The sequence below is a fragment of the Staurois parvus genome, unplaced genomic scaffold (assembly GCF_062004578.1).
Source record: "Staurois parvus isolate SC_StPar_1 unplaced genomic scaffold, SC_StPar_1.0 ptg000671l, whole genome shotgun sequence".
NCBI classification, from domain to species: Eukaryota; Metazoa; Chordata; class Amphibia; order Anura; family Ranidae; genus Staurois; species Staurois parvus.
The window spans coordinates 4,443,386-4,699,935 of NW_028318467.1; the positions used below are offsets into that span (position 1 = coordinate 4,443,386).

Genomic DNA, 256,550 nt, shown 5'->3' on the forward strand with positions numbered 1-256,550 from the left:
CCTGGACTGGTAAGTACATGTTTAGTAAAAGTCAGCAACGAATGTATTAATAGCTGCTGACTTTTACTTATTTCTTTTTTTCCAGATCAAGCATTCTCTTTAAATCGCATCTGTCAGTAAATTTACAGGTATTCATGAATTAATTCGACATGTCTTACTATACAGCAACAATATCATATTTTCAGAAAAGCTCCACCTTTTATCGATAAAAATCCACCCTTGAGCTCCAGCCCAGTGACATTGCCTAGGCTTAACCCCTGAGAAAGTCACGTGACCAGTGATGCAACCAGGGGCGGACTGACAACTCATGGGCCCCCGGGCAATAGGGGATCATGGGGCCCCTGTGTCCTTGCCCAAACTCAAAAAAGCCTATGAAAAAGGTACCAGGGGCATCTCATGGGGCTCCCTACTGCCCCCGGGCCCTCGGGCAGTGCCCGAGTTTCCAAATGGTCAGTCCGCCCCTGGATGCAACACATCAGGAGGAGCTGGCGATGTCACTTCTGACATCATGTCCAAACCAGAAGTGACGTCACCCGCTCACATGACCAGTGACACAATAAATCGGGCGGAGCCAGTGACGTCACTTCTGGTTTGGACGCGAAACTGGAAGCGTGGTGAGAGGTGTTTTGTTTTACTGGACATTATCACTGCCTATGAATTGTCTTAATTTGTGAGTTCAAACTTTTTATAATAGAAGGCTGAAAAGTGTTTCTGGTGTTGTGCTATGAGAATGTTCTTATTCTATGTTTGAGCACAGTTCCTGACTGGAGGCTGCATGGTCCCATCCCTTAGTGACCCCGCATTTGAAGTGGGCATAAATAGCCAGGAGGTAGATTCACAAGGATTATGTTTTAAAGCACTTACTATTTTATTAACTAAAACTGGAGAGTGCAAATTTGGTGCAGCTCTGCATAGAAACCAATCAGCTTCCAGGTTTTATTGCCAATACGCAATTGAACAAGCTGAAGTTAGAAGCTGATTGGCTACCATGCACAGCTGCAGCACATTCTAAGTGCTCAAATTATAGTAAATCCCCCCTCCATAGTACATATGGGTCTAGGATCAAGGTGAACGAACATTGCACTTCGTGGTGGAACATATTAGTGGTTCTTCAACGTGGTGACACTGACGCATAAAATTGAGCATGGTATAAGCACCATATTGATATATAGCACTGTTCATGGTGAAAATAAGTGCACAGTATACTAGTTTGATTATATTCATTTATAACGTTTCTTAAGATTTAGGAAGATATATACAGGCGTACCTCGGTTTACGAACGCCTCGGTTAACATAAATATTGGCTTACGAATGAAAATCCATTGAAAATAATGCTTCGGTTTACGAATTATTTTCCCAATACGAACAGATTAGTTTTCAATGCATTTACTAATTTTTTTTAATCATGTTCCTGTATAGTATTTATGCCTTTAAAGTGCACTTTATAAATACAGATAAAGGACTTTTTTCTGACCTCCGGAACAGATTAATTTTCAATGAATTCCTATGAGAAACTGCGTTTTGGTTTACAAATTTTTCGCAATACGAAAAGTCACGCAGAAAGAATTAAATTTGTAAACCGAGGTACGCCTGCATATAACCTATGTCTATATTGGTTACACATATTTTATATATAACTTGCATGATCACTATTATACTTACACTTTTATCTGAACGTTTGGATGAGCAATTGCGGGAGTACACTTTTAGTTGGTAGCAGCAGTTGCACGCGCATATTCATATTATAAATTTGCTAAGTGTGGCAGCTCAGGAGTAATTTTTCCAATTTACTAAAACAAAAAACTGTCATCAGTTTGCTGCAGGCAGAAGGAAGCATTTCCTCAGTCTCCTCTTCCTCAATGATCAGACTGCATCATTGTAATTTTGGAGCAAGTAACAAAGTGAAAGCCTGCAGCTAAGAACTGCACAGACACCAGGATTTACACGATAGTGTCATCTCAAAGCTGGCGTCTCAGTCCAGGAAGTAGAGGGTGACCCTGGATGATGCCTGAACAAAGATGGTACCATCCTTCTGGAGAGAAAAGCTGATGAACACATTATCAGGGGGGGCACTTGTGATCTCAATGAGAGGTGATAAATACATGGAAGTGTTTACTATAATAACTTCGCATACATTACATAGTTAGTCTGGCTGAAAAAAGACAAAAGTCCATCCAGTTCAACCATCATCCATTGACCTAATATAATAGAAATATCTGATGACAGGTCCACTTTAAACAATGGCAGCATCTTATATGTGACATTAGCTCTTCATTTTATGTTTTGCTTGTTTTCGAAGCTTTCCGCAGCAAAGCGCTGTGTTTTTCTCCTCAATCGGGTTTGCTGTGTCCACCAGAGGTAAATAATCCCAAGAAACCTCTAATAACATCTAAGAAATGTTGAATTTCGGGGCAGGCATTCTGAACCTTTTTGCTATTTCTTAATTTCGCCACGCACGCTCTACTAGTCTAGGAGCGCGCTGGTCCCCGCTGGACGCACAGACGCTGCTCGTACTGATGGTTTAGATACAAAGGTCACCCGAACCCCCTGTCTGCGCTCCATCTCAGCAAGTTTCCAATCCATTAAGTGATTCCTGACGGCTGATGGAGCGTTCGCGGGGAGGTAACTGCGGGAAAGTGGGTTATTCTGGGCCGCCACACTGAAAGGTTGCCTATTCAAGCTAGATCAAGCGTGGCCATTTTGTCAGTTCTTGTTTATAAGTGGTCCCAGCGCACACAGGAAGATGCAGGGCGCGTCTGCCGCTTTTAAAACTTTTTATGCTGCTATGAAGGAAATCCTGTTAAAGTGGAACTCCGAGTATGAAACAAGGTGATAAAAAGCAAAACAAAACAGAACAGTGCAGGTAAAACATCTTTCAATAAATAAAAATAAAAGCGGTCTTACAAAACAATGACTGAATCAGGGCATGAAACCAGGAGATGCCTGTCCATAGATGAATCAGGGCATGAAACCAGGAGATGCCTCTCCAAAGATGAATCGGGGCATGAAACCAGGAGATACCTCTCCATAGATGAATCAGGGCATGAATCCAGGAGATGCCTCTCCAAACCAGGAGATGCCTCTCCAAAGATGAATCAGGGCATGAAACCAGGAGATGCCTCTCCAAAGATGAATCGGGGCATGAAACCAGGAGATGCCTCCCTAAAGATGAATCGGGGCATGAAACCAGGAGATGCCTCTCCAAAGATGAATCAGGGCATGAAACCAGGAGATGCCTCTCCATAGATGAATCAGGGCATGAAACCAGGAGATGCCTCTCCATAGATGAATCAGGGCATGAAACCAGGAGATGCCTCCAAAGATGAATCAGGGAATGAATCCAGGAGATGCCTCTCCATAGATGAATCAGGGCATGAATCCAGGAGATGCCTCTCCATAGATCAGTGGTTCTCAACCTGTGGGTCGCGACCCCTTTGGGGGTCGAACGACCCTTTCACAGGGGTCGCCTAAGACCATCGGACAACACATATTTCCAATGTGTAAAGAGCAGCTACTGTGTAGAAAGCAGCTGCTGTGTTGAAAGCAGCTACTCTGTTAAAAGCAGCTACTGTGTTGAAAGCAGCAGTATTGGGGGTAAAACGACACTTCATGAATTATAATTACTGGGTAAATAATTTTATGGTTGGGGGTCACCACAACATGAGGAACTGTATTAAGGGGTCGCGGCATTAGGAAGGTTGAGAACCACTGCCATAGATGAATCAGGGCATGAATCCAGGAGATGCCTCTCCATAGATGAATCAGGGCATGAAACCAGGAGATGCCTCTCCAAAGATGAATCAGGGCATGAAACCAGGAGATGCCTCTCCATAGATGAATCAGGGCATGAATCCAGGAGATGCCTCTCCAAAGATGTCCAGGTCAAATCTGCAGGTTCCACTTAGGTACCACATATGAGGATTTTATCCTCTGTATATTCATTTACCGAATTCAGATAATTCATTCCGTTATTTTGTTTCAATATAAATTTATTTTGGATTCGCTGAAATTTGTTGTTATTGTGATTTGGAAATTCGGATACATCCAGATTTCCGAATAATTCAATTTTTGTCCGAATTTTGATTACTAACAAAACGAATCGCACATGTCTACTGGACAGCAGGAGGTATTAGGGGGAGGGGAGAGGATAACTGGGGTGATATTTTGAGATAAGGTTGGTTGATGTAGCTGGGGGTAAAGTTGTAGCTGGATTTGTATGTTGCTGTTTGTATTTACATTTGTCTTGGGGACAAGCAGAATCAAGCGGAGGGATTGGCAGAGAGGGGCTGCAGACACTGAATGGTTGGTAAGTTGGGTGAGTCTGGCAGTAGCATTCTTGATACAACATTGTAGAATGAAAGAGGGACAGCTCATGTGGAAGCTGGTCAATGTGGAGGGAACCAATAGTCCATGTGAGAGATAACAAATAACAAGGGGAGTGAAATAGTAACTTTATGGTGTCATTAGTTAAGAAGAGGTGAATTTTGTAAACATCGGTGAAGATTTGGACAGTAAGTGAGGCTTGAAGGAGAGTTAATGGAAAAGTTTAGGAGGGAACACAGGAGGATAGGTTTAAGAACTCCATTTTGGAAAGAATTTTAGAAGATGGTGTGACATCCATACTGGTATGCCATTTAGTAAAACAATGATGCGAAATTAGACAAGGTGAGCTGAAGAGTGGAGAGACAGAATTGGGTGTCATCAAGATAGAAATATATTGAAAGCTTTGGGAGTTTGTCAAATGGGATGAGGTGTAGATAGTGATTTGAACAGGTTTGAGGACAGAGCCTTGGGGGACCCCTAGCGAGTAAGAGGAGTTGTAAGTGACCCGGAAGGAGCACTTAGGCTTCATGTGCACTGGCAGCAATGAACTTGAGTTTAGGAGTTTTTGGTGGTTTTTTGCCAAAGCTCCTAAACTCCACTTCATAAAAGCCTATGTATCCATATACACATAGGCTTTTAGCAGAGTTTAAGAGCTGCTGCGTTTTGGTGAGGTTAAACTTCCCTCACCTAAAGAGGAAGACTCACATTCAGAATAGGAATTTTTCGCACATGGGAAAGCACAAAACAAGGTGAAAACGCATGCAAACGTAGTACCACATTTACACATGCTTTTGACGCTTTTTGTGTTTTCCTACGGCCACAGTCAGGGTAGGCTGGTGTACATGTAGCCTTAGATGGGTAAGAAGAGAACCAGGCAAGGATATAGTCTTGAAGTCTTCTTTTTTTTTTTTTTTTTTTCAATAGGAAGAGTAGGTGGTCAAGTGTATGAAAGGCAGCAGAAAGGACTAATAGTATGAGTATGGAGTGGTGGTCATTGACTTTAACAGTTAGTAGGGCAGTTTATGTGGATCGTTGCAAGCAAATGCCTGACTGCAAGGCTGGCATACACAGCCAACAATTATCCACCCAGCGCCTTTCAATGAAAGTCTATTTAATAATATGTAGCACTACTCCCATAGGAGCCACTGGAATACTGTCCAAGTCTTCGCCAAATACTTTGCCCTGCAGCCGGGCACATAGCCTCATTCACATTTTTCTCCAACAACCAGTCTAGGGGTGTTTTTTTTTTTTTTTTTCTTTTTGGAGAACTTGGATAGGGTTGGAGGAATTAGCTGGGATACTCCCAAAATAAGAACTATGTACAGTTGAAGACTTTAAGTAATCTCTTAGATAAGCTATGATAAATTCTGTGCTTGAAGCAAATGGCAGATGTCAGGTTTAGGGCAGCACTAGTAAAAGTAGTAGCAAGCTTGAACAGAGTCCTTTTGTAGTAAGAGGTTAAATGGTCAAAACTCTTCGGAACACCGGCTGGTATCCCCTTTAGCCCAGATCCACAGCTGGCTTCCTAGCACTAGACAGGGTTAACTAGCACACAGTCCCTAAGATCCTTTAGGGATGTCTCTTGTCTGTACTCACAAGGCCCAAGAGCACATGGACGCCTTCCTCTATGATACCAGACCAGATCTTCAGTAGACGGCCCCTCAGTCAGCATTCTGACTGTTAGTAGAACCCAGGTCTCCGCATTCAGGCCCTCAAGTTACCCAACTGAGGCCTACAGCAGTAATTGCCAGGGAGGGTAAGGTGCCCTCTCTCAGGCTGGAACAATCCTATATAGGAAAGACCCAGAGCCCAGTGTGCTCATTGAAAATATACAGTTACCCAGCATGCCATCAGAGCCTCTCTCTGGGATAGACCAAGGCTGCATCAATATTCACGTTGCCATCTGCATAGGTCCACACCTATCATCAAGAAACTTCTCAAGCTTTCTAGACACATAGTGAGCTCTCAGGCTGGCAGTATCTAAACACGCTGAGCAGACCTAACTAGCAGAACACAGTGTGCAGGTTTTGCTTTTACCTAACAACAATTACACCCACAGTGTCTACAGTGTGACAACTAAACTTACCTATCAAAATACGAACTAAATTTATCTACACGTAGCACCTATCTAGGAGGGTGCTACAAATAGATATTTGTTGAGTCAAATGGTGTCCACAAGGCCACCCAGGGTTCTGATTTTGGCTGATTGGCCAAAATTTGAGTAGTCTATGGCACACTTAAGGGATCAAGTAGGTACAGTATTAGTGAAGTAGTAGACGATGTGTTCTAGCAGTTTCCAGGTTGATGAACAAGCAGATGGGTCTTGAGTTCTTCATACTGGTGGGGTCCAGAAACAGCTTGGGGTTAACAGTGCATGTTTAGAGGGAAGGGGAAAATGCCGGAAGAGAGAGGGAGATTGAAAAATGAGTTCTAGAGCAAAGGACAAGAAACACCCCTCTTGAAATGGGACTTTTAAGGCCCAAACTGTGAATGCCTTTATAAAATAACAGATGTTATTGTACAAAGCAGAACTAAAATCACATACCATAGAGTACGCGGTTATGATTTTTACATCAATCAGACTTCACATAGAATGTGCACTCAAGAGTTGCACTCACATGTTTCGAGACTGAAATTAAATCTCTTCTTCAGAGGTGGCTAAATCTAGGATATGGCAACCCTTTTGTGAGAAGACTGATGAATAATATCCGCCATGTTTAAAACCAGAAAATATTTGCTGTCACCATCTCAGTATAATGGCACCGGACCATCCGAGACTGGCTCTGCTCCATGTGTTTCGCTTTTGGCAATCCATCAACCTACAGCTCTGTATATTGAAGCACGTTTTGCCCAGTCCACTATTTGTCCAGTGTTCCTCTAGACCAGGGGTGTCAAACTGGTGGCTCTCCAACTGTTGCGAAACTACAAGTCCCATCAAGCCTCTGTCTTTGGGAGTCATGCTTGTAACTGTCAATCTTGCAATGCCTCATGGGACTTGTAGTTTGGCAACAGCTGGAGGGCCACCAGTTTGACACCCGTGCTCCATAGTTTATAAGATACACCACATCTGGGAGTGGTCTTTCACACTGGATTTCCCTGCGGTCCCAGTTGAGAGGTATACTGAGAGGGCAACATCAAGTATTTTCTAGTTTTAAACATGGCAGTTATTACTCATCAGTCTTCTCACAAAAAATGTCCTATATTTGTCTCGAAACGCATCAATTGCCTTCTTACTCATCTATGCAAGACTGGCTTTCTTGAGTGAACATTCTATGTGAATTCTGATTGATGTAAAGAAAACCTATAACTGCTTACTCCATGCTATGTGATGTTAATGCTATTTTGTACAATAAAGTTTGTTTTATTATTTTAGAATGTGTCCACAGATTGTGCCATAAAAAGTCCCATTCCAAGAGCGGTGCTTCTTGTCTACATTTAGGGGAAATTGGCATTGTCCTACACCACACCAATACCTATTATAGAGGGAAGAACAGAGCAAAAGGCTGACCGGTGTAGTTGTTAGGGCATGGGGTCCAGGGGGCAGGTGCCTACATGGACTTCAGAGAAAAGTTCTGCAACCTCCTGTGTAGTGATAAAGCCACAAGAGGAAATTTGTTGGATGTGATGGTAGACATGGTAGGTAAATGGGGGAGATTTCCATGCAGTGAAGATCTCGTCACGAATTGCATCTGTTTTTGAAATGCCCTGTGAGTGAATGGGTTATTAGGTGGCAGAAATGGGGGGCAAAGTAGAGAGTTAAAGGCAGGGGCAGACTGACTATTTGGGCACGTGGGCACTGCCTGAAGGCCCAGGGTCAGTAGGGGGCCCCGTGAGATGCCCCTAGTACCTTTTCATAGGCTTTTTGGGGTGTGGATTGAGTGTGGGTGAGGACACGGGCTCCATGATCCCCTATTGCCCGGGGGCCCCGTGAGTTGTCAGTCCGCCCCTGGTTAAAGGTAGAATATACTGTAGTTGGCTAGGACTGGAGAAAAGGTGATGAAATCAATCTGTTCGGCAGCACAGAGGGAGGAATTATTATTTTAATAAGGCAAATGTATACAAGGTTACCAAGTGCAGGGTTCCGTCATAGACATTTGTCAGTGTCTGCTTTTATTCAGATGCTGGAGTAAAGGAAAATGATGTTTCATACCACTTTGGACCATGAAGCATTTGCCCATATTCTGCTTCTGGTCATTACACACCAGCACAGTTCTATCCAGCAGGAACTCCTCCTTATCAACACACAGGGGTGCATCTAAAAAAATTCAGAGTTATCCGTCCTGTGAAACTACACACACATTCGCTCTGTGTAAATGGGGTCAAAAATGAATCATTTTAACTGATTTTTCTCTCAAGGTTAAATGTTGTTTTTTTTTTTTTCTTCATACAGAATAGACTGAATCAGGAAAATACCACTTTATCACCACTACATGGAGCTAACGAGCATAGTAAATAAGTATTTTCTACCATCATCAGCGCCAGCTAGAGACCATAAAGCAGTATTTTCCTGCTTCACTTTATTCTGCATGAAAAATAACTTTTGATCTGGAGGGAAAATAGCCTGATTGCATTTGTTTGTGATGTGAATGTACAATATATATGTAAAGTGCCTGAGATAAGAGGGGATGTGCATGTAGTTTCACAGGATGAATAGCTCTGGAAATTTTTTAAAATAAATGTTTTTTTTTTTTATTATTATTATTGTATTTTTTTTAGAACAATTTATTGTTCTAGTAAATTGTTTATTATAAGAATAACTTGTTACTATTTTTATTTGTTTATTTTAACTATTACTTGTTGTTTTTATTGTTATTAATATTACTCTCACCTACAATTTGGTGGAAGGTTGTGTGTTTTTTTTTTTTTCTTTTTTGCTTCCATGTCCAATCACAGTTTAGTAAATGAACGCACACTGATATCTGGCATGTTTCCTTTGCTCCAGTTTTTCTTGGTGATGATCTCCGGGGTGTTGGGCATATTTGTAAAATGACAGAATAATTTTGCTTTATCACAATGCTTTCATTGATTTACACATTGAAAAGAAGTTTTAACTCCAATATCAATTATGTAGTCTGCTGTTATTTTATAGAACTGTAGCGGGAAGCCGCTCGTTACAATTGATCTGTTCCACGTATCCTCCTGCAGTCTACGCCGCTCTTTATTATTCTGCGCTCTGTACAGCCGTGCCCGGATTATTGACAGATTTGTAATTAGTTTGTTACTGGAAATAAATCTTTTGACTTTTTTTTTAATTCTCTTTTGGTTTAATCTGTGCATTGTGTAATGAGTTCAGAGCTGGCGGGATGTATGAAATAACACGGCTGTAATTAGATTTCCTGCCTCTCACATACTGTGTCTTATTATATTTACATGTATTTTACATAATAACATCCATGAGGTTTTCTATTTTAATAAAATAGTAATGAATGGAAGTTGTAGGAAACGTTTATTGTCACTTGGAGTTTTACCATTCTCATGTGAACTGAAGTATTGCCATTGTTCCTTGTAGATGATTTCCTCTGTCTTTGTGCGGGAGATTTATACAGGCCAGGTTTGGAATTTTGACTCTCCAAAACTGACAGCCTAGTCTACTTCTTCCCAATAAGCAATATTTTAGAGATGCTGGGACTTGGGGACACCTTGACACTTTTGGGGGACCCCAGAACAGTGACACACTGACACTACTGGGGGACCCCAGAACAGTGACACTAATGGGGAATTCCATAATAGTGACACCCTGACACTACTGGGGGACGCCAGAATAGTGACACCCTGACACTACTGAGGGACCCCAGAACAGTGACAGTCTGGCACGTGGAGGGACCACAGAATAGGGACACAATGGCACTACTGGGGGACCCCAGAACAGTGACACTAATGGGGAATTCCATAATAGTGACACCCTGACACTACTAGGGGGCTCCAGAACAGTGACAGTTTGGCACTTGGAGGGACCCCAGAACAGGGACACTCTAACACTACTGGGGGACATGAGAATAGTGACACCCTGATACTACTGGGGGCCCCCAGAACAGAGACACCTTGATGCTTTTGGGGAACCCCAGAATAGTGACACCCTGACACTACTGGGGGACCCCAGAATAGTGACACCCTGACACTACTGGGGGACCCCAGAACAGTAACAGTGACACATGCTTTTGGGGGACCCCAGAATAGTGGCACCCTGACACTACTGAGGGACCCCAGAACAGTAACAGTGACACATGATGCTTTTGGGGGACCCCAGAATAGTGACACCCTGACACTATGGGTGACTCCAGAATAGTGACGCCTTGATAGTTGTGGGGAACTTCAGAACAGTGACACCCTGACTCTACTGGAGGACCCCAGAATAGTGACACCTTGATGCTTTTTGATGGATCCCAGAGCAGTGACAGCCTGGAACTTGGAGGGACCGCAGAATAGGGACACCATGACACTACTGGGGGACACCAGATTTGTGGCACCCCAAAAATACTGGGGGACCCCAGATTTGTGACACCCTGACAATACTGGGGGACCACAGAATAGTGACACCCAGACACTACTGGAGGACCCCAGAATAGTAATACTACTGGGGAATCCCAGAATAGTGACACACTTACACTACTGGAGGACCCCAGAATAGTGACACTACTGGGGGATCCCAGAACAGTAACACCTTGATGATTTTGGGGGACTCCAGAACAGTGACAGCCTGGGAATTGTACCCCAGAACAGTGACACCCTGACACTACTGGGGGACTCCAGAACAGTGACACCCTGATGCTTTTGGGCAAGCCCAAAGCAGTGACAGCCCTACGCTTGGGAGGGGAGGGCCCAGAATAGTGACAACCTGACACTTGTGGGAGACCCACAAACAGCGACACCCTGACCCTTTGTACCCCAAGAATAGTAGCACCCTGACACTTTTGGGGGACTCATAAACAATGATTTCTCGACAAGTGACAATCTGACATTGGGGGGTGGGGGAGTCCCAAAGACAGTGATAATTTGACACTTGGGAGGGAAGACCCCAGAACTTTGATGCCCTGACCTATGATGGGGGACCTTATAATTGTGACACCCTGACATTGGGGTAAACCCTGGAACAGTGAAATTGTGACCCTTGGATTACCACAAGAATAGAGACACTTGGGAAAAGACCCCATAACCTTGACACCTGGACACATGGGGAGGTTAAAACCCCAGAACAGTGACACCCTGACACTGGAGGAGAAACCAAACATTGATACCCTGACATTGGGTGGGACAAAAAAAAAAACAGTGGCACCCCGACACTTGGAGGGGAGGAGGGGGCCAGAACAGGGACAGTTGGGTGGGGAGTATAAAAAAACCATGAATACTTGGGGGGGGGGGTACTGTATTTTGTTGAGCACATCGGTCACTATCTCCTCCTCTGAGAAGTCTTGTCTAGTTCTCTTATACAGAACCCATGAAACAAACTGTAATCTTTTGGTTATCTGACGCTGTGTGTCCCGTTACCCGCAGTGATGTCATATTGCATACCGTATGGCGGTACGGGATTGTGTGTGTTTATGACTCATGTCCTGATATTCCTGATAAAGGTCAGAAGAAAGATATTTCATTCCTCAGCAGTTTGCTGCATTCCTGTTGTGTTTTCCCAATGATGGGTCTCTGTCAGACCCCCCAGGTGTATCCCTGGATCATGGTGGCTGCCTATATGCTGCTAAAAGTCATTATTTTCTGTGATGTCACCGGAGCGCCCCCATATAGTGTGTCTGCTCTGCATCACCCCTCACTTCTTACTACCCCCTCCCCCATCAATCCATCCATCCATCCTTGGAATTCATATAACCCGCCACCCCCACCATCTGTTTATCAGGGAATGTATGGAGGAAAATATATTTTGTCTACATTTGTTGCCATTTAAAGATGCCCCTCTTTCCCATCTCAGAAAGTTAGGAGGTCTGGGCTACTTCAAATATATAGTGATTGTGGGGTGTTCAGAACATGACAGATTTGTAGGAAATCTTCCAGTGTGTATTGAGACGAGTAATGCTGGTTCTGGGGTGCAGCTTCTTCTGTACATTGTGCAGTTCAGTCTCATTGCTTTCCCATTGTATCTTGGAATGGATTTGTGTTGCAGGGCAAAAACATGAGCTGCCAAAATATGATGCATGCATGGTAGCGTGTTGCTGCGTAACACAAGACACATCCGTAAGTTCGGCGAGGTGTTTTTGGGTGCCATTTAAATGAATCCCACCAATGGATGTAAAGTATGATGCAGTAAAACATGTGGTGACGTGCATTACCACAACACCATGGTGCGAATGGGCCCTAAAGGGGTGAAAAAAGGATTAGGAGGGCAGAATTTTCATTGTGAAGCTCTGATCAAGAACACGGGGACATGAACACAGACTATCAGGAGGAACACAGGGCCATGACCTCAGACTCGCAGGAGGAACACAGGGACATGACCTCAGACTAGCAGGAGGAAAGTTCACCATTCATTCTAGAAAGTATTATTTTACCAAAAGAGTATTTGATGCTTGGAATAGACTTCCAGTAGAGGCAGTCAGTGAACCTACAGTAGGTACTCGATGGACCAATGGGTCTTCTTTCGGCTGCCACTTTTCTATGTAACTAATGCCCAAAAATATTGTGAAAAAAAGTTATTATTTTAACTGCAAAATGTTTAAAATGTAGATTTGGATAGAGCAGGGAAGGGTTAAAACCTGGCTTCTGCTGAGCCCCTGTTGTGGTTTCCCTCACTTTCTATTATGTCATTGGGACAGGTAGTGATGGGAAACAATAACGTGACAAGGATCCCAATCCTTCCTTTATACTTAAAAAAAAAAAAAAAAAAAAAAAAAAAAATTTGCTAGAGTTCCCCTTTAGTGATTGGATTTCTGTGCATTCTGTCTGCACCCTCTCTGACCACATAACCGAACTCCTCTATTAGAGTCATTGAAGTATTTGGAGTTGGCTGGCGCTGTCCAGAGTCTCCGGATGGGGAAATACTTTCCCATTATTAGTGGCTCATGTGTTTGGCTCAGAGGCGCAGGTGCTGGGAGATCAAAGTCAGCCGTACAGTCATTGATCATGAGAATATTCTATTGTTCTATAAACAGCCTGTAGCAATGGATCCGACCCTGACCCCGGGCACAGAGGATTCTGGGAGATTTGGCGCTGTCAGTCACGGTTTGCCCTGCAGTGGGCTCTGTATACGCACACAGATGATCTGTCACTGATAGTGTCAAACACGGCCTAATGCCGACATTATCCAGCTGTGCGAGGAGCCTGAGACACGCCATAATGGAGGTTTGGGAATTTCTGGGCCCCACAGAAAGCGCCAATCGTTCCTGACCAATCGGTCTGTTTACGCATGACCAGCCTCAAAAATGTGAGTCCTCCCCGGGACATCTGTGGGGCTCTGAAAATTTACAATTTAAAAAAAATATAACATTAAGGCTAGGCTCAGACTTTTGTGCATCTAAGCTGGTTTGAAACACTTTTTTCATGCATTTTCCCCACATTTTTTAGTTGTAAGCAATTTTGTTTAGGCCAGTGAAGTGCAGGTTACTAGAAGGAGGAGACAGCTGTTAGGTGTGAAAATGCACAAGAAACGAATGTTGGGGCTAGTTCATATTAACAGTTGGGGGCGGTAAAACACTGTTGAGCCATCCTTTTATCACCTCCAGCCACTATCCTCTTTACTGTATAGGCAGCAACCCAGGGGTGTACACATGCTGTGGCAGGGCTTCTACCCGCTGCTGCTTACACATGCTGAACAAGTTTCGTTCAAAAGAATGGAGCTATTCTGCAAGCACCCCACAACCGCTGTGTTCTAGGGATTAAAGCAGGCAGTGAGAAGGTGATACAGTGCCTGTCAATTGCTCTCTAAAGAGCGATCCAAACACAGATCTTCAGTGTGCAAAGCTAGTGTGAATGAGCCCTTACTTACGTTTTTCAGGCATTCCCATTGAAGTCCATAGGGCAAAAAACCTGCAATTCTGCCACAAAGATGTGCCTGTGCTTGGCGCACCAAGTGACAGCACATTGCTGAAATGTCATGAGCCCCCGAGAATAAAACCGAAATCTTACTGCCAAGTGCTGTAAAGCCTCTGGAAATGCACAAAAAATCGCTCAATTGTGAATGAGTCAAAGTATAACTAAAGGCAAAAGTGTTTTTTCTAGTTTTGGATAAAGTGGAGAGGGATTAGAACCCCTGTCAGGTTTTCATGCATGCATAGCAAACTGACAACGCTGATGCTAATTGGGAGGCAGTGTCTTAGTGTTGTCAGCCGGCAATGGAAAGTGTTGTTACTGGCAGGATCATCAGGTAGAAAATCTTGTAGCATCCTGCCACATTAGGGAGAGGCAACTGGAAACCAGGATAGGTTCTCCAGGCTCAAAGTTCGGAAGAGGTGCAGTTTTTGGAGGGTTGCAGGAGATGAGACATGCGGCTATGCAGAAGACAGGCCCAACTGTAATGTTACCTTGGCACGACAAATGAAGGTGAACAACCAATTCAGGAGTTGGTGAACTTGGCCAAAATGGCAAAGACGCATGCCTGAACCAGGCAACAGCCCCGGTACCAATAGCAAAGCTAACTTTCCAGTTGGAGGTCATAGACTTCTAATTCCTTCTATGACATTCCCGACATTCTCTGCAAGCTTAAAGTGGACCTTTAACCCACTGAATGAAATTTTGCACATTTTTTTTTTTTTAGGACAGAAGAGATGCACTGTGGTGCCTAGTAAAAAAAAAAAAGCTGTCTCGAGTATTAGGACTAATACCATAGTTCCTCCAATATGAGTATTTCCTATGATGGTCAGCTCCATCCAGTGGCCATTGTGCAGTATTTTCCTGAAATACTTCATTGCAGAAAATACTGCATTATGGCCACTAGATGGTGTCACAATCGTGCATACAAGAGCCAGGGATGGCTCTCACTGTGTTAAGTCTTCATGTTATCCCAGGGGTGGGCAAACTTTTTGACTTGAGGGCCGCAATGGGTTCATATATTGGACCCGGGGGCCGGACCAAGAGTAGATGAATGATGTGTATGTGTCATCCATAGTAAGTATAGTAATATTCCCCCATAGTAAGCATAGTAATTCACCCCCCATATAGTAATTCATCCCCCCTATAGTAATTCATCCCCCCTATAGTAATTCATTCCCCATATTAAGTCCCCAAGTCCCCCCTGTGTCAATTCACTTACCTTTGCTCCGCGCGTTCCCCTCGCCGTGTTCCCGCGCCGTTCCGGTGTAGCATGAAAATCTGTCTCCTATGAGGATCTGTCCCCCTCGACGTATCTGCGCATGTGCCAGTTTCAGGCATTAGCAGCCGATCGGCGATCTCCGGCACATGCGCAGATACGTCGAGGGGGACAGATCCTCATAGGAGACAGATTTTCATGCTACACCGGTCTTCAGGGCGGACTGTGAGAGGAGCCTAGCTCCGCGGGCCGGATTAAAAGGTCCGCCGGGCCGTAGTTTGCCCATTGCTGTGTTATCCCCCCATTTTCCCCTCCCTCAGGAATGCAATCAGTGTATGATGCTGAGCCCCCTGCCTAACAATTCTTTGCCAAATAAGGCAACTGGGTTCTGTTGTAAGAGACGCCCCATTGATTTTGAGTAGAAAAAGAAGCTGTTATGCTTTGTGTGTAGTCAGAGGACCTTCTGCGTTTTAACATCTAGCAGACAAAGAGCAAAGGAGAATCGCGCTGTAACAACGAAACTGAGTGCGAGACCAGAAATCCCTTTTTAGCTCATCAGTTTTGAAACTGCTTAACCCCAGGCATTTATTTGGCAAGTACTTATTTACCTAAACTTCTGTTATCTGTTTGCTGTGCTGTTCTGCTCTGTGTAATATAAATATATATATGTTACATCTTTTTTTTCTGTAAATATTTCTACTGCACCCTTTTGACCTTTTAGTAATAAATCTTACTTTCTGAAAGTGTTGAACTGTTTCTATAGCTCTTTAATGTGACTTATGAATCCCTGACGCTGAAGAGCACTACTATAAGTGTTCAAAACTCTGTATAACCTGTCTGTGGAGATAGCGGGATACCGACGATTAACCAATCATCCTAGTAATATTGCCGACTTTCCTCTTTCTCTGTACAAAAAGGAGGTGCTGGCAGTGTGAAGGGTTAATTGCGTAATTAACCTGACCCAGTAACAATCGCGTCCACACTGCAGGTACACATTTTGTAGTCCATTAGCTGGAAAATCTTTTGTGCAGGGTACAGCTGGGCGTGGCATTGTTACGCACGTGACATCACGGTTTTAGATTGGCTAGTCCTTCGGTCACGAGTTTGATGAGAAGGTCTGGGGTCTGACGCCGCGCCCGTCACAGATGGTGCTGACAATCCTAGCAAATCATATTAGGCAAATTAAAGGAATTAATCGCAATTGTACAAATGCTTGAGACATTTGCACAGCAATTTTATTTTATACATAGCCGCCCATGCCTTTTCCTGCCATAGAACCTTCACACCGTTCTGCTCGCAAATGTTTTTATAATGTGAGCTGCCCATGCTCGATCCTGGGATGAATTTACTCCTATGCACATGGACAGCAATTATGTCCTCCCTGTCTGACCAATGAAGATGGGTGAAGATGCCAAAGCCAGAAAAAGACCAGATTAAGATGTCTTACAGACATTGCATCTCTGGAGAGGAGGATGTAGTTCTGTTTGAAGTCATTTCTGTAGTGCGAACATGAAACCATCTTTATCGGTATAAGGGCTCATTCAGACAGGCAGCTAGTTGCGGTGTTCAAATGTGGCCAAACTCCACATCTGGATGTAACCGTGTTCAGATAACAAACTGGATAATTAGCTTCATCTAATTTAAGTGCATGCATTTATTTAATTATTGTAAAAGGTGGACTTGGCCTTTAACATGACCTGGAATGAAATTAGCCTAATAACATTCTATTTTGCCCCCATTAGCACAGAACAAATGTGTGTAACACCCTCCTAGTTAGCTAGGGGGAGCTCTAGCTTCAATTGTTAGGCTGAGCAGAAGACCAGGTACAAAAGTCAGGAGGAGGTTAAATGTGGGTCAGAGCTGAGAGGCTCCTCAGGCCAGCCCCTCTGGAATTTCCCCCTGCTCTAGAACTTTTGAGAAAGGTCTAGAAGCAGTGGGTGGATCTAATGAGTGGCTGGCTTCTACTCATTAAGGGATCCTGGCCAATCCCCAACAGGAGGCTTGGCAAGCGGCCAGGACAACCCTTAAAAGTGAGATAGCCTGCTCAGCAGCAGGAGAGCTGGGGTGGAATATGGAGAAGTAGGCTGAAGTGCAGGAGCCTAGGAGGAGGCCCAGATGGAAGAGGGGCTCACCTACAGGTGGAAGAGCTGGACAGAAGGAAAGCTTGCACCCTCACCAGCCCCCTGGGAGAGGACCACCTAAGCAGCAGAGGAGTGGCCCAGCTTGAAAGGCTGGTATCAGCCACTGAATCAATAGCCGCACAGGAAAGGGACAAGTCACTAAATGTACACCCCCTGGGCCAGATAGGGGAAGCCACACTGTGGTGGGGAACCAGATTAGCAAACCTGCTGGGACTGTCTCTTTTAAACTGGCAGAACTGGATCCCCTGTCCAGGGATTTCCTTCAGGCAGCCAGATCAAGGAAAATTTGGGGTCTGGAGAGGTACACTGGCTAGCTCTCCAATAGAGACTGTGTTGCAATAGACTTGTAAATAGTTCCAAAAAGTTGTCCTCAGTTCATCCGTTCCAATGGGCATCCCATATATACCCCTTTCCCAATCCAAGTTGATATCCTAACACAATATCAAAGAACAAGCTCAAGGACTGATTCTGGATGCAAGTTGCTGTGGAAATGCCTGCTGACTGACTGTGCAGGACTAGAGGGGGACCAAAAACTTCAGTAACTCCTAAGGAGGTTGTGCTGCATGGGCATGCAGTTAAACAGGATGAATAGCTCTGCAAATTAAAAAAAGTCTCCTGTCTTCATCTAAAATGATATATATAGCCAATAGTTTGACATTTCTGCATTTTTCAGTGTTCAGCGTTGGTACTTTCATTTTATTGTCATGAAAAAACATTTTGGGCCTCTTTTATCAAAGTGTTTGAAATGGACCAATCAAATTGAAACCTGCAAACTACAAAAGGCAGCTGGTAAATTAAAAGTGGAACTGAGATGAGCAAATACTGTCTAAATACATTGTTCATGTGTAGTCTTCCTTGAATCTTGGTGTGCTTTGTGTATTTTTTCCAGATCTGTGCAGTGATCCAGTGTGTGCAGGAGCTTCCTGTAATACAGACTGGTCACTGCTGCTCCCTCTCCTCGTGCAGGGGGACTGGTCTTGTCTCCGCCCCCTCCTGTAGTTTTCTGCAGGCAGCCTGCAGTTGATGGAGCCTGCTAAGGTCCCTCCCACAGCTCTGCTCTTTGCACAGGCTATATATGGCACAATAATATCACTGCTACCTTCAAAAAGTAATTTCTGGATTTGGAAATGAATTTAGTGTGCACAAAATGGAATTATATTTTGTGGCTAGTGAGGAATATATTTGAAAGTATTTGCGCCTGGAGTCCAGCTTCAACCGTTTTCTTCTTTGTTTTTAATCTGGTTACTCAGAAATGTATTGTGGCAGACACTCAGAAGTAACCCCCCCCCCCCCCCTCTGTGCCTTTCTGGGTGTTGGGCAGTTTTGGTTTAGAGAAGCCACAGAAACCCCCTGGTCATATGTGGCCAATTTTACTTGTGGTGGGACTTTTCTTCATGACCCCCATAAGAAGATTGAGATAATTTTCCTCAATCGGGTCTTTTGGCTAAGCGGATTCTACTGGTGGTTTGATTTATCTGCTTTTCCTCAGGCAGTCCATCATTGTATAACAATATAACTGCTGGGTCTTTCTGATGCCGTCATCCTCTTGGCTAATCCTAGTAGCACCTCTAGAATGTCTTGGCGTCCATCTTTAGAGAGCACATGCTCTAGTTTTTGGACCACTCGTCTGAAAAATGAAAGCAGTTAGAGCCCTGAAAATACTCCCATTCTGTCTTTCAGTAGGGGTTTGAATGCCATTAGTGTAGGAAAAGTATCAAAAGTGTTAAAGTAGATGTAAACCCTAAATGGATCTTTAGTTTATTCTGTGTATCGAAAAAATGATTGACATTTGTCCTAATGAAAAAAACCTTTTACCTTTTGTCATCCTATGTTGCATGTCAGTACTTCTGATCTCCTGCAGCAACTTCCAGTCTACATGCACTCCTGTGATGACATTTCTCAGGGAGGGTTATCTGGTTTGGACAACAGTGGACCATGTCTGTGTAATGTGTGCTGAAACAGTCACTTGTAGTCTCCATTGGAAGCCCTTGTGATCATGCAAGACTATAGTTGAGAGACAAAGCGTTCATCACCATATAGACAGAAATTGCCTGAACAAGAATCTTCAAGGCTGGATTACAAGGGACTATTTTACTAAAAACTGGAGATTTAAAAATTACTTTTCAAATGATATTACCATGAGATGTCAGCGATTGAATTTACATGGTCCTTTTCCATAATACAGAAAGCAGGCTTGCTTAGTTTGCTCTGAAATTCTCATGTCAGTTTCTTGATATACAAACTCATTCTATGGAATTATTTCCAACCTCTGATATCTAGCATCCATTGAATAACAATCTGTGTTGCTCGTAGGAAGGCTTCAAGGGATGGCAGTTTTTCCATCACGATTTGGATAATGGAAAAATACATTGGGTTGAGAGGGTATCAGGCTTAATTTACCTCTTAAGTGTAATTTCATGTGGATTACATTTTTTATGGCAGATATTAAAGCCTTTAGAGCTGAAATTCTCAACCTTTTTCCCAAAGAAGAACCCTTTAAATAACTTTCAGGTGTCAGGGATATTCTGTTTAATTATATCTACAGCTCAGGGTGCATGAACACTAGCCTGCCGATAGAAGAATAAGGAATATGGTGTGCTTAAAATCCCAGGGCTACTCTATAGCACAAAATAATTTTGAGTAATAATAATTAAATGAAACAATATTTAAAAGAAAAAAAAAAATTCTCCTACAATGGGGGTAAGTGAAATAAATTGGTGGTCAGTTTTGAAGGGTCCCCAATCCATCGATGGTTTTTAGAAGAGCCCCCATTATAGTATTTGGAGGAATGGTCCCCATTACACTGGTGGTCATTGATGGAAGGGCTATAAATGTTTTCTATTGCATCCAGAACAAGAGCTGAGGGAAATTCTTCCAATTGGGATGCCTGTTCTGGAGCAAACCGTTAAGAGGGGAATTTGCTTCTTGTTGTGTCTCTGAGAAAGGAAGTCTCACTGGTGGAACATGGGTAGTAAAAGAAAAAAGTGGCTTTTACATGCACTTTAAGTTCCGGTAACAATTTTTTACATTTTCACATTCCAACATATACACACGGTGTGTCAGACTGTTTAGCAAAAATCTTTATTTGTAGCATACAAAATTAGTTTCAGGTCTGTCACAAGTGCAGTCACATGATGCTGCTTGAACAGCTGTCACTTGTGAAAGACTGAGGTGTTGCACTGATTTAGCCCCTCCCCCACCCATAACAGGCTCCTCCCATGTACCACTGTCCAGCTTGTTGTGTGACGTATTTAGGAATTGAAGCTCCTTTTCTGACCAGTCCTGAAGAAAGCTGAAAAGCTATGTGCGCACATGAACCTGTACCAGACCGAGTTCTCTGCCTCCGCCATTATGTCCCTGTCTTTTGCATTCCGCGTACATACATCGCTGGCTGTCTCCAGCGCTCAGTCTATGAGGGGACCGCATGCAGCGAAGCCTTGTGCTTTTTTTTTCTTTTTTTTTCTAAATTTTTTTTCTTCTTGTTCACTTCGTTCTGTACAACCCACAGTGCAAACGTCATACTTGCTAGAAAACTTGGCACGTTCAAAACAGCAAAAAAAAAAAAAAATTAATGTACAATTTTTTAACTTTATAAATATAGTCCAGATTTCCCAATCTCTAGAAAGGCCACGTTCAAAGAGACGGGCAACATTATTTACACGTAACATTAAAAAAAAAAACAAAGGTCCAGAAAACTTTCATAAATAAGTCGAGTGGAAAATACTGGAAAAGTTTTAAAGTGTCTTTTGAAGAACTCTGTCCTTTGTAGGAAATCTGGGGGGAGAAGAACTTGTCCCGTTCTCACTCTTCATCTTTTCTCCTGGAGGGAACACAAAAAACAAAGACATGTTAGTAATTATATATTAGAGCATTGTCTCAAAATTTTTGTGTGTCCAAACCGAAACCTTGCTAAAACAAGAGAAAATAGGGAGCTGGATTCAACTTTGCGGTAGATCAATTGGACTCCAACCAGGTTTAATGGATGTCCTCTACAAAAATGGGGTGTCTTACTTAGGGGACCCAGAGTTGAGGATTGATGTGTACGAAGTCTAATGACAGCGCCAATCAAAGGGTCCAGGGTTTCAAAATCTGTTAATATTTGCATTTGTTTATAACTTGAAAACATGGAGCCCTTGAAACATGTTGGCTCTTCCTTCCTTTAAGGCTCAAGTGTTGTAAGTAATAGGAAATCACCTGGAATAATAATTTTATTGTGTAGATAAGTGGTCGGCAAGCCGCGGCTCGCGAGCCACATGCGGCTCTTGTGTGCCGGGCGTCCGGCTCCCCTCCCTCCTCTCGGGCGGCAGGGACTCTGCAGCGTGATCCAAAAAAAAAAACAGCCAGGGCAGCGCGCTCAAATGCAATGATTGGCCAGTCTCGCTGCCACTCACATCCTGATAGCCAGTGATTGGCTGTCAGGATGTGTGTAGGCGGGGCAGCGTGACGAACGTGAGAGGAGCTAGGCTCCTCTCACAGTCCGCCCTGAAGACCAGAACGGCGCGGGAACACGGCGAGAGGAACGCGCGGAGCAAAGGTAAGTGAATTGACACAGGGGGGACTTGGCTTGCTACTTACTACTACTATATGAGGGATGAATTAATATGGGGGATGAATTACTATATGGGGGATGAATTACTGTATGGGGGATGAATTACTATAAAAACTTATTGAAACTAAAAACAGTGTACCATCCTATGTATTTTCAGTTTTAAAAATGTGGCTCTCAAAATAAATTTCAATCGTGGTTTTGGCGAGATTTGGCTCAGTTGAAAAAAAAGGTTGCCCACCACTGGTGTAGATGATTAGAAATTCGCAGGCTCAGCAAAATGCTCATTCACCAATCCTGGGCATTTCTAAACTTCTTCATAATAATTATTGCTGATGATTTCTGAGTCCTACTACTAACACCACCTGAACCCTGACAAAGGGGGTGATCTTTGGGCCCCTGAGACATGTTGGCTGTTTTATTGTCATAATAATAAAAGGTTTTGAACTTCTGGAACCTTTGTGTGGTGCTCTCACTAGACTTTGTAACTCCTCAGCCTTTTTGTGTCTTGTTGCCGAGATTTTCCCTCACTTCCTGTCCTAAAAAACATTTAGTTGGAAGAAATCTCTTGAAAGTGAAAGGAGATTCCCTCTTAGACAGTCACTGGACTATGTCCGCTTTGGAAGATGCCCCCTCTATTCCTATTCTTTTTTTCCATTACTTTCTGTACTGGAGATAGTGATCACCAGGGCGACATAGATGCCAATTAAACATGATGTGGTTTTTACATTTCTTGCATTATCCAAAAGTGAAAAAAATGTTGGCTACATTAATAGCACAAGTGCATAACTAACAGTCTCCATTATCATCATTCTAAAATCTGATTGCTGTGTTTTCTGCACCTTGTGAGGCTTTTTTTCCATTGCATGTAGTTTCTTCAGATTTTAAATCCCCCAAAAGACAAATTCTGGACAGGCTGTGGCCTTCAAGACTTACAAAAACACTTTAAAGGGGCGCAATAAGTGCTCCATAAGCCTTATGAGAACAATGCAACCTATTACATGACTATTGTTATGAAAGTTGATGATCTCCCAGTTCTCCCTTTATAGTATCTGGTTTTTAAGGATTGATGTTTCCTATATGGTGTATTGAGTGCACAATCTTAATCATTGCCGCAGGGTAAGACCAGCATTTTTGGAGGTTCTTTGGGGAGAAATTCTCTGGGATGAGCATTTTTGCCCTACGAAGGTAAATAATAAGGCAGATATAGAGCAAGACGTAGATAAATCCATCAGGGGCCCGTCACCTTCAGCAACCGGCACAAAAGACTATCTTTCTCCTGGGAAAGAGAGAGAAAAGAAGGTTCAGTTTTCATGGGATCGAGTTTCTGAAATTCAGGATCCTTCAACCCTCTATGCTGGCGGATGACTCGTACTCTCCACAGCTTTTGAAGTTCATTTGCAGAGATTTTAATGAAGATGAAAAAGGGGGAATTTTCTTGTGAGAAACCTGATCAGAGAGACAATGTCCTGCAGCGAGCTGGAGAAACCGGATCTGCTATTGAGTGCTACTTCTCCGCTACAAAGGAGGTCTAAGAATGGCCAAGGGAATTTAGTTACACGCTCAGCGCCTGTCAAAGAACAGGACCTGTCCAAGTCTACGATGTATGGAGCTAGATTACAGATCTGCACATTTCTGGGCAGAATAGATTCTCAGCAGGGGTCATTACAAATTTTTATGTGACATGTAAAAAAAAAGAAATATATGGCGCCAGCACACCATAAATCCAAAATCAATAGTCCAACCACTTATTTATATCACATCACAAAAGGTACAGGTGCTGCGTTTTGAGGCCATGGAGGATGATTTTATCAAGCATATGAAAGAACCTATAAGAAGAATATCAATCAGAAAATAGTGGCAAAGGTTCCCCTGACCTCTGGTGTCCTAAACCCACCAAAATTATGTAAACAATAATGCAATATCAGCATAAATATATGATTCATATACATCCACTTTTAGCATTCAAAAGGAAAATGCCTTTGTTAGAAGCTTGTCCTCATCTGTCCAATCATAAGAACACCACAAAGTTGGCTTTGAGACTGAGCATCCTCTGAAATAGGCAGTTGGCAAGTGGTAAAAACATGACCCACCTGCCGATTTTCAAGGCCTTAAAGATCTTTTACTGTGCTACTAATTTGCAATAATGTAATGTGATTAGATACTTTACGTGACACATATTCTTTTCTTCCAGATTTTATACTGCAGTATGTAATGCTGTAAACCTAAAAATGGCAAATTACCCAAGTAATGTGAATGATCTCTGCCCAACCCCTGTAGAGGGATTTTTCCTGTTACAAATTATAAAACCAAATTCCAGATGGGAAACTCGCCCAGAATCCGTGAATCTTCCCTAATGACCAGCCTGCGCACGATGCCATTAAAGCATAATAATATCCGGGTGCTGAAAACTCCACAATACATTAATGTTATCAATCAGCACCAAGACCTGGAGCTGCTGAAACTCTTTCCATATTCCATGTAGAGAGCCAGCACGGAGTCATTCAGGACTACTCATCACATCGTACAATGTAACAATGAGCAGAAACGTAACTTAAAACTGTAGACCCCGCGATTCCCAAGAGAAGACCGTGAAACTGACCTCGCCCGCTGCTGGGGTCAGGGGTCAACTGTCAGGCTAAGTCCGCACAGAGTTGATACTTGTTTATTTAGCTATATTTCTTTATTTTTACTTTGAAAATGTTTTGAGAAATGGCAGAACTCCAGAATGGAGAGAATGTTGAATCACTTCTATTCTGGTATGAGAGTCCGCTCAGCGGAGATGGAAAGGTTCACACCGAAAACTGTAAATATGGATTTAAGTATATTACCAACTCTACATACCCTCCCCTCATGCCAGGGTACTAGGTGTAATCCTAGACTCCCATCTGTCCTTTCAGCTCCAAACCAATCGCTGTCCAAATCTTGTAGACTTCACCTCCGCAACATCTCCAAGATACGCCCGTTCTTAACCTCTGAAACTACTTATTCACTCCCTTCTTCTCTCTCGCCTTGACTATTGTCACTCCCTCCTCATTGGCCTACCGAATCGCAGGCTATCCCCTCTTCAGTCTATCATGAATGGTGCTGCCAGACTCATCCACCTTAATAACCGTTCCATATCTGCCACCCCTCTCTGCCAATCCCTCCACTGGCTTTCCATTGCCCAATGAATAAAATTCAAAACATTAACAATAACATATGAAGCTATTTATAACTCTGCCCCCAATTACATCACCAATTATATCTCCAAATATCACCCAAACTGTACTCTCCGCTCCTCCCACCACCTCCAGCTCTCTAGCCCCCTTGTCTCCTCCTCCCATGCTCGTCTCCAGAGCCTCCCCCATCCTCTGGAACTCTCTACCCCAATCTAACAGACTATCGCCTACTCTGCCCACTTTAAGACGATCTCGGAAAACCTATCTCTTCGGGGAAGCCTATCCTGCCCTCAGCTAATAACAAAATCTTCTATTCCTCCAATCAGTTCATCCCCGACAGTTATTACCTTTTGTACCACCAACCCCTCCCTCGTAGACTGTAAGCTCCAAGGAGCAGGGCCCTCCTAACCCTCTTTGTATTGAACTGAATTGTCTCCCTTTATATTGTAAAGTGCTGAGCAAACTGTTGGCGCTATATAAATCCTGTATAAACTCTGTTTGTTAATACATCATTAATTGTATAATTTAGAAGTAGTGTAAATACCTGGGGTTTGACTTGGTATCAGTCTCTATACATCAGAGCTCAGACTGGAGAAGAGAGAAAGAGCACAAGGGGGTGTGCTGCAGTGCTCAAGTGTTAATAAGGCACATGCTGATAGGAGGGGAGAGCAGAGTGACAGATATGACAACATCAGTCTGTTGCTTCTCCTTCTATTGTACAATAAGAGACTGGGGGGGGGACAAAACCTGTACGTTTTACTGAACAGCAGCAGAAAAATCAGCTCTCCTGCCCTGTCAGCCAGAGCTATGCTGTGTGGTAGTGATGTGTAAATCTAAATCCTGGATGGACATAAAAAAAAACAAATCCTTGGCTTTGATATGTGAATTTGGTTCTTATATGCAAGGTTAGATATCAGGACAAGATCTGACCATCAAATTTCGTTTTTAATTGTAGGCATCATGTTGACATTATGCTCTCATATCAGACAGGACTGTACAGACCTCAGGATGAGTGTTAGTGATTGGCTGAAACAAATCATGGCCATGCTGGGTGATGCGCCTCATAAGTCTGTTCACCTGAAGAAGAGCCTGATGAAATTTGGGATTATATTTTGCTATTTTTGGGCTGTTTATGGCCATCTCAGAAAATCAGCTAAGCCAGAAGAATGTATAAAGGTGGTTGAATCTTCCACCGTGTGGGTGGTTTGGTAGCCAGTGTAATTTGTGTTTTCTGTTCTGTCGGGTTGCGGTGAGTCAGTGCAGCTTTTGGGTTATCTGATACGCTCGCTGGTCTCTTTTCTGGGGAATATATGAACTTTAACACGCTCTGATTCCAGAAATGATATCTTATATCTTGGGGGAACAATCTTTCATTTCACACATGATCTCCTACCTCTTTCCGCTCTCCTGTTTTGCTCCTTCCAGATGGGTGACCCCGGGACCCCGCAGACCCCCGGGATGAGCTGCTTCCCGATGTGGAGCAGTTGCTGGACATTTGACTCCGGGACAGGAAGTTGGGTTTACAGTATGGAATGATCTCTTCATCTGAAAACAGAGGAGGGTTGTTTAATATATTTGAAATGTTTCTGATGCAGTGAAAGTAGCAGGCATGTTCAGTGACTGGCAGCAACCAGACATCGGCACTTTAGTGTGGGTGAAACATTGGCTGGTTGTAGCAACAACACAAGGACCACGATGCAGGGATGCCATTAAAATCATGGGGCCCAGTACAAGCTACTCGATGGCATCCTTCTCCTGTTATGGAAAATAGTACCAATGGCTTGCTATGGTGCAACTATATATGCACACCCGCAGCCCAATTTCCTCTGCCCTGACACCTGCTAACCAAACAAGGGCCCCCTCTGTCAGGGATGCGGGTGTGACTAGAAGTGTGTGGACTGACACAGGGAAACGCAGGCTTCAGATATGGTATAAATAAGACAATTTATTAAGACTAACAATACAAACATAAACACAGTGCACCAAACCCCAAGCTAACAAATACATACAACAAGGTGAAACAAACCCAAACCTAAACTGATATAGATACACAGGTACATACACATATAGAGCACAACATAGTCAGGCAGGCCGGGTCGATAACTATCGGGCAGGTAGGTACAGGAGGAGCAGGCAGAGAATGGTCAGGGTCACAAGCCAGGGATCAAACAGGAGAAGTCAGCAGAGGTCAGGATCAGGCAGGGTCGGCAACAAGTCAGGCAGGAACAGGAATGCAGGTTACAAGATACAGGGGCCCATGGAAAAACACACACCAAGGCACAGACTGCAGGTCTGGCCATCCCTTAAATACACCACCTGCAATCAGCCCCAGGTGATGGCTAATTGCCGAAGTGAACCTCTGGTTGTTGAGAGCACCCGCTGGCCAGCCCTGGTACTGCAGCCCACAAGGCAGGTGAGTCCCACCACTATTGGCACGTCCATTCTTGCCACCCTCTCTTTCCACAGCACGTCTTAATCTTTCCACCAATCAGCCACCAGTTTACTGCCTCCAAGAGCAGTGCTTCTCAGCACACACCTTCCATCCTCGCCAACCACTGGCGGACCCTACTGGGTCTGAGCACCCCTGCTGATGTGATGGGGGCTGGTACGGGATTATAGCCTATAAACCCCTGTTGGTGGCCCTGCCGCAATTGGTTGACACAAAGTTACAATATCTGTAAGATTTTGGTAAAAATCACACACAGTATGGATATCTCCATGCTAGATCATATTGTAAATACATTGTGTAGTCTACTGCTCTGTGTAAGATGCCACTTTAGGCAATAGGGGTAGCAAATTGACAGCTGGTGTTTTTCATCTATAAGATTACAGAAGAGGAAGTAAGCAGTGTTTTTGGATATCCTCTTCCTCTGCTATATTCACATATATAACTGATATGAACAGAATGCACTGAAATCTGATCAATATTTCTATTTTATATATGTTGGCCAATGGTGTACCTTCTCTGTGGTGCAGCGGGTGCGTTGCAGCTCCTCTCTGCTGCCCTGCAACTCTTCTTCTCTCTATGGAGGACGTAGTGCTTGTGTCTCTCTCCAGCGATGACGCTGAACACTCCATGCGGGGGGAGCACAGCTCTTGATCGGCAGGAGGGGGTTCTGGTGGAGGTGGGAGATCTGTGTGGGGGGAAAAAGCTATTTTAGCACTTGGATGGATAGAATGGATGAAGTACAGTGGTATTGGTGGTGGTGAGGTTTACTAAAACTGGAGTAGCTCTGCATATAAACCAATCAGCTTCCAGGTTTTATTGTCAAAGCTTAATTGAACAAGCTGAAGCTAGAAGCTGATTGGCTACTATGCACAGCTGCACCAGATTCTGAGTGCTCTAGCTTTAGTAAACTTCTTCATTCTTATGATCATAGTGGTGAATTTGCAGCCCTTCAGCTGAAATGGAACTACCGGTTCATGATCAGCATATGGAGCCTACAGGTCTTCATCAGCTAAGTGGAAGGGTGTCAAACTGGCAGCCCTCCCGCTGTTGCCAAACTACAAGTCCCATGGGGCATTGCAGGTTTGACAGTTACAAGTATGATTCCCAAAAGGTAATGCCCCATGGGACTTGTAGTTTGGTAACAGCTGGAGGGCTGCCAGTTTGACATTTGTGATGCTAAAGGAATGCAGATTGACATTTAAAACCTATAACAGTAATAGCAGAAAAAGACAGTGGTCCATTGAGTCTGTTCCATTTTTTCCTGTTCCAAGCATCAACTACTCTTTCAGTAAAATAATACTGTCATGGCCTCGTGTTCTTAGCTTCATATTGAAAATCCTGCCCTCCTGAACCTTATTCACAACCCTCATGTATTTAAAGCTGAAGCCCAGATATGGATTTTGTTTGTATAGATACATTGGTCCAGCTTGGCAGCTGTATGTATGTGCCATGCCTATGGGACCACTGTGAGATTTAAAAATCACTGTTGTAGTCACTATAGTGAACACTGCTTTTTTTCAGGTCCAGTGCTGAGTAGCTGCCCTGCTGCATAGTGAACACAGGGGGGCCATGCACTTGGCACAGGCGCCAGTCACGGAATGCTTTACATTTTCTCAATGAACGCAAGACTCTCGATTGTACAAAGTGGATCAGAGATGCAAAATGCAAGGCATTATGTGAATGGCTCTTGTGCCAAGTGAGTGACCCTATTCACTATGCAACTGGGCAGCCACTCGGCATGGGAACCGGAAGTACAGTGGGGCAAAAATGTATTTAGTCAGCCACCAATTGTGCAAGTTCTCCCACTTAAAAAGATGAGAGAGGCCTGTAATTGGCATCATAGGTAGACCTCAACTATGAGAGACAAAATGAGAAAAAAAAATCCAGACAGACAATCACATTGGCTGATTTGGAAAGAATTTATTTGCAAATTATGTGGAAAATAAGTATTTGGTCACCTACAAACAAGCAAGATTTCTGGCTCTCACAGACCTGTACCTTCTTCTTTAAGAGGCTCCTCTGTCCTGCACTCATTACCTGTATCAATGGCACCTGTTTGAGGTTGTGGACAGGTGTCTTTTATACTCGTAACAAGTTCAAACAGTCACACTCCAAACTCCACTATGGTGAAGACCAATGAGCTGTCGAAGGACACCAGAAACAAAATTGTAGACCTGCACCAGGCTGGGAAGACTGAATCTGCAATAGGCAAGCAGCTTGGTGGGAACAAATCAATTGTGGGAGCAATAATTAGAAAATGGAAGACATACAAGACCACTGATAATCTCCCTCGATCTGGGGCTCTACGCAAGATCTCACCCCGTGGGGTCAAAAGAACAGTGAGCAAAAATCCCAGGACCACACGGGGAGACCTAGTGAATGACCTGCAGAGAGCTGGGACCAATGTAACAAAGGCTACCATCAGTAACACACTACGCCGCCAGGGACTGAGATCCTGCAGTGCCAGACGTGTCCCCTGCTTAAGCCAGTACATGTCTGGGCCCGTCTGAAGTTTGCTAGAGAGCATTTGGATGATCAACACAACTCGTCGTGTTTGGAGGAGAGAGAATGCTGAGTTGCATCCAAAGAACACCATACCTACTGTGAAGCATGCGGGAGGACAGAATGAATGAAAATTGCGAGATTTTGAGTGCAAACCTCCTTCCATCAGCAAGGGCATTGAAGATGAAACGTGGCTGGGTCTTCCAACATGACAATGATCCCAAAGATACCGCCCGGGCAACGAAGGAGTAGCTTCGTAAGAAGCATTTCAAGGTCCTGGAGTGGCCTAGAAAGTCTCCAGATCTCAACCCCATAGAAAACCTTTGGAGGGAGTTGAAAGTCAGTGTTGCCCAGCAACAGCCCCAAAACATCACTGCTCTAGAGGAGATCTGCATGGAGGAATGGGCCAACATACCAGCGACAGTGTGTGCCAACCTTGTGAAGACTTACAGGAAACGTTTGACCTCTGTCATTGCCAACAAAGGATATATAACAAAGTATTGAGATGAACTTTTGATATTGACCAAATACTTATTTTCCACCATAATTTGCAAATAAATTCTTTCCAAATCAGCCAATGTGATTGTCTAGATTTGTTTTCTCATTTTGTCTCTCATAGTTGAGGTCTACCTATGATGCCAATTACAGGCCTCTCTCATCTTTTTAAGTGGGAGAACTTGCACAATTGGTGGCTGACTAAATACTTTTTTGCCCCACTGTATACTTCAGTGATTACCAGTTTCCACAGTCCCAACATATGCCGGCTGGACCAATGTAACAATGCAAAAGAATCCATAGCTGGAATTCAGCTTGAACATTTTCACTCATGTCTTCCCTTTTCCTTTAAACCTGTCCATATTATTATGTTCTTGCAGTCTCATATGATATTTTATCCCTCAGACCTGTCACCGGTTTTCTTGCCCGTCTCTGAACTCATTCTATCTTATCAGCTGGTCCATGACATACATAAACCGGTTTCCAGAAGTAGAAAACTTTTTTTCTATAAAATTGCCCTTTAGCTCTATATGTCACACAAAGCACCTGTCCTCTCTCTGACTCATCTACCTCTGAATTCCCTGAATTCCCATAACTCTAGGAAATCCGATCCATTGAGAGGTGCGCGGCCACTAGTTACTGTCAGATGTAACTGATACAGCAGATACAGTTACAAGTAGGTCGTAATTATGTCTTCCCCCCCCCCCCAGAGGTGATGAGAGGCTGTTAAGAGTCTGACAGTTCTGTATGAGAATGGAATATTTGATTTGCCTGATTTATAATGGTGCTCGTACCTGGTTAATGAAATTTATCTGCTTGCTGACGACGAATCATAACAAGTGCCATGCTGCAAGAGATTCTGCTGATTATCATCTTACCACATTGCAAGATATTGCAATTATTATTGTTAATCCAGTCGAGTTCAGAGATTTTTAAGGTGATATAACATTCAAGTCTGGATGAAGGGGGACTTAAACGTGTATTATTATTCTACTAAATATCCAATAAAATACCACTTTGGACTCTTTGACCTATGTTTGTGGCATCTCAAAACTGTTTATTATTTTTATTATACAGGATTTAAATAGCACCAACAGTTTGCTCAGCGCTTTACAATATAAAGGGAGACAATACAGCAATGATACAGCTCAATACAAGAGGGTTAGGAGGGCCTGATCCTTGGAGCTTGCAATCTAAGCACTTAAATTGTTGGACTTTGCTAAGAACCACCCTCCTTAGCTGGTGGTCTTTGATATGTATGAGCAACTTTACACAGCAATACAAGACTTCCCTCTGTCTGTACCAAAGGAGTTTCTAAAGCAGTAGGTGTACAATAGGGGTCCTGAAGCTTGAACCATTCTAGGGCAGTAATTCCATCCTGACCAATTCCTTTCGATAATTGTTCCGAGATGTCACCTGAGACATGGACTATATAACTGGTCCTCAGTAGCCCCTGAGAGTTGAACTGTAACAGGCCCTCAGAACCAACCTCCTTGCTTTGCCTCCCTTCGATAGTGGCCAGATTTTGACTTCTTCTTGGCTTTGGATTTCTGTCCAGGTGGAGTGCTGAGATTGTCTCCTGAGATCAGCTTTCCTGTAAGCAGACCATGAATACATAATCAGGATTATAGGAGAAATCTGCTAAATTCAAGCTGCAGTGGAAATGGTAGTTAATGCTCTATACATTAGGACTGTTGTCAATATATGAGAAATCCAAATCTAATTTAGAACATTTAAATTACAGACAGAATGCTTACTCCAAATCTGCTTAAGGGTTAATCAACCCATAAGGGACTTGAAATCAAGTGCAGCAGCTGTAGGACCCATTCAAATCTACACTTTTGTGTGTGACATCAGGGGTATTGACTTGTGTTGCAAATGTATCTTGGGGCTGTGCCTGTTTATATCCAATGGGCCCCCAATGTGCATCCTCACATGAAACAAAACATATGGCCCTTGTGTACCGGAACCCAGACCCCTGTGCTACATTCTGTTTGGAAAAAAATGGCTTGTGTGGTTTTGGATATGCACTGGTGCTGCAACACAATACGTGCCAAGGGGCCCTTAGACCTCATAAAGAGAACACACTGTACAGAGAGGACTCTGAGGCATGATTTTGGCAAAACTATACAGCCCTTTGTTTTTACTAACATGCTAGAAACTGGTTTTAATTAGGTTCCCTTTGCTGGCTAGCAGTGCCAAATGCTGGAGAAAGTTCATGGCTAATTGGCTGCATCCAATTCTGCTGACTAGACTAAAAGACAAACGCCAATATTTCATTCCATAAACACGGTACGAGACAGATGATATTTAAATATTGAGAGACATGACATTTAAAAAAAAAAATATAAGCATTTCTCCCAAATTCCCATATTATTCCTTCCTGCCATCGAAAAACCTGACATCCTAAAATGTTTAAATTTAACTCACCATTTATTTAATAAGGTAAAGAACAAAGTGACCTACAGCACCCAATCAAAATTCATCTTCCATTAAACAGACTTCTGAGTTAAGGTCACTGTGTTTGCTCTTTCGGCTGCCTTGTTTAGACCTTTTCCATTAAAACTTATTCTGGTGCAAGAATGGGGATTGCAAATTTTTAAATAAATTTAGATTTTATTATGGTTAAAATTCTCAATATTTGGTGACATTCAGAGTTATAGAACATATATTGGACTTGGGATGATCATTTTGATGTTTGGTCAGATTGTGTACTAGTCAATTCTCACCTGTGCTGGGCAGGTCCATATTCTCTACACCTACAGATGGATTTTGGCTGAGGTTCCGCCTGTGTCCATGCCGTGGTGTCTCTCCACCCTCTGCCACTGTATGGAGAGCGGGATTGGACTGTGTCAGGGGAGGGCTGGGGGCTCTTGGAATTGGTACCGATCCAGAAGGCATTCTCCTACAGTTTAAACATAGAAAAACCTTTAGTTTGTATAAACAATACAGCTTTGTAATACATGCATATTTCCCCATGGTTTTTCTTTTTAAAAGTACAGAAAAATACTTGTTGATGTGTCAAAAATCCAGTGAGTGCCTAACTTCCTATTACAGTTACTGTACTACAGGACCTTTCCATTATGTTAGGGAGATGAGGAAAGGGGAGGTGTTCAGCTGTTAGAACTGACAATGCTGCCTCTGCTGCACTAATAGCTCTTAAAAAAACATTTCCATGTGTTCAAAGAGAATAACATGGGGAAATGTGTACAATATGTTTTGTAGAGATGTACTAAATATATTTTTTTCCATTTTCCCCAGACATGCACTAAATCAGAAAACCCCAATAATGGACAATAGTTCACATTTAACAGTTGGGTATGTTAGGAGTCAAACCTGGGACAGGGTGGCATTTTGGTAATTCTGACCTGGCATGGGGTGGCATTTTGGTAATAGTTGAGTGTGCTGGGATTCTGACCTGGTATGGGGTGGCATTTGGGTATGTCGGAGATCTGATGTGGGTTTGGTAACAGCTGGGATTGTTGAGATTCTGACCTGGGATGGGGTGGAAGTTCAAACTGCTGGAGTCGCGGAATTTCCTCTGAATCGTACATCTCATCTCGTGGCGATGGAGTGAGGGTAGCCGTGGACTGTTGTCCGTAGGACTGAGCTGGAGAAGAGGCTTCACCACGAGGAGGGGGAGGAGGGCAATCTTCTGGAATATTCTCCATCAAATAAGTCCTCTCTGGCAATGGAGGACACCACTCTTCTGTTTCCGAACTAAAACAACAGAAATATCTTTCAGGAAAATCTGAGATTTATGCAAATTCCTAAAGCATAATGAACAATCACTTAACCGAAACGGCTTTTGCTAATAGGATTATATGGGATGTAAATTTGTGGCTTCGTTGGGAGCACCTGCAGGGATCTTGTTGTTGTATATTAAGGAAATGAACCAGTTCAGATCCACAATTTACAAACAACAGCTTGCGGAGTGAGAGCCATCCTAAACACACAAGATGGCTGCCAGGAGTTCCCTGGCTCAGTGCGTTCTGAACAGATGAGGCCCAGAGAAGAACTTACTTCATTTCCACGTCTGAGTCTTCCTCTTGGAAATGGTTCAGCTCGTTGGCAGGAGGTGGAGGAGGCAGAATCTCTGTCCAATTCAGAGATGGTGTTTTCACTGGTTTCCCCACAGACTTCTGTTTATTGCCCTTTGAAGCTGGAAAAATAAATAGGATTATCTGTTATAGTTTATGAAGAATGTCTTTATATTTTATTTAATTCCCAAGTTATTGCAGTACCATAAGATTCCTTTTAATACTGCTCTACTCATGAATTACTCTGCTGTGGAGGACTTGGTTCCTTCTCTTAACGCTCCTCTCCTGAAATCTTCTGTACTGCTGTCTGTTCCCTTCTATGTTTGCTTGCTTCCTAATACAGTCTTAGCTGACAAGCAAAAGCACCAACCCCATCCACCATATGGCTGCACCAATGGTGTGTATATATATGACACTTATACTTTTAGTAACCTTCTAACAGACACACACACATATGTACCATTTTCTGCCTTGCTACGATCAGGCTGAGCATATAGTATTCCAGAGGTGCCAGCTTGGACATTCCATGCATTGTCCTCTGATTCAGGTGAATGCAGGTTCTGACCACCATAAGGTACAACGGGTGTGGTTGCATAGGGTGTGGTCTGCTGTGAGAAAGCTCCATTGAATGTCCTCAGGTCATCACTGGTGGGGTCAATAGTGCTGTAGATGGGCCCGTCCGAGACTCCTGTGCCAAATTTCTCTGTCTGAGCAATGTAGTTGGAGATCCCGGCATCTGTTGAAACCAAAAACTCAGGTTATAGCAGTGTACCAACCCTGTAAGATTCACCCTGCTCTGGCTGCTTCATCTGATGTTGTTATCCCAATTCTGAGAATATAAAATTTACAGGAATATGTAAAGTGTCATATGAAACTTCTCAAATGGTTATCAATATAGTCTGGGTCCAAACCAGGGGCGGACTGACCATTTGGAAACTCTGGCACTGCCCGGGGTCAGTAGGGGGCCCCATGAGATGCCCCGGTCACCTTTTTCATAGGCTTTTTTTTTTAGTTTGGGCAAGGACACAGGAGCCCCATGATCCCCTATTGCCTGGGGGCCCCATGAGTTGTCAGTCCGCTCCTGGTCCAAACTGCATAACCTTGTGCTTTTTTCAATACTTGACCTAAAAATGTATCTGCAAATGCATGTGTCTCTGGAATGTCCCTCCTCTCTGTACTCCTTGGGCCCCATCTCTGCAGCTAAGAAGGGTCTACTCTTGATTCTTTCTGTAGTCCACTACAGTCCTAACAATGGAGTAGATTGCTGAACTGACTTCCATGGAGGAACCAATAAGAATGATTGATACACAACCAGGGGCGGACTGACCATTTGAAAACTTGGGCACTGGCCAAGGGCCCAGGGTCAGTAGGGGGCCCCATGAGATGCCCCTGGTACCTTTTTCATAGGCTTTTTTGAGTTTGGGCATGGACACGGGCCCAATGATCCCCTATTGCCCGGGGGCCCCATGAGTTGTCAGTCCACCCCTGTACACAACCTATATTTGCACTCAGGGTGCCGTTGTGAGTACTATTCCACCTTTTACCCCTCCCCATTCCCTTATCCTGAATGCACTTTCTGCTTCCGCAACCTTGTTTCCTACTCTTGTAGTCTCTTTTCATAACCTCACACAAGAAATGGTCACCCTAAGTACTCAAATTGGACAATCACTTATGCTCCTATTATGTTTTTCAGGGTCTGCACCAACAGACAGAGTTTGCTTTACTTATTTTTTTTTTAATACATGCATTTCAGAAAACACTCTAATGATCAGTCCTGCTGTTCAGTACTTTCTTGTAATCTGACCATCCATTAACCAACAATGTGTGAGTTTATGGATTTCTTTCTTCAATCACTATATTCCTAAAAAGTTTTATTTATTTTACAAAATGGCTGGCATTTGACAGTGCAGGTCAAAACCATTCTTCATGTTTACTACCCTTAATGTGGCAGTTTTTCTATTATTTGAGGATGATTTCATTTTCGGCATTTGTGGGAAAAATGTCTTTTTTTTTTCTACTCTAGATCTGAGATATTTCTGCTTGGGGTTAAAAGAATACTTTGCACTGTAGTTCTGCTTCTCTCAGTAAAGCTCCTTGAGGGTGCAAAATATGATACAAAAACCCACCATAAACAGTCTTGAGAGAAGTCTCATTTTCGGGAGCCTAAGGCCTTCTCCCAGCTCATCACAGATGGTTATAGGTCATTAGTTCTCAGATGTGACCTCAAGCAGGTCAGCACAATGGCCGTTTGCTATAAACTACTTGGAATTTGATCAGTTTGCCTTTACTATTTAAAACAAATCTGTTTCTAGTTGTTTGAAGGCAATGTTCTATATTTAGAAATAGAGATATTTTATTGTGATACATTAGATCCCCTTCAATCAGCAGGCACACACCAAAATAAATGTGGAATCTCTTACCGTTGTAGTATCTCTCTGATGGATTGTGGGCTCCTGGGCAGCAGCTGACTGCTGTCTCTTTTGGCTTGCCATTTCTCAGAAGGTTGGTGGCAGGCCACGAATCTGCCAGCCAAGGATAATTGGAAGCACTGGTGGCCAACAAGCCTGGTCTGAAGGAAAACAGAAACAGACTTGGATTATAATGACTGCAAGCAACCATGACCCAACCTCATTGTGCTGTATGTATATTTGGCTACTTCCTGACCTCTAAAAGGTCACATTCCTAAGGCTTGTACTAGAGTGCCCTAAGGGAACACTCACTGGAGGACATGTATTAGTCCTGCCCCACAGCAAGGCAATACTAAACAGGAGCAATAAGAAAGATTTATTATATATTGCAACTAAATCATACATTCCTCCTAAGCTTCTCTAATTATCACTGCAACAAAATAAAACCTGCCTCTGATCACTTCCTAAAGTGGACCTTTCATGCTAATCAAAAGGTCCAATATTTTAGCAGACCCCTGATCTCCAACATATATAGCTTTAAAGGCCAACTTTAAAAAAACAAATGTGCCTGTTTTTGAAGAAAAAACATGTACATTTATTATTTTTTGAAAATAAGCCTACAAAGCATTGCATCCATTGTGGTTGCAATGCCAGGCTCCTGATGATTCTTCCTCCAGTTCGTTGCCTGTACAGAGGTAAGAGATTTCAACTGGAAAGCTGAAGGAAATATCAATGGACTGCAACTGTATTCCATTGAGAACTACAAATCTTGTTGTTTATTCATTCACAGATTTTTGGGTGGGGTCATGTGCCTCCTGGCAGTGCTGCGAGATTGAAATCTTGCAAGAAAGCATTCCAGTCCATCAAGAGTCTACTCACTTTGGATTTTGAGCTCCTAGCTTGGCTGGAAGGCACAGTAACATCAAAGTGACTCCCTGAAGCATCGGATGCTGGGCTTTAGCTTTTTTACCTACATGTAGCTTTTAAAGTGAACCTTTTTTGACATGAAGGTCTGCATTAATTGGGTGTTTGGAGTGAAAATTTGTCTCATGACCAGTGTTAAATTTTGCAAACAGTCAGCCTGATTTGTGCCTAAAATTGTCACTAATTTGCTTAATAAATGTCCCCAATTGTTACTGATTGGAGGTCCGGGCTACCTGGTACTTAGTGAAGGACATTTACCAAGCAAAGTAGCAAACAATTTAGATGCAAATCAGGCTGCCTGTCAGTTATCAATGTCCATTTTTATATTTTTTTGGGACCACTTCACCTGAAATCCTGGGCTCCTTGCCCAGACAGTAGTGCAGAAAGTCTAACCAACAGTTTATATGTGCATTTGAGACCCCCAGCACCCACAAACCTGGCCAGCCAACTATAGACCAATTCGCACAAATATCAACCTGAATTAGCACTGGAGATGAGGTAGATTCCAAACCTATTCACAGAGTGGTCAGGGTCAGGTTTCATTCTGTCGCAGCGCTAACCTAGACCAGCCAAGGGGGAATATAAAAATTAAGCTGCTTTAATATTATAACTTGGTCTCACAGCTCCTGCTTAGCATGGCCTTGCAGTGAACCAGAACTGATAAAATTCTCCCACAGTGTGTGGTTATTGGTTGTATAATACACCTCCGTATTATTTGCCCTGGCATCCCCCACATGGAGGAGAGTGTTGGAATGACCATATGTGCAGTGCAGGGTAGGCGTAGACATATTTCCCCTTTTATAAGTTTGAAGTGTATGATCAGCAGTTACAGCAGTAGATTGCACAAAGGAAAATGCGCAGTTTGATATAATGCAAACCAACTCCATTCAGATACACCCCATTACCGGTGTGTGATGAGCTGCACATGTGACATTCTCTTACCTAGCTGTGATGTGACTGGAGCCTTCAGTGTGGGGAAAGGATACTGTGAAAGCAATAGTGAGATGTTAAAGTGTTTGGGCAAAAAAAATAGTACATCTGTTAAATACATGTAGATTTCCCCATAGGGCCCTGCAAGTACAGAGAAATACCTGTTGATCTGCCAGAAATGCCCCCAGATCCTAATCTTTCCTGTGGATGACAACACAGTGCCTTTTCTGGACTGAAATTGTGTCAGCTCAGCCCTGGTTTCAGGGATTTTGGCGCTCCCTTTTCATCAGAGATGTACTGTGTAACATCAAGATGGACTGGATTCAATAGGATATTGTTGAGATATATATATATATACACACACACACGATCAGGAATCGTGTAATATAATTAGCCTAAATCCACGCAAATTACTTGATTCTGTACATATAAATATATGAATATCAACAACATCCTATTAAGTTCAGTCAAGCATGAAGTTACATAGTACATACACCATATTGCCAGAAGTATTTGGCCCCCCTCCAAATCATTGTATTCAGGTATTCCAATCACCTCCATGGCCACAGGTGTATAAAATAAAGCCCCTAGGCATGCAGACTGCTTCTACAAACATTTGTGAAAGAATGGGTCACTCTCAAGAGCTTAATGAATTCAAGCGTGGGACCGTGATAGGTTGTCACCTGTGCAATAAGTCCATCCGTTACATTTCCTGGCTACTAAATATTCCACTGTCACGTAAAATGACAGAGCGGGGTCAGTACACCAACTGTCTGCAGAGTCAATAGCTAAAGACCTCCAAACTTCATATGGCCTTCAGATTAGCACAATAGTGCATAGAGAGTTTTATGGAATGGGTTTCCATGTCCGAGCAGCTGCATCCAAGCCTTACATCACCAAGTGCAATGCAAAGCGTCGGATGCAGTGGTGTAAAGCATGCTGCCACTGAACTCTAGAACAATGGAGACATGTTCTCTGGAGTGACCAATCACGCTTCTCTGTCTGGCAATCTGATGGACGTGTCTGTGTTTGCCGGTTGCCAGGAGAACAATACTTGCCTGACTGCATTGTGCCAAGTGTAAAGTTTGATGGAGGGGGGATTATGGTGTGGGGTTGTTTTTCAGGGGTTGGGCTCAGCCCCAGTGAAGGGAACTCTTAAGGTGTCAGCATACCAAGACATTTTGGACAATTTCATGCTCCCAACTTTGTGGGAACAGTTTGGGGATGGCCCCTTCCTGTTCCAACATGACTGCACACCAGTGCACAAAGCAAGGTCCATAAAGACATAGATGAGCAAGTTTGGGGTGGAGGAACTTGATTGGCCTGCACAGAGTCCTGACCTCAACCCCATAGAACACCTTTGGGATGAATTAGAGCGGAGATTGCGAGCCAGACCTCCTCCCCCGACATCAGTGCCTGACCTCACAAATGCGCTTCTGGAAGAATGGTCCAACCTTCCCATAGACACCCTCCTAAACCTTGTGGACGGCCTTCCCAGAAGAATTGAAACTGTCATAACTGCAAAGAACGGGCCAACTCAATATTGAACCCTACGGACTAAGACGCCATTAAAGTTCATGTGCGTGTAAAGGCAGGCGTCCCAATACTTTTGGCAATATAGTGCAAGTCCTGATGATGGCTTAGGGGTTGATTTACTAAAATTGGAGAATGCAAAATCTGGTGCAACTCTGCATGACAGCCAATCCGCTTCTAACTTCAGCTTGTTCTAATAAAGTGTTACTAAACCCACAGGAGTAAAAATCAGTCTATATATGCAGTAAAGCATGCTTGTTCTATTCACTGTGGAACCTACGGGGTTAATCCTCCACACTGTCAAAAAAAAGGCTGTTTGATTCTATCTTCTCTGATCCTCTCCTCCTTCTACTGTCCCCAGTCTGTTGATAGTACGGAGTTCTAGAAGGCACTCTGCACATGCTCAGTTTAGTGTGTATTTCTAGAGGTTTTTTTTCTCTTTTCTTTGCGAGAGTGCATGTGATCAGCACAGGACCAATCAGCATTACCCAGACAGAGGGTTAGGGGTTATACAGCTTCATAGGACAGTCAGAGCAGAGTGAAAACTCCTCCTACAAGCTTTAGCTAGTGCTCGGCCAGACACTGACAGAAGTCACAAAACTGCTATATACGGTTAATGAGAAAAGGTATTTAGCAGTTTATATTTACTAAAATAATTGCAGTTCTATGTACTGTGGGAGACCGGATATATAGTGAATGCAGGGTCCTGGATCTAGCAATTTAAGCTTTGACCAAAAAAAAAAAATAATTGGAAGCCAATTGGTTTCTATGCACAGTTGCACCAGATTTTGCACTCTCCAGTTTTAGTAAATCAACCCCACAGTGTACAAATCCCTGAAATGCATCAACTTTTTTTGTTACCAGTTATTTAGTTAATTAACTTTTTCTGGGCTCACTAGTGTGCCATTGTGGTGATTCCACTGTGGAGCACTGTGGTAATTCATTGAATCTTCCTGTCAGAATATCTGCTTGCTCATACATCCTGTACGGTAGGCAGATATACTGACAGGTCTGCAGGAGACCTTCATGGCATCAGCGATCTATTGATCACTGGTGCAATGCTTTTCAGGCTCCTGCAGACAAAAATTATAAATGCACATTTTTTTTAACCTGCAAAAAGGTGAACTGATCCTTTAACTAATAAAACAGTATTTCATCATATTGGCTTTCCAAAATGGAGACCCTGCACCTTCTATGTATCCTGAACACTAAAGTTCTGGCAAAATAAACAGGTATTTTTTTTGCACTTACTGAACAAATATGAAAAATGTATTTCAATGGTATATTCAACAGACCAAAAGCAAACAAATAAGAGGAGTTCATTTTTAAGAGGTTTACATATACCTTAATATGTGACGTGTATCATGCAAAGTAAGCATACAACAAAATGTATGAATAAGTGGACAATTACCTGCAGGGGTGTAGGCAAAGGAGGCTGTGGACACAAAGAGAAACACACATTAGGACCATCAGTCCAAAACTAGTCACTGGCCTGGCAGCTGGACATATTGGAGTGTCACTTACCCGTGTAATGGCTGAGCTCCTTCCTCTTCTTCCTGCGGCAGTATATCCAAACACTGAAGCACATCAGGATTACCCAGCATGCTCCCCCAATACCCGCGATGAAGGCCGGCTGTTTCACCACATCGGTGATCTGCTCTGATAGACTGAGGCTTTCGCCGCTGTTTATGGGTATATGATCTGAAGATGGTTCTGTGGAGAAGAGAAATAACGGTGAGGAAGATAAACAATCACGTAAGGGGCTTGGAGTTGCATTCCAAGTAGGATACTAAACTGTGAGCATGCAGGTAATAGACCATCTTTTCTAAATAGATAATTTCACCCTAGAATACAAATTCCTCTTTGAGTTGGAGTTTGGGGAGGTTTATGAGCACAGCTCAGTACTGTAGTTGTTGGTAATCCCAACGTGGAGATACACTTGTTTTACGGTAACCGCTACCTTCAAATTGCTTGGTAACTTATTCTGCCACTGGAATTTTAACAGTAAATCGAACATGAAATGGATAATATCAGCTTAAAGGAGAATAGAGAATCACCAGGTGAAACCACTGGGGCAAATAAAACTATCCCACCTTGAACAAACATTTCCATGTTCGGTGAAGTTCTTTTCAAAATACCAAGCTTTATTCAAATCTTGACCATGCAGCTCTGTCTAAAGTCACACTCACTGATCTGAATAGTGATTGGCTGGCTTTTAACTCCAAAACCAGCACTGGTTGCTGCAGCCACTTCAACGCGGTACAAAATTCCTGGAACGAGTCCTCGGATGACAGCAGTGTGTATGGTTCCATCCACTGTCCTGTTTATGTGGTACCGGGATTCATTTCCTAAAACCCAGATCTGGGGAAGATAAAAAACAATACCCTAAAATTGTCAACATTACAATTGTTCTTCACAGGGAGGCCATATTTCATTAAAAAAAGAAACGTCACATAGAAAACAGCCAATTGGTTACTCTTTGACTTTCATTTTTTTTTTTTTTAACTCGGTCGTTAAAGTAGCAGCTGTCATGCAGTTTCTACAAGCAACAAAATGTTCAACTCCAGTTCTTCCAAAGGCCCAACAATCTGTTATGCATATAAAGTGCACTATATGGCCAAATGCTTGTGGACACCTGACCATCACGCCTATATGATCTTGTTGGCCATCCCAATAAAAAAAACCATGGACATTTAATATGGAGTTTGCCTTCTCTCTTTGTGGGTATAAAAGTCCCTATACCTCTGGGAGGGCTTTCTGTCAAAAGGGCATTTATGAGGTCAGGTACTGGCTGGATGAGAACATCTGGTTCATGATTGGCTTCCAATTCATTCTCAAATAGAGCTGAGGCCAAAGCTCTGTGCAAGCCACTCAGTGTTCCTCAACACAAAATGATGGAGCTCAGCTGTTTCCAGTGAAGAAGGGTGCTCTTCATGCTACAGCATACAAATACATTTTAGACAATTGTGAGCTTCCAACTTTGTGGTAACTGTTTGGGGAAGATCCTTTTCTGTTCCAGCAAGACATGGTTTGAACAGTTTGGCATGGAGGAACTCCACATCAGACTTGTCAAACCTTGAATATATATGCAGTTGGTTTTGAACACGGGCACAGTCATGCCGAAACAGGAAAGGTCCTACCCCAAATTATTAACAAAAGGTTAAAAGTGCACAATAGTCTCAGATTGTCTGTGTTATCTGTTTCAAAGTTAGAGAATCCCATGAACATTAAAATGAAATCTCACCCGGTAATCCTGAATGATTCCATTCTGATGCTCCACAGAAGGTGGTTCCCATGTGATACTGATGTTGGTGCTGTTGCTGGTACCGACAGTCACCACAGCGACAGACTGTGGAGGTGCACTGGGAACTGTAAAAAGAACACAATTGTTTCAGAAATTTTGCAATTAAACTTGGAACAATTTCATTCTTTTGTAAAAGGTCCCAAATAGGGACTGGCACGGAATCAAGCATATAGATCAGGGGTCTCCAAACTATGGACCTCCAGGTGTTGAGGAACTGCAAGTCCCATGAGGCTTTGCAAAATTCTGACAGCCACAGGCAAGACTCCTAGAGGTAGAGGCATGATGGGACTTGTAGTTCTTCAACAGCTGGAGGGCCATAGTTTGAAGACCTTTGATATAGATGAAGCAACAACATGCATTGATCAAAAAGGCTTTTTTTTTTTTTTTCTTGGTGCCATGAAATAATTGGTGTTCAGTATCAGTTCTTTGAATTTATCATCCACTAAACATTCCCTTGAATGCCTGATATTTTGAGAACAGAAAAACGTGAAACATTTTAATAATGTAAACATTAATATGATAGTTTACAGTCCCTATGTCTTCTTACCTGCCCCTCCAGTTTAAATATTTCAACAAACTTTTTCCTCAATAACATTTTTTGTTGTTTGCAAGTGAAGCCTAACAAACTAAGCCACATTTACCCTCATATCTTGTGTTTGTACTCTTCTCCATATTATTTGCTACAAATGATCCCCCAGCATCATATTGCAGCCGGAACTGACATTTTCCCTTCTATGAGGAGCTTATCCAACTAGTTCACATTTTTGTTTAGTTATAAAAACGTTTTAGAGCATGTACTGTGATGTCACTCGGCTGTAAGGGCCTTTTCCTGTAGACTAGATAATAGTTTGGAGGAATGGCAAGATTTTTTTATAATGAAGTCAGAACATTCTTGGAGGGAAAGCTCACAGTATATCGTAGGAGGAAAAGATACTACAGACAGCTGAACCTGCGATCATACATCCAACAGTGAGCAGTGTTTGCACTGATAAAATGTTATGATTGGCAAGCCCATGCTGGTGATCTGATGGTTCATACACGAACACACATTGTCTGAATGGGAGGAAGCTGGGATTTGGTATAGGATGGGATTACATAAGGTGTCCAGGCATAGACTAAACCGATGTTGCAAAGATCTACAGCGGATCCATCTTCCTACGCTGAGTGGAACCCCTATTCTACATTCATTAGCACAGTCCTAATTATGTTGGCCCATATGTGTGTACATTTTAGGGCTTATGACCCAGAAATTTAGTAGAGAGAACGCGGACTTCCTTGCACATTGTGTGTAACCAGCCAAAACTTTTAAAGTCTTAGGAACAGCAATGGTCAACTTGATGTTGGGGCCTCAGGTGTAGCCCTGGACATTGCCAAACAGTTGCACATAGTATTCAGTGAGTGTAATGTTATAGGAAGCGGTCAGAGACTGTTGACATGCAACAAAAGATGGCCCAAGACTATAGGCATACTACCAGAAAAGGTTAGAGACTCTGAACATGCCACAAGAGGTGTTGAAAATTAGGAATATGCTTCAAGAATTAAACAGTCATAGGCTTGACAAAAAAGGTAAACCAGCACCCCTCCTTTAAGTATATGACTGAGATATCAGAGATATCCTTAACCAATGCTTCAGTACTTCACAGGCACCCTTGCACCATGCATTTTTGGTAGTTATGATAAAATAAAACCTTCATGCAGAAATCTTTCCAAACAACAATATGCCTCTACGGGTATGGCAAAGTGAGTTTGCTGAATGCAATGCTGGGTACACTTATTTTTTTTTTTTTGTATGTTCAACCCAGCAGGCTGAGAAAAAAAAAAAAATGAAGAGCTTGGGAGGTACTTGCTGTACTAACTACCCAATGTTAGTAGAGCGATCTCCCCACTGAGGTATTCTATTCTGACAGGAGGTCCGCCGCCCTACCAGTCAGCGCGGGCAGCCTTTGGATGCTGGTTTTCCAGTATGCCCATTCAGCTGGCTACTCTCAGACTGGCAGGTGTACACACGGATCCAATGTTGGCCGGTTTCTATTGAATTGGGACTTAAGTCTCCTTATGGCCCTGCATTGATCAGTTAATGTTTGCATCAGACAGATTTTGCATGCCCATACCTGTTTTTGGGAATGCAAAACAGCTTAAAGCAGGTCACATGCCCCTATGAATGAATTCTGACCGATCTTAAGCCAAGTACATGTGATGAGATTATCGGACAAAAAATGGTCCCTTTTTTTTTTTTTTGCATGCTAGTCTCATATTGAATATGAAGAGGTTACTAAAGTTCAAAAAATTCTTGTGCGACAGAACAGAAATTCGGAAGTAATGTAATTCATTGTATTTTATATGTATTGTATTTTCGGACAAAAACTGTATAGACGAAATGATCCGGTATCGTACGAGAAAACTTTTTGTGCTTGTACCTTCAAATAATTTTAGATGAAAGCTGTGTGCTGTTGATCAGATTATCATACGATCGCTTCGATGGCGGTATTTTTCATATGATTTTCTGATAGTGTATACTATGCTTTAAACAGATGCCATTGATATAAGGCAAAATCCCGCCAACAGGGGTCCTTGATATGCCCCACTTGAATGCTACCATCCCCCACACTGCTCTATTCCTAACATTCCTCTGGAGATTCTTCCACACAGTAGGAAAGGAAAGTGATAACTGCAATTCATTCTTATCTCTACACAAGTGCCTCTCAGTAATCTGCACTTCCAGCTGTTGTCACCTCATTCACAACCAACTGTCATCATTTCCATAGTACTTCCCTCCACTCCTTACCTTCCTCAGGTGTGCGAACCAACAGGACGTCACTGTCCATACCCTGAAACTCATCAAAATAAGGCCGTATCTTTATCTCATACTCCGTCCCCCGCTTCAGGTCTACCAAGACCGCTGAACGCTCGGTTGGGGACTTGACATCTTGGACAACCCAAACACTGGATTTGGGGCGGTACATGACCCGGTAGCCCTGTATGAACTGAGCTTGACGGTCCACCTGCAACAGAGAAGTGTACATATTAGCATGCACATTGCAGAGTACCAAAAATGGTCATTATAGAAACAGAAGGTTTTCAGGTTTAAAAACTTACAGAATCAACATTATAAAAAAATAAGAATTTTTTTCCTTAAAATTGCAGTTGATGAAACATTTTAAAACGATTCTGGCCAATCTAGATTCAAGAGGGTGGCTGCTTTGGTAAAGCATTTTTCAGAAAGATTGAAGACAAATTACTGCAGGGAAAACTATTTATACAAGTCTGATAAGAAGGTGAAGGGGGCATAGAGTCCTCAGTTGACATTAGATTTGGGTGGAGTAGGGTTAGACCTGCGAGTTGTGGTAGGATTAGTTTTAAGTCAACGCATCGGTAACACATGATCAGTGGTGTATTTAGCTTTTGTGCTGCCCTGGCAACACAAAAATTGGCGCCCCCCCTGCAGAAAAAGCCTGACATTGACCAAGAACACCCCTGCCCTCCACCTGAGCCTTTCACTACCAATGGCGAGAGAGATTAAGACACTCACCTTCACAGCTCTGGACATCCCAAGAAACGAGAGACTGGCTGTGCATACACCGTCTTGGAACCCACCAGGTCCCCATGCCGCGTGTCCCTTCTTCCAAGAGGCAGTGTTGCCCCCTCCCCCCCTGAAAAATGCCGCCCTAGGCAAATGCCTTGTTTGCCTTGTGGTAAATACACCCCTGCACATGATCCATTCCACGTTATTTGCTTTCAGCAACACATAACGCAAAGATGGTTCACTTTCCAATGCAGTGATTTGGGCATAAAAAAAATAAAAATGGCACTGCAGTGTGGATCATTTGTTTATAAAGGTGAAAGTCATTTTTGTCCTTGTTTTGGGATGCAGCTCAATAAAAATGAACAAGCCACATTAATAGGCAATGCATAGAGTGAATCCAGCCTTTAAAAAAAAAAAATGTCCTTATAGGAATACATATCCTGTATTTTTTATTTTAATTGCCCGGCTGCCTTGTGGCTTTGGAATGATCACCAAGTGGAGTTATAACCGTTTGAGCACAATGACTCAAAACACTAAAGCTGAAGCCATTGGACAGTCATGACACTTGGGACACAGGAATCTCAAGGCGAGAGGAGTCAGCAGTGGTAGAATATGAACTTCCCTCTTTATAGTTTCCTTCAGGGTCCATCTAGACCAGGGGTGTCAAACTAGTGGCCCTCCAGCTGTTGCCAAACTACAAGTCCCATGAGGCATTGCAAGGCTAACAGTTACAAGCATGACTCCCAAAGGCAGAGGCATGATGGGACTTGTAGTTTCAAAACAGCTGGAGGTCCGTCGGTTTGGCACCCCTGATCTAGACCTTGTGTGCTGGTGGACTGCGTTAAAGGAGCATAAAATGCACATTAGAAATGCCCGTAGCATAAAGAAAGGAAAATAAATAGCGAAGGGCAGGCATGACTAGGCCTAGAGTGGTAAGGAAGACAGGAAAGGGTTAAGGATAGCACGAGGTGGGGTTGTAAGGGATGGCTGGGACCTGATTGGTAGCTGGGGGATGTAGGTGGGGTGTCTGCTACACCTTGGGGTGGGGGGTCAGTCGGTGGGGGGACGTGAGAAGAATGAGCTTCCCTCCTGCCCTCCCTGTTTTTTATTGGTAATGTGTCACTCCCGGGGGGGTTATTTCGGTTCGTGTGCGGTTGTTGGTCTTTGGAGGCGGCATTTATTTTGGAAGGTACAAATAATGGTGTGGGACACATCAGTGGTATGGTGTGCCCGGGGGCATTCCAGTTAACCAAGGTTTAACTGGAAGGTGGTGGTGCTGCACTGCGGATGGTATGCTTGTCTCCGAGCCGGTGTGTTGCGGCTGGAGGCCTAGTGTAATTTGGTTTCTGCAGGTGCGTTTCGGTTCGGTTTTGGTGCCTTCGAAGACCAACAACTATATGTTTCTGTTTTAAGGAATGTTTTTTGTGTATTTAAAGTTGATTTGTTAATATTTGTGTAGGCCATTTTTACTCCACTTTGGTGTTATGTTTTCTGTAATAGAATTCGTAAAGGGGATTGGTATGGAAGGGTGATATGGTGGTGTATTGGGTCTGGATTAGCCTCTCTCTTGTGCACTAGTCATGTGCATTAACATGTGTTGCATTAACGCATTCATTGGAGAGGGCTGGCATTGCACCAAAATGTCCAAAAATAGATCTGTTATTGGCAACACAATTCATTGTTGTGGTGCGCTGCTATGCAGTGCATCATATCAGAAAGATGTAAATGGGGACTTCAATTACATCTTTAGAAAATTCTGATCTCCAGTATTTTTTAATCTCCTTGATTTATTTTATATTCAAGTAATCTTTATTCATTTTAAATATGAACAAATACAGTAGGGGAGGAACAAGGGGGAGGGGGTAAGTAGGTTCACAATCGTACATGTTCCAATTGATGTTTGGTAATGTCAACAGAATCATAGAACAACAAAAGAAAAACACATGAATTGTTAGACATTATACATAGTTTACATTTTCATGGATTGAAGAACCTGCGGAAAGGAAAAGGGGAAGGAAGGGGGAACACAAAGGTAATAAAGGAACAGTATACCAGTCAGAAACCAAACATACACTCCAAATAGGGTGGGCTATCATAATTGATTTATTTTACCAATAAAAAAGATAATGTATCCAGTTTTTATGTGTTATCCCTTTACAGTAAAAAAAAAATGCAAATGGTAAACTACACATTTTTTAAAATCACAAGAAAATTCTATACTGAAGTGGCAGATTTTTATTATGAATGGACTAATTTACTCCTAAAAATAGCCATTCAGCGTTTTTTGGCAAAGAAGCCAGAACTGAAAATTTGCCTGAGAATATCCTCCTATGGCTTGCCGCTCTGCAATATACTAGTGACACCTCGCTGCGGATAACGGCAAGTCATTAAGTACTTTTTCTCTTTAATTGATTTAGTTTACAGATAAGGACGCCGCTGTTCCAGCAATAAAATCTACACGCGCCCGCTGGTAACAAAATGATAGTTAATGCTCCAAGACTTCCACTTAATACGGCATTAAACGGGACGGACTCCCAAGTCATATTAAATAAAACAATATCTTTTATAAACTTCATGCTGCTAGAACTCAGGGAAAGGATAGGATTAAATAGCTGTTCGGTTTCATACGTCTCCTTGGATAACCTTCTCCCCCCTCCACCACCGCGGCACCCAGAGAGACAAAGCCGGTAATTGTATGAACACTTTACACTACATTTACCTCTCCGATAATCTCATGCAATATAAATCACCCTTCGAATTATTAAAACAGAGACATATTGCTCCATTACATTTCTTTTTCAATTTAACATCTTCATCCCCCCCCCTTCCTTTTCAGAGACTGCTGACCCCCTGGGGTGACAACGGCATCAAAATTTTACAGTCAAAGTATTAGCAAAATCTTTTTATTGAAAATTTTCTAATGATAAATTATGAAAAAAAAAAATCAAGGTTCCTAAACCATTACATGATATGCAAACCTTTTAAATGTCAAAATTTTTATTTGAGCTAATAAATCAGGCAGGTATTTGGGTTGATATCACTAATAAAGATTTTAAAAAAGCAAGTAAAAAAACAAAATTCAAACAAAACAAATGAAAAGAAAATATATAAAATAAAAAAATCAAATTATACTAATAAAACATACAAAAAGAAAATATATAAAATAAAATCATACTAATAAAACAAATGAAAAGAAAATATATAAAATAAAAAAATCAAATCATACTAATAAAACAAATGAAAAGAAAATATATAAAATACATAATTCATATCAATAAACAAAATTAAAAAAAATATACAATTTATCAAATAAATTACATATAATAAATTCATTAAATAAAAATATAATACATCTAATATTAAAATAATTTAAAAAAATTTAATAAATACAAATGAACGGAGATGATTGCAGGCTTCAGTGATGTAACTATAGGCGGGTATATGATGTTTGTCTACAATCACATATCTGCCCAAATTGCTCAGTTGGGGGGAAGGGTGTCTAAATTCAATTAAGAACCTTAGTAGCTTGTACTGGTCAGAAATTTCTCTGGTTGCCAGTGGCAACTGGGCCTAGTAATGTTGGTTACCATCGCATCAAAGGTACATATTGATTTAAAGCACCTTATTAAAATGCCAAATCTCTGAGAAGACATTGAGGGCAATTAATGGCTCCTATTTTAGTGGGGGATGGTGGCTAATTTGCGTTACCAGCATCGGCGATAGGCCTGAAAAGGCTTCAAGGTCGCATCACGTGAACCTGTACAGTGTAGAAATACAGGTCTGAGAGAAAATGGAATGTCCCTGACATCTGGCACCCGAATTACAGCACAAAAACATAGAATAAACCTGTCAGTGCTGCTATTACACGGCATCCATAATGGCTGCCACCTGATAGGTGTCTGGATTACATCCTGCTGGGAGATGACAACCAGTAACATGAATCACGCTTAGATGGATTGATTTATCTACAGGGAACTGTATTGCACTACAAATGCGCAACTTCTCTAGCCAGAGAAAAAGCCAGGTGGATTTTAGTGTCCATTTTGTTTATTTTTTTTTAATTTTGGTCATTCTGCTAAAGAAAAAACGTACATATTCGCCAGCACACCACGGATCTCGATACGGTCCAAACGGTTTATATTCCAAAAAGATCACATCACGAAGAAAAGGGCAACGTTTCGGAGCCGCGCAAGACCCCTTCCTCAGGCATGTGAGGACATGCTATCACATTCCTGATGAAGGGGTCCTGTGTGGCTGTGAAACGTTGCACCTTTCTTTGTGATGTGATCTTTTTGGAATAAAAAAACGTTTTGGACCATATATGTACGGTTGCCTTTGAGGTTTCCAGTCCCAGCTACAGTACCCTCTATTGATGAGCCATACTTCCAGGAGTGTGTGCGAAGGGACTATAGTTATATTCTGCTAAAGAAGACATGACAGTGGCCAGGCATAAGACACTCATTCATATAAGAAGGCTGACAAAATGGTTCTGCTCACGTACCTCTGCCAGCTATGATCTATGATATTGGTGTTAATGTAAAAAAAGCGTTGCTTACCATGCCTAAATTTTATTTTTCCTGTAAATCAATTCAACTTGCTGATCCTGCCAGGAGTAGGTGTTTCTTCACTTCTTGTCGCAGGGTGACAACCCTCCTTGGGCTGTTTACTAGGAAGGAGCAGTGTTGTCACCCTGGAAAGTGTGCACTCCCATGGCAGACTACAATCTTACATGCCAACTCAGTATGCCCATATTATGATTGACAGTGGTTCCTGACTGTTGTTTTGGTGGCATGGCTAGGGTTGTGCATACTGAATAACCCGGTCACAGGTAGGTGACATTCACCCACAATAATAGAATGGGTACACAAACCCAGAAAGTGGCTGACAGGATGGAAAGATTTCAAACATTAAAAAAAGTTTAGGGTTTTCTATATAATTTTTTTTTTTTTTTTTTTTTTTTACATTTTAACCACTTCCAGTCCGGACACTTTCACCCCCTTCCTGTCCAGGCCAATTTTCAGCTTTCAGTGCTATCACACTTTAAATGACAATTGCGCGGTCATGCAACACTGTACCCATATGAATGTTTAAGCATTTTTTTTAGACATATAAAACTTTATTTTGGTGGTATTTATTCACCACTGTGATTTTTATTTTTTTGCTATATAAATGAAAAAGTCCAAACATTTTGAACAAAAAGTGTTTTTCTTATAAAATTTTGCAAATAATCTTTCTTCATAAATCTTGGCCAAAATCTTTTTAGTAAAAAAAAAAAAAAAAAAAACCCCAAATGAGTTTATAACCAAAAATTATAATTTAAAAAAAATTATTTACATTTTAATTTTTTTTTATTATGTTTTTATTTTTTTTTAAAATACTGTCATCCTAGCAGTACAGTGTCACCGGAGGACACAGCGGGCACCAGATCGCAGGGCTGTGCACTCCCAGGGAGCGCACACAGGCAGGGAATGCGGGAGGACATTTATAAACGGCCACCAGCTCCTGCACTGCTCCCGTCTGGCCGTTTATGTACATGGGTCAGACGGGAAGTGGTTAAATGATTCAGTTTCTCAGTTCAGTGGTGGGCTGGATTTTGGGAGGAGTTATGCAAATATGCAGGAGTGGGTGGTCCTAGGCAGAATATATTTACATACAGACTGGCTTGGTTATCTGCCACATGGGAATTTGATTCTGCATAATTGAAAGAACTAAAATGAATGAAAGGGGTGGGTCAGGGACATTCAGGCTGGGGAGAAAAGTGCTAGATGATGCTGCACGTCCTCCAGCCAGGCTCTGACTTGCTGCAGCTTCTAATGCACATTTTGAGAAGCTCACAGTGTGCAGTGGATTTAGATTATGCAATTCCAGTATAGGAGAGGAGATGGTATATGTTTCAAAGCCAAGTATTTTCCAGTAGATTGGAAACTGACGATTGAGATTTTTTTTTTTTTATCATAGCGAGCAGATTTCAGACTTTGGGGTTGATTTACTAAGGCGAATAGACTGTGCACTCTGAAAGTGCAGTTGCACTCATGTTCTTTAATAAATGCGGTAAAGGTTCACTTTGTAAAGAATACCCAATCTCATGCAAGGAAAATGTAAAAAAAAATGCATTTTTTTACTTGCACATGATTGGATGATGAAAATCAGCAGAGCTTCACCACCTTTACTAAGCCCTGGGGAAAATGAGTGCAACTGCATTCTCAGAGTGCACAGTCCATTCGTCTTTAGTAAATCCATCCCAGCAGATGCTCCAGAGCTTAGAAGTCAGCAGAGCTTCTGCTCCTTTACTATCACCCAATCATATGCAAACAAAAATGCTGTTTTTTTTATTCTCCTTGCACGTGATTGGCTTTTCTTTGCAAAGTGAAGCTTTACTTCAATTTCTAAGCTCTGGAGCAACTGCATTTTGCAAAATGCACAGTCTATTTGCCTGTAGTAAATCAACCTCTTTGAACTGCTAGAATATTGGTCTGTGTATGACAGATGCAGATGGGGTAACGGCATTTTAGATTTGGACACATACACACATCCTTGAAGATGCAGCTTATGAATACCATATGAGAGACGTTTTTAAAGCAGGTAAAGGCTTACAGATGGAATTTTCTGCAAACAATTATTTTGACAGGTGGAATTCCATTTAGATAGGATACATACGGTGTGTGAGCCAAGTACAATTTACTCTATACATGAAATCAATCCTGTCTCTGTTCCTGTGATCACTCCACTGCAGGAAAAGCATTTGGCACCTAATAATTCCACTTACCGTCCAAGTGACCTGCACGGTGGAGGAGGTGAGAATGATCGGCTTCTGGAGCTGAACCACCACTTCTCCGAGTTCCCGCTGTACTTGTCGGTGGTCTACGCCTTGCCGGGTAGGGCTGACATCTGAAAAATTATCACAAAAACCCAAGATTCAGAGCCACGTTGATAGAACCAGCTATCCATTGGATTACTGGACATATAAAAGACTATCATAGGGCCAATTGCTCATCTAGTGTCAGTATAAAAAAAATATGTAAATATAATTTGGAGATGACCAGTTAATACAATTTGATCCTCATGAATCCCATGGGCCTTAGAGGACCTTGTTACTCACAGACAAAATTCCAGATTCTACTTGTGCAGGGTTACTTCTGAGTCAGCAACCTAGACATTTTATTTCAGATACTTTGATGAATGAGACCCATCAATTTTCACACCTAGGGTAAATGCAGACTGATGATGGCATCTGTTGGTTGGTGGCCCCATCTGTGAGATGATTATTCTCTCTGTTAGTTCCTACATGCTTCCCACATCAAATGCGCCCAGATCCTGCATGTCCTAGCATGGTACTGCTAGTGAAAAACATCTGCAGGTAGTATGTGGTCACAAATGAGATTAAAGATTCGAAAAGTGACCCATGGGCGCTCTTGGACCTCTTAGATGGTAAGCTCCAAAGAGCAGGGCCTCCTAACCCTTGTGTATTGAACTTATTGTCTCCCGTTATATTGCAAAGCGTTGAGCAAACTGTTGGCGCTCTATAAATCCTGTATAATAATAATATAGAGTATATCGCCAGGATATAGCTGTTACTGAATTTAACAACATCCCCTGTGTAGAAAGAAGATGGAAGGGTCATGGGCTCCCTGACCCCTCACCATGCACTGGTCACAGTAGATGTCCTCATACTATTGACCGACTTACCCTGAGTGCGCACCGGCTCCGATATAGGACTGGGGTCACTGAGACCATATGAACTGACTGCTCGGATGATGAACAGGTAAATGGTGTTCGGGTTTAGGCCAATCACTGTGTGTTTCTCCACCTTCACGTTATCTGCCACAGTCTGCCAGGTGCTGCCCGCTGATTGGCTGCAAAAGAATACATACGAGTTAAAAGCTTGCTCCTGGAGTATCTTTGATCTTTGGTAAATACAGCAATGTACATTGCAAATACCCCCACGCAGCAAAGCGGGTGGAGGAGAATCCACTGCCTTGTGTGTAAGGGCAGCATGTTGTCTTCCTTGTTTAAATATATTAATAAAGGACTATAAGGCCACTAAAAAAGTTTTTCTTAAAAGTAAAGTCTTGCTGGAATAGGTAAATAAAGCGTAATGGATATGTTGAATTTCTTATCTTTTTCAAAGAAAACACTGCACCAAGTTCCTTTGGTAGTTATATGTCCTCGGCTTAAGATCAGCCCACCTGAACCCAGAAGAAGTCACATGACCTAGTGCCTAGGCTATCATACATATGACCAGCACAGAAGGGAACCCGGGATAACACTCTCTCCCACCCATTTTTAGATTATCCATCCCAACCAGGATATTGACAAGATTTACATCCATTTTAAAAGCCTGGCTATATAACAAAATGGGTGACATCCAAAATAAATAGGGGAGCAGGATTCCTCTCTAATAACTGTACTATACAAACAAATGTGGAGAACTGGCTATTAGAAGACCTTTTGTCCTTATGCGCAAACTATTTGCTTCTGTATGTCCGAAATGTGTCTCTGGATTCCCATGTTCACTGGTCGCTTTGTATAATATTTCATGATCCGTATTTATTTTATCCCCGTTCTCACAGTGCTTGGAAAACCACAACAATGTAGATGTCGTATTGCTCCCCAGCCTCTGCCCGCCACAACCCCCCCTGTTCTGATTTATGGGGGAATTTTCCTGCCTCTATGTTTGCAGAAGATTTTTGCTGCTGACTAAACTGTTCACCACCTGCACTCACTGTAAATCTTGGGCAAGAACAAAGCAGATGGTGACGGCTGGCCCAATAATGCGGACGCAGCACCCACGCTAACAAAATGTTTGCAAAACCGCTGACCCGACGCCAGGGCGAGGAAGTCACTAAGTCCTGAAATTCTGGGCTGTGTTTTATTACTCAGAGATCTCAGCCATGAAATAGTGATGAAGAGGAGTGCAGGCCTTGGTAATGTGGACTTGTAGCGCCTGAGCTTTACATAAGACTGGCCACGGCAGCCATCCAGTGGGACATGGCAACCTCATAACTGGCCATGTCAGTTCTTTAAATGGCTACTATTGAAAAAAATCACAACATCTTAGTAAACCCAAATTGAAGGGAAAAAAATTATATTTATTAACAAAATTTCAAAAAATTGCAGTTCAGAAAACACCAGTTTGCTGTGATGACTATTTGATACTGTGATCTGGCTATCCAGCCATTTCCCCACCAGCGCAGAGGTAAAAGAGCCATCATTAGCCAACAATACAAACTTTATGACCGTTTACATGGGAAATGGACAAGATGGGGTGGATTTACTAAAGGCAAATAGATTGTGCACTTTGAAAGTGTAGTTGCTCCAGAGCTTAGTAAATGAGCTGAAGCTCTGCCGATTTCCATCATCCAATCATGTGCAAGCAAAAATTCTGTTAACATTTTTTTTGTATGTGATTGAGTATTCTCTGTGAAGTGAAGCTTCACCTCATTTACTAACCTCTGGTGCAAATGCACTTGCAAAGTCTGTTTGCCTTTAGTAAATCCACCCCGATGTAATAATCTGTAGCAATCTTTCACTAGTGTAACTTATGCACTCTGATGAATGGTGAATCCTGATTGGTCATTATTAGTATGTGCTCCTGACCAGGGGCGGACTGACCATTTGGAAACTCGGGCACTGCCCGAGGGCCCTGGGTCAGTAGGGGGCCCCATGAGATGCCCTTGGTACCTTTTTCATAGGCTTTTTTGGGTGTGGTTTGAGTGTGGGCAAGGACATGGGCCCCATGATCCCCTATTGCCCAGGGGCCCCATGAGTTGTCAGTCCGCCCCTGCTCCTGACATGACATTCTTCAAAATGCCTGATCCATTAACCTAATAGACATTGAAGCCTAGATGCCCAAAACAAATTTATAGAATAATAGTCCAGCACACAGCCCAGACTTCTCAACCATTTGTGGATCATAAGACAAACCGCTCAATAAAAACAGTATGCCAGCACATTTCAGCCAAGACGGCCTTAATCATAGCTTGAAGGCCATCTTGGCTGAAATGTGCTGGCATACTGTTTTTATTGAGCTGTATGTCTTATGGCCAATATAGTTAAGAACTCAGAACCATATGCAGGACTATTGTCATAATAATTGCACTGTGTACAGGCAGACAAGAGCCCAAACTGAGCCCCAGCTTTCCAATGCAACCCTACCGGACTGATACGGTGGAGTAGGTATACCTTACATTTTCCTGTGGTCCAAGACCAAATTTAACTTGACAACAGCTCTACTATATATATATTTTTTAAATACTGTAATTACATCTAACATTGCATTTCTATTTCTTTGTGAGTGTAAATCTGCAGGCTGCATAAGTTATGTGAAACAAACTTCAGCCTGTATGTGATATCCATAATTGGCTGATCACACGATCAGCAACCACAACAATTGGTGGCCAATCTATCATTTGAGCCCTTGGCTGTAATTAACAGCTGTGATCTCTGAACTATAAGCATGCAAAGGTGCACACCAATTAGTTCACAACTGCAACAAAGATCAACAGTGAGGGACCTATGTATTAGAATGTTAAGCTGCAGAAAGAAGAGGTTTGGGAGTTAATGTGAAGTCAGTGCTAAATCGAGGGCTCACCTGAAGGCCTCGATGATGTAGGAGGTGACCTGGGTGCTCCCGGTTTGTGGGTTGGGGTTCCATGTGAGAGTGACGCTGTTCTTCGTTACATCAGTGACAAGAGGCTTGGACGGAGCACTAGGGAGCAGGCTTGGCTCTGAAGGCTGGACATTTACTGGGGATCCTTTTTCTTCATGGGAAAAAAAGAAATTCTATCAGCTGTAGTTACACAGTAGTATCCATTATATCCCCTTCTAAGAAACAGAGGATATCTGGCAGGCTTCATGGCCATATATGAAAACTGCCCGGTTACCTTGAACATCTAGGAATCCAGCCCACGTCGTCTCTCCTGTTGAACTCGTTGCTACACATGTGTACAATCCAGAATCTGTCACCTAAAACACAACAGACATCTTATTAAACATGAATGGTATCACAAGGCTGGACCAATCCTTGAAGTTAGGCATGCAGCCCCATTTCCTACAGCCTTTTCCCTCACGGCTTTCTCCTAGGATGGGCTGACCACCTGGTTTTATTTTAAGGCTCCATGGACACTGGCTTAAAAAAAGGCCAGTGCTCTTGGAAGGAAAAAAACCCACTAATTTTGAACATTTTTCATACTAGCGTTTGGTTTTCTGGTAGAAAAAAAAAAATGCAAAACGCATTTACTCTCAAAAACCAAAACAAAAGTTTTTTTTTTCTGCCTCTAAATGTTGAGCTTAAAATATGCCTCTAAATGACCCAATGTGCATGGACGTAACATTATTTGCTTTTACAGGCAAATCACTAAACTCCACTAAGAGCAGCATATTTTTTAAGCCAGTGTGCATGGACCCTAAATCTTTGGGCTTTAAAGACCATGCTTCCAAAAATTCACTAAAGCCTTCATCACTGCAGAACTCACCTATAGGTGCAGTTTATAGCTCATATACCCATTTATATATTTCAGGCAGCCATGAGGTAGGAGGTACAGGGCACCTCTTGGCATTCACCAGCCTGGTTACAGCAGACAGCAAGGCGGGGCTCCTCCGGGGCCATTAACTCATAGCGCTCTTCAGCCCACATGACATGACTCATTGTTTTTCCTGGGCAAAAAGCAGCGGCTGTGATGAAATGTCGCTATTAGCCGCACAGGACATGGGAGTTGCATTAACCTTCTGACTCCGACACAAGGAAAGAACAAAAATAACGTGGAGGTTCTCCACTCCCCGCTGAATTTCTGCATCAATTTTTAAGCAAATATTTAGCGTGCACGCCATGTTGTTTAAGTTATTCATGAGCAACCTCCACTTTACCCTGCCATTTGATGCCACAGCACTGCATAGCTACTGGAGCTCAGAAGCAGCACTCCATTCTGGAAGATGCAGAAGCCCCTGTGTGCTACACCCTGTGGCCATATAATGCGTCAAACTCTGCGTCTTACGTCCCGTGCAGGGGCGGACTGACCATTCAGTCACTCGGGCACTGCCCGAGGGCCCAGGGTCAATAGGGGGCCCCATGAGATGCCCCTGGTACCTTTCATAGGCTTGAGTGTGGGAGAGGACACAGGGGCCCTATGATTTCCTATTGCCAGGGGCCCCATGAGTTGTCAGTCCGCCCTTAGTCCCGTGTCTAAAATATGCAGCAACCCTGCATGTTACGCCCTGTGTCCAGAATACACAGCAACTTCTATGTGTTCTGCCCTTGTGTGGAATACATGTCGAACTCTGCATGTGGCCCCCCCCATGTCTGGAGCACACAGCAACCTCCAAATGTTACACCCCATGCCCAGAATATGCATCAAAATCTGCATGTTTACCCCATGTCAGGAATATGCGGCAACGGCTACATATTACACCCCAAATCTGCATTACGCAGCAATCTCTGCATATTACTTCCTGTGGGCAGACTGCAACGGCCATCCTTCTAGAAGTGATGGACAGCAAAAACTCTTGGCTGGAAGGGGCAAAACCACATCATTGTCTCCATGTTCTTACCGTCAATCCCAAAGCCGTTCAAGCAGCCTCAGCTGTCACTATACACTCAACTCCCATTCCATCCACTGTGTTGAGGAGAGTTCCATGTGGGGCCATTCACACTTAAAGCGGAGCTCCACACAAAAGGGGAAGTTCCACTTTAAAGACTGGTCCCCTGCTCCCCATTAAGGATTGGCACCTTTGGGGAGCGGGTACCCAAATTTGACAGGTACCCACTCCTACTTGCCTAGGTGATTGGAAGTTGTCCACCCCCCCCGTAGTCTTCTGGGACACTTGACAGGTCCCAGAAGACTACGGGGCCATTCAGGAAGTGCAGCTGCTCGCAAATGCGCAGTGGGCACCCGGTTGTGAAGCCGCACAGGACGGCCGGTGAAACGGGCTGCGGGGAGGACACCGCAGGATCGTGGGACAGGTAAGTGAGTGTTTTTAAAAGTCAGCAGCTACAGTTTTTGTAGCTGCTGTCTTATTTTTTTACAGTGTGAGTGGAACTCCGCTTTAAGCTTTCCACTGGTCCGTCGTGCTTCGTGTGAGGGAAGCACAATCGTTAGCCAATGGGCCGCCAACACACCACGACAGATGGAAAAACGTGCAGACAGACCCTTGTTACACCATGCAGCACACCACAACACAAGGGGGTTGATTTACTAAAGGCAAATAGACTGTGCACTTTGCAAGTGTAGTTGCACTCTGCAAGGGAATTTGCTCTAGAGTTTGGTAAATGAGATCAAGCTTCACTTTGCAAATAATACCCAATCACCTGCAAAGAAAATAAAAGAAAAAACATTTTTGCTTGCATATGATTGGATGAAGCTAGCAGATTCCCTTCATTTACTAAGCTCTAGAGGAAATTCCCTTGCAGAGTGCAACTGCACAGTCTGTTTGCCTTTAGTTAATCAACCCCATGGTATATGCATTGTGGTTGAGTTATGCTGTAATGCACTGAGTTATTATTGTATTTAAAGGTACTTGTATAGCGCTGTCAATTTACACAGCACTTTACATATATATTGTACATTCACATCAGTCCCTAACCCTCAAGGGGCGTACAATCTAAGGTCCCTAACTTACATTCATACATACAGATACATACTAGGGACAATTTAGACAGGAGCCAATTAACCTAGCAGCATGTCTTTGGAGTGTGGGAGGAAACCGGAGTCCCGGAGGAAACCCGCACAGGGAGAAATGCAAACTCCAGGCAGGTGGTGCCGTGGTTGGGATTCGAAAAACGACCCTAGTACTGCCAGGCAGAAGTGCTAACAATTTAGGAACTTTTATGAGGTTTGTGAAATTCAGACTATGATAGAGCAATGACAAGAAATTGTCTTTTTTTAGGGATTGCTGGAATTTATGAAATGTGTAATATTCAAAAAGGCAACATCCATGCATGACAGGAATATGGCTTGCGATCAGGGTAGAGATAGCATTTTATAATGTGTTTTGTTTCTGACAGTTGTGGTCTAGGAGGTCCAACTGTGGTCTAGACCACGGGTGTCAAACTGGCGGCCCTCCAGCTGTTGCGAAACTACAAGTCCCATCATGCCTCTGCCTTTTGGAGTCATGCTTGTAACTGTCAATCTTGCAATGCCTCATGGGACTTGTAGTTTGGCAACAGCTGGAGGGCCGCCAGTTTGATACCCGTGGTCTAAGCCATAGAGATGCATGAAAAAAAAATCCTTTTTTACTTGAAAAATGCCACAAAGCATACCTTTGTTGCTTTGCCTGTCATCAACGAAACAAGGTTCGAATATGAAGATCAAACCCCCCCCCTCCCCCTTTACTTACAGGCCTTGCCCCCAATGACCATTTCCTCCTCCAAAAATATACAAATATGAGATCATTGGCCAGGAAGACGTTTTGGAAGGGATAATTTAAGGATTTTCCAGGACATAATCATAAGTCTTCGCTGTCATCTAAATCAGCCTCTCTCAACCTTTTATCCCTAAGGAACCCTTGAAATCATTTTCAGGTTCTCCAGGAACTCCTTCTGAAAAAGGATTATGCCTACAGCTCTTGATTCCTCAGCCCGATTTAATACGTCAAAGAAAGTTTTCAATATAAGAAAAACTAATGCGGCGTACTTAGTGTCCACGCTAACAGAGGTCAGTTTAGAAGTAATGGAAAGTGACCCCTTTGCATTGGTGATCAGTGAAGGTGGGAGATCAATCCACCACTTCTCAATGCTCAAGGAACCCCTAGTAACCTCAGGAGAAACCCTGGTTGAGAAACGCTGATCTAAACAATTGCATTGTAGTTAAACGAGATTGTGTTGAACGATAAAAAATCCTTTTAAGATCCTGACTCTTTTCTTTCTGTGTGCGGCTATGGATGTTTGGATCACCCTTTGTATATACACGTAGGTACAAATATACACACGGAGTATTATTAATACATTCATCTTTGACTTTCACGCACGGCTAGGCTTGTGTAAGGTGGAGATCGATTGGGGCAGATCAGGTACACATACCTGTCTTTGGAAGAATAAGGAAAAACAAACAGATCTGCTTGTCAGCACAGCGAGATGAAATGAGTTGAGTTCCAAGCCGCTGTTTGAACAAGAGCTTTGATGAGCACAAAAGAGACCTCGTATCAAGGAGGCGAAACATCAAACACTCTCCTAACATGACAGCGTGTTTGTAATTCAAGGTCGACAAGGTTCGTGGAAGTTTGTAGATCTGAGAGAGACGCAGCTTGTACAGCATTACACACATGAAACAGCCATTTATGAATACAATATTTACTAAACAAACATGGGAGGGAGGAATCACCAGGTCTGTGCGGAGAATGGGACGCTGCGCAGTTTCCACCGGTGGGAAGATTCGGCAGCCTGAAGCCACAGTTGGGTAGTATATGTGAAGATATACAACTGATTATGGGAGTCTTCGAAAGTCTATGGAGCTTAAAGTGTATGTAAAGGCAAAACTTTTTTTATAAGTTTTGGATAGAATAGGAAATGGTCAGATGCCGTCAGGTTTTTATTGCCTAAAATGTAAAACCACAACCCAAAAGACACCCATTGTCTTTCATGTACTCCCCTTTCATCAGGGCTGGAATATTGCAAGCAGTGAAAGGTATCAAAAAGGCAGAATTACTAGGATGCGTTAATTAAAGTCACTCTAAAGCCTTAAGGTTTTTTTACCAGAATGCATTCTTTGCTGTAAAGGTTAAAAAAAACCCTTTTGTAATGAGGATCCCCCTCCAGCCCCCTTAGGCTAGGTTCACATATGTGCAGGGGTTGCAGCTGCGGATCTGCATGAAAATCTACCGCCCGCACTAGAAAACGCAACCGTACTGGGAACCGAGGCTCCCGTGCAGGCTGCGTTTTCAGAAGAAGTGCAAGGACTTCTTCCTTGCGTGTCACGGGGCACGGAAGTCCATTCAAATGAATGGGCTCTTATGCCTGCGCAAAATGCAGCCCACATATATGTGAACCTGGGGCTATACTGTACTTGCCTGAGCCTCATCTCAATCCAGCACTGTGCATGACAGCAGCGGCTCTCTCCGCTCTTGCCTTCCTCACAGGGCAGACTGATAGCAGTGACAGCCATTGGCTCCTGCCGCTGTCAAAGATGAGGGAGCGGTGGGGGAGGAGTTGTGGAAAGTCCTGCTGTTTGTGTCAATGAAAGCAGCCAGCAGGGCTCAGGACCGAGACCGCACTAGCAAGGGGGTTAGCAAGCAGCTTGCTGGGAGAAGGGGTACTAAGAAGGGGGTTGGGGCCAGGAGCACCAGCAGGGGACCCCAGAAGAGGAGGATCGGGGCTGCTCTATACAAAACCATGGCACAGAGCAGGGTAAGTGTGTGTGTGTGTGTATATATATATATATAATTTTTTTTTTTATAGCAAAGGTTCACTATCACAGTGGTGCATGAAATATCTCCAGTTAGTGGGACAGTACTGAGATTTAAAGTGAGCACTACATTTATTGTATGAACAGTCTCAACTCCTGTAGTAAATCAATCTCATATTTCATGCTAACATAGGTTACCCCAGGGGCGGACTGACCATTTGGAAACTCAGGCACTGCCCGAGGGCCCGGGGTCAGTAGGGGGCCCCATGAGATGCCCCTGGTACCTTTTTCATAGGCTTTTTTGAGTTTGGGCAAGGACACAGGGGCCCCATGATCCCCTATTGCCCGGGGGTCCCATGAGTTGTCAGTCCGCCCCTGGGTTACCCTATGCACCTTACACATATATTCCTTACCCTGACCATGCCCCTCTCCTCATATACACAGTATACATATATCCCTTACCATGGCAATGCTTCTTGGCTCCTCCCCTTATATACTCTTTATATAACGTATACAGTACATATATCCCCTGGGCTCCTCCCTTTACACACACTATACACGTTGAACATATATCTTTTAACCTGACAATATTCCTGGCTGCATCTTTAAATACCTTTATACATATTTCCTTTACATGGACAATGTTTCTGGAAATCCTCCCCTTATATACCTTATACCAGCCATTCTCAACCAGGGTTCCTGTAGAGGTTGCTGGGGGTTCCTAGAGCTGTGACTGGTTGACCGCCCATTTTATGGTGCCTGTATATTTCTAGGGCCAACATAACTTGGCAAAGCCATCAGCATGAGACCAATTATCTTCTTAGCCAACTGAATGGGTGGCACCAATGTAAGGGTTTTTATTCTACATATGAAAGTTGAGAGCGCCATAGCAATTGAATATGTCTAGTAGAAAGGTTATTAAAATACAAAAAAGTGGGGATCTAATGCTTTCCCCCTCTTCCTCAGGGATATAATAGATTGAGCTCCAATGCTTCTACAACACACATCTACTACTTGACCACCAAAGCAAGGAGACATGTTTCTCGTTGACCCCCAACCAATTGGTTTTAGTAAGGGTTTTCCAAGACCTGAAAATTCGTTCCTCTTGAGTAAAAAGGGTTGAGAAAAGCTGCTTTATACATATATCCTTTATATCTTTCATGTTCCTGGGCTCTTCCTCTTATACGTGTACACCGACCCCATAATCTCCCACCTGCTCTGGCAGTTCTAAGGTTTGCAAAGCAAATTTGAATTTGCATTTGGAAGACGAAAAGAATATATGTGAAATAAATAGCTCTCCATCTTTCAGAATGATCTCTGTCTAGCAGCACTCTAGGTTTGGCCCTGTGTGCTCCCTTGTAGGAAAACTGAAATTCATATTTAATTCTCTGCAGCAGTCCTCCTCTTGGCTGGTGGTAAAATATTAAACAGGCCCTCATCAGATCAAGCACAGCTACAGTAAAATCATTTGCAAGGCTGGAATTAAAAATGTATGACTGCATCTACTCAGCGCTGCGTGGCGGGGCAGCCAGAGTTCAGAGGCGCACACAGCTGGCAGTGGAGCCCCCCCACAGACTCCCAATGACTGAAATCCGTAACAATTATTTCAATACCATCCACTGCATTCCTACATGTCTGTAAGGAAGTTGTGTCTAGATGGGTAATGGAATGGGTAAACTGCAGCTGCCAAGGGGACCTGCTCCCAGCAGGTCCCCACCATCTACTGTCCAAAGAGAGAGATCTATGTGGCAGCGCTGTTACTGAGCAGATTGATTGGTGCTGAGTGAACGCACCATCCCTTCCCTGCCAGAAACATCTTTATTCCCTATACTGAGACCACATGACACGTTCGAAGAAGCCCCCACCGCATCCACTACTTTGTCTGCATTTGGGACACAAATCTGTGCAGATCAAGCCATCCCGATGTAAGAAGGGAATAGGATGAATACGTAATTCCTTCAAGCGCAATCCACAATTTTTCAGTATGTTTGGCATCATTCTTCACTGTAACAGTTTTCCTTACCCAGCCAGCTCTTTAGAAGTTTCCTATCACCGCGGCTTCTCCATCACTATAATTTGCGCTCATTTTGATCATGTGATTGGGAGCCCATCGTACTGGCTCCTGACTCTAAACAATGGTTCGTAGCTGTGATTGGCAGAGCGGTCACAGTGGTGGGAGCACGCGATCACAGGATAAGTTCACTTTCTCAAAAAATTATAAAATGCACATTTTTTGCAGGTATAAAAAAAAAACAAAACATTTTCTTTCATTTTCTTTTTACTGTAAGCATTGTATTCGCGTTCAGCAGATCACGGGTGCCATGCAGGCTTCCTGCAGACCTGTCAGTGTACCTGTCTGCTTGTAAAGGCAGGCAGATACACACTGATAGGAAGAGACCATGAACTACCAGAACGCTCAACAGCACCGTGGTAGTTCATTGAAGACTACAAGCCGTGAAAATTCGTCTGTCGGTACTTGTAGTTTCCCATTCACAGAACTCTGAGAATGAATAATGTGGCAGGGTAGGCTCAGCTGCATTTTTTTTTTTACAGCGACAGCAAGGAGGGGGAGAAGATCCCTGCTTGCTTTCACTAGATGCAGCGGCTGCAGGAGTGGGCACATGTTAAAGTATTCCATCCAAAAAACAGGTGGAACGTGTAACATCCGCAAAGGTGAACTTAGGCTTTAAGCGCACTTACAGCACAGAACAGGGATGCTAGTTGTATGCCTGGATGTAGCATCATGGATTAAACGCCACCTCTACACTGCCACAAATATGTGCACAACTAGCAGAAAGGGGTGGACTGACAACGCATGGGGCCCCCGGGCAATAGGGGATCATGGGGCCCTGTGTCCTTGCCCAAACTCAAAAAGGCTTTGAAAAAGGTACCAGGGGCATCTCATGGGGCCCCCTACTGACCCCGGGCCCTCGGGCAGTACCCGAGTTTCCAAATGGTAGGTCCGCCCCTGAGCAGGAAGGAGTTAAACCAATCTGTGTTCTTACTTGAAGATCCTGATAGCAGCAGCATTTCCTTTTGCAGGCTGACAACATTAAGACGCAGCCTTGCAGTGATCAGCAATGTAGTCAGCCTGCCATGTGTACTCCTTCTGTAGGACTTTCAGCTGTAGAAGTGCACAGACCTGATCAGCAGCCAAACGACCAACTGAAAACGTTTGCACAGTAGGCCAGCAACAGTGCTGCTTTTTGCAAGGCAGTGGCTAAGGCTGACTATACATTATACAATTTTCCTGAGATATTTGCTTTAGATTTACCAAAAACCATATAATATGAGGTCAAACCTAAACAACACTTTCAATTGTATCTAATCAGGCAGGCCCTTGCACTACATAGTGGAAGGTAAATCGGAAGAAAAAGGAAATTGGTCAGAAACTGTAAGAAAATTGTATAGTGTATGGCCAGCCTTAGTGTTGTCAGCCAGCGATAGGAAGCTATGTTGTTGGCAGGGTCTCCAGATAAGAACATTTGCAACAGATAAAAAAAAAAAAAAGTAAAAAAAAAAAGTTTTGCTTAAGAAAACTGTATACACTGAGACACTGTGCGAAAAATAGACTGTAGGTTTATATGTACTTAAAGGGTCATTAAACTCACATCATTAAAAACTGTCAGTACATGCTGTTCATACTCATAATCACTAGGGCACGGGTGTCAAACTGGCGGCCCTCCAGAAGTTGCCAAACTACAAGTCCCATGAGACATTGCAAGATTGACAGTTATAAGCATGACTCCGAAACGCATGATGGGACTTGTAGTTTCATAACAGCTGGAGGGCCACCAGTTTGACACCCCTGCACTAGGGGGTAAGTTTTATATATTGTGCAAAAAAAAAAAAAAACCTGGTTAATTCTGCTTTTCACTGTCCCTTCCTCCATGTCGGTGTCCCCACTGCAGCCTGAGATTGTGTAGACCAGTGGTTGCAATGTCTACTGAGCATGCTCCAGTTTTAGTTCCCTTCTAAGATATTAATTTTCTCTTTTTTCCTATCTAAGTAGCCCACGTGACTATAGAGTCGCACGTGGGGTATACACTCTGGATAAATGGCAGCCCATTCCCTCCCTCCTCCTCCATGCCCATTAAACAGATCTAAACTGTTAATGGCGGGATATTACATGTTAATTCCATTTGCGTCTGTCAATCACCGGGTCCCAGCCGGTGATTACCCGCCAGCGCCCGGTGATTACCAAGGATCTCCAATGAGGAGGAGGGCTGCTTTGTTTACTAACAGTCTTCCTTCCTGTCGGGTCGGGCACACTGCTCTGGAGCAGTGTGCTTACAGTGAAGCACCAACATACTTTACTCAAAGGACTTTGCTCGGCTACGTTACCTTTGGGCTTTCACAGTCTGTCATAACTGACTTATAAATGAAGAGCTCAGCCCTGTAACTACTACTACTGCAAAAAGAGACTTTGCTCACTCCTAAAAACTACTTGCTGCTATATGTTACAAGGAAGTCTGCCATCTACTGTCAGCCAAGACTTCATAAGTGTTCTACTAAGAGATCATCTAGATGTCCTCAGTGTGACTAGTTCTCAGTTTGGAGTATTACTATCTCTGACATACAAAGCCATCCATAACGCTGCCCTAAACTACCTCACTGACCTGATACCCAAATACCTCCCTACCCGTGCCCTTCGCTCCTCACAAGACCTCCTACTCTCTAGCTCCCTGGTCTCCTCCTCCCACGCCCGACTGCAGGACTTCTCCAGGACTTCCCCCATCCTCTGGAACTCCCTACCCCAATCCATCAGACTATCCCCTTCCCTCCTCACCTTCAGGCGCACCCTGAAAACCCATCTCTTCAGGGAAGCCTACCCCTCCCTCACCTAACAGCTGTTCTCCTCCACTCCTCCTACCACTCCATCCCCCACAGCCACTTCCTCCTCTACCTCTACCCCCTCCCCCCGTGATTGTAAGTTCGAAAGAGCCCTCGAACCCCTCGTGTATTGTATTGTTCCTGTATTGTCTCTTGTACTGTCCCCCCACTTTAATGTATAGCGCTGAGCAAACCCTTTGGCGCTATATAAACACTGTATAATGGAATAATGTAATCCTACTACATTCCCCATCCCTATCCCCAGTTCTACAATAAAACTTCATTAACAAAACATCCCCTAGACTGGTCATTGAAGACAACGAGTGGAAGTGTGTGAGTGTATTTGGCTGCAGAAATACACTGTGCCTGGCTGCGAGGCGAAGCAAGGAGAGCCAATGGAAAACATTCAAGCGGCTCCTTCAGGGGTAGTGCTGCATATCCATTTCAGGGGAAGTGCAAAAATTTTGGGCACATTTGTGAATCTGGAAGGAGGACATTCTTCTGCATACTTTATCACTAATCTTACTAGAGGGCACGGCAGCAGATCTCCCCAACATCTCAAGTGACTGACAATAATGGAGAACGGTCCATTAATTTAGCACCTCCAGCTATCTGCACCACTTCCCACACTAATCTACAGTGATAATTCACATAAAGTGCAATTAGGGAGAAGTTTTGCGCTCTCACTTATCAATACGCTCGTCCTCATCACCGATGCAAATGAATGCTAATGACTCGCAGCTCATTTCTTTATTACATGTGTCATTAATATTTAAATAAAGAGTGGAATGTTCGCCTCTAATAACTAATCAGGCAGAGCGCTGAGTGCTATGTAAATGAGCGTTTTGTAATCAGAGGGTGCTGGTTACTGGCTGGTCATTTGTTGGCGATATAAACCGAGAACAGGTCGCTGCTATGGGATGACAGAAGGATCTGCTCTGGGATAAGCAGGGCTGTATGTGTGACACGTCTGCATGTATCCATGTCCTTCCCATGTGATCCTAGTGGGAAATATTTCATACAGCTCATCCAATAAATCTGTCACATTTACTTTTACACCATTTTAGGAAGTTTTCATCGCATTCTGTTAAATTATACCTAAACTTAAAACCAAAAATGTCATATACTGCATACGGGACGTTTCTGAACGATAAAAACTGACTGTTGGAAAACGTAGGTTAAAAAACGTCTGTTTAGCTGCATTTGCATAATGCGTTTATGCGCATTTAAAAGTGTTTTTTAAAGATAAGCACAGGAGAACCTTCCAAATGCCCAGAATGCACTGAAAAGTGGTAAATTATTAACTATTTCAGACTGCTTCAGAGAAATACAGTAGAGTAGAAGCAGAGACAGCAGTACATGTTGAGATTAGTTTAGGTGTGAGTTGCTCATTAACATTTCTTTTGTTTCCAAGGGTGGGAAGGTGTCTGCTGGAGTGAGTCATTAAGGCCACCTGGCAGGGGGTCTTCATGAGGAAATTGAGGTGTGAATGGTCATTAACATATCTTTGTTCCCAGAGGTGGGAGAGGTCTGAGGTGTGAATTGGTCATTACCATGTGTGACAAGCTTGGTAGGAACATCCTGTGTTCAGTGTTTTGTCCATCTGAGTACCTTGAAAACTCTTTTCATGATGAAAAAAGGCTCTGGATAGCATTGGGAACTGGAAGAGTTAAAAAAAAATTTCAGACGCAAACGCTTATAAACGCGAATTGCTGCGCTTAGCCACATTTACAAGCGTTTTGCGTTTGAAACCGCTGATAAAATCGACTTCTCAACGCAAGTTTGTTGCGTTCAAAAAAAAACAACTGTAAGCTCAACTGCCTGTAAACGAAGATGTGTACAAGGACACATAGGAAAATATTAGGGAGAGTTCAAAGGCTGCTGAAAAAAACGCTGAACAGCTCCAAAACATGAGTTTAGCAGCTGCAGTGTACATGTACCCCAAGTCCTTAGATGAAGTGGCTGCATTAGTTTTTTTTTTTTTCCCACTCTTTTTAGTGCAATTCTGCCAGTAACAATTTTCCTGTCCTAGTACAGTGGTCATACTTACTAAGTATGGGAGCCCTAAATGTGGCCCCTGATAACACTAAAGGGCCATAATTATTATTCAGTATATGTGATGCTACAAAAGATATTCTATAAGAGATGGTCGGAGACTGTGGCTATGCTATACAGGTGTGGATGGAGACTGTAGACATGCTGCGGAACACTGAGAAAAACCGGCCATACATGAATCAAAATCCGGATGGTTCAGCAGGGACCAGCCGAATTTCGATCCATGTATGGGTTAACTGCTTGTGCACAAATCGATCTATTGACCGACTTGTTTACAACCAGCCTGTCGGGTTTTTCCCAAACAATCCTGATCATTTTATTCTGAATACAATAGCACAGTGGGAGTGATTTTCCCATCCACATGGAATGTATGGATGAGGGAATGGATTTCTTTTTTCTTTCGTACGGGCTGCCAAAGAGTGGGAACAGGTTACAAGAGACTGCTATTGTAGCTCTTTTGGGCAGCACAGTGGCTAAATGATTAGCACTTTCACCCGGCAGTACTAGGGTCGTTGGTTCAAATCTCAACCACGTTGTAGTCTCCACCAAGTGCTTCCAGCTCTCCTGCCAGGGCTCTGTCTTCAGACTTGCAGTAATAGCTACTGCTATTCCACCTCCAGCACCCTGGGGGTGCAGGAGGGGCAGGAGAGCTGGAAGCACTTGGTGGAGACTACAACCCTGGTGGATACCTCATATGAGTGCCCTGGGTGAGGAACCTGGATCAGTGTTATTAAGGGTCTCTGGATGTCTGGAATCCCCCTGCTGGCCAAGGAAAAGGTTATCCCCATCAGAGTGACAGCTTGCCAGATGATCCACACAGGTTCAGCTTTCTGGGACCAGGAGTGGTCTGACAACTCAAATGCGCATATTATGCGCTTTCTGGTGAGTGCATAATATTAGACACTTTTCAGCACGGAGTCAACCACTTTTGCACGGCTTATTGGGACTATTGTATCATGTTATGAGGACACTTATCAATCACTACTAAGCACCAGTAGCCCATCACTTATTACTTTATATGTTACTTTATATTAACCATTTGTAGCGCTGCATGTGTTGTTATTATGGTGGGTTAATTGGATCCTGTCTAAATTGGCCCTAGTATGTGTATGTATGAATTTGAGTTTGGGACCTTAGATTGTACGCTGCTTGAGGGTTAGGGACTGATGTGAATGTACAATATATATGTAAAGTGCTGTGTAAACTGACAGCGCTATATAAGTACCTGAAATAAATAATAAATAAATTCAGTGCTTCCACTACTGGCTGCTAAGATCTAAGGGCCACACAAAGAACCAGAGAGCTGCATTTGGCCCTCGGACTGCAGCTTGGACATCAGGGTCCTAGGGTGACAATGCTCACTGCACTGTACTGTTGTCACCTTAGCTTGCCCTCCTGATTTGAACATAATTGACTTCCTCTACTCATCTCCATTATGTAGAAGCGAGACGGTTTTGTAGTTCACAGATGGTAGCTGGGAAGGCCGATAACATATTTTGAGATTTTAGTCTACAGGAAGTCACAAGGATGCTGGATTTCTGGCAGAATCAAATCAGCATTTTTTTCTGTACTTGGCCTAGAAAAGAAAAACTAATGGAGCCACCACATCTAAGAACTAAAAAGATGCAGTATATTACATTTTCGTTCTTGGGTTTAGATATAGTTAAAGGGCAATCACATGTTCTGAATACACAGGAAAAGGTCCAGACCGGACACATTACTGTAGACAATGCTGGTGTTACATAAATGGAAAAGGACATAACTCATTACAAGAGGCAGCAGACAGAACATCACAAGTTCTACCTAATAATCCTCTATTGATCGTAGACTGGTAGCAGACCGCAGAAGATCGCTCATTTACAATACCAGTGCGTGTAGATTGTACATTGATATCCCTAATGACTGCTGCCACGCATACCAACAAGTCATATTTTATATGTACTAGAAATCTGAAAGATATCTTCTGATTGGTTGTTTTTGGTACCGGCTACGCTTTCCTTTCCTCTGAAAGTTTACCACTGCATTCTTGATTGAACTTCTGCAATCTCAATATTATATATCGAGCAGATCAGATGGGACCAACCTGTAGGTGGGTGATCTGTAAAGTTCCGTTGTCCAGGACACTGACCCTCGGGTCACTGCCACCGACCCTTTGCCCGTCTTTCAGCCAGTGGGTGCTGGGTAGAGGATTGCCGGTCACGTGACACTGCATCTTTACCACAGAGTCCACCGCAAGTGTTTGATTGGATGGACCTCTGCGGATTATCGGTGGAACACGATCCGATGTAGCTGTTAAAAGAAAAATATTTTAATGGTCTAGGGATGAAAATTCAATATTTTAGTATACTGCTTTCCAGCTGTTAAACAATAGTAAGAAAAAAAATCTGATTAATACCACAAAATAAAGACCTTTGAGCCAAAGATGATGGGCTCACAGCGTATTAATTCGACAGCAGTTGTAAAAATGTGGAACAGGAGGGTGGCCATTTTGTTTTCTGAACCAGCGTTCATGAGCCTCGATTAACAAGAAGCAGATATATCACTGTAGTACAGCAGAGTGGCCATTTTGTATTCTGAACCAATGTTCACGAGGAACAAGCCAATCAATAAACTATGAGCAGTGATATCACTGGGGTACAGGAGGGCAGCCATTTTGTATTCTAAAGCAATGTTCTTGAAGAATCGACCTATCAAACTAGATGCATGGATATCACTGAGGTACAGAAAGATAGGCAACTGTTATTCTGAACCAATGTTCATGAGGTAAGGGCCCATCAATAAACTAGGAACAGTTATGTCACTGGGGCACAGGAGTTTTTGTAATAATGGTTTTGTATTCTGGATCCATGGTCATGAGGAATTGGTCCATTAAACTAGCAGTAGTGATATCAATGAGGTAGAAGAGGGTGGTCCTTTTGTATTCTGAACCAATGTTCATGAGAGGTCAACCAATAAACTAGTAGCAGGGATATTACTGAGGTACAGGACGGTGGCCATTTTGTGTTCTGTGCAAGAGAAATAAGCCCATCAATAAAACTGGTCCTTTTGTACTGTGAACCAATGTTTATAAGGAATCGGCCTAACAATAGACCAGGAAGAGTGATTTCACAGAGGTACAGTAAGACAGCCATTTTTTACTCTGAACCAATGCTGATGAGGTGCAAGCCCATCAATAATGTCAATGAGGAAAAGGAATATGTTTTTTTTTTTTTTTTTTTAAATGTAGGCCAATGCTTGTGGGGCCTAATAAACTAGAGGAGTGATATCGGTGATGTACAAGAAGGTGGCCATTTTGTATTTTAAACCATTGTTCACATGGAATAAGCCCATCAATAATATAGGATGGTGATAACACTGAGGAAAAGGAACATGGTCCTTTTGTATTCTGAACCAATGTCCATGAGGGATTGGCCTAACCATAAAATAGTAGGAGTGAGATCACAAAAGTATGGAAGGTGGCCATTTTGTTTTTTGAAGCAATATTCACGAGGAATGAGTCCATTGATAAACTAGGAGGTGTGATATTACGGAGGTATGGGAGGGTGGTCCTTTTCTATTCTGAACCAATGTTTGCGAGGTATTGGCCAATCAATATACTTGTAGCAGTGATATCACTGAGATAGATAAGGGGAGCTATACGTTATTCTGATTCAATGTTCATGAGGAATCGGCTTATTGACCACGAGCAGTGACATCACGAAGGTACAGGAGAGTAGTCATATTGCCACAATGAATTTGTGTTCAGCAGTGACATCACTGGGGTATAGGAGGGTGACATATTGTATCCTGAAATAGTGTTTATAAGGAGCAGTAATATCACTGAGGTATGTGCCCTGAGGTGTGCCCTGAATAAATGTTCATGAGGAATTGGGCAATTAACTAGGAGCATTGACGGGTGCAGAAGGATAGCAGATTTGTATTTAAAAAAAAAAAAAAAAAAAATTTTTTTTTAGATTAACAAAATTCTTCAGGCAAAGGACATCTTGTATCCTGAACCTCCAGCCATTCATACAACCTTATCCTCTCCATAGCGACATCACTCTCCGAAGAGTGACTTGATTGACCAGAAAGACTAGATTATCGTTCATCAAATCTCCGGCTATAGCGGCTCATCCAATATTCCATGTAAAACAGTCAGAAGTCGGGGAGATGTCCATGTTAATGACTAGATCAACAATGTTAGTATTATGCTGAACGCCCGGCTTCCCAGCTAATAACCGTTAATAGTGTTGGTTTAACAAACGGCCCGCGAACAAAGACTATCCTTTCATCGGCGCTTCCTTTGCCACTTTATAATATGGTCTTCGGAGAGCAATAATTAATTAAGTACTTTCCCAAACATGACTGCAGCTACAAAGGAAACACTCGGCCCGGCTTGATTTTAGCTCCGTATCTGCTTTTAAGTTGGAAATGGGAAAATATAAGATAATTAGGAGGTCGACTCAAAATCGGTTTGTAGAATTAGCAGCCAACTCACATGGTAGTGGCGGGGCACCATATGAATATGTATTACACGTTTTTAGCTTGGGTGTTATTTGTAAAGTGTTACTGTTTCCTGATTATCCTCCGCCACCCAAAGAGGAAATTCTGTGCAGCGCTACACACTGACTTAAAACTCAAGTCTGGAAAACATTATTTTAATAAATGTAGACGTGTTATGATCGGCTTACCATCAGCATTTTTTTTTTTATTTCTGATAATATAAACTGATCTGGCAGTTTTGTGGATTAGTATGGCTTGTACTGTATTTACACCCGCTGGTCAATCCAAACCTGCAGCTATAACAGACACCTGAGCTGGTGTCAGGGTTCCACCCCGGTGTAAATTATATTTATTCACATACCGTATGTCATCACAGGCTGCTTATGTGAACAGACACATATATACCAAAATTAAAAATATCACCAGTTCAACAATTTGTAGCAAAACAGAGACAAGGCATTTATTAACCACTACATGATGTTTGTGACGGTTCGTGCATGGAGGACCCCTTCCTTAGGTGGCAGTATCACTACCTGAGGAAGGGGTCCTCAGTGGCCCTGAAAGGTTGCATGCATCGTGGTGGCAAATAAATACCTGATCTCTGTTTTGCTACAAATGGTGTACTGGTGATATTTTTAATTTTTGACTAAGCTTGTTATGGTGACATCCATCAGGCCACCATAACACCTGCCTCTATTGAAGGTTTATAACCCCATCCATTAGATCACCATAGCACCCACCTCTATTGGAGGTCTATAGCAACATCCATCATGTCACCATAGCACTCACCTCTACTGAAGATCTATGGCAGTATCAGTCAGGTCCACATCTGCTGAAGGCTTATGGCACCATCCATTAGGTCACTATAGTACCCACCCCTTCTGAAGCTCTATGGCACCAAGTCACTTTAGCACCTGTCCCTACTAAAAGGCCTTTGGTACCATCTGTCAAAGTAATCATAGCATCCATCTCTATTGAAGGTCTATGGAACCATCAATCAGATCACCACAGCACCTGCCTCTATTGAGGGTCCATGGTGCCATCCATCAGGTCACCATAGCACCCACATCTATTGAAGGTCTTTGGTGCCATCCGTCAAGTCATTGCAGCACCTGTCTCTACTGAAGGTCTATGTCACCATCCATCAGGTCAACATAGCACCCACCTCTACTAAAGGTCTATGGTGCCATTCGTCAAGTCACTGCAGCACGTCTCTACTGAAGGCCTAAGGTGCAATCCGTTAGGTCATCATAGCACCTGTCTCTAATGAAGTTCTACAACACCATCAATCAAGTCACCATAGCCTCTTTTGAGGGTCTATGGTGCCATCCATCAGATTACCATAGCACCCGCCTCTATAGAAGGTCTATGGCACCATCTGTCAGGTCACTTTAGCACCCACATCTATCGAAAGGTCCATGGCACCATCAATCAGGTCACTTTAGCACCCACATCTATCGAAAGGTCCATGGCACCATCAATCAGGTCACCATAGCACTATTGAAGATCTGTGACTGAAAATATCGCACTAGTTATCATTTTGTTCTCGGCAAATATATACACTCACACATATAAATATATACACACACATATAAATATATACACTCACACATATAAATATATATGTACACAGCAGACCCCATATCATATTTCATATATTGTCTGACAGACAGAATGACCCATTAGTTCTCCAAAAGCACTTCCAGCAAAAGTATTGAGATACTGAGCATCATCGTTATCCCAAGCTCTTCAATTTAGTAAATGGCAAACTTTCTGCCGGCAGTGAAAAGAAAATGAAAAGCACTTTCTGGAGGATAAAAATGCCGGTCTGGCCTTAGACGGTGTAATTTTCACCTGTGGCTCTATCTTCTTCTATTACGTACACGGCCTCATTCGCTGGCTGTATGTGCCTGGCGGTTACAATTGCAGTGTAATCAGTGTGGCGCCGACGTAGGAGCGGATCAATAGATGTGGTCGAGTCTATAGCTCGGAGCTCATCCTGACACTGAATGATCGCTCAGAATAATAGGTTTATTGAGTGGACGCAGGCCGAGGACAGCGACAATTGCAGAGTCAACACAAAACAGAAACATTTTCTCTTTGCAGACATACATTTTAAATGAACTTCAAAAACATTCATTGGACAAGGGAGGGTGTGTATGTGTCAAGAGTGGAGATTCGATAGCTTGCCCAGGAGGGAGATGTTATATGACACGTGTACTGCTCTTTCTATAGATGTAATGGGGAGGGTGGCATTGTATAACATGGGGCCTTGTAGATGAATCGCAGTGAGTTACAGGTCCAATAATTCTGACCTGAAGAACTGTAGAGCTTTCTCTTTCCAAATGTTATCTTTTTGCAGTGTGGGACTGACATCTTCACGTATGGATGGCAAGGGGTGTCAGCGAACAGGCTGGGGTCAAGATACAGGGAGTTCTGTATTGGGTTACCTTTTAGGATTAAAGGCTTCTCTCCTGGATTGAAATGGTTTACTCTGATTCACTGCACACTGCGAGCTTCTCATAATGTACATTAGAAGAGGCAGGCAGTCAGAGAGAGCCCGCCTCATTTCCTGGCTGGAGGATGTCCAACATCATCAAGCCTTTCCGCCCCAGCCTGACTGCCCCTAGCCTGCCTCTTTCATTCATTGGATTTCAGTTCTTTCAATCATGGAGGCTCAGCATCACATGTAGGCATTCCCTAGGGTGGTCTGCATGCAAATGCCCACTCCTCCAGACTGACATCCACCCATCAAGGAGTTCTGATATTTGCATAATCCCAGCCTACTACTTGCATCAGGGCTGAGGACTCTTGAGAGGAGTGATGAGGAAGGGTATGGTGACGGTTTTAGGAAGCTATGTATAGCATCCCTCCCACCAGCCATTATCTGCCTGCATTACATAGAGAAGCACAGACTCAGTGATGACATTTCTGGGTCTAAAATTCATGTTGATGAAGGGAGAGAGGAGGAATTTAGGGAAGGCAAAATGTAAGCAGAGTCAACTTTAGTGTCTCTTTACAAACCCATCAAGAAGATGGGCAGCTTCGATGAACACCAAGGACTGACCAGATCAGCTCACGCCTCGGTGAGGTCACTAGCTTCTAATAAATTGACTGGCCGCATTCTTATTAAGTTTGGCCTAGATAAACAGTATGGCCACCACGTGAAAACATTCCTTCTGCTCTTGTCAACGAAATCAGCTCCATTCTACCCACCCGCTGGCTCGTCACTGTCAACACTTTTGCAATAATAGAAATGCAAATCTGCCTTGGAGTAGAAAGCCATCTTTAAATAAAACATTCCATTCTGGAAGACCAGATGAGTCCCACGTCCCACTCTTCATCTTCATCTGTGCAGAGTGCAAACACCACCAAACATTCTGTTGTGTATCCAATTCACATTCATTTTAGAAGGCTTCTGTGGGTTGACGTACACATGTGCGATGGAGACACCTGCTTCAATGTAAGGTTGTCATGACAACCTTACATTCTTAATGTATATGTTATTCAGAAGCTATTGAAAAGGATACAAAATTGGGATTTTTTTTTATACGAAAACACATTTCTTACATTTGTGAACATTTCCAGTCCATCAGTCAAGTTCCAGCTATTTTGTAGGGGCAATGAGAAAACATGCATTGGTCTCTTTGCAGAAGTCTGACATGCGTCCACTCTCTGAGTCTGAGCTAGAGTTCTCCATTCCATAAAACTCATGGTCCCTGCTGATTGGACAGCTCTTGCTCTGACTCAGCAGAAGGTGTCAGACCTCTGCAGAGAGACCACTGCTCCCACATGGAGAGCAAAGGGCCTTCTCTGCAGCATGCAGGAAGGGAACAGATGTTTCGACATTTGGCTATACCTGTTTTTGAAAGAAATTCATTGTAAGACATTGAGCATCTTTTAATGCACCTGGAATGTATTTAGCCAATTTAAACTGAAAGTTAGAGCCCAACTCCATGAGATTAAAAATGACCACTTACAGTGGGGGGGGTTTCTGTACTGCAGGGGTTAATTGTTCATTTAGATCTAGGGGATGCAAAAAAAAGATCTACTTCCCCAATTCTCTGCACTGCTAGACTGGTCCCACCAGTATCTTCTTACCTATGCTTCAGCGGTCTAAGATCCTGACATCAATAAAGACAATGTACAGTAGGTCCAAAGCCCTGCATCGGACAAGATGGCACAGAGGGACAGAACACCAACAGAGCGTGGGGGAGTGCAACCTGCCAGGAGATCCAAGGATCAGGAAAGTTAAAGAGCTTCTCCTCTCCCCTAGACTAAACGAGCAGTTAAAACTTTGCAGTGCGCCCCACTGCATCGGATCATTTTCTAATTTACCAGAGTTGTGCTTTAAGATGGGTTTTAACAATACACTTCTAATACACAATATATTTTGTATCCGCTTACCATCTTCCACTTCCAGGAGGGCTTTTGCTAGGATGCTCCCAGCTACACTGATGGCTTGACACATGTAGTATCCAGAGTCCCCCGTCTGGACATCAATGATGGTTAATTCACCACTGGGTGATACTGAAAATCGGCCAATGGTCTGTGGCGGCTGGCTGGGGAAGAGCAATATCTGAAAACAAAATTCAAAATTCTCATTGGCTGTTACAAACATTTTGCCATATTTCGGTAGATACACAGGCCAGTATGGTCTATAGGACGGGTGTCAAACTGGCGGCCCTCCAGTTGTTGCCAAACTACAAGTCCCATGAGGCATTGCAAGATTGACAGTTGCAAGCATGACTCCCAAAGGCAGAGGCATGATGGAAATTGTAGCTTCGCAACAGCTGGAGGGCCGCCACTTTGATACCCCTGCTCTATAGACTAAAGGTCTATGTGGCATATATTAAAAAGACACTTTTTTTTAATTGAAAGATGCTATTACAGTCTACAATTACACATAGAACATGATTTAAAACACATTAGTACCATTCATTTTCATTATGTAGCTTAAAGGAAGAGAAAACTATACAGTACATTTCCAATTACCAGTTCCTATATTTAGACAAATCCCCTTGTAGGGACTGCAGAAGTATCCTCAGTTATATTTCATGTGTTTTTGCAACTAGTCAGTAGTCAGCTGTAGTCAGCCAGAGCTTTGTTTCTGTTTTCTGTGTTTGTTGGGTTTCTCTTAACCTCAGGACATTGATTATTTCTGCCTGCTGTGAGTTTTCTCCAGTAGTTAGTGTGAGATGTGACAATGTAAAGAATTATGAATGTTTTTCTGCCATGGCTAATGACAGAAGGTTTTATTCCAGTGATGTGAGCCAAGTGGAAAAGATAGATATTTGGAGTAACCTTCTAGAAGAGTTCCTCTTTCCTAGGCTTTTTGCCTGTAGAGGACGTCACTGTAGAGAAGGATCATGGGCCAAGGCCCAAAGAAATCTAAGCTGGCCTAGAGAATCAGGAAGATGGATACCAGCTGGAGAATCTTCAGATGAGTGTGCTATGTCGAATGATGTCCAGGAGGGTATAGGGGGAGCTGCAACTGGATGGACATGGCATAGAGACCACATTACTCAGCCTCGGGACTACACTAGAGGACCAATTACTATTGGAAGGCTTCTACTGTAGAATTCGGAGCCACCAACAGAGGTACCCAGAGATGTTATTATTTAATTTATTATTTATTGGAAGGCAGCTACTGAAGAATTTAGGTAGCCACTATCAACATTGTTTTTACAGATGGAAGGCTGCTACTTTAGAATCTCGAACCTCTAACACCTACTATAAAAAAAAGACCATCATCCATTTTTGTAGCAGACATAAGCAGGCTTGGGATATTTTTGCCCTTTTTGGGTATCTTGTACCACCAACTTTCTCTCTAGAAACTAAACTACAAAAAGACCAAAGTGACTGGAGCCCAATCTTTGGCGTTTTGGTGTTGCAAAGTGCAATTACAGGATGGGTCACAATTAGGAATTTAATAGCAGCAGCTTTTTTTGGGGTAACAGGTCTATTCTGAGAGTTATGTCAAGTGGGTCAGAGAGATGGCCTTGTTTTCACAGCTATTGTTTCAAAATTTTGCTCTGTGAAATGAATGTCTACTAAATTCTGAATCAGTTAAATGTGTGCAGAGGTCTGATTGCCATCGCTGAAGCAGATCGGATCATGGGTTATATGAACATCAGGAATCATTAAGTGTAGTGTGGAGCAAACATGAACCAATTTTAGTGCGTTCAGACAGAACAAAAGACCTCAGCGCCCCACCTCACAGCCAGCTCTGTTTGCTGACACAGAAAATAAAGCCATGTTCATTACAGCAGCAGCCTTGACACATCGGCCCCTGAGCTACAAATTTACGATATGGCCAGGTCAAGCCATGCTTTGTGTTTTGTTCCTGAATACACAACCTGCGGTTTACTTAACACTGAGGCTGTAATTCGGCCTGTTTACTTAAGAATATCAGATAATAAAAGGTACATTCCTTGCCGACCTCAAAGGGCCCCAATTCTGCTTTATAGGACTCTCTTTCTGTTTATTTATTCTGCTAAAAGACCCAGTAATGGGAGACTCCATTATTTTTATTAAGAGCCACAGGCAGAAGGTGGAGGAGGGGCACATACCACCAATCAGCAAAATCTTAAATCTAATTACCAAGCATTAATAAAGTATATGACTGGGAAAAAAAAAAATATTAGGACATCTCAGCGATACATACACATTTCTCCATGTTTTATCCTTTACAAAAGGTTGTAAATTGGGCAGCACAGTGGCTAAATTGTTAGCACTTCCGCCTGGCAGTACTAGGGTCATTGGTTCGAATCCCAACCAAGACACCACCTGACTGGAGTTTGCATGTTCTCCCTGTGCCTGCATGGCTTTCCTCTGGGTACTCAGGTTTCCTCCCACACTCCAAAGACATGCTGGTAGGTGAATTGGCTTGTCTAAATTGTCCCTAGTATGTGTATGTATGAATGTGAGTTAGGGACCTTAGATTGTACACCCCTTGAGGGTTAGGAACTGATGTGAATGTACAATATATATATAAAGCGCTGTGTAAATTGACAGAACTATATAAGTACCTGAAATAAATAAACAAATAAGTGCAGAAAAATAGCTGTAGATCTACCAGAAATCCGGCGAGCCCTGAACTTGCAGAGAGCCATCAACGCTTCCTCTGCTAAAAGTCAAAAGAATACCTTTGGATAAAATAGGGAGAGTTGAAAACCTCTGTTTTTTTTCCATCTGTCTCCAATTGGGGAGATTTCCCTTCACTTCCTGTCTTGTAGAGACAACAGGAAATGAGAAGTAAGCACTCCAATATAAGGGAAATCCCCTCTAAGGTTTCCTTGTAGGAGAATGTTTCCTTATTTCCTGTTCTGGGAGCAACTCAATATTTGGGTTTCTTCCACACTTTCAGTCCAAACAATGAAAGTTCAGCCAACATGCTTGTGGACCAGCACATTCCGTCATCAGGGCATGGAATCATTAAAAGCTTTTAAGTGATAATAAATCCTCAGCTTTTTAATTATTTTCAGCAGCTGATTTAAATCACTGAGTATGTAGCTTCTTCATATTTTAATCCTTAAATAGAAAAAGGAGTATAACGAGCGCTGGACAGTTTTAGAGCGAAATATAAAAGCAGCTGGCATGAAAGGCAAGCCTCCAAATCGCCTCGTGGTGGACAATCATATACAAAAACATGCAGCGCTAGAGTGAAGGGACCTATCTCATGATACGGAGTGACCACTTAATGAGATATAAACGCAGCTACCATAATAGTCTTAAGCAACCAATATTATAACATTCTCATAGTTAAGAAGGTGTAAATGGTGATAAAGGTGTCAAAGTCAATCTATCATAGGAGTGACGTAAATCTGTGACATCTGTGGTAGGAAATGTGGCTGTAGAATGCACTAACCAGATAGCGCAAATAAAAGCGCATTGGAGTAAAATGACCTACTCCTGGTCACTGGATCAGGGGACCTGCCGGAATGGTGGTCGTCTCTACTGTGGTCACCAGAGTCATCCGTGTCCTCTCCAGTTATGGAATTCCCAGGTATCCAGTGGAATAAACGCTCATATGGTGCAATATACACTTCCAAAGATGGCCGCCCGTGTCAAGGTGTGGACCATGTGGGTAGTGGTTGTGGGTCAAGTAGCATCTCCCTAACGCGTTTCGTGGCAACTGCACGTGCAGTTGCCACGAAACGCGTTAGGGAGATGCTACTTGACCCACAACCACTACCCACATGGTAGGCCATCTTTGGAAGTGTATATTGCACCATATGAGCGTTTATTCCACTGGATACCTGGGAATTCCATAACTGGAGAGGACACGGATGACTCTGGTGACCACAGTAGAGACGACCACCATTCCGGCAGGTCCCCTGATCCAGTGACCAGGAGTAGGTCATTTTACTCCAATGCGCTTTTATTTGCGCTATCTGGTTAGTGCATTCTACAGCCACATTTCCTACCACAGATGTCACAGATTTACGTCACTCCTATGATAGATTTACTTTGACACCTTTATCACCATTTACACCTTCTTAACTATGAGAATGTTATAATATTGGTTGCTTAAGACTATTATGGTAGCTGCGTTTATATCTCATTAAGTGGTCACTCCGTATCATGAGATAGGTCCATTCACTCTAGCGGTGCATGTTTTTGTATATGATATTTTAATCCTTGCCTATGTTCACTTTAAGCTGGTGTCATGACTGCCGTCTCTGGTTTCCTGTTTTAGGGTGGCTCCTTTCTCTTGCAGCATCCTATGGAGCCACCCTTGAATGCAGGAACTAGAGTTGTGTCTCCATACACTGCGAGCATCCATAGAAACACACAGCTTCATAGCCTAGGATGGTAAAGCACTCCCCTGCTCCTCCCTTCAGCTGGAGGCTGTGCTGTTCACTGTAAACTCTTTCCTATAAAGACCAGAAATTCAGAGAAGTAGCACTAAGAGAGCAGGAGCCAGCAGCATTGAAAAGTTGTAAAGTACAAGAGCTGGGGTAAGAATTTTAACAAATCTTTCACTGGGGAATTTTTATTGTATTGTGCTTAATGTGTTACGCTAAAAAACTGAAAAAAAAAAGTGAAACTGAGTTACTGAAACAATCCGTATTAGATCTAGCTTACTCACTTGTGGAATATTAGTTAAAACACTAGTCCCAATCAGTTTTGGCTTTTGATACACTTTTAAGGCCTGTTGTCTCCATAGCATGGCATTTTCCTTTGGACCAAAAGTTAATAAAATTTAAACAGCATGCTGGAAAATGTCCAGAGTCAACTGTTTACTTTCAGTATACAATGATGCCAACTGATATTTGCAACTCTCCGATTTCTCTCTTAGCTGTTCCATCTGCAGCCACTATTATCACCCCGCTGGTTAAAGTTTCACCTGGTGGGTAAACTCAGCTCTGAGCACATCCCCTCCTCTAGTAGAGATGGCACAGTGGGTCACATTCCCTCTGTAAACACTTCAATCCAACCACTTCTTGGGTGGTTAATCTCTGACCTGACCCAAACACAACCTCCCAGTCCTGATGAGAGCCAAAATATACGATGATGTCAGCAGTCTACAAAGGGTGCTGAGACAAAACGACATTCCTGGATGGCCACTGGCCAGGAATGAATGAAATCAGTGCTGCCTAAAATACATAAAATGACAGACGATGGCAGCATTAAAGAGGAACTTTCCCAATGTTTCCATGGTGCTTTCTACTGCCACCCCCTCTTACACATTAGCAAATAAAAGAAAAAAAAAAGTTTATTTGAAAATAAAAACTTTTTACATTTTTTTGCTTCCTAAATACTGGCCCAGGCCAGGATGATGCCACAGCCCCTCCTGCATGGGCAGACATGGCATGGGGTCTCTGCTAATTCTCTGCAGTGTGTGACTTAGCCGTCCCAGGAGCCATTTGCAAGGTGTCATGCTAGTGCAGGCCTGTAGACCAACAGAGACGATGTGTCTGCACATGTGCCGGATCTCAAAGATGGCGGTGTGGGAGAAGAGGGGCGAAGGGGTACCTTTTACTTCAAGCAAGATAATGCTAGGCTGTATGGTCTAGTACAGGGCTCTCCAAAGTTTGCAAACAAAGAGCCAGTTTAGTGTCCTTCAGACTATGGGGAGCCGGACTGTGGCTAGTGGGGGTAGAAATTGTCCTGGTGTCAGTGGGAGTAAGCAATGCCCCATTTTTAGTCCCAGTGGTAGGAAATCTGTCCCATTGTTGGTGTCAGTGGGAGGAATAGTGTCTCCTATCAGTGGGAGGAATAGTGTCTCCTAGCAGTGGGAGGAATAGTGTCTCGTAGCAGTGGGAGGAATGGCGTCTCCTATCAGTGGGAGGAATGGCGTCTCGTAGCAGTGGGAGGAATAGCGTCTCCTATCAGTGGGAGGAATAGCGTCTCCTATCAGTGGGAGGAATAGCGTCTCCTATCAGTGGGAGGAATAGCGTCTCCTATCAGTGGGAAGAATAGCGTCTCCTATCAGTGGGAGGAATAGCGTCTCGTAGCAGTGGGCGGAATAGCGTCTCGTAGCAGTGGGAGGAATAGCGTCTCGTAGCAGTGGGAGGAATAGCGTCTCGTAGCAGTGGGAGGAATAGCGTCTCGTAGCAGTGGGAGGAATAGCGTCTCGTAGCAGTGGGAGGAATAGCGTCGCGTAGCAGTGGGAGGAATAGCGTCGCGTAGCAGTGGGAGGAATAGCGTCTCGTAGCAGTGGGAGGAATAGCGTCTCCTATCAGCGGGAGGAGTAGCGTCTCCTATCAGCGGGAGGAGTAGCGTCTCCTATCAGCGGGAGGAGTAGCGTCTCCTATCAGCGGGAGGAGTAGCGTCTCCTATCAGCGGGAGGAATAGCGTCTCCTATCAGCGGGAGGAATAGCGTCTCCTATCAGCGGGAGGAATAGCGTCTCCTATCAGTGGGCTGCATCCGGCCCATGAGCCGCGGTTTGGAGACCACTGGTCTAGCAAGTATGTTTTTTTAAATTGTAAAACAGAGACAAGAGTTAGGGATTTTTATTTAGGCAAAACCAAGTTCCTCTTTAGGGACTGTTCACACCACAGAGCATGCGTACATTCTTCACACAATGCGTACAAACACGCGCTGCAACGTATCTTTAAATGCATTGCAATGCTTGCTTTTTTCTCCCCCCCGCATCTCCCAACACTGCGAAAAAATTCAATATGTCCTGTTATTTTTTTTAGCGAACACCAATGCAGCACATTTATGTGAAGCTAAGAAACTTGCCTTGCTCTTACTTTAGGACTATGTTGGGAAACACGATGCTTCTGGTGTGAATGAGCCCTAAAGTGATTGTAAAGTCCAACAATGAATGTCTCGTATTTACTCCCTTTTGGTCTGTTAAATTTGCAATTGAAAGAGTTTTGTCATATCTGTTTGACAAAAGCAAAAAAAAAGAAAAAAAATACACGTCGATCCTGCCAGAAACAACCAATTCAAATGTTTCCATTTGTCTTCAAAGATTAGAGAAAGTTTAATGTAAACTCATTTTTGATCGGCTACCATAGAGTACGTCATCACGCTTACCTGGCTCCCTTCTTTCTGCCAGAACACAGCGGGTGGAGGGTTCCCTTTGGTCTCACACTGGAAGGTCACGGTGCGGCCCTGGACGACAATTTGGTCTCGTGGACGGGTCACCAGCTGGGGCGGAACTGGAATGTAACAAGCATTAGATTAGATAATTCAGACTAAATAAGAATTAAGCATGCTAAAATATTGGCCATTGATGCTTTTCCCACCTCTAAAAGCTCACTATTGCCTAATTACCACCACAAAATTAAGAGAACCGTTCATAACTGGGGGCTTACACAGAAATCAGAATATTCTGTCTTACAGCTGAACTCCAGCCTTCCCTTCAGTCTTGTACAGATGTACAGGTTCCTCTCCTGGACTGAAATTGCTAACTTTGATTACACTGCACACTGTGAGCTTCTCACAAAGTGCATTAGAAGCTTCAGCAAGCCAGAGAGAGCCCACCTCATTTCCTGCTGAGGAACGTCCTGCATCATCTGGCACTTTCCTCCCCAGCCTGACTGTCCTTGGCCCACCCCTTTCATGTAATACCGGTTTCCTAGGATGGTCTGTATGCAAATACATCCTGCCCCTGAGGACACGTAAATCACTCAAATAGTCCTGCACAGTTATGATAATTTTACCAGATATATATATAATATTACATAATCTCAGTCCTGATTCGTTGGCAGTAGGGTTATGGATACACAAGAGCTGTTTGTATGCAAGTGATTTGTTGAATTGCAGCTTGCAAGTCCCTTACTGAACCAATCACAGCATCTCTCTGCCAATGGGAAACACTAAACTTTTCAGCCATTGGAAGAAAGTAGCGTTGGATGGGCCAGGTGGGCAGGAAAAGCTCTCATGGCTGCAGCCTAACGCCTCCACCTCTGGTTATTGTACGGTCAGCCTCAGTGGTTGCTTCTCTAGTAACTCTTTAATATTCCAGACTGTTACTGCATTACACATAAAACAATTGCTGGACATTTCGGCTGTAAATCTGAATTCCCATTTCTAGCGTTTGTTGTGAAGCAGATCGCGCCCGCTAATTACTAGTACTTATTTACAAGGATATGAGCTCAGTTTCGCCTCCACCACAGTAAAGGGCTCCCAGAAGGTCCGTGTTAAAAGACAGCGCTTTAAATATTCATAAAAGCATCCCGCTCAAGGCTCTGCGCTGCAGTAAACACGGCTACATGTAGACGTGTTTCTTTCACATTCAGTCATTTATTTAAAGTGTTCGTCTGGACACTTTAGCTGTTACGGCAGATTTAGATTATAGTATTAAAGGAAAAGTCCAGGAGGATGAAGATCCCTGGTAAATTTACAGAAAGGTGGGCACTTGCTATGCCTCTGTGATGCCAAAGAGTTCTTGTGAATTGGTTTGTTAAATGCGGATGTGGAAGCAGGGGCGGACTGACAACTCATGGGGCCCCCGGGCAATAGGGGATCATGGGGCCCCTGTGTCCTTGCCCAAACTCAAAAAAGCCTATGAAAAAGGTACCAGGGGCATCTCATGGGGCCCCCTACTGACCCCGGGCCCTCGGGCAGTGCCCGAGTTTCCAAATGGTCAGTCCGCCCCTGTGTGGAAGTGATATTTTAATTTTGTGGAGTCTATCTTTCTTATGCCATGCTGCCATCTCATGGGATCTAGCCTCTGAAAATACTGCCATCTCTTGAGATCTTTCTTCTGACCATGCCGACATCTCTTCAGATCTCTCTTTTGACCATGTTGTCATCTCCTGAGATCTTTCTTCTACTGCAATCTATTGAGATCTGTGTTCTGACCATAATGGCATTTCTTGAGATCTCTACTTTGACAACACCACCATCTCATAAGATCTATCTTCCAATCATACTGCCATTTCTTGAGATCTTTGTTCTGCAATCACTTGAGATCTTTCTCCTGATCATGCTACAGTCTCTTGAGATCTTTCTTCTGACCATGCTACAATCTCTTGAGATCTTTCTTCTGCAATCACTTGAGATCTTTCCTCTGACCATGATGCCTTCTCTTGAGATTTTTTCATCTGACCATGATGCCTTCTCCTGGGATCTATCTAAGTATGCTACTATCTACTTAGGAGTGTGCCCAGTCTCCCTGTTATATCTATACAAAATATAGAGCAGAGAAGACTTAGCTGTGACAGACCCAGACACTCAAACTGAATGCCTTCATATAAGAATCTGTTAGGTGGTGGGAGGTAAACCCGTCGTTACTATAGAGGCACTTTCCTACAATGTAGGCTCTTCACTTATATCTCCTAGCCCTACTTTCAGCAAGTCCTGGACTGCTCCAACAAATCAGCTGCAACACCTTCTGGTAGTATAAAGAGCTGCCTTCCTTTTGACCAAGAAGGTCACTCATTATATTAATGGGTCAATAGGAACAATTAAATGCACTTTTTCAGTAGCATGCTACACACCCACACTGTGGCACACCATAATGCACATTAAAGAAAAGGTGCATTTCCGATGTTACATTAAAACAAGGCTTAGGGTGAAGGGGCTCAGAATGCCTTTGACAGGTTGCTGATAAACAGTGTGATAAAAGAGCCAATTTTAAGCAAGGTTCAATGATCAGCTAGCTTTTCCTCTACTGTACAGGGGTAATGGCAATTTTAGGCAGTTGGATGTGATTGCTATCATATAGGAAGAGTGACAGACATAGAAGAATGGAGGATCAGAACCAGATCTGGAAGTATTTCCCAGAAGTAGTGTGTGCACTTCGCTGTCTCCATGGCATAAGTATCAAGGTGGGTCCTGGTACGGGGCGGGTGGAGCGCCTCCCTGTCCCTCATTGCTGGAGAGAAGCTGGACGTCTACCAGTAGCCTTAGACAATTTTGTGGCAATTTGTAGTAGAAATTGAAACCACTTCAGTTCTATTCTCTGACATGTTAAATCACCTTCCATCTCAATTTTTGTAATTTGTAATAAAACCACAAAATCTTGGTGGTGGATTGCTGACTGAAAGCAGCAGAATTTCCAAGTGCAGGACCAGCATACTTTCTACACAAAGTGAGGATATGACTTTTGGAAGAACCGATCCTTTAAAGTGGTCAGGAACATCAGGAAAATGGCATGAGCTTCCTTGCCACTTTAGTCAGGGCTCAGAGATGAAAGGGACCCTAGACATGAGGTCAGGGCCCCAGCTCTTTAGCTGATAAGGGCTAGACAGGAAATTAGCTGCTTATTAGCTGTGGGACAAGGTTGGGATATGACCTAAATGTACCCAATCCCATCTATTAACCCTTTAAAGGCTTGTTCACAAGGCATACAAAAATGTACACCGACGTGTTAAAACATGTTGCCATGCATTTTTAATGAACTGTGCAGCATTCAACTGTTTAAATGCATTTTCACTGTACAGGCCATATCAGAGGTCAAAACACTGATTGTTTTTTTTTTTTGATAGACAACATTGAAGCACGTTATGCATTTCTGGAGTTACATTGCACACAAATGCAACAGGACTACATTTTTCCCTCAATGCATGCCCATTAGTGCAACTTACAATTTAGTGTACCTCACCATCTGGTCTGTCTTTATCATTAGTGATACAATAAACTCAGGTCTGCATTGTTAAAATGATGGTCAGCTCTTCCATCAAATGATCATTGAACAGACCAGTGAGCTGATGTCACCATCGCATGACTAAGGTCAGAAAATCACACAAAAATTGCAATTTCAACCCATCGTACGATAATCTGATCGTTAGTACGCAGCAATCATCCGAAATTACTACAAGGGACAAGCACGAACATTTTTGACGTACAATCCCAGATCATACGATTTTCGTTTAACCAGTACAGTTTTCGTCTGAAAATACAATACAAATACATTACATCTCTTCCAAATTTTTTTTTTTTTTTGGAACTTTAGTAACCTCTTTATTTTCGTTTGAGACTAGCATGCAAAAAAACAAAAAACAAAAAGGGATGATCATTTGTCCAGTATTCTGAACATGTATACGGGGCTTTACACTGCTCATGCTAAGACAGGAACCCATGACTTCTTGATGGGAAAGGTGGTCAGTCTACAAGGCCTCTATGGTGATGGCCAGATTTGTCATATGGGTGGACTGTGCAGGGTGTCATATCATCTAGAGCAGTGGTCGGCAAGCCGCGGCTCGCGAGCCACATGCGGCTCTTTACCCAGTCTAATGCGGCTCTTCTGTGTGCCGGGCGCCTGCTCCCCTCCCTCCTCTCGGTCGGCCGCTCCCCTGCCTCCTCTCGGTTGGCAGCCCCAAAAGTCCGCGCGGACCTTTTAATCCGGCTTGCGGATGTGGCTGTCAGGATGTGTGTAGGCGGGGCAGCGTGCCGAACGTGAGGGGAGGGGAGCTAGGCTCCTCTCACAGTCCGCCCTGAAGACCCGAACGGCGCGGGAAGACAGCGAGAGGAACGCAAAAGGTAAGTGAATTGACACGGGGGACTTGGCTTACTAGAAGGGGGGGGGGGGGGAATAGTACTGTGGGGGATGAAATACTATATGAGGGATGAATTACTTTATGAGGGATGAAATACTATATGGGGGGATGAAATACTATATGGGGGATGAATTACTATATCAGGGATGAATTACTATATGAGGGATGAAATACTATATGGGGGGATGAAATACTATATGGGGGGATGAAATACTATATGGGGGGATGAATTACTATATGAGGGATGAAATACTATATGGGGGGATGAAATACTATATGAGGGATGAAATACTATATGGGGGATGAATTACTATATGAGGGATGAATTACTGTATGAGGGATGAAATACTATATGAGGGATGAAATACTATATGAGGGGATGAAATACTATATGGGGGGATGAAATACTATATGGGGGATGAAATACTATATGAGGGATGAAATACTATATGAGGGATGAAATACTATATGAGGGATGAAATACTATATGGGGGGATGAAATACTATATGGGGGGATGAAATACTATATGGGGGGATGAAATACTATATGAGGGATGAATTACTATATGAGGGATGAAATACTATATGGGGGGATGAAATACTATATGGGGGGATGAAATACTATATGAGGGATGAATTACTATATGGGGGGATGAAATACTATATGAGGGATGAATTACTATATGAGGGATGAAATACTATATGAGGGATGAAATACTATATGGGGGGATGAAATACTATATGAGGGATGAAATACTATATGGGGGGATGAAATACTATATGAGGGATGAAATACTATATGAGGGATGAATTACTATATGGGGGATGAAATACTATATGAGGGATGAAATACTATATGGGGGATGAAATACTATACGGGGGATGAAATACTATACGGGGGATGAAATACTATACGAGGGATGAAATACTATACGGGGGATGAATTGCTATGGGGGATGAATTACTATATGGGGGATGAATTACTATGGGGGATGAATTACTATATGGGGGATGAATTACTATATGGGGGATGAATTACTATATGGGGGATGAATTACTATGGGGGATGAATTACACTATGGGGGATGAATTACACTATGGGGGATGAATTACTATATGGGGGATGAATTACTATGGGGGATGAATTACTATATGGGAGATGTATTTTCAGTTTTAAAAATGTGGCTCTCAAAATAAATTTCAATCATGGTTTTGGCGAGATTTGGCTCAGTTGAAAAAAAAGGTTGCCCACCACTGATCTAGAGGACAATGGAAGGGATTGTTCAAGAGCCAAACAGAGGCGCCAGTATGACCTTCCATCCCTGCCATTTCTTATCTGATTGGACATCAGTTTGGAGGGGGCCAATATAGGAGCAGGTTATCATTACAGAAGGTCGAAAATAAACCTTCTCTGCAGCTGTGAGGATACATTATATCTAAACATGAGATTCTTCAGTAAAACAGAAATAAAGGCATAGCGTGCCAAGTCTCTCTAGAAGTTTGTTTTGTGTTGAGGCTTGTAGTGCTTCTCTTCAGAGCTGGGCAAACGATACATGAGAAGTAATTAGCACTAATTGTATCAGGCATGCATTGTTAGATGCTGGATAACCATGATCTAATGTTTGTAGTTTCCCAAGGGAGGCACCCAAAGCAAGCCATAGATCAGGGATCCCCAAACTGTAGCCCGTGGGACGGCTGTAGCCCTTTCCTTGCCTTTATCCAGCCCTCGGGGCACTATTCCTCCCACTGACACCAATTATAGGGCACTATTCCTCCCAATGATGTAATTTATTTACTCCCACTGACCACCAAGCCTATGGCACTGTTTACTCCCACTGATGCCAGGGCATTTTCTACTCCCACTGGCCACAGTCTGGCCCTCCTAAAATTTGAAGGGCAATAAATTGGCCCTTTGTTTTAAAAGTTTGAAGACCTCTGCCATAGATGATGCAATTTTCTTTCCTGCAACCACAGATGGCAGGAAAGAAAAGCCTTTGATTCCCCCATTAACACACTCCCTGATGATGGGGTATTCCCTCCTGAGCTATTGTGTGATCCCATGCAAAATCCAATGCTCGACTTCAGTACATCCAGCCTTCCCATAGAAAGATCCAATCTCATCTGGTCCCTGCTGAACCGGCTGAGATTTGATTCATATATGGCCGGCTTAAGAGGCATTGGGATTCCAACACGTATTTGTCCAAAACAGTGAAGGAAACCTCATTATTTGGCTCTGGTGAGGTGGCTCGCATGATACAGTGCTCCCCTTCAGTGGGTACCCACAAGGTGACTTACAATTGAGAGGAGTGCCAGACCAAATGTTAATCCAAACCACTATAATGGTTCGCATGTAAAACAGCCAACGCGTTTTGGGGAACCTCTTCATCAAGGCCTAAAGTCATATCACAACTTTACATGGGCTCAAGTGCAGGCTTTATTATATGAATCTGTATAGAATGAATATAAATGGATCATAAGGGTTACTGGCAATATGTGTCACTGCATAGTATAGACTTTAAGGGTGTATGATTATAACCTATCAAATGTATTATCCAGGGTTCCGAACAAATGAATGCAGTCTGCTTAATGCAATGTTGTCAATTAAGAGGTATAAAGAAACTTATTTCTATGTGCACTTTTTAACAATTGAAATATGCGAGGGCAGCCATATTTGCTCATTTTTAAAATGAAAGGGAATCAACTCAACATGCTGGAAGAAGGCAGTTTTTGTAACAACTTCTCTTCAAAGGAAATTACACTGGAAAACAAAACATGCAAGAAAACCCTATAGAAAGCCAAAAGGTATCATCCAGCAATCAGACCCATGCCCCAGCATGCATGCAATGAGGTGAAATGGATACTTACAGAATGGGCCAACTGCAACGATGTTGACAAAAATATGAAACAAAAAAAATAAGGATGGGATGAGTGTGTTTGAATTGAAATGTTGTAAAATGACAACGTGAATACAAGACATGAATATTGACATGACATTTGATCCGTGACTCAAGTGGACTTGTCTCTCATTCACAGTGGAAGCAGTAATTAGTTGTACTGAAAGAAATACGTGCCTGAATGCAAGCAAATTATAGCACTTCACGATAACCAAGAATATATACGAAACGTTAAAGCAGAACTCAAGACAAACAGCTGAATACACACATAAAATTCATATTTGGGGATTTACCTACCAAAGCAATTGTATTTCTGTTCACCCTGTCCTGAGATTTACACAGCTACGCCACACAGCACAGTCCTGACTGGTAGGGCTGGTTTTCTTTGCTGTATTTAAGCAGGTCATGTCCCTCCCCACCTTGGGACTGGACACTGAGGCCTGGTTTTCACCTATGTGTTCTTGGTGCTTTTTGCAGAAACACACTACAGTCCCTTTCGCATTGTTTCCTATTGAGACACATTCACATTTATGCTTTTTTTTTTTTATGTGCGGTGCTAATAATCGTGCATAAACGGTGTGTTTTTGGTTCCATAGACTTCAATGGAGACGCTGCAGAAAAGCATGTAGTGCAGCTTTTGGTGTTTTTCTTATGTTTTGCATTTTTTAATCTGCCCAACAAATTGACCAAAAAAAAAGCATAAAGAAAGCAAGCAAAATGCATAAAAAAAGTGTGCGCAAAAACCGCAAAACACACTGCAAAAAGCACTTTAGAAACGGATCAAAAGCAAACCATATAGGTGTGAACCAAGCCTGAAAGGAGAGTCAACAAAGTGATGGGCTCATCTATCTTATCAATCACCTATCTCCTTCTATCAGCATACTCTGCGCACTGCAGCGCACCTGATTGGCTCCTTGTGTTGCCTCTCCCTATCTGAGCTCCGCTGTACAGGGACTGCAAGTGACGGATACTAGGCTAAATTCAGAAACGTACACTATATGCATTTAAAAAAATAAAGTGAATGACGTATTAATGAACACAAAACTGCATTAATGTGCGGCTTTTAAATGCATATGTCTGGAGTTCAGCTTTAATATTTGGTAATTTATGCTTTTGTACCACATACATTTTCTGACCTGCTTAGTTTCTGCGTTTTGACATTAAATTCTTACGCTGGCTGCAAGAGGGCCATGTATGACCCAAAACACACCAGCTTCGCATGGCTGCCCTAGGCAATATCCAGCACATCAAATCACAAGGAGCCAGTGCCATTGTTGCGAAAGAGGTCACTGACTCCATGCTGAAACGCTGGCCTACAACCACACAGCTGCCTTCCAATGTCTATGTGTGACAAATCAGCACATTTACACCAATTGACAATAAGTGACATTGATCATGTTTTTTTGTACAATACAGGATACACCAACATCACAATTATATAAACATGTTTAGCGATAGTCAATTATTCCACAATGCATGATCCTTCTGTACTGATTGCAGGCTGCTATAAAACAGAAAATGGACCAAATGTAAGAAAACAACAAAGGAACAAGGACTTACCATGAACGCCGAGGGAGCCAGACACTTCGGATTTGCCAACACTGTTTTCTGCAATACAGGTGTACGTTCCTTCGTCCTCCGAGGTCACCCGGGAGATGCGCAGGGTGTTGTCACTACGGATCTCATACCTGTAAATTCAGTAAGGCAGCATTTGCGGTGTGATCCAAAGGTTGTTGATATTATTATATCCTGAGTGTTTAGGCAGAGAGGGTTAATATGAAGCTCTGGAAAGCGCAAATGACTACGTCCTATAGACATGCAAGTGACCACTAGGACAGCTTTCAACAAACATGAAGAACTGGACTGTTGGAGCATGCATGTTTATTTTTTTTTAAATTTAATTATTAATTTTTCAGATAAACAAGTTATACAAACATACTCATTAAAACCTTAGCATATTATCGAAACATTTATCGTTTCATCCCTTTCCCACCCCCCCCTCCCTATATACCACCCACCTCCCCACCCCCATCCAATCCCTAACCCCTTCTGCATGCATGTTTATGATGGGGAGGGAAGGATGGAAAAGCAGGAAATCATCCTTAAAATCCAATTTAATTTGGGGACCCTAGTACTGAGCTGGAAAAATTCCTCCAGGTCAGCTGGAGGTGTCCATAGAGGGCCCTAATGCCCAAGGAGACAGTCATCTCATATGCACATTTCCAGACATAAACATAAAAGTTTCAGGACTTTTTTAGAACTAAAGATAGCAGAGATAAACTTGTGGTCTTGCCGAGGAAACCGTTTTTTGGGCATACAGCCAGCTTCCTGCCCAGAAATTCCACAGAACGGCTGGTGGTCTCAGGTGAAGCTCCTCCAGACAACAGACACAAAAAGATACTTTCCCAATACAGCAACATTCTGTATGGGCTTCACCACCAGACTGTTCAGCTGACCGATCAGTTTTGGAGAGCAGAGGATCAATAAGGTAGCATTGAAGGTTTTGTCTGATTGCTGTCCGACTGTCCCTCAAGAAAAGACATGATTGTTGGCCATTCCTCCCTTCTCCCAAGTCTAAAATCATGCATACCTAGTACAGCAGACTTCACATGTTTATGGGATAACTGGCAAAGAGACAAGCTGAAAGGTAGTTAAATGGAGCTTACACAACTGGCCGGCCTATAAGGAATATGGTCTCTCAAACTGGAAGATGGCAGAACAATAGTTTGGAATTTGATCATCTTACCTTCCACGGGGCAGTTCTCCTTCTTCCTTGCGCCAGCGGGCAGTGGGCACTGGGTCACCCTGTACCTCACAGTGAAAATCCACAATGTCATCAGCCAAGACTACTTGATTTATGGGTCGTCTGATGAATGTGGGTCGTTCTGAATCAAAAAATGAGACAGGTGAAGAAATATGAAGAATAATGACATATTCAAAGTGTATCCTGACAAACATTTTGGCAAGGAACCTCTGTCTGTGACTTACAGGAGCATTTCCCTTCCAATTCCACTTGCCATTCTGGAGACACTAACAGGAGGTCAGAGGAAATCTCTCCAAAGTGACAGATGTCACCATTGGGAGATTTCTCCTATTGCATACCAGCAATCCTGTCTGATTTAGATACTATATTTATAATATTTTGCATTTAGAGATCTAAACAGGTCTAAAAGGGAGTTTTTCTTTAAACAAAGCACAGAAATTTTCTCATTTGTTGCTGAAAGAAGCTGGAATGGGCTCTGGTGGGTTTGTTGTCTGAGGATGATTACTCTCCATTTCTCCTCCTAATGTTTTCTATCAGTACCAATTATTTGCGGATAGTGAAATATCGGACATCACAGATTGAACGGCTCATCTAACTTACCAAAGACCACCAGCTGGGCCGGCTCGCTGTCACGTTCCCCCACCATGTTAGTGGCTACACACACATACATTCCGGCGTCTGCTTTCCTAGTGTTGGAGATCATCAGCTTTCCGCCTCGGATCTATCGAACAAATATCGGAAATACACGATAATTAGCACAGCGCAGAAAAGATAAAAGCCTCAATCTTGAAGCTCATCAGTCATCCACATTGAACCAAAACAGGTTTAGCTTTACTATCCTGGAACTAGAATAATGGATGGAAATCTAGAATCGGCAATCCTGATGAGCACAATGCTGTGTAGGTAAGTACAGCAACCAATAAAATGAGCTTTTAGAATATCAGTGATTGTCTTTGCTGTCAAGGCTCATTAATACTTGTGGTTCCTCAGCCAAGGGGCAGCACAGTACCCACCAAGGTCGCTATCTATATGACGTTTGTGTTTACCTTCCAACTTTCAGAGATGGGAAAAAGGGTTATTTTATTATTATGGATGCAAGGGACACATCCCCATCATGCCCCCAAGTGCACTATGAAGTATTAATACACAAAAAATGGTTGGTTAAACCCACTAGAACTTTGTTTCACCATGACTTCCTTTAAACTGGATTTTCAGGATAGCAAATATAATCATTTAGAAGTTACATTTTTTAGAGATCAGACTAAAAAGGTGGACAATTAAGGAGGAAATTCAGCTATTAGAGGACAGTCCCTGCAATCAAGGTAAATCTAGGAGCTATAACCCCTCCGTTTCCGCCACTCCCCTCTGCCAATCTCTCCACTGGCTTCCGATTGCCCAACGCATAAAATTCAAATTACTAACATTGACGTACAAAGCTGTCCATAACACTGCCCCAAACTACATCACCGACCTGATATCCATTTACCACCCAAAACGTACTCTCCGCTCCTCACAAGACCTCCTACTCTCTAGTTCCCTGGTCTCCTCCTCCCATGCCAGTCTCCAGGACTTCTCCAGGGCTTCCACCATCCTCTGAAACTCACTACCTCAATCCATCAAACTGTCACCTACTCTCCTCTCCTTTAGGCTGAAAACACATCTCTTCAGGGAAGCCTACCCCACCCTCACCTAATTGCCAATCTCCTTCACCCTTCCTACCACTCCATCCCCCCCACAGCTATTTCCTCCTGTACCACTATCCCCTCCCTCCTAGATTGTAAGCTCCAAGGAGCAGGGCCCTCGAACCCCTCGTGTATTGTATTGTTACTGTACCGTCTCGTGTACTGTCCTCCATTATTATGTACAGCGCTGAGCAAACTGTTGGCGCTATAAAAATATTGTATAATAATAATAATAATGTGGTACTCAAGAGCATAGAAATATGGTGGGACCAGTAGAGAGTAAAGATTAGTGACACAAATGTAAACAATAATAAATACAGCTGTACAGTTCAGCAGGGACTGGCTGAAGTTTGATCCATCTATGGGCAAGCTGGTTGTACAGACGTTGATCCAATGATCGACAAAGGAAGCATGCCAGATTTTTATGTGATCACGGCTGGTGGCTGTAGCGGCTAGCACTAACCATTGTGTTCTGCTGGAGGGAAGGCTCCCTGCTGGCAGAACACAATAGGCTGCGAGAGAGATTCCATTATCAACACTGACTGCATTGATGGGGAAATTGAGCAATTTTCTTTCCTATGTGTAGTCTATGGCTTGCCTAGCATTTCCAAAACGGGAAGGACAGCCACAAAGCCTTGGTTGGAAGAACGACTTCTATCCATTTTCTATTGTACAGAGAAGATATTTTAGACTTTCAGAGTCCCCTTACCGTGATTCGTTCATCTTTGTCACTAATGCGGGCATTTTCTTTCTTCCAAGATATCGTGGGCTCGGGGTGACCTCGTGGAGGGATGCACTCCATTACAGCTGGTTCTCCTGCTGCCACCACCACATCACTGGGGGCTTGACGAAAGTCATCCCGTAAGACTGAAAAACAGAAGAGAGACTCCATCAGACCAAAAGAGAGACTCCATCAGACCAAAAGAGAGACTCCATCAGACCAAAAGAGAGACTCCATCAGACCAAAAGAGAGACTCCATCAGACCAAAAGAGAGACTCCATCAGACCAAAAGAGAGACTCCATCAGACCAAAAGAGAGACTCCATCAGACCAAAAGAGAGACTCCATCAGACCAAAAGAGAGTGTCCATCAGACCAAAAGAGAGACTCCATCAGACCAGAGTACGGTGAAATCCATTCTGATCCTTCAAAGTCCACAAGTAGAGGACCACCACCAGTGTCAACATTGTCTTTTGTTTACCTTGTGTAAAAGTATCAGTGGTGACATTCAACTAACCACCAACCTCCACATTTCAGACCACCACCCATTTCAGAGTATCAACATTGTACGATGAAAATTGCCAATCTCAACCCATCAAAGTAGGGTGTAAAATCGTAAAAAATATCTGCTTCCACTCATATTTTTCTACCATGATGGGACGTATAAGAACATTAGGTTATCAAGACCAACTCTTTGTGTCCTACAGGCTGGTTGATGTTTTTCTGTTCACTATTTGTAATGCATTTCAGTTAATCATCGCTTTTGGAAGACATTGAGAAATGCACATTTGACCTGTGACCCCCCAGAAGGGACATCTGCTGCACACACTGGGTCAGATCCGCCCCTCTCTGCCCCAAACGCTGAGCCCAGCAGCCACGCTTCCATGTGACAGGTCTGAGACCGGTCACCGCACATCTGTCCGCAGATATCTGCCGCCCCTGACCGCTGAGATGACAGATGAATTGTCCTAACCACTTATGTAATTAGCTTTATTGAAAGAGCTTACAAGGCAGAGGAGGGAAGTGAGCACTAAATGCTTACCACCGCCCAGAGGAAGTGCCGAATACACATAGGCAAAAAAAGAATGATAATTGAGGAAGAGGGCTCCGTGGTACCTACTTTATAGGATGGTTCCCATACTGGCCTGACGTACCCATGGATAATAAATTACAGTAGTCTGAAGCTGCAAAGCTGGCAGTATGCAGCACCGGGTAGGACAGCTGGAGTGTGTCTACTGTGGTTAGCAGAAGTGTCTTGCAGCACTGGGGTTCTGGGTCGCTCTCAGCATGAAGTTTTGTTTTCCCATTGCTCCAGTTAGCTGCAGCCATCAAAAAATTAAGCAGACAAGTCCATGTTAATTGTCCCTAGTACGTGTTGTAAGGATATTAAGAGTGTAAACTCCTTTAAGGTAGAAGTTAAAGTAAAGTAGACGTAAGTCGCTAAAATGTAATGAGTGGTGACATCATTTCAAAAGTTGTTTAGATATAGTTAGTCTAGCTGAAAAAAGACAAAAGTCCATCCAGTTCAACCATTAAAAAAAAAAAAAAAAAAAAAAAAGTTATAATCCTATATCTCCTAGATTGTAAGCTCCAAGGAGCAGGGCCCTGGAACCCCTCGTGTATCGCACTGTATTGTTATTGTACTGTCTCATGTATTGTCCCCCATTGTAATGTACAGCGCTGTGCGAACTGTTGGCGCTATATAAATACTGTACAATAATAATAATAACATACCCACAGTTGATCCAGAGGAAGGAAAAAAAACCCAGCAAAGCATGATCCAATTTGCTCCTCCAGGGGGAAAAAATTAATGATCCCCTGAGAGGCAACTCGGATATTCTCTGGATCAACTTTACCTATAAATGTTAGTATCCAGTTATATTCTGTGTATCTAGAACAATCCAGGCCTTTTTTAAAGCAATCCACTGAGCTGGCCAGAACCAACTCTTGAGGGAGTCTATTGTACATTTTCACAGCTCTTACTGTGAAGAAACCTTTCCCATGTTTGGAGATTAAATTTCTTTTCCTCCAGACGTAAAGAGTGCTTTAGTTTATAATATTTTAAAATTTTCAGCTTTTATTAAAATATTTCCTGGTGATCCTGCCATGAAGGTGCTTGTTCGGACACTTCTTGTTATACGGTGACAACACTCTGTCACTGTCTTCTAATTGTGCTTCTGTGTTGTCACCCTGTCGCTCAGGGGGCTGATTCAGCACTCATTACACGGCACAATCTGCCATTATCGCTATCAGGAAACCTACCCCGAAATTGCACCTTGTCTTTCCTAACCCAGTTGTAAGAAGCCCCTTGAAAGTCCACTAGAACTGCTATAGTATTCGTTTGTATCACATAATGCTCTTAGCCGGCCATAGATGGTTCAAATCCCTGCCGGTTTAACAGGGACTGGCTGAGATTCAAAGCATCTATGGGGAGGCAAAAGCTGCTAGCAATAAGCACAGTGGCTAAATGGTTAGCACTTCCAACTGGCAGTACTAGGGTTGTTGGTTCGAATCCCAACCACGGCACCACCTGCCTGGAGTTTGCATGTTCTCCATGTGCCTGCGTGGGTTTCCTCCGGGTACTCCGGTTTCCTCCCACACTCCAAAGACATGCTGATAGGTTAATTGGCTCCTGTCTAAATTGTCCCTAGTATGTGTTTATGAATGTGAGTTAGGGTCCTTAGATTGTATGCCCCTTGAGGGTTAGGGACTGATGTGAATGTAGAATATATATGTAAAGGGCTACGTAAATTGACGGTGCTATACAAGTACCAGAAACAAATAAATAATCGCTGTGTTTTTCTGGTGGGGTCCGCACCCCCCACCCCCTGCTGGGAGAACACAATAGCTCCGCAGGAGGGATTCCCCCATCAACATTGACTGTGTTAATGGGGGAATTGAGTCTGGTAGCTTGGGGAAGGGAGAGGGAGGAGGAGGGGAATGTCTTGCTATCCTCGGCTATGGGGATGTGTGTTTCTATTGATGCACACAGTGTATGGAAACACAACTCTAGTCCGTGCATGCAAGGGTGGCTCCATAGGACACTGCAAAAGAAAGGAGCCACCCTGTCAGTGGCATTACTTTTAGCAACTGCATTTCACTCTTATACATAAGATGTTTTAAACACAATATGGACAAATCTCCCAGACTGGCCTTGAAGTGCGTCCATGTTATTTAAAGGTCTTCTCACAACGGCTGCAGGTGGTTTTCCTATTCCTCGCTGATTGCCTGCAGACACCCACACTTATGTCTGGAAAGACGCCAGCTGTAATGGGCTCTTACTGGGATGACTCCTCTGCAGAAGGTCTCAGGGTCTCCTGTACATTGATCAATGACCATACAGGCAGGACTGGGATGTAAAAATACCAGATGACTTCAGACCTTGCAGGCAGGTGTTACTTCCCTTTGAACATTTCCCACATTCCCCCATTGTTTTTAATACAGAGGTGCTGCTGGGGTTCTCGAGCCTCTAAAGTGCATTTATTAGCCAAAAAAAAAAAAAAGTAAATACATATTTCCCCAAGTTTTGTCATTAGACAGTGTTGCAGACCAAAAATACCTACTGATGCTTTCAGATATCCAATAAGCTCCTAACTTCCTGTAGTGAGCTGACAACGTTCCCTTTCTTGCACTAAAATCCCAATAGTGTTGTCAGCCCTGCTCAGTTTCCTTCTGCTGGACAACACGCTTCCCCAATTCCTGCAGGAGCAAATTGGATCATGCTTTGCTGGGTTTTATTGCCTTCCTCTGGATCAACTGTGGGTGTAGGATTAGAACTTTTTTTTTTTTTTTTAGTGGCAGAACTGGATGGACTTTTGTCTTTTTTCAGCCAGACTAACTATGTAACTAACTAATTCATTATAAAGATAAGGAAAGGGAGAAGTGTTCTGTAGTACAGAACTGGACAGGGCTTAGGATTCCAGTGCAGCAGAGTTGTCCTCTCAGAGGTGGTTAGGGGCTTGCTGGATTTCTGGCAGGATCAACTCATTTGTTTTTACTTGCAACATCAAGAGTCGAAACATGGTGGGAATGTGTAGAAATGGAGGAAAATGTTTTTTCCCCAGACCTATGCTTTAAAATGAGGTTAAGTCCTCATGCACACGGGGCATTTTAAAACCGGTAGCGTTAGCTGTATAAAGTCATGTTAGAAAAGTTTTTCTGCATTTTTAACGTGTTTGCATTAGCATTTTGCCGAGTTTTTTTTTTCATCCCAAAATTTTTTTGCTAAAAAAAACAAAATGCTAGTTTGCCACATTTTACCGTAGTTAGAGCATTTTTACAGCTAAAAAAACTCCTCTAGAAAGCCACTAGTTCTGACTTTTTTTTACAGCCAAAAAACGCTGATTACAGTCTATGTGTGCATGGACACATAGGAAAACATGTTGGGGGGTTTACTACAGGGGTGGACTGACAACTCATGGGGCCCCCGGGCAATAGGGGATCATGGGGCCCCTGTGTCCTTGCCCAAACACAAAAAGCCTATGAAAAAGGTACCAGGGACATCTCATGGGGCCCCCTACTGACCCCGGGCCCTCGGGCAGCGCCCGAGTTTCCAAATGGTCAGTCCGCCCCTGGTTTACTGGCTGTAGAAAATAGCACCAAAAGCCAAAAACAGTCTTTAAGCACTTTCAGCAGCTGATTTATTCACTGAGCATCTTTATCTTTAATCCTTGCCTATATTCCAGTTTAAGCTGGGGCCATGACAGCTGTCCCAGGTTTGCTGTTTCAGGGTGGCTCCTTTCTTTTGCAGTGTCCTATGGAGCCACCCTTGTGTGCATGGACTAGAGTTGTGTATCTATACACTGTGTGCATCAATAGAAACACTCAGCCCCATAGCTGAGGATAGCAATACACTCCCCTACTCCTCCCTCAAGCTACCAGACTCAATTTCCCCACTAACACAGTCAGTGTTGGGGGAAGCCCTCTCGTGGAGCTATTGTATTCTCCCAGCAGGGGGTGGGGGTTGCAGACCCCACCAAGATAACACAGCGATTCTTGCTAGCAGCTTTATGCAGGCCATAGATTCGGCCGATAAATGAAAAATCGGTCGGCCCCGTTGCCGATGCTGCCACCAATGTCCACGAAAAACAGCCGTTTTTCGTGGATTTTCCAGCATGACCGATAAAAATAAACAAGAAGATCTGCGAAAAATGGCCGACGGGCAATATTTACTGGTAAAAATCCGACATGTTGGTTGCACCCAAGTCATACAATAATCGATTTGGGTACAATCAGCCTGGCCAGAGATGCTTTGACTCTAGGCCAGTCACTGTTAAACCAGCAGGGATTTGTACCATCTATGGCCGTATCAGCATTATGGTTGCCCGCAAAGGGCCGGTTGTATCTGTAAGACTAAATGTCCAGAGCACCCCCCCCCCCATTACATCAGATGTCAAGAATCCCACACCCTCCCTAACATCACCCCTGGGGGCAGAGCTGGAAAGCAGAAAGTGCAGGGTCTCGGGGAGGACCAGAGGAGGAGTGGAGTCAGTTACCAGAGTCTGCTGAATGCTGAGATCTGGGGAGGCAGAGATGAGGGGGTGCTGCAGTTGCACTGAGAGGATCAGAATTTGGCAGAGGAGTTCTGACCTCCTCTCTGCTGCCGACTGCTGAGAAAAGGTGGGGGCGGAGACAAGAGGGTACCTGCAGGAGAGGTGCAAGGGCCACATGGAATGGCTTAGAGGGCCGGATTCGGCCCACGGGCCTTGTGTTTGACACCTGTGTCCTAGAGACTGCAAAGTCTGTGGCCAATTCTTTCCTATGAAGAAAGGAAGTTCAAGGAAGTGGCACTGAGAAAGCAGGAGCCAGCAGCATTGAAATGTATATTTTATTGTACTCAAGGAGGTAAACTAAAACACACTGGGGGTCTAGTACTACCTTACATGTGACTTTCTTCTGACCATAAATTCCCAGAACTCCACGGATGCAAACTGTCCATGGCTGACGGAGAAATGCAGCCGAATGTCCTTTATTCCAAAAAAAAAAAAAAAAAAGCTTGAATGTAATGGATTTTCTCAAGGTGTTCTGCTCTTTATCTAGCGCTGAGTCACATCGCTCTGCTGCAGAAAGTGATAGAAGGCGCCCGCTATCTAGAATAATAAATTGAATTATTTAAATCAACTGCTGTGACAGCGTGACAGATAAGCTTTTCCGGGCTGGCTATAATAGTTCATTAAAACAAATTACACATTCTCTAGCAGCAGAGCCCTGCGCTGTCAAAGAGCAAAACCCCAACAAAAGTGATTAATAAGAGCGTCGCCTCGCCAAAGACTCCGCCACCGGCGGCAGGTGACAGAGAAACATGGCTTTAATTCTCCACCATCTCCCAACAACAAGAGAAAACTTTATTTATCAGGATGAGTAACGCAAGGATGGTTACAATTAAACTATTCAATATAAATGATGGCACTGGGCTCTGTTCAATGATACATCGGATCTTCTACTCTGCAAAGACGTCCGATAATTTGGAAGGAAAAATAGGTCGGACTACTGCTGTGTGGTTCAGTATATACAAGTACTGTATGAAAATATAGGTTACTGCAATGGAAGTTTGAATATATTTGTGTGTAATGAAGCATAGTAGTTATGTGTTCAAGATCCATTGGACTCTCAGTTTAAATCAGCTTGATACATCTAAGGGCTCATGTACACGGGACGACTGGAAAACTCTCCTGAACGATGGAAACTGACTGCTGGAAAATGTAGGTTAAAAAATTTATTTTTAGACGCGTTTGCATACCATGTTTATGTGCCTTTGCGTTTAGAAGCTTTTTTTTTTTTTTTTTTTTTTAAGATAACCTCAGGAGACCTTCTAAAATGCCCAGAATTTACTGAAAAACAGTAAAAAATAACTATTTCAGACATTTTGAGAGGAATAGAGAGAGCAGAAGCAGAGACAGCGTTATGTGTTGAGATGACCGGTCTTTTCTGGTTGCATTCACTATGGATCCAATCATGAGCCTAATGCGGCACGTTCTACCATTTTTTCCTTCACGCAAAACCTGGAACTGACTGGTCTGGTGTTTACCGGGTCCATTTGAATACATGGAAAACACTTTGCATGCATTTCTGATGATGAAAAAAGGCTCTGGACAGCATCTGGATATGGAACAGTTAAACGCTTCTAAACACAAATGCTTATAAACGCGGTTAGCCGCGTTAACAAGCATTTGGCATTTGAAACGCTGATAAAATCTACTCCTGAACGCAAGTTTGGTACGTTCAAAAAAATCACTGTACACTCAACTGCCTGTAAATGACTGTAAATGACTATGTCTTGTATTGAACTGTATTGTTGCTGTATTGTCTCCCGTTATATTGTAAAGCGCTGAGCAAACTGTTGGCGCTATAAAAATCCTGTATAATAATAATAATATATAAATCCTGTATAATAATAATATATAAATCCTGTATAATAATAATAATATATAAATCCTGTATAATAATAATATATAAATCCTGTATAATAATAATAATATATAAATCCTGTATAATAATAATAATGTATACATGGACACATAGGAAAACAGAGAGAGTTCAGGGGCTGCTGAAAAAACGCAGAAAAGCTCCCGAATGTGAGTTTATCAGCTTCAGTGTACATGAGCCCTAAGGCGTGCAAAGTCATACAGTTTGTATTCTTTAGAAAGCAGCCACAGCCTGAGCAGAAAAGTCTGTTTCCTGCCAGCGTGGTGCAGAGAAGGACCCTTACTCACTGTGTGGAAACAGGAGTTTCTCTGCAAAGATCCAACACACCCCCTTTAAATTCAGAGCTCCAGCTTTCCAATCAGCAGGGAGCATGAACTTTGCTGATTGAAGCGATATATGGGGCGGCACAGTGGCTTAGTGATTAGCACATCTGCCTTGCAGTAAATGGCTCATGGGTTTCCATTCCTGACCATGGCGCCTCCTGCATGGAGTTTGCATGTTCTCCCTGTGCTTGCGTGGGTTTCCTCCAGAAGCTCCGGTTTCCTCCCACACTCCAAAGACATGCTGGTAGGTGAATTGGCTCCTGTCTAAATTGTCCCTAGTATGTGTATGTATGAATGTGAGTTAGGGACCTTAGATTGTACACCCCTTGAGGGTTAGGGACTGATGTGAATGTACAATATATATGTAAAGAGCTGCGTAAATTGACAGCACTATAGAAGTACCTGAAATAAATCAATAAATATATACAGTTAGGTCCTTATATATTTGGACACAGGCACACTTTTCATACTTTTGGCTCTGTATGCCACCAGAATAAATTAAAACAAAACAATCTAAATGAATTTGAAGTGCAGACTTTCAGCTTTAATTCAAGGGGTTGATCATAAATATCAAGTACACATTTTAGGAACTGCAACCATTTTTATACACAGTCCCTCCATTTTCAGGGGCTCAAATGTAATTGGACAAATGAATATAATCATAAATAAAATGTTGATTTTTTTAAATATTTTGTTGAGAATCCTTTATTGGCAATGACTGCCTGAAGTCTGGAACCCATGGACATTACCAAAGACTGGGTTTCCTCCTTTCTGATGCTTTGTCCAAATATATATGGACCTAACTGTTGGTCTGAATCAGCGGGGGGCATATCTGAGTAGAAAAGCCTGTCCCCTGCCAGTATGCTGTAGATTGATGGTGCTGGAACCTTAGGTAGATATGCTTTGGTACGAATTCATGTATTTGACATAAATGTGCTGGTGGTATCCCAATGGGGTGTCTACTGTAGGTGATCGGTGGGCTGTGCTAGTGAACTGAGCATCTGGAACAGTGGCCTTGGACTGATGATCTGATGTTTGAGTGAAAAATCAAGCATCACACCAAGGTTTAGAGTCCAATATGAGGCTATATATGTGGAATAAAACCTTATTTTGGATTCTAAACCTTGGTGTGACACTCTGATTTTCACACTCAAACATTAGCCATGGCAGTATGCTGCAGATAAGTACCCTTGTTTGCTGAGTGGACCCAGTGGTCTCTCTACAGAGATCCAACAACCCCTGCTGCGGTAAAGTTAGAGCTCTTCAATCAGCAGGGAACATTAGTTTTGCTGATTACAGGGGCACGGCCACCGATAAGGGGGTACCACCAATCCTACTGTGCAGGGCTGGGCACCATCAGTTCAATAGCGGGGCCCAGGCAGCTGACAAGCAGAAGGAATGGGAACATGGATAGGAGGGGGCAATTGGTGCGGCATTTACTATAACTGATTCCCTTCCCTGCAGCAGCTGAAAGCCAGCTTCTCTCCCTCCTGCCGGCTTTCAGCTGCTGCAAGGAGAAACTGCAAGGGATCAGTTCCAGTAAATGCCAAACCCGCCGCACCAATCACCCCCCTCTTTTACATGATTCTCTTCCTTATGCTGCCAGGCCTACCTGTCCCCCCCCCCCCCCCAGCGCTGACAAATTCCCTTTCCTCCCACTGGATGCTGGGAGCTTAATTTCAGGATGGAGAGTGGGGGAAGGGGCTGGTAAATATGACATTTACCAAACCCACCCTTTTATGAATGAACAAAGTGAGTGATCAGTAATGATTACTATGTTTATTCATAACTGAAGCTTAGTAAACAGGGTTTACTATGCTTCAGTTTGTGAATGAACAGAAGGGAGTGTGCAGAGCTCTTCCCGTTCATTCAATTTGTGCAGCTGAGAAATCACTTTCTCAGTCTCAAAAGTGAGACATCAGGGGTCTGTTTAGTGATTTCATCATAGCCCCCGCAATAGGGCCATTAAAAAAAAAATAATTTAATAACGAATAAAAAAATAAAATTGTAAAAAATTGGTATACATTTTTTTTTAAAAAATGCCCACGTAAATAAGGGCTCATTCACATGGGTTCTCTGGCCCATACAGTATGAGTGAGCAATTTGTTGGTATGGATGGAGCTGCCTGTTACACTATAGGGACACAGAGGCTATATGAACACAGCTGCAGGTGCGGGTGGGTGGCCACATGTCTGTGTTTGGGGGGGCCCTGTCAGGTAGGCTGTACGGAGCCCCGTGATTCCAAACAGTGGCCCTGTACAGGGATAGAAGTCTGACTTTGCAGGATGTGTGTCAGACCACTGCTTTCATATAGCGAGGAAGGGATCTTGTTTGCATCATGCTGGCAGCGGACAGGCTTTTCTACTCAGGCTATAGAAGCAGATTACAGAAAACTCATTGCTGAGTGTTTTGATGCGGCTGATTTAAACTGAAGTTACATTTGGGAATTTACAAAGCAATAATTGGAGACTCTGCCCCGCTAGTGGTCATTCAAAGCATGCTGGCAGGAAGGGACTGATAAAGGCTGCAAGATATCAAACAGAACGAAGTGGTAATGAATGTAACAAAAAAGCCAAAAGTATTTTTTAAGACTAAAACAAATATAGAATTGTTTCTGATGCACGGCTCTTTGGCTAAATGTCACCCGGGGTTTACATCTACTTTAAAATTTTATTTTTGCTAGTTGCATGTCATCTCTCATCTGTCACGAATCTCAATGCAATTACTGCAAGGGGCGCCGGGCAAACAATAAAGAAACGTAAGAGAGCCAATTTCCAAACAGCAGCAGAAAGGAACCAATGAAAGTGTTCGTAAAAAGCACAATAAAATAAAACATTAAAGTAGAATGAAATGAATAAAACCGGAAATAAAAAACGGACACTTTACTGCAGAAGTCGGTTAGTCGCAAACCTGTCTCGGGGGAGCGTGCCGATCCATAATCTTGTCACCGCATATTTACTAAACTGCATCCTGAACGGCTTCTTATTGCGATATAAAAATTCTACCCTTTAAAGCGTTCAGAAGCCAAAAATGGTCATTACAAGGGGATAGCAAAAGCAGAATATAATGTTACTGAAATCAGGCTTTCATTGCTGACCGGATGAAGACCATCCCTTCCACAGTCCTTCCCCAGATAGAAGAGACAAAGATGAATACAGCTCTGTCATCATTAATAAATCATTGAGTCCTCATGCACACGGGACATTTTGGTTTTGGCTTTATCCTATGTATCCATGCACACAGACTGGAATCAACGTTTTTTGGCTGGAAAAAAACCTCAGGACTAGTGTGTTTCTAGAGGAGGTTTTTAGCTGTAAAAACGCTCGAACTCTGAAAATGCGCTAAAAAGCAGCAAACTGGCATTTTGGGGCTTTTTTTGACACCCAAAAAACTTAATTTTTTGGTAAAAAAAGCTAAAAAATGTAAAGGGGAGGGACAAGACCTGTAAGTGTTGGGCTTCTTTACACGAACATATCTAAGGGTACATCCATGTGAAGGGTCGTCTTTCCACGCATGGGATGCACAGGTGTTCTGTGCATCTGCATGCAGGCAGTCCCATTCATGTCTACTGGGATGCAGCAGCTGCACGGACAGAGCCACTGGTCCCAATTTGACAGTCAGGCAGGTGCGGGTTCCTGTCCTGAACGCAGATCGTGTACACTCAGGCACACGCACCCGGCACAGCTGTCAAACTGGAACCAGTGGCTGTGTCTGTGTCGCCACTGCATACCAATAGACATGAATGGGACTGCCTGCATGCAGATACATGGAACACGTGCATGCCATGCATGTGATGACGGCCCTTCACATGGATGGATGCTGGAATACGCTTGTTTGAACAAGGCCTTACTAAATTGCAATATTATGCCGCGCTTTACCAACATAAAATGAAAATAATGGACTGCTATTGCATCAAAAGACTGGATTTTCAAGACCTTTGGTGTCCATGATTTTCATTTCAGATGTACCATAAGATTTGTAATGCAATGCGCAATGGTGCACCGCCCTGTGTTGCGGCACACTGCAATGATGTTCGTTGCGTTAGTGCGCTGGGGTGCCATGCAAAATGACATTAGCACCATGTAGTGCAGGCGGGTGTGTGTCGCTCCGCCATGCAAAATGACATTAGCACCATGTAGTGCAGGTGGGTGGGTGTCGCCCCGCCATGCAAAATGACATTAGCACCATGTAGTGCAGGCGGGTGTGTGTCGCCCCGCCATGCAAAATGACATTAGCACCATGTAGTGTAGGCGGGTGTGTGTCGCCCCGCCATGCAAAATGACATTAGCACCATGTAGTGTAGGCGGGTGTGTGTCGCCCCGCCATGCAAAATGACATTAGCACCATGTAGTGTAGGCGGGTGTGTGTCGCCCCGCCATGCAAAATGACATTAGCACCATGTAGTGTAGGCGGGTGTGTGTTGCCCCTGGCAGCCTTGCTGCCCTACGCCACAGCCCACGTTGGCTTTGTCGGAATCCAGCTCTGGATCTCATTGGCGTTCAACATCAGGGACTTAAAACTGGACACAGTCCACAGCCAAGCAGAACAAAACTCAGGCCAGTCTGGTCCAGATAATAAAGAAGAGTAAGCAGGTCTCCTCTATTGTTCTCCAAGTAATGTGCGGTTCAGGACTGCGATTCACAATGCACCGTGCGGAGCGGAACAATGATGCCGGAGTTACCATGGTAACACGCAACAAGCCCATCATATCAACTAGCCAAGAAAGGGAAGGAAGGGGGGGGGGGGGGGGGGAGTACAAACAACTCGAGGGCAGTTAAACTACACATCTTTCATTTATGGTGCAGGACCTGCGAGCTGTAATATGTGCCGAGACAGACACACTCTTATTAACAAGCCGATATTGTGTAGATGCAGCGTTTCTGTAGACGCCATCTCCGGGGGGCATGGCCAACGTACTCGGCATCCACCTTTAATCAGTGCACCGCTTTCATGCATACAGTGCAGATCCAGAGATGATCACCCTGAGAATGCACCAGATAGTGATCACAAGGCTGGGGCCACCAAAACGGGGGTCATTCGCACCTGTGCATTGTGGCACCACATGCTAAATGGGCTGCTTCAACACAACGCGCCATTGTGAGCCATAACACGCGTTAACACGTGTGCAACCACACCACAATGGATCATGTCAATCCTCCGCTAAACAAGCAACAACATATGCCACGAATCATGAAAATAAATGAAACCACTCATCGAGACGGGATCTTATTTGCCTTTTTTTAACATTTTCATTGTTGTGCAATTTTTTTTATAGTGGGGTCTCCACACTGTGGAATACAAATATTATTATAAAGAATCCCCCCTTACATCCAGAAGTACCAATCAGAGTCCCTGCTCATATCCCAGATTCCCATCAGAGTCCCCACTTATATCCAGGAGTGCCCATCAGAGTCCCCGTTTATAACCACGACACCACCTGCCTGGAGTTTGCATGTTCTCCCTGTGCCTGCGTGGGTTTCTTCCGGGTACCTCTGGTTTCCTCCCACACCCCAAAGGCATGCTGGTAGGTGAATTGGCTCCTGTCTAAATTGACCCTAGTATGTATGAATGTAAGTTAGGGACCTTAGATTGTACACCCCTTGAGAGTTAGGGACTGATGTGAATGTACAATATATATGTAAAGCGCTGCGTAAATTGATGGTGCTATAAAAGTACCTGAAATAAATAAATATCCAGGAGTGCCCATCAGAGTCCCTGCTTATATCCAGGAGTGCCCATCAGAATCCCTGCTCATATCCCAGATTGCCCAGAGTCCCTGCTTATATCCCAGATTGACCAGCAGAGTCCCCGCTTATAGCCAAGGGTGCCCATTAGGGTCCCTGCTTATATCCAGGAGTGCCCATCAGAATCCCCGCTTATATCCAAGAGTGCCCATTAGGGTCCCTGCCTATATCCAGGAGTGCCCATCAGAGTCTCCACTTTTATCCAAGAGCGCCCATCAGAATCCCCGCTTATATCCAGGAGTGCCCAACAGTCTCCGCTTATATCCAGGAGTGCCCATCAGAGTCTCCGCTTATATCCAGGAGTGCCCAACAGAGTCTCCGCTTATATCCAGGAGTGCCCATCAGAGTCTCCGCTTATATCCAGGAGTGCCCATCAGAGTCCCTGCTTATATCCAGGAGTGCCCATCAGAGTCCCCGCCTTTATCCAAGAGTGCCCATCAGAATCCCTGCTTATATCCAAGAGTGCCCATCAGAGTCCCTGCTTATTATTTTTATACAGGATTTATATAGCGGCAACAGTTTGCTCAGAGCTTTACAATATAACAGGAGACAATACAGCAATAATACAGTTCAATACAAGAGGGAAAGGAGGGCCCTGATCCTTGGAGCTTACAATCTAGGAGGAAGGGGTCCAAGAGTGTCCATCAGAATCCCTGCTTATATCCAAGAGTACCCATCAGAGTCCCCGCTTATATGCAGGAGAACCCATCAGAGTCTCCGCTTATATCCAGGAGCGCCCATCAGAGTCTCCGCTTATATCCAGGAGAACCCATCAGAGTCTCCGCTTATATCCAGGAGAACCCATCAGAGTCTCCGCTTATATCCAGGAGCACCCATCAGAGTCTCCGCTTATATCCAGGAGTACCCATGAGAGTCTCCGCTTATATCCAGGAGAACCCATCAGAGTCTCCGCTTATATCCAGGAGTACCCATCAGAGTCCCCGCTTATATTCAGGAGTACCCAGAGTCCCCGCTTATATCCAGGAGTGCCCATTAGAGTCTTCTCTTATATTCAAGTGTGCCCATCAGAGTCCCCACCTATATCCAGGAGCATGTCTTCATTTAACACAGTGGAGGGCCAACAACGCAGAGGCAACCAGGATTTCAATAGTAGGCAGAAGCGCTCTTGGCCCTTTACAAAACACACAACTGGAAACTGTACAGGATCAAAGGTAACCGCAAAAGGGGTATAAAAGTAGGTAAGAGATGGCTGTAATACCAGCATGTATTAGAGGTAATATACCATGAACACAGAATTTCTTGTTTCACTGTCCTCTCACACCCAGGTGGGACGCACGCTCAGATTCTAAACCTTTAGCCCATTTTATGGTAGATCTAGATATGAATAAACAAACACTTTTAGGAAAGCAGTCAGTAGACAGGACAGCCCCTGTCAGGAAGACCTCTATTTTCGGATGGGGTACATGAGATGTCAGAATCATCCGCCGTCCGGCTCTGGAAGATATGACAGGTGGGATCTGACTATTCCACGCTTTCCGCGTTTCTACATCTTTTTTTTTTTCTTTGGTCGCGGCTCTAATCAACCCCCTTTAATAAAGTCTCAGCAACTGATATCTGACACTAATTGTCTGTCAAAAACCCAACACCATCCAGCCGGAATGAACAAAGTGCTCGGCACGCTCTCCGCGCCCTGAAGACGCTTCCCCCGTATGTTTAGTATTTTAATACACCAGCGATTTCTGCAGGGAATAAATTGGGGCCTCAGGTAACGGCAGACAGAGAAAAAAAAAATCATCGCATGTCAACATGTCACCGGCCGGCTCTGCTTCGCCCATCGTAATTGAATTTCTGGCACGCTGACATGACCTTTATGTCAATGAGTCTCCCAATATCAGCCCACCTCCACTGCAGATTTAATTAGTGTTTGGGAAGACTACGTCATGGCTGCGTGCTTCATATGGGTGAGAACGGGGCGAAAATGAGCATTAGACAATTGCTTCAAGTACTAGAAAATATTCTAAATCTGGAATCTGACAATAGCGCCGGAAAAGGGTCCCAGGGGAGACAGCAGCTAAGACCCGACCCTGGAAGACTTTCGGCCACTGGGGCCACCAGTTGGACAGCCAGAATAAATACAACATGGAAATACCACAGCATATGGTTGTGTTCATGGGTGGTAACACTAGACTGGAAGGCCCAACCAAGTAAGTGAAACCCTTTAAAAACCGTTCCCAGTGCCTGAAACATGTTGAAATCACATTGGTCATCCCACAGACGGAACCTCCCACTCTGCCTGGTCTCAGCTTAGAAAGTAGACAGACAATATATAGACACAGGCAGTTATACTATAATAATTTTTAGGGTCAAAAGCCTGGAAGGTTTTCCTTCAGTTCTACAGACAAAAATAAAAACTAATAGCCCATTAATAGATACAAAAAAACCACAGCATTTGCTGCAATACTTGCCCTCAATCCAGGGCTGTCCCTTGTAGTACTTTTCCTCTGACGCAAGATGTCCTCAATCATCTGGGTTGAATGATGTCCAGCATCATTCAACCCGCTTCTTCTGAGCTCTGGCTGTCATTGTTCTGCCCCCAGCCTGTGACTGGACAGTGAAAAAGAAGCAGCTCACTGATGAGGTCACCTCTCTGTCACTCTGCATACTTGCCCTCAATCCAGAGGCTGTCCCCTGTAGTATTTTTCTTCTGACGCAAGATGTCCTCAATCATCTGGGCTGAATGATGTCTAGCATCATTCAACCCACTTCTTCTGAGCTCTGGCTGTCATTGTTCTGCCCCCAGCCTGTGACTGGACAGTGAAGGAGAAGCAGCTCAGTGATGAGGTCACCTCTCTATCACTCTGCTCCTGCCTGCATGCACTGCAACACAACAGATTGCCTCCTTGTGCTGCTTCTTCCTCACCCAGTCTGAGCTCTGCTGTACAAAAGACTGCAAGAGGGCTGCTCCTTTTCCAAAAAATAAATTAATGATGTATTAATAAAATGGCATTAAATTTGTATCTTTTCTATCTGCCTAGAGTTCAGCTTTAACAAATCATTTTTAACTCTGGAATAACGGTGTCACAGAAGCTCGCTGATCATACGGGGTTAACGTGTAACCCAACCGTGTCTTGTGTCTGAGCTGATCAGGGGAGACGTATGACACCGTGTGCAGGTACCGAGCCACTAATCGCACACAGCACATAAAGTATACAATTACATCTCACCTTCCCTGACCTCACACACCATCATGGATTTCAGGAGTGAGGGGACGCTGTTATATATGTAGCTAATAACGGGTCATTTGTGGTGCAGAGCTCCTGCATTTTATAGCACTCAGGGATGCTGGAGGTGTTGGGGTCATAAATGATCTCATCCCACCGCTTTTATCACAGGATAATGAAATGCAACAGGAGCAGGACACGGCACACGCTTAACGCACAGATGCACCTTTCTGCCATATTCCATATTGTAAGATCTGTTTCTTACAATATTATTATTAATAACAGTAGTAATAATAGTATACATATTACTTGTAGTAGTATTTTATATTTATATGATCTTTTTTTAGACTTCTATGGTTAGATTATTATTATTATCAGTAGTAGTAATAATAAAAATAATTAGAAGCATTATTTAGCAGCAGCAGCAATAATAATAATAATAATAATAATAATAATAATAATTAGTACTATTATTCATATTTACATTTGTGATACTTATATATTCTTATTTTATGTATTATTAATATCAGTAGTAGTATTAGCAGTAAAATTAGAGTAATAAAATATATAAATAATTAATATTAGTATTTTATATGCATTATCTTTTTATAGATAAAATGTATTATTCCTATTATTATTGGTAGTAGTATAGTAAAAAAGATAATATAAAATACTACTACTACTACTATAAAATGCAAATATACAAAAAAATAATAAACTACTACTACTTATTATTATTGGTTTGTTATCTTTTTTATATTTGCATTTTATTAAATTATTAGTAGTAGTTGTAGCCTAGATATTACTAGTAATAGTATTTTATATTCTTTTTACTTATGTAATAGTAGGAGTAATAAAAGTTGGTACTGGAATGTCATATTTATATTTTTTTATACTTATATTTTTATTTTTTGTGTTATTTTTAGTAGTCTTAGTAGTAGAAGTAAAGTAATAAAAATAATAATTGTTATTAGTAGTAATAAATATGTATTATTTTTTTTTTATATTTGCATTTTTTTTAAAGTAGTAGTATGATTAGTAGTAATGATATTTTATATTATCTTCTTTCTCAGCACTTATGGAGGGGGAGTACTGAACCCCTGAAACATGTTGGATTTGTCACCTGACCTTTAATCAAGATCACCAATACTGCACTTGTAACTTGTGATGCTCTCATCCTTTACATTATGCCATAGGACAGGAAATCAGTTTTGTAAATTGTACATAAAGAAAGACCTGTTTCCTCACACTGCTGCAAGCTCTACAATTATCTGTTAGCCCAGGGGCGGACTGACCATTTGGAAACTCTGGCACTGCCCGAGAGCCTGGGGTCAGTAGGGGGCCCCGTGAGATGCCCCTGGTACCTTTTTCATAGGCTTTTTTGAGTTTGGGCAAGGACATAGGGGCCCCATGATCCCCTATTGCCCAGGGGCCCCATGAGTTGTTAGTCCGCCCCTGATTTAGCCCACTGAGTAATGTCCAAAGTCTACCTGTTGCTATGAGGGAACTCAGAATAGGAGACTTGCTGTGTCTTGAGAGCGCTACATAATCAAGAACTGAACAATCCCAAGAAGTGTAATAATAGTAACATATAACAATTATCAGAAATTAAAAGTTACGTTTTGATCAGTTTGATGAATTAAAGTGGACCTGTCAGTCACTTTACAGGTGAATAGATTCCTCCCATGTCACCATATACAGTATCATTTCTCAAACAAGCTCCACCTATTATTAAAAATTCATCCTTTAGCACCAGTCCAGTGACTTTGCCTAGGTTGAGATGGTGTCATCAGTGGAAGCATGTCCCCAGTCAACTCTCCCCCAGTCCCCCAGTGATCAGACTGCAACTTTGCAGATAAAGACATTGTCATGGGGAGTACTGTGATCTCTGGGAGAGGTAATAAATATCTAAAGTGTTACACATGCATGCAGTTTAAGCTGACGTTTAATCTGCTTATGTTTGATGTTATTATATATTTTTTTTAAAATTTGCTTATAATTTATTTATATTGAAATTCTAATGAAATAAACAAATAAGTTTTGATTACATACCTTATCATGAGTCCATTGGTGTCATCCCTCCCCCTCTCATCAACATGCTAAGGAAAATTTTACACAAAAATCTTCCATTTTCCTTACATTCATGATTTTGTATCTAGTGAATTACTGGGTCTATTTGCTTCTCTATGTAATGCAGTCAGATCACGGCTGTCGGAAGGGGCTGGCAGAGTGCTGTACATAACTTCCTGGTATGAGACGTACGGCGCCGGCAGGAGATGTATGGTGCCGGTAGGAGATGTATGGCGCTGGCAGGAGACGTACGGTGCCGGTAGGAGATGTATGGTGCTGGCAGGAGATGTATAGTGCCGGTAGGAGATGTATAGTGACGGTAGGAGATGTATGGTGCCGGTAGGAGACGTACGGCGCCGGCAGGAGATGTATGGCGCTGGCAGGAGATGCATGGTGCTGCTAGGAGATTTATGGCGCTGGCAGGAGATGTATGGCGCTGGCAGGAGATGTATGGTGCTGCTAGGAGATGTATGGTGCTGCTAGGAGATGTATGGTGCTGCTAGGAGATGTACGGTGCCGGCAGGAGATGTATGGTGCCGGTGGGAGACGTACGGTGCTGGCGGGAGATGTATGGTGCCGGTAGGAGATGTATGGTGCCGGTAGGAGATGTATGGTGCCAGTAGGATACGTACGGGTCTATTTGCTTCTCTATGTAATGCAGTCAGATCACGGCTGTCGGGAGGGGCTGGCAGAGTGCTGTACATAACTTCCTGAAAATATCACATCACTCTTCCTCAGTACTCCTCTCAAGAGTCCTCATCTCCAATGCAAGCAGTGAGCCGGCTCTTGGGAGGAGTTATGCAAATATTTAAATGCTTGCAGCTTCTAATGGACATTGTGAGCCTCAGGCAGTGTGCAGTGAAATCAGTCCTTGAGACGAGCCGGTACAACTGATAGGAAGGCTGAACTCCATCTTTAGAGATGATGTATGGTGCCGGCAGAACATGTACGGTGCCGGTAGAAGATTTACGGCGCCAAAAGGAGACGTGCGGCGCCGTCAGGGGACGTGCGGCGCCGGTAGGAGATGTATGGTGCTGATAGGAGATGTATGATGCCGGCAGGAAATGTATGGTGCTGGTATGAGACGTACGGCGCCGGCAGGAGATGTATGGTGCCGGTAGGAGATGTATGGCGCTGGCAGGAGACGTACGGTGCCGGTAGGAGATGTATGGTGCCTGTAGGAGACGTACGGTGCTGGCAGGAGATGTATGGTGCCGGTAGGAGATGTATGGTGCCGGTAGGAGACGTACGGCGCTGGCAGGAGATGTATGGTGCCGGTAGGAGATGTATGGCGCTGGCAGGAGATGTATGGAGCTGGTAGGAGATGTATGGTGCTGCTAGGAGATGTATGATGCCGGCAGGAGATGTACGGTGCCGGTAGGAAATGTATGGTGCCGGTGGGAGACGTACGGTGCTGGCAGGAGATGTATGGTGCCGGTAGGAGATGTACGGCGCTGGCAGGAGTTGTATGGTGCCGGTAGGAGATTTATGGTGCCAGTGTTGGGTATTGGAAGTTATCACTCTAAGCACCTGATCTTTGGCCTCATTAAATAATCCCGTCTATTCTGCAGTTGGAAGTTCTTACAGAAAATAGAACACATAAATTGAACTCATTTTACTGGTGGTGATAAAAGGCGCACATAAAAAGGAGATGCTGCGCGCTCTGGACGCGGTTTTGTAATGTTCATTTGCAGCGTTAATTGGGACTTGTGGCGAGAGCTCGACCGCCTGCGGCTATTTACAGATTGTGACCTCTGGCCTGCGCAGATTTCATCCTGGACTGTAATAAAAGATTGATCAATACGAGGGACTGCTGAGCCTTCTATGTATATGTGGAGGATGAATCGCATGGCCGCCATTCTCTCTGCACACTTCACTGTGCACGGTCAATGTTCCTCCCCCTTGCCCTTCCCCCTCCCTATACAAAACCGATAAATAAAACAATTAATTTAAAAAATAACTTAAAAAAAACTTCTGGTCCATAATTCTCACTAAGGCTAGACTGCTGTGTTTTTGCGCATATGCACAGTCCTGGGGACCACCTCCTGGGATCTCTATGTCACTCATCCCAGGAAGCAGCACATGGGATATCGGCCAGTTTACTGATAGGCTCTGCAGCGTGTCTACGCAGCTCAGGGGGGTTCAGTGCTTGTGCACACACTGTTGGGATCTGACAGGTCCTGTAGACCTGGCAAAGATCCCTGCCACGTCTGCACATGTACCAGATGTGATGGTGGCACTGGGGAGGAGCAGTGAAAGGAGAACTTTCCCTACAAACAAGGCAACACTGGACTCCACAAACCACAAAATAGATTTTCTTCTTACTTTTATTCAAGGACAAGTTTTAAAAAAATTATTTTCCATAATAAAGTTGGAGTTCCATTTTAACACATACATTGTTTTCTATTTTTAGCACTATGAAGAAAGAGCTTTTGGACCCCCAAAACGTGTTGAATGCTCCTTTGATTGCCCCCCTGATCCTTACTTTAATAGTGTTGTATCCTGTCTTTTCAGCAGTGGTGTGGCACTTGAATTCCCATTTTTGGTACATGTCAAGAACCTAGACAGACATGACCCTACTAAAGATGCCTAAATCACTTTAAAAAGATTTCACAATCCTACCTTAGGATAGTACATTTTCCAGAAAACTGCATAATAAAGTTTTATGGCGGTCAGACCAACATAGAATGTCCCTGGTGGAATTCTTGTGGACTGGGAAATGAAGATCAGGAGCCCTACAGTGAGGTCTGTGCTCTCTTGAAAAGTAATGGAGAACATCTCAGAAGGAGTGGAGGATCCCCTAGATCCTGTTCATAAATGGTCAGAATAAGGAGTGCAAGTGATCAATATGCTTTGCACTAGGCTGAGGTGGTGGAGGCACAGAGAGAGTTTTTGGACAAGGTTCCAGGTTCACCAATCAGCCTGTGGTGCTATTCTCCTTGGTGAATTGCTAGACCAATTCCATGCTCCACCCAAAGAATGAAGAAGGAATAACTGGAATAAAATGCACTGTGTACTGCAGCCATCCAAATGATAATGTTATGCATCCTCATGTTGACAAGCAATAGAATGGAATGTTTATTGCATTTTATTGTGTATTAGCATTGGCATGTATCAAATAATTATCCTCCTCAGTGGGTAAGAGCTCTGGGTAATGAAATAATGCAATCATAGGTACTAGTGGTAGTCTCATTAGTCAAGCCGACTTACTTCGGTCAGGCTGCTCTCATGTATCAATTGCCCCAGGATATGGGGGTTTGGGGGGGGGGGGGTAAACTAACTACAGTATATACAGTAGTAAGAGCTCCACCCTCATAGGTCAAAGAGTCCAAAATGGTATTTTATTGTACATTCAACAGCAGAATAATCCCAATGCATTTCGGGGGTTTGAACTTCCCCCTTCATCAGGGCTACAATGAAGGTAACCAAATATAAAAGTTCAAGAAATATGTATTATAAAATGTATTACAAAGGGATCTGTTATAAATAAATATTAAGAAAAAGAATGTTATAAAAACACCATATAGAGGGTAAACCCATGGCAGAGCAGAGATGTCACATGAGGTGATGTGAATGTATGGGTGAAAGTCACCTTGGAGGATCCACTGGGGTTATCTTAAGAAAGCCAAGAAAATAGGGGGCTTGGGGGGCTAAATCTTCAAGCTGGCCTTGGAACACCTTGGAATCCTCCAGGAAAAGCAGCAGCCAGCAGAGAGGCAAAGGGAAGTCTGGACTGACACATGGAAGATCTTTCATGACTTACAGAAGAGATCCTCAACCAGTGGCTGGTGGACTCATGTGGCTCTCATCTCCCATTTCACCAGGTACTCAGCACTCATCTATATGAATACCTGCTGCATGAAATACATTGTATACCTTAAGAAAGGTGTTCTTGTCATTTGTGCAGTTTCATTCAACCGACATCCAAGTCATCTATATCCATAGTAAATGTAGCTTCTTAGGACTTCTTACTGTTGAATATTGCTCACATATACATCCGATATACAAACCGAATGTCAGCAATATATATATGTCTGGGTCAGTGTACTGTCTGTCCATTGCCCATCACCCTCTCTATGCCGGGTGCAGAGAGCAGACAAGTGTGGATATTAAACCTGGATCAATATGTTACATTGTTCAGGGAGAAACCTTCATTAGTGCACAAACCCGACAGATGGATGCTGGGGCCCCTGGGGGACACGACATGCTCTCTCTTATAAGCAATATGTACACAAAGGAGGGGCCAGGAGATGGCTCAGTGACAGAGAATTCCTTCATAGATCACCCCATATAACAGAAGTCTCAGACATCGCTGTACCATACAATCTCAGAACGTGAAAAAAATTCATTTAAAAGGGACACTAATGTTATGCGTTTTATTTGCTTAAAATGACACTAAACGATATCCTTATCCTACAAAATAATTCACACACATCTACTACTTAATGGCCCTGTAATCTGTCAATAAATGCTTTCTGTATTTTTTGGACTCCTTATAATAGCCTTCACAAGCTCCCGAACCCCTCCTTTTCCTCCCTCACCGTTTCTGTGGAACAAGCAGTGCATGTTACATGTGGTCATGGTCACTGCTCTATGCACACTACACATCCCACAGTCCATCTCAAGAAAGAGAGGGTGGCTACGTGCCTACATACAGTGGGAACATGGAGAATGAACGTAGTCACCCTCTAACAGGAAGTTGGATCACAGCAGAAAAAGGAGGAGACTGAGAGCAACAGAAGAAACATTTCCGAGTTAAGAATATATCATTTCATTTTTCTTTTTTTTAAAAGCAGAATTCAGTGTCACTGCGACCAGCAGAGAGCAGAAGGCATTGTACAAAGTTTTATTATTTTCCCTCTGTAAATGGTTCATATGTTGAGTCTGCCTCTGTGAACACAGCCACTGTTTGGATGTTCTGACATCTCATTGGATGCAGTCACTGTTTGGCCAACAATTCAACTCATCGGATGTTGTACCAACTAGGCCACCCACAGCGCAAATTTTGGCTGGTTCATCAGGAACTGTTCTAACTTCACCTGATGAATGGCCAGCTTTACCGTTAATGTCAGGTACAGTTTTTCTAATTGCTTTGCATACTGCTGGCAGAATTTGGGAAGAGGATTAGGGACTGATGTGAATGTACAATATATATGTAAAGAGCTGCATAAATTGACGGCGCTATATAAGTACCTGAAATAAATAAATTTGCCATTCTTCCTGCTGCAACTCCACAAAACACCTGCTTACAATAGCCAAACAGCATCTAGAGACGCCTCAAAACTTCTGAAACAATTCATTTGGAGTGATGAGACCAACACAGAACTTGATCACAACCATAAACACAATGTTTGAACAGGAGTAAAAAAAAAAAAAGCCTACGAAGGGAAGCACACCATTCCTACTGTGAAGCATGGTGGTGGGTCTATGCTGTTTTTGGAGGTGTAAGATACAGGGAATTTAGTCAAAATTGATGGCAAGACGAATGCAGCATATTACCATAAACATTGGAGGCATTCATAAGTCCAAAAAGCTGCACATGGCTCACATATGGACTTTCCAATATCTCAATAATCCAAAACATAAGGCCAAGTCAACTCTTTAGTGGCTACAGCAGAAAAAATGTGAAGATGCCAGATGCTGCTGTAAGGACTGCTCGAGAGCCATGGCTTCTTCCACATGCTATTTTCACAGGAAAGACCTGCAGTCTGTAGCTACCAGATTCTCTTTTGAAAAAGCAAAAGCATTTCACTGCGAGGACTCCTCCGCACCGTACAAAGGCAGTGATGAATATGGCTGCTAATCTCCCAAGCAGCGCTCCTCATTTACAGTAGACTGACACAGATGCTGCTCGCTGGGTTACAGCACCTATATGTAAATGTAAGGAAGGGCCCCCGGGGGACATGTCAGGGCCCCTTGGGTTTTTTTGCATCCTATTTTCAGGAGTCCAGACTACAGGAGACACCAAGACAAAAAGCTCTAACTGAATGACCCAAAAATGACAGAAAGAAGATTGATCTTAATTTAATCCCCCTCTGTATGTATATATTTACATAGCCAGGTCAACGCTTCACACAAGAGCTATGCATACTCTCCCTGAAATGTAATTGGCTGCTGGAGGACTCTGTCTTCCCTTAACTCTCCTCTCCTGAAATACTCTGCACTGCTGGAGGACTCTGCTCCTTCCTCTATCTAACCCTCCTCTCCTGAAATACTCTGCACTGCTGGAGGACTCTGCTTCTATCACTAACTCTCCTCTCCAGAAATACTCCGCACTGCTGGAGGACTCTCTGTCTTCCCCTTAACTCTCCTCTCCTGAAATACTCTGCACTGCTGGAGGACTCTGCTATTTCCTCCATCTAACTCTCCTCTCCAGAAATACTCTGCACTGCTGGAGGACTCTGCTTCTATCTCTAACTCTCCTCTCCAGAAATACTCTGCACTGCTGGAGGACTCTGCTCCTTCCTCTAACGCTCCTCTCCTGAAATACTCTGCACTACTGGAGAACTCTGCTATTTCCTCCATCTAACCCTCCTCTCCTAAAATACTTGGCACTACTGGAGGACTCTGCTCCTTCCTCTACACAACTCTCCTCTCCTGAAATACTCTGCATTGCTGGAGGACTCTGTTCCTTCCCCCACCCGACTCTCCTCTCCTGAAATACTCTGCATTGCTGGAGGACTCTGTTCCTTCTCTATCTCCATTGCCATCTCCTGTCTTTTCTCCGTACATGACGAGAGTGGAGTACAAATAAACCGACAGAAGAACACAGAGCTGCCCGTCACACAGCAGAATGTGATGTCTTCTTCTTGCAGTGGAATTAGATTAGCCATCATTTTATATTATATTATAGACGACAATATTACATTATCCAGAGAATATATCATATTAGAGCGTTTGCGTTCCCTTCCTGACCTCATTTAATTTTGCCAACAACTTGGAAGTGTGCAATGCTGTCTTCTCTGGGAAACCGCGTCCGACCGCCTGCACTTAACCGAGGGGTTTTAGCACCAACCGCCCTCACTTTTAAAGGCACAGTCCACCTTTAAGTCCATGTTTCATATTCCAACCATATTTAAGGTGTATCATGAAGCATGGCCATGTTCCCCAACCAGGTAATTTAACCCACCTGATCAAAGTTCCTTCAAGAGAGGTCAGCAGGTGGGTGCTTACATTGATCGATATTGGATTTATCTGAAAATACCATGATCAAACCTCTCATCTCCTGCGCATGTACAAGGGTGACTACTATCAAGAAGAAGCAATTTTATTAGATTTATCAAAGAAGTTGTGAAATATATTTGATCGGCTCCGGTATTTTTGTCACAATATAAAGGTCTATCAGGTGCTGAAAGCCAACACATTTTGGTGTTATCCACAGATCCCCCTTCAGGATTTAGAATTATTGTACAGAACAAATCTAGATGAGTGGTTAATCCTGGGTTTTAAAGGGCATGAAAAATGAAAAGGTGAACTCCAAATGTCCTGGCCACCCCTCCGGATCCCACCATCCATAGTGGTCATGATGCCAGCATACCACCGGTGTGGGGGTCTGTACACTGCAATACACTGCAATACACAGCCCTGGAGTGACTATCCATTATAATGCTCCCAATGGCAAGTCTCTTTCTACTAGGACACCTTACTGAAAGAAGAAGCCTTAGGTGCATTTCTCATTGGTCAGCATGGTCACCATGAAGTAATTGCCATTAGGAGCATTAAGATGGATGTCTGTGCTGCTGCATGCGACTCAAGAGCACCAAACAGGCGCAGTGACTTAATTGTTAGAACTTCTGTCTTGAAGCAGCACTGGAGTTCCTGGTTCAAAACCCAACCAGGAAACTATCTGCATGGAGTTTGCATGTTCTATGGTGCTATGAGGAAGGCTGTTATAGCCAAAAAGCATTAGAATACTTGTGATGTAATTTATTTTAAGCCAATAAAGACTTCTCATTTGATGGATTTACCGAGTGCTGGCTCATCTCTACTATGGAACTTCTGCTTGAGCATGGGAACACTTTGCCTTGAGCACCGGTCTTCAGCCACAAGGAACTAAGTGGGTGGTTGAGCTTGGGTATTGCTTATTTTTTTCAGTTTGCATGTTCTTGTGCTTGCATGGGCTTCCTCTAGGTACTCCGATTTCCTCCCACACTCCAAAGACATGCTGGTAGGTCACCTGGCTCATGACTAAACTGGCCCTAGTATATGTAGGCATTTGAGATATGGACCCTAGATTGTAAGCTCTTCAGGACAGGGACTGATGTGAATGTAAAGTGCTATAGAAATTGTCTGCACTATATTAATAACAATACAGTTCAGATTTCCGAGGTAACAAGCGTTGTGCTCTCAAATTCATGCAGCAGGTTCGGTCCCAAGACGCCCCATAAATGGTCCTACAAGGCACTTCCAGTATGGCAGCTGGAATGACTCATTCGCCTTGCATACAGTCACCCTGGTTGGGTTATAAAGGCGATTGGTACACAATTCAAGTGCTACCTCTCTAGCTGCTTTAACAGACAGAAAATAAATAAAAATCTAGTGGGTTTATCAGTGAATAATGATTTACTCTCTTCTCTCTCTTGAATCTGATCTCCGAGGCCGATTGTTGCGGATGAATGCGCTCACCCAGAAGCACCTGCAGCTACTCCGCACCGAGCAAAGAAAATGATTAAATTGATTGACTGTGTGAATGAAATTTCAAATAAACACAACGAGGCTTCAGATCACAAGGATTCCTCCCGCGCAGGAGAAGAGTCAGGCACGTGTGGGCTTGACTTCATCTGCTCTGCTCTCCTATTCATGTCAGGCCTCTATTGTCTGCTTCTGAAAACAATACCTTTCCAAGATCAAAGACGACTTTCCAAAATGAGGCCCGGAGAGACACACGGGGCAGGAAGAGGGGCGCGTCTGGCAGTGCCGGGATTTTCAATGATGATGCCTTGGCTCTATAAATAAGTATTGCATTACCTCCTCCGTACAGCAAACATCGGCCATGTATTAGGGTTCGTATTTCTGGTACCCCTTATGTGATTCTGATCCAGAGATGGGGTACTCAGGCTGCAATGTGCTGAACAACATGGTGGCTAAACCCAGGCAACAGATGCAGGGCATAATGCAGAGCATAAGCCAGAAGAAGGAGCGCCAGACCTAAATCGTGAAAGAGTCCCTACAGTGTTAATGGTCTAGAAAAAAAAATCCAATGAGTTTTTGGGTCAAACAACCTCCCCCTTCATCAGGGCTTGGGATTGAATAAGAATTCATGACTGGACTCACTAAAAGACTTTGCTAGATCACTCCATATAAATAAAAGAAAATCCAACCCGTTTCAGGGTCCAACCACCTCCCTTCATCAGGGCTTCATATTGAGTAAGAATGTGTAACTGGACTCAAGGAGAGACTTTGCTATATTACTTTGAGAAAAAAAAAAAAGGACTCACATCCAAAGCATTTTGGGGGCCAAGCACCCTCTCCTTCTACAGGGCTTGAGAATTGAGAATTTAACCCTTTTACGCCCCAGTTACCCATCAAAAGGTGGGCTTTAAAGTCCACGTCTCACACATATGCGACAATGTTTATGTGCTGGAAGTGTGTTTCTTGTGTGCTCCCAGCACAAAGACTGAGCGGCCAAAAGCAGCTCTCTGTCCCGAGAAAACATCAGTAGTCAGTGGAGCCGTCGTCCCATCATGTGACCATTGTAACAGCCAATCTCAGTGGTCACATGATCACCGATCCTACCCGCCTCCTTGAGCTCTTAAAAGGGGACACCTGGGCAGGTTGGAAGGGGTTAAAGTGGTGGTAAAGCCTAACACCAACTATTCATAAAAATGTTTCCTCTCCCCTCTTGTTCCCTATCCTGCATACCCTGTATTAAAAAAAAACTGTATACTTACTTTCTTTAATTCATTCCGGTCACATGATCCATCTGTGTGCAAGGGAGTGCTCGATAGCAGCTGTGAATTCCTGGAGTGGTAATGTCACCCATAGGCTCCCATGGCTCAGCTGTTGTCTGTATTCCTCTCCCCTGCAGCGACTGCTCACTGACAAAGGGTAGCTGGAGCTGCAGGATCATGTGACCGGACCAGAGGGGATTAAAAATAAGTACATGCATACAGGGTATACAGGATAGGTGGGAAGAGGGGGTAGAAAATGTTTTTAGAATACATTTGGGCTTTTCTTCTACTTTAACTGGACTCAAGGAGAAACTTTGCCTTATTACACCATAGGAATAAATATAAATAAATATCCAACGTGTTTCAGGGTCAAACAATCTCCCCCTCATCAGGTCTTAAGGTTGAGCAATACATTATAACTGGATGTAGGGGAGACTTTGCTATATTGCTCTGTGTAAGTAAACTCTCCACCAGGAAGTGCCCTTGGCGGTAGCAAATGTGACCATACTCTGTGATGCAGATCGCCCCCCCCCCCCCCCATGGTTGTCAAACGATTTAGCACCATTGGGAATGCTTGCCAACATCTGCATAGTATAGCAAAATATTCTGGAATAGAAAAGCATAATCTTTTTTGTGTTGCTACCCATAAAGATGAATGCACTCCTTAAAGCAGTGGTTCTCAACCTGTGGGTCGCGCCCTCTTTGGGGGTCAAACGACCCTTTCACAGGAGTCGCCTAAGACCATCGGAAAACACATATTTCCGATGTGTAAAGAGCAGCTACTCTGTAAAAAGCAGCTACTGTGCTGAAAGCAGCTACTGTGTTGAAAGCAGCAGTATTGGAGGTAAAACGACACTCATGAATTATAATTACTGGGTAAATAATTTTATGGTTGGGGGTCACCACAACATGAAGAACTGTATTAAAGGGTCACGGCATTAGGAAGGATGAGAACCACTGCCTTAAAGCAACACACATGCATTAAACACAACATACAGGTATGAAAGGGACCTCTACTGCCAAGAAAAAACACTTCGCTAGCTCATCTTTCTTCATCGGATCCAGCGCAATCAATGGTGGTGGGGGGGTGGGGATATCTATATACACTGCTTCTGGATGAATTCCATTTTTTTTTAATACCTTAAAGGTTTCTATTGAAAGAGCGCTGACAGCACAATAGCATCATGTCACTTTCATAGCGTGCGTTCAGCAGAGGCGCAGGCTGCGCAGATCACTGGAGGTCACAGTAAAGCGCGCAGACTGTGGATTCAATTAGAGCCTTGCTCTCCCCCCCCCCCCTCAGGAACAAAGGTGACATTGTGCAGAGTGCAGCGCAATCACACGCCGTCCTCCAACACACGTTGAACAGGTTTACCAACGTAATTTAATTTAGGGGGAAAAAACAGCCAACAAAGAGCGTTCATGTTTACTGCAGACCCTTCCTAAGAATTCCAAACACAAAAATTCCTTTTTCTATGAAAATAATCACGTTTCATCCATGAATACCTTCGTGACACCATAGTGAGCACCATGCACACTCCTGTAACGCAATGGCTGGCTTTTTTTATTTTGTACGTGGTGTTCGTGCGTAGGACAGACAATGTATTTCAATGGGTTGCCCTACAGTCCACCAACACAGTTTGTGCATCTCTTCACATATTTTTAATTGCGCATTTTTCTGCACGTTCTAGTGCACACAAAACCACGGTTCTCACTTGGTACATTTGGGGTATCATTCACCATGGCACTGCAAGCATGACATGCAGTTTTTGTGAACATCTGCAAAATTGTATGATTTTGTGAGCAGTTACATGCCATACTAGGGTGGGATTCTGCCGGGACAATCTAGAAATATTTGGATAATATATACTGTGTGTGTGTATGTGTATATATTATATATATACATACAGTCAGGTCCATAAATATTGGGACATCGACACAATTCTAACTTTTTTGGCTCTATACACCACCACAATGGATTTGAAATGAATCAAACAAGATGTGCTTTAACTGCAGACTGTCAGCTTTAATTTGAGGGTATTTACATCCAAATCAGGTGAACGGTGTAGGAATTACAACAGTTTACATATGTGCCTCCCTCTTGTTAAAGGACCAAAAGTAATGGGACAGAATAATAATCATAAATCAAACTTTCACTTTTTAATACTTGGTTGCAAATCCTTTGCAGTCAATTACAGCCTGAAGTCTGGAATGCATAGACATCACCAGACGCTGGGTTTCATCCCTGGTGATGCTCTGCCAGGCCTCTACTGCAACTGTCTGCAGTTCCTGCTTGTTCTTGGGGCATTTTCCCTTCAGTTTTGTCTTCAGCAAGTGAAATGCATGATCAATCGGATTCAGGTCAGGTGATTGACTTGGCCATTGCATAACATTCCACTTCTTTCCCTTAAAAAACTCTTTGGTTGCTTTTTCAGTATGCTTTGGGTCATTGTCCATCTGCACTGTGAAGAGGCGTCCAATGAGTTCTGAAGCATTTGGCTGAATATGAGCAGATAATATTGCCCGAAACACTTCAGAATTCATCCTGCTGCTTTTGTCAGCAGTCGCATCATTAATAAATACAAGAGAACCAGTTCCATTGGCAGCCATACATGCCCACACCATGACACTACCACCACCATGCTTCACTGATGAGGTGGTATGTTCAGGATCATGAGCAGTTCCTTTCCTTCTCCATACTTTTCTCTTCCATCACTCTGGTACAAGTTGATCTTGGTCTCATCTGTCCATAGGATGTTGTTCCAGAACTGAGAAGGCTTTTTTAGATGTCGTTTGGCAAATTCTAATCTGGCCTTCCTGTTTTTGAGGCTCACCAATGGTTTACATCTTGTGGCGAACCCTCTGTATTCACTCTGGTGAAGTCTTCTCTTGATTGTTGACTTTGACACACATACACCTACCTCCTGGAGAGTGTTCTTGATCTGGCCAACTGTTGTGAAGGGTGTTTTCTTCACCAGGGAAAGAATTCTTCGGTCATCCACCACAGTTGTTTTCCGTGGTCTTCCGGGTCTTTTGGTGTTGCTGAGCTCACCGCTGCATTCCTTCTTTTTAAGAATGTTCCAAACAGTTGTTTTGGCCACGCCTAATGTTTTTGCTATCTCTCTGATGGGTTTGTTTTGTTTTTTCAGCCTAATGATGGCTTGCTTCACTGATAGTGACAGCTCTTTGGATCTCATCTTGAGAGTTGACAGCAACAGATTCCAAATGCAAATAGCACACTTGAAATAAACTCTGGACCTTTTATCTGCTTATTGTAATTGGGATAATGAGGGAATAACACACACCTGGCCATAGAACAGCTGAGAAGCCAAATGTCCCATTACTTTTGGTCCCTTAACTAGTGGGAGGCACATATGCAAACTGTTGTAATTCCTACACCGTTCACCTGATTTGGCTGTAAATACCCTCAAATGAAAGCTGACAGTCTGCAGTTAAAGCACATCTTGTTCGCTTCATTTCAAATCCATTGTGGTGGTGTATAGAGACAAAAATGTTAGAATTGTGTCGATGTCCCAATATTTATGGACCTGACTGTACATACACACACACACATATATATATATACACACAAATACATACATACACACACATATATATATACACACACACACATATATATATATATATATATATATATACACACACACACACACACATATACACACACCTCAAACAAATGAAAGCAACACTTTGAAAACCCATCAGATCTCAATGGGACAAATCTGCTGGATCTCTATACTGATATGGATGGTTAATGTGTTAGGAATGTAAGGATGCCCCATCGTTTGATGGAAATGAAAATGATCGACCTACAGAGGACCAAATTCAAAGACACCCCAAAAATCAAAGTGAAAAAATTATCCAGCAGGCTACCATTTTGCTGAAATGTCATTGCAGCAACTCTGAATGGTCCTCAGTAGTTTGTATGGCCCCCACGTGCTTGTATACATGCCTGACAACGTTGGAGAATGCTCCTAATGAGATGATGGATGGTATCCTGGGGTATTTCCTCCCAGATCTGGAACAGGTCATCACTGAGCTCCTGGACAGTCTGAAGTGCAACCTGGCGGCGTCGGATGGACCGAAACATGACATCCCAGAGGTGTTCTATTGGATTTAGGTCAGGCAAGTGTGGGGGCCATTCTATGGTATCAATTCCTTCACCCTCCAGGAACTGCCTGCATACTCTCCCCACATGAGGCCGGTCATTGTCATGCACCAGGAGGAACCCAGGACCCACTGCACCAGTTTAGGGTCTGACAATGGGTCCAAGGATTTCATCCCGATACCTAATGGCAGTCAGGGTGCCATTGTCTAGCCTTTAGGAGGTCCGTGCGTCCCTCCATGGATATGCCCCCCCAGACCATCACTGACCCACCACCAAAATGGTCATGCTGAACAATGTTACAGGCAGCAGAAAGTTCTCCACGGCTTCCCCAGACCCTTTCATGTCTGTCACATGTGCTCAGGGTGAACTTGCTCTCATCTGTGAACAACACAGGGCACCAGTGGTGGACCTGCCAATTCTGGTGTTCAAATGCCAATCAAGCTCTATGGTGCTGGGCAGTGAGCACAGGGCCCATTAGTGGACGCTGGGCCCTCAGGCCACCCTCATGAAGTCTGTTTCTGATTGGTCAGAGACATTCACACCAGTGACCTGCTGGAGGTCATTTTGTAGGGCTCTGGCTGTGCTCATCCTGTTCCTCCTTGCACAAGGGAGCAGATACTGGTCCTGCTGATGGGTTAAGGACCTTCTATGGCCCTGTCCAGCTATCCTAGAGTAACTGCCTGTGTCCTGGAATCTCCTCCATGCTCTTGAGACTGTTCTGGGAGACACAGCAAACCTTCTTGCAATGTTGTATTGATGTGCCATCCTGGAGGAGTTGGACTGCCTGTGCAACCTCTGTAGGGTCCAGGTATAGCCTCATGCTACCAGTGGTGACACTGACCATAGCCAAATGCAAAACTAGTGAAAAACAGAAAAGATGAGTAGGGAAAAATGTCAGTGGCCTCTGCCTGTAAAACCATTCCTGTTTTTTGGGGGGGGAGTCTTCTCACTGTTACCCATCTAGTGCACCTGATGTTAATTTCATTAACACCAAAGCAGCTGAAGCTGATTAACAACCCCCTCTGCGACTTCACTGACCAGATCAATATCCCCGGAGTTTCATTGACTTCATGCTATACTCTGATTAAAAAGTCTTCCTTTAATTATTTTGAGCAATTCCTTCACATGGGTGACTGGGGGGTGATCACCTTCCAACCATCCACCTAACATGGAGCCGGGGACTTACATATGTCACAGCCATGATGATTTGCTTCACGGCCACACGAAAAAATTAACCCCACATCACTTCAGTGGGCAGTACCACCACCAAAGTGAATGGAGCTGTCCTTCAGTCATCAGCCTCATCTTTCAAGAATCATCATCAATCATTGAGTTTCATCCTTTGAATATCTGGCACCAGCTGCCGTTTGAAAAGTGATTCACCACAGGTCACTTTTCAGTGGGCAGTAAAACCTGTTGCAGATGTGAATGAGCTTTGCCTTAGTAAAGATTCGAATCGAAAGCTGCATTCACATCTGAGTGTAAGCATTTACAGGTTATTTGAGAGCATTTTTTTGGTACATTTTTTCAGGCATATTTAAGGCATTTTCCTTTCAGCCAATGTTAAGCTGGTTACAAAGAGGAGGAGATGGCTGTTTAAGTTTGAAAAATGATCATTTTCAAACGTGTTTGGACACTCCTATTGAAGTCTATGGGGCCCCATTCTACTTCAAAAGTAGCTTTAGCCCACATTCATATTAGTGTAATACGTAAACGCACGCAAAATCCTGCAATATCGCATTTGTTCAGGAAAATGTGTCGCACTTGCGGTGCCATTTATAGTAACAAGCACCCCAAAGACACCGATGAAAAGGCGTTAAGTTAGGTTTACACTTTCGTGGTTCTGCGAGTTGTATTTGCGAGGGCGCGGCAGCCCATTAATTTGAGTTCGTTTTCATGCAGGAAACAGGTTCCAACATCATATTTAAAATGCAACGGCATGGAAATCACATGCTTTTGTACTGTGCGATTTCACCGCGGTTCTCCCAGCTGCAAATGCGCTTCATTTTTAGATGCGTGGGATTACCATTAAAAATGAATTGCAGCCCCCCCTTGACTGGAAAGAGCGTTTTGGCTGTGGGTGTAGGACGCCAACTGCTGCACCCGCAATAATATGACCCGAGCCTCAATGCGTGCTGAAGAACGCATGACAAACATGCAAAAGACGCAGTTAAAGAAGCTTGTAGCTCAAGAAGGTGCATGAGTTACTTTGGGTTCGGTTCACACCTATGCAGTTTGCTTTTCAGCTGTTTCTGGATTGTGTTTTGCGATTTTTCAGCTGCGTTTTGCATTTTTTAAATATTCCTTGTTGCTAGGCAGATTTCAAAACGCAGCAAAACGCAGAAAAAACGCACTACATGCTTTCCTACAGCGTTTCCATTGAAGTCTATAAAACCAAAATTCAAAAAAGTCCCTGACCCTTTCCAAAAAATGCACCGGGTGAAAACGCAGCGATGTGAGTGTGTCCCATAGGAGGTCATGTTAAATGGACTGTACTGCGTTGTTGGAAAACGCTTAGGTGTGAGCTTAGGGTTACCATGTTTTTCATACCTAAGGCAGCCTATTGAAATGAATGGACTGTCCGACATGCGCATACAGTAAGCGCACTGCCCAGCATCGCTCTGCACTAGTGTGAATGGGGCTCCGGTGTTGAGCTCCCAGCACGTGTGAACAGGCACCATGTAAAACGCAGGATTCTGGTTGTTGAGCGTTTTTGGAGCTTTGCGCCTCAAGCGTGTGACAGACCCTCGGTGACGTTGCACCTGCTTATTTATTTAGAAAAATGCCCAGCGTGCTTATTTATAGACCTGGCCGGGTATTTCACAACTTTACAAAAAGAAGTCAGTGGGCGCTCCGCACTCCTCGCTCCGCGCCTCCACCACTTCTCCGTTCGGCTCGCCCTCTGAACTCCTCATTGTTTAACAGTTTGACCGTGAAATCTTAAGCCCATTAGCAGGTGACCTGTAATCTGCGCCCGGCTTAGCGATATAGGTGAAATCCTGCAGATAAAGAGGATTACTATAATCTAATCATAAAGCTTCGCCAAACATAATAGGTGGCGCAGAGCGCGAGAGCGCGGGCGGGGGCGGAAATTATAATCCGTTTAATTGGCCCCTATTTACCATCAAACGCGGCACGTTTCTATATGAAAGGGACTGGTTGTCACTGCAGTACATAGCTGAAAGCAGGTTAGTAATTGCCATGTATTCCAGAGAGGGAACCACTGTACAGGTCAGAGTGTCAGGGTCATACATGGCCACTTATTAGCTCCAAGATGTGATGTTTGCATTAGTTTTCTTTTTTTTCACTAGGTGATCCTGCCTGTAACACATTTCCTGTTCTAGGGTGACAACACACACTGTACTTTACCTATAGAGGAGCAGGGTTGTCACTCTAGAACAGGACAACAGAACCCCTCCTCATTTCCATAATATAAAGGAGGGTGTTCTGTAGAGGAGCAGGGTTGTCACTCTGGAACAGAACTACAGAACCCCTCCCCATCTCCATAACAAAGGAGGGTGTTCCATAGAGGAGCAGGGTTGTCACTCTAGAACAGGACAACAGAACCCCTCCTCATCTACATTACAAAGGAGGGTGTTCTCTAGAAGAGCAGGATTGTCACTCTAGAACAGGACTACAGAACCCCTCCTCATCTACATTACAAATGAGGGTGTTCTCTAGAAGAGCATGATTGTCACGCTAGAACAGGACTACAGAACCCCTCCGCATAACATAAAGGAGGGCGTTTCATAGAGGAGCAGGGTTGTCACTCTAGAACAGGACTAGAGAACCCCTCCCAGTCTCCATAACATAAAAGGAGGGTGTTCTGTAGTCCTCAAAGATAACTGGGGACAATGTACTCATAACTGTGCCCTCTGTAACAGCCACCATGCACAAGGAGAGAGAGCAGCAGTGACCAGTCTTTATTACAGGAATCTGCTATACAGAGGGAAGGTTTCACACTGGATTACTGCACAGATCTGGAAGAAATACACAAAGCAGACCAGTATATGTGCTGGCAAGAAGCATGCTGATAGGAGGAGAGAGCAGAGAGACAAACAGCAGCTCATCAGTTTGCTGCGCCTCCTTTCAAGCTCATCACTGGCTGGGGGCGGGTCCAGGTTGACTGATGCTAGCTGTCAGACTGAGGACATCTAAAGGCAGAGAAGAGTACTGCGGGGGAGATCTCCAGATTGAATATGAATATTGCAGCTAACGTTGGTTTTATTATATTGGTTATTGAGCTCATCATTTATCTTCGAGTTGTGGCTGTACGTCACCAGCGTTTGATCACACAGGAAAGGTACACAAACAACGTGCATGGTATAGTTATGGCATATGTATTTGTGACATTTCCCATCATGCTTTGCTACTTGTATAGTTTTCTGTCGCTCGTATTGGTCAGACTCAATGGACTTGAGCCTATTTTCATCCTAAACCTGGGTTCACACCGATGCGGAATTCCACACCGCATCACAATCGGACCCAGTTCATGCGAACCGCTGCGGGTGTTTATGTGAACACCCCAAAATCGTTCCGCAAAACGTGGTGCGATGTGCAGAATTGGACCGCTTAGGTGCGAATACCCATGTGATTGGATTCTAGTGCCGACCAAAAAAAGGGGCCTGCAGCTTTTTGGTGCGGTGCGATTACAGCCATACAAAATGTACGCCTCGAATCGCACTGCACAGAATTCGCATGTGATTTGCATGTGGTTCCTGTGCGAATCATGTGATATATTGCACCGCATATATGTGAACCCGGACTAACTATGACCATCATTTACCAGGTGTCAGACCTGTTCTTTTTTGGGTCGGCGGGGGAGGGGGGGGGGTTATTACTGATGGTCGGAGCATCCTCCTGATTCCCGATCTCCCGGTGTTTTATATTCATGGCACTGTCTGATGTTCCCTACGAACAGCAGGGAGGCCGCTCTATTCAGGAGGAGGGCAGGCAGCTGCTCACAGCGCCCAGCATTCCGCTTATTTGTTTAGTTTCCAATTACAAACCACTTTGCCTGGTAAATATATTCCGAGTCCCGTCCAGATGATCCGCAAACTCTGATCCAACGCTCCAAACCCCAAACAAAAAAGAAAACCAACTTTCTTTCATTTCCAGATGAAACGACTGGAGGCGATGAGGCAGCGTTCCCTGGAGAGCGGCGGTCGGCCACCCTGCGATTGAAATTGATATTTTCCGTTAATCCCTCGCAGATCCGCATCTTAATGCCGCAATTAGTGCTGCGCGTTGGGCTCTGCGAGAGGCGCGGAGGGCCATGTAGAAAAGCCAAAGACGGTAATAAGGAGCGAACAATGTCGCACTCTCGGCGTGATGTCATTATACCTGAATACATACTGGCTTGGCGGATACTGGCGGAGGGGGACCCATGTTGTTCCGGCAAATAAAAAAAAAGAAAATATCTGGGCACACCGAAAAAAAAAAAATAATAAAAAAATAAATAATAAAATATATAAACACATATATATTTTTTTTTAAACATAAGTAATTCTTGCACAAGTTTAAAACCGTAAAAGAAAAATAAAGTCAAACTTTCTTGGACGGCCAGTCCTCAGGATTTCCCAAAATATTCATAGTCCAGACAGAGGGTCAGCCTCAGAGAGAATGAAAACACCTACAAGATTAACCAGTGCTCTGCTGGACACTGATAGAAGTCACAAAACTGCTGTAACTGCTGATGAGAAAAAAGGTATTTAGCAGTTTTATATTTACTAAAATAATTGCACTTCCATGTTGTGTGTCCTGTGGGAGACCAGATATAGCGAATGCAGGGTCCGGGGAGACCGGATATAGCGAATGCAGGGTCCGGGGAGACCGGATATAGCGAATGCAGGGTCCGGGGAGACCGGATATAGCGAATGCAGGGTCCGGGGAGACCGGATATAGCGAATGCAGGGTCCGGGGAGACCGGATATAGCGAATGCAGGGTCCGGGGAGACCGGATATAGCGAATGCAGGGTCCGGGGAGACCGGATATAGCGAATGCAGGGTCCGGGGAGACCAGATATAGTGAATGCAGGGTCCGGGGAGACCGGATATAGCGAATACAGGGTCCGGGGAGACCGGATATAGCGAATACAGGGTCCTGGGAGAGCAGATATAGTGAATGCAGGGTCCGGGGAGAGCAGATATAGTGAATGCAGGGTCCGGGGAGAGCAGATATAGTGAATGCAGGGTCCTGGGAGAGCAGATATAGTGAATGCAGGGTCCGGGGAGAGCAGATATAGTGAATGCAGGGTCCGGGGAGAGCAGATATAGTGAATGCAGGGACCGGGGAGACCAGATATAGTGAATGCAGGGTTCGGGGAGAGCAGATATAGTGAATGCAGGGTCCGGGGAGAGCAGATATAGGGAATGCAGGGGTTTAGTAACACTAATATCTATGAATATTCTTAAAGTAAGCACCTAAATGTGACACGGTATCAAGTTTCTTTCAGTTCCTGTACAGCAGAGCTCAGACTATGAAAGGGAGAAAGAGCACAAGGAGCCAAATTAGTTGTGCTACCAAGGAGCATGCTGATAGGAGAAGAGAGCAGAGTGACAGAAATGGGAGCTCATCAGTTTGCTGTTCCTCCTTTCACTGTCCAGTCACAAGAGCTGTAAAGCTGGCCATACACTAGTAGAATTTCTTTGAACTTTTTCATCTTATGAACACTCGTTCAACTTTCATAAATGTTAGCTGGGTCAAATCAACGGCCATTTACGACCACAGCAAAGAGAAAATTTAAAAGAGCGGCATGGAAATTTATCTTGAAAGAAAACATTTCTAACAGTGAATGTGGATTTCATTCAGGAAATTGAATTAATTCCAAATTCTACTAGTGTATGGCCAGCTTAAGTGTTGTTAAACTGCAGCACAAAAAAATCAGATCTCCTGTCCTCCCTTACTATGCCTTACTGTGGGACAGAGTTGTGTAAATCTCAGTACTGGATGGACAGAAATACAAATCGCCGCTTAGTAACCCACTGCCTCTTGGGATAGCAGTGATGTACCAATCCCAGTATGCAGCAGGGCCTGGCCTAGGCCAGAAACCCAGAAGAGCTGCCTTGCAGTCCAAAAAGAAAAGAAGAAAAACACTACAAAAAAAGAACAAAGAGTTTCTAGCATTTGTGGAAAATGAAGGAGGAAGGGACAGAATGAGAAGTTGTTAATGAGTTTAGTTCTGTTTCATAGTTACATAGTTAGTCTGGCTGAAAAAAGACAAAAGTCCATCCAGTTCAACCATAGAAAAAAAAAGTTATAATCCTATACCCACAGTTGATCCAGAGGAAGGCAAAAAAAAAAATCCAGCAAAGCATGATCCAATTTGCTCCTGTAGGGAAAAAATTCCTTCCTGATCCCCCGAGAGGCGATCAGATATTCCCTGGATCAACTTTACCTATAAATGTTAGTATCCAGTTATATTCTGTGTATCTAGGAAAGAATCCAGGACTTTTTTTTAAAGTTTCACGTATCTACAGAACAGATGCAGGTAAGGACATGCAAATATCTGGAATATCTGGAGGGTTTTTCCAGCACAGACACTTTACACAGAGCGTATGACCAATGACAAGCTAGTATAATAAGCGCTCAGCAGTCACACACAGGGGCGGGACTGACCATTTGGAAACTCAGGCACTGCCCGAGGGCCCGGGGTCAGTAGGGGGCCCTATGAGATGCCCCTGGTACCTTTTTCATAGGCTTTGAGTTTGGGCAAGGACACAGGGGCCCCATGATCCCCTATTGCCCAGGCCCCTTGAGTTGTCAGTCCACCCCTGGTCACACATGAAGAATAAGCCCCTCTATCGTAGAGAAAATGCTGTAAGGATGCCAGCGTCACAAATTCACAGCTATGACAGTCGGGTTTCCAGTTGAGCGTGGCGTGCCTGAGCGCTCCGACTGCGCCCGTTTGTCTCGTTCTCGATTAATTCTGGGAGCAGTGATGGTTTCTAGGTCACAGTTGCTGGTGTCCAGCCAGCCGCGTAATTTCCACCACTGAGCATCCAACGTCGTACCCAGTCCGCGGCCGTAGAAACGCCACACTGAATCATGCAACAGAACGTTCAGCCTCTATTTGTGCAGAATGACGTGATCACCTCTAAACCCAAGAACAGAAATGTCATATCTCAGCTTTACATGTCTAACATGTGGAGGCCGCCTTCGTTTTCTTTCTTCAGATTAAGAACACTGTTCCCAAGTGCGGAAAATTGCTTGTTGATCCCGCCAGAAATCCAGCATCCTTGTAACTTCCTGTGTGCTGAACGGAAATCTCAACCATTGTTATCAGCCTTCCCAGTTCTCTACTGTGAACTACAAACACCTGCCCCGTGTTATGGAGAGAAGGAGAGGGGGAGGTGTTTCTAGTCCAAATCATAGGGCGGCACAGTGGCAAAATGGTTAGCACTTCTGCCTGGCAGTACTAGGGTCGGTGGTTTAAATCCCAGCCACAGCACTGTCTGCCTGGAGTTTGCATGTTCTCCCTGTGCCTGCGTGGGTTTCCTCCAGGTATTCCAGTTTCCTCCCACACTCCAAAGACATGCTGGTAGGTGAATTGGCTCCTGTCTAAATTGTCCCTAGTATGTGTATGTATGAATGTGAGTTAGGGACCTTAGATTGTACGCCCCTTGAGGGTTAGGGACTGATGTGAATGTACAATATATATGTAAAGCGCTGCGTAAATTGACGGCGCTATATAAGTACCTGAAATACAATAATAACTCAGTGCATTACTGAAATAAATAGGGCAGCCTAGGGTGACAGCAATGCTTCTCCTTACAGTGATCAGCAGATGAAAAGAAAAGAAAAAGTCTGATAAAACAAGAAAAATATCTGTTGATCCTCCTGGAAATCTAGTGAGCTGATAACTAGAGGACATCTGTTATGGAGAAGAGGAGAGGGAAGTGTTCTGTAGTCCTGTCCTAAGGGTGACCAGGGGCGGACTGACCATTTGGAAACTCGGACACTGCCCGAGGGCCCGGAGTCAGTAGGGGGCTCCATGAGATGCCCCTGGTACCTTTTTCATAGGCTTTTTTGAGTTTGGGCAAGGACACAGGGGCCCCATGATCCCCTATTGCCCGGGGGCCCCATGAGTTGTCAGTCCGCCCCTGGGGGTGACAACGCTGCTCCTCCATAGATACTGTATAGTGATTAAGCGTTGTCACCCTGACACAGGAAGTGTGTTACTGGCAGGATCACCACCAGACTGAAAAAGGAAAACTAATGCAGCCACCACATCTAAGGACTGATAACCTGCAATATATGACATTCTTCTTCTTGGGGTCAGATACACTTTATTCTGATTTCTGTGCAAAGTTCAGCAAACCTGGCCCATAGGAATGAAATTTTGACCTAAACAGATAAATGTAAAAAAAAAACAAAAAAAAAACCTGTAATTTAATCCTAGATGTGAGTGATCCTCAGCATGTGGCTTGTGCACCCCTTGCGGCTCTCAGCTCCATTTGGCGAGTCCCTCAGCACCTCCGCGTGTATACGTGTCACATTATATACTGTCCGAAAACATGATCCCGAATCCGGCTCAAAGTATTCATGTTACTACAATGTGTCAGATGTAAAGCTGAACTCCGGCCAGATAGAAAAGACACAAATCAGACCTCTCTGTATTCATTTAGGGCACACCACAAAACGCACTCAAGATCCATTCCGGACGCATCTCTGCGTGCGCATTGTGGTGCGTTTTTCTTCCTTTTTTTTATATGTTTTTGATGCATTTCCGGATGCATTCCAGATGCTTTTTTTTCCTTTCTTTTTCCTGGATTTTTTTTGCACTGTAGTGGGGTCTGGTGCCTTTTTGTTGAGTTCCGGTGCATTTTTGATGCATTTTATCATGTTCCAGTACAGTCCAGTGCAGGAAAAATGCAGCATGTTTTTTTTTTTTTTTTTTTAGAACTGGAACGCACTGGAATTGACCGCACTGGAACTAACCGCACTGGTGTGAACTATGCCATTGGAAATAATATAACCTACTTTCCATGCATTTTTGATGCAAAACCCCCCCAAAAACCGCACTGGACTGCATGTAGTGTGAACTGGCCCTAAGGCTGCATTCATACCTGCACATTTCCGAACATGTGCGCACAGAAATCACGCATTCGGAAATACACAATACGTTATTGGTTAATGGCATCTACAAACGTGCCATGCTCTCCTCCAACAAAAGATTTTGGAGCCTCTTCAGCGCATTTGTCACTCATAGTAAATAGGCTACCCTATGCGCAACGAGCAGAAACGCATGAAAAAACTTGAGTGGGATAGCAAGTTCCTGCTATGTGCCGATGTGAATGGGGCCTTAAGTTGAACTCTGGGAATAAGAACAAATGTTGACTTGCAGTGGGGTCCCCCCCCCCATCCTCGCACTGCAGGGGTTAAATGCTCATTGGTTGAGGGGGTGCAGGGATAAGGAGTATTACTGGCTCCCTCAATCCATTGGCCGCTTCCCTGCAGCGCTCTAAGGCAGTCACAGGTTCACCTCCTCATGTACAATGAAGGGTTAATAGGTCTGCACTGTGCGTGATGATGGCGAGAGGGCGCCCACAGATTGAAGCCTGAGGACAGCGCCAAAGCCAGGAATACAGTAATACACATTATCCCTGCACCCCCTACACTAATGCCCCTTCAAAGCGGGAGGGAGGGGGGTGCACTGCAAAGGCACATTGTGTCTTATTCCTGAAATTCAGCTTTAATAAATCATACAAAGCACAGTGTATTTTTCTTTATGCACGCAAGTTCCTGAATTTGACCTGGTGTCAGCCTCTTGTAATTCCTGTACAGCAGAGCTCAGACTGGAGTGCAATCTGGTATGCTGCATGCAAATCTGTTAATGTATGGGCAGCACAGTGGCTAAATGGTTAGCACTTCCGCCTGGCAGTACTAGTATTGTTGGTTCGAATCCCAACCACGGCACCACCTGCCTGGAGTTTGAATGTTCTCCCTGTGCGGGTTTCCTCCGGGTACTCTGGAGTGTGGGAGGAAACCAAAGACATGCTGGTAGGTTAATTGGCTCCTGTCTAAATTGGCCCTAATATGTGTATGTATGAATGTGAGTTAGGGACCTTAGATTGTACGCCCCTTGAGGGTTAGGGACTGATGTGAATGTACAATATATATGTAAAGTGCTGTGTAAATTGATGGGGCTATATAAGTACCTGTAATAAATAAATGTGGATAGGAGGAGACAGCAGAGTGAGCAGAGTGATAACCTCATCAGTCTGCTGCTGTTCTATCCCCAGGGTGGAGAGAAGGGACCATTGTGTTGCTTACCTCTAAGTGCTGTCATCCACCTGTCTGTGCTGTGTGGCAGAGCTGTGTTATTCTCAGGACTGGATTCTCAGTCCTAAGATGTGTGAGCACTTTAACCGATTGCACAAAAAATGCAGCAAACAGGACTTGTCAAAAACTCAACTGATGGGAAGGATTTATAATGTCAACTAGATTTTGTGTGCTGTGACCGTGCGTTGTAGCGGAATCTAATGTGATGGTATGGACCAGGGACGGACTGACAACTCATGGGGCCCCCTGGCAATAGGGGATCATGGGGACCCTGTGTCCTTGCCCAAACTCAAAAAAGCCTATGAAAAAGGTACCAGGGGCATCTCATGGGGCCCCCTACTGACCCTGGGCCCTCGGGCAGTGCCCGAGTTTCCAAATGGTCAGTCCGCCCCTGGTATGGACAGACCTTACATCTGAGCTGAAGACGGAATAATCATTTGCTGCATCTAAATGCTGAATATAATGCTTGGATTAATGTCACTCTCTGATTATTGCAGATCTATTCATGACAAGCCAACGGAGCAAGGCAGTCCTCAGTGTATCATACCTTTGTCGGTATTGAGCCGATACTTATGGTGGCCATACACGCTTCAATAAACAATCAATTTCTTCCCTGGGCTCTCTCTCCCAATAGGAATAATTCATTTATTCGACAACCTAACCAATCGACATGCTACACACAGGGAAGTGGATCTGAAAGATAGTTGGAAGATACAATCAAATTATTGATCAGATCTCTGTTCCTCCGTACAATCTCATAATCTGATTGATTGATATAGATCAGATTCATGACCCAAGCATCCCACTGCTGCCAAATGATCTAAAACGATCGATAATTTCCTGTCCTGGCCAATCGACTCTTCAAATATTTATCGATCCAATTATTTTGACCACATTGCGCATTGATGAGATAATAAACCTGGCCATCAGTAGATGTCATCTGTATGGGTTACCAGCCTGGCACCTCCAGCATCGAGAATTACAACCAGGAAACCCTGAAGAAAGCGACATTCCCCTCCATTATCCCCTGTGATGTGCGTCCTGTGGGGCGTTTATCCTTGAACACGGCTCACATTTCACCACCTCTGGGATCACAACTGAAATATGTTTTTTCCCTCAATCTGTTGGGAGATGGTTGAGATTCCAGAAGTGGCTGAGCCAATTCCTCTGCGGACAGCTTGGCACGGATCCTGCGCTCGCCTGCTGAGCGACACGTGTGGCCGCTTGGCACCGCAAAACAAACCCGGCTTAGAGGGGGAAACCTGATCCGGGAAACTTATTAGCCTGAAAATGTGATTTACAAAAGCGCCTCTTCCTCTCTGCGGCCTCCGAACAGGGAAAAAAAAAAATACTTGTCAGCCCGATCTCCGACCAGCCTGTCATTTCCATTCCCCTACTTCTGATGATGCCCAGGGCGTGTGGAGGGGTCTCCTTCCCGATATGGAAGGCTCACATCAAACCTGTCCACCTAGAAAGCCGGGAAGGACAACCTCCCCTGGACACGGCGCAATCCTTTTATTACATTTTCAACAAATGCAATCTATGAATAAAGCTGGACTCTGGGATGATTAAATAATATCGAAATTCAAGAGTCATGCGTCCTCTTCCCTGAACCTCACTCTGCGTCGTGGATTTCTTCCAGATCTCTGCAGTAACCACTTGAGCTCCAGGCCTTTTTCTGACGCTTTTGTTTACATGTAAAAATCTATATTTTTTTTGCTAGAAAATTAGATAGCAGAGGCCCTAGAGAATAAAGTGGTGGGTTTTGCTATTTTATTATGTCACACGCCGAGTAGATAAAAGTTTTCATACCCCTTAAAATGCTCCCCATGTTGTCATGTTACAACCAAAAACATAAATGTATTTTATTGGGATTTTATGTGATAGACCAACACAAAGTGGCACATAATTGTGAAGTGGAAGGGAAATGAGAAATGCTTTTCAACATTTTTTACAAATAAATCTGTGAAGTGTGGCGGCATTTGTATTCAGCCCCCCGGAGTCAATACTTTGTAGGACCCCCTTTGGCTGCAATTCCAGCTGCAAGTCTTTTTGGGGATGTCTCTACCAGCTTTGTACATCTAGAGAGGGACATTTCTGCCCATTCTTCTTTGCAGAATATCTCAAGCTCTGTCAGATTGGATGGAGAGCGTCTGTGAACAGCAATTTTCAAGTCTTGCCACAGATCCTCCATTGAATTTAGGTCTGGACTGTGACTGGGCCAGTCTAACACATGAATATGCTTTGATCTAAAACCATTCCATTGTAGCTCTGGCTGGATGTTTTGGGTCGTTGTCCTGCTGGAAGGTGAACCTCCGCCGCAGTCTCAAGTCTTTTGCAGACTCTAACAGGTTTTCTCCTAAGATTGTCCTGTATTTGGCTCCATCCATCTTCCCATCAACTCTGACCAGCTTCCCTGTCCCTGCTGAAGAAAAGCATCCTCACAACATGATGTTGCCACCACCATGTTTCACAGTGAGGATGGTGTGCTCAGGGCGATGTGCAGTGTTAGTTTTCCGCCACACATAGCGTTTTGCTTTTAGGCTAAAAAGTTCAATTTTATCTCATCTGACCAGATCACCTTCTTCCACACGTTTGCTGTGTCCCCTACATGGCTTCTCGCAGACTGCAAACAGGACTTCTTATGGCTTTCTTCCAACAATGGCTTTCTTCTTGCCACTGTTCCATAAAGGCCAAATTTGTGGGGTGCACGACTAATCGTTGTCCTGAGGACAGATTCTCCCACCTGAGCTGTGTATCTCTGCAGCTCCTCCAGAGTTACTATGGGCCTCTTGGCTGCTTCTCTGATGAATGCTCTCCTTGCCCGGCCTGTCAGTTTAGGTGGACGGCCATGTCTTGGTAGGTTTGCAGTTGTGCCATACTCTTTCCATTTTTGGATGATGGATTGCCCAGTGCTCCATGAGAACAAGCTTGGGATTTTTTATATAACCTAACCTGCTTTAAACGTTTCCACAACTTTATCCCTGACCTGTCTGGTGTGTCCCTTGGCCTTCATGATGCTGTTTGTTCACTAATGTTCTCCAACAAACCTCTGAGGACTTCACAGAACAGCTGTATTTATACTGAGATTACATTACACAGGTGTACTATATTTACTAATTAGATGACTTCTGCAGGCAATTGGTTCCACTAGATTTTAGTTAGGTGTATCAGAGTAAAGGGGGCTGAATACAAATGCACGCCACACTTTTCAGATATTTGTAAAAACTGTTGAAAACCATTTATCATTTTCCTTCGAGTTTATAATTATGTGCCACTTTGTGTTGGTTAATCACAAAATCCCAATAAAACACATTTACATTTTTGGTTGTAACGTGACAAAACGTGGAAAATTTCAAGGGGTATGAATACTTTTTCAAGGCAGTGTAGATACCAAACATGAAATTGCGCACTCCTGTGTACTTTTCAGAGGAGATCTATTGCTAGAAATACGCTTGTGGTGATACCTCACATGTGTGGGACGATTACGGTGTGTGTGCGCGTGACCGACGTGTGCTTTTGCCTTTGCGCAAGAGCGCAGAGGGGTTTGGGGCACTTTAAAAAAATGTTACTTTTTTTTATTATTATTTTTACACTGCTGATTTAGATTTTTTTTTTTAGCATTTTTATTGCTGTCACAAGGAATGTAAACATCCCTTTCGACAGTAATAAACACGTGACAGGTACTCTTTATGGAGGGATCTGGATTCTATCAGACCCCAAATCCCTCCTCTGCACTTAAAAGCGTTCAAAACACCAAAATTGGTGTTTTTGAACGCTTTGATTTTTAAAAAATTGTCCCAATTGTTTCCAAGTAAAGTGGAAGCGATGTCAGGTCACTACTTCAGGTTTACTAGAACGGAGAGCCGATCAAAGTTTATCCCGGCTTTGTTTGGCCATCCGGCCAGCTGGCCAACATGCCGGCTTGTCGCTCGTGTCTCCCAGTGGGAGGGGAGATCCCGAGAGAGCGGCGAAAGGCAATGGTAGGAGGGGGGTGGGGACGTCCCCAACTGCTGCTTGTGAACGAAATCGAGTGGCTAGTTAGCTGCTCCAATTGTTTTTACAAGAGAGCTGACCGCCGGCTGTAAAAAACAGTACCAGGGTGGGTCTGCAGCAGCAGGCATCACTGACGTAAGAGTACATCTCTAGTCCATACGTGGGTAATCCAGTGTGTGCAGGAGCTTCCTGTAATAAAGACCAGTCACTGCTGCTCCCTCTCCAAGTGCAGGGTGACTGGTCTTGTCTCCGCCCATCCTGTAGTTTTCTGCAGGTGGCCTGTAGTCAGTGAGACCTGCTGGGCCCCTCCCACAGCTCTGTTCAGGCTATATACAGCATATTGATGATTCCACCACTACTTTTACTTCTTAAAAGGTAATATCTGGGTTTGTAAAGACATTTGGTGCACACACAGTGGATTTATATCCGTTGTGACTAACGAGGCAAAGATTTGATTAAAGTTTTCAAGTTCTGAGTTCAGCTTTAATTAAAATCATTTGAGAAAATCATCTCTATGGATCGGTCAGCAGAAAAAAATTCTGTGATCGATAGAAATGGATGAGCTCCCACTGTGCGGAAACGTTTCGGGAAAATGTAAGATCTCTGTGTGCGGTAACAAATGTTTCCAACCATTAGAGGTGCTTGTTATAGGCGTTGTACACTGAAATGATAAAGTGTATCTAAACCCAAGAACAAAAATGGAATATATTGTAGCTTCCCAGTCTTCCGATGTGATGGCTGCAGTTACATGGCTGCACACCACCACCAGAATGCCCCATGTGCAGTCTTAGTTTTCTTTTTTATGGCTTGGTTTTCTTTTATTTTTCATCTGGTGATCCTGCCAAAAAACACTTTCTGTCCTAGGGTGACAACGCCAACCCACTGTACTGTATGAGGAGCAGAGTTGTCACCCTAGGACAGGAAGTACATTAAGGCCGCCGAACACCTCTCCCCATCTTGGTAGTATGGGGGGTATTCTTCAGTCCCTTCCCATCTTATATATCTGATGATAAGATGTAAGAGATCTCTGCGCTCTGCCCACTCAGAGGTGTCTGCTGGTAAGTTATGGTGGAAGCGAGCCGGTATCCCCCAGGAGGCACATTCATATCTCTCAGGTGTTCGGCCGCGTCATAAATCTTACAGTCTACCGTCAGATCTCGGAAAAGCCCGGAGCTCTGGAACTACAGACTGATCATTTTCACTAATTCATTTTACAGCCCGAAGCTACACATCAGAAGTAATACGAAGCCGACATACAGAGCGCTTCCCAACCGTCCACTGTCCAATGATCCAACCTCTCCATCCCTCTATCCCCTTTATACAAACCTATTTAAATCATTTTTTTTTCATTTATAACATTTCTTATCATAAAGATTAAAAATTACAAGCAAAAAAAGAGAAATAATGAGAAAAAAAGATAAAAAAAAAAAGAAAATTACGCAGTATTTACAATATTCTATTCCTATACTTATATAGGAATTATTAATTAAATTAAATAATTAATTAATTAAATACTTAATTATATACTTATATAGTGCCATCAATTTACACAGCGCTTTACATATATATATTGTACATTCACATCAGTCTCTGACCCACAAGGAGTGTACAATCTAAGGTCCCCAACTCACATTCATATACTAGGGACAATTTAGACAGGAGTCAATTCACCTACCAGCATGTCTTTGGAGTGTACGAGGAAACCGGAGTACCCGGAGGAAACCTACGCAGGCACAGGGAGAACATGCAAACTCCAGGCAGGAAGTGCCGTGGCTGGGATTCGAACCAATGACCCCTAGTACTGCCAGGTGGAAGTGCTAACCATTTAGCCACTGTGCTGCCCTATGTACGATGCAAGGATTTTAACAAACTTCGTTGCAGATTCCTCTCTTTTGTTATTCAGGCTCCATGCACACGGGATGTTTTAATAACACTGGTTACATTAGCTGTGCAAAGTCATGTTAAAAATTTGTGTTTTTCAGTGTTTTTGTATTAGCGTTTAGCCGTGTTTTTTTTTACAAAAAAAAAAAATTTGTTTTGGTCAAAAAAAAAAGTCCAACAACACCGGTTTGCCACAATTTACCGCGTTAGAGTGTTTTTACAGCTAAAAAACTTTGATTCCAGTCTATGTGTGTATGGACACATAGGATAACATGCTGGGGGGATTACTGGCTGTAGAAAAAAACTGTCAAAAGCCAAAAACAGCCGCTGTAAAAATGTCCCGCGTGCATGAGGACTAAAGGGTAAGTTCATCTTTTCATGAAAAACAAAAAGTGAACTAACTCCAATTATCTTGGTCACCCATCCAGACCGCACTGCACATGGCTGCTGCTATGCCCCGTGCTGTTGATGCCCCAAAGTGAATATCCATCATAATGGCAAGCACTTATGGGTCAGTGTAGACATGTGACCATGCTGACCAATGCGAAGCACATCTGAGGCTTCTTCTTTCGGTAAGATGTCCCAGAAAAAAGAAATGCCTCTCATTGGACAAAGTGGCCATGTGGTCATACGGCCTAATGGGATAGGTCTAAAGGTGGTCCAATAAAACAATAGAAGCCTGATTCGACAAATGATCGACCTGGACAATGAATGAGTGGGACAGAAATGGCATGGCCGAGTGACAGAGAGTGATGGTTTCAATCGACCCAAGTCGATCGGTTGTGGCGAAAAAAAACCCAATCATATAGGCTCAGTTGATTGTGGTCTTTTGCATCCTAAGGGATTCCCATAGTCCCCAACATTTCCAATCTCTTGGGAGCAAAGAAGTAGACTTGTGTTTCCACCAATCAGCTTGATGTGATCGATTTATGTATGGAATCAAGTACAAGCATATGGAACACTTATTACCCGGTCATACCAGTGCGATTTCAGGTGCAATTTACGAATTGAAATTGAACCTGAAAACGTATCTAATAAATGTGAATGTCCATGTCTTAACATGTGCAATTTTCTGTAGTGTGATTTCTAAGTCTCTGCAGTTTTGTTGCAATTTCTAATACATAGAATATAATGCAAATTGCACAAAATTATTGAAAATCTTCACAAGTAGCAATAAAGTCTTCAGAAATCGCACCTGAAATCGTATCTAATGAATGGTCAGTGTCTCAACATGTGCAATTTTCTGCAGCGCAATTTCTAAAGTAGTTCTTGCATTACTTTTTCTGCAGTTTTGTTGCGATTTCAAATACAGAGAACTTACTGCAAATGGCAAAAAAGTTGTTGAAAATCTTCACAAGTAGCCATATACTCTTTAGAAATCATGCTGAAATTGCACACAAATCGCACAGTGGTGTGACCTGTGACTTAGGTTTGCCTAGCAATTGATTTTAGCTTGGGTCAACGGTTTAGTATGGCCTCCATTCTGAAGATCTTATCATTTCCTTTAAGCTATACAATCAGATTGTACAACCTTCCTATAGATCCACCATCAACTAGTACAAGGACCTGCTTGATTGGATATTAATTGAATGGGTTCCTCAGGTCTAAAGGAAGATTGTACAATCTGATTGTATAGAGTATGGCCAGCTTCAGATTTTCTTATTTTGGTACAAGTGACAGAAGATCTACCTTTGTTATGAAAGCAAAAAGTAAGTAAAAGTGGAATCGACTAAAAATAAACACAGAACAATCGGCCGCTGCCCCCCCATTAAATGCTGCCAAAGTCGTCTGCCTAGGTGGCCTGTTTGTGAGATCCAGTAATTGTATTGTAGAGCTCATTAAACTCATCATCTGACTACAGGACCTGGCTGACGCTGACATCACCCTCTGGGGACCCGGGGCCACTGCTGTTTATTGGTGCCTGGCCCCAGCGAGCTCCTGGGATGACAAAGGCCACAGATGGAGACTTAGTTATTATGGTCACTTCCTTCAGCCACCTGTTAACAACCCCCCACCCCAGAGACACACAAGACAAACACTCCTCTATGGGGGCTGTCCAGGTCTATACAACTGTGCTGGGGAAGAATACAATCACTCATCGGTGACAAGTCCGGGGAGCAGGAGGTGATGGGCGGAGGGGGCTCATCTGACTACTAGACACAATGCCCGGGATCCGCACAGATACAATGTAACAACATTATAAAACTGATGTCAACACATCACAACATACAAATATGTCATTTATAACAAAAACAAAGACATTTAAAGGGGCAGTACACTTTCCTGCCCCCCCCCTCCCAAATTTAACATATTCATTCTTAAAAGTTGAGTACCTTCAGTTTGGCTACTTGACTTTTTCAATCCCCATCCTGCCTGGGGCTAGCACACGTTTTATGTTGACCAGTGACCACTGAAATGACACGTATGGGCATGGCTATACCCAAAAATAGTAATCATTTTCCGGATCAAGTTTTAGGATTTTTCACGCAAGGTAAAATCTGCAGTTAATGCTAGAATTTATTTTTTTTTTTTTTAATTTTCTGAAAGCAGAGGCCCTGGAGAATGAAATGGTGGCAGTTGCAATTTTATATGCTGCAGGATATATGGACAACTATTTATCAAATCTAAATTTTCAGGTTAAAAAAAAAAAAAAAAAAAAAAAAAACACTGAAATTTAATTTGGTGCACAGAAACACAATAAATATTACTAATTTTTTTAAATTAAAAAATGGGGTTGCATCAAGTAAATAGATACCAAACATATTACACCTTAAAGTGATTCTAAAGGCAGAAGGTTGTTTACTTTAATGCACGCTCTGCATTAAGGTAAAAAAATCCTCGGGTGCAGCTCCCCCCCTCAGCTCCCCGAGCCCCATCTTGATCCAGCAAGGTGTATGAGAGCAGCAGCTCCCCCGGGTCTCTCTCTCTCTCGTCGTTGGCTCACACAGCATTAGGAGCCATTGGCGTTTGCTGCTGTCAAGCACAGACCATCAGCCAATGAGGAGAGAGTGGGGCCGAGCCGCACTGTGTGTGTAAATGGACAATGTGCATTCACAGGCGCGCAGCTCGGGAGTGAGCCTGCTTGCGTGCCCCCAAAACAAGAGGCTTGCTATTGGGAGCACTTAGCCAGGGGGGACAAGCCAGGACCGCTGGCAGAGACTCAAAAAGAAGAGGATCAGGGCTGCTCTCTGCAAATCCATTACACAGACCAGGTAAGAATGACATGTTTGCTATTTAAAAAAAAAAAAAAAAAAATCAACCTTTAGAATCACTTTAAAGTTGCGCAAATTAATTATTGCTCTCACTCCAAAGGTCGCAGTCATACCTACATACATATACAAACGTGCGTCCTTTGTGCGTTCACTTTTATTTGATAGTTGGGAGCTTAATATAGCCTCTTGAGGTTTATAAATTGCCTGTGGAGGTCAATTGAACGAAATTTCATTTTCTCATTGCATCTATTCTCTGTTGCATCTATGAAATACAATTGTAATTTATTTATAAAAATAAATTTTTTGTTTTTTCCTTTTATTCATCCTTTGTTACTTCTCAGTGATACTGATCTCCCGCAGCATCTTTGCAGCCAATGCCTGCCAACCTTCCAGCAATGGTTACATGGCATTTCTCAGGGTGGGTTTTCTGATAAGTCAACCATGTCTGTGTAATGTGTATTAAAAATGGCTACTTGTAGTCCCTATTGGAAGCCCATGTGACAATGCAGGAGCATAACTCAGAGTTAGGACAGAGCTGCATCACCTAATATTCCTCTAAAGCTGAACTACCCTTGCAGCAAATACACATTTTTGCTCAGGATTCCAATACAAAACACTTCTACTCGCTCTAGGTTGTGGCCTCCTCGTATACAATGCAGAACTGATGGTCCTGCGTTTTACATGATGATGTCACAGCTGTGACTGACAGTGAGAGCGCCAAAAAGAAGAGGCTTTAGGGAGAGAAAAAGCAACCTGCGGGACTGAGACATAAGGTAATTTAATATGATGATCACTGGAAAATTAGCATTTTAATTTTTTATTGATCCTTTTCTATTTTTATCAGTATTTTTGTTTATTTTTCTAATTTTTATTATTTTCTTATTTAATTTTTATTTCTTTAGAGGTCAGCTTGTAGAACAAGGTCCTTCATGGCAGGATTGCCAGGGATTCATTTAAGAAAAGCATCAGACTTAAAAATAGTTTTTTTGTCTGATTTTTAAGTATTATTTTTTTTATTTTTTTTGTTTAATTTTTATTAATTTTATTTCTCCGGAGTTCAGCTTTAGGAACAAGGTCCTTCATGGCAGGATTGGCAGGGATTCATTTAAGAAAAGCATCAGACTTCGAAATAAATAGAAATACTTAAAAATCAGACTTAAACTACCGGTATTTTAAAGTCTGATACTTTTCTTAAATGAATCCCTACCAATCCTGCCATGAAGGACCCTGTTCTTAAAGCTGAACTCTGTAGAAATAAAAATAAAACAAAAAAAAATAAAAAATTAAAATGAAATAGAAATAAATACTTAAAACTCGGACTTAAAATATTTTTATATTATTTTAAATTTTTATTTTATTTTTTTTGTTTCATTTTTGTTTGAGTTCAGCTTTAGGAACAAGGTCCTTCATGACAGGATTGGCAGGGATTCAGTTTAAAAAAGCATCAGACTTAAAAATATTTTTAAGTCTGATTTTTAAGTATTTCTATTTATTTTTAAATTTTATTTATATCTATTTATTTTTTTAATATTTAGTTTTTTTTTTTTATTTCATTTTTAGTATTTTTATTTCTCTAGAGTTCAGCTTTAAGAACAAGGCCCTTCCTGGCAGGAATTCATTTAAGAAAAGCATCAGACTTATAAATAAATAAAAATACTTAAAAATCAGACTTAAAAGTATTTTTAAGTCTGATGCATTTCTTAAATGAATCCCTGCCAATCCTGCCATGAAGGACCTTGTTCTTAAAGCTGAACTCCGGAGAAATAAAAATAAAAATAAAACAAAACAAAAATGAGATATAAATACCGGTAAATAAAAATACTTAAAAATCAGACTTAAAAATAAATTCTCATTTTTGTTTTGTTTTATTTTTATTATTTTTATTTCTCTGGTGTTCAGCTTTAAGAACAAGGTCCTTCATGGCAGGATTGGCAGGGATTCATTTAAGAAATGCATCAGACTTAAAAATACTTTTAAGTCTGATTTTTAAGTATTTCTATTTATTTTTAAATTTTATTTATATCTATTTTTTTTTTTTTTTATTTAATTTTTAGTAGTTTTATTTCTCTAGAGTTCAGCTTCAAGAACAAAGCCCTTCCTGGCAGGATTGCCAGGGATTAATTAAGGAAAAGCTTCAGACTTAAAAATATTGACAATGTCTGTTAAATAGACATTAACATGTTATACGATGGGGTTATAGGATTTGGTTTTGATCTTTAATAAAGAGATAGTCCATAATGTAAACTGTAAATTTTGTAAAGTTTATTTATTTCAGGTACTTATATAGCGCCGTCAATTTACGCAGCGCTTTACACATATATGGGCAGCACAGCGGCTAAATGGATGTCACTTCCGCCTGGCATTACTCGGGTCGTCAGTTCAAATCCCAACCACGGCACCACCTGCCTGGAGTTTGCATGTTCTCCCTGTGCCTGCGTGGGTTTCCTCCGGGTACTCCGGTTTCCTCCTACACTCCAAAGACATGCTGGTAGGTTTATTGGCTCCTGTTAAATTGCCCCTAGTATATGTATGTATGAATGTACATTAGGGACCTTAGATTGTACACCCCTTGAGGGTTAGGGACTGATGTGAATGTACAATATATATGTAAAGTGCTGCGTAAATTGACGGCGCTATATAAGTACCTGAAATAAATAAATATATATTGTACATTCACATCAGTCCCTTACCCTCAAGGGGCGTACAATCTAAGGTCCCTAACTCACATTCATACTAAAGTTGTAAAATTTGTAAAATTGTAAATTGTTATTGTAAATGCCTATAAATGGTGCAGATACAAGTGCAAGCCGATGAATCTACCAGTTTGTTTTTGGATTCTGGAAAGAAAAGTGAAGCACTCAGGAGGAAGAACATACAAACTCCATGTGGACGGAGCTTTATAAACCGATGAATGACACTAGGATGACTAGTAGGCACACAAGTAATCCCACGGCAGAAGCATCATCATCCTTATAAAAAGTTTGTGTCATTCTTAGCCATGGGTGTGACCAGATATTACTGATGTGGTTACTAATCCCCCCGCAGAATGTCACACAGGAATGTCACGGCATTGTAGGACGATCCGGGTGTAGGTTACAGGGAGTTTATAGAATTAGAAGTGTGTAAACCAACCACTTCCCGTCTGATTATCTGAAATGAATGAGACGTATGACCTGGATGACATCACATGTGCATTAGGAAGTCGCTCCTCCTAGTCGGTCTATTATTTATGTATATCCTGGAGGGGAATTCAGTGAAACATGCAGATGACTGAGGCTGAGCCGAATGTTGTATACAAATTGGACGCATTGCAGAGCACATCACCAAATCTCATTTTACTGGCCATTTCCGGACCTATGTGGGCAGATGCTTAAAACTGACCCCGCAGGAAGATATAAAAAAAAAAAATACAAATTATTGTCGCTCTGTTTTGACTATTACATCATTTCATGTATTTTTTGAATGCAAACTTTGTAAGTACCTGAATTCGACATCAGCCTCTTGCTGTTCCTGCACAGCAAAGCTCAGACTGGGAGAGGGAGAAGCAGCACAAGGAGCCAAACAGTTGTGCTGCAAGAAGCTTGTTGATAGAAGAAAAGAGCAGAGTGACAGAGAGATGAGCTCATCAGTGGGCTACTTCTCTTTTCACTGTCCAGTCACAGAGTGGAATGGAGGTTTTAAAGAGGAGCTTCAGTCATTGTAAGGGTTCATGTACACGGGACGTTTGGAAAATACTTCTGAACAATGTAAACTGACTGCTGGAAAACGTAGGTTAAAAAAACGTCAGTTTTGACGCGTTTGCGCTTAAAAGCATTTTTTAAAGATAATATCAGGAGACCTTCCCAAATGCCCAGAATGCACTGAAAAACAGTAAAAAAATAACTTTCAGACATTTTGAGAGGAATAGAGAGAACAGAAGCAGAGAGAGCAGTATGGGTTGAGGTGACCTGTCTTTTCTGGTTGTAGTCACTATGGATCCCATCATGAGCGTAATGCGGCACATTCTACCATTTTTTCTTTCACGTGAAACCTGAAACGGACTGCGCTGGTGTACCGGGTCCATATGAATACATGGAAAACACTTTGCGTGCATTTCTGATGATGAAAAAGGCTCTGGACAGCATCTGGAGATGGAACAGTTAAAAAACGCTTCTAAATGAAAACGCTTATAAACGCGGTTAGCCGCGTTTACAAGCATTTGGCGTGTGAAACGCAGATAAAATCTACTCCTGAACGCAAGTTTGGTGCGTTAAAAAAACTGCCTGTAAATGACAGCGTACATGGACACATAGAAAAACATTAGGGAGAGTTCAGGGGCTGCTGAAAAAAATGCAGAAAAGCTCCTGAATGTCAGTTGAATGTCAGTTTATCAGCTGCAGTGTACATGAAGAAAAATAAAAAATCAGCAGCTATAAATACGGTAGCTATTGACTTTGAACATACTTATTAGACCAGAGATCCAACCTTGTCATCGCCTGGGCTGGTTCTTCATTGGTCTTCGAGTCTCTGGCAGCAAATAATTTTTTTATTAATTTGGCAATTTTACAGGCGCTGTCGTCTTGTTTGTGGGTAGCCGGCTGTGACATCCTGGTGTTTCACAGCCAGCTTCCCACCAGACATGCACATGCCTTCTGTATGGTCCCTCAGCCTCCTGGGACCGGTGACATGGGTGACACCCTGGAGAAGTCCTGGAGGCGGGCATGGGAGGAGGAGACCAGGGAACTAGAGAGAAGGAGGTCTTGTGAGGAGCGGAGTGTGCATGCTGGGCGGTACTTGGATATTAGGTCAGTGATGTAGTTCGGGGCATTTCACCTTTTAGGTGAAAAGCCTAAACCTAAGAAATGAAGAAACCCTTGCAGTGGCCACCACCCTTGGGGTGAGTCGCCAATGCTGATCTATCCTCTGGAAAATGGTTTGAAGCTTTGGTTTTGAGACTTTGATCCACCGGCCTCAAACAAGTATAGACTTAAAGATATGACAATATTACAAACTCTGCTGTAGTATCTCAGAATCTGAACGGCATTGCTAGAAGCACAAATTATCCAGACCCCCCTCCCCAAGTCCAACTTTGTGGTATGCGCCGCTTTGCGGGTTTCTCAACACTCCATTTTTCACCGCTTGAAACTCTCTCTAATTACAAATCTGACTGCGCTGGCTGGAGATTACATACAAAGACCCCGGGGCGGGGAACGCCGCTTTGAAACGCCTTTGGCCGAGTAAATTGCGGGGAGAACATGAAGTACAGACTGCAGTATGAACGTTATAATAACTATTTATAGAGAAGCGCTCCAGAGAGAAGGCTTAACGCTTCACTACAGAAACTTCAAAGGGAAGCTTTCCTCAGACTTTTCACTTTCCCATTAAATTCATCTGGTCCAAATATTAAAAGTGTTTTAATGTGGTCTCTTGTTTGGACTACTAATTTCTGTGCTATTACAGAATAAATGCACTTTAAACTTACCATAGCTTTTTTTTTTTATCATTTCTATAGGAATCAAGCAAGTGTGCACATCCAACCTTTCACCTTTCTCTTGCTGGCCCAAGACCTCGGAAGTCTTAAAAACACAGAAGTTGTTATATTAAACAGATCATCCCTGGCATCTAGTCCGATTTTACTGCCTATGGTCTTATGGTGTAAACACGCACAGTTGAAGGGTTTCATAGGAAGCACACTCAAAACTTTGCCCAAAAATTACTTATTTTTGCTTAAATGTACAACTGCCAGACAGAGATGATCTAAGAAAATAGTTGGACTACTGAAATGATTCTCTTGGGGCTGAAAGTTGAGCAGAAAGGTTCAACCAAGTATGAGCACAATATTTTTCAATCCCAAAGGTGCACTAAGGGAACCTGTCAGCATAGAATCTAAAAAGTACCAAAGAACTATAAAAACTTGACATCCCACAGAAGCTGGCCTTAGAAACACAAATGCATTGACCACTGTGCAACTCACAATGGATGATTATGGCAGTGCAACCATCCTCAGATGGGGAATCTTGAACCGCACAAACAACAAAAACAGAAGGGTGCAGATGCCTAGTGCATTATCTACAGCACTTTATTATAGAATGAAAGATACAAATTATACAAACCAAAGTGGATTTGTAGCATATCATTTAAACAAAAACCAGAAGTGTGCCCTCTAGTCTCATAGGACCAAACAGATGTCCACACCAGCTAAAGCATTTCAAGCGGCCCAGGGGACCGGGGGCAGTAACCTGAAACGCGCCAGTGGAACGATCTCCTGTTTGGTCCTATGAGGCTAAATCCAAAAAACAGAGGTATACCGCTCAGGCAAACAATCCAGATCAATCCACGACGGGTGCAGGCTCTGGCTCACCACCACACACAATGCAACAGGAAGAAGGGTCAGCCGCACACCGGAGGATAGATGAATATATAGTGTAGATTTATTGATCCATAGGACACACAAAACACCAGGACATAAAGACAGGACCTGTTAAAGCATTTCACACGATCTCGTGCCTAATCATAATCATGGTTATCGTGTGAAACGCGTTAACAGGTCCTGTATTCACGTGTGTCTTTGAGATCAAAAAATATACATTATATGCATCAATCCTCCGGTGTGCGGCTGACCCTTCTTCCTATGGAGGCTAGAGAGCGCACTTCTGGTTTCTGTTTTCATGATATGCTACCAATCCACTTTGGTTTGTGAGTATCATTTGTATATTTCATTCTGTAATAAGGTGCTGTAGATAATGGACTAAGCATTTGAGCCCGTTTCTGTTATATGAAAAGTGCCAAGCCTGTCTATCAAAAAGGAGGACATCACCTCATCCAAAAGGAGGAGGCATCCGTTGTAGAAGGTATCTGTAAACTGTTACATTTACCAATAAAATGCCTTCTACAACCAGGATAGAAATATGGTAGATGCCATTGGTGCGGGTATCCCATGTATAGGACAGGGAGGTCAGAACTCAGTGACTCCTGGCATGTTCCAGGTCAATGAATTACTAAGAAGTAAAGCAAAGATAATCACGAAAGCCCCAAGGCTTGCATTTTCGCAACTAAAATGAGGTCAACATCAGCCCCTTCCAGTATTGCTGTCCGAAAAAAGTTCCCTTATGGCTTATCCAGTAGTAGTTCTCATTCACATTGGACTTTTCTGTGATGAAGAGGTTTCTCTTCTCATCCAAGTACTTTCCTGAGCTTGAAGGGTGCCATTTGGATGAGTGGTGAAACGTCTTCAACATTTTAGAACAAGTCCGGCTGAATGTGACCAAATCCGGCCATGCTCTAGTAGAATTTTGTTTGGAAACTGTCGTTTTCAGAACATCTGTTTGATTTTCTAACTGAAATTATTACCGACTGTGGTTTTTGTTCAGGAAAAATACATTTGTAATGCTCATGTTCTAAGCACAAAAGAAACCTCTTCAATAAATCTGGGATTCCATTCAAGTAGTAGGTATAAATTAGAGCTTTTGAACTAAACTCAAGATGATGAAGATTTTGAACGAGACTCAATGATGATATGATCGAATGCTGTGATGAACAAATTCAGTTCTACTGGTGTTTAGACAGCTTAACTACTACTACCACCAGTTCTTCCATGATCATTCTCCATTGTATTATTACCCAAAACCCCATTCTCTTCTCTCAGAGGCCCTCTACCTTATCATAGCCATTCTATTACAAAGGCTTGGGTAGTAAAATGTTTGTGCAACGTTACTACAGGGCTTGACATTTGTACGGCCTAAACAGCAGACTTAAGTTACCTATACACTGATTGCTTCCTCAATCCACACTATACAGCATGGATGAAGGAATCTCTTGATCTGGCTATTGGACAGCAGCTGCATTTTTTTTGGTAAAAGTCTTTTGTAGAATGGGAACCAGATTTGCACAATATACAGTCAGCTTTATGTACTCCCTCCTCACTGGCCTGCCTCGCCGCTGGCTATCCCCGCTTCAGTCCATCCTGAATACGGCTGCCAGACTCATTCACCTCTCCAACCGCTCCGTCTTCGCCACCCCCCTCTGCCAATCCCTCCACTGGCTTCCGATTGCGCAACAGATCAAATTCAAAATCCTAACGCTGACATACAAAGCTGTCCACCATACTGCCCCGAACTACATCACTGACCTAATATCCAAGTACCGCCCAGCACGCACACTCCGCTCCTCACAAGACCTCCTTCTCTCCAGTTCCCTGGTCTCCTCCTCCCATGCCCGCCTCCAGGACTTCTCCAGGGTGTCACCCATCCTCTGGAACTCCCTGCCCCAACCCATCAGATTATCACCTACTCTCCTCTCCTTTAGGAGCACCCTGAAAACCCATCTCTTCAGGGAAGCCTACCCCACCCCCTGCTAACTTGCCGACCTCCTCCACTCTTCCTACCACTCCATCCCCCACATCTATCTCCTCCGGTGCCACTATCCCCTCCCTTCTAGATTGTAAGCTCGAAAGAGCAGGGCCCTCAATCCCCTCATGTTTTGCATTGTATTGGTATTGTTCTGTCACATGTCCTGTCCCCCTCTGTAATGTACAGCGCTGAGCGAACTATTGGCGCTTTATAAATACTGTATAATAATAATAATAATAATGTACAATGAGTGGGGTGGAAACCCTGAATATGTTCATAAACACTACAGAAGGTGTGCTATACAACTATATACAGTTTTCTAGAACTGATTGCATGCATAGAGTCCACTGTCTGACCACATTTTATTATGCAATATTTTTTTTACCTATAGGTAGTCTCTTCTTTATCCCGCAGGGACCAACAATATATGGCCTCTCCTCATCTCATGCCTGTCTTGAATTATAGCCTGATGAGTAATGTATGGTTTGGTCAGGATATTGGACGGCTAACATTACAGAAGGTTATATCAGTTGACCAAAATGGTGACCACATCATAAATTATTCAGTGCAGCCCGTAAACGTGCTAATAAGTTGAACCGCTTGGGGTCATATTCACCATACAGGCCAACCAGGCAGCTGCTCAGGACGTCACTGCTTACAGAGCATAGTGGTACCCGCTGTCAGGGCCATGGGTAAGGAGGTACACAATAGGATCCTGCAGGATGGAGAGTGGGGCAATATTTCACATTTACCAGCCCCTTCCTTTCCTAAATGAACACAATGGGTGATCATACTGATCACTCATTGTGCTCATTCATAACTGAAACATTGTGCTTTTTTTGTGGGTAGGTCAGGTTGGCTGAATGGGGCTCCATGGTTTGGGGGGGCCCTGTCAGGTTTGCTGCATGGGGCCCTGTGGTTTCTAACAGCAGCCCTGTCTGCTGTTAATGAAGCCACAGTCTTTGGCATATTGTTTTAGACAAAGCAGGAAGTGAGTAAATCTCTTGATAATTAAGGAAATCCTGTCATAGATAATTGTGACCAAAACAGGTGTCTCCGTGGGAAGACTTATCTATTTTTATTTTGATGACAGCGCAAAATGTTAAATCTTCCCTTACTTTGATTCACAGTCGCCGGAACAAATAGAGAGGGGGGCATCTCACTAGCGGATAAAAACCTGTTTGAAAGTTTGAGAGGACGAGGTGTATAAAAGTCCAGAATAAATGTGATCTTGAACTTTGTTGTGATCTTTGGGGATGTTAGAGAATAACCACATGTCAAAAGCCGTTAGAGACGTCAGGGATGGCTTGTTTAACCGCTTCCGTGATGCTCTATAGCAGAAATACTTCTACAGGGCAGCAGGGGGCGCAAATTCATGTATATGTGATTTTGCAGTTGTATGCCTCGGCTGTCAATCATTGGGTCCCGGCCGGTGATTTCCCGCGGATTTCCAACGGGAGAGAGACCTGTATGTAAACAATAAATGATCTCTCCCCTGTCAGCTCCTGCACACTGCTATGTATAGCTCTCCATAGCAGAGCCATACAAAGAAGTGTGCTTACAGTGAAAAACACACACAGCCCCCACAGTAAAACAGCACACAGTAAAACCTTTGATCGCCCCAGATGTTAACCCCTTCCTGCCCAGTGTCATTAGTACAGTGTCAGTGCTTTTTATTAGCACTGATTACTGTATTGGTGTCACTGGGATGTCAGTGACACCAAGTCAGTTCCCCCCGGTGTCAGAATGGCCGCCACAGTCCCACTATAAGTCGCTGATCGCCGCCGTTACTAGTAAAAAAAAATTAAAATCCCAGTATATATACCGCCATTTGTAGACGCTATAACTTTCACGTAAACCAATTAATTTACATGCATAGAGATTTTTTTTTTTAGCAAAGACATGAAGAATACATTTTGGCTTAAAATTTATGATGAAATTTGATTTTTTTTTTTACTGGACATGTTTAATAGCGAAAAGTCAAATATATTGTTTTTTTCTCAAAACTGTCTTTTTTTTTTTGTTAGCGCACAAAATAAAAGATGCACAGGCCATCAAATACCACCAAAAGAAAGCTCCATTCGTGGGGGAAAAAAAAGAACATAAAATTTCATTTGAGTGCAGTGTTGCATGACCGCGCAATTGTCAGTTAAAAAAAAAAAATGGCCTGGTCAGGAAGGGGGGAAATCCTCTGGAGGACAAGTGGTTAAAGCTCGTTTACGGTTTGTCAAGAATATGTAAATAGTTTAATGTCTATCGTCTAGGCTCAGCTGTATTTTAGGGATTTCTCCTGCCCTATTGTTAAGAGCACAACTCTCGCTAACCCACTAAGCCCTGAAAAAGGGAAGCTTACAACCCCTGAAATGCGTTGTCTGTCTTGGATGTTTTCTGAATAAAACTGATTCTTGCGTTTTATACCCGTTATTGTTTGCTCTTTTCCTCTATAAATGTTTGAGATGTATTTTCCTTTCTGGCATTTGTCAGCCGGAGATCTGCTTAAATGGACCTCCCCAACACCCGACAAAACCTGACACCCCTGATCAACTGTTGATCAGAAGCCCCCACTCCATGACAGGGTTTCTAACCTCTAACCACATTATCCAAAATAAAACAAAACGTTCTGGCTTTAGATACAATTCAACCCTCACCTGAACAGACATGAAGCCTCTTGACCTGAACACGACAGTGGAATCATTTAAAACACTGGAATCCCATAACATACCTTTTTGTGTTGGATAGATAGAAACATAGATACATATGATTGTTAGGCTACATTCAGCCAGATACGTAGAAATATTCTCTGCAAGGGCACTGATTAATCAGACAGCAATACACACACACACACACACACACACAAGCCACAGGTGACAACAATTATAATAAATTCTCTTTTTATTACTTTTATTTCTGTAAAGATGGACTGATTTATGGGTCCTTCCAGAAGGCAAAATAAGATTCTTATTACACAACAGATGCTGTGTCCTATCTAGACAGAGAGCAATTTATTTCAATTACAGGACATTCACCTATAAAATTCACACCCCACCTCATTAGAACTGCGTTTACTATGGATGAAGAAGCGCCGTTGGCCGTCTCCCCTGGACTAAAGTAAGCGATTTTACACAATTCAGTGAATTTGGAGTGATAATTTATCTTTGCTACGCCACAGCAATTGCATACGAATTTGAGGGGTTAATGCATCAATTTCACCCACCAGTGAAAATGGTGATTAATTATATGCAAATCAGAACAGCGACAAGAGTTCCCCAAAGTGCATATAATCGAAGCTAGACTCCCCATCTCTGAAGATGGCCTGAAGACACAGGAGGTAAAATGGTAATACGCAGTGAAGGCAAACCCCCTAGAATGGCACACTGCAAATAGACTTACTATTTGTAGGCTATATTTGGGAAGCGGCAGTCAGGGTCATTATATTGTGCGGTGTATACAGTCCAGGAAGTAAAGAGCAAATATGGCACATTTTTATATTAAAAAATAGAAACAGAAGCAAGATTACATTCATTACTTGTAGGATGAAAACAACTGAAATCCCTTCTGGGTCTTCCAATTTACCAGATTCAAAAAAACCTTTAAATAAGTAACAGTTTCTTTCAAGGACAAACTTTTTCTCCAAACAGTTGAGTTCAGGTGTTTCCAGTGAATGGTCTTGTTAGTACCCCCCGAGACTTTGCTTTTGATGTGTCTTATCTCTGTTCTCTTTTTTTTTTTTCTATCCCCTACATCTCTTCTAACATTCTGCTAAAACTTTGTGTTCAGTACTGCTTGGACCTGAAGAAGGGGACACTCCCCGAAAGCTTGTCCTCAAAATTGTATGTTGGTGCAAATAAAAAAAAGTATCACGGACAGTACTCAATTGTTTCTACTACAGCATACAAAGACATTTTGGACAATTGTGCTTATCCAACCTTGTGGTAACAGTTTGGGGAAGACCACCTAAACAAAACCAGCTCCATAGACATGGTTTGACCAGTTTGTTGTAGAGGAATTCAAGTGGCCTGTACTGAGCTCTGGCCTCAGTCCTACTGAACACCTATGGGAAAAATTGGAATTCAGATTGTAAACCAGGTATTCTAATCCAACATCAGTACCTGACCTCACAAATAGGTAGAAATTGCCACGCTCACTCTAAAATCTTGTGAAAGCCTTCCCATAAGAGCAGCAGAAGAGATTATAGCCTCAGAAAAAGGAACCAACTCTATATGAATAGCCATGGTTTTGGAATGGGATGTCCAACAAACTCATATATGTGCGTTGGTCAGGGGGTCCACAAACTTTGAGCCATAATGCATATGCTACTCCCATAGGAGCTACAGGAATACTGTCCAGGTCCTCCCCAAATACTTTGTCCCACAGTCAGACACATAGGCTCATTCACTTGTTTCTCCAATATTCAGTCTAAGGTTGTTGTTTTTGTTGGTTTTATTTTTGAAGAATGAGGATAGGGATGAGGGAGATAAGTGGGATACTCCCGATGATTAGGAACTATGTACACTGAGGACTTTGATCTTCAGAACACGATATATCTGAGTCCATGCTTGAATCAAACAGTGGACTTCAGCTTTAAGCAAAAGCAACAAGTAGCAACTTTTTCAGAGCTCCAGGGCAGTGTAGTAATGGGCAGATGGACAAAGCTCTTTGGAACCCCAGCCGGTATTCCCTTTGCTAAACCTGCAACTGATGTCCTAGCAGCAGAGGGGGTTAAAGAACAGTCTCTAAGATCCTTAGGTATGTCTGTATTCACAAGGCCCAAGAGCAATTGGATGCCTTCCTCTGTGATACCAGACCAGACCTTCAGGAGACAGCCCCTCAGCCAACGTAGCATAAGCCGGGTCTCAGCAATTCAGGCCCTCAGGCAGCCCACCTGAGGTCTACAGCATTAGCTGCCCGGGAGGGTAACATGCCCTCTCACAAGCTTGGGCAATCATAGCCAGGAAAGACCCTGAGCTCCGTGTGCTCACAGAATATATACAGTTACCCAGCATGCCTTAGAGTCACTCTCTCTGGGATAGGATGAGGCTGTATCAATATTCATGCTCCTATCTGCATAGCTCCACACCTATCATCCAGAAACGTCTGTAGTCTTCTGGATACAGAGGAAGCTAGGCAGACTAACAGCACCTGAGCACATACAGCAGACCCCACTAAATGATCACAGCTCACTCAATACAGTGAGCTATCTAAACTTTAATCAATCAATAATTACAGCCACTTTGCCTACAGTGCGGCAACTAGATTTACCTATCAAAAATATAACTAATCCTATCTACTTAATCACCTACCTAGGAGGGTGCTACACATATCAGCTGTCAGTGCACTTTGGGTAATATTCCTATTGCTCCCCAAGTAGCACAAATCGAGAGCGCCTTTTGGACTGTATTCATAACTAGGAAAAGAAAATGCAGCGTCAGATCTTTGGACATTAGCCTGCCATCATGGAAATTTGCAGCCCCAACAGGGAGCAATTGTTTGCATCATGCAACAATATTTCCTTGTGTAAGGAACCCTTCAATCTTTGTCTTCTAATATGTAATAAATGCATTCAAGGAATAACATGTTTCATTAAAAACTGGCCTATCTTGCTTGTTACATCATAACTTCACTTTTAGTATGTCGCATTGTTCAACCTTTGGTTGGCATTTAATAGAACATGAAATATTCAGTGAATGGTGGACAGCATGTAACTGCAAATTCAGAAATGGGTTTTGTAAAAGCACCTGAACATCATTATAAAAGTCTGAAGATGCAAAAGAAAAAGCAGACAGACCGCATTAGCGATAGAAAAAGGGACATTTGCAATGAGAAAGAATTCATTTAAAGCCATTTGGTGACATTTCTCCTTGCTGGGAAGAGAGCACTTTAGCTCTGGGTGGTCCGACAGTCGCAGGACTCCCTGTGCCTAATGACACAGCGAAATGTGATGGTTTATTATGAGCTGTATAACTTTCTTTAACTGCTCCATCCCCTCAATACTGTATTCAGGCAAAAAAAGCTCTGCACTTGCCAGAGATGGTGGAAGAAGTCTCCCTAGTTCTTGTCAGTGTCATAATTAAGGGGCTCTGACTTTGGTAGTAAAGGAAAATTCTTGAAATAACAAGAACAAATAAAATATGGACAGTTCCCAATTGTCCGATCTCTGACAAGACGTAGGGGTTTCACAGCGTCATGCTGCTTCAGCTTCTCCAAGAACGTTCCAAATTACTTAAATGCGTCCTGTCTGCGTAATGGAAGTAGGCTTGACAGAAAATCAATAGATAATTCCCATATAAAAATGGCAGGATGGTGGTTTGAGGTAGTGCCAGGCTTTTTCCTGTCAAACAAAACAAGATTTAAACAGAAATGTATTTTTTTTAAAGGCTTCATGTCTGGTAGGAACATGACTTCTGTGGCAAGAACATACAGCAGTGGTGGCAGCCATTATGTTTGGAGAACAATGTTACCAGAGACAAGAACTAGGGGCCCATAATTGGGTATGTTCGGACCTTATGCAACAATGTCTAAAGAAAGGAAAAGGTCAAGTGCAAACCAAACACTATCCAATATTGCAAGGTATAAGATGCATAAGGCGGCCATACATGGAGTAGGGACCAGATGAATTTGAATCCATGTACAGTTGCAAGAAAAAGTATGTGAACCCCTTGGGATTACGTGGAGTTTTGCATGAATTGGGCATAAAATGTGCTCTGAACGTCATCTAAGTCACAACAATAGAAGAATACAGTCTGCTGAACATAATACTACACAAACATTAGATGTTGCCATGGTTTAGTTGCACATAACATGTAAACATTCACAGTGCAGGGAGGAAAAAGTATGTGAACCTTTGGACTGGTTGACCCTCCTTTAGCAGCAATAACCTAATTTTAGACCACTCCTCTTCACAAAACTGTTTCAGTGTAGCAATATTCTTGGGATGTCTGGTGTGAATCGTTCTCTTAAGGTCATGCCATGCCATTTCAATCGGGTTGAGGTCAGGACTCTGACTGGGCCACTCCAGAAGGCGTATTCTGTGCTGTTGCAGCCATTGCTTTGTTGAATTACTTGTATGCTTTGGGTCATTGTCCTGTTGCATCACCCAACGTTCAGAGCACATTTTATGCCCAATTCATGCAAAACTCCACGTAATCCCAAGGGGTTCACATACTTTTTCTTGCCACTGTATGGGCAGGCTGGTTGTATACAAGTCAGTCTATCAATCAAGTACAACCAGCATGCTGGAAAATTTTCTATCTACACCACCAGTTGTGCTGATCAGTGTATTCTGATGGTGGAGAAGTCTCCCTGCTGTCAGAATACAACAGCTCGGTTGGATGGAATCAAGTAATTTTTTTTTGTTCACCTCACTAGTGGAAAGAAAAAAAATTACTCATGTATGGCCAGCCGTGAGGACCCAAAAGAGGCCCACGTTGGTGAAAAATAAAGTTACAGCAAACAAAGCACTTGACTCCACTCAGTAAAAAGATTCTGATGTATACCAGTGATACCACTCTAAAGTCCTAACGACTACTCCCATTAGACCCAAGAACCGATCCCATCGTCCTTCTACACCAATTACAAAAGCAGTACCATATGGATCAGGCATCACAGCGGAAAACATGAAATACTATACTCATCAAACTTTAACATATTTCACACATATTTCTGAAGGAGAAGTAAAAACTTTTGTCAAGTTTGTATTTCTGTTTGTGATCCCATTGTGAGATATTCCCTCATTTCCAGTCTTTGTGATGCCCATGCAGGATCACGATTAAAATTTGTTTTAGTCTTTAGCTGTCAGATAGATTTTCTATTATTTCCTGTGCTAACCAATTGGGAAAGTTCCAAGACAAAAACACAAAGATGACTTTTTGGAACGCACCCAGTTTTGCAGTGTACAAACTCAGCCACACTCAAGCAACCTAGCTCCACTTATCCACCAAAGACAGACAAACGCCTTTAGCCCTGGAGAAATGGCTTGGCTTTTTTAAATGATCAGAAACACCTTAGATTTTTATATACAGGATTCCTCACTCACTGTGTAGGTTATCTAGTCAGGTGATTAGTAAGTTACTTAATACAAGCATCAAATACAGCCAATGTATTGCAAGGAAAAAGCCAACCTCATCTCCATGAAGTTACACTGATACTGCAGGTCAATGTAGCCCTAAAACTGGCCTTTGGTGAAATTCTTCTGGTTTCAGCTATGACCCATGCTCATATGAAAGAGTGTGACTTTTTCCTCTTGTAATGCTTTGAACATATAGGACTCTCTTAATAAACAAATTGTACGAATCACCGACCTGAATAAAAGATCATCTTTACTAGGTGCTCCTAACCCTAAACCTAGGATAAGATTTTCTGAGCCTTCAGAGAGACAGAAGCCTAGGACCATGACCAGTTCTCATCACACTGGGGAGATTTACTAAAACTGGTGCAGTCAATCTGGTAGCCAATCAGCTTCTAATTTCAGCTTGTTCAATTAAGCTTTGGCAATAAAACCTGGATGCTGATTGGTATTTATGTAGAACTGTACCAGATTTTGCACTCTCCAGCTTTAGTAAATAACCCCCATTGTGTTTTTTCTGGTAGTTGATCTCCACAAAGGAGAACAACCTCTACAAATATATACAAAAGTAAACCTAAATTCTGATCAGTCCTGCACTACCAAACACATACTAGACCCTCACCCACTGAATCATGCACGACACCGCGAAGGGTCCAACGGACCCAGGATCTGTCCACAAGGTGAGAAGCCACAGGGATTTTCTCTCTAGAAGGATTTGACAGAGGCTCTAACTCCTTTCCTGTTCTTTCTAAAACAAACTGAAAAGAGTTGTCTAGTGTTTGGCTTTAGTCTGCCCCAACTTCACCATGTTCTCTCATTACCGAACACACCAGGCAAGAAACAATAAAGTTGAAGATGAAAAGGGCACGTTCTGTTCTACATAAAAGCAAAATAATTATGTACCCAGGATGACAACTTTATCTACAATCTATTTCACTGAAACGTGTTCTCTGAACTTCTGTAGAAAAAAATCCATAAAAAAAAAGTACTTGTGTAAGCAAAAATGTTTTTATACAACAAATCCCATTCCATTTATTCTGTATTAAAAAAGGGCAGCATTGTATGAACGAGTTTTATTTGAGTGTAAAGCACAAACATCCCCATTTCCAGAATCATTACATCTTCAACTAAAATAGAGCAATTTGGTCTTTATATCTCCGCTCGTTACAGCTTGTTTATACACAAGCCTGTCTATAGATATATTTACTGATATTATCAGGCAATTCACAGAGTCAAATACTGCGGATAATGGTGTTGTGTATAAAGGAATGGCTTGCTGGAGTGTGAACATCATGAGTAAACACAATTAAATGGGGGGATGAGATTGAGAGGTTTTATTGTGCTGTAGCTACACAGGAAGAGAGTGAATCACTGCCGGACATGGGAGGATTCTGCCCTGGACAAGAAGAGGAGTCTGCCCTGGACAAGGGGAGGAGTCTGCCCTGGACAAGGGGAGGAGTCTGCCCTGGACAAGGGGAGGAGTCTGCCCTGGACAAGGGGAGGAGTCTGCCCTGGACAAGGGGAGGAGTCTGCCCTGGACAACGGGAGGAGTCTGCCCTGGACAACGGGAGGAGTCTGCCCTGGACAACGGGAGGAGTCTGCCCTGGACAACGGGAGGAGTCTGCCCTGGACAACGGGAGGAGTCTGCCCTGGACAACGGGAGGAGTCTGCCCTGGACAACGGGAGGAGTCTGCCCTGGACAACGGGAGGAGTCTGCCCTGGACAACGGGAGGAGTCTGCCCTGGACAACGGGGAGGATTCTGCGCTGGACAACGGGGAGGATTCTGCGCTGGACAATGGGGAGGATTCAGCCTTGGATATGGAAGGATCCTGCACATCATCTTACCTCTGGATCCTGTGTATGCTGGGAGAAGGCAAGCATTATAGATGGTGGATTTTCCTGTTTATTTGAGAAGGAAAGGGTTATGTATAAATAAGCTTATAAAAGGCTTACAAAATAAATTTAGCACCAACTAACTCAAAACTCCATCTTGTATGCAGTAAGATCTCTCAGCTGCTTCTAACTGTTGGGTTCCCAAAGTCCAACTTTAGTTTGCTCTAACAGTTATATACATGTTGGATAATTAAAAAAAATGGGAGCTCTTTACGGCCACTCTGTCATAGCTGAGCAGGTCTGAATCAGGAAAATTTAAGTAAATAGGAACCGCGCCGCCTGTGTGGTCAGTCATAATGGGGAAATGATGGGTTGGTTTTTGGAGCAATATTCCTTCCATTTACTGCCCATGATCAGAGATAAGGTCAGCTAATCTGGATGGTAGCAGACCACATAAAAGTATTAATTGGTTTTAGGTTAATGGCGCAGCTGTGCCACTGGAAACCAAAAATATGTTTTGTCTAGGTTGGAGTTCAACAGATTTGCCTGTGCTCAGTAAAAACCTCTTCAGCTGGACCTTCAGCACTCAAGCCTAAATTTTAAATGTGGGCATATCCGCCAATAATCCCTCCATCAATCATCTTCTTTAGACATGGTTTTGGTCAGGTGGGTGGAGCCGGAAATTCAGGTGGAGCAATCCCAAGGCTAAAATCCCTGTCTTAAAAAAGCTTTGGAAACTCAATCTCCCCAACCATATATATTCAAATAATAAAACAATGGGTTTTAATAAAACAATGGGACAAAAGATGTTAAGAGTCCAATATGCATTTTAATTACTCATATTTCAATCAAATACCAATTGTGTTTCAGAGGCAACAAAACTCCCGCTTCATCAGGGGTATAAAACAAACATAAAACATAATGAATAAAAAAACAATACTAATAGAAAGAATTAAGGAACATAAAACAATTGTAAAGGCTTATGTCCACATATGCATATGAGCATACAATTTTTTTTTGGGGAAAAAAAATGTATCCTTTTTATATGTTTTTTTAATAACGGTGTTATGCTCATACATATGCCTTTGTCAATTTTTTTAAATAGTCTTTCACTCATTATGCTTCATGTTTGTTTTGTAGAACTGGTAAAGGGGGAGTTTTGTTGCCCCCAAAATGCTTTTGCTGTTTTTGTTTGATTGGATTATGAATAATTCGACTTTCATCTTTTGGTGTGGTGCCCATGATTTCTATACTTTGAGTTGCTTCCAGGTACCCTTTGGGGGAGGCATTTTTGTTTGAGATCTGCCTTACCAAAGCATGTGAGCTTTTTCTTTGTATTTGAATTTATAACTAATCATTGAAATCCCAGCACATGTTTCTCTTAGTATTTTGAGCTACTAAAGTTGCAGCCTCACAGAAAAAAGAAAAAGTCAGTGAACCCCAATACTGTACTAGCTAGACATGTGTGTAGATTATGAGTTTAGCAATTTTGTTAGTTACATAAATGTTTGAAATGACATAAATGTTTGAAATACTGAGTCCACTCAGATGGTAGCGATGGAGCCACTTCCCTGCTGTCCCCTGGCCTGGTCACCTTTCCATCCTTCATTAATCTCCATGTGACAGTCTGGGATCCCAGGGTCCTCTATTCTGTTTGTTTTGTAGATCTTTACCTTGGTGACACATTAGTGAAGACAAAGGGTTTACCTTACAGAGAGGAGGCACAGAGGTTACAGGTCCTTGGAGGTCAGAGCAGATAAACAGGCAGAGATTTAAAACATGAACACATATCAGTGAACACCCAGAATCCTCAGTAAGAGCTCCCATTACTCACAAAGACAGGTGATAACTTGCACAACGACAATGGATCTTCCTGTCGCCAAAGTTGGGTTGGTTTTTCTGGTCTGGGTAAACCTTTCTATACAACAGAAGTGACATTACTCCCAAAAGGTCTTCAATACACTGCTGACCCAAATGGCCCAATGACAGACCTGAGAATGTCTACTACATTGGCCATGTACAGTATGTGTTACCCAATTTTCTCAACCGCTTACAATGGCTGGAAAATGTAGCAGAATGGTGAGTGTTATGAATATTGGGAATACTTCACAAGATCTGGTGTCACAGTGGTTATCCAGAGAGGTGTAGCTACACAACTGTCCTTCAGGACCCAAAAGTCAGAGAAAAGCAGAACATATAGCAGTCACCCACCAACAAGAAACCCTGATAACACTTCTATAATGCTTGCTGGCATAAAAATAAACAGGCATACAGATTTTCCTTACTACTGTAAGAGAAGAACAATAAAAGGCCAATCAATAGGTGTCACCAAGCTGTGGAGAGGTCACCCACAACCCAGGGACAGTCAGCAGAAGACTGCAGTGACCTCTGACCCCTTCTGTGCTGACTGATTGCATGACGCCATAATGCCTTGTTTAGAACAGAATCTGCTCCATCTTCAAGCAGATGATTCAGTAGGAAGCCAAAGTAGGAAGGAAATGACAAATTGAAGAGGGCCTGTCACATACTTGGGAGGATGGCTCTGTTTCTCAGTGATGGTGCAGGCTCTTGGTCAGTACAAAGTTGAGCTGTTTCTAAAGTCTTGACAAGTCCTTTTGTCTGAGATTACTGAATCATAAATTGTATACTGGGTAAAAGACAATGCAACATGGCTTTATCAGGGGAAACGGTGAAAAAGCAAAACATGGCTATGTAATCTGCACAACAAAAAAGTTACTTTTTAAAACACACGTAAAATAATTACATTAGAGTATGGACTTTACAGTCACATTTCTCTGTTAGCCCTAATGATGCCATGTAGGGTTGGGGTTCGGTTGAGTGCAGACAATAATGGTCTGGAAAACAAAATAGCTCTATCCTAACTATATAGCCAAAATTACATAGACCCTCCCCCCCCCCCCAAATGTTTGAATTCAGGCGTTTCAGTCCTGTTAATACTAGAGCAAACAAAGACATTTCAGACTAGCATGACTGTGCCCCTGTGTACAAAGCTAGCTCCATAAAGACATGGTTTGACCAGTTTGATGTGGAAGAACTTAATTGTTCTACACAAAGCCCTAACCTCAACCCTAATGAACACCTTTAGGATGAGTTGGAAAGTCAAATTTGAGCCAGGTCGTCTAATCCAACAACAGTATCTGATTTCACAAAAAGGTACAAATTCCTACAAAAACAATCCAGAATCTTGTAAAAGCCTTCTTGGAAGATTGGATGCTGTTAAAGCCTCAGAAGATGATCAACTCTGTAATAATGGCCATGGTTCGGGAATGTACTGCCACATCATATAGGGGTGATAGTCAGGTGTCCATCAACTTTTGTTCATATAGTTTGTGTATCTATTTCTACAGTATATAATCGACAGATAACCTGATTCTCATAAGAAATGATAGACCTAGATAGATAGATAACCATTTTGGGCCCTTTTAGACCTGGACTGATTTATATGGTAGAAAATCTCTCATTTATCCCAGTGAAAGAGTGATATAAATGACGAAAGACGGAATGTCAGTCCCCGAAGAGTAACTGATAGACTGCAAAGGAGAGAATAGAGAGACACACACTCAGTCATCCTGAGCCGTCAGGATGACGAAATGAGAAGCAGACTCCACAGAAAACGACCGTTTCTGCAGAAAGATCAATAAAGGTCGATTGGCCTCTCCCAGCCGTATCAGTGTCTAACAGTCCTCACAGGGATGAAGTGATAGCTCTTGAGATTTCTGATGTGTAATGTATAGCACATAGAGAATCAGCCTATATGTGTCTGGATGCATCTGCAGCCTCTATGGAATGAAGCTCCAGCATGCTGCTCTGTAAGTTACCTCCTTGGGCTTGCTGAGACCTGCAGTTCAAAAGTGGCTACAGAGATCTATACAAAGATTGTATGTTCAGCCTATCTTTGTGTGTGTTTCCAGTAAGTTGCTCCATAGAGGAGCCTGTTCTGTGTTCAACCATTAAAATGATTAATAAGGTTCAGCAGGGCAGCTAGTAGCAATCTTCCATGGGACAAAGAGAAAAAGTAAATCTCTGATGTCCCCTGCTACACTGAGTGGTTCATCCTCCTCTTTAGGACACTGTAATGACATAGAGGCTAGTGGATGGAACCACAAAATGTAAGGAGAGTGAGGGGGGTACATGAGATTGACACTCCAGGAAGTGTCAGATTTCTCTTTAACTGATAAGTATTTGGTGGTGTGGGCAGCAGGAGATTCGAGTATTCTCTACTTTTTTTTTCTTTTACTGGCAAATTTTGGTGATCGAGATCCTTTAAAGTGATCTTAAAGGCTCAGTTTTAATTTTTTTTAAAATAACAAATAAACATGTTATAGTTACAGTACCTGCTCTGTGTAATGGTTTGGCACAGAGCAGCCCAAATCCTCCTCTTCTCAGTTTCCTGCTGCCATTCCAGGCTCCTTCCCCATGCCAAGTGCCAACAGAAGCAAGCTGCTTGCTCTGCGGTCACTTATGCATGCTCGTTCTAGAGCTGCCTCCATATGCCCCACCCCCCACTCCCTCTTCGTTGGCTGTTGTTGACAGCAGCGGGAGCTGCTGTGTCTCAACCAATGAGGAGGCAGAGGCCCAGGAGAGCTTTTGCTCTCGTGCACATTGCTGGATCAGGCTCAGGTGAGTATATGGGGGGCTGAGGGAGGAGCTGAACACTGAAGGTTTTTTACCTTCAGGCATAGAAAACCTTCAGGCTTTAGAACCACTAAGATTCTACTGATGTTAGTGCACCACTGCAGCCTCTGCTCTCTTGATTCAGAACCAGAGAGCCTGGGGATTGGTTTATCACAACAGAGGGGATCATTAACCATTTGCCACCCAGCCACTGTAGAAATATGGCGGCAGGGCGGCACTGGCAGGCAAAACCACGTTTTAAAATGTGTGTTTTGTAAACAGATAGGGGGCGCGCGCGAAGCACGCCGCCGCCCTATCTGTCCCGCCGATCACCGCTGCGGATGTCAGTCGCTGGGTCACAGCCGGTCCTTAGCGGCTGTTTCCCGGCGATTGGCGGTAAACAGTGACAGAGAGCACAGCTGCAGTAGCTGTGCTGTCTGTCACTTCCTTGTCAGCTCGAGGATGAGCTGATCGAGACAGAAGAGTTTCTCTCTCTTGATCAGCCTTGTCCCACCCAGTACACACCCCCGCCCCCTAGTAAAACACTCCCCTCACTCAGATAACCCTTCCCTGCAAAATAAAGTTAACCCCTTCCTCCCCAGTGCCATTAGTACAGTGTCAGTGTTTTTCTTTTTGCACTGATCACTGTATTAGTGTTTTTGGGGACGTCCGTGACCCCAAGTCAGTACCCCCCAATGTCAGAATGTCCGCCGCAGTCCCGCCATAAGTCGCTGCCATAAGTCCCTGATCTTCGCCATAATTCACTGATCGCCGCCATTATTAGTATAAAAAAAAACCTAAAAATCCCAGTATCTTTCCCGCCATTTGTAAACGCTATAACTTTCACGTAAACCAATTAATTTACATGTATTGGGCTTTTTTTTTTAGCAAAGACATGTCGCAGAATGCATTTTGGCAGAAATTTCATGACTAAATTTGATTTTTGCATTTTTTTTTACTGGACATGTTTTATAGCAAAAAGTCCAAAATATTGTTTTTTTTTCCTCAAAATTGTCAGCCTTTTTTTTTATAGCGCAAAAAATAAAAACCTCACAGGCGATCAAATACCACCAAAAGAAAGCTCAATTTGTGGGGAAAAAAAGGATGTAAATTTCATTTATGTACTGTATTGCATGACCGCGCAATTGTCCATTAAACTAGCGCAGCACTGTATAGCAGAAAAATGGCGTAAATTGCAGTATTTATACCATAGTTTGTAGACGCTATAACTTTCACACAAAGCAATCAATATACACTCATTGGGATTTTTTTTACCAAAAACATGTAGCAGAATACATTTTGGCCTAAATTGATAACCAACTTTGAGTTTACTATATATTTTTTATAGCTGAAAGTAAAAAATATTGTTTTTCTTCAAAATTTTTGGCCTTTTTTTGTTTATAGCGTGAAAAATCAAAAGCGCACAGGTGATCAAATACCACCGAAAGAAAGCTCTATTTGTGTGAAAAAAAGGACGTAAATTTCGTTTGGGTGGAGCATTGCATGACCACGCAATTATCAGTTGAATTAGTGCAGCGCCGAGTAGCAAAAAGAGGCCTGATCATTAAGGGGGGTAAATCCTCTGGAGCTCAAGTGGTTAAACCTTGTATCAGCCCAATCATCTCTCCATATTGCCTCACTAGTATTTTTTCCAGCTGAAACGAAACTTTTTTTTCCAACAAACAATTTATATTGTAAAGTGCTGAGCAAACTGTTGGCGCTATATAAATCCTATATAATAATCTCTGGGCTCCATATGAAAACTATTAAAAATGACATTTGGTGCTTCAAGCTTTGCCAATAAGGCAGTTCTATAAGCGAGATCAAATCCTCCTAAAACAATAACTCATGCCAATGCCTGCTAGCTGCATTCAGAGAAACGTGACCAAGGTACCATACACATTCATTTCACCACAGTGCTGCTGAGATCATATTTTTGTTTTTCAGAAAGCAAGAGATTTTACAAGGCAGACCAAATCAGAGTTTTGTTTCACTAAAGAATAATGTCCCAAGACTGCAACCGCTAATCCAGGAAAAGGCTTTTTGACTTAATGGCTGAACAAGACACACATCTGATTGACGCTTTCTATTTGGTCAGGTGACATATGTGATTGAGTAAAAAAATCAAGAATACCACGGGGCAGAGGAGCAGAAGAAATCCTAAATGGTGTCTGGGAAAAGGTGACAGGACTACCTTATTATGGAGGAACTCTGGGCAAAACTTCAGCACACCCTCTGTGCCCTGCTATATATGTATACTTTTAAAACCATATTTTTTAAATGCTGCTTATATAACTTCACAAAATCCATAATTAATTCAAATACCATACATCAGGCTGAGAAGGGGGAGTGACCTTGAAGGCTCCATGAATTGGCATTTTTTTAAAATCCTAACATGTTTCAAGCACTTGGGGTTGAAGGGAAAAATTTAGACAGGCTTATAAGGATTAAAAACATATGTTAGCAATGTTGCTTTATAGTCCAATGAGCAGTTGGTGGTGGGGAAGGGGAGGGGTTGTTACAGCAAACTACAGAGCTACATGGCATCATCCTCCAAGATATATTGCAGCAGACATATGGAAATCATACTAGTGGCTGAACAGAGCAGGTGAATTTATTCTTGTATTTCAGCTCTGCATTCATTGTTTCTGCTTCAAAACAGAAGGTATTACCATCACCAATCCAAAACATAAAAGCCAAGTTTAATACACTAGTACGGTATATAATAGGACTGGCCATATGTCCATTGCCACCGCTGAATCCAGAAAAGAGATAAAGCAGTCCTGTGTGCAAACGTTTCAGGTTTGTTTGCCATCATCAGTTCCGGTCTTCCCACCATGACTTTTGTGAACATGGACAATAGTTATGGGAAGCTGACAAAACATAAAAAAACTTACTTGCTACTTCCAAAGATGCATTTCTGCTGACAGATTCTCCCAGATAGTTTCGTGCCACACAGATATAAACCCCCTCGTCTGGTTTACTTCTACGTCCATGAACAATGCGGAGGAAGAAGAGGGAACCACTCGGCAGCAGCATACGGTGAGAACGAGGGTCATCCTTGTCTGTCTCCACCCGTTCACCATCTTTGTACCACTCGATAATGGGCGTGGGACGACCTTCCGCTTTGCAGTTCAGCGTTGCCGGTTCCCCCTTAGAAACGATGTGATCGGATGGGTGTTCTACTATTCTTGGCGGGAAATCCTCCAGACGGGGCCGAGAGCCTGAACAAGACAAACCAAAAAAAAAAAAAATGTCAACAATATACAGTTACTGTATCTCAAAAGAAGACCAAACCTAATTATATAGATGCTGGTCTACAGGCTTTATGTCACAGAAAGCAAAACGACCATATTTCTTCCTCAAAAAAAAAAAAAATACAATTATGCTCCTATTTTTAAAAAGGCTCTCTTCAAAAACATACGGCCTCTGGAATTATAAAATGCAACAATAAGCAAGCCTTAAAAAGTGGGAACAACTAATATAAAAACTAACAGCTCCATAATACAAGATTCCCACAAAGATTATATACTGTATGGCTAAATGTTTGTGGACACCTGACCAGAAAGCCTGTAGAAGCCTACTGGAAATCCCATTCCATAACCATGGACGTTAAAATGACATTGCCTCCCTTTGTGGCTATAACAGCCTCTACTCTTCTGAGAAGGCATTTCATAAGATTTTGGAAAATGTTCGGGGGGAATTTGTGGCCATTTGTGAGCTCAGATACTGATGTTGGAGGAGAAGACCTGAGTCACAAACGGCCTTCCAATTCATTACAAAGATGTTCAGTAGGGTTGAGGTCAGGACTTTGCAGGCGACTTGAGTTTCTCCACACCAACTGAACAGCCCATGTCTTTATGGAGCTGGCTTTGTCCACAGGAGCACAGTCATGCTGGAAAAATAAAGGGCCTTCCCCAAACTGTTGTCATAAGGTTGGAATTTTAAAAAATATCTCTGTATGTTCATACACTGGTATGGACAGTGCTCTTCACTGGAAACACCTGAAATCAATTAATTGGAAGGGGTCTACATACCTTTTACTACAGTATATAGTGCAGGTTTGATAGTGAAGTGGCCAAAAATATTTGGACATATAGTTTTAGCCATTGTGATTGCCAGACAGTATTGTCTGCACTGTACTGAATCCCTAATTTGACATTACTTCATCAGGAGTATTGGTGAAATTCAAAATTGTTTGAATATTCCTTGCATTATGAGGAGCAAAAAACATTCCCATAGAATCATGGGAGGCAACCATCTACCCATCTCTGCTAGAATAAGGAAAAAAACTTTCAGAGATCAGAGGAATGGGGATGCCATTAAATTATTTATCTCTGCAGAAAACTTTAGCTTTATAAAATGGGATGTTGCAACCTCATTATGAACCTATTTTACAGAGAAATTCAGTACTACTTTAGCATTAGAAACACAAAACTCATTCTACCAAGTTATAATACTCCTTATAGTTATTAGAACTTATTACTGCATATTACAAACGCATAATCCATGAAAAGCCGTATTAACCGAGAATGTCTAATTGCTTTCTAGGTTTTAAAGCTTCTTAGAACTGCTAATTATCCTGAGCTGTGCACAGTTTTTATAATTAGTTTCTAGCAGTTTTATATGGCTTGTCAAGCCTTAGCTATGAATAGCACCCTTACATTATATTCTGTGCCGCAGAGGTAGACTCGTGTGATCTCATTATGTTACCCAGGTCAAACTGCAATCTAGAAAAGCTTTGGGGTATGTGTGATTCTATACTAGACATCCTATCCCTTTCTGCCAACAGGTTTTGTTCAAAGCAAAAAGAAAACAAGTCAACACTGGGCTTACTCAAAAATCGAAAATATTTCATTTTAAAATGGTCACAAATCTGCAGGCCTAGCAATGAAAGGTTTATATTTTCCCTTTTGCTTTCTTTATTCACTAGAAAATAAACTTGAGGCCCTAGTAGTAAAAATCTGTGGTTCTCAACCGTTGGGTTGCAACCTCCCTTCTCCCACCGATACAGATCTCTTAACTTTCCACAGTGCTCCCCAGCTTCCACAGGGCCCCCAAACTTCCACAGTGGCTCAACATCCCCCCATGACCACCTGAAAGCTCTCAGCCTCCTCAGCACCTCCACCCAACCCTCCATAGTACCCCGAACCTTCAACAGTGCCCCACGAAGCCCCCCAACCTCTCACAGTGCTTCCTGGCCTCCTCCAGAAACCTCATCCCAAGCAGTGCCCCCAAGTCTGCTACAGAGTCCCCTAACCCACTGCACACTACTCTCTTTAGGTGCTGAACGTGCCTAAATGCATGCAAATACACCTTGAGTATTCATTCCAGTAGCCAGAATAAATATTCTAGCCAATGCAATCAATGAACTTCCAAACACTTGATGCGACTTGATGTGCCAGGAGCAAAGATGTCCAGGAGAGGAAAAAAATCATCCTGGGTGCATGAGGCCTTATTGTGCGAGTATAAACTTTATTTTTTACTGTTGAAGCATTGAAAATTTTGGATGAATTTTTCAGGGCCTGGTCTCAAAAAGGTTGAGAACCACCATAATAGAGCACTTGAAGTTTGACCTCATAATAACACATGCTACCTGTCTCCTGAGTGTGTGTAACAGTGTCACATAACAGAATCTTGCAGTTAAGATGTATATAAACAACAGGGTTGTACAGTATGTCTGATATGGTAGGAGCTGGAAGGCAGTATGTGTTATAAGCATGAGTTTAGGCCAGTGGTCTGCAAACTGCGACCCGCCAGACAGATGGGGCCCTTTATCCGGCTCTTAGGGAACTGGCCTCCCACTGATACGAGGCACTAAACCTTCTGCTATCACTAACAATGAAGTGCCATTCCTCCCACAGATATGAGGAACTAATCCTTCCACTATCACCAATGATGAAGCGCCATTTCTCCCACTGATACCAACATTGGGGCACCATTTCTTATGTGGACACCAATGATGTGGCACTATTCCTTCCACTGACTCCACTGATGAGGCACAATTATGCCCGCTAATACCAAAGATGGGGCAGTATTCTTCCTCAGGGACACTGTTTAATTTTAACTCCCAATGACCACCAAGCCTGAGACATGGTCTACTCTTGTTGATGCTGGGGCATTATGTACTCTTACTGACAACAGTCTAGCCCCTTTAAAGTCTGAAGCACAGTAAACTGGCCCTTTGTTCACAAAGTCTGGAGACCCCTGGTTTAGGCAGACGACAGGGCAGTAACTGTCAAACCTTGGAGGGCTCATCACCGACTGCTGTAAGAGTCAACCACAGAAAAAAAGTATATAAAGCTATTTATATTTGTTTGGTGGTTGGGCTTTGGATTGTCTGTCAATTTGCAGCAGTTTCCAATCATCTTAAAATACCATAATGAAACATCATAACTCCTTTAAGCTGCAGACAGTAGCCAGTGTCCCTTTGGTGGGGTCTACAACCCTTAATGTGACAGCCAGAGCCTTTCCTGACCCCACTTTGACAAATTAGCTTGGCTGCTGTGAGAGTAAGCGATGACACCTCTGGGTCTCTGTCCTAAGTGATGGTGATTTTCTGCTAAGGGTCACAGCCGGTAACCTCTGCAGAGCTGTCCCACAGCCCACTGAAGATGGAGGGAGGGCCCATCATTTACAGGGTGAATGGCTCCTTCAGGGCCTCTTATGGTCCCTTTATCCACCTCCTCATTAGCAGAGTACAGAGTCAAATTAAACGGATATATAGGCAGATATATTTATTTCCACCAGCACTTTGTTCCCACTTCATGGGAAGCAAAAAAGACTACTGTGGACCCAGAGTATTAACTTTGGGCTCTGAATTCAGGAACTCAACAAGCTGAGTCAATTTCAAACTTCTCATCAATAAGTAAATAAAAAAAGATGGGACTGTGTGTTTATCACCTTCACCTAAAAGGCATAGTTGCTTCCCTATCCTTTGACCAATTTACTGCTATATTAGGCAAATGGGAACGATTTGCTTGGTCATGTATCAACTTTGCATAGCTGATGAGTATCACCAATCAGATAAACATTATTTGGCATTAACATATCTTTCCATACAGTGTAGGTCTTCTCTTTGGAAATGCAGCAGTAAACCATACCTTAAGAGACACAGAATGTTTCAAAAGTAATTTCTTTTAGTCAGCTAATCAATATGTAAAGGAAGGTATAGGATAAAAACACCTGAACCTGTTCAATGTTCAGAAGAAGTTTTATTTGTAATAAATACGATAAGCCAATGCATCTCAAGGGCCTACTCTTCAGAGCTCAAAAAATCAGAAGATACGGATCTCAGTGTTGACAGCCAATAGATGGTTCAAGTTTGGTAACCATCTATGGGCAGGCTGATTGTCCCCAAGTTGATTGGGGTACAACCAGCCTCTTGGACTTTTCATGCGAATATTGCCAGTGGCTATAGCGTTGCAGTAATCATTGTGTTCTTCCAGCAGGGATGGCTCCCCACTGCCTGACTGACTGTGTTGATGGGGGAATTGAGTGATTTCTTTCCTGCAGGCCAGCTATAGAAGATCAAATATTTTCCAGATCCTTATTTTCTGAATTTTCAAGTAGGAGGACCCCTGGAGCCCCTAAAATATGTTCACTTATCTCTGATAACAAAAAAAATAATTCTGGACAATGCAGTGGTGTTTCCACCCTTCAACCTTTCCTTAAATTTTAATAAGACCCCCCTACCCAATGGGTCCTTGGGACTGGAGAGTTGTCTATCTTCCACAAGCCAACTACCAGAAATTATAAAACAAAAAAACAGCCCAGTGCTCCTCACCCCTTCCCCAAGACTTTTATTTTGCTGCCGGTTTGCCACTTCTTGCCCTGGAGACACAACAGGAACTGAGAAGAAAGCCCCTCTTCTACCAGGACTGATCTCCTCACTGGAATATTTCCCTTTATTCCTTTTCTGGTAACAACTGTAACATTTTAGATTTCCTGTCACTTTCAGTCCCAAAGACAGTGGTCACCAGGACAAAATGAAGAGGGTGGATCAATATCGGGAGGACACAGATAGCAATAATAACCTGACAGGAGTTCTAACCCTTCCCCATTGTACAAATGTATAGAAGGTGCAAATTATGAATATGTAATTACATGATATCCATCTGTCAGACCAAGGGCATGAACGGTGCTTGAACTCAGACTGCATAGACATCCAGCACATCCTCTCTGCAAGTTTAATATCCTGCACAGTCATTCTATCCACAGAACAGACAAATACAGTCTTACATCTGATCTCCATCTCAAAGTCCCACATCCAGGGGAGCAAGATATTACTTAAGGAGAGATTTGTAATATTTGAGCTTGAAGGAACCCCCCGCTTAGCTCAGGAAAAGGAGAATAAGTGTAGAGTTAATGGTGAAGTTCCTGGCAGCGGAGTTGTAAACTGTAATGTAAAGCTGGCAGGAGCTGCCATCATCGGTAGAGAGGTCTCCCGGCTCACACTGAGGAGAGATGGATGGAAAGAAGGATGCCTCCTCCAGCATAATGGTCACTTTCATATCCAACACACTTCTCCAAAGGGGTGAACTCGGCCATAGGGTCAAACAAAGTCATGAATGCAAAGGCCATTTAACCTGACATATTTTTGGTGACTCCACACAGCAGTCTGTCTCCTCCAGCCTTCTCAGCTGTTGATGGGTAAGCTAATAACAGACAGACCCCTGCCGACCCTCAGGACCACCATGTGACCTAAAGATCCATCTGCCAGAAGGAAGGCAGGTCAGTGTATTCAGAATTAGGTATGGGTTTGCCTTATTCATTATAATTTATATAGCTCTGACATATTCCACAGTGCTGTAAAAAGAACGCCAAGCCAGGGTCTATCAAGGTCACATACAGATTTAGTCAGTTAGAGCTGAACTCTAGAAAAGCATCTAAATACAAATCTGAAATAAACATATAATATTGGATTTACCTACTGTACTGTTATAAGGGTCAGCCAGTGTGATTCAGGTACCCCTGCCAGGCAGCATGGCCAGCACCTTGACTGCCAATGCAATGGCAGCACAGCTTGATTAGTACACCCCCAGCCTGTGGATTGCTGAAAGAGTAGCAGTACAACAATGACGGCATCACTCTGCTCTCCGCTCCTGTCAGCGCATTTGCACCGGAGCAAATCTTGATTGGCTGCCGGTTCTGGCTGTTCCTCTCCCAGTCTGAGCACGTCTGTGCAGGAAATGACAGAAGGCTCACCTGTAAACCATGTACTTCCATTGGCTACACTACTAAATAATCTGTGAAATAAAAATCGGTATCCAAACTTAAATCTATAGTACACTGTGATATAATAAAATAAGAACCCTGTGTAAATGACACTTAAAAGTCCCACTTTCACCCTTGAAAGTCCAAAAAAATTATATAAACATTTCCAGTGTCAATGAAATTTCAAAAATACACAAAAACCTAAATCCAAAAATTATTATTAATCCAAATTCTGATTCAAAATCACCGTATAACTCCAAAATTGCCGTGTACTTCCCAAAAAAAAAAAAAGGAAAGCTGGATAGTGTATTATCCTCAATAAACAGTAATTAAATCATATAATAATTAAATCCAAAAAGAAAAAAAAAAAAAAAACTTATGTGCAAATAAGACCACACAAAAATGTGAAAAACACTCGATAGTGAAGCACTCTGTGTACACTTCTAAATACACATTCCTCTGTGAACACATCTAAGTGGCTGAATCACATACCCTTACCCTAATTAAATATGAAACCAGCCTCCAAACATAGTAATCCAGTGGAACCTCACTCCAATATCCACAGGAATACCTTCAGATCCCAAATTATTCATTCTTTATACTCCCGCCTTCAGTTTCTCCATGTCACTCATAGATAAAAGAAATGACAGCCATATAGTGTAGTATGTTCGATTAGAAAAGATCCAGACTTTAATTAATGTGCTTACATTTAGAAATCATAAAAAATGCATATATCAATATGTTTATTGAGGATAATACACTATCCAGTTTCCTTTTTTTTGGAGGTACACAGCAATTTTGGAGTTACATGGCGATATTGAGTCAGAATTTGGATGAATACTTTTTGGATTTTGATTTTTGTGTATTTTTGAAATTTCACTGACATTGGAAATGTTTATATAATACACTACTAAATAGACTGAATTACTTTTTCAATTAACTCTTTTGTGTGTTTTATATCTGTCTGGAGTTCAGCCAGGGGTGGTAAAAACAGGCAGTTGAGCTGTCCCCTATTGCCTACCTAAACAAAGACATGAAGCCGCACAAGGCTGAACACATGCCAAGGCCATGATGCGTCACTTCACTCCCATGGAGATTTTAAAACCCATTCCATTTGGTGGTCAGTACTGCCCTCGAACATGACTCTGGGGTTGAGTGCAAGTGCCCTGCAATTACATGCAGTGCACATGGTTGCAGAGTGGTGGTTCAGCCTTTTTAGGCAGTGAGGAGGCGACATATTGCCTCCTAGCCTCTGAAAAGCGATTCACTGAGAATCATTTTCCAGAGGGGCGGTAAGAGCTTCTTCACATGAGAATCTTTGTCCAATGAATGAAAAGAAGCACAGAATTCACATCCCGCTAAGTGGGAAGAACAGAACCAGCAGCACTCAGGCCTTACTGCACACACACAGCAAAGAAAACACATAAACTGGATGTGAAATGCAATTAAGAGGAACACATTCTTCACAGTAACCCCGACACGTTTCATACTGTAATTAATGTCACACACCGATCATTCTATCATTAGGTCACTGCAAAATGATCCCTGTTCACACGCCGTGAAATGCGTTGTGTGACAGAAGAGGAAAGAGTAGCGGGTGAAAAATAACACGGCGGATTTTAATAACAAAACGCTATGAAACGGCTACAGCCTGTCACTGCGCCAATGCTTCAAAGTCACAAAGGCAGATATTACCCAGCCAAGGGTCAAGAGGAAAAAATACTCAGCCTGTAGAGAAAAAAAATACACAAAATGTGTGTATGAGATAGATAGATAGATAGATAGATAGATAGATAGATAGGATAGATAGAATCCAGAAAGTATTCACAGTGCTTAACTTTTGCCACATTTTGTTATGTTACAGCCTTATTGCAAAATGGATTAAATTAATTTATTTCTTCAGCATTCTACAAACAATACTCCATAATGACAACTTGAAAGAGGTTCGTTTTGAAATCTTTGCAATTTATTAAAAGTAAAAAAAAAAAAAAATGTACATAACATTTCCAGCCTTTGCTCAATACTTTGTTGAAGCCCCTTTAGCACCAATTACAGCCTCAAGTCGTTTTGAGTATGATGCTACAAGCTTGACACACCTATTATTGGGAAATTTCTCCCATTCTTCTTTGCAGTACCTCTCAAACTCCATCAGGTTGGATGCTGAGCGTCGGTGCACAGCTATTTTCAGATCTCTCCAGAGATGTTCAAGTCTGGGCTCTGGATGGGCCACTCCAGGACATTCACAGAGTTGGCCCATAGCCACTCCTTTGTTATGTGGGCTGTGTACTTAGGGTCATTGTCCTGTTGAAAGATGAACAGTCACCTCAGTCTAAGATCCAGAGCGCTCTGGAACAGGTTTTCATCAAGGATGTCCCTGTGCATTGCTGCATTCATTTTTCCTTTGATCCTGACTAGTCTCCCAGTTCCTGCTGCTGAAAAACATACCCACAGCATGATAATGCCACCATCATGCTTCACTGTAGGGATGGTATTGGCCAGGTGGTGAGCAGTGCCTGGTTTCCTCCAGACATGACGCTTGGCATTCAGGCCAAAGACTTCAATCTTTGTTTCATCAGACTAGAGAGTTTTGTTTCTCATGGTCTAATAGTCCCTCAGGTGCCTTTTGGCAAACTTCAGACGGGCTGTCATTTTCCTTTTACTGAAGAGTGGCTTCCGTCTGGCCACTCTACCATACAGGCCTGATTGGTGGTGTGCTGCAGAGATGGATGTTCTTCTGGAAGGTTCTCCTCTCTCCACAGAGAAATGCTGGAGCTCTTTTAGAGTGACCATTGGGTGCTTGGTTACCTTTCTGGCTAAGGCCCTTCTCCCTCGATCGCTCATTTTGGCTGGGTGGCCCTAGGAAGATTCCTGGTGGTTCCAAACTCCAAGCTCCATTTACGGATGATGGAGCCCACTGTGCTCATTGGGACCTTCAATGCTGCACCCTTCCCCAAATCTGTGCCTTGATACAATCCTGTCTCGGAGGTCTACAGACAATTCCTTGGACTTCATGGCTTGGTTTGTGCTCTTACATGCACTGTAGGACCTTATATAGACAGGTTTATGCCTTTCCTAATCATGTCCAATCAACTGAATTTGACCAAGGTGGACTCCAATCAAGTTGTGGAAACATCTCATGGATGATCAGTGGGAACAGGATGCACCAGAGCTCAATTTTGAGTGTCATGGCAAAGGCTGTGAATACTTATGTACATTTGTTTTTTGTTTTTTTATTTTTGATTAATTGCAAAGATTTCATGTTGTCATTATGGGGTATTGTTTGTAGAATGTTGAGGAAAAAAATTAAAAAAATTAATTTAATCCACTTTGGAATAATGCTGCAACAAAACAAAATGTGGCAAAAGTTAAGCACTGTGAATACCTTCTGGATGTACTGTAGATAGATAGATACTGTATGATCAAACGTTTGTGGACATCTGATCATCACATTTTTATGAGGTTGTGAACATTCCATTCTAAAACCATGGCCATTCATATGGAGTTGGCCTCTCTTTATGGTTCTAAAGTTGGCCTCCCCCCTAGAGTCCCTTTTCTGTTCCAGCCTGATTGTGCCCCTGTTCCATAAAGAAATGGTTGGGTGTGGAGGAACTCCAGGGTCCTGCAAAAAGCCCTGACCTCATCCCTACTGGACACCTTTGGGATGAACTGAAACATCAATTTTGAGCCAGGTCTTCTCATCCAATATCAGTTCTTGACCTCATTATCATTTCGAAAGGCACCCCAAAGCACTAAGGCAAAGCAGCTCCAATGCACATGCACTGCAGTTATGCATGGAGCACGCATGTTATGGTGCTCTGTGTCAGCAAAAATGCTGTATGCCTGTTTTTTGATCTGTTCTTTTGCATTGGTCAACCATTCAAAATGAATTGGCTGCCTTAAAGTGGAACTTTAGGGCAAAAGTAAAAATGGGCGAACAAGCAGGATTTTTAATGCAGAAGAGACATGTTTTGTTTCGTCTGCATTAAAAGTTCCTTACCTGTCTGTCTACCCTTGTACAGTGAGCTGTGCAAGTGCAGCTCACTGTGCAAATTCGGCAACATCGAATCTGACTGAACTCCCATGCATGCGTGGGAGTGACGCCATCCCTATTTGGCCAATTAAAGTGGACAGACCCAGAAGCCAGCTGTCCGAAGATGTTAGTGGCAAGGAGCTCAGGGACGCCACATTGCTGGTGCCAAGGTGAGTATTGTTCTGTTTTAAGGCTAGATTCACACTGATGCAGCGCGATTTTGATCCAATTCAGGCCTCATGTACACTACTGCACCTAAAGGTGAGTTTAGGAGCTTTGGCGTTATTTTTTTTTTTACCAAAGTCCCTTAACTCAACTCCATGTACACATAGGCTTTTACCAGAGTTTAGGAGCAGCAGAGTTTAGGGGCAGTTAAATGTTCCTCTCGAACACAAAAGAATCACATTCAGGAGAGAATGTTTTGGCCAAAAAATGCATCTAAACATTAGCCGTGTGCAGCGCTTGGGAGTTTATTCATGTCAATGGAAAATACCACATTTTTGTCCTGTTTAGCGTTTTTCTGCTGCCAGGAGAGCTAAACGTCTAAGGAAGTTCATGTGAAGATGAGGCCTTCGTGTGATTCTCAAGTGCAGTTGCAATGTGACTTGATGCGATTTTGATGTGATTTCTATTGTCAGTGCGATCCGATTCACATCTGAAACAACGAACCTTAGCACATAATGTGTTTATGCAAATACATAATACAATGTACAGGATCAGGGAAGTGTGATTGAACCTTGACTGAATGATGTTTAATTTGCAGTGTGTACTATGTATCAAACAGTTGCAATTTATTCTTAAACAAAATACTTGTTTTCACCTTTGTTCATCCTTTCTCACCTGAGGATCACATCTGTGCGGGTGGTGCCGCTGCGGATCCGCAGGAAAATCCATGCAGGCCAGGGACGGACTGACCATATGGAAACTCGGGCACTGCCCGAGGGCCCGAGGTCAGTAGGGGGCCCCATGAGATGCCCCTGGTACCTTTTTCATAGGCTTTTTTGAGTTTGGGCAAGGACACAGGGGCCCCATGATCCCCTATTGACCATTTGGAAACTTGGGCACTGCCGAGGGCCCAGGGTCAGTAGGGGGCCCCTTGAGATGCCCCTGGTACCTTTTTCATAGGCTTTTTTGAGTTTGGGCAAAGACACAGGGTCCCCATGATCCCCTATTGCCCGGGGGCCCCATGAGTTGTCAGTCCTCCCCTGCTGCAGCCACACCACCTGCACAGAGAATTGCGGACCTGCGGGCGGTGCCATTAGTTCTAATGGCACGCCGACTGCACTTGAAAACGCAACCGTACTGGGAACCGAGGTTCCCGTGCGGGCTGCGGTTTCCAAAGAAATGCAGGGACTTCTTCCCCTGCGTGTCACGGGGCAAGGGAGTCTATTCAAATGAATGGGCTCTCGTGCCCGTGCAAAACGTGGCCCGCACAGCTGCATAGATGTGAACCGGGGGTTACATGTCAGTGCTGCAACTTGCCACAGCCTTTTTTCAGCCACTTCCTGACTACATACAATCCAGCGATGGCTGCATGGCATTTCTCAGGATGGATTTCCTGAAGGTGACAACAGTGCAATATCTAATATGTGTTGAAATGGCCACATGTAGTTTTCATCAGAAGCCTGTGTGACAGGGTGACAACACAAGAGCACAAGTGAGAGACAGGGTCAAGACGTTGTCACCCTTTCACAGGAAGTGCCTGAACAAGGACCCTGATGGCAGAATTACCAGGCAATACTTTAAATAAAGCTAACATATTAAAAAGGCTGAAAATGACTTTTGAAATTACATTAACCCGCTAATGCTTACATGAGATTTTTTGCACTTGCGTTTACATCTACTTTAATTATGTTTTGTATGCCAAACCAGAACAATCGGAAACACAACCAGGTAAAGATTCAAATCATAAAAAAAAAAAAATCCAAATAAAAGCTGATGGTGTTGTCCTGCTTCAAACCCCACCCATACAGAAGGCGACATTTACATCTCTATTAGCATAGGGAACCCTTTGGGCACAATTTATCTGGTACATATAAACCCTGCCTGCGTATTTAGACTTATTACCATAATTGGGCCCTGACACACTCATTATTTGTCCTGCTAAAATGTTGACTTTATCCATTCATTTTTAAGATGAAACACTTAACAAGAATGAGGAATTCATGAATGAATTATTGATGAATAGGACACATTTTCATCATGTGTGTTTTTTTTTCCTTGTGACAGGTTGACGTTTTCATGGTCATTTTGTCTTTGGTAATGCGGCGATACAATAGGGTGTCTTTGCCAATGGATGGGTACAAAAAAAAAAAAATCTTGACTTTGTTATTATTATGGATGGTGTCTTCCGCTAGAGAAATATTAACTGAATGAGCGTTCGCAGATATGCGCGATTCCTGCACTTGCTATATCAATTATTAATTTGGAAGGCGCTCCGGGGAAATTGGATCCCAGCCCTCCTCCAGCAAAGCTCATTGTTTAATCTCCCCTCCATATACGGGGGATGGCTACCAACATGTTCCACGCAGATTCTGTAGGGGAAACCTGTTAGCTAATGAGGCCCTTTCTCCCACCCCCCACCTTCTCTGGCAGGCTGCAGGAGGAAGTGATTTGCATTGCAGGAGGGGGAATTGGAAGTATGCAGACCCCAGGGTAGAACTCACAACACAGGGATGCAAATGACGGAAGCCAATTAGACAAAAGAGGATCGGGGAAGGTTACCTGCCTGATTTGGCAGCAGTTAAAGGCACTGCGCCTGACTGAGCTCACTACTGCTAATCCGCGACTCTCACTCACCGCCTTTGGAAGGAAAATGAATAATTAACTGAAGATGAAATGCATTTCTGTCCAAATTATCCTTTTTTTTTTGGCCCCTTCTAATAGCCTCAGTTAATCATATGAAATTTGGAAGTAAATCTGGCCATACACCGTAGAATTTTATTAGAAAATGTTTTGTTTTTGGAGGCTTCTTTTGATTTTCTAATGGATTTTGGGTTTGAATTGAAGATAGAATTTTCTCATCACTACAGTCAAAAACTAAGAGCAGGATGAAACATTTTTCTTGACAAACTTAATTCTACCTGTGAATGTGGTTTTCATTCAGGAAAGATTGTAGATATCATAATGCGCATGTTCTAGGCATAGAAGAAACCCAACAAATGTGTCTGGGATTCGGTTTAAGTAGCAGGTTTGCACAAAATTCTAAAGGGATTTTGCATGAGTTAGTTGACTCACTGGTGTGGATTTACTAAAACTGGAGAGTGCAAAATCTGGTGCAGCTCTGCATGGTAGCCAATCAGCTTCTAACTTCAGCTTATTCAATTATGCTTAAAAACTGGAAGCTGATTGGCCACCATGCAAAACTGAACCAGATTGTGCATTCTCCTGTTTTTGTAAATCAACCCCAATGATGGCAAGATTGAATGTTCAGAGGAACAATTTTTCAGAATTTGCATACAAACTTTCAAACCAAAAAGTCTACTGGTGTATGGCCAGCTGAAAACTCCCTAAAAAAATGTTGGTGCCTTGTTTGGAATTTCGAAATCCCATTCTATAAAGCACCGACTCTACTGTCCCTACCAACAATGTCCAACTTCCCTCTAATTCTGCACCATTGAAACCATTGCATACAGCATCATTCTATCCTGGACCACTGTAACCATTGCACCCAGCATCTTTCTGTCCTGGACCACTGTAACCATTGCACCCAGCATCATTCTATCCTGGACCACTGTAACCGTTACACCCAGCATCATTCTATCCTGGACCACTGTAACCATTAGACCCTGCATCATTCTATCCTGGACCACTGTAACCATTAGACCCAGCATCATTCTATCCTGGACCACTGTAACCATTAGACCCAGCATCATTCTATCCTGGACCACTGTAACCATTAGACCCAGCATCATTCTATCCTGGACCACTGTAACCATTAGACCCCGCATCACTCTGTCCTGGACCACTGTAACCATTAGACTCAGCATCATTCTGTCCTGGACCACTGTAACCATTAGACCCAGCATCATTCTATCCTGGACCACTGTAACCATTAGACCCAGCATCATTCTGTCCTGGACCACTGTAACCATTAGACCCAGCATCATTCTGTCCTGGACCACTGTAACCATTAGACCCAGCATCATTCTGTCCTGGACCACTGTAACCATTAGACCCCGCATCATTCTGTCCTGGACCACTGTAACCATTAGACCCCGCATCATTCTGTCCTGGACCACTAACCATTAGACTCAGCATCATTCTGTCCTGGACCACTGTAACCATTGCACCTATCATCATTTTATCCTGGACCACTATAACCATTACACCCCGCATCATTCTATCCAACTGTGGCCTCTCCTCCACTCTTCAGTACCAGAGAATTGCTTTTTTTTTTACCTCTTAAGATGTTGGTGTATGTTGTTCAAAAATGTATCTGAACTTTTGGGTGGCGTGCTGAGCCATTAGAACCCCTGTCAGGTTATTGCTCTGTATTTTTAGGATTATGAAGAACACTGGATTTATTAATATCTCCTGTATAGTCACAGCTTTAATATTGGAGTTCACAGATAGCCCTGTTTGTTAGAACTCTCGTAGAGTGTCCTTAGGGAAACATCCAGTCCTGCCAGGAAACAGAAACAACACTCCACTTATAAACCCCAGAAAAAGATTTTATCTGAATCCATTAGGAAAAAGGCATTTCATGGGATGATGAACTAGAACAAAAGTAAACTTTAAACAAGCTAAAATGCCTGCTATTTAGACATTTCAGTCCAGCTCATATTTCATTCTACTTTCCTATTTCAGCAATGAAGAAGGGGGACCCTTGGAACCCCGAAACATGTTGGCTTTTTCCTGGCAGAGTGACGCTTCTATTCCCTACCTCATCTGTAGGTTTTTATTTCTGTCTATGTTCCTGCTGGGGAGATTCACCTAATTTGTCCAGTTGACCATACTGGTGATCATGTTACCAGAATTGAAAGTAAAACTGGCCATAGAGGAGTCAAAAACTAAACATTCTGGCAATTAAAACATGAAAATGGCTCATATGATTGGTCCATCATTTGTTTTGTTTAGAAGAAACAAAACACACAGAACAGCAGCATGTTGGATCAGGCACTTTCAATTGTGGCACAAAAATCTCGTGTCACAGCTGGCACACTCATGATGCAAAAAAACGAACGATTTGACAACCAACAAGAATTTTCGTTCAGTTTTTGACTCATCTATGGCTGGCTTAGGGAGAATCTAAAATTTTACAGTTGTCTGAAGAACTTAAAAAAGGGGAAATCATCCCTTCTTGTTCAGGTAACAGTGGTCTGAGATAAAAAGATTTCTCGCACTTTAAAAATTTCTTTTTTTTAACTTCCTGTTGTGCCTTCAGGGCAGGAAGTGAAGTAAAATCTCCCCAATGGCATGCAAAAAAAAAAAAAGTTAAAAAAAAAGGGGCTTTTAGCATTCTCTACCCAAAAAAAGCAAGAAGATAATGTGGTTGAGATAGTATGATGCAATGATCACACGAAATCCTGAGGTCATTGCCTTTTTTCAAATTTGAAGCTTCTGTACAATACTCCAAGAAAAACGTTCTGCTGACCCCACTCAAGTGAATTCTGGATGGATGAGGTGAACAGGTCACCCCAGGAGAATATAGTGACTCTTAGCTACAGCAATAAAAGCCCAAATGTCTGAGTGTTCCTGTGGAAGGCACGCTAATAAAACTAAGTGGGGGGTCAAATCACTTTTTTATCGAGACATGACATGGACGGTTTTAAAGGTCTTTCCACAGAGTCATTGAAAGTCCAGGTCCCCTCCTGACCCTCTTTTTTACATCCGGCATACCAGGGATTTACTGATTAGCTGACCCTCATTGTTCTAGCACCATGTAAATCTCCAATGGCTGCGTCTCCCCTCATTGTCACCTTCCAAGAGGCCCTTTCACATTCTGATCCTGCCTCCACCAGTTGCTATAGATCTCATCTTAAAGAAATACCCAAAAAACAGATAATCTGTCTTGATCCCACTGTCTGAAAAATAAAAGACCGGGGCCTGACAATTACTCTATTCTACCATCTTCCAACCAGTGCCAAATGGCTTGACGAGGTCTTCTCAACTAGCTGGCCCTGGGAATTCAATTGCTAATGCACTCACAGATTAGGGTGGAAAACTATTTTATAGCGTCAAGGACAATATGCCTTGCTAAAGACAAAAGGAGAAAATAAAATCTACAGCTAATAGCACCTAGCTGAAACAACATTTAATTGTTGCCTTTCTCCAGGTCTCAGTGTTTTTTTCTTTTTTTAAAGGTTAGACCTGGGTTCATGAAGAATTATTTTGTCGGTTCCTGGGAGGTGTTAAGAGACAATGTGGAAAGCAGATGATTTACGAGCTCCAGGATATCCATGGCCCTCTCAAACTTCTGTGTTGTCAGCTGAGGCCTGACCTCAAAAAAAATTATTTTCAATGAAACATCAGCTTGACTACTGGCTGACACTTTGATTTACTGTTACGGGGCCATGTCAACCATCATATCATGGAAGGCTGTGTGAAGGGGCACCAGGCCGAGCAATCCAGATTTATCATCAATTTATTGTGAAGAAAGAAGAAAAAAAAATGAATGCGTGCAGCAATATTTCACAGAAAACCCACAACAATAGCGTGCACTCCCAATATAAGCGGTTTGACCCTACTGCGCCGCGCTAGCACAATGGCCTAAAATATTTGTTGTTATAATCTGCCCATTGGAGTGCTACAATTCCACTGGTGTATTTATGTGTAGTCTATGCTGGACTGGAATCTGTGAATCTTCACTTCTAGGAGAGAAATAGAAAAAAATATGAAGAAAGAGGGAAAAAGTGCCAGGGGCAAATAGGAAAATGAAAAGAAGAGAAAAGTGAAAAAGAGAGAAAAATGAAGAGTGGGGAAGGAAAAAAATGAGGGAAAAAAGAGCGACGAAAGAAAAAAAAAAAAAAAAAAAAAAAAAGGAAAAAAAGTAGAGGAGAGAGAAAAGAGGAAAAAAGAAAGGAGAGAGAAAAAAAAGAGGGAAAAAGAGAGGAGAGAGAAAAAAAAGAGGGAAAAAGAGAGGAGAGAGAAAAAAAGAAAGGAGAGAGAAAAAAAGAAAGGAGAGAGAAAAAAAGAAAGGAGAGAGAAAAAAAGAAAAAAGAAAGGAGAGAGAAAAAAAGAAAGGAGAGCGACAGAGGAAAAAAAAAAAAAAAGAAGAGGACAGTAAGAGAGGAAAACAGAGGAGAGCGAGAGAGGAAAAAAAAGAGGAGAGAGAAGAAAAAAGAAAAGAAAAAAAAGAAGGAGGGGAGAAAAAAGTGAAAGGGAAAACAGCAAAAGAAAAAAAGGAGAAAAGGGGGAGAGGAGAGGGAATAAAAGAAAGGAGAGAAAAGAGAGATGAGGAAGAGAGAGAAGAAAAAAAAAAAGGGAAGATGAGAGAAAAGAGGAGAAAGAAGGGAGAGGGAAGAAATGAAAAAGGAAAGATTAGAAAGAGGAGAGGAATAGAGTGAAGAAAAGAAAAGGGAAAAAAGATGCAAAAGATAGAGAAGAGAAAAAGAGAGGGGAAAGAAAAGAGAGGGGAAAGAAAAGAGAGGGGAAAGAAAAGAGAGGGGAAAGAAAAGAGAGGGGAAAGAAAAGAGAGGGGAAAGAAAAGAGAGGGGAAAGAAAAGAGAGGGGAAAGAAAAGAGAGGGGAAAGAAAAGAGAGGGGAAAGAAAAGAGAAAGGGCACAGAGAGAAGAGAAAGGGGGAGAGAAGAGAAAGGGGAAGAGAAGAGAAAGGGGGAGAAAAGAGAATGGGAAAGAAAGAGTGAGTAAAGAAGAAAGTGGAAGAAAAGAAAGAGAGGGGAAAGAAAAGAAAGAGAGGGGAAAGAAAAGAAAGAGAGGGGAAAGAAAAGAAAGAGAGGGGAAAGAAAAGAAAGAGAAGAGAAACAAGAGAGGTGAAAAAAGATAGAGGGGAAAGAATAGCAACAGAAGACAAAAAAGAAAGGAGAGAGTGATGGGGGGTGGAGGAAACAGTGATACTGTACAGATCTGCTGTATATACTGTATGTATGGAATGTCTATATCATATATTCCACATGTCAATAATTATTATACAGAATTTCTGGGTCTGAGACCTACAAGGACATCATGAAGTCTCTTTGTAGATGTAACATTAGCCAACTGCAACCATATTGATTTCTGCCATGGAACGGTTGAAATATTAGTTTCCTAGCGATCAATGGTTATTGATGAGGAGATGTCAGATAAAGTTTTAATAAATCTCCAACCGACACAAACCATGTGATCTGGCTATTAATCAGCGTGCAATTCCAAATGTCAAGTGTTAAAGAGTATTTGTTAATTACGTCTCACAATAAAAATAATATATATATAACCCAGCATCTCGCTAGGCAATAGTGACTTGGCTGTGACTTGGCAGTGACTCGGGGCACTTTGTGCCGTATGCTGGACACAAGCTGCTTAGTTGATAGATACAAACCCGCAGACTCACTACAACTTTACAATACTTAAGGCTAGATTAACACCTATGCAGTTTGTGTTTGATACGTTTCTGCATTGTGTTTCGCGGTGCATTTTTGATGCGTTTTTTTCTTGTTGCTAGGCAGATTTAAAATGCAAAATGTGGCAAAAAACGCACTACATGCTTTTCTTCAGCATTTCCATTGAAGTCTATAGAACCAAAAACGCAACTTTTTGCATTTAAAAAAGTCCCTGACCCTTTCCGAGAACCGCACCGGCTGAAAACGCAGTGGTGTGAACCCGTTCCATAGGAAATCATGTTAAATGGACTGCTGTGCGTTTCTGCAAAACGCTGCGGAAACTGCTTAGGTGTGAACCCAGGGGAAGTGAGGTCATAAACCCATGATTTCCTATAACCTGGTACAGCAGGATTGCAGCACATTAATAAACCTTTGACGCATTTTCTGAGGCTCAATATACCACCAGGCTTATTTATATAGCTCTAAAAATGATATACCCCCTCCCCCGCTTCCTACATCCCATATCTATTGTTTGGGATAATAGGAAGGAATGTCAACCAACCTCTCAGCTGGCCTGGCCTTGACATCACCAATGCGCAAAATCCTCCAAACACGTCTCGCCTGGTCTCTGCGCAAATGGCGAATATACATCTAGGAGACCCCCAGAGACTGACACTGATGTAACATGATGGAGCAGCTGATACTTATTCCACAGCTTTATTATATAGTATGACATGGGGGGGGGGGGTACAGAGGCAATCTGCTTCATGGGACATTTGTAGCAGGAATAGGGAACGACGCACAATCATGTCAAAACTGGGGATTTCTGTGTAGCTGTAGAGCAGACATCGTCTTTGTTATTATTCAGTTTAATTATTTATTAAACTATTATTTAATTATTATTTAATTAAGACTTTTCATGGTGTATGGACTCTGCACAGTAACACCTGTCCTGTATGTCGGGGGGTGATTCTTAGCATGTCGGGGGGCGATTCACAGCATGTTGGGGGGTGATTCGCAGCATGCCGGGGGGGTGATTCGCAGCATGCCGGGGGGGTGATTTGCAGCATGCCGGGGGGGTGATTCGCAGCATGCCGGGGGGGTGATTCGCAGCATGTCGGGGGGGTGGTGATTCTCAGCATCTGTCCCTATTGTGTATCTATGGACATTACATATATCATATACAGTACATGCAGTATCGGGGGGGTGATTCGCAGCATGTCGGGGAGTGATTCTCAGCATGTCGGGGGGCGATTCTCAGCATGCCGGGGGGCGATTCTCAGCATGCCGGGGGGCGATTCTCAGCATGTTGGGGGGGTGATTCTCAGCATGTCGGGGGGGGGGTGATTCTCAGCATGTCGGGGGGGGGGGTGATTCTCAGCATGCCGGGGGGGTGATTCTCAGCATGCCGGGGGGGTGATTCTCAGCATCTGTCCCTATTGTGTAACTATGGACATGACATATATTATCATATACAGTACATGCAGTATCGGTGGGTGGTTCTCAGCATGTCGGGGGGTGGTTCTCAGCATGTCGGGGGGTGGTTCTCAGCATGTCGGGGGGTGGTTCTCAGCATGTTGGGGGGGTGATACTCAGCATTTCAGGGGGTGATACTCAGCATTTCAGGGGGTGATACTCAGCATGTCGGGGGGGGGGGATTCTCAGCATGTTGGGGGGGTGATTCTCAGCATGTCGGGGGGCGATTCTCAGCATGTCGGGGGGGTGATAGTCAGCATGTCGAGGGGTGATACTCAGCATGTCGGGGGGGGGGTGATTCTCAGCATGTCGGGGGGGGTGATTCTCAGCATGTCGGGGGGGGTGATTCTCAGCATGTCGGGGGGTGGTTCTCAGCATGTCGGGGGGTGGTTCTCAGCATGTCGGGGGGTGGTTCTCAGCATGTTGGGGGGGTGATACTCAGCATTTCAGGGGGTGATACTCAGCATTTCAGGGGGTGATACTCAGCATGTCGGGGGGGGGGGATTCTCAGCATGTTGGGGGGGTGATTCTCAGCATGTCGGGGGGCGATTCTCAGCATGTCGGGGGGGTGATAGTCAGCATGTCGAGGGGTGATACTCAGCATGTCGGGGGGGGGGTGATTCTCAGCATGTCGGGGGGGGTGATTCTCAGCATCTGTCCCTATTGTGTATCTATGGACATTACATATATTGGCATATACAGTACATGCAGTAATAGGCAACAAGTTCACAGTTCTGCTTTGCTCCCGTCTGGCTGCCTCCACCGAGGTTAGTGCGTTGTAAATACCAGGAGTGGGTCAGCAAAGGAGGAAGAGACCCTGAACACAGCGACCACAGCGTGCGCAATCCTCTATGTCCTTGTCTTATATGGCACGTTATACACAGATATCACACAGTAATACTGTATGAAATAATACCACACAATATAATGTCAGGCCCGGATGGGTGATACGGCCACAAAGGCCAAGGCCGGAGTTAGCTGTATTTCCATGGGCTCAGGCTGCTACAAATACAGCCAACTCTAGCTAACTTCATTTCATTTTTATCATTTATCCAAACTCAAGAACAGCGTCCAAAGACATGCTGGTAGGTTAATTGGATCCTGTCTAAGGCTGGCCATACATTATACAATCCTCTTTAGAAAATTGCTTTAGATTTACCAAAAACCATATAATATGAGGTCAAACCTAAACAACACTTTCAATTGTATCCAATTAAGCAGGCCCTTGTAGTACATAGTTGAAGGTAAATCTAAAAGGAAACTGGGCAGACATTGAACAGAAAATTGTATAGTGTATGGCCAGCCTAAGGCTGGCCATACATTATGCAATTTTCTTGAGATTTTTGGTTTAGATTTATAAAAAAAAAACAACATATAATAGGAGGTCAAACCTACCAACACTTTCAATTGTATCCAATTAGGCAGGCTCTTGAAATACATAGTTGAAGGTAAATCTGAAGGAAATTGGACAAAAAAAATTGTATAGTGTAAGGCCAGCCTTATGCAGGCCATAGATGGGTTGAAAACCGTCCGTTTTTTTTTTTTTTCTTGGTGAAAAATCGATCGTTTAATATGCCGACGTTACCACCAACGGTAAAAAATTAAAAACGGACGATTTTCATCCCATCTACAGCAGGCATTTAATTACTTCTGTCTCTGCAGAGAGCTCCGCTATTATATTTGACATTAAAAAGTATTGCGGTTGAAACAATGTATCTATTTGTAGCCATTTCGGATACAAATAGATACAATGTTGCAACCGCAATACTTTTTCATATCAAATATAATAGCGACTGGAATTCTTTTTCTTGCAGGTCACTGGTCATGCGCAGATTTTTTTATCGGTAAAAAGATCGTCCGATTTGCCCATCATTGCCGCGAAAATAGGCCGATTGGCAAAATCGGCCAATTTTTTTCCAACTTTACCAATTAAAAAAATGTGCCAAAATCCAGAAAAACGGCCGACCAATTACCCCATTAATGGTGTGAAAATCAGCCGATTTTTTTTCGGCCAATTTTCGACCCATCTATGGCCTGCATTAGGCTGCTTTCACACCGAGGAGTTTTTCAAGCATTTTTGCATTAAAAAAAGAGCCTGAAAAGCTCAAGAAAACTGCTTCCCTATGTATGTGAATGTATATCTATGTTTGTTTTCACACTGAGGTTTTGCGCTTGTGGTGCGGTGTAAAAACTCCTGCTTGCAGCATCTTTGGGACATGTTTGGGAAGTTAAAAAAAAAAAAAGAAAAGAAAAAAAAAAAGCCCCAAAACGTCTCTTCACATTGAAATCAATGGAAACCGCCTGAAAAGCGCCTTAAAAACGCCATTGAGAAGCATTTTTGGAGCAGTTTTTAAGTCATGTGCCCTTTAAAAACCGCCCAGAAAGTGTGGTAAAAAGGCCTAGGCATTTTTGCTTTTTAAGCAGCGGATCAGTGTGAAGGTAACCTTAGGCTACTTTCACACAGAGGAGTTTTTGCGTGAAAAAAAAGCGCCTGAAAAGCTCAAGTAAAACGTCTCTCTATGTATGTGAATGTACAGTCAGGTCCATAAATATTGGGACATCGACACAATTCTAACATTTTTGGCTCTATACACCACCACAATGGATTTGAAATAAAACGAACAAGATGTGCTTTAACTGCAGACTGTCAGCTTTAATTTGAGGGTATTTACATCCAAATCAGGTGAACGGTGTAGGAATTACAACAGTTTGCATATGTGCCTCCCACTTCTTAAGGGACCAAAAGTAATGGGACAGAATAATAATCATAAATCAAACTTTCACTTTTTATTACTTGGTTGCAAATCCTTTGCAATCAATTACAGCCTGAAGTCTGGAACGCAAAGACATCACCAGACGCTGGGTTTCATCCCTGGTGATGCTCTGCCAGGCCTCTACTGCAACTGTCTTCTGTTCCTGCTTGTTCTTGGGGCATTTTCCCTTCAGTTTTGTCTTCAGCAAGTGAAATGCATGATCAATCGGATTCAGGTCAGGTGATTGACTTGGCCATTGCATAACATTCCACTTCTTTCCCTTAAAAAACTCTTTGGTTGCTTTTGCAGTATGCTTTGGGTCATTGTCCATCTGCACTGTGAAGCGTCCAATGAGTTCTGAAGCATTTGGCTGAATATGAGCAGATAATATTCCCGAAACACTTCAGAATTCATCCGGCTGCTTTTGTCAGCAGTCACATCATCAATAAATACAAGAGAAGCAGTTCCATTGGCAGCCATACATGCCCACGCCATGACACTACCACCACCATGATCACTGATGAGGTGGTATGTTCAGGATCATGAGCAGTTCCTTTCCTTCTCCATACTCTTCTCTTCCCATCACTCTGGTACAAGTTGATCTTGGTCTCATCTGTCCATAGGATGTTGTTCCAGAACTGTGAAGGCTTTTTTAGATGTCGTTTGGCAAACTCTAATCTGGCCTTCCTGTTTTTGAGGCTCACCAATGGTTTACATCTTGTGGTGAACCCTCTGTATTCACTCTGGTGAAGTCTTCTCTTGATTGTTGACTTTGACACACATACACCTACCTCCTGGAGAGTGTTCTTGATCTGGCCAACTGTTGTGAAGGGTGTTTTCTTCACCAGGGAAAGAATTCTTCGGTCATCCACCACAGTTGTTTTCCGTGGTCTTCCGGGTCTTTTGGTGTTGTTGAGCTCACCGGTGCGTTCCTTCTTTTTAAGAATGTTTCAAACAGTTGTTTTGGCCACGCCTAATGTTTTTGCTATCTCTCTGATGGGTTTGTTTTCTTTTTTTAGCCTAATGATGGCTTGCTTCACTGATGGTGACAGCACTTTGGATCTCATCTTGAGAGTTGACAGCAACAGATTCCAAATGCAAATAGCACACTTGAAATGAACTCTGGACCTTTTATCTGCTCATTGTAATTGGGATAATGAGGGAATAACACACACCTGGCCATGGAACAGCTAAGAAGCCAATTGTCCCATTACTTTTGGTCCCTTAATAAGTGGGAGGCACATATGCAAACTGTTGTAATTCCTACACCGTTCACCTGATTTGGATGTAAATACCCTCAAATTAAAGCTGACAGTCTGCAGTTAAATTACATCTTGTTCGTTTCATTTCAAATCCATTGTGGTGGTGTATAGAGCCAAAAATGTTAGAATTGTGTCGATGTCCCAATATTTATGGACCTGACTGTATATCTATGTTTGTTGCGCTTGCGGTGCGGTGTAAAAACTCCTGCTTGCAGCATCTTTGGGGCATGTTTGGTGAGTTAAAAGAAAGCCCCAAAAACGCCTCATTGAAATCCCATTGAAGTCAATAGAAAACGCCTAGAAAACACCTGAAAATCGCTTCAAAAACGCCTCTGAGAAGCGTTTTTGGTGCAGTTAAGTCACTTGTCCATTAAAAATGCTCAGAAAGCGCGGCAAAAATTCCTATGCATTTTTGCTGTGTTTTTGTGGCGGACCAGTGTGAAAGTAGTATGTGTATGTATGAATGTGAGTTAGTGACCTTAGATTGTACGCTCCTTGACCCTAGGTTCCAGGGGCGGACTGACCATTTGGAAACTAGGGCACTGCCCGTGGGCCCGGGGTCAGTAGGGGGCCCCATGAGATGCCGCTGGTACCTTTTTCATAGGCTTTTTTGAGTTTGAGCAAGGACAAAGGAGCCCCATGATCACCTATTGCCCGGGGGCCCCATGAGTTGTCAGTCTGCCCCTGCTAAGTTCACACCTAAGCATTTTCTGCAGCGTTTTGCAGAAATGCAGTACAGTCCATTTAACATGATTTCCTATGGGACAGGTTCACATCTCCACGTTTTCACCCGGTGCGTTTTTTGAAAAGGGTTAGGGACTTTTTTTTAATTTTTTTTTTAATGCAAAACATTGCGTTTTTGGTTCTATAGACTTCAATGGGAACGATGCAAAAAAAAAAAAAAAACACATCAAAAATGCAAGTGCAAAACGCAACACAAAACGCAATGCAGAAATGCCTCAAACGCAACCTGCGTAGGTGTGAACCTAGGGTGAGGGTTAGGGATTGATGTGAATGTACTATATATATATATATATATATATATATATATATATAAATATTATAAAGTGCTGCGTAAATTCATGGCGCTATATAAATACCTGTAATAATAATAATAATAACAGAAATGTAATATATTGCAGGTTACCCATCCTCAGATATGGCGTTTGCATTCGTTATCCCCTGATGATCCTGCCAGTAACCTCCTTCATGTGGAAGGCTGACAACGCTCACTCACTGTACCTATGGAGGAGCAGCGTTGTCGCTGTTGTGAAAATAAAGGAAAAAGTCTGAAAAGAAGAAAATGAATGCAGCCACCACATGAAAGGAATGGTAAGCTGCAATTTGGCTTTGCTAGGCAGATTGTAAACGCAAAATGCATAAAAAATGTGGCAAAAACGCAATACACATTTTCTGCAGCATTCCCATTAAAGTCTATAGAACCAAAAACACAACGTATTGTATTCAAAACAGTCTCTGACCCTTTCCAAAAAACGCAGCAGGTGAAAACGCAGAGACGTGAACCTGTCCCATAGGAAACCATGTTAAATGGACTGTACTGGGTTTCTGCAGGAAAGGTGTGAACCTAGGGTACAATGGCGAGGACCCAGTTTCAGTAACACAACGCCTTACCCTACTTTGCAGCACACCACACAAAGCAGGCGTGTTGCTTCATAGAAGTGTGAATCCAGCCTAAATATTGCCCAAAGGCTACAAATTCAGTGCAGCCAGTCTGGACAATTTCTGTTGCTACATATAAGATCCAGAAGGGCAGCCATTATTGTAAACAGGAGCTGGGCCAGCACTGCCTCTAATAAATGATACTTCCTACTGACTTTGTACTTTCCCAGAGAAGACATTTCATGTATACAATATATAATATTTGATATCTGACATCTTTACAAAAAAATGCAGCGCAAGCCGGAGAACCTCAGTGTTGGTGGCGTAGACTATGTCCTGATCAGATGTTCAGCTCATTCCCCGCCTCCCGCGACATCACCCCATCACAAGGTATGACATTAATCTGCAGTAATTACATAGTGATATAGAACAAGACAGGTAATGGCAAATTGTTTGTTTATCCGCGATTACATTTCACAGCAACGCAAAGCGGCATTCGCCTCCATAATCACAGGTAATTAAGGGATAACACCGGAGTGCCGCAGAACGACACAGCGCAGGGCCACAGAAAGTGCTAATCATGAAATGATGGATCAGCGGGGAGGGGGAAACACGGTACAGCCCTGCTGACTTCTGGGTAAAAAACACCAAAAAGCGTACGTGGTGTCACTATAGCGGCAATAAAGTTTGTGCACCTGTGTGTCAGGTCTGTATTAGACACTATGGCCACCTACCTTTCCAAGGCTGCAAAAAACGTAACAAAGATATTTTACTTTGCTACTGGCATTCCTCTTTTTTTTTCCCTTTGTTACATCTCAGCGCTGCTGATCTCCTGCACTTTATTTGCAGCCACTTCTTGTCTACTGCACTCTGTGTAATGTACCCAAAGAACCCCCAGTGGGACTTTAATGCAGCAAAGGGATCATATATATATTGAAAAAGACATTTGGTTAGAAAAGATTTTTATCAACTTTGTTACATACACATTTCCATTGTAATGTTAAATACATGATTTCTAAAGAGAGTATTGCTCTGACAGTATTCTTACAAGAAAACTCTTGATACAAAAATATTAAACCACACAGAAATGAGAAATAAATCCAGACGCGTTTTTCTTTCCTTTCTGTGTGGTTTCATATTTTTGTATCAAGAGTTTTCTTGTAAGAATACTGTCAGAGCAATACTCTCTTTAGGAATCATACTTTATATGTATTTAACATTACAATGGAAATGTGTATGTAACAAAGTTGATAAAAATCTTTTCTAACCAAATGTCTTTTTCAATATATGTATGATCCCTTTGCTGCATTAAAGTCCCACTGGGGGTTCTTTGGGTACATGCATTCATATAGGGATGGCAGCCAGATACTGGATCCTTTTGGTTATGGTCTACTGCACTCTGAAAGTCACATCTTTAAAAAGAATGAAAATGACTTTGAAATGACATTGATATATTAAAGGGTATATAAATAGCTAGATGTTGGAGACAGTCAACAATTCCGCTAGACTTGGTCAAACAGAAACTTAATTGGATTATGATAAATTATAAACGTACTAGTATTGTTAATAATAATACTTCTAAATTTGAGTTTACATGGGAACCATGGATTAGGCACAGTTGTGTTCAAAATAATAGCAGTCAGACATCACTAACCTGATCAATCACTGTTTTTGGTAGAAATTATATTTCTACATGGCAAATAATTTACTAGCAGGTGTAGTAGAGTAATAGAAATCCAACTGACCCAACAGTCATGACATGCATGCTGCTGATTCTGTGTGATTGAATCACTAATTGAAAGGGGCATGTTCAGAATAATAGCAGTGTGGAGTTCTATTAGTGAGGTCATTCATTCTTTGAAAAACAGGTGGCAATTATTGCCCTTATTTAAGGAAGGAGGGTAGCACATGTTGTACATGCTGGTTACAGTGCATTTCTCTCTGAAATTCTGAGGAAAATGGGTTGTTCCAGACATTGTTCAGAAGAACAGCGTACCTTGATTAAAAAGTTGATTGGAGAGGGGAAAACATATAAAGAAGTACAGAAAATGATCGGCTGCTCAGCTAAAATGATCGCAAATGCTTTAAAATGGCAACCAAAACCTGAAAGACGTGGAAGAAAGTGAAAAACTACCATTCGAATGGATAGAAGAATAGCCAAAATGGCAAGGACTCAGCCAACAATCAGCTCCAGGAAGATGAAAGAAGGTGTAAAGTTCCCTGTGAGTACTGTTACAATTAGAAGACGCCTATGTGAAGCCAAGCTATCTGCAAGAAGCCCCCGCAAAGTCCCACTGTTGAAAAAAAGACATGTGCTGAAGAGGTTACAATTTGCCAAAGAGCACATTGACTGGCCTAAAGAGAAATGGCGCAACATTTTGTGGACTGATGAAAGTAAGATTGTTCTTTTTGGGTCTAGTGGCCGGAGACAGTTTGTCAGACGACCCCCAAACACTGAATTCAAGCCACAGTACACTGTGAAGACAGTGAAGCATGGTGGTGCAAGCATCATGATATGGGGATGTTTCTCATACTACGGTGTTGGGCCTATTTATCGCATACCAGGGATCATGGATCAGTTTGAATACATCAGAATACTTGAAGAGGTCATGCTGCCTTATGCTGAAGAGGAAATCCCCTTGAAATGGGGGTTCCAACAAGACAACGACCCCAAACACACCAGTAAACGTGCAACATCTTGGTTCCAGACCAACAAGATTGACGTTATGGAGTGGCCAGCCCAATCCTCGGATCTTAATCCAATACAAAACTTGTGGGGTGACATCAAAAATGCAGTTTCTGAGGCAAAACCAAGAAATAGAGAAGAACTGTGGAATGTCGTCCAATCATCCTGGGCTGGAATACCGGATCACAGGGGCCAGAAGTTGGGTGACTCCATGCAACACAGATGTACAGCAGTTCTCAGAAGCAGTGCGACTACAACCAAATATTCATTAAGTGATTCAAAGGAAAGCAAAATCTTCAAACATTTTTCAGTTTATATAGTGAATGTTTGAGTTTGTAAAGAAGAATACAAACACTGCGATTTTTTTGAACAGTCTAATATTCACTTTTCTTCAATTTTTTTTAGGGGAACAACACAAATTTGATATATTTTTCTTCATGTTTTGATTTGGAATAGAATGTGTCGTGTTCCCAATGCATTTGTGTGGATGGAAATAAAAGCTATTAGAAGGATTTTGAGCTTTATTCACTTTTTTCAACACACTGCTATGATTTTGAACACAACTGTATGTCTCTATTATTTAATGGACCTATGGCTGGCCCTCTTCTCTTCTTTCCTTCTTTCTTCTCTCCTTTTTGTTTTTTCTTCCCGATATATTCTTTATCCTCTTCTTCGACTCTTACTATTTATTTTTTCGGTCTCCTTATTTTTGTTAGTTGGTTATATGAAACTGCCCATGCCTACTGATCGATGGAATATTTGCTACCCTACTGGGGTTGTGTTCTATTGTTTACTACATCATTGGTTGATGTATTCTTATGTGCCTATATATTCCATGAATCTGTTTGTTTGCCACAAATCACCATGTAGGTGGGCTATGTTTTCTATTTTTCTGTATACTACTTTTTACAGATTCTCAATACAAATATTGAAATATAAAGGGTATATAAAATGTTAGTGATTGGAATGACATCTACATTCACATTTTTAAGATTAGAAAGTAAAAATATTAAATACGGGATTGTTATAGCGGACATAAAAGCAGTGACAGGCCAGATCCCTACAGTATAGGAAAATACTGCATGGTGTGGTCATAAAAAAACCAAGGATAATATATCCAATTGTAGAATTATAGTGCCAGAGTTAAATAAAAGCCGCATCAGCATAAATATGGGATGTAGAAGGCCCCATTCTGTGGTCATTACATGTGATAGAAGCAGGGGCGGACTGACAACTCATGGGGCCCCCGGGCAATAGGGGATCATGGGGCCCCTGTGTCCTTGCCCAAACTCAAAAAAGCCTATGAAAAAGGTACCAGGGGCATCCCATGGGGCCCCCTACTGACCCCGGGCCCACGGCAGTGCCCGAGTTTCCAAATGGTCAGTCCGCCCCTGGATAGAAGCACATCACCGCTCTAATATACATACATATAGAACACTAGAACCAGCAACTGCCATGTCATTTACAATCACTGTGCTGCCCTACTATACAATTATTTACAGTATATAAAAAGCCAAAGCTGATATTTTAACCGCTTTCCCGCTGGCCAATAGGAGAAATATTATTACAGGCCAACAGCGATGCGCAAAATCACACACACACATATATACACACACGATTTTGCATTTCTGGGTAGGGGACGCATACGAGGCGCGTGCCCTACCTGCACCGCTATTTGCGGCCTCGGCTGTCAATTACAGGGTCCTGGACAGTGATTACTCACCGGCACCCGGTGATCGCCGAGTATTACCGACGGGGGGAAAGACCTGTATGTAAACAATACAGTTCTCTCCCCTGTCAGCTTCAGCTCAGTGCCATTAGTACAGTATCATTGCTTTTATTAATTGTATTGGTGTCACTGGGGATGTCAGTGACACCAAGGCAGTTCCCCCCCCAGTGTCAGAATGCCCACCGCAGTCCCGCTATAAGTCTCCGATAACCACCATTACTAGTAAAAAAAAAAAAATTCCAGTATCTATATCACCATTTGTAAAAACGCTATAACGTTCACATAAACTACTTAATTTACACTTATTGGGATTTTTTTTTTTTTTAGCAAAAGACATGGAGCCGAATACATTTTGGCCTAAATTTATGACGAAAAATGGGATTTTTTACTGGACATGTTTAATAGCATAAAGTCAAAAAATATTTTCTCAAAATTGGCGGTCTTTTTTTATAGCACAAAAAATGCACAGGCAATCAAATAACACTGAAAGAAAGCGCTATTAGTGGGAAAAAAAGGCTGTAAATTTAATTTGGGTGCAGCGTTGCATGACTACGCAATTGTCAGTTAAAGTAATGCAGCGCCGTAACATAAAAAAATGGCCTGGCCAGGAAGGGGGGCAAATCCTCTGGAGGGCAAGTGGTTAATTCTGAATAGCATGGGTAATGATTAAAACTCCTTCTTTCTTTTTTTCATTACCATCTATGTCCCATTGGGGATCTTTTTATCCTTTACTTCTAGTCTCAGAGACAAAAGAGGAAGTGAATGAAAATCTCCCCTAAACTAGACAGCTGTATCTCCTAGGGCAGGGATGTCAGACTGGAGGTCCTCCAGCTGTTGCGAAACTACAAGTCTCATCATGCCTCTACCTTTAGGAGTCATGCTTGTACCTGTCAATCTTGCAATGCCTCATGGGACTTGTAGTTTAACAACAGCTGGAGGGCCGTCAGTTTCACACCCGTGTCCTAGGGTTTTAGAGCGCCCTGGAGGGACAGGCGCAGTGTCCAGCATCAAATTCTATATCAAACTGTGGCTGAACACTGTGCAGAGTGGTACCTGCATTGAGGGCCCTGTGCATTCAAGAACAAAGGTTTTCTACATTCTGGACTTTTTCTGCAATCATTTTCTTTTTTAAGGCTTGTTTTCTTTAATTTTCACCTTGTGATCGGGTCAGTAAGTCTGTTATGTTTCAACTTCCATTACCAGACCAAGCTGTCTAGACAAAAGTAGCAGTTAGAGGGTAGAGAAAAAAAACATTTACCACTGCCAGGGGTGCTTACAATGGTTAGCTTTTATTTATTTAAAACCTTTATCGCAAAAGGAAAAAAAATTGTGTAACTAAAAAAAAAAAAGTGTTACCTGGAGTTTGGCTTTAAATTTGGTATTGCAGTCCAGGGCGGATTGGATTTAAATCACTAGTGAAAAATCATAATTTTTAAAGAGCAACTGTCATCTCTGTCCAGCTGCAGCTCCTCCTCTGACCCGCTGTTGACTCACGGACAGTCCCATTCACTTTAATAGGATGGCTGGTGATGATGCAGCAGTGACACCACAAGGTGAGGGACGTGGCAGCAGCAGGTGAGTGAATGCCCGCTAACAGGCACTGCCATGATGGATCTAAAATGACTGGTTCTCTTTAAATGTAAGGAATCCGACTCATTCTTGCTGGTAGTTGGAATCTTTAATATTTGCAAACTAAATGAAGGTTTCCTTTGCAGAATAATAATCTGTCAGGTTAGTAAAACAGCGATCTCAGAACTGATTTCAGGTGAATCACACATAGTTGGAGAACGACGCAAATCCTTTTATTTAATGTTTTTTCTCATGGTGACTGTGAAATTGTGTGAATGCATCAATGCCGTGCATGTTATCTCCACTTCCAGAGCTTAGAGTCATTTTATGAGTTTATCAAAAATGTAAATATTGCAGAATATACCGCCTCATGCTACATAACTAAGATCCATTTCATAGAATAATAATATAAATTAATAATGTATCTTAAATAGCTATCTTTAGATAGATTTTTACTCCAAAAGCATTTTATTAAAATAAATTTTATAAAAATAAAAAAAATCTGATTCAAATAAAAAAAATCCGATTTAAAATTTAAAAAAAAATCTGATTTTATTTTAAATAAATTGATTGTTATCCACCTTGATGCAGTCCATTTAAATCTGCTAGTGCATCTAATACTATCCCCAGAGGGACAGTGTTGCTGTCAAAGCGGTCTCTGTCACTCCACTATCCAGAGTGAGGATGAATCACGAAGGGAAAATAAAGGTTAAAAAACAACGGAAAAAATAAAACGAATGCAGCCACCACATCTACTGACTTGTAAGCTGCAACATATTACATTTTTGATTTGGGTTTTAATACGGCTTTAAGGCTGGTTCACACCACAGAAATGCAGTCCGGATACATTCCAAATGCGTTTCTGCATGCACGTTTTTGATGCTTCTGGTGCGTTTTTTCCACTTTTTTTCCCCCTCATCTTAAATAGAGACGTGTAATTTGGATGTGCTTAGGTGCGTTCCAGTGCATTTTTTATGCATTTTACCACATTCCAGTACAGTTCTGTGTGGAAAAAAAGCAGCATGTTCTACTTTTTTTTCATCACTGGAAGTGACTGCACTGGTGTGAACTATGCCATTGGAACCCCTATAAACTTACTGTCCATGCGTTTTTGGTGCAGAAAAAAAAAGGTACTGGATTGCATCTGATGTGAACAGCCCAGAAATCAGGAGAGGTCTGCTTTAACTTATAATTGCATCAAGAACTAGAAGTCTAGAATCCAGCAAAATGAGAATAATGGCTTTATACAGCGCAATGACGCAGCTAAACCGCCGCAGATCACAGCCAATGAATGGCTAAACCTGAACAAACAGGGTTGGCTCACTTTATTTCAGCAGATTACTCACCTGTGTATTAGTTTGTGAACACCTGCACTGCTGGGGGAGGGAAAATCCTGACATCCTGGCCTGCTCAGTGACTGCAAGCACTAATAAATCATTGGGATCCATGGAGAATGTTTTCAGATGCACCAATGATAAGAAAACAATGACATCTATTAGCATCCTCTTACAGTGCATCTTCCATTAGTATAGAGAAAAAAAATACTTTTCAGTGGAAAAAAAAATTTGCATTTTAAAGGATCCTCATGGTGGTTTTTGTCCTTTTCCTGCAGCAAAGCGTTTTTCATTCTCTCTTTTCAATCCTTTAATAGTCACCTTGAGCCTTTTCTTTTGACCTCTGCTAAGTAAATGTCATCTCCCGGCTTTGTTATTCTAATAACCTGGAGGACCGGTGAGCACAGCCATGTCATTACACCCGGCTCTCTCTCTAATTGAAGGCACCACAAAACAGATTAGGAGAAGAAATCCGGAGAGCCAGCAATATTCAAACTCCATTAGAATTGCGGCATAAATGGAAGCGCTCTCCTCACTGGAAATGGAGGGGCGCTCGGTCATGTGATGCACAGCCCCATAAAGGTGATATGGCTCTCTCTTCAAGGTTGAGTTATATTGGGTGACCGGGGACAGGAATCTATTGTACCATTGTCACCGTAATGACCCGCTCCTAAATCAAGACTGGCCAATAGACAAACAATTGGACACAAGCAATAAAAACTCACCAAACTGTCTAAATGCGTCAAAGCAGACTGAAAATATATGAGAAATTCAAGAACGTTGGGATTTTTAATAGGGATTTATTTTTCTCAGGGAATCTGTTATAGATAGAAGAAAAGTGGGAATGGGTAGATGTGAGGCGCTGAACTCACACCAATCAACTGTGTTGGTAGAATTGGTGAATAACCCTCGGCAGCTGTACAAGAAGGCGAGGGGTTCTCTAAACAATAGGGGTCGCAGATTGAGGAATCCAAATGCAAACTGAAATTGAAGCACCAAACCTTCGTCTTATGAGTCTGATAAAATGCAATAAAAAAAAACTTTACTGCCAATAATGTTTTGATAATACAAAGACAAACACTATCTGACTCGTTTCAGGGCAAAATCCCCCTTCATCAGGGCTGACACAAATTCATCTGTAACCAGAATGAAAACACATACACTATTATTGCCAAAAGTATTGGGCCCGCTCTCCAAGTCATTGGATTCAGGTGTTCCAATCACATCCATGGCCACAGGTCTATAAAATTAAGCACCTAGGCATGCAGACTGCTTCTACAAACATTTGTGAAAGAATGGGTCGCTCTCAGGAGCTCAGTGAATTCAAGCGTGGTCCAGTGATAGGTTGCAAGTTCATCCGTGACATTTCCTGGCTACTAAATATTCCACGCTCGACTGTTAGTGGTATTATAACAAAGTGGAAGCAACTGGGAACATCAACTCAGCCCCCAAGTGGTAGGCCACATAAAATGACAGAGCGGGGTCAGCGCATGCTGAAGCGCACAGTGCGCAGAAGTCGCCAACTGTCTGCAGAGTCAATAGCTAAAGACTTCCAAACTTCATGTGGCCTTCAGATTAGCACAACAGTGTGTAGAGAGCTTCATGGAATGGGTTTCCATGGCCGAGCAGCTGCATCCAAGCCTTACATCACCAAGTGCAATGCAAAGTATCAGATGCAGTGGTGTAAAGCACGCCGCCACTGGACTCTAGAGCAGTGAAGACATGTTCTCTGGAGTGACCAAACACACATCTCTGTCTGGCAATCTGATGGACGTGTCTGGGTTTGGCTGTTGCCAGGAAAACGGTACTTGCCTGACTGCATTGTGCCAAGGGTAAAGTTTGGTGGAGGGGGGATTATGGTGTGGGGTTGTTTTTCAGGGGTTGGAGAACTTTGTGGTAACAGTTTGGGGATGGCCCCTTGGTGTTCCAACATGACTGTGCACCAGTGCATAAAGACATGGATGAGCGAGTTTGGGTTGAGGACCTCAACCCTATAGAACACCTTTGGAATGAATTAGAGCGAAGACATTTTGGACAATTTCATGCTCCCAACTTTGTGGTTAGAGTTTGGGGATGGCCCCTTCCTGTTCCAACATGACTGCACACCAGTGCACAAAGCAAGGTCCATAAAGACATGGAGGAGCGAGTTTGGGGTGGATGAACTTGACTGGCCTGCACAGAGTCCTGACCTCAACCCCATAGAACACCTTTGGGATGAATTAGAGTGGCGACTGGGAGCCAGGCCTCCTCCCCCGACATCAGTGCCTGACCTCACAAATGTGCTTCTGGAAGAATGGTCAAACCTTCCCATAGACACCCTCCTAAACCTTGTGGACGGCCTTCCCAGAAGAGTTGAAGCTGTTATAGCTGCAAAGGGCGGGGCCAACTCAATATTGAACCCTACAGACTAAGACTGGGATGCCATTCAAGTTGATGTGCGTGTAAAGGCAGGGCGATCAATACTTTTAGCAATATAGTGTACGTATGATAATCATGACAACAGAAGAATGAAAGTAATAATCTTTAACCCTCTCTCGCCTGTTCTGGCATGCCTTTAGAAACGTTCTGAACATCTTGGGAATAGGAAGGATCGGTGAGCATGTGACCACTGTCACAATGGCCACATGATCTTAAAAAGAAAGAAAAAAATTAAAAGTCAGCAATTGCAAATTAGTGTGCGGACTTTTCATAAAAAGACACTTTCCTGTCCAGGAATCCAGTGCTGTCCTCACCCGGGTTGGCTCTCCACTGGTGTTCAAGTCCCCGGCACCGGAATGCTTATGGTGGGAAACCGGCTGTGATGTCACAGCTGACTTCCCAATGTGTGTATATGAGCCATGCTGCACTTTGTGAACAGTCCCGAAGCCTAGGCTATCCGAGTGGAAATGGGAAAGGGTACAAAACTAGATACCTGTTCCCCAAAAAGTATAATGTGTCAATTATGGGTACTCCGGTTTCCTCCCACAATCCAAAGACATGCTGGTAGGTTAATTGGCTCCTGTCTAAATTGGCCCTAGTATGTGTATGTATGAATGTGAGTTAGGGACCTTAGATTATACGCCCCTTGAGGGTTAGGGACTGATGTGAATGTACAATATATATGTAAAGCGCTGCGTAAATTGATACCATTATAGAAGTATCTATTATTATTATTATTATTATACAGTATTTATATAGCGCCAAAGGGTTTGCTCAGCGCTGTACAATAGCAAGGGGGACAGAACATGAGACAAGACAGTAACAATACAATACACGAGGGGTTCGAGGGCCCTGCTCTTTCGAGCTTACAATCTAGGAGGGAATCTATAATAAATTGGGGAGGGGCAAGGAGGACATAAAGCAAAACTTCCTCTTTTGGGTGAAGTTCTGCTTTAAGTCGGGACCAAGAGCTGTTTTTGAAAGAACTGAAATCCAACGAATGAAAGGGGCAGGCCAGGGACAGTCAGCCTGGAGAGGAAAGGGCTAGATGATGCTGGATGTCCTTTAGCTAGGAAATGAGGCATTCTCTGTCTGACTTGCTGCAGCTTCTAAAGCACATTATGAGAAGCTCACAGTGTGCAGTGAAATCAGAGTAAGCAATGTCAGTCCAGGAGAGGAGCCGGTATAACTGTGCAAGACTGAAGGGAAGGCCGGAGGTCAGATTTCAACATCCTCTTATTTTATGAGTATCCATCATGTGCCTTTTAATAGGTTAATACATTTTACATGAGCTGGATTGAGTTTTAAGTTTCCGCTGATCTCAAAGATACAAAAGGGAAATTGTTCAGAGTCATCCATTGGCAAGACCATGAACATCTCTATACTCATTTCCCATCAGACATTTTCACAGGTTACAGTTAAACCGTAGCTTGCTGCAGCTTTTCCAATTGTGCGCAGTTGAGCTGTGATGGGGGCAGGGGTGGACTGACAACTCATGGGGCCCCCGGGCAATAGGGGATCATGGGGCCCCTCTGTTCTTGCCCAAACTCAAAAAAGCCTATGAAAAAGGTACCAGGGGCATCTCACGGGGGCCCCCTACTGACCCCGGGCAGTGCCCAAGTTTACAAATGGTCAGTCCGCCCCTGGATGGGGGGACAGTTCTGTAGAGGACAAAGCCAGGGATTTTCCTGCATGTTGGATGTACCAATAACTCCTCCAGACTGCAGATTATATAACCGTCTCCTAGAGGTGGCCAGGCGTTGGTGACATCACTGGTTCTTGCGCTGTGCGTGCTCGGTCCAAGGATTTTTTTTTTTCCATGAATCCAGCTGGTACACTGGATTTTAGCATCTGTTCCCTACATCTAAATTATTAGCCGCAACTTCACAAATGACACCAAACACTAAAAAGCACAAAGCTGAGCAGTGGGAATCAGACAAAACAACGTGTACAAACAAGTAGAGGCACTCCGGCCTTGCACAACACACACAAACATTGTGCTGAGAGCTCCTTCACACATCACATAATTGCAGCTTTAAGAATAGTGCCCCTCACTCCCCCACCCCCTCCCTGTCTTAAAGGGGGCCTATGGCTTCCACCCCCTCCCCCGCCGCAGGGAATGTTCCTCTACCCCCTCGTGTTGGACTATTTGTCACTCTCCCGAGTTTCAGTCACTCTCTGGGCTCAAGTTGCTGTCCTAGAGGGCCATAAATTTTTAGGAACTTGAGCCTGATGCATTCACACAAATTCCTGCCTTTAAATTGGATTTTGTTACTTTAGAAAAAAAAAAAAGTGTGGGGGATTTATCAGATGTCAGGAGAAGGAGAACAACAGGGCTCCAATTTTATGGGTGTCATTAAAAGGGGGCTTCCTCCCTTCAGGGATAATATTTGAGTAGCTTCGTCCATATTATTCTAGTCTTCAAACAATCACAATCTCAATCTACCATCACGTGTCAATGTTTGTATCTCATTAAGCCGATTCATATGTAATTATTGAGCAGATTATTACATATTTAAAGCAAAATTATTTTTGCAGAGAAACAACTTTGTAAAAATATATAAAATGGATACTATTCTATATGTGGAGCCTGAGGAAGTATCTGAAGAATTTAAAGTTTAAAATCGGCTTATATTTTCGCCTTTTCTTGGTTCCTCCATCCTAATCAATACGATAATTAAATGTTTAAATAAAGCCTGTTTTCACTGTATATATCATTTCAGACATCACTGGGTATCTGTACTTCTCTATGCAACACAGGCAGATCATGGCAGGTGGGAGGTGCTGGCATGAAAACATTACAGCACCCTGCCTCAGAACTTCTCCCAAAAGCCATTTTGAACCAGGGTTCCATGGCAGCCTAGGGTTCCTCCAGAGGCTGCTAATCTTGACCAGGGTTCAGTGGAAGCCTAGGGTTCCTCCAGAGGCTGCTAATCTTGACCAGGGGTCAGTGAAAGCCTAGGGTTCCTTCAGAGGCTGCTAATCTTGACAAGGATTCCATATAAGCCTAGGGTTCCTCCAAAGACCGCTAATCTCGAGCAGGGTTCCGTGGAAGCCTTTGGTTTTTCCAAAGGTTGCTATTTTCAGCAAAAATACTATTGAAGCCTTGGGTTCCTCCAAGGGTTACCACTATTCTCAGCCAGGGTTTCATAGAAGCCTAGGGTTTCTTCAGAGGTTGCTATTATCAACCAGGATTCCATGAAAATCTAGGATTCCTCCAGAGGTTGCTATTCTTAACCAGGGGTTCTTGGAAACCTTCGGTTTGGCCAATGGTTCCTAGGAGTTCCTTGAGCTATGGCTGACTGACCTCTCTTGGTGCCTGCATAGTTCTAGGGCCAACACCACTTGTCTCTTGGGAGGTTTGTAAGGGAGGCATTCTGAACACCACTGTAATGGCTGCATTCTTCCTACTATCCACCAATAGGGGCATTTTCCCAATTGATCTCCAATGAATTGGTTTTAGTAAGTATTCCCCAAAGACCTTAAATTATTTTAGGGGTTGCTCTGGAGTTAAACGTTTGAGAAAGGCTTTGCAGTCTCCAATGAGTTAGAACATTCCAAATGCTTATGGTAGCTACAGACCATATGATTTAGTCATCCTAGACTTCAAAATATAACTGAATCCAGTGACAAAAATATTTAGTGAGCGCAAAAGAAAAAGAACTAGTGAAAGAGCAGCTAGCACAAAGTGGTAAAACCTTGTGGTCCACTAAAAACAGACACATATACAGAAAGTGCAGCGCTTATGTAGAACATAGGCTCCTCTCAGATGCGTTTCGTGCACACACACGTTCTCAAAGGGACCCCCTCCCTCCGGGTCTAATATTTTTATGCAATAAAATACTACACTATATACCACCATCTCTGGGCTCTGGGCTTATCCATGCACTGGAGCTGATACATCTGCCTTAGAGGGATCCCTATATAGAGCACAGCCCCACTGGATATCTGGCTATCTCTGCAGTAGAAAGGTTCCATCTTTCGGAGGGATCTCTGTACAGAGCCTAGTTGCCTTTTACTTCTGGTGAGTGCATTGTGGTGGAGGATTGTCACAGATGCACTCTTCACAGATGTCACTGGCAGGGGCGGACTGACAACTCATGGGGCCACTGGGCAATAGGGGATCATGGGGCCCATGTCCTTGCCCACACTCAAAAAAAGCCTATTAAAAAAAAAAAAAAAAAAAAACACAACAAAAAAAGGTACCATGGGCATTTCATGGGGCCCCCTACTGACCCCGGGCCCTCGGGCAGTGCCTGAGTGCTCGAATGGTCAGTCCGCCCCTGGTCACGATTGATCTCTACAACACCATTGGACATTGCACTTTTTGGACTTTATTTATGTTTTAAGTTAATCTTATATATATTTTTGTATAATTACTTCCTATATAACTTTACACAGGAATAATTTTGTGTTCTTCATATGCTTTGGACATAAGTGCTGCACTTTCTGCATATATAACTGAATCCAGAGTGGAGGGGGATTAGAACCCCTGTTGGGTTCCTAATGCTCTCTGTGCCCCCATTAGGGAGAATCACCCTCCCCATTTGCCCTATTTACCGTTCTCATTAAAAGTGAAAATAAAAGAAAATCCCAAATTTTGGGTTGTCCCCAGAACATTAATTGCAGGTAAATCTTCCAATGGGGTCATTAGTTCTGGTGACCTGGGGGCCCCAATGGATTCTCTTAATTTCCTCTCACTTCCCATTTTGGCTATGGGACAGGAACGAAAGGTAAATCTCCCCAATGGGACACGGATGGCAAAAAAAAAAAAAACTGACAGGGGTTATAACCTTTCCATACTCTATCCAAAATGAAAAAAACAAAACAAACGTTTTGCCTTTAGTTCTACTTTCGGTTCACATCAGGAAGGTCAGGGGAAGCTCTTTATTTTACTTATGGTAAGAAAAAGTTACTTATTTGATATGATAATATGATTTGCTTGCGTTGGTGTATATCCTACCCCGGGGCGGACTGACCATTTGGAAACTCGGGCACTGCCCGAGGGCCCGGGGTCAGTAGGGGACCCCATGAGATGCCCCTGCTACCTTTTTCGTAGCCTTTTTTTGAGTTTGGGCAAGGACACAGGGGCCCCATGATCCCCTATTGCCCGGGGGCCCCTTGAGTTGTCAGTCCGCCCCTGATCCTACCGATTTATATGATATTTAATGTGTTAATAAGGGTACAAAGCAGGCCCCATTTTTTCTTTTGTAGTATAGATCCACGTTAAATAACAGTCCATGCTCTGGTTTTAGACAGATACCACAATAATGAACGCTAACGAACCGGAGCACGCCCAACTTTCAATACTGCTCACTTAATGAATGCATGAGGAACCCCAGGAACTAGAAGGCAGAAATCACCTCCTCTTGATTACAGTAATTGTGGCTGCTCCCTAATCATGTAATGAATATTAAAGATTCTTTTGTTTGTCGCTGTGAGGCGTCTTTCTTAGAAAGGATGTCTAATTTCTTGTTGTTCCGCCATGGAACAATGCTGAGAAAATCTGTGTATAATTAGGTCAGATGGCTCCGAGTCATTATCCTATCTCCCCAACTCCGGCCTTGTTCCTTCTAATAGTCCCCAAAGCCAAGGAACCGCCGGCAAACCGGAGGAAATTTATCGCTAATGGGGATCAATGTCGGCAACAATTATGTGGCTCTTTTGGGCACTTAATGAGAATTTATGAAAGTAAAAGCGATTAGCTAGGATACATATTCATGAACGCAAGAGGGGCTGTCAGAGAAATGTTTCCTTTGACAGGACGCCCCATGCCAGATACACAGCTTGGAGCAAAACCTTCTCCACTGCACACGATGCAAATGCCCATCAATCTTAACACAGCCAAAAACACAAAACAACAGCACAGACACAAAAAAAAAATGGATGGTGGGTTTCAATCTTTAAAAGCATAAAAAAAAGTTTGCAATAAAGTGATGTTCCAAAGTTCAGTAAATCTCAAGTCCAACAAAAATCTTTTATAGTCCAGAATGGTTTAGATTTCTAAATAGAACCTATTTGTCCCCGATTCAGAAGCTGGGAGTAGCTACAAATATATGGAAATGAGCTGATCTCCTAAACCAGGCAGTCCTAATAATTCACTGATGCAGCTTCTGAATTCTGCAAATTAGAGACTCCAGGAACTCACATATTAGGCTCCATGTACACGGGACGTTTGAAAAACACTTCTGAACGATGGAAACTGACTGCTGGAAAACATAGGTTAAAAAACGCCTGTTTAGCCGCGTTTGTATACTGCGTTTATGAGCGTTTGTGTTTAGAAGCATTTCTTAAAGATAACCGCAGGAGACCTTCCAAAATGCCCAGAATGCACTGAAAAAAACAGTAAAAAATCAACTATTTCAGACATTTTGAGAGAAATAGAGAGAGCAGAAGCAGAGAGAGCAGTATTTGTTGAGATTAGCAGTCTTTTTTTTTTTGTGGTGTTTGGATGTTCCGGCTCATTTCTGTGCAGAAATTATTGCAGCAGTGTCTAACATATTTTCTTTCATGCGAAACCTCAAAGTATGGTGTACCGGGTCTATTTGAGTATCGGGAAAACGCTTTGCATGCATTTTTCATGATGAAAAAAGGCTCTGGACAGCATCTGGAAATGGAAGAGTTAAAAAAATTTCCAAATGCAAATGGTTATAAATGTGGTTAGCCGCGTTTGGCGTTTGAAACACTGATAAAATCCACTTCTGAATGCATGTTTGGTGCGTTCAAAAAAAGATTGTAAACTCAACTACCTGAAAATGACTGCAAATGACATAGTGTACATGGACACATAGGAAAACATTAGGGAGAGTTCAGGGGCTGCTGAAAAAAAACCCCACAGAAATGCTCCTAAACGTCAGTTTATCAGCTGCAGTGTACATGGAGCCTTAAAGTAGAAGTGAACCCAGTGACTAAAATCTCACTTTTATAAGCCCAACTCCAGGAATTCGAAAAAATTTATCTTTGCGGTGGAGCCCCGATTATGTCCTCTGGAGACGAAACACATAGGGTGGAGCATAGGATGCTGATGTCACGTCCTACAACTGGTGGTGGCACTGCATGGTGGCATCCTTGTTTGAGTATTTTTTGCATTTTATTAAACCTCTTGGATTACTTGCACTATTCTGAACCTTCCTCTTTTTTGATATGTAAACTGGAGAGGAGCCGTTGTACCTTATTACAGGAGGCATTACCGATGGTGGTCTCACTAATCCTGTATCGGGAATAATTTCCATAGATAAGTGTGGGGTGACCTCCTAAATTCTAACGTCCAACTATCTTTTAAGAGTCTTTGGTGCTTCTGGAGGTGGAGAACGTGTCCCTGAGAAGTCTCACTTCTGATGTTGAAGCAAGGCACTGCGGAGTGAAGGATTTTCCCACTATATTGGCCTTCATGAAGATAATTTTGTGAAAGTGTTCCATGTACTATTTTAGTGGGTGCAGGTGCCCAGTTTTTGACGGTTTTAAATATTTTGTTTTTATTTTTGGAGAAAAGTGCAAATTTTTCACCAATTTATCTACTTTAGACTGCGGAGTTGGCCCTATCAGATATGAATGACATTGCTGCCTGCTTTTGTTGGATTGCGTTGTTTTGCGTCCACTTGCTGCTCATCTGGATTTCAATCCCCCTTCTCCCATCCTGCAAATGAGGATTCTGTACCCCAAAATGCTCACTAATGCTGAAGAACAATCGGAATATACAAGTAATTCTAGGTGGGCCAATTTGCTGAGCTTGCCTGCTTGTCATAAAAATAACTCAGTTTACTCTGCACAAGTTTTCCCATAATTACACTGAATAGCGTGGTCGATTTACATGCAGATAACGCTTAGAGGAAGCTTTCTTTACCAATAGCAGGTCTGATTGAAAAGCAGAGAGTATTGTTTGAGAATAAACAGCTGCTAATAATCAATACAAACAATAATCACTCTACTTCCTTTTCTTACAATAGAAAAGCAATTAATATGAGGTCCGGGGATGAGGCACTCTGGAAGGTGATGTGTCTGTGCCCACCCCTTCCATGACATCACAATGATAGACAGCACAGCTTACGATAGCCATACAGTGTGATAAATGGTTAGCACCTCCCCCTGGCAGTACTAGGGTTGTTGGTTCGAATCCCAACCACGGCTCAACCTGCCTGGAGTTTGCATGCTCTCCCTGTGCCTGTGTGGATTTCCTTCTGGTTTCCTCCCACACCCCAAAGACATGCTGGTACATTAATTGGCTCCTGTCTAGAGGTGGACTGACAACTCATGGGGCCCCCGGGCAATAGGGGATAATGGGGGCCCTGTGTCCTTGGCCAAACTCAAAAAAGCCTATGAAAAAGGTACCAGGGGCATCTCATGGGGCCCCCTACTGACCCCGGGCCCTCGGGCAGTGCCCGAGTTTCCAAATGGTCAGTCCGCCCCTGCTCCTGTCTAAACTGGCCCTAGTATGTGTATATGTACGTTAGGGACCTTAGATTGTACACCCCTTGAGGGTTAGGGATTGATGTGAACATAGCTGCTGACAGAGGCCACAGGGCCCCTTACAGCCAACCTGGCAAGGCCCCCCCCCCAAAAAAAAAACAGTTTACTACGCTTCAGTTATGAATGAACACAGTGCGTGATCAGTACCAATCATTTGCTGTGTTCATTTGGGAAAAGAAGGGGCAATTACTGGAACCAATCCTTTGGTATAGCTCTCTCTACAGCAGCTGAAAGCCAGCAGGAGGGAGGGGAGAAGAAGCCATATAGGGGGATCAGTTCCAGAAATTTTCCCCCAAACTGTGCTTATCACTCTCCCTGCCAACATCCGATTCACCCAGCTGCCTGGGCCCTTGCGTCCAAATGCGTAAAGACGCACGTGCGTACATATTGATAATTTATTTTTCCCCCTTATTCAGACTTCATTTATATTCCTACAAATGCGTATACATGCGTTTATAAAGCGCATGTTCTTCAATGCAGATTTTTGGATTCTGTGTTACGGATCTGAATGCACGGCATGTTTACACACGTGTGAGATTGGCTCCACGGAAAATAATGCAGCTGCATCAAGACCGGTCATCATAAAATACTTGTACATGTGTTTATTTTTTACAGCCGTGTTAATTCGGCCTAAATCAAGGACGATTTTCGCTCAACTATGGGTGATTCACAAAGATGCACACAACGCCATTGATCGACCCTATACGATCAAATTCTTTCAGCTGCAATTGATCATCTTGGGATGAGCAAACTGTCACTATCTGTTACTCAGCCATGCAGTTCATGTCTCACTCGCTTGATGTACGATTCAATCGTTTTGTCGATCGGACATTGATCTTTCAGTTTTGTTGCAGATTTTGCACTTCCTGTCTGGGAAAATATTGCCCCCAAAACAGGAAGTGAGGAAAAATCTTTCTAAAGGAGCCCCAGAGAATGATCAACCCTGACAGGGGCTCCGATTCTTCACCAACTCATCCAAAACTTAAAAAAAAACCTTTTGGTTTTATTTCCTCCACATGCGTGCTGGAGTTTGTTTTTTTATAAAGGGTTAATCTGTCAGTTTGGGGACTCCGGCTATAGAAAGTCCCAGTGTTTTCTCATCTCCAGTCCCTGACACCTTCTGTTCCCAAACCTGTGATTTGTGTCAGGAAGAGAAGAAAAATGCCTGCTCAGGTGTCAGATGGGTGCAGGCCGGGAAAACCATTCCAGACTGGAGGGTCTCAGTAATCCCCTCGGGGGGCTTGGGCCTAATAACTGACAAGACTGTGACCCCTGCCACCACTTACATACAGCTCCCTCCATTTCCACACTACTTAGCAGCTATTTACAGGACAGACATCCATTCCCAGGGCTGTCAGGAGCGACTCCCAACAAATGTGGTCCTATACGGTACGCAGAGTTCAGCCATATACCCTGAACAGCACAGTATACAGAGGGGTACATTATACAGAGTACAGTATACAGAGAGTACACAGGGGTACAGTATACACAGTACAGTATACAGCGGGGTATGGTATATACAGGGGTGCAGTATACAGAGGGGTACAGTATACAGGGGGGTACAGTGTGTATACTGTACACCTCTGTGTACTGTATGTATAGAGTACAGTATACAGCGGGGTACGGTATATACAGGGGTGCAGTATACAGAGGGGTACAGTATACACAGTAGAGTATACACAGGGGTACAGTATACAGGGGAGAGTATACAGGGGGGTACAGAATACAGAGGAGAGTATACACGGGGTACAATATACACAGGAGTACAGTATACAGGGGGGTGCAGTACACACAGGAGAGTATACAGGGGGTACAGTATACACAGAGGAAAGTATACAGGGGGTTGCAGTATGCACAGGAGGGTATACAGGGGGTACAGTATACACGGGGGTATAATATACACAGGAGTACAGTATACAGGAGAGACTATACAGGGGGGTACAGTATACACAGAGTAGAGCATACACAGGAGTACAATATACAGGGGGTACAGTATACAAAGGCTGCACTATACACTCTGCACTATAAAATCTATAGGGAGAGCCATACAGTATGCATAGGAGTACAGTATGCTCAGGGCCCCCCATAGACGCAGCGCTGTACAATCGATGAAAGAAACGTTCAGTATACACAGAAGAGGTGTACAATATACACAGGCTGTGCTATATACTCTGCACTGAACAGTACATAGAGAGAAACTCCGTACTGAGTATAGTACAGTATACACAGTGTCCGCCATATACTCTGCACTGTACAATCTATAGAGAGAACAGTACAGTATACACAGAAGATGGGTACAGTATATACAGGCTGCAATATATACTCAGTTCTGTACATAGAAACCAAGTACAGTATATATAATCACTGCAATATACTCAGTGTTATACACAAGAGCAGAGTACAGTATATACAGGGTCCAATATATACTCAGAGATCAGTACAGTATATGCAGACTCCACTATAGTCTCTATTTTGTAGGCAAAAGTCTCGTACAGTATATACAGGGTCTGCTATATACTCAGTTCTGTACACAGGAGCCAGTACAGTATATAAAGGGTCTGCTATATACTCAGTTCTGTACACAGGAGCCAGTACAGTATATACAGGGTCTGCTTTATATTACATTCTGTACACAGGAGCCCAGTACAGTATATACAGGGTCAGCTATATACTCGGTTCTGTACACAGGAGCCTAGTACAGTATATACAGGGTCAGCTATATACTCGGTTCTGTACACAGGAGCCTAGTACAGTATATACAGGGTCAGCTATATACTCGGTTCTGTACACAGGAGCCCAGTACAGTATATACAGGGTCAGCTATATACTCGGTTCTGTACACAGGAGCCCAGTACAGTATATACAGGGTCTGCTATATACTGTGTTCTGTACACAGGAGCCCAGTACAGTATATATAGGGTCAGCTATATACTCCATTCTATACACAGGAGCCCAGTACAGTATATACAGGGTCAGCTATATACTCCATTCTATACACAGGAGCCCAGTAGAGTATATGGAGTGCTGTAGACCCACCATAGGGAGCTCAGTGTTGTATGCTCTGCTTATCCTGATTATAGGCACTGAGGACCTTCGGACACCTGCCTGTACTGCCTATCCCTTACAGTATGTGGCTGGTATGCAGTACATGAACTGGAGTGTGTCCCTCCCATACATTGTACCAATATCCTTGGTAGCTGAGCACACAGGATCTGAGCTATATCAGATATCTGGAATTTCATGCTTCATTGCCATCTCTTCCTTTTTCAACATTGTTGCTAATAACAAGCCTGGGAGCTGACACCTAACCCCTACAAAACTCAGCCTGGAGGGGAAGCAACCTATTATGGGCCTCAACACTTCTTGGCCACTGCTATCAGAAAGATGGACGGCTATTCAGCGGTGTTTCAGTGCCTAGGGAACTACAACTCCCAGCAAGCCACAAGGTCCTCTTATAGCTGAAGGCTATCAATCTTTTAGTGAGCATAAGAAAAAGAGACTAAATGACAACAGATCAAAGACAAAATCAACAATCAACACGTCATCCACAAAAAAAAGTCACATTGCCATAGGATAGCAGCAGCCGTACATGGATCGATATTTCATTAGATACAACAGAAGATTGGATCTGGGCCCAAGTCATCACATCCTATTCCTGCAGACTCAATATACCACCAGGACTTCTGTACAGACAACATTCAGACATGATCTACATCGGTACTGAGAAGTCACATTTCTGGTACCATCCACACAACTACCAAAACCTCGAATAATGAACATCTTCCAGCACAATGGTCATTTTGATCAGAAAGAGACAAATTAGTTACAATTTACAAAATTAAAATCTTAATCTGAATTGCTATCGGATTTACATGCAAAAATTAAATCTGATGTTTTAGGCAAAGTGGTTCTCCATCCAGACAATCTCTCTTCTGGTTTAACTGGATTTCCAAGAAAAAAAGTTTTTCTAGCTTGTAAAATTTCCAAATTTTTGGTGCCAAAGACCTGCAGGACTTCTGCTTGCCAAGACAGGCATGCAGCCCTGTGGTAATGGTAACACTCCAGTATTATTTTAGTCTAAGACCAGCATGCAGCCCCACAGTGAGAGTATCTCTCTCGTATTATTTTGGTCTAAGACCAGCACACAGCCCTCTGGTAAGGGTAAAACTCTAGCATTATTTTGGTCTAGGACCAGCATGCAGCCCCCCAGAGACGGTATCTCTCTCATATTATTTTGGTCTAAGACCAGCATGCAGCCCTCTGTAAGGTTAACACCCTAGTATTATTTTGGTCTAAGACCAGCACATAGCCCCCAGGGGAGGCGAACACGTTCTAGTATTATTTTGGTCTAAGACCACCATGCAGTCCTCCAGTTAGTATACCACTCTACCATTATTTTGGTCTAAGACCATCATGTAGCTCCCCATTGAGGGTACAACACTCTAGTATTATTTTGTTCTACGTCTAGCATGCAGCCCTCTGATGAGGGTACCACTCTAGTATTATGTTGGTCTAAGCCCAGCACGCAACCACCAGGTGAAGGTAACATCTAGTATTTTTTTGGTCTAAGCCCAGCACACAGCCCCCAGGTGAGGGTACTATGCGCTAGTGTTATTTTGGTCTAGGAGCAGCATGCAGCCTTGGGTGAGGGTACCACACTCTAGTAATATTTGGTCTAAGATCAGCATGCAGCCCCCAGGTGAGGGTACCATCCGCTAGTATGATTTGGTCTAAGATCAGCACGCAGCCCCAAGGTGGGGATACCATCCTACAGTATTATTTGGTCTAAGACCATCACGCAGCCCCCATGGGTTACCATCCTACAGTATTATTTGGTCTAAGACCAGCAGCAGCCCTCAGGTGAGGGTGCCATTCTACAGTATTATTTGGTCTAAGACCAGCACGCAGCCCTCAGGTGAGAGTACCATCCTCTAGTATTATTTGGTCTAAGACCAGCACGCAGCCCTCAGGTGAGAGTATCATCCTCTAGTATTATTGGTCTAAGACCAACAGCAGCCCTCAGGTGAGGGTGCCATCCTACAGTATTATTTGGTCTAAGACCAGCACACAGCCCCCAGGTAAGAGTACCATCCTCTAGTATTATTTGGTCTAAGACCAGCACGCAGCCCTCAGGTGAGGGTGCCATCCTCTAGTATTATTTGGTCTAAGACCTGCATGCTGCCCCCAGATGGGGTTACCATCCTACAGTATTATTTGGTCTAAGACTATCACGCAGCCCTCTGGTACCACGCTCTAGAGGAAGCTCCGTCCTCTTCTTGGACTCTTCCGGACAAGTTTCTTGCTATCTTTAGCTGACGCACAGCTTACCTAGAAGAGGACAGATGAGCGCAGAGAGCATCCAGAGAAGGGAGTGAAGAATAAGCCACATCTTGTGCTTCCTCTATAATCCAGGGCAGATCCTGAGCAATCCCACCAGATAAAGTGCAATAAGGAGAAGAGTTCTAATAGGATCCTAGTCACTTCCCTGTCCAGACATCTGCTCCCCCATCCATGCAGGGTTCCCAGCCTGACCTCAGCTGCGGAGGGGACTTCTGAGTCCTGGCTGACAATGGTAATCCGCTCACCGGATGCCCCTGACCCTCCAGCCACATAGAGCCCAGTGAGCTTGCAATTAGATGGCTCCTCTCAGTTGCTGCAGTCAGGCACATGAGCGCTCCAGTGATGACAATGATACTCCAGGCTCCAGCCACACACACACTGCATCCTCTCCTATTCCAGGTTCAGGGCTGAGTGTGCACAGAGCATAGCCCCTCATTCATTGTGTCAGGCACAGCCCCTCCCTCACCGCCCTTAAAGGAGCAGGCACCCGCATTTCCCTATTCATCACCCTCTTCCTTCACAATTACTGCTCAGCTGAATGAATGAGGAAAACAGACTGCAGGTTATACCTTACAACATGATTCCTGCTTCCACATCTAAGAAGAGTTTGTAACAATTACAAAATATAAATAGTGCACGAGTACAAAATATAAAATAATAACTCTAAAGCCGTGACCGGCAACATGCTAGATTTGGGTTTACTTTGTTCAAAGTTTTGTGCTTAATACACCCACACATCTGTGATCTGTCTAACTTTTTTCAATGCTTATTTTTTATTCTTTGACACAAGTTGCTGTGCTATCTTAAATAACTGTAAACATAAATATACTAAAATAAAAGCAAAACAAGAATAATCACTTCAGGAGCAATGAAACTGCTAGCACTAACATAATAGGAGAGGGGAGATAGAAGAACTGCAGGGAGGAGAGAGAGATAAAGAAAGAGAGAGATGGGGGGGGGGGAAGGGGAGGTGGGAAGAGGAAAAAAAGGGAAGGGGGGGGAAGAGGAAAAAAGGGGAAAGGGGAGAGGGGAAGAGGAAAAAAAGGGGAGGGGGGAAGAGGAAAAAAAGGGGAGGGGGGGAAGAGGAAAAAAAGGGGAGGGGGGAAGAGGAAAAAAGGGGAGGGGGAAGAGGAAAAAAAGGGGATAGGGGTAAGAGGGAAATAAGGGGGGGAGAGAGGGGAAAAGGGAGGGAGAGTAAAAAAGAGGGGGGAGAGAGGAAAAAAAGAAGGGGGAAAGACGGGGAAAAAAGAGGGGGGAGAGGGATGAGGGGAAGAGAGAGAAAGATGAAGAGACAGAAAGAGAGAAAGAGAGAGAGAAAGAAAGAGAGAGAGAAAGAAAGAGAGAGAGGGGGGGGGAAAGGGGAGGTGGGAAGAGGAAAAAAAGGGAAGGGGGGGGAAGAGGAAACAGGGGGAGAGGGGAAGAGGAAAAAAAGGGGAGGGGGGAAGAGGAAAAAAAGGGGAGGGGGGAAGAGGAAAAAAGGGGAGGGGGAAGAGGAAAAAAAGGGGATAGGGGTAAGAGGGAAATAAGGGGGGGGAGAGGGGGGAAATAAGGGGGGGGAGAGGGGGGAAAAGGGAGGGAGAGTAAAAAAGAGGGGGGAGAGAGGAAAAAAAGAAGGGGGAAAGACGGGGAAAAAAGAGGGGGGAGAGGGATGAGGGGAAGAGAGAGAAAGATGAAGAGACAGAAAGAGAGAAAGAGAGAGAGAGAAAGAAAGAGAGAGAGAAAGAAAAGAGAGAGAGAAAGAAAAGAGAAAAAAAAGTAAAAGAAGAGGGGAGAGAGAAAACAGCAGCAAGGGGGGGAGGGAGAGAAGGAAGGAAGGAAGGAAGGAAGGAAGGAAAAGAAAGACAAAAAGGGAAGGGGGAAGGAGAATAAAACACCAAGGGGAGAGAGACAGAAAGAAAAAGAGAGAGAAAGAGGGGGGAGGGAGAGAGAAAGAGGAGGGAGAGAGAGAGAAAAGAGAGAAAAGAAAATTAAAAGAAGAGGGGAGGGAGAGAGAGAAAGAAAGGAAAGGAAAGGGAAAAAGAAAAGAAAGGAAAGGAAAGGAAAGGAAAGGGAAAAAGAAAGGAAAGGAAAGGAAAGGAAAGGGAAAAAGAAAGGAAAGGAAAGGAAAGGGAAAAAGAAAGGAAAGGAAAGGAAAGGGAAAAAGAAAGGAAAGGAAAGGAAAGGAAAGGAAAGGGAAAAAGAAAGGAAAAGGAAAGGAAAGAAAGGAAGGAAAAGGAAAGGAAAAGGAAAGGAAAGAAAGGAAGGAAAAGGAAAGGGAAAAGGAAAGGGAAAAAGAAAGAAAGAAAGAAAGAAAGAAAGAAAGAAAAAAAAGTAAAAAGAAGGTGGGAGAGAGACAAATACAGCAAGGATAGATAGATAAAGAAAAAAGTAAAAGAGAAGGGCAGAGAGGGAGAGGGAGACAGAAATACGGCAAGGGAAGAGAAAGAGAGAGAGAGATGGGGGGTAATGAAGGACAGAAGTTGGGAGGTGGGCAGCCCTCACCCTCTGCCCTGGGCCTCTTCTCTGTATTTTCTGCTGGATGTAGAATTGGTGTGATCACTCAGGTACAGCCCAGGATGAACTGCAACAGTAACAGTGCCATCTACAGGCCACTCGGGCTCTGCACTGCACAGAAAGCCCCAACCCAGAAACTAACACACTAGAGGACTGAGAGTGGTGCAGATCTGTGTTCTCTGATTACATCAAAGCCTACAGCAATAGAAAGAGCAGAACACAAACAGTGCAAAAACTGAACAGAGAAAGGAATAATGACGGCGGACACCTGGTGGCTATGGACAATTTACTTTCCACTCATTCCATTGTTATAAAATATCCTCGTTAGGATCTTCATCCACATTTTGTGTGAGCGATAATACACTGTGAATGCCCTTTGCTGGTCACTGGCACCTCATACAAAACAAACCCACCTACCCGTCTGCATGTTGCGTTGAGGTGCGTCATGCAATGTGTGTCTATGGCCCGATGCTTCAGGGCCCTCAGGACAGGTGGGTATGATTTGTATGTGAAAATGAATGACATCGCACATCCCCAGCATGTCTGAGCGCAACCTTACATGCAGCAAAGCAAGAACGGATTTTGTTCTACCAGTAGGAACATTTGATTGAATTCACATAGATTTAGATATTTTTACCATCACCAACCAAACCATCACATTCCATGCAGTGTCCCCATTGGAGTCTCTTCTCTGTGGTGACCCAGCAGTTGTGTTTGCCCTTTATTCATGGTTACTATCAAAAAGAAACATTTAGGTGTAACTTAGAAGCATGTATATGAAAATCTCCAGGCAGACCCTTCTCTGGATCACCACCATCTCCCACCTCCCTGGGGTATAGGACCTTTAACCCACTGCATAACATACGACCATCATTATCTCCAGCCAGAAATTTGATAAAAAATTAACAGTCCAAACGATTAATTTATGAATCTTGATTTTGCTGCAATATTCAATTTCAATCCAGAAACTCTTTTTCTGCCATTAGTTATCCTCAGTGTAATTGTCAGTATCATTCAACCCACTTCCTCTGAGCCCAGGTGGTCCTGGACCCACCCCAACATGAGATTGGGCAATGAAAGGAGACTCAGTACAGTGATGCACACTGCTTTCTCCTCCTGTTAGCATGCCTCTTGTCTGGAACTGATTGGATCATTATCAACAACCCTAATAAAATGACAGTACCCCCATAAAATGACAGTACCCCCATAAAATGACAGTACCCTATGATATGACAGTACCTCCCATAAAAACACAGAACCCTAATAAAATGACAGTACCCTATAAAATGACAGTACTCCTATAAAATGCCAGAACTCTATAAAACGACAGAACCCCCCATAAAATGACAGTACCCTAAAAAATGACAGTACCCCATAAAATGACAGAACCCTAATAAAATGACAGTATCCCATAAAATGACAGAACCCTAATACAAATGACAGTACTCCTATAAAATGACAGTACTCCAATAAAATGACAGTACCCCAATAAAATGACAGCACTCCTACAAAATGACAGCACTCCTACAAAATGACAGCACTCCTATAAAATGCCAGAACCCTATGATATGACAGTACCTCCCATAAAAACACAGAACCAGGGGCGGTCTGACAACTCATGGGGCCCCAGGCAATAGGGGATCATGGGGTCCCTGTGTCCTTGCCCAAACTCAAAAAAGTCTATGAAAAAGGTACCAGGGGCATCTCATGGGGCCCCCTACTGACCCCGGGCCCTCGGACAGTGCCCAAGTTTCCAAATGGTCAGTCCGCCCCTGCACAGAACCCTAATAAAATGACAGTACCCCCATAAAATGATAGAACCCGAATAAAAGGACAGTACTCCTATAAAATGCCAGAACTCTATAAAACGACAGAGCCCCCCCATAAAATGACAGTACCCTACAAAATGACAGAACCCTAATAAAATGACAGTACCCTATAAAATGACAAAACCCTAATAAAATGTCAGTACCCTATAAAATGACAGTATCCCATAAAATGACAGTACCCCAATAAAATGACAGTACCCTACAAAATGACAGTATCCCATAAACTGACAGAACCCTAATAAAATGGCAGTACTCCTATAAAATGCAAGAACCCTAATAAAAGGACAGTACTCCTATAAAATGCAAGAACCCTATGATATGACAGTACAGTAAAATGACAGCACTCTTTAAATAACAGTACCCCAGTGAAATGAAAGAACATTAATAAAATGACAGTACTCCAATTAATGACAGTATTCTATAAATGACAGAACCCCCATAAAATGACAGAACCCCTCTAAGGGCACATGCACACTATTACTGCAGGTAGATGCAGATGAAGTCTAACCACCACCCTCCCTGTGTGTCTGCAGCTCAGTGTGTATTTCACAGGTAAACTAGAAGGATCCATTCACACCTAGACTTGGGTGTTGCCATGCACAGTACAACACATGCCCAGAGGTGTGAATGAGCTGTTAAGGTCTTTATTCAGCTATCCAGGAGTTAAAGGGTCCTTGGGGGGCTTCCAGAAAGCTTTTTCTATGCAGGCTCTTCAGAGCAGTGGAAAGAATAAACATGAGTACTTAGCCTTTGTCAACTGACAGCCCGCAATGTCACTGATAAAATTGGCCAGAAGTGTTTCAAGCTGAACTCCAGCTTACTCCTCAATCTTGTAAGTTGTCCCGGCTCCTCTCCTGGGCTGAAATGGCTTACTCCGATTTCACTGCACACTGTGAGCTTCTCACCATGTGCATTAGAAGATGTAGAAAGTCAGATAAAGCTCACCTCATTTCCTGGATAAAGGGCGTCCAGCGTCATCTGGCGCTTTCCTCCCCAGCCTCATTGTCCCTGGTCCATCCCTTTCATTCATTGGTTGTCAGTTCTTTCAGTTCTGGAGGCTCAGCATGACATGTGGACTGCATGCAAATACAACCTGCCTAGAAACTCCCTCTCCTTTAGGCTAGGTTCACACCTATGCAGGTTGCGTTTGAGCTGTTTCTGCATTGAGTTTTTGCACTTGCGTTTTTGACACGTTTTTGCTGCGTTTTGCATTTTTGTATTTTTCTTGTTGCTAGACAGATTTAAAACACAAAACGCACCAAAAATGCAATACATGCTTTTCTGCAGCAGTTCCATTGAAGTCTATAGAAACAAAAAAGCTATTTTTTGCGTTCCAAAAATTACCTGACCTTTCCAAAAAACGCACCGGGTGAAAACGCACAGCTGTGCACATGTCCCACAGGAAATCATGTTAAAAGGACTGTACTGCGTTTCTGCAAAACGCTGCAGAAAACGCTTAGGTGTGAACCCAGGGTTAGACTTATCAAGGCATTTCAATATTTTAATACCTCCACCCAGGAGCCAGCCCACTGCTTGGATCAAGGCTGAAGGCCCCTTAAGAGTACTGAGGCAGGGTATCGGGATGTTTTCAGGGAAGCTACAACACCCTGCCAGCTCCTCCCACCAGCCATGATCTGCTTGCACTGCATAAAAAGCACAGAGACCCAGTGATGACATAATTGAGTCTAAAATATGGTATGTAATGAAAATGGAAATATCGAATTACAAAAAACAAATATGTTGATGGGGAACCAGGGAAGGCAAAATGTAAGCGGATTACAGACTTCAGTTTAGTCTAAAAAAAATATTTGTATCAATGTATAATCACAAATATACACTTGTATCCCAGCAGAGTATATGTATCCCAGTCCTGTCCTAAAGTGGATCTAAACTGTGTCTGAGCACCACAAACTGAACCCCCCCCCCCCACCCCCCAGCATTTCCAGCCATCCTTGAGCAAGAGCAGATGATTCAAGTGGCATCTACTTCCTGGAATCCATCTGCCCTTAGCTCAGGCATGCAGGCTGGAGGTTGTGCTTGGTTGAAAAAGCCCTCCTCCAGATGAAAAAAAAATGATGCACATGAAGACTTCTGGGAGGTATGACATAAATCAGAAAAAAACTGAAGGAATTAAAAAAAAAAGGTTTAAACAAGTAAATACAATATATCCTTCTATCTATGGATGAATATTAGCAGCATAAGAATTACAAATAGTTCATATCGATTGAGAAAGTTTAGTTGCTCTTTAAGTGTATGTGTTGGAAAAACTTTTTTTTTTTTTTTTTTATTGGTTTTGGACACAGTAAGAAAGGGTTAGGACACAGTCTTGTTTTTCTTTTTTTGTCTGTGTCTTGTTAGGGAAATTTCCCTTCACTTCCTGCCCCAGAGACACAACAGAAGTAAGTCACCGGACAGACCGCTGCGATTTAAAATAGCACGATTTGTGTGCAATTTCAGCGCAATTTAAGGTGCGATTTCTAAAGACTTTGTTACTTGTGAAGATTTTCAATGACTTTTTTGCAATTTGCACTGCGATTTCCATAATATTCTATGTATGTGAAATCGCAACAAAACTGCAGAAAAAGTAATGCAAGAACTACTTTAGAAATCGTGCAAATATTAAGACAAGGACATTGACCACGCGATTTCAGGTTCGATTTCAATTCGCAAATCACACCTGAAATTGCACCAGTATGACCGGACACTTAGACCCTGGTAACACTTGGCATGAGATTTGTCATGTCATGCTACTTGAAAATCGCATGGCAAGTCGCACTCTATTGTTTGCAATTACAGCAGTCATATGAGTGTGATTCTGACTTGGTCGGATCCGTATTGATTTCTAAAGTAGTACATGCTTTAGGTGCAACTTGCATAGACATCCGTGTCTTCCAAGCTGCAGATGTCTTGCAATTTGCACCTCAAGTCAGAACACCTTCCAACTTTGAAAGCAGTCGAACGATTTCAAAGTTGGATCGGTGTGACCGGGGTGTAAGAGAAAAAAATCTCAACAAAGTGAGGGCATTCCCCTTTCAAAGAGTTGTCCCCATTGGAAGATTTTCCCTCTCTTCCTGTTCAGGTGACAACTGTAAATGTGGGATTTCTCATCACTTTCTGTTCAGGTGAGAGTGGTGAGCAGGACACATGGAGGGGACAAATCTCCCCATGGAGGACACAGACAGCAATGGAAATCCAAGAGGAATTTGTACACTTCCTCGCTGTATTCAAAGCAAATATGCATTTTGGCTCTCCATCCTCATGGATCAGTTTTATTTTCAGTTACACATCATGCAGTTTGAAGGGAATCACATCCTCTTCGAGGGACTTTCCCAATATTTACTGTGATAAACTGAGAGATCAGCGCTGACCGCAGACGGATCCTCATCATACAAACTCCTGGTATTCACTTCTGTCCGAGGGAAGAATTCAGACAATGCTACTTTGTATCCTTTATTCATTAACGTCATGCCGAAACCAAAATATTGTAACGCTAGGAAGCAAACAGCTGCTGGAGGGGCCCCGGACTGGATTATCCACCAACACATAGTGATGGCAAGTGAAGAAGGTTCCCAACATAGATAATACCATTCCTCACCCCGGGGGAGTCCTATTAATGATGTGTGGACATGGAATAAATCAACAACAGGTTGTAACTACACACAAAACAAGCAACACAAACTGTATATGAAAATGCCAGTCAGTCTGGTGACATCACTGAGAATGCAGCCTATCCATCACTAGAGAGTGGTGACATCACTGAGAATGCAGCCTATCCAGCACTAGAGAGCGGTGACATCACTGAGAATGCAGCCTATCCATCACTAGAGAGCGGTGACATCACTGAGAATGCAGCCTATCCATTCACTAGAGTGGTGACATCACTGAAAACGCAGCCTATCCATCGCTGGAGAGCGGTGACATCACTGAGAATACAGCCTATCCATCATTAGTGAGCGGTGACATCACTGAGAATGCAGCCTATCCATCACTAGAGACTGGTGACCTCACTGAGAATGCAGCCTATCCATTGCTAGAGAGCGGTGACATCACTGAGAATGCAGCCTATCCATTGCTAGAGAGCGGTGACATCACTGAGAATGCAGCCTATCCATCGCTAGAGAGCCGTGACATCACTGAGAATGCAGCCTATCCATCGCTAGAGAGCCGTGACATCACTGAGAATGCAGCCTATCCATCGCTAGAGAGCCGTGACATCACTGAGAATGCAGCCTATCCATCGCTAGAGAGCCGTGACATCACTGAGAATGCAGCCTATCCATCGCTAGAGAGCAGTGACATCACTGAGAATGCAGCCTATCCATCGCTAGAGAGCCGTGACATCACTGAGAATGCAGCCTATACATCACTAGAGAGCGGTGACATCACTGAGAATGCAGCCTATCCATCGCTAGAGAGCGGTGACATCACTGAGAATGCAGCCTATCCATCACTAGAGAGCGGTGACATCACTGAAAATGCAGCCTATCCATCACTGGAGAGCGGTGACATCACAGAGAATACAGCCTATCCATCACTAGAGAGCGGTGACATCACTGAGAATGCAGCCTATACATCGCTAGAGAGCCATGACATCACTGAGAATGCAGCCTATCCATCGCTAGAGAGCGGTGACATCACCGAGAATGCAGCCTATCCATCGCTAGAGAGCAGTGACATCACTGAGAATGCAGTCTATCGCTAGAGAGCCATGACATCACTGAGAATGCAGCCTATCCATCGCTAGAGAGCGGTGACATCACTGAGAACGCAGCCTATCCATCGCTAGAGAGCGGTGACATCACTGAGGACACAGTATCTGCATTCACCAGGCAGTGCTGACATCAGACAGCACACAGCCTGTCCCTTCATTAGGGACTCATCATGACAAGTGACTGTTGTGCTGGATGAACACTCTGCTCAGCCATTGTGTGTATAGGGTTTGCTTTTCTAGTGTTTGATGCTCAGCGGGGAGTTCTGTACATTTTATTGGCTCACACTCTGAGCTTTACACTCAACTTCATTTTCCTTCCAGTGTTTGCAGTATAAATACTACACAGAGAGAAATGGAGTCTACAACAGCCTCTGCACACACCCATCCCCTCCCCCAATTCATGTTCTTGTTGGGTCTGCAAATATATTTACACTGGAAACCAAACAAATAGAGAATCCAAGCTGCAACAATAGCAGTGCAGAGAATGCAGCGGGAAGAAGGAGACTTCGGGCTGAGCAATGAACCATACAGAACTCACCAGCAGAGGGACTGATATAGAAGATGCCAGCGTGTGATTTCTAACAGTGACATTCACCTACAACTGAAATAGAGGCATTGGGTAGAATAAGTGACATTCCACCTGAACCTTCCATTTAGTGGATTATTTATTCTTGGGTTTTGGATAGGGGGGAGGAAGATACCCCGAATGAACTTTTATTGTAGTCTGTGTCTCCATAGGGGAAGTTCTCCTGCACTTCCTCTGGGGTCACCAGGACAGGAAGTAAAGAGGAATCTAGTCAGTGGGGGGCACACCTATAAATTATTGGACGTTATCCAGCTACTAACACATTTTTAAAACCCCAGAGCATGCTCAGATGTGTGGAGACCCAAAAGGCCTGACTCTTCAGTAGTGATCCCCAACTAGTGGCGAAGGATCCATATGTGGCTCACAGTTTCCATTGTATACACAGAATTCACCTGAATCTTTGTAAATTACCATTCTCCTCTGGTCAGGGGAAAGCCAAACAAAAGCTGATTTATATATATATATATATATACAGTCATGGCCGAAATTGTTGGCACCCTTGATATTTCTCCAGGAAATCATGTATTTCTCACGAAACGTATTGCATTAACACATGTTTTGCTATACACATGTTTATTCCCTTTGTGTGTATTGGGACAAAACAAAAAAAGGGAGGAAAGAAAGCAAATTCAACATAATGTCACACAAACCTCCAAAAATGGGCTGGACAAAAGTATTGGCACCCTTTCACAACTGCGGATAAATAAGAATGTTACAAGCATGTGATGCTCCTGTAAACTCACCTGGGGCAAGTAACAGGTGTGGGCAATATAGAAATCACACCTGAAAGCAGATAAAAAGGAGAGACGTTCACTTAACCTTTGCATTGTGTGTCTGTCTGTGCCACACTAAGCATGGACAACAGAAAGAGGAGACGAGAACTGTCTGAGGACCTGAGAACCAAAATTGTGGCAAAATATCAACAATCTCAAGGTTACAAGTCCATCTCCAGAGAACTAGATTTGCCTTTGTCCACAGTGCGCAACATTATCAAGAAGTTTGCAACCCATGGCACTGTAGCTAATCTCCCTGGTCGTGGACGGATGAGGAAAATTGATGAAAGATTGCAACGCAGAATAGTCCGGATGGTGGATAAGCAGCCCCAAACATGTTCCAAAGACATTCAAGCTGTCCTGCAGGCTCAGGGAGCATCAGTGTCAGCGCGAACTATCCGTCGACATTTAAATGAAATGAAACGCTATGGCAGGAGACCCAGGAGGACCCCACTGCTGACACAGAGACATAAAAAAGCAAGACTACAGTTTGCCAAAATGTACTTGAGTAAGCCAAAAGCCTTCTGGGAAAACGTCTTGTGGACAGATGAGACCAAGATAGAGCTTTTCGGTAAAGCACATCATTCTACTGTTTACCGAAAACGGAATGAGGCCTACAAAGAACAAAACACAGTACCTACGGTAAAATATGGTGGAGGTTCAATGATGTTTTGGGGTTGTTTTGCTGCCTCTGGCACTGGGTGCCTTGACTGTGTGCAAGGCATCATGAAATCTGAGGATTACCAAAGGATTTTGGGTCGCACTGTAGGGCCCAGTGTCAGAAAGCTGGGTTTGCGTCCAAGATCCTGGGTCTTCCAGCAGGACAATGACCCCAAACATACGTCAAAAAGCACTCAGAAATGGATGGCAAAGAAGCGCTGGAGAGTTCTGAAGTGGCCAGCAATGAGCCCAGATCTAAATCCCATTGAACACCTGTGGAGAGATCTTAAAATTGCTGTTGGGAAAAGGTGTCCTTCCAATAAGAGAGACCTGGAGCTGTTTGCAAAGGAAGAGTGGTCCAAAATTCCGGGTGAGAGGTGTCAGAAGCTTATTGATGGTTATAGGAAGCGACTGATTTCAGTTATGTTTTCCAAAGGGTGTGCAACCAAATATTAAGTTAAGGGTGCCAATACTTTTGTCCAGCCCATTTTTGGGGTTTTGTGTGACATTATGTCATATTTGCTTTTCTGCCTCTGTTTTATATTTGTTCCAATACATACAAAGGGAATAAACATGTGTATAGCAAAACATGTGTTAATGCAATACCTTTTTTGTGTGAAATACTTGATTTTCAGGAAAAATATCAAGGGTGCCAACAATTTCGGCCATGACTGTATATATATATATATATATATACACACATTATATTATATATTGTTCCATAGTACACTGACATCTAGTGGCGGTTGTGGGTCACTACAATTTTTTTACTCTGGTCTCTTTCTCTGTCCTCCCCTTCTTTTTTAGAGCTAGTTAGTTCAGTCCTGGGGGGGAATAATAAAAGGGTATCCTCTACGCCAGGGGCCTCCAAACTTTCTGGGAGAAGAAAATGTCCTGACATCAGTGGGGGTAAACAATGCCCCATCATTGGTATTAGGGGGAGGAATAGTGACCCATCATTGGAATTAGGGGGAGGAATAGTGGCCCATCATTGGTGTCAGTGGGAGGAATAGTGCCCCATCATTGGTGTCAATAGGAGGAATACTGCCCCATCACTGGTGTCAATGGGAGGAATAGTGCCCCATCACTGGTGTCAATGGGAGGAATAGTGCCCCATCATTGGTGTCAGTGGGAGGAATAGTGCCCCATCATTGGTGTCAATGGGAGGAATAGTGCCCCATCACTGGTGTCAATGGGAGGAATAGTGCCCCATCACTGGTGTCAATGGGGGGAATAGTGTCTCATCATTGGTAGCAACGAAAGGAATAGTGTCCCATCATTACTGTCAATGGGAGGAATAGTGCCCCATCATTGGTGTCAATGGGAGGAATAGTGCCCCATCATTTGGTATCAGTGGGAGGAATAGTGCCCCATCATTGGTATCAGTGGGAGGAATAGTGCCCCATCATTGGTGTCAACGGGAGGAATAGTGCCCCATCATTGGTGTCAACGGGAGGAATAGTGCCCCATCATTGGTATCAGTGGGAGAAATAGTGCCCCATCATTGGTGTCAGTGGGAGGAATAGTGCCCCATCATTGGTGTCAATGGGAGGAATAGTGCCCCATCACTGGTGTCAATGGGGGGAATAGTGTCTCATCATTGGTAGCAATGAAAGGAATAGTGCCCCATCATTGCTGTCAATGGGAGGAATAGTGCCCCATCATTGGTGTCAATGGGAGGAATAGTGCCCCATCATTTGGTATCAGTGGGAGGAATAGTGCCCCATCATTGGTATCAGTGGGAGGAATAGTGCCCCATCATTGGTGTCAACGGGAGGAATAGTGCCCCATCATTGGTGTCAACGGGAGGAATAGTGCCCCATCATTGGTATCAGTGGGAGGAATAGTGCCCCATCATTGGTGTCAATGGGAGGAATAGTGCCCCATCACTGGTGTCAATGGGGGGAATAGTGTCTCATCATTGGTAGCAATGAAAGGAATAGTGTCCCATCATTGCTGTCAATGGGAGGAATAGTGCCCCATCATTGGTGTCAATGGGAGGAATAGTGCCCCATCATTTGGTATCAGTGGGAGGAATAGTGCCCCATCATTGGTATCAGTGGGAGAAATAGTGCCCCATCATTGGTATCAGTGGGAGGAATAGTGCCCCATCATTGGTGTCAACGGGAGGAATAGTGCCCCATCATTGGTATCAGTGGGAGAAATAGTGCCCCATCATTGGTGTCAGTGGGAGGAATAGTGCCCCATCATTGGTATCAGTGGGAGGAATAGTGCCCCATCATTGGTGTCAATGGGAGGAATAGTGCCACATCATTGGTGTCAATGGGAGGAATAGTGCCACATCATTGGTGTCAATGGGAGGAATAGTGTCTCATCGTTGGTATCAATGAAAGGAATAGTGTCCCATCATTGGTATCAGTGGGAGAATAGTGCCCCATTATTGGTGTCAATAGGGGGAATAGTTCCCCATAGTCGATGTCAGTGGGAGAATCTATGCCACAGTGTTGCTTGCAGTGGGAGGAATAATGCCTCGAGGGCCAGATAAAAGCAAGCAAAGGGCCGCATCTGGCCCCTGGGCCGCAGTTTGGAGATGACTGCTCTACGCAGTCCCCTCCTAGTGTAACAGTACCAGTGATAATGTGATTAAAAACCAAAGTAAATTTTTTTTAACATACAAGGTTGCTGCTTACACTGTCACGTGTATTTCTACACCCTCAAAAATGTCAGATAGAAAAAGTGTCGCACAACATGATAATCCAATATCAACACCGCATGTCCAATAGGTCCAGATAGTAAGGTGAGAGCAGAGTGTGAATAGTGGTGGGATCCTCTGCACTTTATCCATTATAAAGGATGTATGAAGATTGGACAAAGCACAGCATCTAGTTGTTTACACATTAAAGGAACAGCATCACTGGAATTTTTGTCTTCTGCCTTTTTTTTAATAAAAATGTATAAGTGTTTTTACTTACCTAAGTGTTTCGGATGTTTGTATTGTGAGGCGTTGATCACATGATAAATAGGCTAGCAGGTTTTTTTTTTCTAAGTATTGATTTTTGACATATTTATATGAACTTTAACACATGGATCCAAACATGCATTGTTGTCTATATTGGATTGATTATCGTATTGTGCGACACTTTTCTATCAGTCCTAGGGGGTCCATAGGGCTTAGGAATGTCATAGTCTTCTTCCACTTGAAAAGACTGGAATGACATCCTATGTGCTGCAATTATCCAAAGTAAAACTGAATTGGATTCAACTTCTGTGTCTAAAGCTGGGTCTACTCAGGCAGTTCCTTTATGTTCAAAAAAATGTGTTGAACAAAAAAAAAAACCTGACAGATCCCTGAATCAACACAAGGGATGTTGATGCAGGGATCTCTCCCACTGTGCTCTTTTATTCTGAAAGGGGGACCCCCGGCCAGAATACATTGATGCGTGATCGAATGTTGCTCTATCAGCGTGTCCATGCTACAGAAGCTGTTGCTAGTCCAGCTACTGTTGAACAGACAGCTGTACACGGGGAATGAAATTTCCGGCCCGTGTTCGCCAAGGTTTGTTAAAGAGTTAAGCTGCCTGTGGATGATGCCAAGTCAGCAGGTGACTATGGGTCTATGGAGGTATGTCAATGCATAAAGCAGCATTTGGAACAGAACAGCATTGATGATGGCCAACAAGCCTGAAACAACTGCATGCCTGTTGGAATAAACGGCTCAGAATTATTAGGCTGTATCTGTGCTATAAACCAACATAAAGGACAGGGATGATTCGCATGGCTCGCCCAGTGTCCTAAATCGAGGGATAATTCTGTTTTTTTTGGGATATGCAATATAAATACCAACTGAAGGTTTTCCTTTGTCTTGAATTCTTCTGATATTCCTAGATTGTAAGCTCCAAGGATCAGGGCCCTCAAATTCCTCTTGTATTGAACTGTATTGTTACTGTATTGTCTCCCACTATAATGTAAAGCGCTGAGCAAACTGTTGGAGCTATATAAATCCTGTATAATTTTATATATATATAAAAATAAAAAAAAATTATGTGCCACCAGAATTATCTAAAAATAAAAAAATTTCAGCTTTGATGAATGATCTCCTGATTGGACGAAATGAGCTGCAAGGTTTAATAAGTGCCTTCTAATCCCGATATTATCCCTCTGTTCACCTTGAAGTCTCCTCCTCTTCTCTTTTACACTTTAATGCATTTTTAATTTTGGGCAAAGTCAGTAGTAATGAGATGTTTGAGGGATCTGGGGCTGTCAGAGAGCAGAATGAAATTTCCTGGTGAAAGGAGAAGGATTCTTATCTGGAGGAATAATTAAATCACAAGGTGAGGCATGGAGGGGGAGGGGGACGGCCACTTCCTTAAGGATATTCCTCATCCAGGCCCGCTGATATCCTACTCTTTTGAATTTTGTGAGAGTAAAAGTTAATTGATCAGAGGGCTCTGTGAACCATGAAATGCGATGGATACAACATGAAAGGAGAACGATTCCAGAGCCTTCCACCTCCATCCCCCAACAAAGAGGGTCTTCAGAGACCCCCAACTGTGACACTTGTTGGGTGTGTGCTACTAGGGGTTCCATCCACACAAATTCAGACCACATTTGTATCCATACAGAAGAATATTAGAATGTTAAAGGGAATCTTTTAGCAAATAAAATGTATTGTTTAAAGCTGAAATTGATATTTCTGACCACCCAGTCCTGAGAATTACACTGCTGGTTTTTCTGCTGCAGTTCAGTAACACTTATAGGTCTTCTGTCCACCCCACCCCGTGCGTGGACAGTGAAAGGAGAAGCAACAGCATCTCTGCTCTCTCCTTCTGTCAGCATACCTATAGCACTGCAGTACAGCTGAATGACTACTTAGGTTGCTCCTCCCTCTCCTATCCTGAGCTCTGCTGTAAAATAACTGCAAGAGGCTTATACCAGGTTAGATTTTCATTTTTAATTTCTGATAATTGTTATATGTCACTATTATTACACTTATTGGGATTGTTCAGTTCTTGATTATGTAGCGCTCTCAAGACACAGCAAGTCTCCTTTCTGAGTTCCCTCATAGCTACAGGTAGACTTTGGACGTTACTCATTGGGCTAAATCAGGGGCGGACTGACAACTCATGCGGCCCCCGGGCAATATGGGATCATGGGGCCCGTGTCCTTGCCCAAACTCAAAGCAGCCCATGAAAAAGGTACCAGGGGCATCTCATGGGACCCCCTACTGACCCCGGGCCCTCGGGCAGTGCCCGAGTTTCCAAATGGTCAGTCCGCCCCTGATCCCGACATTATTGTCTGGATCCCTGCAGAGCCTCAACCTGCTCTTTGACATTGTTGTCTGAATCTGGGTAACAAGAATGCATGACTAAGCGCACTCCTTTGCCCCAAATGAGAAGTATGACCATAACAGCTTTGGACATACTTCTTTAAAGGGAATGAATAGCATTTTAACATTCTTTGAAAAATAAATGATCTCATAAATGCATTCAAAACTTAACGATCTTTTTTCTATGTAGGATTCCTAATATCATGTGTATCTTGGGTGCCACCATATGTAGATTATCTGTTATATACTGTATGCTGGCTCCGCTTTTGATTTTGTGGTGCTTTGCAATGGTTGCGTTTTACTTCTCTTTCTGACCAACAGTAAAGCTGGCCATACACCAGCAGAATTTTGTTCAAACATTTTCATTTTCAGAACATTCTTTCCATTTTTTTTTGCAAATTTTTTATTTTTCAATTTTTTTTAATGGTTAGTGGGGTTGACGTTTGTTTTCCTTTGTCATAAAAGAGCAAATCCAAAGTTATTAGATGGAACATTTTTCTTGAAAGAATGAAATCCTAACTGGTAATGTGGTTTTTTGTTCATGAAAACCCATACTTATTGTAATGAAACAGTTTAACCCTTCAGATGTTACTGCTTAGGCAGCAGTGGAGGGGGGTTATGGTTATGGGGGGGGGTTACACACACATTCTCGACTGCTACAACATCTAATTTTGAAAAGCCGACTGTCTAATGGTGTCCTGGTATGTTGCATTTCCCCCGTGTTTCCCAGGCTCCACTCCACTTCTTTGATGCCTCATTAAAGAGAACCTGCTAGAAACATTTGTATCATACAAAAGGGATAAAATTGTTTTGTGGAAAAAAAAAAGAAAAAAAAAAAGACACCCAAGAACTTAACCCCCGCAGCTTCATGCACATATTTATTTATTTATTTCAGGTACTTATATAGCGACATCAATTTACGCAGCACTTTACATATATATTGTACATTCACATCAGTCCCTAACCCTTAAGGGGGGTACAATCTAAGGTCCCCAACCATTCATACATACACATACTAGGGCCAATTTAAACAGGAGCCAATTAACCTACCAGCATGTCTTTGGGGTGTGGGAGGAAACTGGAGTACCCGGAGGAAGCCCACGTAGACACAGGGAGAACATGCAAACTCCAGGCAGGTGGTGCCATGGTTGGGATTTGAACCAGTGACCTAAGTATTGCCAGGCAGAAGTGCTAATCACTTAGCTACTGTGCTGCCCATATATGAACACATGCGCCGGAGGTGCCTTCGTATGAAAACATTGATTGCCCTACACGTTACATATCACTGTGCAGTGAGAGCAATAATTCTAGGGCCATTTAGGTAAGTTTGTCACCGTTTCAAAAGCACACGCAATTTTAAGCCCCCGGTCACATCGGGTGCGATTTGGCATGCAATTTGCATGCAGGAGACTTGTAAATCATATGCCAAGTTGCACCCTATTTTCCACTATTGGAGCAGTCATATCGGTGCGGTTCTGACTTGGTTGGAGCCACACTGATTTCCAAAGTAGTACATGCACTACTTTTGTTGCGATTTGCATAGAAATAGAAATCGCAAGGAAATTAGCAGCTCACCAGATTTTGAAATCGTGCGACTTTACTGCAAGTCACACAATTTCAAAATCTGCTTTAATGTGACCGGGGTGTAAGGCGTAACATGTTGGGTATTTACTTGGAGCAACCGCTTAGATTGTAAGCTCCCAGGAGCAGGGCCCTCCTATCCCTCTAGTATTGATGCTGTATTGTCTCCCATTATATTGTAAAGTGCTGAGCAAACCGTTGGTGCTATATAAATCCTGTATAATAATAATAATAAAAACCATATATTTTATATTTTAATAAATACGTGGGTAATATACTGTGTTTGTGTGCCGCAAAATTAACTTTAGTGTTTTTTTACTGAACTTGATAAACCGTGCACCAATATTGTGTGACATAAAATTGGAACTACCACCATATTATTCTCCAGGGTCTCTGCTGTCACTGAATATAATAATTTTGGGGGTTTTAGGCAATCTTCAGGCCATAACTGTTTTAATATTTGCAAAAGACACAAAAAACACCCTGGCAGCAAAAGGGTTAATGCGTCTGATAGCAGGTCTGGATGAAGAACAAAGGACAAATCAAATAAGTTGACTCATCGATGCCAAGAAAGAATGTTCTGACAAACATTTTTTCCCATATGAACATTGAAATTAAACGCTAACCGTATATTGCCAGCTTAAATAAATGATCCCATCCAAGTTTTACCATTATATCCTTTGATATTAACAAGCCCGTTGGCAGGAGATACAAAGTTCTTTTCCCTCTCCCTCTAGATATGAAGGTGTAATCGCTGGGGATGGGGGGTGTGCGTCTCTACAATCATCCTGCGTTGAGTTCATGTGTTGCCTGGCAACAAGATAAACGCCAGCAGGAATAATCATTTAGAAGGTAGAGCCACCTCTGGATCGTTATAACTCAGAGGAAGAGGGAAGATGGGTAATTAAGTGGGGGGGTGGGGGAGTCCTCTGGGTGGCCAGGTCAGCAGAAGAGGGTGAGACCTTGGGCTATGGAACCCGTATAAATGTTTTAGAAGTAAGGAGGGGACAGCTAATTATCAGAGCAGTGATTAACAGAAAGGAAAACTACGATATAACATGGTGCGAGCGCAACAAATTATCCTTCAAAAATGAAGGGAAATGCAAAATTGATTGGATGATCTGTTATTTAATTTATTCTACCAAAAGGTGGCCTGCGGTTTTTTTTCACCACACCATCCATTGGATAATTTTTTTTCTTAACTTCAGTACATCCAATTACTCCATCCCCACCAACCCCCTGTCTCCCGCTCTTGTACATCCCTTCCTTCTTTTCATATACCATTCAGCATGTCAACCCCTCATCCCCGGTCCCTGCATATCCTACTTCTGCATCATCCCATCCCTTTATCCTAAACTCTTCAGCATCCAAAGCATCTATTCCCAATCCATATAGATCTGACCCCTATGTCTCAAACTCCTATTCTGCTCTACATCCCAACCCTCCATCCCCAACCCGTGCGGCCTACCCTTACATATCCAACTCCTGTTTATCTTGCCCCGCTGTCCTAATCTCCTGTACATCCCAACTTTCCATCCCCAGTCTCTGTACCTTGTACATCTACATATCCAACTCCTGTACATCCCAACCTTCCATCCCCAGTCTCTGTACCTTGTACATCTACATATTATTATAATAATACAGGATTTATATAGCACCAACAATTTGCTCAGCGCTTTACAAAATAATGGGAGACAATACAGCAACAATACAGTTCAATACAAGAGGGATAGGAGGGCATATCCAACTCCTGTACATCCCAACCTTCCATCCCCAGTCTCTGTACCTTGTACATCTATATATACAACTCCTGTACATCCCAACCTTTCATCCCCAGTCTCTGTACCTTGTACATCTACATACCCAACTCCTGTACATCCCAACCTTCCATCCCCAGTCTCTGTACCTTGTACATCTACATATCCAACTCCTGTACATCCTGTCCCTTTGTCCTTAATTCCTCTAAATTCCAACAATCTGCCCCTAATCCCTGTACACCCTACTCTAATGTCTCCGACTCCTGTACACCCCGTTCCTGCATCCCACACTCCTCTACACCAAAACCCTCCACTCCCATCCCTGTACATTCTGTCCCTTATGTCTCCAACTTTTGTACATGCCTTCCCTCTGTCTTATGCTGCCCTACATCCCAACTCTCCATCCCCTATCCCTATACATTCAACCTTTCTTGTCCCTCCACCATGAACTGCTCTTCCTTCCAACTCTCCATCTTCAACCCCTGTAAATCCTGCCCCTACATCTCCAGCCCCTGCACATCCTGTCCCTCTTTTTCTAAGCTCCTTTACATCCCAATCACTGTGCATCCTACCTCTACATTTTTAACTCCTGTACATCCCTCTGTCTCAACTCATCTACATTGCAACAATCTATTCCCAATCCATGTACCCCCAACTCCTATGATTCCAACTCCCATAAATCCCATCCCTCTGTCCTCAACCCAACATCCCAACTCTTAATCCCCAAACCCTGTACATCCTAAACCTACATTTTCAACTTCTGAACATCCTGTCCCTCTGTCCTAAATCCCTCTATATCACAAACATCTGTACACCCTGCTCTGTCTCCAACTCCAGTACACCAGTACAGTGTTCATCAATCCTACACTCCTCTACATCCAAAACCTCCACTCCAATCCCTGTACATCCTGTCGCTTAGGTCTCCATCTCTTTTACATGCCATCCATCTGTCCTATGCTGCTCTACATCCCAACTCTCAATTCCCAATCCCTATACATTCAACTTTTCATGTCCAACTCCTGCCCCTCCACCATGAACTGCTCTTCCTTCTAACTCTCTATCCTCAACCCCTGTAAATCCTACCCCTACATCTCCAACCTCTCCACATCCCGTCCTTGTTCTAAACTCCTTTACAGTGGGGAAATAATTATTTGATCCCCTGCAGATTGTGTAAGTTTGACCACTTACAAAGAAATGAAGGGTCTATAAATTCTTATCCTAGGTATATTTTAAATGATAGAGACAGAATATCAACCAAAAATTCAGAAAAAAACACATGATACAAAAGTTATAAATCGAGTTGCAGTTCAGGGAGTATATAATAGGTATTTGATCCCCAAGCAAAACATGACTTAGTACTTGGTGGAGAAACCCTTGTTGGCAAGCACAGAGGTAAGACGTTTCTTGTAGCTGGTTAATAGGTTGGCACACATCTCAGGAGGGATTTTGGTCCACTCTTCTTTACTGATATTCTCTAAATCCCTAAGGTTTGGTGGCTGTTGCTTGGCAACTCAAAGTTTCAGCTCCCTCCATATATTTTCTATAGGATTAAGTTCTGAAGACTGGCTAAGCCACTCCATGACCTTAATGTGCTTCTTCTTGAGCCACTCCTTTGTTGCCTTGGCCGTATGTTTTGGGTCATTGTCATGCTGGAACACCCATCCACGACCCATCTTCAGTGTTCTGGCAGAGGGAAGAAGGTTCTCATCCACGATTTTACAATACATGGCTCCGTTCATTGGCCCCTCAATGCGGCAAAGTTGGCCTGTACCTTTAGCAGAGACAAAGCCCCAAAGCATAATGTTTCCACCTCTGTGCTTGACTGTAGGGATGTGTTCTCAAAGTCGTAGTCAGCATTTTTCTTCCTCTAAACACAGCGAGTCGAGTTAATGCCAAAGAGCTCAATTCTGGTCTCATCTGACCGCAGCACTTTCTCCCAATCCTTCTCTGAATCATTTAGATCAGGGGTGTCCAAACTTTTTTCAAAGAGGGCCAGATTGGATGAAGTGAACATGGTGGAGGGCCGAACATTTTTCCAAACATTCTTTGAACCATTACAATTAAATGCAAATAAATTATTTTATGCCAAGTTACCGTATTTTTCGCCGTATAAGACGCACCTGACCATAAGACGCACCTAGGTTTTAGAGGCAGAAAACAGGAAAAAAAAAATTCTGAACTAATGGACTGCAGACACAGTACAGGAGATGACCAGAGACTGCGGACAGCACAGGGATGACCAGAGACTGCGGACAGCACAGGGATGACCAGAGACTGCGGACAGCACAGGGATGACCAGAGACTGCGGACAGCACAGCGATGACCAGAGACTGCGGACAGCACAGCGATGACCAGAGACTGCGGACAGCACAGCGATGACCAGAGACTGCGGACAGCACAGCGATGACCAGAGACTGCGGACAGTACAGGAGATGAGTGCTGACCTTTGGGGAGGTGGGGAGCGGGTATCTGAATTTGACAGGTACCCGCTCTTACTTCCGCAGTTGTTCTTTGATCTTACCTGTTCCTCGATCCAGCCGCGCGCTGTCTTCCCGGCTTCTGTAATGGCGCTCGGCATGACAGCCGGGTGCCCAGTGCGCATGAGCGAGAAGCACTTGCGCTTTGTGATTGGTCCGGCGGCTTCTGGGATCTGTCATGTGTCCCAGGTACCACCTTACCATTCACAAAAAGCACCGCTTCTTGCGCATGCGCACTTGGCACCGGCTGTCATGCCCACACTACAGAAGCCGGGAAGACAGCGCGCCGCTGGATAGAGGAACAGGTAAGGTCCCGCTGCAGAGCTGAGCGGCCGGCCCGGTATTCTGACACGGCCGCGGTGGAAATACCGGACCGGCCGCTCCATATTCGCTCCATAAGACACACTGACATGGAGGGCCGTATTAAACCGACCCTCGGGCCGTAAATGGCCTGCGGGCCGGACTTTGGACATGCCTGATTTAGATGTTCACTTGCAAACTTCAGATTGGTCTGTACATGTGCCTTCTTGAGGAGGAGGAGCTTGCAGGCAAGATTTCAATCCATGGCGGCGTATTGTGTTACCAATGGTTTGTTTGGGGACTGTGGTCCCAGCTGCCTTGAGATCATTCACAAGCTCCTCCCATATAGTTCTGGGCTGATCCCTTAGTTTTTTCCTGATCATCCTTACCCCATGAGGAAAAATCTTGCATGGAGCTCCAGACCAAGAGCAATTGATGGTTATTTTGTACTTCTTCCGTTTGCAAATAAATTGCTCCAACAGTTGTCTCCTTCTCACCAAGCTTCTTGCTGGTGGTCTTGTAGCCAGCCTTGTGCAGGTCTACAATCTTGTCCCTGATGTCCTTTGACAGCTCTTTGGTCTTGCCCATAGTGGTGAGGTTTCAATGGAAGAAATTGATTCTGTGGACAGGTGTCTTTTATACACTTAGTTATCGGTAGGAGCACCGTCTTAAATTGAGAGGACTAATCTGTATACCACATGAGCACATAGCCAGTCTGTGGGAGCCAGAATTATTGTTGGGGATCAAATATTTATTTTACTCACTGAACTGCAACTCAATTTATAACATTTGTATCATCTGTTTTTTTTCTGATTTTAGGTTGATATTCTGTCTCCATCATTCAAAATACACCTATGATAAAAATTATAGACCCTTCATTTCTTTGTAAGTGTGAAAACGTACAAAATCAGCAGGGGATCAAATAATTATTTTCCCCACTGTACGTCCCAACCCCTGTAAATCCTACCCCTACATCTCCAACCCCTGTAAATCCTACCCCTACATCTCCAACCCCTGTAAATCCTACCCCTACATCTCCAACCCCTGTGCATCCTACCCCTACATCTCCAACCCCTGTAAATCCTACCCCTACATCTCCAACCCCTGTACATCCTACCCCTACATCTCCAACCCCTGTAAATCCTACCCCTACATCTCCAACCCCTGTGCATCCTACCCCTACATCTCCAACCCCTGTAAATCCTACCCCTACATCTCCAACCCCTGTACATCCTACCCCTACATCTCCAACCCCTGTACATCCTACCCCTACATCTCCAACCCCTGTAAATCCTACCCCTACATCTCCAACCCCTGTGCATCCTACCCCTACATCTCCAACCCCTGTAAATCCTACCCCTACATCTCCAACCCCTGTACATCCTACCCCTACATCTCCAACCCCTGTACATCCTGTCCCTCTGTTCTAAACTCCTTTACATTCCAACCTTATATCCCAATCCCTGTACATCCAAAGCCTTTCCCCCCCAACTCCTATACATCCTTCTGTCCTAACTCATCTACATTCCATCAATCTATCCCCAATCCATGTACATCATACCCCTATGTTTCCAACTCCTGTAAATCCCATCTCTCTGTTCATAACAAATGTACAGCCCAACTCATCATCCCCAAACCCTGTACATCATACACTTACCTTTCCAACTTCTGTACATCCTGTCCCTCTGTTCTAAGCTCTTGTACATCCCAACCCTCCGTTCCTAACACCTTTATATCTGACCCTTTGTTTGCATCTCCTGTACATCCTGTCTATCCATCTCCAGTCCCAGTCTCTCTGTCCATAACACCTGTACATCCCATTCCTCCATCCCCAACTCCTATATATATATCACATACACTATATTGCCAAAACCCGTCTAAGTCATGTGATTCAGGTGTTCCAATCACCTCCATGGCCACAGGTGTATAAAGTCAAGCACCTAGGCATGCAGACTGCTTCTACAAACATTTGTGAAAGAATTGGTTGCTCTCAGGAGCTCAGTGACCCCAAGCGTGGTACTGTGATAGGTGGCCACCTGTGCAATAAGTCCATCCGTGACATTTCCTGGCTACTAAATATTCCACAGTCAGCTGTTAGTGATATTATAACAAAGTGGAAGTAACTGGGAACAACAGCAACTCAGCCACCAAGTGGTAGGCCACGTAAAATGACAGAGCGGGGTCAGCGCATGCTGAAGCGCACAGAAGTCGCCAACTGTCTGCAGGGTCAATAGTTAAAGACCTCCAAACTTGGTGTGGCCTTCAGATTAGCACAACAACAGTACATAGAGAGCTTCATGGAATGAGTTACCATGGCCGAGCAGCTGCATCCAAGCCTTACATCACCAAATGCAATGCAAAGCGTTGGATGCAGTGGTGTAAAGCACGCTGCCACTGGACTCTAGAGCAGCGGAGACGTGTTCTCTGGAGTGATGACTCATGCTTCTCTGTCTGACAATCTGATGGATGTGTCTGGGTTTGGCGGTTGCCAGAAGAAGGGTACTTGCCTGACTGCATTGTGCCAAGTATAAAGTTTGGTGGAGGGGGGATTATGGGGTGGGGTTGTTTTTCAGGGGTTGGGCTTGGCCTCTTAGTTCCAGTGAAGGGAACTCTTAAGGTGTCAGCATACCAAGACATTTTGGACAGTTTCTTCTCCCAAATTTGTGGGAAGAGTTTGGGGACGGCCCCTTCCTGTTCCAACATCACTGCGCACCAGTGCACAAAGCAAGGTCCATAAAGACGTGGATGAGTGAGTTTGGGGTGGAGGAACTTGACTGACCTGCACAGAGTCCTGACCTCAACCCCATAGAACACCTTTGGGATGAATTAGAGTGGAGACTGTGAGCCAGGCCTCCTCCCCCGACATCAGTGCCTGACCTCACAAATGTGCTTCTGGAAGAATGGTCAAACCTTCCCATAGACACCCTCCTAAACCTTGTGGACGGCCTTCCCAGAAGAGTTGAAGCTGTTATAGCTGCAAAGGGCGGGGCCAACTCAATATTGAACCCTACGGACTAAGACTGGGAGGCCATTAAAGTTCATGTAAAGGCAGGCGGTCCAATACTTTTGGCACTATAGTGTATCTGTTACTAGAGTTCATAATCCCCTCTTTCTAGTTCAAACTATGGTTTGCACCTTTATTATGCTTTTCCCAACTCCCCCTCATCCTGTCCCTCCAGTACATCATGCAGTAGGTAGTCCCTTCCTCTGAATCCAGGACTGGTCTGTCCACAATGAACACATGTTGTATCTCCGACATAGGCACTGTAGATCCCGTCTCATAGTTCCCACTTGTCCTGCCTTTTTATTCCCATAATACAATCTATCTCCATCTGGTGTGAATGTGGATCTGGCTGCACAATAACCACTGGGGGAGAAGCAATCTTCTCCATGACTCTGCTCACTCCTTCCTCAAACTAGTAATGAAAATTCTAATAGACTTTCTATTTTATTTCATTCAGAGCAAAGTGACAGTCTCTTGAAAGAGCGCCCATCCCCCACCCATTTACATCCACCTTCTGTTGATAACAGTCTATCCATAGGTTGGCATTCTGGTCTATGAATTTGCCCCTCCACCCTTCTCTTCAGTCTTGCACAGTTGTACCGGCTTATCTTCTGTACTGAAATTGCTTACTCTGATTTCACTGCACACTGTGAGCTTCTCACAATGTGCATTAGAAGCTGCCAAAAGTGAGACAGAGCCCCCCTCATTTCCTGGCACTGGAGGACATCCAGCATCATCTAGCTCTTCCCTTCCTAGTCTGACTGTATCTCATCTACCTATTTCTATCTTTGGATTTCATTTCTGTCAATCATGGAGGCTCAGCATTATTGGTTGGTATTATCAAGGGTGTTCTGCATGCATTTGTAGACTGCCTAGGAATGCCCACTCCTCTACACTAGCATCCACCCATTTTGATATTTGCATAACTCCTCCCAAGAGCCAGCCCACTGTTTGCCTCCGGACTGAGGGCTTTTAGGGGTTGTAACAGGGTGCTGAGATCTTTTCAGGAAGTTATAAACAGCACCCTGTTGGCCCCTCCCACCAACCATGATCTGCCTGCATTGCATAGAGAAGCACAGAGATACATTTACAACAAGAAAAAAAGGATATGTAATGAAAAGGTTTTATTTGAAATTGTCCTTATGTTGATTGGAGGGGGGGGGGGTGAACAAGGAAAGACAGCAGAATAAACATCAGCTTTAAGTACCCCAGGGGGTTCTGTATATACTCAGAAGTCCTTTCAGCTTTGGAAAGACTGATTTGCAAACAAATTAGAGGGCAAAATAAGTGCAGAGAGCAGAAATAAGAACCCTCCAATGTGTCATCTAGTGAGCTAACAAAATAGCTGTTCATTAAGGACTGAGAAAACCAAGGGGAGACATTAGTACCTCTATTGACCTTTTGCCTTTTGATGTTTTATTGGTCCCAGAAGTTCTCCAACCATCTGACAAGGTGAGAGGTGTAAATTCATCTGTGCCGTAAACTGGCAGACAGGTAGATTCCTCTCCGGGGACACATAGAGAAATCCCAGCAATCTCCAGACATATTGATGATGGTCTATCATATTAAATCGCCATACATGCTGATTGCTTCATTAGATTTTATTTTCTGACTGGAGAGAGAAATCCAAGAGCCGGTCCGTGACCTACGTCCGGTCTGTACATAAGCTGCTTGGGGATTAGTCAGGGCTCCCTGTGTGCCTGTGCAGCTCGCTGTGTCCATTAGGCTCTCTGTCTATGGGCTTTGCTGGCTTCAAATGTGTTTTGCATTCCAATGCAAGTCAATAGGAATGCAAAACTTGTCCACGAGTGAAATGGATGTCAGTAGGAGATCGATGTCGGTAGGAGTTCAATGAATGCTGAATGATAATTGATATTTTTAGATTTCGAAATTTTGTTCAGATATATTATTAGCCTATTCACAAACAGGGGATTTACTAAAACTGGTGAGTGCAAAATCTGGTGCAGCTCTGCAGAGAAGCCAATCAGCTTCCAGGTTTTATTATCAAAGTTTGAAGTGGTTGTAAACCTCAGACATGAAATATGAACAAAGCATATCCCTCTATAGTGTGTACTTGTCTCAATCCGGAGCACTAAGTGTCACCTCCTTCCTCTGCTATAAGTATGAGTCACTTCTAACAAATTATCCTGACGCCACAAGAAAAATGGTGATGGGATGGCACAGCCTATGATTGGCAGCCTTAGTTCTGTTCCTTTGTGCTGTGTGTCCCTTCCCTCCAATCAGTGAGCTCTCCTGTAACTTCAGCCCCCCCCCCCCCCCTCGCCCCTTGCTTTTCAGAGCTGAGAGATCCTATGTAAAATCTGCAGTTTGAATGGATGTCTGGGAAAGATTGCTATAGATAAATCAGTACAACTTATGTAGGAGGATTTGTTTAATCTCTTTGTATCACCTAAGGCCAGTCACTTCACTGAGTATATGTAAAGGTTTACAACCACTTTAATTGAGCAAGCTGAAGTTAGAAGCCGATTGGCCACCATGCACAGCAGCACCAGGTTCAGATTGTTCCAGTTTTAGCAAATCTACCCTAATAGGTCTGTAGAGCAATTTGGAGTCACACCGATTTTGAAAGTAGTTCCTGCACTACTTTTTGCAATTTCAGGTGCTACTTGCATAGACATCTGGGGCAGCACAGTGGCTAAATGGTTAGCATTTCCACCTGGCAGTACTAGAGTCGTTGGTTCGAATCCCAGACACGGCGCCACCTGCCTGGAGTTTGCATGTTCTCCCTGTGCCTGTGTGGGTTTCCCCCGGGTACTCCGGTTTCCTCCCATACTCCAAAGACATGCTGGTAGGTTAATTGGCTCCTGTCTAAATTGGCCCTGATATGTGTATATATGAATGGAAGGTAGGGACCTTAGATTGTACACCCCTTGAGGGTTAGGGACTGATGTGGATGTACAATATATATGTAAAGCACTGCGTAAATTGATGGCGCTATATAAGTACCTGAAATAAATACATCTGTGCATGAAGTCGCACTGACATGCGACTTTGAAATCGTACAACTTCAAGTGATGTCACGCGGTTTCAAAGTCAGATCCTATGTGAACCCGATCTCCAGCACACCTAGTTCCTAGAGGCTCAGTGCTTTGAATCTGGTTGGACCTACTTTTGGCTCAGATCACACAGTCAGCAGTTGTTGCTTTGGTGGTGAACATACACCAAAGATCTTTGTGTCACAAGCATGATTTGAGATTATAGTTGCCAGAAATCTGATGTGAACTGCTGACTTTACTGCCAGAAGGTTCATCCGTACACTATGTACAGCCACGGCTAATCAGAGATTTGTACACCTTATGACTGAATGTTGTGTCTTTCATGTAATTCTCCTTTAATTATTGAAGTCTCTGGAAGCAATGTGCTTCTTATCAGTGAACTCCCTACCAGCCAGGGTACTGCCATCATTAGTCTCCAGCTGATCCTCATTAGCGGGCACCATGCAGGCTGTAATTAAAATAAAACATGGAGGCCGTCTGCTCCAGGGGGCAATGAGGCACATTGTAGGAGACAAATCACTGGATGAGCTATTATGGGAGGAAGTCTGAGGACAGAACAATGCTGAG

The 256,550-nt window shown here is 43.1% G+C and overlaps 1 protein-coding gene across 1 annotated transcript; it reads right to left on the reverse strand.

Annotated features, from left to right (window-relative positions):
* Window positions 1–20,717: 20,717 nt before the first annotated feature.
* On the reverse strand, window positions 20,718–227,908 carry ROBO3 (roundabout guidance receptor 3). The gene is made up of 28 exons (XM_089652131.1): window positions 227,497–227,908; window positions 178,028–178,354; window positions 99,127–99,284; window positions 97,336–97,456; window positions 96,718–96,856; window positions 95,532–95,659; window positions 86,666–86,790; window positions 79,579–79,750; window positions 72,773–72,978; window positions 58,351–58,432; window positions 58,059–58,227; window positions 55,154–55,320; window positions 54,234–54,355; window positions 46,730–46,946; window positions 43,885–44,009; window positions 42,830–43,001; window positions 42,165–42,353; window positions 42,052–42,075; window positions 39,120–39,162; window positions 37,266–37,414; window positions 35,306–35,581; window positions 34,829–34,967; window positions 34,301–34,525; window positions 33,535–33,710; window positions 32,295–32,399; window positions 28,320–28,493; window positions 26,753–26,904; window positions 20,718–21,472 (listed from the first exon to the last, which is right to left on the reverse strand). Exons 1-28 carry the CDS (start codon window positions 227,555–227,557, stop codon window positions 21,461–21,463), a joined length of 4,155 nt encoding a protein of 1,384 aa, XP_089508257.1. The 5' UTR covers window positions 227,558–227,908; the 3' UTR covers window positions 20,718–21,460.
* Between the last annotated feature and the right edge of the window lie 28,642 nt (window positions 227,909–256,550).

Coding starts and splice junctions, on each gene's coding strand:
- ROBO3 (XM_089652131.1), bottom strand. CDS start 227,557: ATGTGGCTTATTCTTCACTCCCTTCTCTGGATGCTCTCTGCGCTCATC. Junction 37,415..39,119: donor TCCAGTCACATCACAGCTAG/GTAAGAGAATGT, acceptor GTTTTCCTTCAG/ACCAGGCTTGTTGGCCACCA. Junction 34,968..35,305: donor TCGTAGCAAGGCAGAAAATG/GTACATATGTGT, acceptor TTATTTTTCCAG/CTTCAAAGGGCAATAAACAG.